This window comes from Mus caroli, unplaced genomic scaffold (genome assembly GCF_978045245.1).
Source record: "Mus caroli unplaced genomic scaffold, Mus_caroli_1 scaffold_6, whole genome shotgun sequence".
In the NCBI taxonomy this organism is placed as follows: Eukaryota; Metazoa; Chordata; class Mammalia; order Rodentia; family Muridae; genus Mus; species Mus caroli.
The window spans coordinates 81,254,368-81,527,240 of NW_028227261.1; the positions used below are offsets into that span (position 1 = coordinate 81,254,368).

General features: G+C 39.4%; 1 protein-coding gene across 5 annotated transcripts; it reads right to left on the reverse strand.

The window, feature by feature from the left end:
• Window positions 1–71,664: 71,664 nt before the first annotated feature.
• On the reverse strand, window positions 71,665–242,806 carry Kdm4c (lysine demethylase 4C). 5 transcript variants are annotated; one of them, XM_021160558.2, is made up of 22 exons: window positions 242,593–242,806; window positions 231,326–231,486; window positions 221,978–222,153; window positions 214,021–214,135; window positions 192,166–192,359; window positions 183,745–183,794; window positions 178,867–178,970; window positions 175,313–175,450; window positions 160,687–160,880; window positions 157,736–157,971; window positions 156,745–157,064; window positions 154,606–154,714; window positions 147,626–147,807; window positions 145,813–146,026; window positions 142,999–143,075; window positions 132,060–132,115; window positions 129,908–130,016; window positions 104,940–105,125; window positions 101,088–101,258; window positions 88,439–88,558; window positions 78,128–78,220; window positions 71,665–72,715 (listed from the first exon to the last, which is right to left on the reverse strand). In XM_021160558.2, the coding sequence occupies exons 2-22, from the start codon at window positions 231,467–231,469 to the stop codon at window positions 72,539–72,541; spliced, it is 3,165 nt and encodes a 1,054-aa protein (XP_021016217.1). In that variant the 5' UTR covers window positions 231,470–231,486; window positions 242,593–242,806; the 3' UTR covers window positions 71,665–72,538. The 5 variants fall into 5 exon arrangements, 4 of the variants coding, with proteins under 4 accessions (XP_021016217.1, XP_085695361.1, XP_029331825.1 ...); XM_085839235.1 differs by lacking the exon at window positions 242,593–242,806 and adding an exon at window positions 232,947–233,024; XM_029475965.2 differs by lacking the exon at window positions 231,326–231,486 and having other exon boundaries at window positions 242,593–242,697.
• Between the last annotated feature and the right edge of the window lie 30,067 nt (window positions 242,807–272,873).

Sequence of the window (272,873 nt, forward strand, 5' to 3'; positions counted from 1 at the left end):
TTTGTTTGGTTTTTTTTGGTTTTTTGTTTTTTTTTTTGGTGTTTAGATTCTTGAGTTCTTTATATACTTTGGATATTAGACCTCTATTCGATATGGTATTAGTAAAGTTTTTTTTTGTTGTTGTTGTTGTTTATTTTTAAAAATCTGTAGGTTGCTGATTGTCCTACAATGTCCTTTGCAGTACAGAAGCTTTTCAGTTTCATGAGCTCCCATTTGTCAAGTGTTGATCTTAGAGCCTGAGCCATTGGAGTTCTGTTTAGCAAATGTCCCCCTGTGCCAATGAGCTCAAGGCCCTTTCCCACGTTCTCTTCTATTAGATTCAGTGCATCTAGTTTTATGTGGTGGTCCTTGATCCACTTTGACTTGAGCTTTGTACAAGGTGACAAATATGGGTCTATTTTCATTTTTTTACATACAGACAGCCAGTTAGACCATCACCATTTATTGAAGATTCTTTCTTTTTTTTCTACTGTATATTTTTGGCTCCTTTGTCAAAGACAAAAAAGTGTCTGAAAGAGTGTGGCTTTATTTCTAAGTCTTCAATTCTAATATATTGATCAAAGTGTCTGTCTCCATACTAATATCATGCAGTTTTTATCACTATTGCTCTTTAGTATAGCTTGAGGTCAGGGATGGTGATTTCCTCCAGAAGTTCTTTTATTGTTAAGAATTGTTTTCTCTATTCTTCCTGTTTTGTTTTTCCAGATAAATTTAGGAATTGCTTTCCCTGTCTGTGAAGAATTGTGTCAAAATTTTGATGGGGGTTGCAATGGATCTATAGATTGCTTTTGGTAGGATGGCCATTTTTACTATGTTAATTCTACCAATCCATGAGCATGGGAGAGCTCACCATTTTCTGAGTTCTTCTTCAGTTTCTTTCTTGAGAGACTTGAAGTTCTTGTCATACAAATGTCTGACTTGTTTGGTTAGTTATCCCAAGGTTTTTTTTTACATTATTTATGACTAGTGTGAAGGGTGTTGTTTCCCTAATTTCTTTCTTTCTTTCTTTCTTTCTTTCTTTCTTTCTTTCTTTCTTTTTTTTTTTTTTTTGTTTTTCGAGAAAGGGTTTCTCTGTATAGCCCTGGCTGTCCTAGAACTCAGAAATCCACCTGCCTCTGCCTCTGCCTCCCGAGTGTTGGGATTAAAGGTGTGCACCACCAAGCCTGGCCCTTCCCTAATTTCTTTATCTGCCCATTTATAATTTGTACAGAGGAAGGCTACTTATTTGTTTGAGTTACTTTTATCCAGCCACTTTGCTGATGTTGTTTATAAGCTGTATAAGTTCTCTGGTAAATTTTTTGGGGTTGCTTATGTATATTATCATATCATCTGCAAAGAGTGATACTTTGACCTCTTCTTTGTCAATTTGTATCCCCTTGATGTCTTTTTGTTGTTTAATTGCTCTAGCTAGAACTTTGAGTATTATATTGAATAAATATGGGGAGAATGAGCATCCTTGTATTGTCGCTGATTTTAGTGGGATTGCTTCAAGTATCTCTCCATTTAAATTGATATTGCCTGTTGGTTTGCTGTATATTGCTTTTATTATGGTTAGGTATGAGCATTGAATTCTTGATCTTTCCAATACTTTTAACATGAAAGAGTGCTAGATTTTGTCACAGGCCTTTTCAAACATCTAATGAGATTATCATGTTATTTGTTTTCTTTGCATTTGTTTATATGGTGGATTATGTTAACAGATTTTCATATATTGAACCAACCCTGAATCTCTGGGATGAAGCCTGCTTGATCATGGCGAGTGATGGCTTTGATGTGTTCCTCTTCAGTTTTCTAGAATTTTATTGAGTATTTTTGCATTGATATTCATAAGCGAAATTGGTCTGAAGTTCTCTTTTTTGTTGGGTTTTTGTGTGGTTTAGAACGAATTAAGTAATGTTCCTTCTGTTTCTATTTTATGTAATAGTTTGAGGTGTGTTTGGATTAGCTCTTCTTCTTTGAAGGATTGGTAGAATTCTGCACTAACACCATCTGGCCCTGGGCTTTTTGTTGTTGTTGTTGGGAGGGTTTTAATGACTTTTTCTATTTCCTTAGGGGATATGGGCCAGCTTAGATAGTTTATCCACTCTTGATTTAACTTTGGTACATGGTATCCATGTAGAAAATGATCCGTTTCATCTAGATTTCCCAGTTTTGTTGGGTATAGGCTTTGGTAGTAGGATCTGATGGGTTTTTGTTTGTTTGTTTGTTTGTTTTTTGTTTTTTTTTTTAATTTCTTCATTTTCTGTTGTTTTGTCTAACTTTTCATTTCTGATTTTGTTAATTTGGATACTGTCTCTGAGCCCTTTAGTTAGTTTGGCTAGATGTTTATCTATCTTTTTGATTTTCTCAGAGAACCAGCTTTTGGTTTTGTTGATTCTTTATATCTTTCTCTTTGTTTCTCTTTGGTTGATTTCTGCCCAGAGTTTGACTATTTCTTGCTGTCTACTCCTCTTGGGTATGTTTGCTTCTCTTTGTTCTAGAGCTCTCAGTTGTGCTGTTAAGTTGCTAGTGTAGGATCTCTCAAGTTTCTTTACTAAGGCACATAGAGCTATGAATTTTCCTCTTAGCACTGCTTTCATTGCGTCTCATATATTTGGGTATGGTGTATCCTAATTTTCGTTGAATTCTAAAAAGTCATTACTTTATTCATTTCTTCCCTTACCAAGTTATTATTGAATAGAAAGTTGTTTAATTTCCATGGGTATGTGGGCTTTATGTTGATTTTGTTGTTATGGAAGACCAGCCTTAGGCCCTGCTGATCTGACAGGATGCACCTAATTATTTCAATCTTCTTGTATTGGTTGAAGCTTATTTTGTGACTGATTATATGGTCAGTTTTCGAGAAGGTATCATGAGGTGCTGAGAAGAGTGTTTATTCTTTTGTTTTAGGGTGAAATGTCCTGTAGATATCTGCTAAATGTATGTGGTTCAGAACCTCTATTAGTCTCACTGTTATCTCTGTTTAGTTTCTGTTTCAATGACCTGTCCATTAGTGAGAATGAGGTGTTGAAATCTCCCACTCTTATTGTATGATAACCTTCACTCTTATCCATAAATATTTCCAAGAAAAAGCCCCGTGGCATCCTAATTCCTTCTGAAACTTCAGAGTTGAAATAGTCCACAGGGAGGATTCAGTACCCTCAGTTTGTAGGTAAGATAACTGAAAGGGAAAACAAAACAAAACAAAACAAAACAAACAAAAACATTGGTGTAGTTTGTGGTAAGAGAAAATGAATGAAACCAGCAGTCTGGCTGTTGTTTCACTCCCTAGCTCATCAGTGATGTGGGAACATAATTGCTCAAAGAATAAAAACACTTGGTTTAAAATTGGAAGTGGAGCTATTTCCCAGTAGATGGGAAAATCTTAAAGATAAATGGTAATTATTCCCAAGGCCCTTGCCCCAGTGTTTGTCAAACCAGAAGACTCACGCTGGCCTGAGCACTCGGGCTAGAAAGTGAGCATGGCTGCAGAGGCAGCATAAACAGAGTGAGGACACTAAATGGGCACATAGCACTCCCTTGACAGAAGCAGACTTCAATCTGGCCCCTTTACATCTTTTGTCAGGGTCTAGATAGATGGCTTAGAGATTAAGATCACTTACTGCTCACATGGAAGTCCAGGGTTTGATTCCTAGCACTCACATAGTGATTCACAACGACCTGTAACTTCAGTTCAGGGGGATCTGATGTCCTCTTTTGAACCAAAGGCACTCATGAGATACATATACATTTGTGCAGACAAAATATCATACACGTTGTCTTAGGGATTTTATTGCTGTGATAAAACACTATCTTAGTCAATGTTCTATTGCTGTGAAGAGACACCATGAAATCATTTAGTTGGAGTTTGTTTACGATTTCAGAGGTTTGGTCCATTTTCAGCTTGATGCAAAGCATGGTAGCATGCAGGCAGACACGGTACTGGAAACAGTTATACCTCTGGATCTGTAGGCAGCAGGAAAGGAGAGAGCAATTGGGCCTGCCTTAAGCTTTTGAAACTTCAAAACCCATGCCCCTATTAAACACTTTCTCCAACAAGGCCACACCTACTCCAACAAGGCCACACTTCCCAACCTCTCCGAATTAGTGCCACTCCCTGATGACTAAGTAGTCAAACCTTTGAACCTCTGGGTCTTATTTAAACCACCACAAACACCACAACCAAAATTTATTTTGGAGAAAAGGTGAATTTTTACTTATAGTTCCACATCATAGTTCTTCACTGAGTGAATACAGGACAGGAACTCAGAGCAGGAACCTGGAGACAGAGACCATGGAGGAGTGCTGCTTAATGTCTTGCTCCTTTTGGTTGTTCATCCTGTTTTCTCATAGCACCCTGCATCTACTGCCCAGGGGTGGTATTGCAGATAGTGAGCTTGGCTGGCCCACATCAATCATTATACAAGAAAATGCACTCCAAGCTTACACATATTTTCTCAATTGCAGTCCCTCTTCCCAAATGATTTGGGCTTGGGTTAAGTTCACATGAAATTGGCCAGCACACATATCAAATAAGTTTATTACTGGAAAATTTTAAATATAAGCATCAGGCACTGGGATGTGTCCTATTTAAGGATATGGACCTGGAAACACGTCTTCAGACTCAAGAATCAGAGAATGCCAACACTACCTATTGGCTGGACAACACTACTTTTTTCTTCAAGAGTGGACTCAGGAGATCCAGGAGCTGGAGCACTTCATTGTGCTTAGCTTAATGGACTTGCTGAATCTCATCTGCCCTCTTTAACACAGGATAGCACTTCTCTTTAGGGTTACCGTGGATGATCCCTTTGCTTGGCCTTTGAAAAGAAAGTTTCTCAAATGAAACTCAAGAAGAAGGAAGACCAAGTATGGATAGTTCAATTTTTCTTAGAAGGGGGAACAAAATACCTATGGAAGGAGTTACAGAAACAACATTCAGAGAAAAGACTGAAGGAATGGCCATCCAGAGACTGCCCCATTTGGGATCCATCCCATATACAACCACCAAACCCAGACACTATGGCAGATGCCAACAAGAGCTTGCTGACAGGAGTCTGATATAGCTGACTCCTGAGAGGCTCTGCAAGTGCCTGGCAAATACAGAAATAGATGCTCATAGTCATCCATTGGATGGAGCAGAGGGTCCCCAATGAAGGAGCTAGAGAAAGTACCCAAGGAGCTGAAGGGGTTTGCAGTCCCATAGGAGGAACAACAATATGAACTAACCAGTGCCCCCAGAGCTCCCTGGGACTAAACTACCAATCAAAGAAAACATATGATGGAACTCGTGACTCTAACTGCATATGTAGCAGAGTATGGCCTAGTCAGTCATCAATGGGAGGACAGGCCCTTGATCCTGTGAAGGTTCTATGCCCTAGTATAGGGGAATGCCAGGGCCAGGACGCAGGAATGGGTGGGTTAGGGAGCAGGGGGATGGGGGAGGAGATAGAAAATTTTCAGAGGGAAAACTAGGAAAGGGGATACATTTGAAATGTAAATAAAGAAAATATCTAATAAAAATTATTTAAAAAAGCAAAATTACCAAATTCCAAAAAAAGAAAAGAAAAGGTAAAGAAAAGAAAAGAAAAAAAGAAAAGAAAAGAAAAAGAAAAAGAAAAAGAAAAAGAAAAAGAAAAAAGAAAAGGAAAGTAAGTTTTTTTTTTTTTTTTTTTTTTTTTAGAGGTGGCAACAAGGATTGGTTGAGCAGCTAGAAAAGTTCCATTTAAATTACAGTTCCACAGAGTTTATTTTGCTTCATCTCATCATTGCTGGGAATATTCATCTTTTTGGGCCTCATCATTATTAAAGGAAAAGGAATAGCACTGCCTTTGGACTGAAATTAAAACACACCTTGGTGCTCAATATGTTTGTGGATTTCACTGTATCTGTAGGGAGGCTAGAAGTGGTGGCTCAAAGACTAGAGATGAGGAAGTTAATTTTCCTTAGCATTTGGTACTATAGCAAGCAAAATCAGCACTAATTGGTAGATTAAAAATAACAAGATAATAAAAATAAGAGATTAAAAAACTCTTTTTTATCAAGAAGGAAGCCCAATGTGTGGATACTTCATTCCTCCTTAGAATAGGAAACAAAATACCCATGGAAGTAGTTACAGAGACAAAGTTCAGAGCTGAGATGGAAGGAAAGACCATCCAGAGACTGCTCCACCCAGGGATCCATCCCATATACAACCACCAAACCCAGACACTATTGCATGTGCCAGCAAGATTTTGCTGACATGACCCTGATATAGCTGTCTCTTGTGAGGCTATGCCAGTGCCTGGCAAACACAGAAGTGGATGCTTACAGTCAGCTATTGGATGGATCACAGGGCCCCCAATGGAGGAGCTAGAGAAAGGCCCCAAGGAGCTAAAGGAATCTGCAACCCTATAGGTAGAACAACAATATGAACTAACCAGTACCCCCTGGAGCTTGTGTCTCTAGCTGCATATGTAGCAGAAGATGACCTAGTCGGTCATCATTGGGAAGAGAGACCCCTTGGTCTTGCAAACTTTATATGCCCCAGTACAGGGGAATACCAGGGCCAAGAAGTGGGAGTAGGTGGGTAGGGGAGCAGGGTGGGGGGGAGGGTATAGGGGACTTTTGGGATAGCATTTGAAATGTAAATGAAGAAAATATCTAAAAAAAAAAGAAAAAAGAAAAAAAAAAGAAAAAGAAAAAGAAAAAGAAAAACAAAACAAGAAAAAAAATCTCCTTTTTAAAAAGCCAGAAAAATCCATGCTGGAACTCATTATATATATTGGAGTGGTGTTTTATATTCAGTTGGTTTCACAGCTCCAAGAGATAATTACCAGATATCAATATTACCTGTAGCCCCTCCCCCCCAAATATGATAAAAGGAAATGATTTCCCAGGTTGGAATTTTAGTCACCAAAGGATCAGATAATGGGCCAGCTTTACTGGCTAAGATTGTGCAATGGTAGTAAATAGTTCAAGCTTAAAGTTAAAGAGGTTGTAACATCCCCAGAGTTCTGGGAAGGTGGACTAAAGAGCAAGACTTTAAACTGTTACTAAAGATACTGTGTCAGGAAACCCACCCAAAACGGAATTAGTTGATACCACTTCTTTGGTTAAATATGAAATATAGCTGTAATAGGCAGACAGGATTATCTCTTTATGACATTCTATATGATTGCCCTTCCTTTATTGTCAGAAGCAGGTAGTGGTGGTGGGATCTAGAGAGTCCTGCAACATTGCTTTTGAGATACTTGGCACTTCCCATTGGGTGAGGAATAGCTGCCTGTTTTTAATTACAGATGTCCACCCTTTGAAACAGGAGATGATGGGTAAAAATATTTCCAGTCCCCAAAGCCTCTTTGAAGAGGTTCATTCACTTTCATTTTACCCATGCCAAATGTAGGGAGGTTTGCCCTTCGGATTCTCCACAGCAGAGCTTATTGTGACTGGGAATACACTCTTAATGCATCATCGCAATGCATACTGACTCTCCAGAGGAAGACATCTGGAGCCCGGGAGGCCCCACAGGACCTACTTTAGTTGCCCTGGAATCTAATTCTTACACAGTACAAGTGTAAGAAGTAGTAGGTCAGAAAATGAAATGAAAACACTCTTTATTTTCTGTATTTGTTCTATTTTGATGCCTTGCTCCCAAGTTCTACATTGATTACTGTAGTTCTTGCACGGGTTTGTACTACAGGTGTAGTATAAGTGGCTGCCAACAGCTGGACTCATAATGAAATGTTCTTATTAGCACTCTTTTACATTTTCTAGACAGAACATAAAAGTACTGCTTGTTGCCATTACTATGGATCCTTCTTTTTTAAATTTTTAATATTTTTTATTACGTATTTTCCTCAATTACATTTCCAATGCTATCCCAAAAGTCCCCTATACCCTTCCCCACACTTCCCTACCCTTCTAATGGTTTCAAAATGCTCCTCTAATGCCCCATACATCCATACTACACAACGGGACCTTGGCCTAGGTAAAAATCTTCTTCCGACAATACACATTTCTCTTGCAAAGGGAAAATTTACAGGTACAATAAATCCACTTGTTCTATCTGCTAGCAGAAAAACCAAATAAACCTATTTTGATCTCACTGCTCAATCAAAAAATATCTGGATATGCAGTGGACCTACAAAGAGGGGTGTTCTAATTTCTACCCAAATCATTAACCCAGGAGAAACAATACTGTATTCTGATTGTCCTGAGCTAGTTTCTCGCCAGCAAGAACACACTCCGACAACCAGATTCTTCTGAAGCAAGCTTTATTGCTTCATTAGGAGGAAGACCCCGAACCCCGGAAAATGGTGCTGCTTATAATACACCTTGGAGTGGCGTGTCAGTACCTGATTTGTTGCTTGCCCATCGCCTCATTGCTACGCCCCGGGATGGGCAGTGACTTGGCACGAATTCACTCTTGCACCTGCGCACATTGCTTGTTTACCAGTTAGGCACAGCGGAAGCTGGCACCATCTTGTAATGGCGATTGCTCACGCCTCTCCACACTGATGAACATGTGACCATGAAAACTTAAGACATATGCTGTCACCCACTATGCAGATACTCTATCATGTCAAAACTCATCCTGGGAAAAGAAATTCATGCTCATGTTCAATGACAATAACATAAGTGAATGGTCTACATCTGTTTGATGGTCTATGTTTAACACTGATAAAGACCACAGTGCCCTACTCAAATTGTGTTTCCTGGGTCACCTGGCAGGCTAAACATATAACACCACTCCTCCAGAAATGTGTCACTAGACCAAACTGTCATTTGAGCACATATAATACTGTTAAATTCATCATCCTTGACCTGGGAGAGCCTAAATGTAAAAGAGACTACAGAATGGTACTATATATCAACAGCCAAGGCTAGTGCCCTAGAGTTATGGAGTACTACTCTGCTATTAAAAAGAATGAATTTATGAAATTTCTAGGCAAATGGATGGACCTAGAGGGCATCATCCTGAGTGAGGTAACCCAATCGCAAAAGAACTCACATGATACATACTCACTGATAAGTGGCTATTAGCCCAGAAACTTAGAATACCCAAGATATAAGATACAATTTGCGAAACACATGAAACTCAAGAAACGAAGACCAAAGTGTGGACACTTTGCCCCTTCTTAGAATTGGGAACAAAACACCCATGGAAGGAGTTACAGAGACAAAGTTTGGAGCTGTGATGATGAAAGGATGGACCATCTAGAGACTGCCATATTCAGGGATCCACCCCATAATCAGCTTCCAAACGCTGACACCTTTGCATACACTAGCAAGATTTTGCTGAAAGGACCCTGATATAGCTGTCTCTTGTCAGACTATGCCGGGGCCTAGCGAACACAGAATTGGATGCCCACAGTCAGCTATTGGATGGATCACAGGGCCTCTAATGGAGGAGCTAGAGAAATTACCCAAGGAGCTAAAGGGATCTACAACCCCATAGGTGGAACAACAATATGAACTAACCATTACCCCCCGGAGCTCCTGTCTCTAGCTGCATATGTATCAGAAGATGGCCTAGTTGGCCATGAGTGGAATGAGAGGCCCATTGGTTGTGCAAACTTTATATGCCTCAGTATAGGGGAATGCCAGGGCCAAGAAGTGGAAGTGGGTGGGTAGGGGAGTGGGGGGGGGTAGGGTATGGGGGACTTTTGGGATAGCATTGGAAATGTAAATGAGGAAAATACCTAATTAAAAAATTTTTAAAAAGATGTCACTAATTTCTAAAAAGCATCAACCAATGAACTTTGTAATTCCTTTAATGAGGGAATAAAAATAAGGCCTCTCCCATTTCTGCTATTATAAACAAAAAAACCAAAAAAAAAAAAAAAAAAAAAAAAAACAGTCAGTCCCTGCAGCTGGCAGAAACTGTACCCCAGGCTTACTGTGAATGTGGAAAAGCCAATCTATGCTATCAATGACATTGGGAAGCCTGAGATTAGGATCCCTATAAGCCCTATAATCAGACAGCATACCCTGTCCTACTGCTTGGGGTTGGCCCCTTAAAAACCACAAATCTGGGGAGAATTATCTTTCCCAGTTAGAGAGGATAATTTAACAGATCTGAGGAACGTCTCTGACCTTGCTTGGATCAAACATTCTACTATGCTATTGTCCAAAGTATTGGAAGGATCCCTAACCATCTTGAGACAGGGACCCAAACACGGTCTAATTTCCATCGTCTCCAACATTCATTAATTAGTGATGACAATATGTATCAGAAGATGGCCTGGTCGGCCATCAGTGGAAAGAGAGGCCCATTGACCGTGCAGACTTTATAAGCCTCAGTACAGGGGAATGCCAGGGCCAAGAGGTGGGAGTGGGTGGGTGGGGGAGTGGATGTGGGAGGATGTGGGGGACTTTTGGGATTGCATTGGAAATAAATACCCAATAATAATTTTTAAAAAGGAAAAAATTAGTGATGACAAAGACATAAAATAGTGAGCATCAGCAAGATCATGCCTGAACTAGTCAAGACCTTTGATACTAGAATCTAGCTTCCCATACTACTCCATGTTCCCACAAGTAGTCAGAGGGAAGCATTTGAAAGGGCAAGTTATATGAAGATTTGCAGGTCCAAAGAAAGCAACATGCCTTACAAATCATTAGCTGGAATGGGCCCTCCAAGGCATAGTCACATCCACTTGGGGAGATGATGGATCCTAGGGTGATCAAACTTCCATCTACATATTAAGCTGCATCATGCTATTATATATAGATGTAGCAGAACTTCAAGAATCCTTAATATGTTAGCCAGATAACAAACTAAAATGCAGAATACAATCTATCAAAAACACATAGACTTGATGGATTCTAAAAGGGAGAGTGTATAGAATGTTAGCCAAAACAACTGCTATTTACAAATACATAATGTAAGAAGGTCATAAAAGAAAAAAGAAGAAGACAGACTACATAAAAATATTTCAACATAGTATCAATCTTCTACAATCTCTAAACATGACCTTTCCTACCCAGTACCAACCACATAGACTGGCCTGGACATATCATATCTGCCAGCACCCACAGGTCTCTTCTACTTCCAAACTTCCCACTGGCATCTAACTCTCTCCACCCAAACAGATTTCTTACTTCCTTCTGCAAGTTATGGCCTGAATTAGAACTAATAAAAGAAGTACACATGCCCAGATCACATCACAAAAAATACTAACAAGGTAAAGATCAAGTCACTGTATTTTTTTTCCAAAACCTACCTGGGCAAAAGAACTGTTTGCCAATGAGATTTACCCAGATAAGCCACGGGACACTTTTTTTTTTTTAATATCCATTAACATCATCAAAGAATTTAAGAGATTTAGAGAAGACACATAGAAACACCTGAAGGAAATTAAAGAAAAAGAATTTAGAAAGAGCTGGGGAGTGATGATACAAACCTTTAATTCCAGCACTTGGGAAGCAGAAGCAGGTGGATCTCTCCATTTGAGGTCAGCCTGGTGTGCAGAGTGAGTTCTAGAACAACCAGGACTACTCAAAGAATCCTGTCTTAAAAGGTAAAAAAAAAAAAAAAAAAAAAAGCAAGTTACATAAGGCAGATCAATATTACTGCTGGCCTTGTTTTCATGTCTAATATCACCATACTTTTTGGCAGCATCATGTAGGAAAGCCCACAGCAGAGAAGGAAAAAGAAACTCCAGAAGAATAAATACCTGATTTATGCCCAAGAAAACTCAAGCACAAAGCTAATGGAAATGATGAAGGCAGTTCATGACTTGAGAACAGAATTCAATAAAGAAATAGAAATAATTAAGAGAACTCCAGCTGAAATGAAGTTGAAATTGAAAACCACAATAACTGTACTAAAAAATTCAAGAGACTCAAGAAACAATCAGGACTAGCCATTACAGTATTTAATAAAATAGACTTTTGAATGAAAGCAATCAAAAGAGATATCGAAGGATACTTCATAATCATAAAAGAAAAAATCTACCAAGTTGACATCTCAATACTAAACATTTATGCCCCAAATGCAAAGGTACCCACATTCATAAAAGAAATATTACTAAAGCTTAAATCATATGTCAAGCCGTACATATTTATAGTGGGAAACGTCAACACTGTACTCTCACCAACTGATAGGTCATTGAGATAGAAAATAAACAGAGAAATAATGAAACTAATAGAGGTTATAAATCAAATAGACCAAACATATCTACAAAACATTTCACTCAAACACAGAAGATAATATCTTCTTTTAAGCACCTCTTGGAACCTTCTCCAAAATTGACTTTATACTCAATAACAATGCCGCCTCACCAGATACAAGAAAATTGAAATAATCCGTTGCGTATTTCCAGAACATCACGGATGAAAGATGAATTTCAGTAACAACAGAAAACCTACAAACTCATGGAAACTGAAGAACTCTCTACTCAATGGTTATTGGGTCAGGGAAGCTATGAAGACTTTCTAAAATTCAATAAAAATGAAGGCACAATATACCCAAACTCATGGTATACGAGGAAAGCAGTGCTAAGAAGAATGTTCATAGCACTAAGTGCCTTCATTAAAAATTGGAGAGTTAGTTAGGGAAGCAGAAACCGGCCTGAGTAGGGCCACAGGCCTCATCCAGCCGGATCAGTGCCGGGGTAGCAGGAGCTCGCAGGGTTGCCTGACACCCGCCAGCTACCCACGACCCCCGCCGCAGGATTTTGGGACAGCTGGTGAGTGGAACACAGCTTCTGCTCCAATCCAATTGCGCGGGACCTGAGACTGCATTAGTTAGGGAAGCAGAAACCGGCCTGAGTAGGGCCACAGGCCTCATCCAGCCGGATCAGCGCCAGGGTAGCGGGAGCGCAGGGTTGCCTGACACCCGCCAGCTACCCACGACCCCCGCCGCAGGATTTTGGGACTGCTGGTGAGTGGAACACAGCTTCTGCTCCAGTCCAATCACGCGGGACCTGAGACTGCTCTGGTTGGGGAGAGAGAAATCCGGCCTACATAGGGCCACAACCCTCTTCCGGTCAGAAAAGCACCTGGGCAGCTGGGGCGCAGGGTTGGCTGACACTCACCAGCTACCCACAACACCCACCACAGGATCTTAAGACTTCTGGAGAGGGGAACACAGCTTCTGCCCCAATCCAATTGCACGCGGGACCAGAGACTGCATTAGTTAGGGAAGCAGAAAAACGGCCTGAGTAGGACCACAGGCCTCTTCCGGCTGGACCAGCACCGGGGTACCATCAGCTACCCACGACCCCCGCCGCAGGATTTAGAGACTGCTGGTGAGTGGAACACAGCTTCTGCTCCAATCTTTAAACAGTGACAACGATAACAACTAAGCCCAGAGATTACCAGATGGCGAAAGGTAAACGTAATAATCTTACTAACAGAAACCAAGACCACCCACCATCATCAGAACCCAGCACCCCCACTTCGCCCAGTCCAGGGCACCCCAACACACCGGAAAAGTTAGACACGGATTTAAAAGCATATCTCCTGATGATGATAGAGGACTTCAAGAAGGACGTTAATAACACACTTAAAGAAATGCAGGAGAACACTGCTAAACAGGCAGAAGACAATAAAGAGGAAGCACAAAAATCCCTTAAAGAATTTCAGGAGAACACTGCTAAAGAGTTACAAATCCTTAAAGAAAAACACGATAACCTAATCAAACAGGTAGAAGTCCTTACAGAAAAACAGGAAAACACATCCAAACAAATGATGGAAATGAACAAAACCATACTAGACCTAAAAAGGGAAGTAGACACAATAAAGAAAACCCAAAATGAGGCAACACTGGAGATAGAAACCCTAGGAAAGAAATCTGGAACCATAGATACGAGCATCAGCAACAGAATACAAGAGATGGAAGAGAGAATCTCAGGTGCAGAAGATTCCACAGAGAACATCGGCACAACAATCAAGGAAAATGTAAAATGCAAAAAGATCCTAACTCAAAACATCCAAGAAATACAGGACGCAATGAGAAGACCAAACCTACGGATAATAGGAGTGGATGAGAATGAAGATTTTCAACTCAAAGGACCAGCAAACATCTTCAACAAAATTATAGAAGAAAACTTCCCAAATCTAAAGAAAGAGATGCCCATGAACATACAAGAAGCCTACAGAACTCCAAATAGACTGGACCAGAAAAGAAATACCTCCCGACACATTATAATCAGAGCAACAAATGCTCTAAATAAAGATAGAATACTAAAAGCAGTAAGAGAAAAAGGCCAAGTAACATATAAAGGCAAGCCTATCAGAATTACACCAGATTTTTCACCAGAGACTATGAAAGCCAGAAGATCCTGGACGGATGTTATACAGACACTAAAAGAACACAAATTCCAGCCCAGGCTACTATACCCAGCCAAACTCTCAATTAACATAGATGGAGAAACCAAAGTATTCCAAGACAAAACCAAATTCACACATTATCTCTCCACGAATCCAGCCCTTCAAAGGATAATAACAGAAAAAAACCAATACAAGGACAGGAACCACGCCCTAGAAACAACAAGAAGGTAATCCCTCAACAAACCTAAAAGAAGACAGCCACAAGAACAAAATGCCAACTTTAACAACAAAAATAACAGGAAACAACAATTACTTTTCCTTAATATCTCTTAATATCAATGGACTCAACTCCCCGATAAAAAGACATAGACTAACAAACTGGCTACACAAACAAGACCCAACATTTTGCTGCTTACAGGAAACTCATCTCAGAGAAAAGGATAGACACTACCTCAGAATGAAAGGCTGGAAAACAATTTTCCAAGCAAATGGCATGAAGAAACAAGCTGGAGTAGCCATTCTAATATCTGATAAGATTGACTTCCAACCCAAAGTCATTAAAAAAGACAGGGAGGGACACTTCATACTCATCAAAGGTAAAATCCTCCAAGAGGAACTATCAATCCTGAATATCTATGCTCCAAATACAAAGGCAGCCACATTCATTAAAGAAACTTTACTAAAGCTCAAAGCACACATTGCACCTCATACAATAATAGTGGGAGACTTCAACACACCACTTTCACCAATGGACAGATCATGGAAACAGAAACTAAACAGGGACACAGTGAAACTAAGAGAAATTATGAATCAAATGGATCTGGCAGATATCTACAGAACATTCTATCCTAAAACAAAAGGATATACCTTCTTCTCAGCACCTCATGGTACCTTCTCCAAAATTGACCACATAATTGGTCACAAAGCAGGCCTCAACAGATATAAAAATATGGAAATTGTCCCATGCATCCTATCAGATCACCATGGATTAAGGCTGATCTTCAATAACAGAATAAATAATAGAAAGCCAACCTTCACGTGGAAACTGAACAACACTCTTCTCAATGATACCTTGGTCAAGGAAGGAATAAAGAAAGAAATTAAGGACTTTTTAGAGTTCAATGAAAATGAAGCCACAACATACCCAAACTTATGGGACGCAATGAAAGCATTTCTAAGAGGAAAACTCATAGCTCTGAGTGCCTCCAAAAGGAAACTAGAGAGAGCACACATTAGCAGCTTGACAACACACCTAAAAGCACTAGAACAAAAGGAAGCAAATTCACCCAAGAGGAGTAGACGGCAGGAAATAATCAAACTCAGGGGTGAAATCAACCAAGTGGAAACAAGAAAAACTATTCAAAGAATCAACCAATCAAGGAGCTGGTTCTTTGAGAAAATCAACAAGATAGATAAACCCTTAGCCAGACTCACTAGAGGGCACAGGGAAAGCATCCTAATTAACAAAATCAGAAATGAAAAAGGAGACATAACAACAGATCCTGAAGACATCCAAAACACCATCAGATCCTTCTACCAAAGGCTATACTCAACAAAAATGGAGAACCTGGATGAAATGGAGAAGTTCCTAGACAGATACCAGGTACCAAAGTTGAATCAAGATCAGGTTAATGATCTAAACAGCCCTATATCACCCAAAGAAATAGAAGCAGTCATTAATAGTCTCCCAACCAAAAAAAGCCCAGGACCAGATGGGTTTAGTGCAGAGTTCTATCAGACCTTCAAAGAAGATCTAATCCCAGTTCTTCACAAACTATTCCACAAAATAGAAACAGAAGGTACTCTACCCAACTCATTCTATGAAGCCACAATTACTCTGATACCTAAACCACAAAAAGACCCAACAAAGATAGAAAACTTCAGACCAATATCCCTTATGAATATTGATGCAAAAATCCTCAATAAAATTCTTGCTAACCGAATCCAAGAACACATCAAAACAATCATCCATCCTGACCAAGTAGGTTTCATCCCAGGGATGCAGGGATGGTTCAATATACGGAAATCCATCAACGTAATCCAGTATATAAACAAACTCAAAGACAAAAACCACATGGTCATCTCGTTAGATGCGGAAAAAGCATTTGACAAGATCCAACACCCATTCATGATAAAAGTCTTGGAAAGATCAGGAATTCAAGGCCCATACCTAAACATGATAAAAGCAATCTACAGCAAACCAGTAGCCAACATCAAAGTAAATGGTGAGAAGCTTGAAGCAATCCCTCTAAAATCAGGGACTAGACAAGGCTGTCCACTTTCTCCATACCTATTCAACATTGTACTTGAAGTCCTAGCCAGAGCAATTCGACAACAAAAGGAGATCAAAGGGATACAAATTGGAAAAGATGAAGTCAAAATATCACTTTTTGCAGATGATATGATAGTATATATAAGTGACCCTAAAAATTCCACCAGAGAACTCCTAAGCCTGATAAACAGCTTCGGTGAAGTAGCTGGATATAAAATTAACTCAAACAAATCAATGGCCTTTCTCTACACAAAGAATAAACAGGCTGAGAAAGAAATTAGGGAAACAACACCCTTCTCAATAGTCACAAATAATATTAAATATCTTGGAGTGACTCTAACTAAGGAAGTGAAAGATCTGTATAATAAAAACTTCAAGTCTCTGAAGAAAGAAATTATAGAAGATCTCAGAAGATGGAAAGATCTCCCATGCTCATGGATTGGCAGGATCAACATTGTAAAAATGGCTATCTTGCCAAAAGCAATCTACAGATTCAATGCAATCCCCATCAAAATTCCAAATGAATTCTTCAACGAATTAGAAAGTGCAATCTGCAAATTCATCTGGAATAACAAAAAACCTAGGATAGCAAAAACTCTTCTCAAGGATAAAAGAACCTCTGGTGGAATCACCATGCCGGACCTAAAGCTCTACTACAGAGCAATTGTGATAAAAACTGCATGGTACTGGTATAGTGACAGACAAATAGACCAATGGAATAGAATTGAAGACCCAGAAATGAACCCACACACCTATGGTCACTTGATCTTCGACAAGGGAGCTAAAAACATCCATTGGAAGAAAGACAGCATTTTCAACAAATGGTGCTGGCACAACTGGTTGTTAACATGTAGAAGAATGCAAATCGATCCATTCCTATCTCCTTGTACTAAGGTCAAGTCTAAGTGGATCAAGGAACTTCACATAAAACCAGAGACACTGAAACTTATAGAGGAGAAAGTGGGGAAAAGCCTTGAAGATATGGGCACAGGGGAAAAATTCCTGAATAGAACAGTAATGGCTTGTGCTGTAAGATCGAGAATTGACAAGTGGGACCTCATGAAACTACAAAGCTTCTGCAAGGCTAAAGACACCATCAATAAGACAAAAAAACCACCAACAGATTGGGAAAGGATCTTCACCTATCCTAAATCAGATAAGGGACTAATATCCAATATATATAAAGAACTCAAGAAGGTGGACTCCAGAAAGTCAAATAACCCCATTAAAAAATGGGGCTCAGAACTGAACAAAGAATTCTCACCTGAGGAATACCGAATGGCAGAGAAGCACCTGAAAAAATGTTCAACATCCTTAATCATCAGGGAAATGCAAATCAAAACAACCCTGAGATTCCACCTCACACCAGTCAGAATGGCTAAGATCAAAAATTCAGGTGACAGCAGATGCTGGCGAGGATGTGGAGAAAGAGGAACACTCCTCCATTGTTGGTGGGATTGCAAGCTTGTACAACCACTCTGGAAATCAGTCTGGCGGTTCCTCAGAAAATTGGACATAGTACTACCGGAGGATCCAGCAATACCTCTCCTGGGCATATATCCAGAAGATGTCCCAACCGGTAAAAAGGACACATGCTCCACTATGTTCATAGCAGCCCTATTTATAATAGCCAGAAGCTGGAAAGAACCCAGATGTCCCTCAACAGAGGAATGGATACAGAAATTATGGTACATTTACACAATGGAGTACTACTCAGCTATTAAAAAGAATGAATTTATGAAATTCCTAGCCAAATGGATGGACCTGGAGGGCATCATGTTGAGTGAAGTAACACAATCACAAAAGAACTCACACAATATGTATTCATTGATAAGTGGATATTAGCCCAAAACTTAGGATACCCAAGATATAAGATACAATTTGATAAACGCATGAAACTCAAGAAGAATGAAGACCAAAGTGTGGACACTGTGCACCTTCTTAGAATTGGGAACAAAACACCCAGGGAAGGAGTTACAGAGACAAAGTTCGTAGCTGTGATGAAAGGATGGACCATTTAGAGACTGCTGTATCCAGGGATCCGTCCCATAATCAGCTTCTAAACGCTGACACCATTGCATACACTAGCAAGATTTTGCTGAAAGGACCCAAATATAGCTGTCTCTTGTGAGATGATGCCGGGGCCTAGCAAACACAGGAGTGGATGTTCACAGTCAGCTATTGGATGTATCACAGGGCTCCCAATGGAGAAGCTAGAGAAAGTACCCAAGGAGCTAAAGGGATCTGCAACCCTATTGTTGGAACAACATAATGTACTAACCAGAACCCTGGAGCTCTTGTCTCTAGCTGCATATGTATCGAAAGATGGCCTAGTCGGCCATCAATGGAAAGAGAGGCCCATTGGACTTGCAAACTTTATATGCCCCAATATAGGGGAATGCCAGGGCCAAAAGAATGGGAATGGGTGGGTAGGGAAGTGGGGGGCGCTATGGGGGACTTTTGGGATAGTATTGGAAATGCAATTGAGGAAAATATGTAATAAAAAAAAATAATAAAAAAAAAAAAGAAAAAAAAATTGGAGAGTTGTCATACTAACAATTAAAAGTACACATGAAAGCTCTAGAAAAAAAAGATAAGGAGGGGGAAGAAGAAGAAAAGAAGAAGAAGAAGAAGAAGAAGAAGAAGAAGAAGAAGAGGAGGAGGAGGAGGAGGAGGAGAAGGAGGAGGAGGAGGAGGAAGGAAGAAGGAAGAGGAAGAGGAAGAGGAAGAAAGAAGAAGAAGAAGAAGAAGAAGAAGAAGAAGAAGAAGAAGAAGAAGAAGAAGAAGAAGAGGAGGAGGAGGAGGAGGAGGAGGAGGAGGAGGAGGAGGAGGAGGAGGAGGAGGAGGAGGAGGAGGAGGAGGAGGAGGAGGAGAAAACACATCCAAGAGGACTAGAGGAATAGATGGTAGGAAAAAGTCAAACTCAGGGGTGAAATGCCATTGCCTGGCAAATACAGAAGTGGACACTCAAAGTCATCTATAAGATGGAACACAGGGCCCCCAATGGAGAAGTTAGAGAAAGCACACAAAGAGCTGAAGGGGTCTGCAACCCTATAGGAGGAATGAAAATATGAACTAACTACTATCCCCAGAGCTCCTGTCTCTAGCTGTATATGTAGCAGAAGATGGTCTAGTTGGCCATCACTGAGAAGAAAGGCCCCTTGGTATTGCAAACTTTATATGCTCCAGTACAGGGGAATGCCAGGGCCAAGAAGTGGGAGTGGGTGGGTAGGGGAGCAGGGCAGGGGGAGGGTATAGGGAACTTTTGGGATAGCATTTGAATGTAAATAAAGAAAATATCTAATAAAAAAAAACAAACTAGAAATAAAGAAAATAATACAAAGAGTCAACCAAACATAACAAAGAGTTGTTTTTATGAGAAAAATCGACAATATAAACAAACCTTTGCTAACCTAACTAAATGACAAAGAGAATGTACCCAAACTCACAAAATCAGAAATGAAGAGGGACACAAGAATGGACACTACAACAATTCAAAGAATCATTAGGTCTTACTTCAAAAGCCTGTACTCCCCAAATTTTAAAATCTAAAGGAAATGGTTGATTTTCGAGACAGATTCCACTTACCAAAGTTAAATCAAGATCAGGTACACTGGTCAGCCTACAGGGAGGGCTCTGACCCCAGGATTCAGGTGAGATCGCCATTTTGTATCCTGGGTCTCTCAGAGAACAATTCACGAGGGAGAGCAGGTGGGCCACAGAAGCAACAGAGCTTCTTGGACAGGGTCCCTTCGGACCTTCAACTTCAGCCAGGAGGTGGATCTGAGCTCCAGACCTCTGTGCACCTTCCCTGACAGAGGAGAGCTTGCCTGCAGAGAGTGCTCTGACCACTGGGACTCAGGAGAGAGTTTGGACTCCCAGGAGTGCTGACAAAGACAAACAGAATCACAGGAGGAACAAGCTGCAGCCAGAGACAGCTAGAACATCTAACACCAGAGATTATCAAATGGCAAAAGGCAAACATAAAAATCTTACAGAAACCAAGACCACTTGGTATTATCAGAACCCTGTACTCTTACCTCAGTGAGTCCTGGATACCACAACACACCCAAAAAGCAAGATTCGGATTTAAAATCATCTCTCACGATGCTGGTAGAGGATTTTAAGAAGGGCATTAATAACTCACTTAAAGAAATACAGGAGAGCACTGCTAAACAGGTAGAAATTCTTAAAGAGGAAGCACAAAAATCCTTAAAAATACAGGAAAACACAACCAAGCAGGTGATGGAATTGAACAAAATCATACAAGATCTAAAAATGGAAGTAGAAACAATAAAGAAAACCTAAAGGGGGACAACTCTGAAGATAGAAATCCTAGGAAAGAAATCAGGAACCAGAAATGCGAGCATCAGCAACACAAGAGATGGAAGAGAGAATCTCAGGTGCATAAGATTCCATAGAAAACATGGACACAACAATCAAAGAAAATGCAAAGTGCAAAAAGATCCTAAGGATCCTCAAGGAATATAAAATATCTAGGAATAAACCTAACTGAGGAAGTGAAAGAGTTTTACAATGCAAACTTTAAGCTTTTAAAGAAAGAGATAGAAAATGGGACAACAAATCCCATGCTTTGGAAATGAAAAATCAATTCCATGACCGATAGGTTTAATATTGTGAAAATGGTCATGTTTACCAAAAGTGATTTACAGGTTAAATGAAATTCCAATAAAACTCCTCATCTCATTTTCACAGGAATAGAAAAAACGTACTCAAAACTTCATAGGGAATCACAAAAGACTCTAGGTAGTCAAAGAAACCCTGAACAAAACAAACAAGTAACAACAATAACAAATAATGCTGGAGGAATTAATATTCTACATCTTAGTATCACTACTGAAATATATTAATAAAAACAATATGGCACAAGAACAGTCATATAGACAAATGAAATGAAGTTGAAGATTGTTTCTGTATAAGTTCAAAGTTAATTGGCATCTTTTGACAAAGATGCTAAAAACATAAGCTTAAGAAAAGAAAGTATCTTCACCAAATGATGACAGAAAAACTAGGTGTCCATAGCCAGGAAAATTAAATTGGACCCCTATCTACCACCTGGCACAAAAACTGAGAATGGCTCAAAGACCTAAATGTTAAGTTTGAAACACCAAATCTACTAGAATACATCCTCAGTGCCATAGCAACCCTATTACATTCTGCTTCCACGTCATAGCAGTGAAATCACATTCATATAGCCTCTGTGACATAGTTCTACAGCCAAAAAATACTCAGCAAAAATGTATGTTACCATATTAGGTTGACAAATGCTTACAGTGCAAAGTTCTCCTATGCCCAGACCTCACTCAGCCTTTGGATATGAATCTGCTGAGTTTAGTTTTGGCAAAGCTGCTTCCTGACAAATGCCTCATCCTTGTCTACAGATCTATCTACAGAACTTTCTAGGACCATGACTTCTATCATATTGAGCCTTAGCAAGTCATATTGCTTTCCCAAGATACAAACCAATCCTCTTTTGTCAAATTTTCTTGGAGAAATATGAACAAAATATCTACTCATTTCAGAGAGAACCAATGAGAGCATAATGATGCAACAAAAAAACAACTTGGAAAGTCCATGAGTTTATGTGAACATACAGGAGCATATATAATGCAAAAATAGCCCACTAATAAGCCCACTTCAGTGTGGGTGATATCTCATGAAAGCTGTAACTCTGGAGTTCTCCGCATACCTTATAGGCAACTCAGATGTCAAAGAGTCTCCTTAGGACACTGGGTTGGTGAGAAAGTCTCCTACCAAGGAGTTAATTGCTACTTCACTAACCATGAAAGGGAGACCTATCTACCAATCTTGTAATTTCAGGAACTTCCTTTGCCTCATGAGCCTTGGAGAGGAAATGTTTCACTTTGGAAGATGACATCATCTCAGTTCCCTAAGCAATTACCCCTGTCTCTTCATCCTCTTCCTCCACTTGAATGATCAGGTTAATTCTTGGGAAAGTTTATTACTATACCAAGGTCACAAAATATTGGAAGATTAATGATGGTTACAATCATAAGGATGATAAAAGACAATACTAATAACCATAGTAGCTGATACTTTTGAAATTTGCCAGTATAGGAAACACTTGTATAGCCTCTCTCATTTATTGTTTACCAAGAATGTTAAGGAATAATCACTGGGCTCAGTATGTAGACAGGTATTAGGTCATACATAGAATAACAGAGGTTGTATGTTTGATGATTAGCATTGAAAAATGAATTTCCAGTAAATTACCAAGTTTCACATGTCTAGAGATGAACCCTAAGTCACAAAGGCATTATTGGCTAGAGGAAAACTTAAACTTAGGTTTCCTTCAAAGCTCATCCTTCCAAATCTCTCTGGTAGATGTGATCAGTATCCATCTACAGAATGGAAGAATATGCAAGAGGCTGGACACAGTAGATCCGAAGAGCTTCAATCTCAGTTTTCTGAAACTGTCTACCATTGGGCAGCTCCGTTTTCCATTTACCTCCTTGGAAGTGCTAGGTATTCTATATTGCCTAGGGGGATAAAATTGCCAAGTGAAAATCCTATTAAGCTGGGAAAAAGAAAAAACCATTTATTTAATATAGAGAGAAAATGTAGGAACAAAGACCTAGCAAATCATGAATTTACTATCCTATTTATTTTCTAACCCATTTAAATGGGATTCTAATTGCACAAAACAACTAATTTTGTGCATTAAGTTTCAATTAAATTCATTTGAAATTCAGGATAATGGCATTGTTGCTGAATAGCCATATTAAAGATGAAACATAATCTCTTGTGACTCTATTTCCTTTGACAAAATTAACTTCAAACTACTAATGAGCTCTCAATATGAGGCTGCTTTTATAAATGGCAACAAAGAGTTTATATTTATGAACAGCAGCTTTTTAAAAAAAAATCATCATTAAAAGCAATTTTCTATGTTACCAATATATATGGAAATTATTATGAAGCCTTTTTCTCATTATGGTTTCTATTGGGGAGGGGGTAGAGAAAATATGAAATGAATAGCTTTTTAATCACACTCATATCATAAACTGGAAGTTCATGTCCTTAATGCACGAAAGCCTTAATGCAAGACTTTCTATTGATTGAAGAGATAGTTCACTATGAAGCTTGTAGGTCTCACATATTCCGTTCTGAGGCTTAGAACACTGTTCCAGGACAAACAAGAAGCTCTTCTTTCCTAGGTGGCCCACCCCCTTGTTTGTTTGCATCCATAGAAAATAACTATTTGCCCTTCTAGGCTCTAGGTTGCAAGGATCCGTCTATCTATCCACTGAGCTTGCCTTTGTAGGCAAGCCTCCTGAGCCTTTCGTGATTCCCACCTTTTCATGACCAGTTACCAAAATGGAACAGTGCTCAGGGCCTGCTGTGTTCAAAGTTAACCCGGCCAGCAGTACTATGGTGCTCACAACTGGCACTGTTAAAATCTTATGTCCAAAACTAAGATAAGGTTGTCTGGTTGTAGATCCATATAGTAATTAGAGTTCTTCACAGAAAGAGAAGCAATATTATGAGTGGATGACAGGCAGACAGATGAGGAAAGATATATTAAAGACATTAATTCCCATAATTATTGAGTATGAGATCTCTTAACATATGCCATATGAAAACTAGAGAACTGGAGGGAGAGAGAGGAGGGAGGAAGAAGAGGAGGAGGAGTTGGACACTCATTTAGAGTACATCTGCGTAACAGAAGCTATAATTGCAAGTATTTGGGATCATGACTGGGTTGTTGCCAGATTAGCTTAGAGAATTGTTAGATCACTACTGCCCAGATACTAAGGCGACGTTTTGAAATAAATCTTGGTCTTTCTGCGTGATTATTAGGAACTAGCTAGGATAAAGAATATAGCTACTGTGTTCATTAACTACTCACATTTATATTAAAAATAATTCATTTAACAGTCCCGTGGGGCAGCAATAAGTAAGTGATGTACAGAATAGGAAATTATGACTGCTCAGCCAGCTGTAGAGCAAATATTGGAACGGGTATTCTAGATTAAAAGAAATACAAATACGACTTCCGGCCGGACCAGCGCCAGGGTAGCTAGAGCGCAGGGTCGGCTGACACCCGCCAGCTACCCAGGACCCCAGCCACAGGATTTTGAGACTGCAGGTGAGTGGAACACAGCTTCTGCTCCAGTCCAATCACGCGGGACCTGAGACTGCTTTGGTTGGGGAGGCAGAAATCCAGCCTCAGTAAGGCCACAAGCCTCTCCGGTCAGAAAAGCGTCAGGGTAGCTAGGGCGCAGGGTCGGCTGACACTCACCAGCTACCCACAACACCCGCCACAGGATCTTAAGACTTCTGGTGAGTGGAACACAGCTTCTGCTCCAATCCAATTGCGCGCAGGACCTGAGACTGCATTAGTAAGGGAAGCAGAAAACCGGCCTGAGTAGGACCACAGGCCACTTCCGGCCAGACCAGCACCAGGGTAGCTAGAGCGCAGGGTCGGCTGACACCCGCCAGCTACCCACGACACCCGCCACAGGATTTTGAGACTGCTGGTGAGTGGAACACAGCGTCTGCTCCAATCTTTAAACAGTGACAACAACAACAACTAACCCCAGAGATTACCAGATGGCGAAAGGTAAACGTAATAATCTTACTAACAGAAACCAAGACCACTCACCATCATCAGAACCCAGCACTCCCACTTCGCCCAGTCCAGGGCACCCCAACACACTGGAAAAGCTAGACACGGATCTAAAAGCATATCTCATGATGATATTAGAGGACTTCAAGAAGGACTTTAATAACACACTTAAAGAAAAACAGGAGAACACTGCTAAACAGGCAGAAGACACTAAAGAGGAAGCACAAAAATCCCTTAAAGAATTGCAGGAGAACACTGCTAAAGAGTTACAAATACTTAAAGAAAAACAGGATAACATAATCAAACGGGTAGAAGTCCTTACAGAAAAACAGGAAAACACATCCAAACAGATGATGGAATTGAACAAAACCATACTAGACCTAAAAAGGGAAGTAGACACAATAAAGAAAACCCAAAATGAGGCAACACTGGAGATAGAAACCCTAGGAAAGAAATCTGGAACCATAGATACCAGCATCAGCAACAGAATACAAGAGATGGAAGAGAGAATCTCAGGTGCAGAAGATTCCATAGAGAACATCGGCACAACAATCAAGGAAAATGTAAAATGCAAAAAGATCCTAACTCAAAACATCCAAGAAATACAGGACACAATGAGAAGACCAAACCTACGGATAATAGGAGTGGATGAGAATGAAGATTTTCACTCAAAGGACCAGCAAACATCTTCAACAAAATTATAGAAGAAAACTTCCCAAATCTAAAGAAAGAGATGCCCATGAACATACAAGAAGCCTACAGAACTCCAAATAGACTGGACCAGAAAAGAAATACCTCCCGACACATAATAATCAGAACAACAAATGCTCTAAATAAAGACAGAATACTAGAGAAAAGCACCGGGGCAGCTGGGGCGCAGGGTCGGCTGACACTCGCCAGCTACCCACAACACCCGCCACAGGATCTTAAGACTTCTAGAGAGTGGAACACAGCTTCTGCTCCAATCCAATTGCGCGTGGGACCTGAGACTGCATTAGTTAGGGAAGCAGAAACCGGCCTGAGTAGGGCCACAGGCCTCATCAGGCCGGATCAGCGCTGGGGTAGCTGGAGCGCAGGGTTGCCTGACACCCGCCAGCTACCCACGACCCCCGCCGCAGGATTTTGGGACTGCTGGTGAGTGGAACACAGCTTCTGCTCCAGTCCAATCACGCGGGACCTGAGACTGCTCTGGTTGGGGAGAGAGAAATCTGGCCTACATAGGGCCACAAGCCTCTTCCGGTCAGAAAAGCACCCGGGCAGCTGGGGCGCAGGGTCGGCTGACACTCGCCAGCTACCCACAACACCCGCCACAGGATCTTAAGACTTCTGGTGAGTGGAGCACAGCTTCTGCTCCAATCCAATTGCGCGCGGGAAACAGAGACTGCATTAGTTAGGGAAGCAGAAAACCGGCCTGAGTAGGACCACAGGCCTCTTCCGGCTGGACCAGCACCGGGGTACCGCCAGCTACCCACGACCCCCGCCGCAGGATTTAGAGACTGCTGGTGAGTGGAACACAGCTTCTGCTCCAATCTTTAAACAGTGACAACGATAACAACTAACCCCAGAGATTACCAGATGGCAAAAGGTAAACGTAATAATCTTACTAACAGAAACCAAGACCACTCACCATCATCAGAACCCAGCACACCCACTTCGCCCAGTCCAGGGCACCCCAACACACCGGAAAAGCTAGACATGGATCTAAAAGCATATCTCCTGATGATGGTAGAGGACTTCAAGAAGGACTTTAATAACATACTTAAAGAAATACAGGAGAACACTGCTAAACAGGCAGAAGACACTAAAGAGGAAGCACAAAAATCCCTTAAAGAATTGCAGGAGAACACTGCTAAAGAGTTACAAATCCTTAAAGAAAAACAGGATAACCTAATCAAACAGGTAGAAGTCCTTAATGAAAAACAGGAAAACACATCCAAACAGATGATGGAAATGAACAAAACCATACTAGACCTAAAAAGGGAAGTAGACACAATAAAGAAAACCCAAAATGAGGCAACACTGGAGATAGAAACCCTAGGAAAGAAATCTGGAACCATAGATACGAGCATCAGCAACAGAATACAAGAGATGGAAGAGAGAATCTCAGGTGCAGAAGATTCCATAGAGAACATTGGCACAACAATCAAGGAAAATGTAAAATGCAAAAAGATCCTAACTCAAAACATCCAAGAAATACAGGAAACAATGAGAAGACCAAACCTACGGATAATAGGAGTGGATGAGAATGAAGATTTTCAACTCAAAGGACCAGCAAACATCTTCAACAAAATTATAGAAGAAAACTTCCCAAATCTAAAGAAAGAGATGCCCATGAACATACAAGAAGCCTACAGAACTCCAAATAGACTGGACCAGAAAAGAAATACCTCCCGACACATAATAATCAGAACAACAAATGCTCTAAATAAAGATAGAATACTAAAAGCAGCAAGAGAAAAAGGCCAAGTAACATATAAAGGCAAGCCTATCAGAATTACACCAGATTTTTCACCAGAGACTATGAAAGCCAGAAGATCCTGGACGGATGTTATACAGACACTAAAAGAACACAAATTCCAGCCCAGGCTACTATACCCAGCCAAACTCTCAATTAACATAGATGGAGAAACCAAAGTATTCCACGACAAAACCAAATTCACACATTATCTCTCCACGAATCCAGCCCTTCAAAGGATAATAACAGAAAAAAACCAATACAAGGACAGGAACCACGCCCTAGAAACAACAAGAAGGAAATCCCTCAACACACCTAAAAGAAGACAGCCACAAGAACAAAATGCCAACTTTAACAACAAAAATAACAGGAAACAACAATTACTTTTCCTTAATATCTCTTAATATCAATGGACTCAACTCCCCGATAAAAAGATATAGACTAACAAACTGGCTACACAAACAAGACCCAACATTTTGCTGCTTACAGGAAACTCATCTCAGAGAAAAGGATAGACACTACCTCAGAATGAAAGGCTGGAAAACAATTTTCCAAGCAAATGGCATGAAGAAACAAGCTGGAGTAGCCATTCTAATATCTGATAAGATTGATTTCCAACCCAAAGTCATTAAAAAAGACAGGGAGGGACACTTCATACTCATCAAAGGTAAAATCCTCCAAGAGGAACTATCAATCCTGAATATCTATGCCCCAAATACAAAGGCAGCCACATTCGTTAAAGAAACTTTAGTAAATCTCAAAGCACACATTGCAACTCATACAATAATAGTGGGAGACTTCAACACACCACTTTCACCAATGGACAGATCATGGAAACAGAAACTAAACAGGGACACAGAGAAACTAAGAGAAATTATGAATCAAATGGATCTGGCAGATATCTACAGAACATTCTATCCTAAAACAAAAGGATATACCTTCTTCTCAGCACCTCATGGTACCTTCTCCAAAATTGACCACATAATTGGTCACAAAACAGGCCTCAACAGATACAAAAATATTGAAATTGTCCCATGCATCCTATCAGATCACCATGGACTAAGGCTGATCTTCAATAACAAAATAAATAATAGAAAGCCAACCTTCACGTGGAAACTGAACAACACTCTTCTCAATGATACCTTGGTCAAGGAAGGAATAAAGAAAGAAATTAAGGACTTTTTAGAGTTCAATGAAAATGAAGCCACAACATACCCAAACTTATGGGACGCAATGAAAGCATTTCTAAGAGGAAACTCATAGCTCTGAGTGCCTCCAAAAGGAAACTAGAGAGAGCACACATTAGCAGCTTGACAACACACCTAAAAGCACTAGAACAAAAGGAAGCAAATTCACCCAAGAGGAGTAGACGGCAGGAAATAATCAAACTCAGGGGTTAAATCAACCAAGTGGAAACAAGAAAAACTATTCAAAGAATCAACCAATCAAGGAACTGGTTCTTTGAGAAAATAAACAAGATAGATAAACCCTTAGCCAGACTCACTAGAGGGCACAGGGAAAGCATTGTAATTAACAAAATCAGAAATGAAAAAGGAGACATAACAACAGATCCTGAAGACATCCAAAACACCATCAGATCCTTCTACCAAAGGCTATACTCAACAAAACTGGAGAACCTGGATGAAATGGAGAAGTTCCTAGACAGATACCAGGTATCAAAGTTGAATCAAGATCAGGTTAATGATCTAAACAGCCCTATATTCCCCAAAGAAATAGAAGCAGTCATTAATAGTCTCCCAACTAAAAAAAGCCCAGGACCAGATGGGTTTAGTGCAGAGTTCTATCAGACCTTCAAGGAAGATCTAATCCCAGTTCTTCACAAACTATTCCACAAAATAGAAACAGAAGGTACTCTACCCAACTCATTCTATGAAGCCACAATTACTCTGATACCTAAACCACAAAAAGACCCAACAAAGATAGAAAACTTCAGACCAATATCCCTTAAGAATATTGATGCAAAAATCCTCAATAAAGTTCTTGCTAACCGAATCCAAGAACACATCAAAACAATCATCCATCCTGACCAAGTAGGTTTCATCCCAGGGATGCAGGGATGGTTCAATATACGGAAATCCATCAACGTAATCCAGTATATAAACAAACTCAAAGACAAAAACCACATGGTCATCTCGTTAGATGCGGAAAAAGCATTTGACAAGATCCAACACCCATTCATGATAAAAGTCTTGGAAAGATCAGGAATTCAAGGCCCATACCTAAACATGATAAAAGCAATCTACAGCAAACCAGTAGCCAACATCAAAGTAAATGGTGAGAAGCTTGAAGCAATCCCTCTAAAATCAGGGACTAGACAAGGCTGTCCACTTTCTCCATACCTATTCAACATTGTACTTGAAGTCCTAGCCAGAGCAATTCGACAACAAAAGGAGATCAAAGGGATACAAATTGGAAAAGATGAAGTCAAAATATCACTTTTTGCAGATGATATGATAGTATATATAAGTGACCCTAAAAATTCCACCAGAGAACTCCTAAGCCTGATAAACAGCTTCGGTGAAGTAGCTGGATATAAAATTAACTCAAACAAATCAATGGCCTTTCTCTACACAAAGAATAAACAGGCTGAGAAAGAAATTAGGGAAACAACACCCTTCTCAATAGTCACAAATAATATTAAATATCTTGGAGTGACTCTAACTAAGGAAGTGAAAGATCTGTATAATAAAAACTTCAAGTCTCTGAAGAAAGAAATTATAGAAGATCTCAGAAGATGGAAAGATCTCCCATGCTCATGGATTGGCAGGATCAACATTGTAAAAATGGCTATCTTGCCAAAAGCAATCTACAGATTCAATGCAATCCCCATCAAAATTCCAAATCAATTCTTCAACGAATTAGAAAGTGCAATCTGCAAATTCATCTGGAATATCAAAAAACCTAGGATAGCAAAAACTCTTCTCAAGGATAAAAGAACCTCTGGTGGAATCACCATGCCAGACCTAAAGCTCTACTACAGAGCAATTGTGATAAAAACTGCATGGTACTGGTATAGTGACAGACAAATAGAACAATGGAATAGAATTGAAGACCCAGAAATGAACCCACACACCTATGGTCACTTGATCTTCGACAAGGGAGCTAAAAACATCCATTGGAAGAAAGACAGCATTTTCAACAAATGGTGCTGGCACAACTGGTTGTTAACATGTAGAAGAATGCAAATCGATCCATTCCTATCTCCTTGTATTAAGGTCAAGTCTAAGTGGATCAAGGAACTTCACATAAAACCAGAGACACTGAAACTTATAGAGGAGAAAGTGGGGAAAAGCCTTGAAGATATGGGCACAGGGGAAAAATTCCTGAATAGAACAGTAATGGCTTGTGCTGTAAGATCGAGAATTGACAAGTGGGACCTCATGAAACTACAAAGCTTCTGCAAGGCTAAAGACACCATCAATAAGACAAAAAAACCACCAACAGATTGGGAAAGGAACTTCACCTATCCTAAATCAGATAAGGGACTAATATCCAATATATATAAAGAACTCAAGAAGGTGGACTCCAGAAAGTCAAATAACCCCATTAAAAAATGGGGCTCAGAACTGAACAAAGAATTCTCACCTGAGGAATACCGAATGGCAGAGAAACACCTGAAAAAATGTTCAACATCCTTAATCATCAGGGAAATGCAAATCAAAACAACCCTGAGATTCCACCTCACACCAGTCAGAATGGCTAAGATCAAAAATTCAGGTGACAGCAGATGCTGGCGAGGATGTGGAGAAAGAGGAACACTCCTCCATTGTTGGTGGGATTGCAAGCTTGTACAACCACTCTAGAAATCAGTCTGGCGGTTCCTCAGAAAATTGGACATAGTACTACCAGAGGATCCAGCAATACCTCTCCTGGGCATATATCCAGAAGATGTCCCAACCGGTAAAAAGGACACATGCTCCACTATGTTCATAGCAGCCCTATTTATAATAGCCAGAAGCTGGAAAGAACCCAGATGTCCCTCAACAGAGGAATGGATACAGAAATTATGGTACATTTACACAATGGAGTACTACTCAGCTATTAAAAAGAATGAATTTATGAAATTCCTAGCCAAATGGATGGACCTGGAGGGCATCATGTTGAGTGAAGTAACACAATCACAAAAGAACTCACACAATATGTATTCATTGATAAGTGGATATTAGCCCAAAACTTAGGATACCCAAGATATAAGATACAATTTGATAAACGCATGAAACTCAAGAAGAATGAAGACCAAAGTGTGGACACTGTGCACCTTCTTAGAATTGGGAACAAAACACCCAGGGAAGGAGTTACAGAGACAAAGTTCGTAGCTGTGATGAAAGGATGGACCATTTAGAGACTGCTGTATCCAGGGATCCGTCCCATAATCAGCTTCTAAACGCTGACACCATTGCATACACTAGCAAGATTTTGCTGAAAGGACCCAAATATAGCTGTCTCTTGTGAGACGATGCCGGGGCCTAGCAAACACAGGAGTGGATGTTCACAGTCAGCTATTGGATGTATCACAGGGCTCCCAATGGAGAAGCTAGGGAAAGTACCCAAGGAGCTAAAGGGATCTGCAACCCTATTGTCGGAACAACATGATGTACTAACCAGAACCCTGGAGCTCTTGTCTCTAGCTGCATATATATCGAAAGATGGCCTAGTCGGCCATCAATGGAAAGAGAGGCCCATTGGACTTGCAAACTTTATATGCCCCAATATAGGGGAATGCCAGGGCCAAAAGAATGGGAATGGGTGGATAGGGAAGTGGGGGGCGCTATGGGGGACTTTTGGGATAGCATTGGAAATGTAATTGAGGAAAATATGTAATAAAAATATTAAGGGCTGGTGAGATGGCTCAGTGGGTAAGAGCACCCGACTGCTCTTCCGAAGGTCCGGAGTTCAAATACCAGCAACCACATGGTGGCTCACAACCATCCGTAACGAGATCTGACTCCCTCTTCTGGAGTGTCTGAAGACAGCTACAGTGTACTTACATATAATAAACAAATAAATCTTAAAAAAAAAAAAGAATAATGACAATTAAACTTTAAAAAAAAATATTAAAAATCAAAAAAAAAAAAAAAAGACAGAATACTAAAAGCAGTAAGAGAAAAAGGCCAAGTAACATATAAAGGCAAGCCTATCAGAATTACACCAGATTTCTCACCAGAGACTATGAAAGCCAGAAGATCCTGGACGGATGTTATACAGACACTAAAAGAACACAAACTCCAGCCCAGGCTACTATACCCAGCCAAACTCTCAATTAACAGAGATGGAGAAACCAAAGTATTCCACGACAAAACCAAATTCACACATTATCTCTCCATGAATCCAGCACTTCAAAGGATAATAACAGAAAAAAACCAATACAAGGACAGGAACCACGCCCTAGAAACAACAAGAAGGTAATCCCTCAACAAACCTAAAAGAGGTCAGCCACAAGAACAGAATGCCAACTTTAACAACAAAAATAACAGGAAACAACAATTACTTTTCCTTAATATCTCTTAATATCAATGGACTCAACTCCCCAATAAAAAGACATAGACTAACAAACTGTCTACACAATCAAGACCCAACATTTTGCTGCTTACAAGAAACTCATCTCAGAGAAAAAGATAGACACTACCTCAGAATGAAAGGCTGAAAAACAATTTTCCAAGCAAATGGTATGAAGAAACAAGCTGGAGTAGCCATTCTAATATCTGATAAGATTGACTTCCAACCCAAAGTCATTAAAAAAGACAGGGAGGGACACTTCATACTCATCAAAGGTAAAATCCTCCAAGAGGAACTATCAATCCTGAATATCTATGCTCCAAATACAAAGGCAGCCACATTCATTAAAGAAACTTTAGTAAATCTCAAAGCACACATTGCACCTCATACAATAATAGTGGGAGACTTCAACACACCACTTTCACCAATGGACAGATCATGGAAACAGAAACTAAACAGGGACACAGTGAAACTAACAGAAATTATGAATCAAATGGATCTGGCAGATATCTACAGAACATTCTATCCTAAAACAAAAGGATATACCTTCTTTTCAGCACCTCATGGTACCTTCTCCAAAATTGACCACATAATTGGTCACAAAACAGGCCTCAACAGATACAAAAATATTGAAATTGTCCCATGCATCCTATCAGATCACCATGGACTAAGGCTGATCTTCAATAACAAAATAAATAATAGAAAGCCAACCTTCACGTGGAAACTGAACAACACTCTTCTCAATGATACCTTGGTCAAGGAAGGGATGAAGAAAGAAATTAAGGACTTTTTAGAGTTCCATGAAAATGAAGCCACAACATACCCAAACTTATGGGACGCAATGAAAGCATTTCTAAGAGGAAAACTCATAGCTCTGAGTGCCTCCAAAAGGAAACTAGAGAGAGCACACATTAGCAGCTTGACAACATACCTAAAAGCACTAGAACAAAAGGAAGCAAATTCACCCAAGAGGAGTAGACAGCAGGAAATAATCAAACTCAGGGGAGAAATCAACCAAGTGGAGACAAGAAGAACTATTCAAAGAATCAACCAATCAAGGAGCTGGTTCTTTGAGAAAATCAACAAGATAGATAAACCCTTAGCCAGACTCACTACAGGGCACAGGGAAAGCATCCTAATTAACAAAATCAGAAATGAAAAAGGAGACATAACAACAGATCCTGAAGACATCCAAAACACCATCAGATCCTTCTACCAAAGGCTATACTCAACAAAACTGGAGAACCTGGATGAAATGGAGAAGTTCCTAGACAGATACCAGGTATCAAAGTTGAATCAAGATCAGGTTAATGATCTAAACAGCCCTATATTCCCCAAAGAAATAGAAGCAGTCATTAATAGTCTCCCAACTAAAAAAAGCCCAGGACCAGATGGGTTTAGTGCAGAGTTCTATCAGACCTTCAAGGAAGATCTAATCCCAGTTCTTCACAAACTATTCCACAAAATAGAAACAGAAGGTACTCTACCCAACTCATTCTATGAAGCCACAATTACTCTGATACCTAAACCACAAAAAGACCCAACAAAGATAGAAAACTTCAGACCAATATCCCTTAAGAATATTGATGCAAAAATCCTCAATAAAGTTCTTGCTAACCGAATCCAAGAACACATCAAAACAATCATCCATCCTGACCAAGTAGGTTTCATCCCAGGGATGCAGGGATGGTTCAATATACGGAAATCCATCAACGTAATCCAGTATATAAACAAACTCAAAGACAAAAACCACATGGTCATCTCGTTAGATGCGGAAAAAGCATTTGACAAGATCCAACACCCATTCATGATAAAAGTCTTGGAAAGATCAGGAATTCAAGGCCCATACCTAAACATGATAAAAGCAATCTACAGCAAACCAGTAGCCAACATCAAAGTAAATGGTGAGAAGCTTGAAGCAATCCCTCTAAAATCAGGGACTAGACAAGGCTGTCCACTTTCTCCATACCTATTCAACATTGTACTTGAAGTCCTAGCCAGAGCAATTCGACAACAAAAGGAGATCAAAGGGATACAAATTGGAAAAGATGAAGTCAAAATATCACTTTTTGCAGATGATATGATAGTATATATAAGTGACCCTAAAAATTCCACCAGAGAAATCCTAAGCATGATAAACAGCTTCGGTGAAGTAGCTGGATATAAAATTAACTCAAACAAATCAATGGCCTTTCTCTACACAAAGAATAAACAGGCTGAGAAAGAAATTAGGGAAACAACACCCTTCTCAATAGTCACAAATAATATTAAATATCTTGGAGTGAAACTAAGATATTTAAGGAAGTGACTCTAACTCTAACTAAGGAAGTGAAAGATCTGTATAATAAAAACTTCAAGTCTCTGAAGAAAGAAATTATAGAAGATCTCAGAAGATGGAAAGATCTCCCATGCTCATGGATTGGCAGGATCAACATTGTAAAAATGGCTATCTTGCCAAAAGCAATCTACAGATTCAATGCAATCCCCATCAAAATTCCAAATCAATTCTTCAACGAATTAGAAAGTGCAATCTGCAAATTCATCTGGAATAACAAAAAACCTAGGATAGCAAAAACTCTTCTCAAGGATAAAAGAACCTCTGGTGGAATCACCATGCCGGACCTAAAGCTCTACTACAGAGCAATTGTGATAAAAACTGCATGGTACTGGTATAGTGACAGACAAATAGAACAATGGAATAGAATTGAAGACCCAGAAATGAACCCACACACCTATGGTCACTTGATCTTCGACAAGGGAGCTAAAAACATCCATTGGAAGAAAGACAGCATTTTCAACAAATGGTGCTGGCACAACTGGTTGTTAACATGTAGAAGAATGCGAATCGATCCATTCCTATCTCCTTGTATTAAGGTCAAGTCTAAGTGGATCAAGGAACTTCACATAAAACCAGAGACACTGAAACTTATAGAGGAGAAAGTGGGGAAAAGCCTTGAAGATATGGGCACAGGGGAAAAATTCCTGAATAGAACAGTAATGGCTTGTGCTGTAAGATCGAGAATTGACAAGTGGGACCTCATGAAACTACAAAGCTTCTGCAAGGCTAAAGACACCATCAATAAGACAAAAAAACCACCAACAGATTGGGAAAGGATCTTCACCTATCCTAAATCAGATAAGGGACTAATATCCAATATATATAAAGAACTCAAGAAGGTGGACTCCAGAAAGTCAAATAACCCCATTAAAAAATGGGGCTCAGAACTGAACAAAGAATTCTCACCTGAGGAATACCGAATGGCAGAGAAACACCTGAAAAAATGTTCAACATCCTTAATCATCAGGGAAATGCAAATCAAAACAACCCTGAGATTCCACCTCACACCAGTCAGAATGGCTAAGATCAAAAATTCAGGTGACAGCAGATGCTGGCGAGGATGTGGAGAAAGAGGAACACTCCTCCATTGTTGGTGGGATTGCAAGCTTGTACAACCACTCTAGAAATCAGTCTGGCGGTTCCTCAGAAAATTGGACATAGTACTACCAGAGGATCCAGCAATACCTCTCCTGGGCATATATCCAGAAGATGTCCCAACCGGTAAAAAGGACACATGCTCCACTATGTTCATAGCAGCCCTATTTATAATAGCCAGAAGCTGGAAAGAACCCAGATGTCCCTCAACAGGGGAATGGATACAGAAATTATGGTACATTTACACAATGGAGTACTACTCAGCTATTAAAAAGAATGAATTTATGAAATTCCTAGCCAAATGGATGGACCTGGAGGGCATCATGTTGAGTGAAGTAACACAATCACAAAAGAACTCACACAATATGTATGCATTGATAAGTGGATATTAGCCCAAAACTTAGGATACCCAAGATATAAGATACAATTTGATAAACGCATGAAACTCAAGAAGAATGAAGACCAAAGTGTGGACACTGTGCACCTTCTTAGAATTGGGAACAAAACACCCAGGGAAGGAGTTACAGAGACAAAGTTCGTAGCTGTGATGAAAGGATGGACCATTTAGAGACTGCTGTATCCAGGGATCCGTCCCATAATCAGCTTCTAAACGCTGACACCATTGCATACACTAGCAAGATTTTGCTGAAAGGACCCAAATATAGCTGTCTCTTGTGAGACGATGCCGGGGCCTAGCAAACACAGGAGTGGATGTTCACAGTCAGCTATTGGATGTATCACAGGGCTCCCAATGGAGAAGCTAGGGAAAGTACCCAAGGAGCTAAAGGGATCTGCAACCCTATTGTCGGAACAACATGATGTACTAACCAGAACCCTGGAGCTCTTGTCTCTAGCTGCATATATATCGAAAGATGGCCTAGTCGGCCATCAATGGAAAGAGAGGCCCATTGGACTTGCAAACTTTATATGCCCCAATATAGGGGAATGCCAGGGCCAAAAGAATGGGAATGGGTGGATAGGGAAGTGGGGGGCGCTATGGGGGACTTTTGGGATAGCATTGGAAATGTAATTGAGGAAAATATGTAATAAAAATATTAAGGGCTGGTGAGATGGCTCAGTGGGTAAGAGCACCCGACTGCTCTTCCGAAGGTCCGGAGTTCAAATCCCAGCAACCACATGGTGGCTCACAACCATCCGTAACGAGATCTGACTCCCTCTTCTGGAGTGTCTGAAGACAGCTACAGTGTACTTACATATAATAAATAAATAAATCTTAAAAAAAAAAAGAATAATGACAATTAAACTTTAAAAAAAATATTAAAAATCAAAAAAAAAAAAAAGACAGAATACTAAAAGCAGTAAGAGAAAAAGGCCAAGTAACATATAAAGGCAAGCCTATCAGAATTACACCAGATTTCTCACCAGAGACTATGAAAGCCAGAAGATCCTGGACGGATGTTATACAGACACTAAAAGAACACAAACTCCAGCCCAGGCTACTATACCCAGCCAAACTCTCAATTAACAGAGATGGAGAAACCAAAGTATTCCACGACAAAACCAAATTCACACATTATCTCTCCATGAATCCAGCACTTCAAAGGATAATAACAGAAAAAAACCAATACAAGGACAGGAACCACGCCCTAGAAACAACAAGAAGGTAATCCCTCAACAAACCTAAAAGAGGTCAGCCACAAGAACAGAATGCCAACTTTAACAACAAAAATAACAGGAAACAACAATTACTTTTCCTTAATATCTCTTAATATCAATGGACTCAACTCCCCAATAAAAAGACATAGACTAACAAACTGGCTACACAATCAAGACCCAACATTTTGCTGCTTACAAGAAACTCATCTCAGAGAAAAAGATAGACACTACCTCAGAATGAAAGGCTGGAAAACAATTTTCCAAGCAAATGGTATGAAGAAACAAGCTGGAGTAGCCATTCTAATATCTGATAAGATTGACTTCCAACCCAAAGTCATTAAAAAAGACAGGGAGGGACACTTCATACTCATCAAAGGTAAAATCCTCCAAGAGGAACTATCAATCCTGAATATCTATGCTCCAAATACAAAGGCAGCCACATTCATTAAAGAAACTTTAGTAAATCTCAAAGCACACATTGCACCTCATACAATAATAGTGGGAGACTTCAACACACCACTTTCACCAATGGACAGATCATGGAAACAGAAACTAAACAGGGACACAGTGAAACTAACAGAAATTATGAATCAAATGGATCTGGCAGATATCTACAGAACATTCTATCCTAAAACAAAAGGATATACCTTCTTTTCAGCACCTCATGGTACCTTCTCCAAAATTGACCACATAATTGGTCACAAAACAGGCCTCAACAGATACAAAAATATTGAAATTGTCCCATGCATCCTATCAGATCACCATGGACTAAGGCTGATCTTCCATAACAAAATAAATAATAGAAAGCCAATCTTCACGTGGAAACTGAACAACACTCTTCTCAATGATACCTTGGTCAAGGAAGGGATGAAGAAAGAAATTAAGGACTTTTTAGAGTTCCATGAAAATGAAGCCACAACATACCCAAACTTATGGGACGCAATGAAAGCATTTCTAAGAGGAAAACTCATAGCTCTGAGTGCCTCCAAAAGGAAACTAGAGAGAGCACACATTAGCAGCTTGACAACATACCTAAAAGCACTAGAACAAAAGGAAGCAAATTCACCCAAGAGGAGTAGACGGCAGGAAATAATCAAACTCAGGGGAGAAATCAACCAAGTGGAAACAAGAAGAACTATTCAAAGAATCAACCAATCAAGGAGCTGGTTCTTTGAGAAAATCAACAAGATAGATAAACCCTTAGCCAGACTCACTACAGGGCACAGGGAAAGCATCCAAATTAACAAAATCAGAAATGAAAAAGGAGACATAACAACAGATCCTGAAGACATCCAAAACACCATCAGATCCTTCTACCAAAGGCTATACTCAACAAAACTGGAGAACCTGGATGAAATGGAGGAGTTCCTAGACAGATACCAGGTACCAAAGTTGAATCAAGATCAGGTTAATGGTCTAAACAGCCCTATATCCCCCAAAGAAATAGAAGCAGTCATTGATAGTCTCCCAACTAAAAAAAGCCCAGGACCAGACGGGTTTAGTGCAGAGTTCTATCAGACCTTCAAAGAAGATCTAATCCCAGTTCTTCACAAACTATTCCACAAAATAGAAACAGAAGGTACTCTACCCAACTCATTCTATGAAGCCACAATTACTCTGATACCTAAACCACAAAAAGACCCAACAAAGATAGAAAACTTCAGACCAATATCCCTTATGAATATTGATGCAAAAATCCTCAATAAAGTTCTTGCTAACCGAATCCAAGAACACATCAAAACAATCATCCATCCTGACCAAGTAGGTTTCATCCCAGGGATGCAGGGATGGTTCAATATACGGAAATCCATCAACGTAATCCAGTATATAAACAAACTCAAAGACAAAAACCACATGGTCATCTCGTTAGATGCGGAAAAAGCATTTGACAAGATCCAACACCCATTCATGATAAAAGTCTTGGAAAGATCAGGAATTCAAGGCCCATACCTAAACATGATAAAAGCAATCTACAGCAAACCAGTAGCCAACATCAAAGTAAATGGTGAGAAGCTTGAAGCAATCCCTCTAAAATCAGGGACTAGACAAGGCTGTCCACTTTCTCCATACCTATTCAACATTGTACTTGAAGTCCTAGCCAGAGCAATTCGACAACAAAAGGAGATCAAAGGGATACAAATTGGAAAAGATGAAGTCAAAATATCACTTTTTGCAGATGATATGATAGTATATATAAGTGACCCTAAAAATTCCACCAGAGAAATCCTAAGCATGATAAACAGCTTCGGTGAAGTAGCTGGATATAAAATTAACTCAAACAAATCAATGGCCTTTCTCTACACAAAGAATAAACAGGCTGAGAAAGAAATTAGGGAAACAACACCCTTCTCAATAGTCACAAATAATATTAAATATCTTGGAGTGACTCTAACTAAGGAAGTGAAAGATCTGTATAATAAAAACTTCAAGTCTCTGAAGAAAGAAATTATAGAAGATCTCAGAAGATGGAAAGATCTCCCATGCTCATGGATTGGCAGGATCAACATTGTAAAAATGGCTATCTTGCCAAAAGCAATCTACAGATTCAATGCAATCCCCATCAAAATTCCAAATCAATTCTTCAACGAATTAGAAAGTGCAATCTGCAAATTCATCTGGAATAACAAAAAACCTAGGATAGCAAAAACTCTTCTCAAGGATAAAAGAACCTCTGGTGGAATCACCATGCCGGACCTAAAGCTCTACTACAGAGCAATTGTGATAAAAACTGCATGGTACTGGTATAGTGACAGACAAATAGACCAATGGAATAGAATTGAAGACCCAGAAATGAACCCACACACCTATGGTCACTTGATCTTCGACAAGGGAGCTAAAAACATCCATTGGAAGAAAGACAGCATTTTCAACAAATGGTGCTGGCACAACTGGTTGTTAACATGTAGAAGAATGCAAATCGATCCATTCCTATCTCCTTGTATTAAGGTCAAGTCTAAGTGGATCAAGGAACTTCACATAAAACCAGAGACACTGAAACTTATAGAGGAGAAAGTGGGGAAAAGCCTTGAAGATATGGGCACAGGGGAAAAATTCCTGAATAGAACAGTAATGGCTTGTGCTGTAAGATCGAGAATTGACAAGTGGGACCTCATGAAACTACAAAGCTTCTGCAAGGCTAAAGACACCATCAATAAGACAAAAAAACCACCAACAGATTGGGAAAGGATCTTCACCTATCCTAAATCAGATAAGGGACTAATATCCAATATATATAAAGAACTCAAGAAGGTGGACTCCAGAAAGTCAAATAACCCCATTAAAAAATGGGGCTCAGAACTGAACAAAGAATTCTCACCTGAGGAATACCGAATGGCAGAGAAACACCTGAAAAAATGTTCAACATCCTTAATCATCAGGGAAATGCAAATCAAAACAACCCTGAGATTCCACCTCACACCAGTCAGAATGGCTAAGATCAAAAATTCAGGTGACAGCAGATGCTGGCGAGGATGTGGAGAAAGAGGAACACTCCTCCATTGTTGGTGGGATTGCAAGCTTGTACAACCACTCTAGAAATCAGTCTGGCGGTTCCTCAGAAAATTGGACATAGTACTACCAGAGGATCCAGCAATACCTCTCCTGGGCATATATCCAGAAGATGTCCCAACCGGTAAAAAGGACACATGCTCCACTATGTTCATAGCAGCCCTATTTATAATAGCCAGAAGCTGGAAAGAACCCAGATGTCCCTCAACAGGGGAATGGATACAGAAATTATGGTACATTTACACAATGGAGTACTACTCAGCTATTAAAAAGAATGAATTTATGAAATTCCTAGCCAAATGGATGGACCTGGAGGGCATCATGTTGAGTGAAGTAACACAATCACAAAAGAACTCACACAATATGTATTCATTGATAAGTGGATATTAGCCCAAAACTTAGGATACCCAAGATATAAGATACAATTTGATAAACGCATGAAACTCAAGAAGAATGAAGACCAAAGTGTGGACACTGTGCACCTTCTTAGAATTGGGAACAAAATACCCAGGGAAGGAGTTACAGAGACAAAGTTCGTAGCTGTGATGAAAGGATGGACCATTTAGAGACTGCTGTATCCAGGGATCCGTCCCATAATCAGCTTCTAAACGCTGACACCATTGCATACACTAGCAAGATTTTGCTGAAAGGACCCAAATATAGCTGTCTCTTGTGAGACGATGCCGGGGCCTAGCAAACACAGGAGTGGATGTTCACAGTCAGCTATTGGATGTATCACAGGGCTCCCAATGGAGAAGCTAGGGAAAGTACCCAAGGAGCTAAAGGGATCTGCAACCCTATTGTCGGAACAACATGATGTACTAACCAGAACCCTGGAGCTCTTGTCTCTAGCTGCATATATATCGAAAGATGGCCTAGTCGGCCATCAATGGAAAGAGAGGCCCATTGGACTTGCAAACTTTATATGCCCCAATATAGGGGAATGCCAGGGCCAAAAGAATGGGAATGGGTGGATAGGGAAGTGGGGGGCGCTATGGGGGACTTTTGGGATAGCATTGGAAATGTAATTGAGGAAAATATGTAATAAAAATATTAAGGGCTGGTGAGATGGCTCAGTGGGTAAGAGCACACGACTGCTCTTCCGAAGGTCCGGAGTTCAAATCCCAGCAACCACATGGTGGCTCACAACCATCCGTAACGAGATCTGACTCCCTCTTCTGGAGTGTCTGAAGACAGCTACAGTGTACTTACATATAATAAATAAATAAATCTTAAAAAAAAAAAGAATAATGACAATTAAACTTTAAAAAAAATATTAAAAATCAAAAAAAAAAAAAGACAGAATACTAAAAGCAGTAAGAGAAAAAGGCCAAGTAACATATAAAGGCAAGCCTATCAGAATTACACCAGATTTCTCACCAGAGACTATGAAAGCCAGAAGATCCTGGACGGATGTTATACAGACACTAAAAGAACACAAACTCCAGCCCAGGCTACTATACCCAGCCAAACTCTCAATTAACAGAGATGGAGAAACCAAAGTATTCCACGACAAAACCAAATTCACACATTATCTCTCCATGAATCCAGCACTTCAAAGGATAATAACAGAAAAAAACCAATACAAGGACAGGAACCACGCCCTAGAAACAACAAGAAGGTAATCCCTCAACAAACCTAAAAGAGGTCAGCCACAAGAACAGAATGCCAACTTTAACAACAAAAATAACAGGAAACAACAATTACTTTTCCTTAATATCTCTTAATATCAATGGACTCAACTCCCCAATAAAAAGACATAGACTAACAAACTGTCTACACAATCAAGACCCAACATTTTGCTGCTTACAAGAAACTCATCTCAGAGAAAAAGATAGACACTACCTCAGAATGAAAGGCTGGAAAACAATTTTCCAAGCAAATGGTATGAAGAAACAAGCTGGAGTAGCCATTCTAATATCTGATAAGATTGACTTCCAACCCAAAGTCATTAAAAAAGACAGGGAGGGACACTTCATACTCATCAAAGGTAAAATCCTCCAAGAGGAACTATCAATCCTGAATATCTATGCTCCAAATACAAAGGCAGCCACATTCATTAAAGAAACTTTAGTAAATCTCAAAGCACACATTGCACCTCATACAATAATAGTGGGAGACTTCAACACACCACTTTCACCAATGGACAGATCATGGAAACAGAAACTAAACAGGGACACAGTGAAACTAACAGAAATTATGAATCAAATGGATCTGGCAGATATCTACAGAACATTCTATCCTAAAACAAAAGGATATACCTTCTTTTCAGCACCTCATGGTACCTTCTCCAAAATTGACCACATAATTGGTCACAAAACAGGCCTCAACAGATACAAAAATATTGAAATTGTCCCATGCATCCTATCAGATCACCATGGACTAAGGCTGATCTTCAATAACAAAATAAATAATAGAAAGCCAACCTTCACGTGGAAACTGAACAACACTCTTCTCAATGATACCTTGGTCAAGGAAGGGATGAAGAAAGAAATTAAGGACTTTTTAGAGTTCCATGAAAATGAAGCCACAACATACCCAAACTTATGGGACGCAATGAAAGCATTTCTAAGAGGAAAACTCATAGCTCTGAGTGCCTCCAAAAGGAAACTAGAGAGAGCACACATTAGCAGCTTGACAACATACCTAAAAGCACTAGAACAAAAGGAAGCAAATTCACCCAAGAGGAGTAGACGGCAGGAAATAATCAAACTCAGGGGAGAAATCAACCAAGTGGAAACAAGAAGAACTATTCAAAGAATCAACCAATCAAGGAGCTGGTTCTTTGAGAAAATCAACAAGATAGATAAACCCTTAGCCAGACTCACTACAGGGCACAGGGAAAGCATCCAAATTAACAAAATCAGAAATGAAAAAGGAGACATAACAACAGATCCTGAAGACATCCAAAACACCATCAGATCCTTCTACCAAAGGCTATACTCAACAAAACTGGAGAACCTGGATGAAATGGAGGAGTTCCTAGACAGATACCAGGTACCAAAGTTGAATCAAGATCAGGTTAATGGTCTAAACAGCCCTATATCCCCCAAAGAAATAGAAGCAGTCATTGATAGTCTCCCAACTAAAAAAAGCCCAGGACCAGACGGGTTTAGTGCAGAGTTCTATCAGACCTTCAAAGAAGATCTAATCCCAGTTCTTCACAAACTATTCCACAAAATAGAAACAGAAGGTACTCTACCCAACTCATTCTATGAAGCCACAATTACTCTGATACCTAAACCACAAAAAGACCCAACAAAGATAGAAAACTTCAGACCAATATCCCTTATGAATATTGATGCAAAAATCCTCAATAAAGTTCTTGCTAACCGAATCCAAGAACACATCAAAACAATCATCCATCCTGACCAAGTAGGTTTCATCCCAGGGATGCAGGGATGGTTCAATATACGGAAATCCATCAACGTAATCCAGTATATAAACAAACTCAAAGACAAAAACCACATGGTCATCTCGTTAGATGCGGAAAAAGCATTTGACAAGATCCAACACCCATTCATGATAAAAGTCTTGGAAAGATCAGGAATTCAAGGCCCATGCCTAAACATGATAAAAGCAATCTACAGCAAACCAGTAGCCAACATCAAAGTAAATGGTGAGAAGCTTGAAGCAATCCCTCTAAAATCAGGGACTAGACAAGGCTGTCCACTTTCTCCATACCTATTCAACATTGTACTTGAAGTCCTAGCCAGAGCAATTCGACAACAAAAGGAGATCAAAGGGATACAAATTGGAAAAGATGAAGTCAAAATATCACTTTTTGCAGATGATATGATAGTATATATAAGTGACCCTAAAAATTCCACCAGAGAAATCCTAAGCCTGATAAACAGCTTCAGTGAAGTAGCTGGATATAAAATTAACTCAAACAAATCAATGGCCTTTCTCTACACAAAGAATAAACAGGCTGAGAAAGAAATTAGGGAAACAACACCCTTCTCAATAGTCACAAATAATATTAAATATCTTGGAGTGACTCTAACTAAGGAAGTGAAAGATCTGTATAATAAAAACTTCAATCTCTGAAGAGAGAAATTATAGAAGATCTCAGAAGATGGAAAGATCTCCCATGCTCATGGATTGGCAGGATCAACATTGTAAAAATGGCTATCTTGCCAAAAGCAATCTACAGATTCAATGCAATCCCCATCAAAATTCCAAATCAATTCTTCAACGAATTAGAAAGTGCAATCTGCAAATTCATCTGGAATAACAAAAAACCTAGGATAGCAAAAACTCTTCTCAAGGATAAAAGAACCTCTGGTGGAATCACCATGCCGGACCTAAAGCTCTACTACAGAGCAATTGTGATAAAAACTGCATGGTACTGGTATAGTGACAGACAAATAGACCAATGGAATAGAATTGAAGACCCAGAAATGAACCCACACACCTATGGTCACTTGATCTTCGACAAGGGAGCTAAAAACATCCATTGGAAGAAAGACAGCATTTTCAACAAATGGTGCTGGCACAACTGGTTGTTAACATGTAGAAGAATGCAAATCGATCCATTCCTATCTCCTTGTATTAAGGTCAAGTCTAAGTGGATCAAGGAACTTCACATAAAACCAGAGACACTGAAACTTATAGAGGAGAAAGTGGGGAAAAGCCTTGAAGATATGGGCACAGGGGAAAAATTCCTGAATAGAACAGTAATGGCTTGTGCTGTAAGATCGAGAATTGACAAGTGGGACCTCATGAAACTACAAAGCTTCTGCAAGGCTAAAGACACCATCAATAAGACAAAAAAACCACCAACAGATTGGGAAAGGATCTTCACCTATCCTAAATCAGATAAGGGACTAATATCCAATATATATAAAGAACTCAAGAAGGTGGACTCCAGAAAGTCAAATAACCCCATTAAAAAATGGGGCTCAGAACTGAACAAAGAATTCTCACCTGAGGAATACCGAATGGCAGAGAAACACCTGAAAAAATGTTCAACATCCTTAATCATCAGGGAAATGCAAATCAAAACAACCCTGAGATTCCACCTCACACCAGTCAGAATGGCTAAGATCAAAAATTCAGGTGACAGCAGATGCTGGCGAGGATGTGGAGAAAGAGGAACACTCCTCCATTGTTGGTGGGATTGCAAGCTTGTACAACCACTCTAGAAATCAGTCTGGCGGTTCCTCAGAAAATTGGACATAGTACTACCAGAGGATCCAGCAATACCTCTCCTGGGCATATATCCAGAAGATGTCCCAACCGGTAAAAAGGACACATGCTCCACTATGTTCATAGCAGCCCTATTTATAATAGCCAGAAGCTGGAAAGAACCCAGATGTCCCTCAACAGGGGAATGGATACAGAAATTATGGTACATTTACACAATGGAGTACTACTCAGCTATTAAAAAGAATGAATTTATGAAATTCCTAGCCAAATGGATGGACCTGGAGGGCATCATGTTGAGTGAAGTAACACAATCACAAAAGAACTCACACAATATGTATTCATTGATAAGTGGATATTAGCCCAAAACTTAGGATACCCAAGATATAAGATACAATTTGATAAACGCATGAAACTCAAGAAGAATGAAGACCAAAGTGTGGACACTGTGCACCTTCTTAGAATTGGGAACAAAACACCCAGGGAAGGAGTTACAGAGACAAAGTTCGTAGCTGTGATGAAAGGATGGACCATTTAGAGACTGCTGTATCCAGGGATCCGTCCCATAATCAGCTTCTAAACGCTGACACCATTGCATACACTAGCAAGATTTTGCTGAAAGGACCCAAATATAGCTGTCTCTTGTGAGACGATGCCGGGGCCTAGCAAACACAGGAGTGGATGTTCACAGTCAGCTATTGGATGTATCACAGGGCTCCCAATGGAGAAGCTAGGGAAAGTACCCAAGGAGCTAAAGGGATCTGCAACCCTATTGTCGGAACAACATGATGTACTAACCAGAACCCTGGAGCTCTTGTCTCTAGCTGCATATATATCGAAAGATGGCCTAGTCGGCCATCAATGGAAAGAGAGGCCCATTGGACTTGCAAACTTTATATGCCCCAATATAGGGGAATGCCAGGGCCAAAAGAATGGGAATGGGTGGATAGGGAAGTGGGGGGCGCTATGGGGGACTTTTGGGATAGCATTGGAAATGTAATTGAGGAAAATATGTAATAAAAATATTAAGGGCTGGTGAGATGGCTCAGTGGGTAAGAGCACCCGACTGCTCTTCCGAAGGTCCGGAGTTCAAATCCCAGCAACCACATGGTGGCTCACAACCATCCGTAACGAGATCTGACTCCCTCTTCTGGAGTGTCTGAAGACAGCTACAGTGTACTTACATATAATAAATAAATAAATCTTAAAAAAAAAAAAGAATAATGACAATTAAACTTTAAAAAAAATATTAAAAATCAAAAAAAAAAAAAGACAGAATACTAAAAGCAGTAAGAGAAAAAGGCCAAGTAACATATAAAGGCAAGCCTATCAGAATTACACCAGATTTCTCACCAGAGACTATGAAAGCCAGAAGATCCTGGACGGATGTTATACAGACACTAAAAGAACACAAACTCCAGCCCAGGCTACTATACCCAGCCAAACTCTCAATTAACAGAGATGGAGAAACCAAAGTATTCCACGACAAAACCAAATTCACACATTATCTCTCCATGAATCCAGCACTTCAAAGGATAATAACAGAAAAAAACCAATACAAGGACAGGAACCACGCCCTAGAAACAACAAGAAGGTAATCCCTCAACAAACCTAAAAGAGGTCAGCCACAAGAACAGAATGCCAACTTTAACAACAAAAATAACAGGAAACAACAATTACTTTTCCTTAATATCTCTTAATATCAATGGACTCAACTCCCCAATAAAAAGACATAGACTAACAAACTGGCTACACAATCAAGACCCAACATTTTGCTGCTTACAAGAAACTCATCTCAGAGAAAAAGATAGACACTACCTCAGAATGAAAGGCTGGAAAACAATTTTCCAAGCAAATGGTATGAAGAAACAAGCTGGAGTAGCCATTCTAATATCTGATAAGATTGACTTCCAACCCAAAGTCATTAAAAAAGACAGGGAGGGACACTTCATACTCATCAAAGGTAAAATCCTCCAAGAGGAACTATCAATCCTGAATATCTATGCTCCAAATACAAAGGCAGCCACATTCATTAAAGAAACTTTAGTAAATCTCAAAGCACACATCGCACCTCATACAATAATAGTGGGAGACTTCAACACACCACTTTCACCAATGGACAGATCATGGAAACAGAAACTAAACAGGGACACAGTGAAACTAACAGAAATTATGAATCAAATGGATCTGGCAGATATCTACAGAACATTCTATCCTAAAACAAAAGGATATACCTTCTTTTCAGCACCTCATGGTACCTTCTCCAAAATTGACCACATAATTGGTCACAAAACAGGCCTCAACAGATACAAAAATATTGAAATTGTCCCATGCATCCTATCAGATCACCATGGACTAAGGCTGATCTTCAATAACAAAATAAATAATAGAAAGCCAACCTTCACGTGGAAACTGAACAACACTCTTCTCAATGATACCTTGGTCAAGGAAGGGATGAAGAAAGAAATTAAGGACTTTTTAGAGTTCCATGAAAATGAAGCCACAACATACCCAAACTTATGGGACGCAATGAAAGCATTTCTAAGAGGAAAACTCATAGCTCTGAGTGCCTCCAAAAGGAAACTAGAGAGAGCACACATTAGCAGCTTGACAACATACCTAAAAGCACTAGAACAAAAGGAAGCAAATTCACCCAAGAGGAGTAGACGGCAGGAAATAATCAAACTCAGGGGAGAAATCAACCAAGTGGAAACAAGAAGAACTATTCAAAGAATCAACCAATCAAGGAGCTGGTTCTTTGAGAAAATCAACAAGATAGATAAACCCTTAGCCAGACTCACTACAGGGCACAGGGAAAGCATCCTAATTAACAAAATCAGAAATGAAAAAGGAGACATAACAACAGATCCTGAAGACATCCAAAACACCATCAGATCCTTCTACCAAAGGCTATACTCAACAAAACTGGAGAACCTGGATGAAATGGAGGAGTTCCTAGACAGATACCAGGTACCAAAGTTGAATCAAGATCAGGTTAATGGTCTAAACAGCCCTATATCCCCCAAAGAAATAGAAGCAGTCATTGATAGTCTCCCAACTAAAAAAAGCCCAGGACCAGACGGGTTTAGTGCAGAGTTCTATCAGACCTTCAAAGAAGATCTAATCCCAGTTCTTCACAAACTATTCCACAAAATAGAAACAGAAGGTACTCTACCCAACTCATTCTATGAAGCCACAATTACTCTGATACCTAAACCACAAAAAGACCCAACAAAGATAGAAAACTTCAGACCAATATCCCTTATGAATATTGATGCAAAAATCCTCAATAAAGTTCTTGCTAACCGAATCCAAGAACACATCAAAACAATCATCCATCCTGACCAAGTAGGTTTCATCCCAGGGATGCAGGGATGGTTCAATATACGGAAATCCATCAACGTAATCCAGTATATAAACAAACTCAAAGACAAAAACCACATGGTCATCTCGTTAGATGCGGAAAAAGCATTTGACAAGATCCAACACCCATTCATGATAAAAGTCTTGGAAAGATCAGAAATTCAAGGCCCATACCTAAACATGATAAAAGCAATCTACAGCAAACCAGTAGCCAACATCAAAGTAAATGGTGAGAAGCTTGAAGCAATCCCTCTAAAATCAGGGACTAGACAAGGCTGTCCACTTTCTCCATACCTATTCAACATTGTACTTGAAGTCCTAGCCAGAGCAATTCGACAACAAAAGGAGATCAAAGGGATACAAATTGGAAAAGATGAAGTCAAAATATCACTTTTTGCAGATGATATGATAGTATATATAAGTGACCCTAAAAATTCCACCAGAGAACTCCTAAGCCTGATAAACAGCTTTGGTGAAGTAGCTGGATATAAAATTAACTCAAACAAATCAATGGCCTTTCTCTACACAAAGAATAAACAGGCTGAGAAAGAAATTAGGGAAACAACACCCTTCTCAATAGTCACAAATAATATAAAATATCTTGGCGTGACTCTAACTAAGGAAGTGAAAGATCTGTATAATAAAAACTTCAAGTCTCTGAAGAAAGAAATTATAGAAGATCTCAGAAGATGGAAAGATCTCCCATGCTCATGGATTGGCAGGATCAACATTGTAAAAATGGCTATCTTGCCAAAAGCAATCTACAGATTCAATGCAATCCCCATCAAAATTCCAAATCAATTCTTCAACGAATTAGAAAGTGCAATCTGCAAATTCATCTGGAATAACAAAAAACCTAGGATAGCAAAAACTCTTCTCAAGGATAAAAGAACCTCTGGTGGAATCACCATGCCGGACCTAAAGCTCTACTACAGAGCAATTGTGATAAAAACTGCATGGTACTGGTATAGTGACAGACAAATAGAACAATGGAATAGAATTGAAGACCCAGAAATGAACCCACACACCTATGGTCACTTGATCTTCGACAAGGGAGCTAAAAACATCCATTGGAAGAAAGACAGCATTTTCAACAAATGGTGCTGGCACAACTGGTTGTTAACATGTAGAAGAATGCGAATCGATCCATTCCTATCTCCTTGTATTAAGGTCAAGTCTAAGTGGATCAAGGAACTTCACATAAAACCAGAGACACTGAAACTTATAGAGGAGAAAGTGGGGAAAAGCCTTGAAGATATGGGCACAGGGGAAAAATTCCTGAATAGAACAGTAATGGCTTGTGCTGTAAGATCGAGAATTGACAAGTGGGACCTCATGAAACTACAAAGCTTCTGCAAGGCTAAAGACACCATCAATAAGACAAAAAAACCACCAACAGATTGGGAAAGGATCTTCACCTATCCTAAATCAGATAAGGGACTAATATCCAATATATATAAAGAACTCAAGAAGATGGACTCCAGAAAGTCAAATAACCCCATTAAAAAATGGGGCTCAGAACTGAACAAAGAATTCTCACCTGAGGAATACCGAATGGCAGAGAAACACCTGAAAAAATGTTCAACATCCTTAATCATCAGGGAAATGCAAATCAAAACAACCCTGAGATTCCACCTCACACCAGTCAGAATGGCTAAGATCAAAAATTCAGGTGACAGCAGATGCTGGCGAGGATGTGGAGAAAGAGGAACACTCCTCCATTGTTGGTGGGATTGCAAGCTTGTACAACCACTCTAGAAATCAGTCTGGCGGTTCCTCAGAAAATTGGACATAGTACTACCAGAGGATCCAGCAATACCTCTCCTGGGCATATATCCAGAAGATGTCCCAACCGGTAAAAAGGACACATGCTCCACTATGTTCATAGCAGCCCTATTTATAATAGCCAGAAGCTGGAAAGAACCCAGATGTCCCTCAACAGAGGAATGGATACAGAAATTATGGTACATTTACACAATGGAGTACTACTCAGCTATTAAAAAGAATGAATTTATGAAATTCCTAGCCAAATGGATGGACCTGGAGGGCATCATGTTGAGTGAAGTAACACAATCACAAAAGAACTCACACAATATGTATTCATTGATAAGTGGATATTAGCCCAAAACTTAGGATACCCAAGATATAAGATACAATTTGATAAACGCATGAAACTCAAGAAGAATGAAGACCAAAGTGTGGACACTGTGCACCTTCTTAGAATTGGGAACAAAACACCCAGGGAAGGAGTTACAGAGACAAAGTTCGTAGCTGTGATGAAAGGATGGACCATTTAGAGACTGCTGTATCCAGGGATCCGTCCCATAATCAGCTTCTAAACGCTGACACCATTGCATACACTAGCAAGATTTTGCTGAAAGGACCCAAATATAGCTGTCTCTTGTGAGACGATGCCGGGGCCTAGCAAACACAGGAGTGGATGTTCACAGTCAGCTATTGGATGTATCACAGGGCTCCCAATGGAGAAGCTAGGGAAAGTACCCAAGGAGCTAAAGGGATCTGCAACCCTATTGTCGGAACAACATGATGTACTAACCAGAACCCTGGAGCTCTTGTCTCTAGCTGCATATATATCGAAAGATGGCCTAGTCGGCCATCAATGGAAAGAGAGGCCCATTGGACTTGCAAACTTTATATGCCCCAATATAGGGGAATGCCAGGGCCAAAAGAATGGGAATGGGTGGATAGGGAAGTGGGGGGCGCTATGGGGGACTTTTGGGATAGCATTGGAAATGTAATTGAGGAAAATATGTAATAAAAATATTAAGGGCTGGTGAGATGGCTCAGTGGGTAAGAGCACCCGACTGCTCTTCCGAAGGTCCGGAGTTCAAATCCCAGCAACCACATGGTGGCTCACAACTATCAGTAACGAGATCTGACTCCCTCTTCTGGAGTGTCTGAAGACAGCTACAGTGTACTTACATATAATAAATAAATAAATCTTAAAAAAAAAAAAAAGAATAATGACAATTAAACTTTAAAAAAAAATATTAAAAATCAAAAAAAAAAAAAAAGACAGAATACTAAAAGCAGTAAGAGAAAAAGGCCAAGTAACATATAAAGGCAAGCCTATCAGAATTACACCAGATTTCTCACCAGAGACTATGAAAGCCAGAAGATCCTGGACGGATGTTATACAGACACTAAAAGAACACAAACTCCAGCCCAGGCTACTATACCCAGCCAAACTCTCAATTAACAGAGATGGAGAAACCAAAGTATTCCACGACAAAACCAAATTCACACATTATCTCTCCATGAATCCAGCACTTCAAAGGATAATAACAGAAAAAAACCAATACAAGGACAGGAACCACGCCCTAGAAACAACAAGAAGGTAATCCCTCAACAAACCTAAAAGAGGTCAGCCACAAGAACAGAATGCCAACTTTAACAACAAAAATAACAGGAAACAACAATTACTTTTCCTTAATATCTCTTAATATCAATGGACTCAACTCCCCAATAAAAAGACATAGACTAACAAACTGGCTACACAATCAAGACCCAACATTTTGCTGCTTACAAGAAACTCATCTCAGAGAAAAAGATAGACACTACCTCAGAATGAAAGGCTGGAAAACAATTTTCCAAGCAAATGGTATGAAGAAACAAGCTGGAGTAGCCATTCTAATATCTGATAAGATTGACTTCCAACCCAAAGTCATTAAAAAAGACAGGGAGGGACACTTCATACTCATCAAAGGTAAAATCCTCCAAGAGGAACTATCAATCCTGAATATCTATGCTCCAAATACAAAGGCAGTCACATTCATTAAAGAAACTTTAGTAAATCTCAAAGCACACATTGCACCTCATACAATAATAGTGGGAGACTTCAACACACCACTTTCACCAATGGACAGATCATGGAAACAGAAACTAAACAGGGACACAGTGAAACTAACAGAAATTATGAATCAAATGGATCTGGCAGATATCTACAGAACATTCTATCCTAAAACAAAAGGATATACCTTCTTTTCAGCACCTCATGGTACCTTCTCCAAAATTGACCACATAATTGGTCACAAAACAGGCCTCAACAGATACAAAAATATTGAAATTGTCCCATGCATCCTATCAGATCACCATGGACTAAGGCTGATCTTCAATAACAAAATAAATAATAGAAAGCCAACCTTCACGTGGAAACTGAACAACACTCTTCTCAATGATACCTTGGTCAAGGAAGGGATGAAGAAAGAAATTAAGGACTTTTTAGAGTTCCATGAAAATGAAGCCACAACATACCCAAACTTATGGGACGCAATGAAAGCATTTCTAAGAGGAAAACTCATAGCTCTGAGTGCCTCCAAAAGGAAACTAGAGAGAGCACACATTAGCAGCTTGACAACATACCTAAAAGCACTAGAACAAAAGGAAGCAAATTCACCCAAGAGGAGTAGACGGCAGGAAATAATCAAACTCAGGGGAGAAATCAACCAAGTGGAAACAAGAAGAACTATTCAAAGAATCAACCAATCAAGGAGCTGGTTCTTTGAGAAAATCAACAAGATAGATAAACCCTTAGCCAGACTCACTACAGGGCACAGGGAAAGCATCCTAATTAACAAAATCAGAAATGAAAAAGGAGACATAACAACAGATCCTGAAGACATCCAAAACACCATCAGATCCTTCTACCAAAGGCTATACTCAACAAAACTGGAGAACCTGGATGAAATGGAGGAGTTCCTAGACAGATACCAGGTACCAAAGTTGAATCAAGATCAGGTTAATGGTCTAAACAGCCCTATATCCCCCAAAGAAATAGAAGCAGTCATTGATAGTCTCCCAACTAAAAAAAGCCCAGGACCAGACGGGTTTAGTGCAGAGTTCTATCAGACCTTCAAAGAAGATCTAATCCCAGTTCTTCACAAACTATTCCACAAAATAGAAACAGAAGGTACTCTACCCAACTCATTCTATGAAGCCACAATTACTCTGATACCTAAACCACAAAAAGACCCAACAAAGATAGAAAACTTCAGACCAATATCCCTTATGAATATTGATGCAAAAATCCTCAATAAAGTTCTTGCTAACCGAATCCAAGAACACATCAAAACAATCATCCATCCTGACCAAGTAGGTTTCATCCCAGGGATGCAGGGATGGTTCAATATACGGAAATCCATCAACGTAATCCAGTATATAAACAAACTCAAAGACAAAAACCACATGGTCATCTCGTTAGATGCGGAAAAAGCATTTGACAAGATCCAACACCCATTCATGATAAAAGTCTTGGAAAGATCAGAAATTCAAGGCCCATACCTAAACATGATAAAAGCAATCTACAGCAAACCAGTAGCCAACATCAAAGTAAATGGTGAGAAGCTTGAAGCAATCCCTCTAAAATCAGGGACTAGACAAGGCTGTCCACTTTCTCCATACCTATTCAACATTGTACTTGAAGTCCTAGCCAGAGCAATTCGACAACAAAAGGAGATCAAAGGGATACAAATTGGAAAAGATGAAGTCAAAATATCACTTTTTGCAGATGATATGATAGTATATATAAGTGACCCTAAAAATTCCACCAGAGAACTCCTAAGCCTGATAAACAGCTTTGGTGAAGTAGCTGGATATAAAATTAACTCAAACAAATCAATGGCCTTTCTCTACACAAAGAATAAACAGGCTGAGAAAGAAATTAGGGAAACAACACCCTTCTCAATAGTCACAAATAATATAAAATATCTTGGCGTGACTCTAACTAAGGAAGTGAAAGATCTGTATAATAAAAACTTCAAGTCTCTGAAGAAAGAAATTATAGAAGATCTCAGAAGATGGAAAGATCTCCCATGCTCATGGATTGGCAGGATCAACATTGTAAAAATGGCTATCTTGCCAAAAGCAATCTACAGATTCAATGCAATCCCCATCAAAATTCCAAATCAATTCTTCAACGAATTAGAAAGTGCAATCTGCAAATTCATCTGGAATAACAAAAAACCTAGGATAGCAAAAACTCTTCTCAAGGATAAAAGAACCTCTGGTGGAATCACTATGCTGGACCTAAAGCTTTACTACAGAGCAATTGTGATAAAAACTGCATGGTACTGGTATAGTGACAGACAAATAGACCAATGGAATAGAATTGAAGACCCAGAAATGAACCCACACACTTATGTTCACTTGATCTTCGACAAGGGAGCTAAAACCATCCAGTGGAAGAAAGACAGCATTTTCAACAAATGGTGCTGGCACAACTGGTTGTTAACATGTAGAAGAATGCGAATCGATCCATTCCTATCTCCTTGTACTAAGGTCAAGTCTAAGTGGATCAAGGAACTTCACATAAAACCAGAGACACTGAAACTTATAGAAGAGAAAGTGGGGAAAAGCCTTGAAGATATGGGCACAGGGGAAAAATTCCTGAATAGAACAGTAATGGCTTGTGCTGTAAGATCGAGAATTGACAAGTGGGACCTTATGAAACTGCAAAGCTTCTGCAAGGCTAAAGACACCATCAATAAGACAAAAAAAAAACACCAACAGATTGGGAAAGAATCTTCACCTATCCTAAATCAGATAAGGGACTAATATCCAATATATATAAAGAACTCAAGAAGGTGGACTCCAGAAAGTCAAATAACCCCATTAAAAAATGGGGCTCAGAACTGAACAAAGAATTCTCACCTGAGGAATACCGAATGGCAGAGAAGCACCTGAAAATATGTTCAACATCCTTAATCATCAGGGAAATGCAAATCAAAACAACCCTGAGATTCCACCTCACACCAGTCAGAATGGCTAAGATCAAAAATTCAGGTGACAGCAGATGCTGGCGAGGATGTGGAGAAAGAGGAACACTCCTCCATTGTTGGTGGGATTGCAAGCTTGTACAACCACTCTCGAAATCAGTCTGGCGGTTCCTCAGAAAATTGGACATAGTACTACCGGAGGATCCAGCAATACCTCTCCTGGGCATATATCCAGAAGATGTCCCAACCGGTAAAAAGGACACATGCTCCACTATGTTCATAGCAGCCCTATTTATAATAGCCAGAAGCTGGAAAGAACCCAGATGTCCCTCAACAGAGGAATGGATACAGAAATTATGGTACATTTACACAATGGAGTACTACTCAGCTATTAAAAAGAATGAATTTATGAAATTCCTAGCCAAATGGATGGACCTGGAGGGCATCATGTTGAGTGAAGTAACACAATTACAAAAGAACTCACACAATATGTATTCACTGATAAGTGGATATTAGCCCAAAACTTAGGATACCCAAGATATAAGATACAATTTACTAAACGCATGAAACTCAAGAAGAATGAAGACCAAAGTGTGGACACTGTGCACCTTCTTAGAATTGGGAACAAAACACCCAGGGAAGGAGTTACAGAGACAAAGTTCGTAGCTGTGATGAAAGGATGGACCATTTAGAGACTGCCGTATCCAGGGATCCTTCCCATAAGCAGCTTCTAAACGCTGACACCATTGCATACACTAGCAAGATTTTGCTGAAAGGACCCAAATATAGCTGTCTCTTGTGAGACGATGCCGGGGCCTAGCAAACACAGGAATGGATGTTCACAGTCAGCTATTGGATGTATCACAGGGCTCCCTATGCAGAAGCTAGAGAAAGTACCCAAGGAGCTAAAGGGATCTGCAACCCTATTGTCGGCACAACATGATGTACTAACCAGAACCCTGGAGCTCTTGTCTCTAGCTGCATATGTATCGAAAGATGGCCTAGTCGGCCATCATTGGAAAGAGAGGCCCATTGGACTTGCAAACTTTATATGCCCCAATATAGGGGAATGCCAGGGCCAAAAGAATGGGAATGGGTGGGTAGGGAAGTGGGGGGCGCTATGGGGGACTTTTGGGATAGCATTGGAAATGTAACTGAGGAAAATATGTAATAAAAATATTAAAAATTAAAAAAAAAAAGAAATACAAATACAAACCCTTCCAAGAAGTTACAGAGGATAAATAAATAGGACCAGGACAATTAATCAAAAGAGGTCTAAGCAAACAACATAAAATGAAGAAAATGGCCAGAATTGATACACATATTTTAATAATAACTCTAAATGTTAATGGATTCAGTAGGGGTAGAAGAGATGATCCAACATTTAAGAGGAGCATGTGCTCTTGCATAGGACCTGGGATTGGTTCCCAGAGTTCATATATGGTGATTCATAATCACTAGTAACTGCTAACCCCAAGTCAAGGTATACAGGGCCTTCTTCTGCAACCTTCCTCAAAAGGTTCCAGGATACATGTGGTATGCACAAAGACAAGCAGGCACACACAATTACACATAAAATAAAATTAAGTAGATTTTAAGAAAAAAATACACAGATTAACAGATTGCATTAAAAATTAGGATCTGACATTTTGCTTTCCCCAAAAGGTGTACTTTCATAGAAGATAGATACCACCTATAATGGCTATTCTCAGTTATCAACTTATCTGTATCCAGAAATGGAGGTCACACTTGATCCAGATCTTGAGGCAGGAAGATAACATGCCTTTGATCTAGATCATGAGCCTGGAAGTCACAGCCTTTTGATTCAGATCTTGAAGCATAGTTACCATGATTATAATGATCTACATTGAAAAAGTAGTTAAAGAAAAGCTTAATTCCAGGCATGGTGGTACATGCCTTTAATCCCAGTACTCAGGAGACAGAAGCATAAAGATCTCTGAGTTCAAGGCCTGCCTAGTGTACAAAGCAAGTTCCAAAATAGCCAAGCTTAGGCAGTGAAGAAAATCATCAAAACCAGAAAGCTGGTGAAGATGTAATAGAGCAGGAGGGGGTGTGTTCCAGTAGAAATTGGCAGATTTGGCCACATGATTCTGGCTTTAGAATCAAGGATGGAATTTCCTTCTACAACTAAGGAAGCTGTGGAGGTTATGAATATGTTAGGGGTGTCATTGCATGAAGGCCCAGAGAGAGAAGCCATCATATGAAGTTGTGAAGGTAAAGCTTGGTGGCCTTGGAGACCCCATTATATTAGAGATGCCAGAGCCATGGGATACTTGCAGAGGAAGCTTGTTCTCCAGGGAGTAGAACCAGCACAAGAGAAAGGTGTGCTGCAGTCAACAAAGCTGAAAGGGGTTGGTGATCTAAACAATATTTTGACATCACACATAAACATACAGAGTTTGGAGTTTACCCAGCTGTTTTTTGGTATGATTTCATCCAGTATTTCTTCACTATGGTCCCTTCCCTAAGTTTTGGAACAGTGATGCATATTCTGTGCCATCATATTTTAGAAGTATGTGATTTGTTTTTGATTTTGATATCATAGGAGATTATAGTTATTAAGAGATTACATGAATCGCAGAAAAAACTTTGAACCTTTTGGACTTTTAAACATTGTTGAGACTGTGATAGATTATGGGGACTTTGAAGGTGGACGAAATGGATTTTGCATTATGTTATGGCTATAAGCCTATAGGGGCAGGAAGTGTAATGTGATGATTTGAATAGGTTTGAATAGATTCATATGTTCGAATGCTTGGCCATAGGGAGTGTCACTATTAGGAGTTATGGCCTTGTTAGAGGGAATATGTCACTGTGAAGGCAGAGATTAGTGGTCTAAAATGCTCAAGCTACACCCAGTGTGAAACACATCCAGTCTTCTGGCTGCCTTCAAATCAAAATGTAGAACTTTCAGCTCTTCCAGCACCATGCTTGCCTGCATGCTGCCATGCTTCCTGCTATAAGGGATTAAATGTCTGAAACTGTAAGCCAGCCCCAATTAAATGTTTGCATTTACAAGAGTGATCTCGGTCATTGTGTCTCTTCACAGAAATGGAAACCCTAGCTAAAACTCCACCTTAGGCTAAGAGGATGGGGAAAAACGTTATTTCAAACAAATAAAAGCATGAAATAAACAGGTGTAGCTTCTCTAATAGCTGATAAAAATCGATCAATCAAAATTAGTTAGAAGAGATAAAGAAGGTCACTTCATACTCAACAAGAAGATATTAATTTAAATATACATACTCCGAGTTTCATAAAACAGACACTGCTAGAGAAAAAGACACTGATTACTTTCAAAAGATTGATAGCAGTTGACTTCAATACCCATTTTCACTAAAAGACAGGTTATCTAGACAAAAACTAAACAAACAAACAGTGAAGTTAAATGTTATCATAAATCAAATGGACCTGACAAACATCTTCAGAAAACTCCATCTATTAAAAACAAACAAACAAACAAACAAACAAACAAACAAAAAACACAATTCTTTGTAGCAACCCATTGAATTTTTTTATCTAATCATATATTATGACACAAAGAAAATCTCAATGAATATAGAAAAACTGAAATCATACCCTACCTTCCATCAGACTACAATGGAATAAAGCTATCTATCAGTAAGTATATAAGTAAGGAAAACTCCAAATGTATTTCATTGTGATTAAGTAATACACCACTGAATGATGAAAGTACCACTGAAGAAATAAAGAAGGAAATAAAAATAAAATATGTAGAATTGAATGAAAATGAAAATACAACATATGAAAATCTAAGTGACATATGAAAGCAGACCTATGAGGAAAGTTTATAGTATTACATAAAAAATTAAAGAAATATTAAATAACTAAATGATTCAACATAAGTCTGAGGACAAACAAGAATAAACAAAAACCAAATAATTACCTAGGAAGATAATAAAAAAAATAGGGCTGCAATTAATTAAATACAAACTTTAAAATAAATAAAAATAATTGAGTTATTTTTGAAAAGATAAACAAGATTGATAAGCCATTAGACAAATACAGAAGATCCAAATTAATATAAGTAATGGCGAAAAAGAAGACATCACAACATGTACAAATGAAATTCTGATCATCATGATTACATGCAATAAAAATCTATTCGCCACTAAATTAGAAAACAACAGGAATGGGTAAACTTATAGATGCATAAGTCAAACTATAATTAGATCAGAGGAAATAAATAATATGAATAAATCTAGAACCAGAAATGTCATTCAAGCAATAATAAAACTCTCAACTATAAACAACTCAGGACCAGATGGTCTGCAAAAGTCTACCAGTATTTCAGAGGTAACACTAATGCTACTCAAATTGTTATGTAAAAAAGTAAACTGTTAGGGCTACATTTATGTTTTAAGTTTTCATTACTGTGCTTAAGAGAGCTATAAAATAAACATGCCTCTAACCAGTAAGTAAGCCCCACTCACCCAAGGACAGATAACTTCCTAGAATGTTGGGAAAGATAACATTGTTACAACATCTGTTCTTGTAAGATAACAAGCCATGTGTTATCATTTCTATAAAGAATGTTGGTTGCCCCAACTGCACAGGGATGTGCTTGATAAAATATGCAATACAAATCAAACATTTGCTGTGAATAAGTCAAAAACTGATTCAATTCTGAGGTATAAATATAGTTATGCCTCTTATTAAAGATAAAAGCACATTTACAGGCTACTGGGATGGATTTGCTTGTTTACTACTACATAATTAAACTATATGTGAAAATTGGTTACTACATGATAATACTACCGCTATTTGTTGGTAGGAACCTGGAAGAGTGGAGCCTAAAAATGAGACAGAAACTGAAGTCTCATGCAATTGTCAAATTTATTTAGGGAATCAGACAATTTCTATTCAGAGGGCATTGTAAGACTTAAGCAATGTCATGAGAGCAAAGTTCATTAGAGTTTAAATTGTACACAGGCACAAGGGCAAGGCCACATGAGTTTAGGGTATATACACACATGTAGAAAACTAATAATTGAAAATATCATCGTGAATAATAATGGGTAACATGGTGAGTTATCTAAAGCAAAACTCACTCCTTTTTACTACAGCTGGGAGGGGGCACAAAAGCACATCCCAAGAACAAATCCATGTTATAGAGGAAAAGAGAATACAAGACTCTTGTCATGTTTACTTGGAGTTTTCTCATAAGAACTCAGAAATCTCATCATGTAGCTTCATTCATGGATCATGTTCTGTAACTTAATTTTTAGACTTGGTCAGTAATTTGATTTTTCTATTGGTGGTGTGAGAAGGCCATTTGTACAGGTAGCACAAAATGACACAGACATATTTAGAGCCATTTCAGAAAATTTTGGAAAATTCTGACCTAATTACAAAATAAAATTCATGTAAACATCATTAAGTGCAATGGAAACCAACTCTTCAAATAGCAACTTTAAGAATAAAATATTCTGGGGATGGATAGGTTGCTCTGTGGTTACAAGCCATAGCTGCTCACTCAGGGTACCTGAGTTCAGTTCCCATCACCCACATAGGATGGCTCAGAGCCATCTGTCATTCCATCTCCAGGGGATCTGTCACTCTCTTCTGGCCTCTTCAGGCACCTGAATTTAGGCTTTTTTTTTTTTTTCTGAGATGTGGAAATGGGTCAACATATGCAAATCAGTAAATATAATAAAACACACAAATGGATTTAAAGATAAAAATTATATGATCATCTCAATAGATACAGAAAAGCCCTTTAACAAAATCCAAGAAACTTCAATATAATAAAAGCGATACATGAGGAATTTGTAGCCAAAATTGTCCTAAGTTTAGTGCATTTGTTGTTCTGATTATTATGTGTCGGGAGGAATTTCTTTTCTGGTCCAGTCTATTTGGAGTTCTGTAGGCTTCTTGTATGTTCATTGGGGTACAGAGCTAAACAAAAAATTCTCAACTGAGGAATAATACCAAATGGCTGAGAAGCACCTAAAGAAATGTTCAACATCCTTAGTCATCAAGGAAATGCAAATCAAACTAGCTCTGAGATAACACCTCACACCAGTCAGAATGGCTAAGATCAAAACGTCAGATGACAGGCTAAAGAGACGGCTCAGCAGTTAAGAGCAGTGACTACTCTTCCAGAGGTCCTGCATTCAATTCCCAGCAACCACATGATGGCTCACAACCATCTGTAATGGGATCTAATGCCCTCTTCTGGTGTGTCTGAAGACAGCTACAGTGTACTTATATAAATAGAATCAATCTTTAAAAAAAAAAAAACTCAGGTGACTGCAGATGCTGGCAAGGATGTGGAAAAAGAAGAACACTCCTTCACTGTTGGGATTGCAAGCTGGTACAACCACCATGGAAATCAGACTGGCAATTCCTCAGAAAATTGGACATAGTACTATCTTAGGACACAGCAATACCACTCCTGGGCATATAAGCAAAAGAAGCTCCAACACATAACAAGGACACATGTTCCACTATATTCATAACAGCCTTCTTTATAACAGCCAGGAACTGGAAAGAACCCAGATGTCTTTCAACAAAGGAATGGATACAGAAAATGTGGTACATTTACACAATGAAGTACTACTTAGCTATTAAAAACAATGACTTCATGAAATTCTTAAGCAAATGGATAGAATTAGAAAATATCATCCTAAATGAGGAAGGTAACCCAATCACAAAGGAACACACATGGTATGCACTCACTGTTAAATGGATACTAGCCCAGAAGCTCGGAATATCCAAAATACAATTCACAGACCACCAGGTGTTTGGAACTAGGCTGTGGACTTCTTTGGAGACATTATTCAGTCTTCTGTAGCTGTCCACTTCCTAGCAACCCATCCGTTTTACTTCAATCAGATCCTACCTTGAACTAGAGCAAAAGGACTGATAGAAATAATTTGCTCTTTAGCATCTCCCCATTTTCTCCTATCTCATCCCTTACTTCAAATATGGTTGGAAGTCCTATTCTGGGGCAATTATGTAATGCACTTTCATTCCTCTTACAACCTGAATTTGGCTTTTCTGGATAAAAATTTCTAGTGTTAAGATTAACAGTTTCACCTGCATTCTTTAAAATATTTTGCTTTTTTGGGTTACACATAATAATTATACATATTTGTTGGTTACATATACTGAATGCAATAAAGTACATGTCTATCATCTCAAATATTCTCTTTGTCCCTCATCGCTTTGCTTTTATTTAAATTAACTCTATCGCTTAGATTTTTCATCAGTGAGTTTCAAATACCTCTGCTTCCTTACCAATTTTTCCCATTCATGAACAAATGAAGGACTTTTTCTTTTGGGTAAGGTGATACATTCTGAATTTAAACTATTGAACATACAAATATGAGGGATGTGAGATGCAAATTAGGGACATCAGGACAGGACTTAAAAGATCACACAGAAGTGAGTTCTCTGTTTTCTCTTTGTCCCATGTACCCTGATCTCTGTGGAGCCTATAATCTAAAACCATCAAGAAGCATAAAAAGAAGAAAGTGTTTTAGCAATCTTTTTCTTTCTAGTCAAAGGAACAGGATAGAAAAAACCAACAACTACAGAGTAGGATAAAACTCTTTGTAACAATAATGTTCTCTTAATAGTGACACTTTGGACATGGTTCATTTCCTAAAGGTTCATATGTTAAAATCTTGGTCTTTCATGGGGGTGTTGTGGTAATGGAGCCTTAATAGGTGGGCCAAGTAAAAAGTCAATATCACACAGGATTTCTATACTCTTAGAGGAACTGACTTTGGTTTCATTAAGTAGCTAGGCTGTTATTAAGCACGGCTTGACCTCTTCAGCAGTCAGCTATGTCCCTTTCAGCTTCTCTGACACTGTGATTGCCGCCAGTGCTGCAAGCCAAACAGAACCTCATAGAACCTATTCACATCAGGAACTTTCTTATCTGAATACAAAGTAAGTGAAGACACTAAGGCAATGCATGAATTACACCATGTTAATAGAGAACAAATGGAGAGTTACTTTCTGTTCCATAAATGATGGCAATCAGTGTTCTGATCCAAGGTGATACAGGTCTCTGAATTTTCTAGTGTTGTGTTTTTAGAGATAGTGTTGGGGATCTGAACTTTGCATCCTTTATGTAGAGGTCCTGGGTTGCCAGAATGTTGCCAGTGGGGACTGGATGAGATTTCCCAACACACACAAGTACCTTTCTCCCAACTACCAAACACAAAAATTATCTCAGAGACAGAAGGTGAAAGGGTTTGAACAAACCCACAGAGCATCCTGAAGAGTAACACACATGAAATAGGCCTATACTAACTTGTCTAAGAGAACAGAACCAAAAAGTCGGATTTCATTCAATTTTCAGAATATTTATATTCACCAAGTCATACACAAGGCAGATCAAAAGAACATTAGAAAACTCCAAAAACTAAATTATCTATGAATAAGTTTCATTCCATCTGTGCGTCTAGCACTAACTTTTCTTTTGAGGTTTAGAATAATCCATCTGGTATCTTTACTTTGGCTAAGTGCCAAGGACCAGCCTAGGCTTGGAGGGGTTCTGAAGAAGAGGGGTTTGGGAGTGGCAAAAAGAATGACTTGAAATCAGCAGTGGGGTACAAGCTGACAGCCTTGTGTTCTGCTCAAGACCGCTCTCCAGAGATCTCTAGACAGCTCATTCAGATAGCTCAGCACTCTCAGACCAAAGTTCACTCTTTTATTTGCATATAAATTCAGTCATTTTCTCCAGGTTTTCTTTGGATTATCCAAAAATTCAGCATTTCTTTTAACCTTAGCCCCTTTTCTCCTAGGAAAAAGATACAAGTAACTTTCTTCCTTCTTTTCTCTCTCTCTCTCTCTCTCTCTCTCTCTCTCTCTCTCTCTCTCTCTCTCTCTCTCTCTCTCTCTCTCTCTTTCGTTCTTCCTTTCGATATTCCGATATGTTCATTTAAATTTTCCAGACAGGGTTTCTCTGTGGATCCCTGGCTGTCCTGGAACTAACTCTGTAGACCAGGCTTGCCTCGAACTCAGAAATCCACCTGCCTCTGCCTCCCAAGTACTGGGATTAAAGGCATGTGCCACCACTGCCTGGTGAAGGCAGGTGGAGTGTTGGCAGGACAATAAAGCTAGCTTGTGGAGGTGGGGCTTCTCGATGAGGTTCATGACAGTTGGATGTTCCCTGGCATACGCAGTGGGCAGGATGATGTTACAGGAAGGAATCTAACTTGGATGTTCATGGTACAGTGGAACTCTGGGGATAGCACACAGTTTAAGGCAGCTGGGTGTTCCTCAGGGGACTTGGTGGACCAAGGAATGGGGTCAGAGAATCTAACCTGGAATCCACTTGGAGACCAAAGGAGTGCACAGGCTAGCATGCCCAGCATCTATTCCTAATGTGTGTGGAGCATGTATAGCTATCCTGCCAACCATCCTTGTAGAATGTGTCTCCAGTGAGTCAGCTCAATAAATAACATTAGCCTCTTAAAGAATGACAGAAATGAAGACTCAAGAGAGCAACTCAAAATCATTCATCCTCAATATGTGGGGAAAAGACACATACACACTCTCCTATATTTATATATTCTCTCTCTTCTACATGAATGATGGTGTGACATGATTCCCACCCCTGGAATGGAGCCAGCAATGTGGTGTGTGTGTGTGAGTGTGTGTGTGTGTGTGTGTGTGTGTGTGTGTGTATGTGTATGTGTATGCACATATATATCCTCTCTGCCAAGGTCAATGACTCTATGATAATCGGAGACAGCATGAGTCCAGGAGGAAAGGGTGTGTCTATATCCTTAGGAAAAATGGTAAACACTGACCTTCAGGACAGCCCTTATGTCTGTGGGAACTCATGAAAACATGAGTTCAAAATTATATAAAAAGTATTTCTCAACTACGCAAAATATAAGCATATGATATGAATTATATGAGGGGTTCACAAACTTAAAAGAACAGAGGCAGCTGCACTGTGAGCCAGCTTGTCAGAAAGATGGAAAAACAGGTAGATTCCTGAGATAGGAACTGGAAACAACCTTAATGTCCCACCACTGAAGAATGAATAAAGAAAATGTGGTACATCTACACAATGGAAAAATATTCAGCTATTACAAACAAGGACATCATGAAATTTGCAGGCAAATTAATGGAAGTAGAATATATCCTGAGGAAGGTGACTTAGACACAGAAATACATGCATGGTGTGCACTCACTTATAAATGCACATTAGCTATAAAATACAGGATAGCCATGCTACAATCTGGAGACCCAAAGAAACAAAGATAGAATGTATGAATCTTACTCAGAAAACATTGGAGGCAGATGGAAGGAGGGAACTGGGTGGCAGGGGCTGAGCAAGGGAATGAGCATGAGGTTCAGGTGGGGAAATGGGGGAGATGCAGTGTTGGGAGAACTGAAATAGGTGGCCTGTGGCAACTCTGGGACTAGCTGAAGAGCTGGGATTGGGGAGGCTCCCAGGCGTCTATGGAGGTGTCTCCAGTTGAGACTACTACCAGTGGGGGAATACGGAGACTGTAATGGCTACCTCCTATAGCCAGACAGAACTTCCAGTAGGAGGAGGGGGACATCAACCCACCCGAAAAACCTTCAGCCCAAAGATTGTCCTACTTACAAGATGTGCAAGGTTAAAGACAGATCACAGATTGAAGGAATGCCAACCATGATTGGCCTAACTTGAGACTCATTCCATGCAAAAGAGTTATTAATGATACTCTGCTCTACATACAGACAGAAGTCTAGTCTCCTATGAGGCTTCATACAGCAGCAGACAGAAACAGATGCAGACCCTCATAGCCAAACTTCAGGTGCAGCTTTGGTACTCTTATGAAAGAGTGGGGTTTAGAACTAAGCAATTTGAAATGGTCAAAAACACAAGAAGACCTAGAGACTTGGAAGGGTCAGGGACCCTATAAGCAGACCAACAGAGTCAACTAACCTGGGCACATGGGAGCTCCCAGAAACTGGACCACAAACTGAAGTACATGCAGGGGCTAGACCTCTACACATTTGTAACACATGTCCAGCTTGTTCTTCATGGTCCCCTAAGATCGGCGTGGAAACTATCTCTGACTCTGTTGCCTGCCACTGGATCCTGTTCTAGCTGAACTGACTGGTCAGGCCTCAGTTGGAGAGAATCTACTTAGGCCTGCTTCAACTGGATGTCCCAAGTTGGAATGGTACCCAAGGAGGCCTTCTTCTCTTAAGAAAGGGAGTGGGTAACAGGATGATGGATTTACAAAGGAAGAAGTGGGAGGAGAGGTAGGAAGAGGGTTGCAATAGAAATTGTAAAGTTAATAAATGAAGAAAAAAAATAGATGCTGCCAGGCTGTAGTGGTGGGGGCCCTTAATCCCAACACTTCAGATGCAGAGGCAGGGGAACCGTTTGAGTTTCAGGCCAGACTCGTCCACAGAGCATGTTCAAGGGTAGCAAAGACTACACAGATACATTCCTCCCAAAGGAATCTGCACCTCCAAAACACAGCATTTGCCCACTTGCTAGAGATTTCAAGCCTCTATAGAGAGCAGAAGTCTTCCTTACTGATTTTTATTCTATTTATACTGTTAGAACATAGTTCAAGAATAGAATCCTGTGATAATTCTGAGTGTCAGTGAGAAAACTCCAAGAAATCATGACAAGTCTGGTGATGTCAGTTTCTTCAAAAGAGAATGTGTTCTAGGAAGGTGTTTTCCTGTTCCTCCCAGGTATAGCAGGTAAGAGTGAGCTTACTACAGCTTATTCATTACAACTCTACAGAAAAGAATGCCTTTGCCACCGTCCTTTTGATTGTATCCTCCTACTCCTCTTCCTCTTCCTCCCCCTCCTCCTCTTCTTGTTTTTACAGGCAGGGTTTCTCTGTGCAGATTTAGCTCTTGTGGAACTTACTTTCGACCAGACTGGCCCTGCATCCATAGAGATGCATCTGCCTGTGCCTCAGAATTACTGGGATTAAGGGCATGAAGCACCACCACCTGGTTCAGGTAACTCTTAATCCTCAGAATACAAATTATCTGATGCTCTGAATAAAGTTGGCGATTGCATGAGAATTTAGTCTGCCTCATTTTTTTTTAGGCCTCACTGTCCCCGATTCATGAGATCAACTGGAGCAGTCAACAGTTTGGATGACTGAACGCTTAATTCTCAGAAACTTCGTAGTCAGTGCGGCTTGAAACTATCAGTGTATTGAGAATACCTTAGGATTACTGGTGACCTTTGAATTAATGGGGCTGACATATATCCGAGATGGAGGCTGCTTCATATTAGACTCCTTTTCCTAAAAGTAAAAGTAGCACTTGCATCCCACCTGCTTTCTCCTACAGGATTTTGTACTATTCTATAACTAGTGGAAATTAATAACATATTCTGAGAAGTCAAGTGGTATTTCAGCAGATGTTTGGTCTCAGTTTCTTTCTAGATGAATTAAGAACAAAAATTCAACTGACAATGATCACAATGTCTTCATTTCAAGCGCACAAAGAATTAAATATTGTGAAATATGCCAACCAGTTTTACTAAGCTCTTAACCTGCAGAGAAATGGCTGGCAATTAGTGTTACATTAGAATTGTCACAGCTAAGCAATTTATAAGTCAGTAGGAGGACTTTAACCGATTTTCTGCTACACGAACACACTGAACATGCAGTTAGCGTAAATACACAGGGATTAAAATTACAATTGAAGTGTCAGACAGTAAGTGAAAAGTTTTAATGTTCTGTCTAGTGAGAGAGCTAATAGCTAGTTTATGAAGAACACAGTGAACAAAAGTCTTATCTGTGGCCAGGACTTTGCAAAGGCAATATATTTGGTTGTTCTTGGTTATAAAACATTACTTAAGTGAGACTAAAAGGGAAAATTATATTTGAGATCATACAAGAATCTGTACATTTTCCTGCTGTGACAGTCAATCTGAAATTTTGCTGTCAGGAAAACTTGTACACAACAAATGTTTCTAATTAGATTAACTCTTTCCTAATATCTTACACTACTGTGAAAAGAGTTCACTTCCATTTAAAACCTGAAAGACAGAAAATTCAAGGCTGATAGCCTTATAAAATAAATCCATTATGCCAGCAGAAAAGGTTTAGAGTCAATCCCTGTGAGATTAGGTTGGTGGGCTTGCTCTAGCTTTGAGGTCATCCCATGAGTCACTCCAGAAAATGAGCACTGTTTTAATTGAGGCTGTCACTGCTGGTTTGGTACTTCACTCTGTCCCCGGTAACAGCAGACACTGCACCCTTTGCCATGAAATGGTTGAAATGTCCAATCAATCCATGATTTGGGGTGACTCCTCACCTAGGATCTGGGAGATTCCGTGGACACTCCTCACATGGGGACTGAAATGAACTCCATCTGGGCCTATCTGCTCCATTGTCTATTTTTATTGTGAGACTACATCCAGGCTAGCTAACTGAGAGGGATAGGAAGCAGTTGGGAGTTAACTCAAGCCAAGTCCATCACAGGTTACCCAACTTCAAGACCTATCAGCAAACTGAATGTTCCCTTTGCCACAGGTGAAATGTATAGAAATGTATACTCTTTTGTTCTGTATGCTTTGGGGTCATCCTTTCCTTTCCTGTCTTTCATTCATTTGTAAAATGAAGGATGTAACTGAGACTATTAAGGTTCACTCCACACTGAAGGGACTCAGATAATTAAAGGTCTAGAAGTTGGGGCAACACCTCAGCTAGTGCTGGGGATATGCGGATACTTTCTTTTCAGTAATACTGCCATGAAGGTACTTAGCTATAAAACGAGGGCCTGAAAAGCCTGGGCCATAAAATGTGTTCAGAGTTCCCCAATAACACCTGTTTTTCTCTGCTTTGGAATTTTGGAGACTAAGTTTTTCCCATACACTAGACTTGAATAATCCTGTCTCAGCCTGCTGTGTGAGAGATGCAACAGACACACACATCACACATACCAGACCCACCCCCATCATGTACACGAATACACACCAAACACACACATACATACAGAGACCATATACACTTTTTCATTCCAGAAAGGGAAATCCACAATAGACCAGTGCATACAACTTGGCTAACCAATGAGTTTTAATGAGGTTGTTAAAAGGAGTATGGGCAAGGGTTAAAAGAGGGATGAACCAAAAATTGCAAACCTGAAACTGTACATCTTGTAGGCAGGTAGTCCTGTGATACACTGCTAGCAATTTTTCTAAATTCTGTCCAACAGTTCCCTAGCAACAGTCAGTTGGAGCCTGGCTTGCAATCAAAGGACTGTTTGTCCCCTCTCCCTCCTCTCTACACCTTTCCATGTGTTCCTACTGGTCTCTTCCCTTCTTTCTCTCTCTTTTCTTTCTGTCCCTCTGTCCCTTTTCCCTCAGTCCCTTCTCACCCCACTTCTCATACCTCCAAGTAAACTTCATTTTATAGTAGACCCATGGTCCTATGGCTGGTACATCAGGGGGGTGGGGAGTGCTTCAGCATGGACCTGCTGAGGCACCCCCTACCCACCGCATGCCACTGCATTACAAAATGTATCATGTTCTCCTTTGTATCTTGGTTGGTCAAAGTCTACTTGCCAAGCTAGTAAGGGGTCTTTGAAAACCTTTCCAGTTTCTGCTTTTGCAGTCATGTAAAAGCAGACTTCTGTTCACCTCTGAAGTTTCATGAGCAGCCCCCTCCTTCAAGTAAGGGGTGTTTTAATTTAGAGAAAATTGACAGGCAACAGTCTCCCATCTCCCCGAAAGCTCATTATCTACTGGCTAAACCCTAAACAAATCAGCAAAGACAGAAGACAGGACAGGAGAAAAAAGATTTTAATTTTTAAATACTAATACATCTTCAGGCTGTTTTGCAAAGAAAAATCATGTTACATTAGTTTAAAACTATGCATTAAGTATATTTCTTTAAACTCTAATTTTTACAAACACATAATGAAAGAAATATATATTTTATAAATATCATTTCAGAACAGGAATTATGAAGTGTTCAAAATATCAGACCAAGATTTTTTCCTCTGTAAATATATAAAATTCCCATATACTTCATATGAATTCCTCTTCAAGAGCAAAAAATTTCCTCTTATAAAGGCCAACTCAGTTTTCAGACACAATCAAAAGTAATAATATAAAAAATGGAAAAGTTCTGTACAAGGGAATACAGATAGCATACAGGTAAATCCTATTACCATACATGCCATTTGTGTTTTAAAAATGTTTTATAAAAACTGCCACTTAAAACAAATGTGAGTGAGAATCTTTCCCTGGCTGTGGAAAATATATATAAACACACCCACTACCTGTTGGGTGATGAGGCTTCCACTGAAGGAGTTGGGGAAAAGGAGCCTCCAAATATGTTCCCTGAGGAAGGGACCTGAGCCAAAGAGAGGGAACCCCCTCTTCTTTAGCAGTTGTTTTATCTAGTGGGCCATTCACTGCTATTTCCTTTAATTTAGGAATATTCTTTGGGGTCAAACAAATGACTGAGGGGTGATTAGATTACAGAAGCAACTAATATGTCTCTTCTTGGTTGCTTGGTAACCAAACTCCAGAAGCCTGATTAATTACCAATACCAAAGAAGCACCCAGACACCTGTCCCAGTGTGTACCCCAAGGCTGTCCCTTTGTCTTTTCTCTTCTGGTCTGAGCTGCACTGTGGCTGCTGCATGTTATCAACTACTGTCTCTTCTGACACTTCTTCTGGAAAGAACTCTTCAGGAAAGTACGATACACAGGGTCATCCACATACTCATTCTTGAGCCTGGAGCTTAGCACTCTTTGCCTCTTCCTCTCCCCTTGGATTACATCTGCCCCATAAAATGTGTCTTCAAATCGCATGTCGGAGGCTGTGGACTAAATGCAGAAATATATTATTGAGTGTATAAATGAGAAATATATTACTGAAACACTAGACACAGATCAAGGGAACAGAGGCTAGAATCTATCACAGGGTAGAAGGAACCTACCACAGTGTCTTACTCTTCCTCATCAGGTAGGCTTAACCTATACCACATGGCAGAGATATGTGGCTCTATTTAGTCCCAATTTCTTAACCCTGCCTGAGGAAGCTTCCCCAAACAAAAGCAAAATTAAAGTCTTCTCATATTGAGTCTGCTGTAAATGAAAACTCCTAAAAAGAAGCTATGTCCATAGAAATTGATTGACTAATTAGATTTTGAGAAAGTATTGTGTTGAGATTAAAATGATCCAGGTCTAATAGCTCATCACTAGCTCTAGTCCCTCAGAAGAGCCACCCATGCCTTCCTACTTCTGTGTTGCAAGTTAACATCTTGTGACTTACAGATAAAAAACTGTTTGGAACCCATTAACTTAGCAGATCACTAGTTCCCTCCAGCCCCAAAGCTAACAATGTCATCAGACAGAATCTTGGGCCTATAGCAAACCTTCCCCCATCTTGCTATAGTAACCTCACTGATATACCCACTAATGTATTTTAAACTCACTGAGGTAGATTTTTTTTTTTTGTCCTACAAAACTGTAACACTTCATGAAGCAGCTTCCATGTTGGAATATGAAATTTTAGTTGTCCTAAATCTATGTTCTTGAGTCATAGCCATGTCACTTTAGAATAGGAGCTGCACATTTTACATTAACATTGCTCAGTCACCATCTCCACTTGGCTTCTGCGCCAACAGGTTTGTCTTTTGGGGGGTGGGGGTGGGTTGTCATCAGCCATTCCTAATTCATGCTGAATCCTATTCTTTGTTCCTTTAGCCTTTCTCCACTTCCTTGAAGCTAATGTGGTTAAATCCCTAGTTCCTAAGTCCTGTGGCAGTTCTTTGTTGCTTAACTACTTTACTGGCTACCTGTTTGCTCATTTTTGATATTTCAGACTTCACTGTCTTAGCTATCTGTTCAACTCTGGGGCCTTTAATCCATATTCTTGGCATCTATGCGGACTCCAAGGCTGATGATGGGATCCCTTACTCTAGGTTAGATCTCTTACACTCAGACTTACAATACCCCTGCTCAATAGGTACCTTAGACTGTGTGCTTCAGACACTCTCCAAATTATTTTGTATAAAATGGAACTAAAGACTTGCTCCATGACTGCCCTTCTTAAATTTCCTGAATGCCAATACCATACTTTTCTGTACAATCATTTGTCAAAAATTTAATGGTACTGTGGATTCCCATTCTGCCAGGAGCCCTCCATATACTTGAAATAGCCATGATCCTGATGCAGGGTCTCTCCCTTCTCCTTTTGAACCACTAGAACAAATGCAGTAGTCCCAGTCTATCTCCCATTTAACTCCTAGAAAACAAAGCTCTCCAGAAACACACTAATTACATAATTAAAGAGTGCTACATGTACCTGTCTGTAACCTTATCTCTACCTGCCCTCAAGAATATCTGCACATCCCCAAGGGCAGACTTTTACAGCCTAGCACATCCTACTTCCTTCTTTCGGAAGATTAAATTTTATATTATGAGCTACATATCAGAGTCTTAAGTTTTCTGTCTGAGATAGTTTCTCTTCCATGGAAGAGTATCTACCACAGAAAAGCTGGGAGTTCCTGTGAGCCCTGAACATGAATGCAGGAATAATCAATGTTCTTCCCATTGGGCATTTCTTAAGCTAAAAGATATTAGGAACTATAAACTAAATGTTGTATAAATTAATGTTGCAACACTAAAGAACAAGCGTGGAACTCAGCAACTCTTCAGTAAGTGATCATTGAGTTGAGATACTCAAGACCAAACCTAGAGTCTACACTAAAATACCAAACTTCATTCCTGATTCCCTAGTCTAGTTTCAATCTAGAATACGGTCTCCACTGGTTTAAGTTAGGGGTATGACTTCTAATGACATGAACAAATAGAATATATGAGGTTGATAACAAAGTAGACTGTTATTCTTTTAGGTGTTAAAAATACATGGTTCATTGTGTAGTAGAGAGGGAAGGGATCAGACAGAAGGAAGCCTAGAATTTGGAAATGTTTCAAGTTGGCAGATGCATATATTTTCTGCTGAGCACCTCATGAGGCTACGGGTTCCCTAGAGAGTGCCATATATCATTTGGGGAGGAAACTTAGAATTGTGAATTGGTTGGATCTTCGTCATCAGAAAGAAACATTTTTTTTCAGTAACTCTTAGAAAGCACCTCCACTGCTGAGATGAAAGGATGATTTTATCCAGAGACTGCCCCACCTGGGAATCCATCCCATAATCAGCCACCAAATGCAGACACTATTGCATATGCCAGCAAGATTTTGGGGAAAGGACCCTGATATAGCTGTCTCTTGTGAGGCTATGCCAGTGCCTGGCAAACACAGAAGTGGATGCTCACAGACATCTCTTGGATGGAACACAGGGCCCCCAATGAAGGAGCTAGAGAAAGTACCCAAGGAGCTGAAGGGGCCTGCAACCCTATCGGTGGAACAACAATGTGAACTAACCAGTACCCCCAGAGCTTGTGTCTCTAGCTGCATATGTAGCAGAAGATGGCCTAGTCGGCCATCACTGGGAATCCCTTGCTCTTACAAAGATTATATGCCCCAGTACAGGGGAATGCCAGGGCCAAGAAGTGGGAATGGGTGGGTAGGGAACCAGGGCAGGGCAGGGAGGTATAGGGGACTTTTGGGATAGCATTTGAAATGTAAATGAAGAAAATATATAATAAAAAATTGAATTAAAAAAAAAGAAAGCACCTCCACTAACTTATATTTCACCTTTATTAAGTGCTAAAGTTACCAAAGGAGGAAATAAAACATCTATGAAAGTGTGCAGAAACAGCAGAAGTCAGCCTCTTAAACACAATAGTAAAGTCAATTTACCAGGAGCTCTAGTTAATTATGCAGTGGTTGCCATGGTTACTCTATGAGACAATAAAAGGTAATGGGGCTGTTTCTGAAAAGAGTAAAAAAGAGCCCAGCACAGTCATTACGCAGTCCAATGGCTCTCTTAAAACATTTTTCCCCAAGTGAGAAGAATCTGAGGGGGGCAAAGCCACTAAAACATAAAGGTTCAGTGATAAGCGATGCTTATCAATCTTCCTCAAACCAAATATTCTGTAAGCATAAAATATCTATCAATGAATATTCAATTAGATTTGATTCCCCAGATGGAAGAGTATGAGACAACCTACCTGAAGGCAGGTTTCTAACTGAAGGGTATAGCAGTCTTTGATCTAGTAACAAAAGCGGCAAGAGCTGTAGCTCCAAGACACTATTTCCTACTGGGCTTAGCTGCTGGGCACACAGGACTGCATTCATTGTTTTGTTAAAGTTAATTACGGTGTTCTCGGAGAAGTTGGACAGGTCACAAACACTCATCATCCTGACATGTAGCATGGGACACGAGGCAGACCAAGAACTCAAAGAAATCCTTGGCCTCTTAGTGAATTAAAGCCCAGCCTAGGTCACATATGGACCTGTTTAAAAACAAACAAAAATCCAGGGGGCAAGGAGAAGGGGGATGTCTTGAGAATACACACCACAAAATGATACTCAAGACATTTGTTTTAAAAAAAAAGAAACTGAAGAGAGCATCATAGAATCAAGACCATATCTACTATGGAATAAAAAGATTTTATCTGTTTAGAGAAGAAAGCGAACTTATAAGAAACATGAACATAAAATCTCTAAGAATCAATTTAGTATGTACACCAGGAATACACAACAGAAAACCAAGAGACTTTCAGAGGACTCCCTACTCTATTCCCTACCCAAATATTTAGGGGTCAATAGAAGTTAAAAAAAATAGCAAAACGAAACAGGGAGAGTAGAGGTAAGCCAAGGGGAGATATGGATATACAGTGAGGGGCAGCCATCTCTACTGATTTCAGGTTTTCTTGAAAGACTTCAGTATGCTTTATGAAATATTTATTTTTATCTTATGTGTATGAATGTTTTCCCTTGCAGTGTTTTTCCTTGAAGTGTTTCCAATGCCCATAGAGGACAGAAGAGGATGTTGGATACAGCGAACCCTGGAGTTATCCATAGTTGTAGCTACCATGTAGGTGTGGATACAGAAAACCAAACCCAGGTCCTCTACAAGATTGGGATGGAACAGTAGTGCCATGCTCTAGCCCCGGGTTTCAAGATCTTAAAACGTTGACAAGTTATCCAGGCTTCAGGAATATTTGTCTCCATAATTGGAACACTTAATTTTCTCTTTGCTCACAGGTATTATAATCTGTTCTTTTTTTTTTTTTTTTAAACTAGAATGTTCTCAGAGTATGTGCAGCTCTCCTGAATACCCCACATTTCACTGGGTGAGCAGCAGCACTGACACTGAGTCTTGTCCTCTTCTGAAGGAGCAGCTGAGAGGGAAGTACACATCCATTGTGGGTTCCCTGCCTAAGGATCTCACGTGACAACAGAGGAACTGAACATTACTTCACAACTTAAAGGAGCCTTTGGTTTTCAAAAGTAACTATCACAACTCTGCCTCTGCAGGAGGACATAATCAGTAACTGTCTATGAAAAAGTCAAAGTCATTCAGAAAATTAACTTCTCTACTAAAAATTTATTTTCAGAGAGATGCTATAGATATGACTCCAATGAATAAACCAAACTTAAATCTTACACTCTGTTAAATACTTTATAATAGTGTGAAACCTACATTATTATGAATTACATTTAAAAATAATTTAAGATTAGGCCACCCATATTTACTTATCATTTAGTGGCTTAAATTGGACTTGGCAGTAATATATATATATATATATATATATATATATATATATATATATATATATACACACACACACACACATATACATGTGCACTTATTATAACTCTTTTAGTACTCCCACTATTAATATTTTGGTTTTGTTATGTCTTTATGAAAGTGAGAGTTTGGAAAGAAACATCAGTGAGTGTGTTACGTAGACCTTTACCATTACATGATAAGATGACTACAGACTCTTCTCATTAATGCTACCTCTTTAATCTATTTTGAACACTTTTTTTTAATGTAACTTCCACTAACAAAGAGTAAATACCTTAATATTGTATTTGTTTACACCCAGAGCTTTGTATAAATGACAAATTTAGGAACTATTATTATGTGTCAATAAATTTTAACACAAAGTCCTGCCATTTGATCTCATTAGAAGTAAACTATGCATGCACTGGTTTTTCCATTTCTAAGTTGACACTTGCATTCATCAGGTTACAACAAGGGAAAAGTTACTTTAGCTTTCTTGAAAATTAACCAAAAGCCCAAGGTTGTTTTAGGCTTGGGATAGCACATAGAATGAGGACTTAACCTAAGTAGGATTTGTCCCTTGCACTTACAAAACGAGCCTTTACTCTCTTGGGTAACTCTTCATCTAAAGTGTATATGTCTTCTCTCTTCATTGCAATCTGCGATCCATCTTCAAATTCAACCTAAAGATACAAAAGCCAATGTCATATGTAGTAAAACCAAAGAAATCCTGACCATTTTTCAAGAGTTCCAATTAATCATGAGTATTGGGAGGTAGGGAAGTAAAGGGCTCTAACTGAAAAATATAGAATGACCCAAAGTCAGGGACACTAGAAGAGCATTTTCTTACCCAACTAAGAACAAAGCAAGTTGAGAAATAGTCAAGACTGTTGAAGAGGATAGACTTAAAATATGAACTATGAAATCTTTAGTATCTCAAAACCAACTAAGAAAAATGAGGGCTGATCAGATAATTTCTCTGAAAAGTGGCAAGTCCTGCATTAAGATGGGCTGGGTTTGCTAGCATCATGTCTTATTAACAGAAACTATTAGAAGAAAGAAAAAAAACAGCCTACAAAAAATGAGAAAAGGTATTTGAGAACTATACATCAGGTGGAAATATCCAGAATACTTAAAGAACTAAAAAAATTGAAAAATAGTGCAAACAGATATCAAACCAAGTTTTTTTTTTTAAAGCCCAAAGCCATTATTAAATGGGCTAGTAAAATGAATAGAATACCCTCAGAAGAAATACAAATGTTCAATAAATACTTGAAAAATTGTTCAATATTCAGAGCTATCCGGAAAATGCAAATTAAAACCAGTCTGAGATTCCTGCTCTAGTTAGAATGGCTATTATCAAGCAAGCAAAGAGCAACAAAAGGTAGGAGGATGTGGGAAAAGCAGGGGAATGCCTTATACATTACTGGCAGAACTCTGCACTAGTACAGACACTATAGAACTCAGTATAAAGGCTCCTTATAAAAATAGAAACAGAACTATGATATAATCGGTGTATACCATTTCCTGGTGCATCTCTGAAGGACTAAGTCAACATACAACAGGAATATTTGCACATCCATGTTGATTTCTGTAGGTATTCAAAATAGCAAGGAAATGGAACCACAGTATATATCTACCAGTGAACAAAGAAAATGAGGCAATGGGCAGTGGTGGAGCACGCCTTTAATCCCAGTACTTGGGAGGCAGAAGCAGGCAGATTTCTGAGTTTGATGCCAGCCTGGTCTACAGAGTGAGTTCCAGGAAAGCCAGTGCTACACAGAGAAACCTTGTCTTGAAAAACAAACAAACAAATAAACAAAAACAAGAAAATGAGGCAAAGATAAAAAGAAATTTATTCATTATAAATAAAATAATGTCATTTGCAGAAGAATGGATGAAACTGGACATTACTGTATTAAGAAAGGAGCTCAGACCCCCCAAAACACATATTAGATATTTTCTTTCTTATGAAGAATCTAGATTTAAATTTATTTATATCTGGTGTGTGTGTGTGTGTGTGTTGATAAGTTCAAAGGGAACCTTGAAGGTAAAGATCATATGTTAAGAGAATATGGGAAAAATGTTAATGGAACACATAGCAATGTAAAACCAGAAGAGTGTTATCTGGAGGATTAAAAAAAAGAACACAAAAATGAAAGACAGGGATGAGGGAGCAAAGTGTAAGAACAAAGTGAATTGGCCTATTTCCATGAATGGCAGAAATCCATTACTTGTGTGCTCACTTTAAAAAGTAATTTAAAAACAGAAAGTTAAAAGAGTTAATGCTCTATGAAAACTTGGGGTTACCAGGAAGGATTGCTACATATGAACAAAAGGCACCATATTTTCCTCAGAGCTGAGACACTCTCCCTGAGCACTCTACAATTGCACACACTCTGTCTCTGTGTTGTCATATACTTCAAGAAGTTGTTTCTGTGATGAGGATGATTCATGCTCTGTTTGATGGGTACAGCTGTATGGCAGCAGAAGTCATTTCCTGTAGGCTCATGACCTATCTAGTCTCAGATTTTTGATATGGGTTCTAGTTCATGGAGCAGGCCTTAAATCCAATTGAAAAGTGTTCGGATACTCCCCTAACGTTTGTGCCATTATCATATCAGTATTTTGCTGGGAGGTTGCTGTTGTAAAGCACAGGGTTGTAGCTGGATAGGATTTTTTTAAGAACCAGCTGAAGCCTTTTTTTGGAAAATACAACTGAGTTGGGTTTTAGTGGAAGGCAAGGGAGGACTATCCCACATAGGACATTCTTTCCAAGGTTGGCCTAAGGGTTAGTGTTGATCCTTGATCAGGTGGGTCTCTTGTTTCCTGTACTCTGCGATATAGTTGTCTCCCCTGTGATCCCTGAGTAGCTGTAGGTACACAGACTGGCAGGAACTTAAGTGGTCATTCACTTGGGAGGGATATCAGAAGACTCAGACACCAGCTTCCAGACATGAGTTTCAATCTTATTCATGACCACAGCCTTGGTGTGAAAAAACATGCTAGCCCCTGACAGAGTTGGAGCTTGGCTGGAAGAAGCTCATTCTATAGCTAAAGCCAGGACTAGTGAGTTCCCCATAAGCTGAGTTCAGTACTCCTGAGTAGCTGCTGGTGATCTTCATATGGATACTCAAGTTCTGCCTCTCAGACTCTAGGCTGCTCTCCTCGGACTTCAGCAGCTTGTTGTTAAGTGGTGATCTTGATGTCAAGGGCCCAGCTTACTGTTCATCATTTCCTGGTACTCTTGAAGCTGCCTGGCTATACACTTCTGGGCCCATTAGAAGGCAGCCTCTAGCTTACCCAGCTTGGCATTCTTAATGGCCATCTCCCCAAGCTGCTCTGCTTCAGTGATGCAGCCTCCAGGGCTGTACCTTGGCCTTTGAGATTTTCAGTCTCCATCCGCAGGTAGGTACTGTTACAGTTCATCCTGAAGATCTCGGTCTTTGTAAGGCACAGTTATCCCAGTTAGGGTCTGCAATTCTTCCTACTTAATCTGGTAGATGCCAACTGCGGATGGCTATCCCTGAAATAATAAACTAAACTTTGCTATGGTCTCTGGAGGTCATTTTACCATATTCACTGGCTTCTGAACCCTGCTCTTGGCCTCTGCTTCCTTTGTACTGTCATGCTGGTGGCCAGCAGCCTCCTAGGAGAAAAGAGGAAGGGGGAGCAAAGATCTGCTCACTCATTTCTTGCATGAGCTTTTTCCCCAACTGTTGTCCTTTTTGGACTTTATTAAGTTTCTTTTCTAGGTCCCGAATTGCTTTTCTTAAGTTCTCTACTTGGCCCTTAAGCGTTTGTAGAAGACCCAGAAATCTTTTCTAGCATTTCAGCTATGCCATTATCTATTGGTTTTCATATTGATGTGTTGTAAATGGTTTTTAATATTAATGTATTGTTGAGATATCAGAATGGCTTATTTTGATATTATTGCATTTCGTGTATCTTCTGGGATAAATGTCTAGTCTTTCTTTATTTTCCCTTTCTTTCCTTCTTTCTGTTTGTTTCATGTACATCTTCATGGTGAGCTATATTTGTTTGGGCTTATATTCCTCTCTACTACTTGGGAGGAGCCTGACTCTAGTTAACAGGAAAAGAATAGGAATTATTAGCAATCCCTTGCAGTCAAAGACAATTATGTACTTTACTTGTGTCCTATACGGTTCTAAAACAGAAGCACTAAGATCATTTGCTACTTTGTGTTCCTAGCAAATCCCAGCTATTTTACTTTTTTCCAGTAGTGTTATTGTCTGAGAATACATTTACCTGCAGGAGAGCTGGGTTCTTGGGTTCAACAGTGACTGCTCATCTAGGCAGTGATTATACATTTTATATATACTCCAGCCTAGTCACTCCAGGGTATCAGTAGAGAATCAGAGTGACAGGATCCTGGTGCAGAACTTCAGTCATAGTTCCCAGGGCCAGCATATCTTTTGGCACATCTTCAATACATATTAAAAAGCTTTCATAACTATTATTACTATTCCAAATTCAAATAGGTCTCTAGTTCATACCATGTAAATGTCACCAGTGTGTGAAAACACAGTATCTTTTAAAAGACAAACATTTTCAACTCCTTGTAAAATGACAACAACTAATTCTGAAATTTTTTTATTTTTAGATCTTAGGAGACTTAGAGAAAAGTCTATGATGCTGGCCTAGCTGAGGCCTGGATGGTGGGTGCTCAGGAATTTCCAACAACAGTTTTTGTAATATATATATATTGATTGATTGGTGGGATAAGTAGACATTTGATATATTACAACTCTTAAGACTCCTAGGATTTAGAACTTCCAGCCATTTTGATTTTCTGTATTTTTCACTTTTAATAAATAGAGTGGTACTTCATTTATTTGTTTGGTTGGTTGGATGGTTGGTTTTTCGAGACAGGGTTTCTCTGTTTAGCCCTGGCTGTCCTGGAATTTACTTTGTAGACCAGGCTGGCCTCGAACTCAGAAATCTGCCTGCCTCTGCCTCCCAAGTACTGGTATTAAAGGCGTACGCCTGACTGAGTGGTACTTTAAAAACCAAAAGATAAGTCAAATTATGCAGTGTTTCAAAGTCATCAATGAAACAGAGATGGAAGCACACGTTAAACATGTTTTTGTTTTCATTTACATTCATATACTACTAACATAATATGAAGCTTTACAACAGGGTGGAGTCAGGCTGTGGTCACAAAAATGCTTTGTTGCTACTGCCTAGAAGGCTGGGAATAAAAACAGGGTTCATCCTGGCCTTTTCTACTAACAAAATGGCTCCGTTAGCATTAAAGTAAGCAAGATGTCTTCTCATTTAGACATTTGATAGCATAGCTTTAACTTAACTATCTGTGACTACTTTCTTTTGTTTTGAGTCATTTGAAAACTTTAATTAAAAGAAGACAATTTTCCTAAGGCAATGCTGGCTGTTCTAATATTTCTAAGTCTCAGGTATCCAGAGGCAAAACTTTACTACAAGCATGGACAGCTGCTTCCTCTCATTAGGACAGAGAAAAGAGTAACTTTCCAACTCTTCTTTTTTATCAGCTGTATGCTCTTACGAACTATGAAAAAAATATGTTCTCCTCCTGAAAATAGTTAAAATTTGTTCACTGAGCTGTCTCCTTCCCTTAGTTGTACAATAAGAATTAATAAAACCTATTTTGCAGGACTAATGTGAGAAGCAAAAATACACACACATACAGACATACACTCACAGACAAAATCACACAAACATACACACATACAATCACATAAACAGACATAAGTACATACACATACATAAATACATAAACACACAGAAACACATATACAAAGATGCGCATGGACCCAAATTTACATACACAAATATACACACATAAATACAGCCACATACATACACATACAGACATTCACACAAATATGCACATAAAAAGCTACATCAATACACATAAACACAGAAACACTTAAGTACAAATATACAAGCAGGGCCAAATCCATACACACACAGATAAAAACACTCACGTGCAAATATGCACACAGACACATACATTCACAGAAACAACAAATATACACAAATTTATTTACTGTGAGCCTGATATTTATCTCTATGCACTTATCTGGTTTACTTTGTGGAGAAACTGAAAGACAGAAAGAACAACGCAGTCTCAAAGGACCACTTTGTTTAATGAGGAATTTTATACTACTTGTAATTAAAGAGATACTTTTAATACCAGCTTTAACTTTCATTGATTCTATATTTATGGCTGCAATTTTATGCTGCTAGGCTAACACAGTGACTACTAATTAGCCTGCATTTTAACATGTGATACTTTAATGTAGCAATGAGCTTTGTTACATAGCTTCACCATTGCTCTGATTAAATGTGACACTTTGTTTTTGAATGTTATATTAAAACTTTCTCTAGAAATACTCTGTATTACACAGCCCGCTTGTGAGGTTTACTTCATTGTACACAATCTGCTACAAAGATGCTGTAGAACTTATCCCACCATACATAATCCTAATCTACACATGGGGAAGATTGACAATGACCAACAGTATGCCCATGTCCTTCACTTGTTAACTTTTAGCTTTCTTTATTTTTTTTTAATTAGGTATTTTCCTCATTTACATTTCCAATGCTATCCCAAAAGTCCCCCATACCCTCCCCCCCACTCCCCTACCCCCTCCCACTTTTTGGCCCTGGCATTCCCCTGTACTGGGGCATATAAAGTTTACAAGTCCAATGGGCCTCTCTTTCCTGTGATGGCTTACTAGGCCATCTTTTGATACATATGCAGCTAGAGTCAAGAGCTCCGGGGTACTAGTTAGTTCATAATGTTGTTCCACCTATAGGGTTGCAGATCCCTTTAGCTCTTTGGGTATTTTCTCTAGCTCCTCCATTGGGGGCCCTGTGATCCATCCATTAGCTGACTGTGAGCATCCACTTCTGTGTTTGCTAGGCCCCAGCGTACTCTCACTAGAGACAGCTATATCAGGGTCCTTTCAGCAAAATCTTGCTAGTGTATGCAATGGTGTCAGCATTTGGAGGTTGATTATGGGATGGATGCCTGGATATGGCAGTCTCTACATGGTCCATCCTTTTGTCTCAGCTCCAAACTTTGTCTCTGTAACTCCTTCCATGGGTGTTTTGTTCCCAATTCTAAGAAGGGGCAAAGTATCCACGCTTTGGTCTTCGTTCTTCTTAAGTTTCATGTGTTTTGCAAATTGTAACTTATATCTTGGGTATTCTAAGTTTCTGGGCTAATATCCACTTATCAGTGAGTACATATCATTTTAGTTCTTTTGTGATTGGGTTACCTCACTCAGGATAATGCCCTCCAGGTCCAACCATTTGGCTAGGAATTTCATAAATTCATTCTTTTTAATAGCTGAGTCGTACCCCATTGTGTAAATGTAACACATTTTTTGTATCCATTCCTCTGTTGAGGGGCATCTGGGTTCTTTCCAGTTTCTGGCTATTATAAATAAGGCTGCTATGAACATAGTGGAGCATGTTTCTTTCTTACTAGTTGGAACATCTTCTGTATATATGCCCAGGGGAGGTATTGAAGGATCATCCAGTACCCCCATGTCCAATTTTCTGAGAAACTGCCAGACTGATTTCCAGAGTGGTTGTACAAGCTTACAATCCCACCAAAATGGAGGAGTGTTCCTCTTTTTCCACATCCTCGCCAGCATCTGCTGTCACCTGAATTTTTGATCTTAGCCATTCTGACTGGTATGAGATGGAATCTCAGGGTTGTTTTGATTTGCATTTCCCTGATGATTAAGGATGTTGAACATTTTTTCAGGTGTTCCTCAGCCATTCAGTATTCCTCAGGTGAGAAATCTTTGTTTAGCTCTGAGCCCCGTTTTTTAATGGGGATATTTGATTTTCTGGAGTCCACCTTCTTGAGTTCTTTATATATATATTGGATATCAGTCCCCTATCTGATTTAGGATAGGTAAAGATCCTTTCTCAATCTGTTGGTGGCCTTTTTGTCTTATTGACAGTATCTTTTGCCTTGCAGAAACTTTGCAATTTTATGAGGTCCCATTTATCGATTCTTGATCTTACAGCACAACCCATTGCTGTTCTATTCAGGAATTTCCCCCCTGTGCCCATATCTTCAAGGCTTTTCCCCACTTTCACCTCTATAAGTTTCAGTGTCTCTGGTTTTATGTGGAGTTCCTTAATCTACTTAGATTTAACCTTAGTACAAGGAGATAGGAATGGATCAATTTGCATTCTTCTACATGATAACCTCCAGATGTGCCAGCACCATTTGTTGAAAATACTGTCTTTTTTCCACTGGATCGTTTTTGCTCCCTTTTCAAAGATCAAATGACCATAGGTGTGTGGGTTCATTTCTGGGTCTTCAATTCTATTCCATTGGTCTACTTGTCTGTCGCTATACCAGTACCATGCAGTTTTTATCACAATTGCTCTGTGGTACAGTTTTAGGTCAGGCATGGTGATTCCACCAGAGGTTCTTTTATCCTTGAGAAGAGTTTTTGCTATCCTAGGTTTTTTGTTATTCCAGATGAATCTGCAGATTGCTCTTTCTAATTCGTTGAAGAATTGAATTAGAATTTTGATGGGGATTGCATTGAATCTGTAGATTGCTTTTGGTAAGATAGCCATTTTTACAATGTTGATCCTGCCAATCCATGAGCATGGGAGATCTTTCCATCTTCTGAGATCTTCTTTAATTTCTTTCTTCAGAGACTTGATGTTCTTATCATACAGATCTTTCACTTCCTTAGTTAGAGTCACGCCAAGATATTTTATGTTATTTGTGACTATTGAGAAGGGTGTTGTTTCCCTAATTTCTTTCTCAGCCTGTTTATTCTTTGTGTAGAGAAAGGCCATTGACTTGTTTGAGTTAATTTTATATCCAGCTACTTCACCGAAGCTGTTTATCAGGTTTAGGAGTTCTCTGGTGGAATTCTTAGGGTCTTATATATACTATCATATCATCTGCAAATAGTGATATTTTGAATTCTTCCTTTACAATTTTTATACCCTTGACCTCCTTTTGTTCTCTAATTGCTCTGGCTAGGACTTCAAGTACTATATCGGATAGGGAGAAAGTGGGCAGCCTTGTCTAGTCCTTGATATTAGTGGGATTGCTTCAAGCTTCTCACCATTTACTTTGATGTTGGCTACTGGTTTGCTGTAGATTGCTTTTATCATGGTTAGGTATGGGCCTTGAATTCCTGATCCTTCCAAGACTTTTATCATGAATGGGTGTTGGATTTTGTTAAATGCTTTTTCCGAATCTAACGAGATGATCATGTGGTTTTTGTCTTTGAGATTGTTTACGTTGATGGATTTCCGTATATTAAACCATCCCTGCATCCCTGGAATAAAACCTACTTGGTCAGGATGGATGATCGTTTTAATGTGTTCCTGGATTCTGATAACTTTTAGCTTTCTAAGCTGCAATAAAAACACAGTATCCAAAGCAACTTGGAAAGGTGAGATTTTATTTCAACTCCACATCACAGTCCATTACTGAAGTCAGGGCAGAACCTCAAGGCAAGAACTGAAACAGGGAACATGGAGAATTGGAAGCTCACTACTTACTGGTTTCCTCAGCCTGTTTTCTTATACAACTCAGGAGTCTCTGCAGAGGAATGGCATACACAAGATGCCCCAGGCCCCCACCCATCAACCACTAATTAAGCTGTGCCATGGCTTACCTACACTACAGGCCAGTCTCATAGAAACATCTTCTGATTTGAGGATCTTCTTCCCAGATAACTCTGGCTCTTGTGAACATGAGAAAAAACTTTCCAGTATACCAGCTCATGTGGGATTTTCTAGACCATCAAAAAGTGTACTCTCATGTTTTCTAAACTGCTTTGAGCATCTGTTAATTATATTTTGTTCTAGTTTCTGGTACCGTATTTTGTAATGTACTCTACCTTTTAAGCCCTAACCAGTTTGCTAACTTCCTTTACGCAAACTAGTGTCTTATTATTATTAACCTGTTTTGCACTTGAATCGTCTTGGTTTTCCCCATTTTTACTATACTATTTACACTAGAATGTTGATTTATGACATGGTGTTATTGAAACTTATTGCTTCAGTTGTAAAGTTCCCCAAGGAATAGGAATGCACATGTGCTGCTCATGTTGTTTCCCTTTTGTGAGTTCATCTCTTCTTCATTTTGGGTAAAAATATCAAATTCCAGTTTAAGTATTAGCATGTAGAATACCCTAGTGACCAGAATATACACTTGATAAACGACTATTTCTTTAAACTTGAGTAGATGACAACTCTAAGTTCCTTAGAACCTATGTCAATGCTCCTTACCTGACTCAGTTTTATCTGAGATGCCTCCAACCAAGTAAATCAAGTCAGGGGATGCTTGTTGAACATACAGTTACCACAAAAGTAATATATAACACTGTATCAACTTGGCAAATGAATGTTCCTTCCATCAACCTATCTATCTATCTATCTATCTATCTATCTATCTATCTATCTATCTATCTTTCTATCTTTCTATCTGATTCCTGTAGTTCTGTGCCTTGTATATGCAAAGCAAGTGTTCTACTGCTGAGCTATAATAACCCATGCTCCATGTTCTGGCTTAAGGTGAGATAAAACAACTCTCATAATGAAAACACAGGGGAAAGAGCCTACTATCTAGCAGTTGAACCATATAGTGAACTTGTGAACTCATATAGTGAACATTTACCAATTGTTAGGGTTTCTGAGTGTCCAATCCGGCAACTAAACTATAAGTTGCTAAACTGTAAGTTGAAACCCAGGCTGCTAGACAATGACATTTTGCCTCTTTCACAAAATTTAAGGGAAAGCACAAAATTCATGTGGCTTTTTGATCCATAGCATACTCATGTTATCTCCTTCTGGTATATCCTGTCTTTCTCAACAAACAGCACAGAGAGAGCAGCACCCACCTGATACATATAGGCAATATTTGATCCAAGATACTTTGCCCCATAGAGTTTACCATCAGGCCATTTGACTTGGATGACTTCTCCCTCCGCAGGAGGGCCCAGCTTCACACAGTTTCGGCTCTGTGGAATTAATGGAAAAGCATTTTAAGGCAAGTGCCTAAGTGAATACATTTGGAACTTAGCAAATGATGAACTCTTGGGAATTAAAAGAAATAATCATCCTAGGGTTTTACAGATTATGATCATGACTGGGGGTTCAGGGAAGAGGTAAGAGGTATAGGAGCACTTAAAGATTTAGGCTAGACTATTAAGTTGCAGGAGCCCTGTAGACAAGTATGAAAACAAAACAAACAAACAAAACAGCAACAAAAACAACCAATCAGTACTTTACATTTGCTGCTTGACAAGGAACTGTCAAGACAGAAACTTACATACCTTACATAAACTTACATAAATACAAAGTACTTTGCCTGAGACAAAGGGATGCATTATACCTGACATTTCTGTAGCAATTTGCAATTAAGAAAGTGTCTTCGGCATAGCTATGACCTTGATCTTTCTAATTACTCTTTAAAGTAGACAGAATTTTTACATAATATTTTCATGTATTCTTTGAGAATTTGATACAATGTATTTTTTTAATCACATTTAGCCTCCTTCCCAAATTTACCTGGATACAACATCCCGCCTTCTAATTTACCCAAAATTAGAGTTCTCTCTCTTTTTAACACCCATAAAGTCAAAATTGTGTTGCCTAATTTGTGTTGGATGTGAAGGCTGCACTGGAGTATAGTTGATGGCACAGGGGTCAAACCATTGAAGAAAACTATCCTGTCACAGCAGCCATTCAATGCCATTAGTTACTGAGCTGGGGGTAGGCCTATAAGATAAGACTACTACCCCCAACCCACGCTGAGATCATATGAAGTGGCAAATTATTATATTTATTTTACTGGCAACAATACTGAGCATCCAAGGAACACCTCTGCCATAAATGATGCTGAATGTCAGTCAGTCAAGCTGTGAAAATAATGGGGATGAGGGGCCTCAAAGTCAGAGCTGAGAGAATTGATTCAGGCTGCAAGGAAAAGACAAGGGATGGAAGGGACATGATATTTGGAGCAGGTGAGATGCGTCTTGCTTCAGTTGCCTGAACATGAATGCTCCTGTATCCATTAAGTGTGCTGGTTACTGTATACAGGTGTACTAGTGGTCCCACAAAAACTATCGAGAGTTTTCTGTCTTCTGGTGTTTTCTTTCATGTCTCTCTCCTCTAAGATTAGCAAAACTCCCCAGTGGAGTTCATTCAGAAAGCTAACTTCTGCCAAGAGGATATATGTGTCAAATAATAAAATATGCTCAGAGAGTTTATTAATGTGGCTGAAAGAAATACATTTTTGACAAATGAAGCTATAAATGCTGCCTGAAAATATTATGTTTAAATGAAAGAAACACAGGACATATTTGGTTGTTTACAATTAGTGACATGTCAGATATTTCTTTCTAGTAATAAAGTTCTGCCCTAAAAAGAAGTGGTCATTTTATTGCCAGGTGAGGACTAAGTATGAAAGGCACAGATGTTCAATTGTTCTAGTTGGAAACTGAAGGAAAAAGAAAACTTTTTATGTTAAAAACAGATTAAAGTAAGTTTTGATTACTAAACAAGCTCTACAAAAGATACTAAAAGAAATACTTCAACTGAAAAGGGTAAAGACATACAAGAAGCCATAGGAAAAAAAATGAATAGCAGGACACAGAATAAAGAGGTCCAAGAAAACACAACACCAACAAAAATGACAGGAACAGACACTCCTTTCAATAATAACTAAATACTATTTCAATTCTTCAACAAAACCACACTGACTAACAGACTGAATTAGATAACAACATCCATACCTTTGCTTCCTCCAAAACCACACTTTACCAGTAATGACAGAGAACACCTTAGAGTAAAAGCATGGACAAAGGAATTCCAAAGAAATGGGACTAAGAAACAAGCAGCATTGCTATTCTAATATTCAAGACCACAGACTTCAAACAAAAACTAGGAAGAAGACATAAGGAGTATCAGTTCATTTTTAGTAAAAGAGAAACCCACCAACAGAATACTACAATTCTAGGTCTATATACACCAAAACACAGGGCATCAAATTTCATAAAGAAAACATTAGATCTAAAAACCACAGATTGACCCCAACAGAGTGACTGTGGAATGTTGCAGGATTTTTCCTGTCCAATTACATTAGTGCAGAGGTCTGTGAATGGACAGGGCAAAGTGGGGTTGAGCTAAGAGTTGCAGAGAGGGAGTGTCCCAGAGGGTAGGGAGAAGAACCAAGACCACAGACTGTGCACTCCTGTGGCAATTACTAGCCACAAGTAACTATGATTTCATAAGGTTAGAAATAATGGATTAAAGTTTTATCGTTATCAATTGGCTCTGAAATTATTTATTGGCATCTTGTAAATTGTAGTTTTATTGATATATAAATCTAATTGGTTAACTATAGAGTCATGATTCTACTGGGGTATTGGGTTGTGAGATGTAACTGTGAGGTTGGCAGCCCCATTTAGTTACTGGAATATGTGATCTCCAACTATATAGGTTTATGGATGAAGAAGAACTAGTGGTGATGGAACAAACACAGCGGGGGCTAGCTGGGAGAGAGTCTCTCAGAGAACATGAGAGCGGCACCCTGCCGGGACACAGTATTGTGGAACACCAGTGTTAGAGCTAGAACCTTTCTGGGGCAGGAGAGTTGGCAGGATCATTTTTTATTATTTCCTGCAACAGTGGAAGACTTCAATATCTCACTCTCACAGATTCACAGTCAAAAAAAATGAAAAAAGAAATGGTGCTATTCAATGACATTATTCAAATGGTTCTAAATAATGCCTAAAGAGCATTCCATCCAAACACTATGTAGCTCATAAAATGTTCTCCAAAATTAACTCCATGATAGAAGACAAAGCAAGTCTTAATATAAATAGGAACACTGAAATGGCATCCAGTGTTCTGTTAGTGTCAACAGCAATAGGAAATACAGAAAGTACACAAACTCATGGAAGCTAAACAACACACTACTGAATGATAATTAGGTCACAGAAAAAAAAAAAAGAAAGAAAATTTAAAAGCCTCCTAAAATTGGATGAAAATTAATACCTAAATCAATAGGACAAATAACAGGGAAGTTTATAGAAGCGTCTATATCAAAAAAATTTTTAGAGATCTCAAATTAACAATTTAGTGATGCAACAAAAGTCTGCTGAAGAAAAACAGAACAAACAATATAAAAAAATTAATATTTTTTCAAGATCAGGGCTAAAATTCATTGCATAGAAATAAAAAAATGATGCAAAGAAGCCATGAAAGAAAGAGCTAGTTTTTTTTATTTAAAGTTTAGCAAGCCAGGCTTGGTGGTATATATGCTTAATTCTAACACAGAGGCAAAGGTAGGCATATTTCTCTGACTTTGAGGCCAGTCTGGTCTATATACTGAGTTCCAGGACAGCCAAGATTACAAAGTGATCTGCTATCAAAAAAAGAACATACAAATAATAAAACAAGAAAAAAAGTTATACAGCCAGATATATAACCAAATTAACCAAAAGAACTTTACAGAATATGCCAACACTTAGATATATGCCAATTCTATTAGATATACTTTATTAGAATATGCCAATTCTACTAGATATAATTTAGAAATTGATAGTAAGACCCTATTACTGAAAATACCATATACTTGATTCATTAAAAAAATGAGAAACCAAGTTGATACTGACATGGAAGCTTCATTCCCTACTGGCTAGCTTTCATCAATCTAACATAGCAGTGAACCCTGTGAACTACAATAACAACTGATCTGGCAAGGCATGTCCACTGGAACAAGAAGACAGTGTCTTCCAAATACAGTATGATAATTTCATATATCCACTCACAATAATTATGACAGTATGCACAAGACTAGTGCAACTTCAAGCCAGACCAGATGCCAAAATGTTAAATGAATATAGGGTTCTTTGCCTTACAGAAGCGTTTCAATTTTATGAGGACCCATTTATTGATTATTGATCTTAAAACATAAGCCATTGGTGTTCTGTTTAGGAAATTTTCTCCTGTGCCCATGTGTTGGAGACTTTTCCCCACTTTCTCTTCTGTTAGATTCAGCATAACTGGTTTTATGTGGAGGTCCTTGATCCACTTAGACTTGAACTTTGTACAAGGAGATAAGAATGGATCGATATGCATTCTTCTATATGTTGACCTCCAGTTGAACCAGCACCAATGTGGTGTGGGTGCTTCAGTCCTTCTTAGAAAGGGAAACACCCACACAGAAGTAGGGGGAGGGGATGGGATAGGGGGTTTCTAGGAGGAGGAAACCGGGAAAGGGGATAATATTTGAAATGTAAATATCCAAATATTTTATATTTTATTGGATATTTTCTTCAAAATATAGAATAATCCAATAAAAGAAAATGTTTAAAATGTTGCCATTCCCCCATATTAATTGTACAGCCCAGTAGCTGCAAACATATTTGTAATAATGTAAAATAAGTACATGTATGACTGTGATAATGTAAGGCTATGTTTATGTATGAAAAGAGAAACAATTTTATGTTACATTGAGAGGCATTTAATATGCTAAAAAGAAAATCTGAAATGCTCCTACCCAGAGTTATCTGCCTATACATGTTTTGTGTTACATACAGGATCATTGCCAATGTAGATTGATTCAGGGTTAATGGACTCAACTCTTAAAAGTAAGAAGTCTAATTTCCTACTTTTTTTTAATAGTTTTTTTTTTCCCCACTGAAAAGCAAATAAATGCATATGCATGTGTGAATACACCTCTTCCTATACCCCCACAATACTGTGGTTGTTATTTTACTTCAAAGCCCACCTTGTTTCTTCATTAAACCAAATTCTTGGCTATTAGACACATCCTATCGCCAGGCCCTGACACACAAACACAAATCATCTTCTATGTAACAACAGCATTAATACTTATTTGGAGAATTCCTCAAGGCCAAGTGGTTTGTTGGTTTGCACTTCTCCTTCAGCCATATGTCAAGAGTATACACAGGGCTGAGAAAAGAACAGAAAATCCTGATATGGAGATTATTATTTTAAAAAGTATTTCAGCATTAGCATGAGGTCTGTTTATGAGAGAAGGCAATCTTTATGGTATCAGAAATAATGAGCCTTGACATCTGGTAGCTTTGAATGCATAAGTAATTGTTTCTTTAGGAAGTTTTTTTCTTGGTTCCTCTAAAGTTAGATACCATTAAAAAAGCAGAAAAGCCAATAACTAAAAACAAGAGTGGGGGGCCTGAAGAGATGGCTCAGTGGTTAAGAGCACTGGCTACTCTTCCGAAAGTCCTGAGTTCAAATCCCAGCAACCACATGGTGGCTCACAACCACCCGTAATGAGATCTGATGCCCTCTTCTGGAGTGTCTAAAGACAACTACAATGTACTTACATATAATAATAAATACATCTTTAAAAAAAAAACAAACAAAAAACTCCACAAGACTGGTACTGGGGAACCAGCCTGTTTTAAGGGGCTGTGGGAATAGGGCCAGGCAGCAGCAGGTACAGTGAGGTAGGTCTGGGGGTTGCCCTCTGCAGTACTGGGGGAAACTCTCTACATCTATTGAGCTTGAGAGTATGGAGGAAACAGAATTGCCTTCTCGGAGACAGATTACCTTCCTTCTCTGTCTGTCAAGTTCCAATATTGGCGGGAGGGAAAGTCAAAACTCTCTAGAAAAGGTGATCATTGGGCTTTACAATAACATACTAAATATATCCTCAGGGCCTGGCACTGACCATTAGGGAAACAGGTTTTAAACAACAACAACAACAACAACAAGCAAAAAAAAAAAAACCACCCAACTTTTTCCTAATTCTTTCGCTAAAGGGATTCAGATCTAGTTTGGTACTCAAACATACATCAGAATAACATAAGGAAATATGCAATCACAGTGATGGATGGGGACTGGGAACTCACTATCCATGACTCAGCCTTCTATAACTACAACCATGTACAAAGGTACACCGATTATCAAATATACTGGGGCAGAAAAGAAACTCCCAGTTTAATTTCAAGCACAAAGATTATGGAACAAAGAAAACATATTAAAGACTGCAAGACAGAAAGACTAAATCTATTATATAGGAGAGTATATCAGAATAGCTGATTTCTCAATGGAAATATTCGAGAAGTTGGGGAGGGGCAAACAATGCTAGACCAGTTAGGCAAATGTGGACTAAGAAAACACAAAACATTAGAAAATAAACAAAAATGACAGGACTTATAACATACCTTTCAAAAAAAAAAAAAAAACCCTGAATGTAAATGGTCTTAATTATTCAATCAAAAGATGAGAATGGCAAACTGAATTAGAAAACAGCACTCTTCTTTTTCCTGCTTCAAAGAAATACACTTCCTCATCAGAGGAAGATACCACATTAAGGTAAATCGATGGAAAAGGCTATTCTTAAACAAAAAAAAAAAAAAAAAATTGGACTAGGAAATAACAAATATGGCCAGTCTAATACCTGACAAAATAGGCTTTAAATTAAAACTAGTTAGAAGGGACTAAAAATGTCACTTTATACTGATCAGAGAACATTAAGAAGACATTACAATTTTAATATGCATGCAGTGAAGAGGGAGTGTGAATTTGTGTATGAACTTAACAGAGAACAGAGAGAATATAACAAAAGTAATATAAAAGCACAGAGGGAAAATATTTTATTTGAAATAGGCTAAGAAGGGATGAGTGTTGGGGCATGTAGAGTTGGAGGTAGGTAATCAGATTTTAAAAATATAAAAAAGTCATATGAACAACTTCTATTTGTAAAGTAGTTAAAAATACAATAATAAAAGCTGTATGGATGGATAATCCCTCTCCTAGAAGCCATAAGTTTGTTAAATGAAAATCCCTATACCAAGTATAGGATACATCTCTATAAGTTGTTGGTCAAAGAGGCCCCTGGAGGTCCCTCAAACAACACAGGATATCTCATTCCTCTTACTTGCCCACTAGAACTTAATGGGAAAAGTCTATTGCTGAGCTATACTTTAGCTGCAGGACATGAAGAAATGAAACTAGAGCTGAGCTGGATGCTTTCTTGATGTTCAACTAGCTTTCATGGTACCTGGAAGATGCTATGCAGGGTTCAGAGGAAAAAAGTCATCCATTGTCTTAACCAGCTATTTGCCAGTGTGTAACAATATCACCCTACCAGCACATTGTGCCCAATGATGCTACAGTGGCATGACTGTTATGGAGGTAAACAATTACATTCTGATAGGATTTAAGGCCTATTTTGTGGGAGAGAATTCATTCCTGTTACTGTAAATATGTAAAAGCCCATAGCTGGGTAAGTCACTGACTAAGGAAAGGAGAACAATACTAGTGTTTTGATAAAATGTATTGAAAGAAACAAATCTTCTTCCAAATATTTATACTTACAGATTAGTACTATCAGCTGCTTAGAAAAGCTTCTTGTTATCATGAATGCAATTAATGCAGAGACTTGGAACTGGTGAAAAGGCTGAGAATAAGTCAATGAGTTTAATAAGGGATATTCAGTGCTACATGGGATATCTACATAACCGCACCCTAGGCTCAGGTAACATTATAGAATAAAGGATGTAAACACACACACACACACACAGAGAGAGAGAGAGAGAGAGAGAGAGAGGGAGAGGGAGGGAGAGAGAGGGAGGGAGGGAGAGAGAGGGAGGGAGGGAGAGGGAGAGGGAGAGGGAGAGGGAGAGGGAGAGGGAGAGGGAGAGGGAGAGGGAGAGAGAGAGAGAATGCTGTAAAATTGTAAAATGATGTTTCCTGAAAAGGCTGTTGCTGGTGTAGTCATGAAATCACAGATTCTTAGGTAACCTCCACAAGAGGTTAAATTGAACCTGTCAACATCCCATGGACTGGGGAGGGATTCATGGGACCACGCCCTCTCTAAGAAGATATTTGCAGCTAAAATAAACTATGGAGGAGGAGTCCTTTTTTGTTTTAAGTTAGACATGTTCCAGCTCCAGTAAGTTACCTCACATGTATCATAGGAAACAAAACCTAATGAAACTCAATAGGCCTCTGTCACTCTCCCCTCCCCTCTCTCTCACACACACACACACACACACACACACACATACACACACACTCACACTCACTCACAAGAAGGCACAGAAATAGAAAGAGACTGGAAGAAAAAACTTATAGCAGGAATGAAAAGAGGACATGAAAGGGCATTACTGGATGTATATATTAAAAAAAATTATATGACTGAAACTTAATTAGGAATACAAATAAAATATTTGATAAAGTAATCTGAAATGATCTAGGTAGGAAAAACCGAGGAAAAAGTAAAGAATAAAATTTATATATATATATATATATACATATATATATATATGTAACCTTTTATCTGATTATAAACAGAAAACATTCATATGGAAACCATAAAATGAAAGTCATAATCACCCATGACTGATAACAATCTTCAGATAAAAGTAATAATATTTTGGTGTATTTGCTTTGAGGGCCTTTCCTTTACCTATTTATACATAACTGACACCACACTATACATATACAAGCTGTGAGTTTTTATAATGGTCTCTATATGCTGCAAAAAGGAGTTTTTTGATAAAAGGTAAGAGTTACACTAATGTCTGGGTAGAAGGATAAGTCTTTAGCATAAATTAGGAATTATACTGGTTTTGGAAAGTGAGAATAATAGTGTCTCCTCTAGGAGTTATGACCTTACCAGCCATAAGTAGTTGGCTGGGTCCAGTACAAGACACGAATTCCTTCCCATTGAGTGGCCCTAACTGTCATTACTGCACCCTTGGTACAACTTGATGGTATTCCTTGGCAGCTTGCAAAGCACCTCCTGAAACTATGAGAGCTAGTTTTCAGAGAGCAGGCATCCTGATCAGTTTCAGCTCAATTCCTCTGTCTCATGCTCAAAGTGTGCATGGTGTCTATATAATAGACTCTTCAAGTTCTAAATGAAAATCAAGAGCAGTGGCAATAGCTTTTATTATTTTGGTAATTTCTTCAACTTCTCTGAACAAAGACTAGATGTTCCCCATGACTGAAGCTGGAGTTTGGTAGCTAGTCTCTTACTCACGGAAGGGACATAACCACTCTAAGTAACATTACTTTATCTGTCTATTTATCTAATGCAGCATGTAATGTTTATTTTAATTTAAATATAATATTTTTAAACAACTCCTGTTTCATTGATGGGCTCCTGTGATCAAATTTCTAGGCAGTCAATTTTCGCTTTGTGGTGCATGGTGTATATTATTTGCCTATCCAAGAAGATCCAGTGACTCTTAGGCCCCTTCATCCCTTGAAATGAACTCCAAGTGAAGAAAGAAGCAAGTAAATATCACTCTGGAGCCAACACAGGCATCAAGAGGATCCCAGGCTTTGGTATATGCTAAAGGGGGCCAAGGATCCCCACGCTTATAAATTTCTTTTAGATGGGCATTTTTAATTTCTGTTAAAATAATGCACAACAAAAATTCATCAAGAGTATGTTTAAGAAACTGACAGATGCAAGCATGTAGCAATATATCATTTATTATTTCCTTCAACAGCTAAACAATTCATTCTGAGGCTAAGTTGGCTGATACACACTTTGTATAGTTGCTCTGTTCCGTGAGAATTTTTTGGACATTTTTCTACCACAGAATTAAGTACCTAGGTAGAGAAATTTCCTGCTGCTATACATATTCTCTAGAAACAAAATTCCAATCCCTTTATGACTGCAAAATTTATTTTCAAATATAGAGTTTTTGCATTAGAGAACTCTTGTCTAATGAATTAATAAAGCGAGCTGAACACTGAATCTTTAAATAGGGGACTATTGTAATTCAGCCTACCAAGATGCTAGAAGCTGCAAAGTTTGCAGATGTGCAGTGAGCAGGCTAGACATATAGAGAAGCTGACGAGCTGATGGGTTCTAAATGCAGAAGATCCATGTCTGCCGAGGAACACAGAGCAGACAGCAACGATTCTACTTAACTTGGGAGAAGTCAGATTGTTCCATGTAGGTCCACCACTAGAGGACTACCAATAAGGGCTAACCAAAGAATAGAGGGCAATCTATTTTATTCAATGAATTTAAATGTAAAATTCATCTAGAAAAAATGAAAAGGTTTGGCCAAAAAAATCTGTGCAGTCAAGTGGACATAAAATTAACCATAATAGTCTTGCACTGTGACATTAAGTGTGTAAATTTCACTCTCTACCTGTGGGAGCAGTGGCAAGTGTCGTTTCCTTTTCTGCTAGGCAGATTTGTGTGGGTCACTGTGGTGATCTCTGAGAGCAGTACAGACACACAGCTTCAGATATACTCCAGTAATCCATTGGTCTTCATTGGGAAAAATTCCAAGATTTTCAATGTGTTTAAATTCATTTGATTTAAAATCTTTTAAACATAGTTTGGTTTCCCTTTATGTCATCCTATTTTTTAACTATTTTGAGTACTTTAGTTTTGCTTATTTTCTGTACATGTGTATATGTATATGTATATATGTGAGAGTGTATTGGGGTGGAGAAGTGAGTGCATCCCATGGTGTGAATGTGGAAGTCAGAAGACAACAGGTAGGAACTGGCTGTCTCCTTCATCATGTGGGCCCAGGGAATGGAATTAATTTAATGAGGTTTGGGAGCAAGAACCTTTACTGGCTGAGAAATATCCCTGACCCAGTTAAGAATACAGAAATGTGCCCTTCCACATGGCCCTTGCTGCTGAGGCAGACTCCTAGTTGCTCCCATGAAGACTTCATATCCTGATACATCCTAGAGGACCTGCAGCATGTAGGGCAGTTAGACCCACTGCGCTCAGAGCAGTTGAGGATCCTCTGCACTCAGCTGGACAACAGCTTGACTGTTCCACAGAAGACCCAACAGTCTGAAGGCCTCCCAGGAGATCTACTGCAGCCAGGGCAACAGATCAGCAGCTTCTCTGCCCCTGTGAAGAGCCCCCAGTAGGAAGGCTCCACAGATGGTCTGATACAGCCAGGGCCGCAAGCCTACCAGGAGACCTGAAGCAACCCAGGGACAAAAGAGGCAGACTCCATACAGTCACCCAGACCAACAAACATCTGGGATATCCAGATGGTGAAAGACAAGAGCAAGACCATAGGCAACAGAAGCCAAAATACGTGGGCAGCATCAGAACCCAGTTCTCACCCCACAGCAAGCCCTGAACACACATGAAAATTAGGAATCTGCCCTAAAATCTTATCTCATGAAGATAATAGAATCCTTTAAGGAGGATATCAATAATGCACTGAAAGAAATACAGGAAAGCACAGGTAAACAGGTGAAGGAATTAAATAAAGCGATCCAAGCCCTAAAAGTGGAAATAAAAACAACAAAGCAAATGCAAACGGAGGCAAATCTGGAAATGGAAAATCTAGGAAAGAGGTAAGGAATTACTGTTGTAATTATTACCGACAGAGTACAAGAGAAAGAAGAGAGAATCTCAGGTATAAAAGATATGGTAGGAGAGATTGAAACAGCTGTCAATTCAAAACATAAAAAAACTCCTAACCCAAAGCATCAAGGAAATTCAGGATACAATGAAAAGCCCAAATCTAAGGATAGCCGAAATGAAATTCCCAACTCAAAGGACCTGAAAATGTCTTCAATAAAATCATAGAAGAAAACTTCCCCAACATAAAGAAAGAGATGGACATAAAGGTACAAGAAGCATATAGAACACCAAATAAATGGGACCAGAAAAGAAAATCCTCTCGTCAGATAATTACCAAACACTAAATGCACAGAGCAAAGAAAGATTATTAAAAGCTGCAAGGGAAAAAGGTCAAGTAACGTAAAAAAAAAAAGGTAGACTTATTAGAATTACACCATATTTCTCAACATAGACTATGAAAGTCAAAAGAGCCTGGTCAGAGGTCATGCAGACTCTAAGAGAACATAAATGCCAGCCCAGGCTACTATATCACGCAAATCTCTCAATCAACATAGATGGAGAAACCAAAATATTCCAGGACAAAACCAAATCCAAACTGTATCTATCCAACCCAGCCCTACAAAGAATACTGGAAAGAAACTACAACACAAGGAAGATACCTGCACCAAAGAAAGGATATTTCACAACAAAGTCAAAAACAGAGAGCCCAAGCACATCAAGCCACCTACCAAACAAACAAACAAAAACAAAATCATATCTGAAACCAGCAATCATCTCTCTTTTATATCTCTCAATATTAATGGACTCTCAACTCACCTATAAAAAGACAAAAGTTAACGGACTGGACTGAGCCCTGAGAGCCAGCAGAAAGAAAGTAAACAGGTAACCTCAGAAAATAGGAGGTTAGGGAGACCCCCACCCCCACCCCAATGCACAGAGACCTGGGAGTTGAGAGATTCATTCCCAGGACCAAAGGGAGTGATCCTATATGAAATGCCTGAAAGCAGGGAGAGGGAACTTATAGAGCCACCTCAAAGTCCTGTCCCATGTGAGAGTTCAGCAAGAAGGTACTCACCAGAGAAAAAGGTCAGAACTTACTTTTGGACTGCCTTACCTTTTTACAACTTAAACAAGTAAATTCCTGTTCTAAGGAATCAGATATTCAGGGGAAACATACTTACCACAATATCTTCAGGAAATGTGTCTCTGCTGAAGGAGCCATCATCAAACATGACCTCATAGAAGGTTTGAGATGTCACATCTATCACTCTGCAGCTGTAGTACCGAGTGTTTCGATGTTTTGTGATGACTGTCTGACCCACAGAAATGGCTTTCTCACAAGTTTTGGATTTCTGTGAGATGGAGAAAAAGGGAAAAAAAAGAGACATATATGAAAAAAAGGACAGAAAATAAAAAGTATTTACTTGGGAAGCAAAAATTGACCTTGTCAAACTTTAAATATTTTAAACTTAGTATTAAAGAATAATTTCAAATGTAAAGACTACAATTAGTACAAAAGTAGAGCATCTATCCTTTGACAGGTATCAAAATTCATCTATTAGTCAGTCGCTGCTTACTAACACATAATAACTAATGTCTTATGATGTGCTTTGTTGTCTGATATTTCGGTGTGAAATAGGATAGAAATTATGTTTCGTTTGTGTATAATTCTGCCTCTGTGGCTTGTCTTTGATACCTGAGCCCAACTCTTCAATTCTCTATGGTTTTCTTAAACAACTTTGAAGCAATGTACATCATGGTGTTCATCACCTAAATACTTCAACGTTTCCTTTCTAAGAATGAGATATTTTGTTATATAACCACAGCTCTAGATAGTAATCAACTAGAAGAAGGTGAACACTAGCATGACACTTTAATCTGTCACCTGGATTCGACTGACCTCATAATGACCTTAGTGCTTTCCTTTCCTCTCCCCCAAAATTCTGAAGAAAAGGATCCATTCTTCACTTCAGTTTTGTTTATCTGTCCCATCATTTTAGACTCATATAAATTCATTTCTATAGACCTTCTTTTAAAAAATGGTACTGATATTTTAGAAAGATAAAATTTCTCCTGCTTTTCAATAGATATCTGTGTAATTATTCCCCATGATTATAAACAGTATTGTTCCATACTATATTCTTTTCAGGATTCTTTCCATCTGAGGATACATGATGTCTGCATGTGTCTCAATGCTACTTTTGATTCTAAATCAAAGAGTGACCTAATTTCTCTATTTTTCTCTTATATTAATATACAATATATGGGACATTTTCTTACTATGGAGAAACATCATAATCCTTATACAAGTCTGGTTAGATTTAACATCCAATAATGAATCTCACTTATTCTTTATGATGATGGTGGCACATGCTGATCATCCTGCTCATTTGATCAAGTTAAGTCCACGAGGCAGATTAAAGTGTCAGTGTTCATCTTCTTGAAGGATTACTGTCTGGAGCTGTGATTATATAAAAAAAATCTCATTCTTAGAAAATTTACTAGATATCACTTGGTATTTGATATGGGCATCTCCTATGTTCTCTTGCATCTACTTACTTACCTACCTACCAAACCTATCAGCATGAGCTGATTAATCCCTTATCCCTAATTGTATATAAGTCCTATTGTATTTTATTAATTGTTGCTCACATCATCTCACATTTGCCCAACATAATCTTTAAATGTATATATGTATCTTCTATCTATCTATCTATCTATCTATCTATCTATCTATCTATCTATCAGCAGTTCTCTGCTATATGTCCTGAAAAGTTTTACATCTTCTCTGTAATTAGCGATTATGGTTCATTTCAGAGGTGAATAGCTCTTTACGATTTCAGAAAATGGGGATGCAGGTACTTTTTTCAAGACTTGTGCGTGTCCGAACATGCACAATACTATGTAAGATGTTATACCAATGCTACTTGTTATTTCTTTTATATCCTTATCTATGTTGATGTACTGTCAAGATAAGATTAAAGCAGCAATTGCACTGAAGTCTAATTGAAGAATAGGTAAGTAGGAGCTACCAGGACTATACTTCAAAAACCTAGAGCTACCTGCAGAGGGTCAGGAGCAATTAATTTCAAAACCTACAACTTTATTTATTTGTTATTTGTTTGTAATGTTTCATAAGGAAATGGCCATATAATATTTAAGGTATATGATATATTCCTTTATAAACATATCGCACATAGTTTCTAAATTACCTGACAGGTCTTGTTTTCTTTTTCATCTTTTGTAAATGGTTAGCAGCCTAAGCCTGACTAAGCCACACACCAGAGTGAAGAGGAGGCAGAGTCCCTAGAGCTCTTAAATCCAATTTCAATAGAATCACTTATAGCCACAGGGCACTGCAGTATTAAAATGGGATCTATGGTCCTAAGCATACTGTTAGGTCTATTTAAGTTTGGAGTTAAGGGTTCAACAAGTACTAGAGCATATAGGTTGAACAATCAGTCACCTGTCATTTATGATTACAACAGATTGTGCATGGAATTAAGTGCCTCTGAAATTAGGTTTATTATTTTTAAAACAAGAAAATACTTATATTACTCATATAAGATTGCAGCACCAGCAATCGTAGAAGTAAAAAAATTTTAGTATACATTTTCACTTTTTCATAGCTATCAGTTTTTATTGGCAGATTCTAAGCATGAACACTGATCACTATGGCTCTAGGGGTCAGAATCTTATTATATTACAAAATACATCCAGAATCACTTAATGGGGTAACATTATTGACTTCTCGCTGTAAATGGCAAAGTGCCACAGTAATGTATATATTATTACTAATTTTTTAGTTTGGTAATGTGTGGTTGTTACTGAATACAATCTTTTTGGTTAAAGGACATCAACTAACTAAGAAAAGGCATGGATGTCTCCTATGCAACCTGTAATTTCACATAATGGAAAATAACTTTAAAATAAAGAGCTCATAACAGCAGTTCGTCCATTTGAACATTCTCACACATCCACACAATCGCTAGCTACAAATGTCAGCTATCTCTAAAGACGCAAGTAAACACTGATGGAATCATCACAAAAGGTTTCTGTGTGGGTAAAATATTTTCACAAGTCAATGTGGACAATTTTGGCACCTGCTCAAAAAAGATCATTAGTGGGTCCATATGACAAAGATATATTTTTTACATGTGTGAAGTTGTCAAATAATAGAAGTCATTCCATTAAAAAAAAAAAGAGTAGAGGAGAAAAATATTAATAATATTAATAGAGACAGGAAGAGCATGTAAGGATACAAATCCCTATATTGCCCTAATCCTTTTAAGCTTTTAAGTCAAGGGAATGATTTCATTAAACAAGGAAAAGTTAAGTAAATTACAGTTTAAATTCATGTTATCTGCGTACAAATTCTATTTTTTTAGAGGAACTTCAGTCTTAAGTAATATGAATGAAGGGGGACAAATTATTTTTCCTTCCTATAATCTATGGTAATGTATTCTCCTCACGTTAAAAGTTATACACTTTCATAGTCATATTCCACTGATCTGCCAGGGCCTTCATGTTAGACCTCACTTATCCTGTGTTAGGTAGAAAGAAAGACAAGTTCCTGGCCATTTTTTTTTTTACAACGTTGTTGCTATTTCTTTCTTTCAGGAAAGATTTAAATATATGTGTATCGTTGCATACAGAATGCATTGCAGATTTTAGGAGCTACTTTTCACGTTGTTCTACTTGAAATGATCTTCTGACATGCTGAACACATGAACAGCACAATCTATATACAACTATTCAGATATCTGTACACAGATCCAAAAAAAAGAATGGATCCTAAGAGTTTGACTCATGTTTGTTTACATTCACTCATTCAACTTACTATAAATACTGTGTTTAATGCATACCAGAAACTGAAGGGATCTGAGCACCTATGTTTAAATAACTGTTCTCAATTCCTAGTCTTAATTATACTACAGTCTGGACATGTCAACACTCACAAGGTATTAGAGACCTGTGACAGGTCCCAGAAGGAATTCAAATAAAGTGTCAGCAAATGGGAGAGCAGATCTTACCGCATTTGAGTTCACTCTATGTCTGAAGCATGTGATGTTTACCACGTAAGGCCAGTCATCAGGCTCCATGAGCACTCCAGCAGCATGGGCACATGTAACATGGAATGAAGCTGGGCAGCGGCCATAAGAGCACTGGATGCAGGCTCCAGAAACCTTTTTAACACGGTGTCTACAGAAGATGCATTTCTGAAGGATTAAAACAGAGAATATAACATTCATTCATCAAAGAATAATATGAACAACACAAGTTCTGATTCTGGGGCCTTATCAGCAAGAACATAGGGAGAGAGTGCATACCATAGAACAAAAACAAGATCCTTACAATTTTAAAGCATTACTTTATAACTTATCTTGGTATTTTTAAAACTCACTGCTCTCCGTTTTGAAACAGCACAAAAAGAAAAGGAACTGTTAGAAATGACTACAGGTTCTGACCAGGCTTTAGGATTCTGACATTAGGAAGAGGCTAAGTTTGAGATGTCTTTTCCTTACTTGCTGCTCTTTCCTGACAAAGACTTACAGAGAACTTCTATCTGCCTTTAAACAAAGCCATGAGCTCAAGGATGGGAAGTGAGTCAATGTCTCCATGGAAGCTAACAGTGATGTTTGTTTGATATATCATCGTACTAAGTTTCCTGGGTTAGCTCTGAATTGGTTCTGTAGGCCAGGAAGACCTTGATATTGTGACTCTCCTATTTCAGCCAGAATAGTTTGTATTACAGGACTCTGCCACCCAGCTTGGCTCCCTAGAGTCTTAAGTGGCAACCTCATGCTCAAGTACAAAGGGAACTTAAGGATATAAGATTATAGGCATTTGAGAGCGGGAAAGTATAGAAAGACCAGGTAATTATTTTTGCAGACCACTGATGCCTTGAGAAAGAATGAGAAGGCAATGTCTGGGCAACAACTAATACAAGAGATTCAAGAAGTTAAATGGGGATTCTGACGGAAGCACCCCTGTGGATGCTTTAGAATAAGTTTACCAAAATGCTCACTTCCAGAAAACAACAAAAGTAGAAAACTCGGACACTGATATCATGGGATTATCACCTACATCATTCCTTACATTTTTCCAGGGAAGGAACCTGAAACTGCTGATTTTTTTCATTGAATTAAACATATTCCTTCAAATGAACTTTAGTCAAGTTTCATGACCTGCTTCTTCTAAATCTCAATAGACATAGTACATGCCTCAACAAAAAGACACTTGAGCATGAATCAGAGCCACCAGCAAGTCTATAAAGACCATTGAAAACTCTGACCATGCAGAGTAGGACCACTGCATTTATATTTTATGACATAAGTCTCAGTGGTGCTGAGGCTGGAGCTCCATATATCGGTCCTTAAGAACCTTTGGGTTGGAAGGCTACAAAATATAAAGCAGCAACAATTCTGAGGCACTTTTAATTCAAAGGAATTAAGGAAGTATAAGCTACTCCATCTGATGTTCAATGCCTAGAGAGGAAGATGCTCAGAAGAATGTTTTACAGAGTACTGTACTCTGTTGGGGAACTGGATTCTCATACTTCATTCTGAGGCACACACCATTGAGGGCACTAACAGATTGAGGAGGTAATGAGGCCTTCTAATGATTTACTTGAGCATACAGCTTGGCAAAGGACATCAAGAAATGATGACCTATGAAGTAGATGGAGGTTCAAAACACCTTGTCTTTTCCTATTTATATATTTTATGATTTGTTATATTATTATAATATTATATGATTTAGATAGATAGATAGATAGTTATTTTGCCAGTTTTTTAATCATTCTTTTTACTTCTGTAAATATCAAGGTAATTTTAAAACAGGCATAAATATCTTTAAAAATAAAATTACTGTTTCCTGGTATTCCATATAACATCTCAGAGCAGGACAATACTGTGTATCTTGCTCCAGGGCCCAGCCTGAGGGATCTGCCTCCTCTTCCCTTTCTTTCACATACCCAGTCCCCAAATCTAGTCCTAGTTGCCCATCCACTGCCTGTCTAATCTGTGCTTGCACTGGCCACAACCTATATAAGCTCTGAACTGGGGAACATCCTATATGATAGAGCCCCAGGTACCATCTGACTCCATCCCTTTTGAATGTCATGCAACCTTTCAGTGTAAGGAGCCGTCCTCACACTCGCCATTACAAGATGGTTCTGATAGCACTGACACCCGTGTTCTAAGTAGTAAACAAGCAAGCTGCGCATGTGCCGGGGTAGCTTTCCACGCCATGTGCTCTGCCTTTCCGGTGACGACAACTCCGGCTGATGGGCTGCAGCCAATCAGGGAGTGACACGTCCGAGGCGGAGGACAGTCCTCGATAAAAGGGAGGGGGCTCCGCCATCTCTCTCTCTCTCTGGGGCTCTCTCTCTGGCTCCCTTCTCCACTGGCTCCTGATGGGGTAAGCAATAAAGCTTGTGCTGCAGAAGATTCCGGTTGCCCTGAGCGTGTTCTTACCAGGGGAACAAAAGCGCGGGCAATAAATGGTGCCGGAACCCGCGAGCTACTGCATCACGGAGAAGGAGCGGTTAATGAAGTGTTCCCGGAAACAGACTGTTGAGAAGGACCCGGTGTAGGTTCAGAACTCATCAGCTGGGGAACTGTGGTTAATGAACTGTTCCCGGAAACAGACTGTTGAGAAGGATCCGACGTAGATTCAGAACTCTTCAGCTGGGGAACGGACGGCGCGTTACAGCTTTACAAGGTATGTCTGGTCTTGAACTTTCTCTAGTGTTAAAAGCCTTTTTGTTTCTTTTCACATGTCAACAAGTGGTTAAGACAGGGTGGAGAATTCTGAACGAAATTCAAGACAGTCTATCAGAAGTAAAGCGGGGAGAGAGAGCAGGAAAAAAGAGAAAGCATGGCGCGCCAAATAAGTATACAGGCCTTTCCACGGGTCTTGAACCCGAGGAAAAGTTAATGTCAGGGAAGAATACCTGGGGAGAGACTAGAAGGAAAGAGGAGAGAAAACAAAGGAAAAAAGAAAAGTTAATGTCAGGGAAAAATACCTGGGGAGAGATTAGAAGGAAAGAGGAGAAAAGAGATGAGTTTAAAGAGCCAGTTCTTAGTAGCTGTGAATCAGATAAAGAAATTAGCCCTTCTGAGAAAACAGACTTGGAGGAGGGAGCAGCTCATTATGAGAGAGAAATTCGAGCTTTTAAGTCAAGAAAAAAGCCAAAAGCGGCTGGCAAAGGCCAGTTTGCTGCTTGGCCTCAGGGCAGTCGGCTTCAGGGTCATAGTGCACCTCCGCCCTATGCGGAGCCCCCGCCCTGCGTAGTGCGTCAGCCCTGCGCAGAGAGGCAGTGCGCAGACTCGTTCATTCCAAGAGAGGCACAAAGGAAGATACAACAGGCATTTCCGGTCTTTGAAGGAGCCGAGGGTGGGCGTGTCCACGCTCCAGTAGAGTATATACAGATGAAAGAGCTTGCTGAATCGGTCCGTAAATATGGAGCCAATGCTAATTTTACTTTGGTGCAGTTAGACAGGCTTGCCGGCATGGCACTAACTCCTGCCGACTGGCAAATGATTGCAAAAGCCGCTCTCCCCAGTATGGGCAAATATGTGGAATGGAGAGCTCTATGGCAAGAGGCTGCACAAACGCAGGCCCGAGCAAACGCTGCTGCTTTGACTCCAGAGCAGAGAGATTGGACTTTTGACAGGTTCAAACCTTGGCAGCCACATCCAATGATTGGGCAGTTTTAGTTACCTCCTTTTCAGGACAAATAGATAACCATTATCCAAAACATCCAATTTTACAGTTTGTCCAAAATCAATCTGTTGTGTTTCCACAAATAACAGTAAGAAACCCACTTAAAAATGGGATTGTGGTATATACTGATGGATCAAAAACTGGCATAAGTGCCTATGTGGCTAGTGGTAAAGTAGTATCCAAACAATATAATGAAAATTCACCTCAAGTGGTAAAATGTTTAGTGGTTTTAGAAGTTTTAAAAACCTTTTTAGAACCCCTTAATTTTTTAGAAGTGGCTGGAGTGATTAAGCCTTCCAGTAAAGTTGCCAATATTTTTCAGCAGATACAATTAGTTTTGTTATCTAGAAGATTTCCTGTTTATATTACTCATGTTAGAGCCCATTCAGGCCTACCTGGCCCCATGGCTCTGGGGAATGATTTGGCAGATAAAGCCACTAAAGTGGTGGCTGCTGCCCTAACATCCCCGATAGAGGCTGCAAGAAATTTTCATAACAATTTTCATGTGACGGCTGAAACATTACGCTGCCGTTTCTCCTTGACGAGAAAAGAAGCCCGTGACATTGTTACTCAATGTCAAAGCTGCTGTGAGTTCTTGCCAGTTCCTCATGTGGGAATTAACCCACGCGGTATTCGACCTCTACAGGTCTGGCAAATGGATGTTACACATGTTTCTTCCTTTGGAAAACTTCAATATCTCCATGTGTCCATTGACACATACTCTGGCATCATGTTTGCCTCTCCTTTAACTGGAGAAAAGGCCTCACATGTGATTCAACATTGTCTTGAGGCATGGAGTGCTTGGGGAAAACCCAAACTCCTTAAGACTGATAATGGACCAGCTTATACATCTCAAAAATTCCAACAGTTCTGCCGTCAGATGGATGTGACCCACCTGACTGGACTTCCATCTAATAAAACAGAAAGGGGGAGTCGAGGAGGCTTTACCCCGAGTACCAAGAGTGTCTGTGTCTACAGCACTTTACACTCAATTTTTTAAATCTTGATTCTCATGGCCATACCGCGGCTGAACGACATTGTTCAGAGCCAGATAGGCCCAAAGAGATGGTTAAATGGAAAGATGTTTTAAATAACAAATGGAAAGGCCCGGATCCTATTTTGATAAGATCCAGGGGAGCTGTTTGTGTTTTTCCACAAAATGAAGACAACCCATTTTGGATACCAGAAAGACTCACCCGAAAAATCCAGACTGACCAAGGGAATACTGATGTCCCTCGTCTTGGTGATGTCCAGTGCGATAACAACAAAGGGAGAGCAGCGTTGGGAGATACAGAATTGGACAGCTAAATTTGAACAGACCCTTTGAAAATTGAGACTTGCCCCATGCACTTGGACCTGTCCCTGACCTAAGGACTATCTTTTCAACATTTTCCTTCTTTAAAGAATGGGTGGGGGTGGAATTATTTGGAGCTGTTCTTTGCTGTGGATTAGTGTTGCTTTTCTGATTGGTCTGTAAGCTTAAGGCCCAAACTAGAGGAGACATGGTGATTATTTCCCAGGCGCTTGCAGCACTAGAACATGGTGCTTCCCCTGATATATGGTTATCTATGCTTAAGCAATAGGTCGCTGGCCACTCAGCTCTTGCACCCCACGAGGCTAGTCTCATTGCACGGGATAGAGTGAGTGTGCTTCAGCAGCCCGAGAGAGTTGCACGGCTAAGCACTGCAGTAGAAGGGCTCTGTGGCATTTATGAGCCTATTCTAGGGAGACATGTCATCTTTCAAGAAGGTTGAGTGTCCAAGTGTCCTTCCCCCAGGAAAAACGACACGGGAGCGGACCAAGACCCCTTTGGGTGATGAGCCTGGGAGGAGGTTTTGTGTAAAGCCCCTATTTTACACACTGGGGATTTGACCTCTATCTCCACTCTCATTAATATGGGTGGCCTATTGCTCTTAAATAAAAGAAAAGGGGGAGATGTAAGGAGCCGTCCTCACACTCGCCATTACAAGATGGCGCTGATAGCACTGACACCCGTGTTCTAAGTAGTAAACAAGCAAGCTGCGCATGTGCCGGGGTAGCTTTCCACGCCATGTGCTCTGCCTTTCCCGTGACGACAACTCCGGCTGATGGGCTGCAGCCAATCAGGGAGTGACACGTCCGAGGCGGAGGACAGTCCTTGATAAAAGGGAGGGGGCTCCGCCATCTCTCTCTCTCTCTGGGGCTCTCTCTCTGGCTCCCTTCTCCACTGGCTCCTGATGGGGTAAGCAATAAAGCTTGTGCTGCAGAAGATTCCGGTTGCCCTGAGCGTGTTCTTACCAGGGGAACAAAAGCGCGGGCAATATTTCAGCTAAGCCAGGTCTGATGCATCTTACACCAGGGCAACCCTGATAAGTTTTCTGGGACATCCACTCTCAAATGCTAGATATAATCCAGATTTCAAATCCAGTGAACAGGCCAAGTCTCTGCTCTTATAACCCACAATCTACAGGCTTTGGACAGGAGGCACATCCTGTCTTCCAGGATAGTGTCCTTTGACATTACATTCAACCTTCAGGATCAAGCTTCCCATTTAATCTGTTTCCTATCACAGTATACTATGTCTACATCAGACAGAAAACTAACAAAATAAATCCACATGCCCAAATTTAACCACAAAAATAAAAACATTGTGAATAATCAAAATAGGATGTGTCCTCTTAAATCCAGTCCTACAGAAGGAATTATTTGACACTGAGAATTACCACAACGAACCTAAGTATAAAGAATTTTTTTTAAAAAGGAGAAATTATAGACTTCAAAGAATTCAGAGTTTAAAGAAGACATTAAAAAAAAAAAAAAAAAACAAACCTCAAAAACCTTAGAGAATGAAATTTAAGAGCATAATACCTGAATGATGCCCAAGATAATACAAAAATAACACTGGATTAAATGACAAAGACAATGTAAGATTTGACAAGATAATTCGATAAAAAGATGGAAATATTGAAGAAAACTCAAGGTGGAATAAAGAAAGAATTGGAAAACGCAATCAGAAAACTCAAGGATCAGATAGTAGAAGCAAAGAATATGGAAATTTGAATGAAGCATAAAAAGGAAAGACACAGGAACTGTCAGATACAATGAAAAGATTAAATCTTTGAAACAACAGGATCATAGAAGAAAATGTCCCCCAAGTAAAGAAAGACATTTAGATATAGATATAAGAAACAGAATACCAAATAGATAAGATAAAAAAGAAATTCTCCACTTGATAAGACACTTAAAACATAAGCCATACAGAAAAAAAGAGTATTAAAAGCTGCTTAAGAAAAAAGAAACATAAAAGAAAGCCCATCAGAATAATTGCTGATTTCTCAATGGAAACTTTGAAAGCAAAGAGAGGCGATTTCCTAAACAGAACTCCAATGGCTCAGGCTCTAAGATCAACAATTGGTAAATGAGAACTCATGCAACTGAAAAGCTTCTGTGTTGTAAAGAATATAGACAATAGGAAAAATCTGTAACCTACAGACTGGGAAAAAAATCTTCACTAACCCCACATTCTGTAGAAAACTAATATCCAAAATATATAAAGAACTCAAGCAGCTAACCTGTTTAAAAGAAAAAAAGATAAAAAGAAAAAAAAAATCAAACACTGGAGTACAGAACTAAACAAAGAATTCACAACAGAAAAATCTCAAAGGGGTAAGAAGCACCTAAATGTTCAAAGTACTTAGTTGTTGGGGTGGACCTACAGCTCTCATGTCTGGGTTGGAGCCTGGGAGGCATCTTGGAACTGAAAGAAAAGAGGGACTCTAGGAGGGTAGAGAGAGAAATGGAGCCAAGACAGTATTCTGATTAAGACTCAAATTTTTAATGGCGGACACGCTTTATAAAGGAGAGGGGAGGCCCATTCCCTCCCAATCATCCTTGGAGCCCAGCTGCAGATGACCACATGGAATAGCTAGGCGGACTCCCAGCAGGTAACAGCAGTGGCAGTGGCTGAACAATAGAGTGATCTAGGGAGGCAGGCTCCACCCTAGGTGATCTCCTTAGTGGTATAGCAATGTCAAGGTCTGGCTCAGCCTGCTTCAGGCTTGTGGGAGGCTACACTTAGTGATCAGAGAAATGCAAATTAACACGACCCGGAGATTCCACCTTACACCAATCAGAATGGCTAAGATCAAAACCAGGTGACAACACATGTTGGAGAGGATGTGGAGAAAAAGGAACAGTCCTTCATTGCTGGTGGGATTGCAAAGTAGTAAGACTACTCTGGAAATCAATCTGGAGGTTCCTCAGAAAACTAGAAATAGATCTACCTAAAGAGGACCCGCTACACCACTCTGGGGCATAAATCCAATAGATGCCCCACGATGCAACAGTGGCAAGTGTTCCAGTATGTTCATAGTGGCCTTATCTGTGAAGACCAGAAGCTAGAAACAACCCAGACATCCCACAACAGAAGGATGGATATAGAAAACGTGGTTCATTTACACAAGGGACTACTACTCAGCTATTAAGAACTAGGACATTATGAGTTTTGCAGGCAAACTCATGGAACTAGAAAATATCCTGAGTGAGGTAATTCATACCCAAAAGGACATACATGGTATGTACTCACTAATAAGTGGATATTAACCAAGAAAGTACAGAATACCCAGGATACAATCCACAAACGCCAAAGGGCCCAAGTAAGGAGGCCTCAATCACTCTTGGGAGGGAGAAGAAAACAGTCATGGGGGTGGGGGGCAGAAGGAAGGAGGAACCTGGATAGGAGAGGGGACAGTGAGGGGAGAAGGGGAACATGATCAAGTATTAAAAGCAGGGAAGGGAGGGGGAGCAGACCCTCCAGAATGTACCAGAGACCTGGGAGGTGAGAGATTCTCAAAACCCAAAGGGAGGCACCCTAGATGAAATGCCCAACAGTGAGGAGATGGAACTTGTAGAGTTCATCTCCAGTAGAAAGACAGGGCATCAAGTGGAGGGATTGTGCTCCCATCCCACAGTCAGAAACTCTGACCCAGAACTGTTCCTGTCTAAAACTGCAGGGACAAAAATGGAGAACTGACTGAGGGAAAGGAGGTACAGTGACAGGCCAAAATTGGAATCCATATTAAGGACACGCTCCAAGGCCTGACATTATTACTGATGCTATGGTGTGCTTACAGACAGGAGCCTAGCATGACTGGCCTCTGACAGGCCCAACAAACAGCTCAGTGAGTCAGATGCAGATACTTAACCCCCCAACAAAAGGCAGAACCTGGGGACCCCTGTGCTGGAATTAGGGAAAAGCTGGAAGAAGCTGAGGGGAGAAAGACCCCATAGGAAGACCAGCAGTCTCAACTAACCTGGTCTCCCCAGAGATCTCTCAGTCAGCCACCAACCAGTCAGCATACACCAGTTCATATGAAGCCCCCAAAACATAAACAGCAGATGACTGCCTGGTCTGGCCTTAGTGAGAGAAGATGCACCTAGCCCTTGCGAGACTTGAGACCCCAGGGAGTGGGAGGTTAGGCGGGGACACACACACACACACACACACACACACACACACACACACATATTCTATTGGAGACGGGGGGAGGAGATATGCGATGAGGAACAGAGGCCAGACCAGGAGGGGGATAGTGACTGGACTATAAAATAACATCAAAGATATATATGAACATGATATAGCCAGGCAGTGGTGGTGCACTCCTTTAATCCCAGCACTTGGAAGGCAGATGCACGTGTCAAGGCCAGCCTGGTCAACAGAGTGAGCTCCAGGACAGCTAGGGCTACACAGAGAAACCCTGTCTCAAAACACCAAAAAACAAAAACAAACAAACAAACAAAAAAAACCCAACAACAATAACCTATAGAAAAAAATTAAGCTGGACCTTAGTAAGACAATATCCTTTCCCCATGCTATTCCCTGACCTACAAGTTCTGTTTCTAAATGATTTTGAAATAAATATTGTCTGAGTGGTCCTAGGCAAATCATGGTTTAATATTAATGACAGGCTAGAAAATTGTAGTCAATAAACAGAATCTCTTAATGAAAGAAACTAAACATGCCATGTTATAGGTTAAACCAGTCAAAGAGGGACTATAGAGAGTGCATCTCCTCCAAATGTGAGGGATCAACATGGCTCTTTCCAAGTCACTCATGAGTTATACTAATAGGGACTTCTGGTTTTCTGACTCCTGCTCATCCATTTTGTGCTACAATTTCTCATATTAGATCCTGCCAAAACATTAGGCTGGGATACAGAAACTACCCAATATAGGAGAGTCAAACATTTGCAGAATTAGTTTTATTACTATCAATGTTTATCAGGGAATCATGTCTAAAATTCTGTTCCCCTTTTCTCCACAGTTAGAAATTCTGATTCATAAGTCAGAATAAAAAAATTATAACTCATCACTATAAAGCTACTGCAGTGTAAACCTATATTTAGAAATAATGTTTCTTCCTAAGGTAAGCACAAACCCAGCTACAAACTTTTGATTTACGATGGTTACCTGCTTACAAGATATGCTAGTTCACTACTGGTGTGGAAGTAACCAACCAATATCTGACTGAATTTAAGGCTAACTCCATGAGATAGAACCCATTCCTGACACAGCTCAGGTGTCTAAGAACCTAAGACTACATACATAGGCCAGGGACTTAGGGGAAAACCAAAAACTACTGTTCGGCCAAAGGAACATAGCCATAAAATGAATTCTAATGATATTCTGCTATACTCACATGCCAGGAGCCTGCCTGGTCTTAGGGGAATCACAGGCTAAAAGACTGATGGTCTCCAGCATTGCAGGAAACTTGATTTTTTTTTCTTATTGTTCTGTGCTAGGAACTTAACTCTTTTATACTGTTCTGCACTTCATTAAGTACGGGAGATACTTAACTCTTTATCTCTCTTCTTAAGTTACTTGATAATACTCTGTGCTTGAGTAAGTTCTGGAAACTCTTACTTTATAAACATACTTTATAATTCTCTGTCAGTTAACATATGCTGTATAGCAGCAGAGAATTCAGTGGAGGATTTATTGCTGAGGCTCCTGTTTCTCTTTTTCCAGAAGCCTCACCTCTCTACGAGAGGGAGGCTTGGAGCAATTAACTTTTAGTGAAAATCTGACAGCCCAATTGGGGGGAGGGGGCTCCCTAATCTGTTATTTTCTTTAAAATATTTACAATAATGGCAAAATGAAATAATCTCCAAGTGAAATGATCATAATGTTATTAATTTCAAATATAAGCATTTTAGCAGAAATCCCCTAAGAAGATAGGGACAAATGCTGAAGAGTGGAATAACTTAAGTATACCAATGAGCTTTCTGTCCAGAGCACAGATTGTGATGGTTAAAATGATGAATTGACTGGGTCAAAATTTGCTGTAGTATGTAGTGAAATACTTATGAGAGTTTGATTCATTTTTCTTTTTTAAAAATTTGTTGTAGTTCCATAGCAGCTTATAGGCCAGCCATTTGGTATGATTTATTTAAATATGTGTCACTTGGTATGTTTAGTGATTGTTGACTAATATTTAATTCTAAAAAACTCCTTAAGTGCTCTAAAATGCAATAAACTAGCCATTATAATTTGAAAAGCATTGAACAGTTTGATATATATGTTACTATACCAATGCCAGAATTATTCTTTTGACTGAAATAGTCTGCTACTCAATAAAAATGTTTCACACCAATTTTTCTTTGCTTTTTCTGAAATAAAAAAATAAAACCAATACTCTTGGAAGTCCCTCCTCCACCCCTAACCTCTTTCCAGCTAAGGATCAGTACCAAGTCTCAAAATGCATCTCACAGATACACAAGTAATTTTTTCCTCTTCTACCAAGGGCTCGCATCTGGGAATCTGCAACAAGGCAATCTGCATACACAAGAAGTCCCTACCTCTCCTCATAATACCTAGTCACCTCCATCTTGACATCTGTGCTGAGGCCCATGCCCAAGTTCCACAGACAGCACTCTCAGCTTCCTTTAACCACCACCCATTGAAATGTTAGCACCTCTAAGTGAGACTTGCACATGCTATCCAAAGAAATCACCCCTTTACTCTCCCCTACAAATGCCAAAGTCACAATTAGTTGAGGAGCTGAGGCAGGACCCTGCTGCATTCCAAGCTAGTATACTCCCTTTTTCCTTCTATCTGGGAGTGTTAACTCTGTTAGCTAATGCTGAGCACCTGTGAACCCAAATGGTAACCTTCACACATCGCTCTCTGGCACTTCAACCTCAATTTCAGAGAAACTGCAATGAGAAGGTTCTGATTCTACATAGCACCTACTATGAGATCCGAAGCTGCAACTTGCCCTAGCAGAGCAAAGATCATCTGTGATACCACAACCACACATTAGACCTTCATGCCTACAAAAATAAGTCTGAAATATCACTTAGCCAATTCCAAACCTTCCAAACCAATAAGAGCAAACAGATCCAAATAAAAACACTGAACAAGGGAGGGCAAAATATCCATACTAAAAGAAACACTATCACAAAACAAACAGCAAAAACAAAAAGCAACAAATTTGCTACTCTAAAAATTAGTACTTCAATAGTTTCTTTTTAAGGAAAGAAACTTGGATGATACTCAAGATAACAACTCAATACATTCAGAGAACTCAAAGGGGGACATGAAAAAAATGCAAGAAAGAAGACTACTAGATTAAATAGAAACAAATTATTGAATGAATTAAAGAATAATTCAATACATAAAAATAGAATTTAATAAGAAATAGAAATTCTGAGGAAAAACTGAACTAGAACTTCAAATATAAAATTTAGTAATTCTAATAAAAAGTTCAAAGGGAAGCCACACAAAAAGGAGGAACTAATGACAGACAGTAAGTCGAGAGATTGGGATGGAGGAACTAAATCACTTAGAGGAAATAATTAAGAAAAAAGATCAGGAGAAAGAGGAGCAGGAGGCAGAGAGAAAGAAGAGAAAGAGGAGTGGGAAGAGGAGAAGAAATGCAGGATATCCAGGAGACCATGAAGACCAAACCTTTAAATTACAGGTATAAAAGATGTACTCTGAATAAATGGCACATTAATTTCAAAAAAAAAAAAAAAGAAAGAAAGAAGAAGAAAATTTCCCACAGCTAGAAGAGATATCTATCCAGTATCACGAAGTATTTAAAGCCGGACAGTGGTGGCGCATGCCTTTAATCCCAGAGCTTGGGAGGCACAGGCAGGCGGATTTCTGAGTTCAAGGCCAGCCTGGTCTATAGAGTGAGTTCCAGGACAGCCTGGGCTATGCAGAGAAACCTTGTCTCGGAAAACCAAAAAAAAAAAAAAAAAAGTCAGTAGACAAACAGTAAATAGGTTCATCCTTGCGTATCAGTTCTTCATTAAACCTTATGTAGTTACTAAGTGTTAAGCATGACTTGTATAGAAAGACTAAATTTTCACAAGAAAAAGTAATGCCTTTTGCATTGCAAAATGAACAAAAATATTTTTGTTTGCCTTCATCATTTTGAGTGTTTTAGTGCATCACAAACTATTTTTCTGTTTTTATTTTAATTTTTGTGATCTGCTATGATCCTTTATGTTAGGCAAACAAGTTTGCAACACCTATACAAGACAATTTGTGATTAAGGCTCTGCTGAAGCATTTGCAGGCAAACCAGCAGCATTATTATGTGGTGGGTGCTGGAGAGACTCAGCCTAGTCCTCAGAGCTGCATAAGAAATGATCAGCTGGTCAGGCAGTGGTGACGCAGGCCTTTAATCCCAGCACTAGGGAGGCAGAGGCAGGCCGATTTCTGAGTTTGAGGCCAGCCTGGTCTACAGAGCGAGTTCCAGAACAGCCAGGGCTACACAGTTGAAAAAAGAAAAAATAAATGATCAACTGGCTTACTTTTTCTTTACTTTCAAATAGACAGATAGATAGATAGACAGACAGACAGATAGGTAGATGAAATGCTTTGTATTGGGGTTGCTTACAAAAGAATGGATGAAAAGGTCAAGAAGCACAAGCCACTTTTACCTGTGGCCACACAACTGAGTTAGATAAATGTCTCTTCCTCTTCTACCATGCATCAGCTGATTATGGTATTTAGGGAGGACGGGGGCCTTGCAAATCCCTTTCTGCCTCCCTCAACAGTCCCCACCTTGTGGAGGTCATGACAGCTACTGAAAGTCAAGAATTTAGAGAGCATCACCGACCTGAAACACCATTACAGTGGTGGGTTTATTTTTTCAGATCTGAGGTTCATGGCTGAGTAAAACTGCTGCTGAAGATTACGTACATCAGATACTGAGCTCCCAAAGCAACACAGGAACTTGCCACTGGTCTTGGATAGCATCTTATACTATTATCAGAGTCTGTTCAGTTCTAACTTATTTTTTCTGTGTTCTGTCACTAGTACATGTTGTGTCTTGACCAATACAATTTTATCATCTAGTTCTGGCTGGCAACAATAAGCAGTACATGCCAACTGTCTGTATTGTTTTAGAGGGATTGTGGACCCCCTAACAATCTCTTACTGAATAAGTGAATACAGTGACTGGCACATGACTACCACATAAACATATCTCTTGCATGATGAAAATGAGTATAATAGTGCCATATGTTAGTAGGGAGTGCAGAGGTAGATAGAAATTAAAGAAGAATCCCAAGAAAGGCTCAAACTATTTGTTATTGTATGGTCTCACTCTTCAGGTGACAATTATTTTAAGGCGGAATAATAATTTGCCATATATTGAAAGAGGAAAAAGCTGAACTCTTCCTGAACCCTTCAACTCAAAGTCCTCTAGTCTTCTTACCCCTCCCATCCAGAGACTGTTCCCGGAACACTCCTGAACTTTTTACCCCAGAGTCCGACCCCCTCCCAAATGAAAACTGTTCCAGGAACATTTTTTAGATAAGGGTCTCCTGGAACAAACCTAGTCCTACCCCTCCTAACTGAGGACTGTTCCAAGAACATTTTTGAGATAGGGGCCTCCTGGTACTACCCCAGAATGTTCCAATAGATCGAGTACATTGCCAAGATATAGGACACGACCCCTTGGTTACGTAAAGCCCTTAAGAAAGTCCCTAAAAATGACCCTTGGCAGAACCCCTTAGTGACGCACATCTGTACTTTCCCTGCCCTGCACCCCCCTTGCCCTTTTCCTATAAAAGCCTGTAAAAAATTTAGGCTGGTGGTCGAATCTCCTCTGCACCTTGCTCGGTGTATGAGTTTCGACCCCAGAGCCTCTGGTCCATGTGTTTTGCTTGTTGCTGCTTTATAAAATCTTACTCTCTACATCCTGAGTTCGGTCTCAGTGTCTTCTTGGGTGCGCGGCTGTCCCGAGGCTTGAGTGAGTGTCTCCCTTTGGGAGTCGTGGAGTCTTTCATTTGGTGCGTTGGCCGGGAATCAGCGCGACCACCCAGAAGTCCTGGACCCACTCAGAGGTAAGATTTTCTATTCTGCTATTCTGTTTTGGTCTGGTGTCTGTGTTTTGTTTGTTTCTGAGAGGCCAGGTAGGCCATTCTGTATCTGGTGCGATCGCAGTTTCGGTTTTGCAGAAGCTCAGTGTGCAATGTGCACAGTGAGACCACGTTCCTGGTAGGAGCACGGGGTGTGGATAAGGACAGACGTGTCCAGGTGTCCACCGTCTGTGCGCCCTGGGAGACGTCCCAGGAGGACAAGGGGAGGACCAGAGACGTCTGGTGGACCCCTCTGGAGACCGGGTGGGTCTCAATCTGTGCGAGATTGTGGGTTCGAGTCCCGCCTCGTGCTTCAGGTTGCGAGATCGTGGGTTCGAGTCCCACCTCGTGCTTTGGTTTTTTCTTTTTGTCTCAGTCTCGTGTCCACTCTTGTTGTGTCTGCTATTATTCTAGAAATGGGACAATCTGCCTCCTCTCCCCTGTCTCTAACCCTGGAGCATTGGGGAGAGGTGAGGGTCAGAGCTCACAACCAGTCAGTAGAGGTTAAAAAGGGTCCTTGGCAGACCTTCTGCACCTCCAAGTGGCCGACATTTGGAGTGGGCTGGCCACCAGAGGGTGCTTTTGACTTGTCACTAATCGCCGCCGTCAGGCAAATTGTTTTTCAGGAAGAAGGAGGTCACCCTGATCAGATCCCCTACATCGTGACTTGGCAGAATCTTGTTCAGTTCCCACCTCCATGGGTCAAGCCTTGGATTCCAAATTCTTCAAAACTGACAGTCGCGGTTGCCCAGGCCGATGCAGCCGAAAAATCCAGTCCCTCGGCACCCCCCAAGATTTATCCAGAGGTTGATGACCTCCTCTGGATGGACTCCCAACCTCCCCCTTACCCCCCACCCCAGCAGCCGCCTGCGGCTGCCCCGCCGCAGGGACCAATAGCGAGAGGGGCTCAGGGACCGGCAGGGGGAACTAGGAGCCACCGAGGCCGAAGCCCCGGGGAGGAGGGGGGACCGGACTCAACAGTCGCCTTGCCACTTAGAGCACATGTGGGAGGGCCAGCGCCAGGACCCAATGATCTTATTCCTTTGCAGTACTGGCCTTTTTCCTCTTCTGATTTATATAATTGGAAAACTAACCACCCTCCTTTCTCAGAAAACCCCTCTGGGCTCATTGGGCTCCTTGAATCACTTATGTTCTCCCATCAACCCACTTGGGGTGATTGTCAGCAGCTTTTGCAGGTCCTCTTCACCACGGAGGAGAGAGAAAGAATTCTGCTGGAAGCCAGGAAGAATGTCCTGGGACAAGATGGGACCCCCACTAACCTCCCCAATCTCATAGATGAATCCTTCCCCTTGACTCGCCCTAATTGGGACTACAACACTGCGGAAGGTAGGGAGCATCTCACGGTCTACCGTCGGACTCTAGTGGCGGGGCTCAAAGGGGCTGCACGGCGGCCTACTAATTTGGCCAAGGTAAGAGAGGTCCTTCAGGGACCAGTGGAGCCGCCCTCTGTTTTCTTAGAACGACTAATGGAGGCTTACAGGAGATATACACCGTTTGATCCCTCTTCAGAGGGTCAGAAAGCAGCTGTGGCTATGGCTTTCATTGGTCAGTCCGCCTCTGATATTAAGAAAAGGTTACAGAGACTAGAGGGGCTCCAAGATTATACTTTGCAGGATTTAGTAAAAGAAGCTGAAAAAGTGTATCATAAGAGAGAGACAGAGGAAGAAAAGCAAGAAAGAGAAAAGAGGGAACTTGAAGAGAGGGAGAATCGGCGTGATCGCCGACAAGAAAGAAACTTAACCAAGATTTTGGCCATAGTAGCAGGTGCAAAAGGGGCAGAAAGAGGACAGTCAGGGTACCTGGGCAACAAGGCAAGAAGACTTCCAAGAGAACAGAAACTCCAACTTGAAAGAGACCAGTGTGCATGCTGTAAAGAGAAAGGACATTGGGCCAGAGATTGCCCCAAAAGGAAGCCAAAAGAACCCAAGGTGTTGACTATGAAAGAAGACTAGGGAAGTCGGGGCTCAGATCCCCTCCCTGAGCCTAGGGTAACACTTTCTGTGGAGGGGACTCCTGTTAATTTTTTAATAGACACAGGAGCAGAACATTCAGTCTTGACTAAACCATTAGGACAATTAGGAAGTAAAAAGACTATGGTAATAGGAGCTACTGGCAGCAAATTTTACCCCTGGACTACTAAGAGAGTTTTGGAAGTAGGAAAAAATCAAGTAACTCACTCTTTTCTTGTGATTCCTGAATGCCCTGCGCCCCTTCTGGGACGAGACTTGTTAACCAAACTTAAAGCTCAAGTCCAGTTCACCTCAAAGGGACCAGAAGTCACCTGGGGTGAGGCCCCTATAGCATGTTTGGTTTTAAATTTAGAAGAAGAGTATCGCCTTCATGAACAGGGTCCCAAACAATTGCCAGGCCCTGAATGGCTATCTGTTTTTTCTGGAGTTTGGGCTGAGCAAGCGGGGATGGGATTAGCTAAACAAGTGCCTCCGGTCGTGGTAGAGTTAAAAGCCGATGCCTCCCCAGTCTCGGTCAAACAGTATCCTATGAGTAAGGAAGCTAAAGAAGGCATCCGGCCACATATTCAGAGACTAATAGAGCAAGGAATTCTGGTGCCTTGCCAATCTCCTTGGAACACTCCTCTCCTGCCAGTGCGGAAGCCTGGGACTAATGATTATCGACCAGTGCAAGATTTAAGAGAGGTTAATAAGAGAGTGCAGGACATTCACCCTACCGTTCCAAATCCTTACAACCTACTAAGTTCCCTCCCGCCGGAGCGGACTTGGTACACTGTTCTGGACTTAAAAGATGCTTTTTTCTGCCTTCGACTGCACCCTAATAGTCAGCCACTGTTCGCTTTTGAGTGGAGGGACCCAGAAGGAGGATATACAGGCCAGCTAACCTGGACAAGGTTGCCCCAAGGATTCAAGAACTCCCCCACTCTTTTTGATGAAGCACTCCACCGTGACCTTGCGCCTTTTAGAGCACAGAATCCTCAGATTTCTCTCTTACAGTATGTAGATGACTTGCTGATTGCAGCCTCAACTCAGGAACTGTGCCTTGAAGGAACCAAGAGGCTCCTGAATGAACTGGGTGAGTTGGGGTATCGGGTATCGGCTAAGAAAGCCCAGCTATGTCGCACTGAGGTGACCTACCTAGGGTACACCCTCCGGGAAGGAAAGCGGTGGCTCACCGAGGCCAGAAAACAGACTGTGATGCTGATCCCAAACCCCACCACCCCGCGCCAAGTACGTGAGTTTCTGGGGACGGCGGGCTTTTGCAGGCTCTGGATACCAGGGTTTGCGACACTGGCGGCCCCTCTATATCCACTTACTAAAGAAAAAGTCCCATTCACCTGGACTGAGGAACACCAAAAAGCCTTTGACAGCATAAAGGCAGCCTTGCTTGCAGCCCCCGCCCTGGCCTTGCCAGATTTGACTAAGCCTTTTACCCTATATGTTGATGAGCGGGCCGGAATAGCCCGTGGGGTCTTGACTCAGACTCTGGGGCCCTGGAAGCGGCCAGTGGCCTACCTATCTAAAAAGCTCAACCCAGTTGCCAGCGGCTGGCCCTCCTGCCTGAAAGCCATCGCGGCAGTAGCCCTACTTGTTAAAGACGCTGACAAGCTTACTCTGGGTCAGCATGTGACTGTAATCGCCCCCCATGCTCTGGAGAGTATTGTTCGTCAGCCCCCTGACCGGTGGATGACTAATGCCCGGATGACCCACTACCAGAGTTTGTTGCTAAATGATCGAGTAACTTTTGCTCCACCTGCCATCCTCAATCCTGCTACCCTCCTCCCCTTGGCGGACGACTCCACTCCTGTACATCAATGTGCTGATATCCTGGCTGAGGAAACAGGAACGAGGAGAGATCTAACTGATCAGCCTTGGCCGGGTGTGCCTGCCTGGTACACAGATGGCAGCAGCTTTGTGGTGGAGGGAAAAAGGAGAGCAGGAGCGGCGGTAGTAGATGGAAAACAGGTAATTTGGGCGAGTGGTCTTCCAGAAGGAACCTCGGCTCAAAAGGCTGAACTTATGGCACTAACCCAAGCCCTGCGGTTGGCTGAAGGTAAGGCGATTAACATTTACACTGACAGCCGTTATGCTTTTGCTACAGCCCATATCCATGGGGCCATCTACCAACAAAGGGGGCTACTTACCTCGGCAGGAAAAGACATTAAAAACAAAGAAGAAATTCTAGCCCTCTTAGAGGCTATACATATGCCAAAAAAAGTGGCCATTATCCATTGTCCGGGACACCAAAAAGGTCAGGATCCTGTGGCCCAAGGAAACCAGATGGCTGATGTAGCAGCAAAACAGGCAGCTCAGGGGGTGATGGCTTTGGCAGGAAAGAGTGGGCCTTCGTCAGGACCCTCACCAGTGACTCATCCTAATTGTAATTGTATATTCTGTCAAAAGCAAGCTGCTCTAGAAAAAGCAGTCTTGGTAGAGGGAGGCGAGCCCACGCCAGAACCTCGTCAAGAAGCACGCCAGGACCAAAAAGAAGAATATGATATCAGGGAGCTCATCTGGACTGCGGACCAGCTTCCCTATTTTTCCCAAGCGCGTATCAAGCTACCTGCCAAAGAGGGAAGAGAATTTGTCCAGAAACTGCATCAATTCACCCATTTAGGGGTTGACAAACTCTTGAAACTTATTAAAAATTCCAGATATCAGATCCAAGAATTAAATAAGGTGGTGCAACAGGTAGTAGAGTCCTGTCGAGCTTGTGCGCTCACTAATGCTGCCCGACCTTATAAAGAACAAGGAAAGAGACAACGGGGGGATCGCCCCGGAGTTTACTGGGAAGTAGATTTTACTGAAATTAAACCAGGAATGTATGGTAACAAGTACCTGCTGGTATTTATAGACACTTTTTCAGGGTGGGTAGAGGCCTTTCCCACTAAGTCTGAAACTGCTAAGGTAGTAACCAAGAAGATCCTTGAAGAAATCCTACCCCGGTTTGGGATCCCTAAGGTAATTGGCTCAGACAACGGGCCCGCATTTGTTGCCCAGGTAAGTCAGGGATTGGCCACACAATTGGGGACTGATTGGAAATTACACTGTGCCTATAGACCCCAAAGCTCAGGACAGGTAGAAAGAATGAATAGAACTCTAAAAGAGAGCCTAACTAAATTAGCTATTGAGACCGGCGGTAAGGACTGGGTGACCCTCCTTCCCTTTGCGCTCCTTAGGGTCCGAAACACACCTGGACGTTTCGGTCTTACTCCTTATGAAATTCTACATGGGGGACCGCCCCCCTTAACTGAGTCTGGCGGGACATTGGATCCCTGTGTTGACTCTTCCTCACCCTCTGCTCTGTTTACTCATTTAAAGGCCTTAGAAGTTGTCAGAACACAGATCTGGGACCAGATCAAAGAAGCCTATGCCCCAGGAACTACAACAGTGCCCCACGGGTTCCAGGTTGGAGATTCGGTCCTTGTCAGGCGACATCGAGCTGGCACTCTCGAGCCTCGGTGGAAAGGACCATATCTGGTGCTGTTAACAACTCCCACAGCAGTGAAGGTAGACGGAATCGCCACCTGGATCCACGCCTCCCACGTCAAGAAGGCTCCTAGCCAGGGTAGAGGCAACCATGAAGACAACTGGATGGTGGCAACTACTGACAATCCTCTTAAACTTCGTCTGTGTCGCGGGTGCCACCCTAAGCCTAGGGAACCACAACCCTCATGCCCCAATTCAACAATCTTGGGAAGTGCTTAATGAGGAGGGGAACATTGTATGGGCAGTCACAGCAGCCCATCCCCTTTGGACTTGGTGGCCTGATCTCACACCTGACATCTGTAAGTTAGCAGCAGGATCTCCCAATTGGGACCTCCCCGATCACATTGATCTTAGTAACCCACCCCCTGAACAGTGGTGTGTTTTGGGAGGAATAGGGAACACATATGGGTGTTCAGGACAGTTTTACCGAGCTAATCTTAGAGCTGCACAATTTTATGTTTGCCCCGGTCAGGGTCAAAACAAAGAGCTTCAACAAAAATGTGGGGGGGCATCAGATTATTTCTGTGGCAAATGGACATGTGAAACGACAGGGGATGCCTACTGGAAGCCTTCCTCTGACTGGGACCTAATCACGGTAAAACGAGGCAGTGGTTATGATAAGCCAAACCAAGGAGAAAGAGATCTCCATAAATATCCAAATGATGACACACTCCATTATGTCCTAGATTCAGATGAAATCGTAGGGGACGTAGAAAATTATGGGTGCGCTACTAAAAATAGCCCCCCAGGACCATGTAAAGGTAAATACTGCAACCCCCTACTTATAAAATTCACCGAGAAAGGGAAACAAGCTCGTCTGAGTTGGCTTAAAGGAAATAGGTGGGGTTGGCCAGTATACATTCCACCAAGAGACCCTGGGTTCATTTTTACGATCAGACTGACAGTGAGACACCTGGCGGCAACACCCATAGGGCCCAACAAAGTCCTTATGGAACAGGGCCCCCCAGTCACACCGGCTCCTCCAACTCCACAGCCCAACACAGTGGGACCCTTCCTAGGGACTAATACTTCCCTCATAAAGCCAACCTTAATCACACCACCTCCCCTGGATAAAGAGAGCCGTCTATTCAGTTTAATCCAAGGAGCCTTTTTGGTGTTAAACAGGACTAATCCTAATATGACTCAATCGTGTTGGTTATGTTATACCTCTAGGCCCCCTTACTATGAAGGAATTGCTCAAATCAGGACTTATAATACTACTTCAGATCATTCTCAATGCCTTTGGGGAGAAAACAGAAAATTGACTCTAGCAGCAGTTTCAGGGAGTGGGCTTTGTTTAGGCCAGGCACCTCAAGATAAACAGCACCTTTGTAATCAGACTCAGACCGTCCAGTCTAACAAAGGTGGTCAGTATCTGGTGCCCCCCATAGACACAGTATGGGCTTGCAATACTGGTCTCACTCCTTGTATATCCTTGTCTGTTTTTAATAACTCCAAAGATTTCTGTATTTTAGTTCAACTTATCCCTAGACTCCTGTATCATGATGATAGTTCCTTTTTAGACAAATTTGATCACCGAGTCCGCTGGAAAAGAGAACCCATTACTTTAACCTCGGCAATACTTTTGGGGTTGGGAGTAGCGGCTGGAGTAGGTACAGGAACTGCCGCCTTAATTCAGACCCCCCAATATTATGAAGAACTACGTGCGGCCATGGATATTGATCTTAGCACTATAGAACAGTCTATAACCAAATTAGAAGAATCTTTAACTTCCCTGTCTGAAGTAGTACTGCAAAATAGAAGGGGATTAGACTTATTATTCCTTAAAGAAGGAGGACTTTGTGCTGCCCTAAAAGAAGAATGTTGTTTTTATATTGATCATTCAGGAGTAATCAAAGACTCTATGGCCAAACTTAGAGAACGCCTAGATATGCGTAAAAGAGAAAGAGAAAGCCAACAGGGATGGTTCGAAAGCTGGTTTAATAAGTCCCCTTGGCTCACCACCCTCCTCTCCACCATAGCAGGACCCTTAATTACACTTATGCTTTTGCTCACTTTTGGCCCCTGCATTCTTAATAAGTTAGTGGCTTTTATCAGAGAAAGAGTAAATGCAGTACAAGTTATGGTATTAAGGCAACAATATCGAGTTCTCCAGGAGGCCAATACCCAGCTCTAAGATTAGAGCTTTGTACTAGAAGAAGGGGGGAATGAAAGAGGAAAAAGCTGAACTCTTCCTGAACCCTTCAACTCAAAGTCCTCTAGTCTTCTTACCCCTCCCATCCAGAGACTGTTCCCGGAACACTCCTGAACTTTTTACCCCAGAGTCCGACCCCCTCCCAAATGAAAACTGTTCCAGGAACATTTTTTAGATAAGGGTCTCCTGGAACAAACCTAGTCCTACCCCTCCTAACTGAGGACTGTTCCAAGAACATTTTTGAGATAGGGGCCTCCTGGTACTACCCCAGAATGTTCCAATAGATCGAGTACATTGCCAAGATATAGGACACGACCCCTTGGTTACGTAAAGCCCTTAAGAAAGTCCCTAAAAATGACCCTTGGCAGAACCCCTTAGTGACGCACATCTGTACTTTCCCTGCCCTGCACCCCCCTTGCCCTTTTCCTATAAAAGCCTGTAAAAGATTTAGGCTGGTGGTCGAATCTCCTCTGCACCTTGCTCGGTGTATGAGTTTCGACCCCAGAGCCTCTGGTCCATGTGCTTTGCTTGTTGCTGCTTTATAAAATCTTACTCTCTACATCCTGAGTTCGGTCTCAGTGTCTTCTTGGGTGCGCGGCTGTCCCGAGGCTTGAGTGAGTGTCTCCCTTTGGGAGTCGTGGAGTCTTTCAATATCATACATACCATAGCATTTTATACCTTTTTTTTTTTTTTTTTTTTTTTGGACTTTTGAGACAGGGTTTCTCTGTGTAGCCCTGGCTGTCTTGGAACTCACACTGTAGACCAGGCTGGCCTTGAACTCAGAAATCTGCCTGCCTCTGCCTCCCACGTGCTTGAATTAAAGGCATGTGCCATCACCGCCGGCCATTTTATACTTCTTAGTATTCACAAGCTATTTAGCTTCTATAAGCATAGATAACTTAAAATACTAAATCAAGTGCTAAGGCTGGGAAATCATGCTAAAAGATGCTAAAGGTTAAGAACTGTGGTTTATTTTAAAAATACAGTATTTGGCAAAATAGGTAATAGTTTTGATGAAATAAGCTAACACTTAAAAATGTTACATTCCTATGAACAGGAAGATGTAGAATGGGGGAGGAGGCTGACACTCTTGCTCTTTCAATACTGCGCTGTCTTTACAGCCCTTACTGTTACACCTTGACCACATTACTCAAATTACGTAACAGCGGATCACATATTTCTTCATAAAGTAAAAAAGCCGCCTGATGGTGTTATGATGGGAAACAGTGTTCACTTACCCTTTCTGAGAACAAGGGATAGTAGATAAATTCCTAAGACAGGGTTCTTTGTGGGAAGAAGGTTGTTAGAATCAAGCAACAGTTTCAACAATAATGCTTGAAATGTTCTGTAGAGGAATGATTGTGAGTTATGATAATGACAGAAACTGAAGAACTTGTAGGGAAGTTCACCAGCATATTAAATGAATGTTTTTAACTTAAGAAAAGTGCCTTATTAAATAAACAAAATCGTCTAGGTGGTGGTGGAACATGCCTTTAATCCCAGCACTGGGGAGGCAGAAGCAAGGAATCAAGGCCAGCCTGGTCTCCAGAGCAAGGTCCAGGATGGCCAAGACTCTGATAGACAGAGATACCCTGCAGTAAAAAAACAAACAAAAAAATCAAAACAAAAAACAAGAAAAGAGGCCTAAATTAATGCTATATGTTACAGAAAGGTACAGGAATAAAAAAATTAGTTAAAGTACACATCACAGGCTTATCCTTAAATGGAAAAAAAAAATCTTTTAAAAAGGTAAATCAGTGAAGAAATTTTTATGAATGTTACTGAATAGATTAGAAGGTAACAAGTTTGAGTTGGGAATATTAAGTATCTAGGAGTCTGCATTTGAGTAAAAAAACCTTGTAATAAAAAAAAAAAAAAAAGCTTCTGCGTTTCAAAGCAAAGTTCTTCTTGGCAAAGAGATGGCTGCTAAGGCTGGACATATTTGCTATACCAAAAGAAACACAAGAGTAAAGAGAGAAAAACAGTAGGCAATTTCTGTAGGACAGGTTAGGGAATTGCTGAACAATATCAGAGAGCCTAATGTTTACAAGTTCATATCAATAAAAAAAATTGATCCCTTTCCCATATTTAAAAAAATATGAGGCCTGTTATGGAGACTTACAATATACTAGTAAAGAATTTGTGAGGAAAAATATATAGAGGATACAGGGAAATATAGGTAGAATAAAATGAAACTATCTGATATACTGATTTGGAAACAAAACAAATTCAGAAGTTGAAATTAACATTAATGTATAAAGTAAAAAAAACTTTGACACTCACCAATTTTAACCTCTGTAAAGGTATTCTGTCTACATCTATTTGTGTCCGTTCTGGGACATTAGTGAATCGCACTTCTGGAACTGCAACAGCACATATGACATGAGCCCACCTAAGGAAAGGAGACATGAAATATAAACAAATTCCCTAAACTGACTTCAACTTGGTGGTGGCAATATGGCACATAGAAGAAATGAATCCAAGTAATTCCAGTGCAAGTATGTTCTAGATTATAAACTTCTCTAATGACAACTGGATATATTTAACATAAGTTCTGTAATGACAACTAGGTAAATGGGGCTGGAGAAATGGCTCAGCAGTTCCTGCAGTGGGTCTTGGCACTACATGACATATCAGCACCTACATGGCAGCTCACAACTACAACAAATTCCAATATTAGATGACCCAATGTTCCTTCTGCCTTCCATGAGCTGCATGCATACTAAGGCATAAACACATAAAAAACGAACCATATAAAGGCCAAGGACTAAGTCATATAATACGGATATGTACATTTGAAAACCATAAGGATACTGAAAATGTAGGTTTTCATTTTCACTTGATACTACATGTGTAATATGTTTCAGCAGTGTGATACATGGCAATAGAATAGTTTAGTGAACTAGGAATCACCTTTTAATATAATACATGATATGATATGTATTATTTTCTCAGGCAAATAATTCAAATATAAATATTTTCTGGGCCGGACGTTGTGACGCACACCTTTAATCCCAGCATTAGGGAGGCAGAGGCAGGCGGATTTCTGAGTTCAAGGCCAGCCTGGTCTACAAAGTGATTTCCAGGACAGTCAGGGCTATACAGAGAAACCCTGTCTCAAAAAACAAAAACAAAAATAAATAAATAAATAGGTATTTTCTATAAAATTAAAAGTAGTTAAGTCTTTATATATTTTTCCTCAGTGCAAGATTAATATAAAGAAAGGAATCTATAGGTAAAGAGAAATGAAATCTAGCTTGTTTTGTGACCTTTTAAAAATATTAGGGCATCCTTTCACATCCCAAATTCGCATCAATTTGTTAATAATATTACTCAGTATCTCTTTAAGTGTTATACCTCTAAGTAAACATAGGACTTCAGAACATCATTAGGATTTGTATTATTAAACTATCGACTTATAGTCAAATGAAGGGCTTTGTTTCTTGTTTGTTTTTCAAAGACAGGTATTGGATGACCTGGAGCTTGCTAGATAGATCAGGCTGGCCTTCAACTCAGAGATACAAGTGCCTCTCTGCTTTTCAGGTACAGGGATTAAAGGACTGCACTTCTAGGCCTTGCTCAGCCATAGCTTATTTATTTCTTTTAACCAGTGAATATGCCAGGTTTCATCCTAAAACCATAGGAAGAAAGGACAACTGTTAACCCCACCAGAAGATTCTTCAATACTTGAATAAAATTAGCATCTTATAGTAAATCTATTAAGATAATTTCTCATGATAAATGTTTTTACATGAAGCACTTAAGCCATCTGATAGTCCCCAGAGCCTATATATATAACATCTAAAATCTAGTGACACCTATGTAGAATAATGCCAATCTTACTAGATGACCTTATGAAAAATGATACAAATTCAAGCAAAAGTATTGGCTGTTACATAGCACTTTTATCAATGTTAAGGATGATAAATGCTTTTAGTCTTCATTCTAAGCAACCAGACTCGTGTATATATACAAAAATACAGTATTAACATCAAAAGATTATGCACAAGGAGTTCCAGTTCCAGTGTATGGCCAAGCAAGATCACTTGCCCCACTGAAGCCAAGTTCTTCTACCAATTTATTTAAAAAGAAAGAGAGGAAGTGAGGGGGGGAGGGGAAAGGTAGTTGAGTTAACAGGGAGGAAGTATTGCTGAAGAAGGAAGGGGTGAGGAGTGGAGAGGAGGAAAGGGAGATGAGAGGTAAGACAGAGGAGAAACCTGTTCATAAAATGAGGACTGTCATTACATAGGAAGCACATAGAGGAAGAAGAAATACTCTGTTGGCATTTGTCTCTGAAGCCAAATTTCAACCCTAGCGCCAGAGAGCAAGTATGTGAACTAATGTCCCAGGAAGAACTGTAAATCCAACTATCATGCAGAACTTCAAGAGTAGGAGAAGAAATGATGAAATTCAGCATAATCAATATATTACTTACTGATTGTTCTTAGTCTGTTTCAGAGCACCTCCCCTCAAATTGCAGAGACAGCATTCCTATGGAGGAGATGGGAATTAACAGTTATAAAACCCACATAACAAATATCACTGCCCTTAATATAAACTAATGTGGAAATTTATATATGCCATTTTTCATTTATCATAAAACTAAAAGTGTAAGAAATTACACAATGATAGGTACTTCAAGTTCCAGAAAAAAAAAGAAAGCCTGAAAATGATTGAGTGCATAGGTCTTTAGAAAGGACCACCATATATTGCTTTCACTCTTGAGTGCAGTAATGATGTTGTGAAAAAGAACTGTATCTTACAACAGAAATACTTGTTAATCCATATTCATTGCTGCTCTAAGAGCCAGAAACTGGGAAGTCTTGATTTCTATCAGCAGATGAGTGGATAAGAAAAATGTGGTACATTTACACAATGAAATATTACTCAGCTGTTAAGAAAAGTGAAATTATAAAACCAAAGGCAAACAGAAATAGAAAATTCGTGCTGAGTGAGGTAACCCAGACCTCAAAACACAAACACTATGTTTTCTCTGATAAGTGGGTGTTAATTGTTATGTCTTAGACATGTATACTACAATCCAAGTAACCGTAAAGCTTAGGTTAGGTACCACATCAGGTACCATAAGAGACCAGAGCATCTCCCAAAAAGGGAGAAATAGAAAATAAAGTTATAGAAACATAAATAAGAGAGGATTAAATTAAATCAGGATGGGAGGGCAAGATCAAGGAGGAAATAAACAGAGGAACAGCTAATACTAAAGGCTTTTTAAAACCTATATGGAAGTATACTACCATTGAAGCTTGCTAGCATGTATTTACATAAAAAAAGATTTTAAAAGGAGTCATCAAATAACAGGGGTAACTAGACACCTTATGCTACCAAGTAAAATCACAGGACTGGGTGACATCTTGTTGAATTACTGGCAAAGGGGCTCCATAAAACACACCCCACCAGCAACTGTCACAGGCTAGTGCCAAGATTATTGCTTACTCTCCACAACTTATGGTAGGTCCTACAGGTAAAGACAACAGTAACTTAGTCATTGAACAGAGAAAAATCTAGCTGGTGTCTATATAGCAGTTTCACCTCTAATAATAACTAGTGCTAATGGTGCTGGACGATACTTCTCACTCTACCAGAAGAGATAGGTAATCATCAATAGTATGTAGCTACAATTCTTGGGACCTACAACAGTGACTTGCCTCCATGATATAGTAGTGCAATAGTGGCAGTAATCTGAGCATAATCCACCATTATTTGATTGGATTTAAGGTCCATTCATGGAAGGGGCACCTGGTGCTTATTATAGTGGCCAAGAACCATAGAACACATAAATCCCAGTACTTTATGTCAAGGAGATCACCATGTATTTGAAGGTATTAATGTCAGCACAGAAATGCAGCACAGGTCTGTGTATTCAATGTCTGATCAGACGGGTAGTATGGAGAAGCATGGAATCAAATGTGAAGACTGTTGTAAGAATGGCACTACGAATTTAAAGCCTACAGATAGAACCCATATCTGGCATCATCAACAGGGTCAATAAAGGGGACAGAATAATGGATGCCAGCTGTTAGACAGAAGGGCTAGACTCATGCAGGGAAACAGTAGTTGCCAGGCATTATAGTACAGTTGTTCACATGAATTCATAGAAGCTCTAACTGTATGCAACAGATATTTTTTTCTTTTTTTTTTTAAATGTATTCATTACTATAAATAAGTACACTGTAGCTGCCTTCAGACAATTACCAGAAGAGGGTATCAGATCTCATTACAGGTGGTTGTGACCCACCATGTGGTTGCTGGGATTTGAACACAGGACGTTCGAAAGAGCAGTCAGTGTTCTTACCCGCTGAGCCATCTTACCAGCCCAGTATGCAACAGACTTGTACAAGGTAGAGACAGCCCAAACCTCAGTATGGATAGTAAAGAGGCTCATGAAGTTCCACTACTAGGTTGACAGGCTATTGCAACTGATGACTGCTGGGAGAGGGAAAGTTTGTTTTCTTCTTGGACATGGTCCCTGGGAGGCTACTAATGTTTCAAGATATGGTCCCACAACCATACATATAGAGGCAGCATTAAATGTATTCACGCATTAGGTACTTAGGAATCAATCAAACATACTGTGTGCATGTATGCTAGCTAATTTTATATCAAGTTGACACAAGTTATTGTTATTTGGGAAGAGGAAACCAGTTGAGAACCCTTCTCTGCACCCAAACACAAAATTGGCCTGTGGAGCATCTTCTTGATTTATAACTGTTACTGGAGGGGCCATCCCATTATAGATGATGCCAGTTTGGGGCAACGGATGATAATAGAAAGCACACTGAGGGAAGGAGGAACCTGGGTGGAAGAGGGGACAGGGAGGGGACAAATGGAACATAGTAAGGTATTGGGGGATGGGGGGGAAACAAGACTGAAGCCCTGAGGGACAGCAGAATGAATGCAAACAGGCAACCTAGGGGGGTATAAGTTGGGGGGTACCCTAAAGAAAGTAACATAGACCTGGAAGATGAGTGACTCTCAGGACCCAAAGGAGGGACCTTAGGTGACCTTAGTCCACCTCCAGTAGAAAGGCAGGGCATCAAGTGGAGAGATAAGATTTGCCATCCCAGAGTCAAAAATCTAGAATTTTTCCTGTTTAAAAGAATTGCAGGGACAAAAAGGGAGAAGAGCCTGAGGGAAAGGAGGTCCAGTGACAGGCCCAAAGTGGGATTCAGCTCATGGGGAAGATCCAAGGCCTGAGACTATTACTGATGGTATGGTGTGTTTACAGACAGGAGCCTAGCATGGCTGCCCTGCAAGAAACCCAACAAGCAGATACTTACACCCAACCAATGGACTGAAGTCAGGGACTTCTGTGGTTTGATTAGGGAAAGGCTGGAAGAAGCTGAGGAGGAGGAATACTCCATAAGAAGATTGGCAATTTCAACTAACCCGGTTCCCCCAGAGATCCCTCAGCCACTGAGCCACCAACCAGACAGCATACACCAGCTGATATGAGGCCCCTGACAGAAAAGGACTGACAGGTCTGTCCCCAGTGAAAGAAGATGCACCTAACCCTTGAGAGACTTGAGACCCCAGGGAGTAGGGAGGTCTGGTGGGGTGGCAGGTGGGGGGAGGGAGACTATGGGATGAGGAACAGTCAGGGGGCTGGATAATGGCTGCACCATAAAGATTAAAGAATTAAAAAAAAAAGAGAAGAAAGAAAGCAGGCTGAGCAAACAATGAGGAACAAGTCATTAAACAGCACTAGCTAATAGCCACTGAATCAATTCCTATCTCCCCAAGTTCCTGCTTTGAGTTCTGACCTTGGTTTACCTCAGTGTACTCTTACCTGGAAGTGTAAAATGAAATAAACCCTTTCCTACCCAAGTTGCTTTTGGTGATAGTACTTTAGCACAGCAATGGAAACCCTAACAATAAGTATAGATATAAAATCAAGTATATATATACACACACACATATATATATATAAAAGATATTAGGTTGAAAACATAACCTATCCATTCCTATGAGATACAATGAAAGAAGTCTTAAATGAAAATATACACACAATTAATGTTAATGTACACACACACACATATAACAACAATTAATGAAAAATGAGGCCATAAATTTGGAAGACAATAAGAAAGGATTCAAGGGAGTGTTGGGGAAGAGAAAAGGGTAAGAGAGACTAATGTAATTATATTACAACTGGGAACAAAACCAATGAAATCTGAAATACATAATGGTACACTTTTAGACCCTGATCAAAAAGGAACAACCACAATCAGTAGATACAAACACAATCATTATAATCAGTGTCTACAGAAATAGATGAAACAGAAATAAAGTTTTAAAAGCAAAGGATAATTAACAAAAGGTTTCTGAAAAAGAAAAACAAAATTAACAAATCCTTAGCTAAACTTACAAGGAAAGGAGAGACCCAAATTAACAGAATTAGAAATGAAAAGGGAATCACTACAATAGATACCAACAAAATTCATACAATTATTAGTTTAAAATATATTTCCTTCATTATGAAAATCTAAAATAAATAAACTTCTAGATATACATGCAATATAAAAATGTGGATAAAATAAATATTTTAAACAGTTCTTTAAAAAAGCAATGAGATTGAAAATGTAATTAAAATGCAACCAATTGATAAAAATCAAGGTATTTACCAGGGAATTTTACCAGCTTTGAAGAAAGCATCAGTGTTTCTCAAACTATTCCATGAAATAGAAAGAAAAAGATGATATTATTACCTTGATATCCAAAGTAAATACATATACAGAGGAAGAAAGGAGGAAAGAAAGAAAGAAGGAAGGAAGAGAAGGAAGGAGGGAAGAAGGGAAAGAGGGAGGGAAGAAGGGAGGGAGGGAGGGAAGGAGAGAGGGAAGGAAGGAAGGAAGGAAGGAAGGAAGGAAGGAAGGAAGGAAGGAAGGAAGGAAGGAAATTAGAGACCATTTGTAGTGGTTTGAATATACTTGGCCCACAGAACGGCAGTGTTATGAGGTGAGGACTTATAGGAGGAAGTGTGTCACTGTGGGCTTTAAGACCTTTGTCCTAGCTGCCTGGAAGTTAATCTTCTCCTGTTTGCATTTGGAATAAGATATAGAACTCTCAGCTCCTACTGTGCTATGCCTTCCTGGAAGTTGCCATGTTCCCACCTTGATAATGGACTGAACCTCTCAACCTATAAGCCAGCCCCAATTAACTGTTGTCTTTTATAAGAGTTTTCTTGGTTATGGTAACCCTAACTAAGACATCGTTAATTCTGGTAAACAGATACAAAAACTCTCAACAAAATACAGAGAATTAAAAAAAAAAATCAAAAGATAACTCACAAAGATCAAGACAGTTTTATTACAGATACAGGGATGCTTCAATATAGATAGATCAATTAATGCAATAAATACCAAAAATAAATTCAAGGACAGAAGTCACATAATCATCTTAATAGAGATGGAAATAGTTTTGTTTTGTTTTTTATAAAAATCCAGCATTCCTTCATGTTAAAGTCCTAAAAGGAATATGTGTGTATGCAAAGATTCAGGAGTCAGAGAGGAAAGAGCAGAACGATGTAAGAGGCAGAGACAGTGACCATCTGTAGTGAAGCAGTAATCACTGCACATGGCAGCACCATAGCACACAGGAATTTACAGCAGCCACAGCTGTAAACAGAGTAACTATACAAGACCAAGCCACCTCAAAACTGTCAAGGACTAGTGGAAGGTTTGTGAAGTTCTACCACCAGACCAGGAGCTATAAGCAAATGATGGCTTCTGGAGGAGGAAAGTCAGTTTTCTTCAGTAGATCGTTCCACATAAATCAACATCACTAACTAGAAGTTAAAACGAAACAAAACAAAATAGTGAACATAAGAGGAAGAGGCAGGCATATTTCTGTAAATTTGAGGCAATCTGTATCTACAGACATTTCCAGACGACCCCAAGCTATATGAGAGATCCTGTCTTAAAAAAACAAAAAAGTCATCTTTAAATTCACAAACATGGTTCCAGATGATAGACTACAAATCCTTTTTGTTCCAGGGACAAATTTGATAGTTAAATCTCATTTTTCTTTGCCCATCACTGCTGTCCTCTTAGGGCTTAAGCATGAAAGAGGCTATCAGGTTAGTTCCAGCTTGAATCATCCAAATCCCACATATTCAGTATATGGTGTATTCAGCAATATGGGTTCATGTCCAACCTCTGAGAGATAACCATGCACTATAAGGATAGTCTACATTGTTTTAGGAGTCTCTTAAAATTACTATGAACAACCATTATAAAGGAGATTCCTTGAATCAGTAGAGGCGTTTTTATTAGTCTATGGTTGTTGTAAGCCCAAGAGGTATAATTTGTTTAAGTGATATGTATATGTTTCTATGTGTGTTTATTGTGTATGGTGTACACACAAATACACTTATGTGCATTGAGTATAATTAAAATTAAAAATCCTTGAGCATTTATCAAATAGCCTTGGTACCACTATTTGCTTCTTGTTTCTCTTTTTTGTTCTGTATTGGTTACTCCCTCCTCTCTTCCTATTTGCAGACCCTCCCCATTTTTATTCTTTGCTCTTCTTATCATCTGTATCCTGCTATTCTTCTCTCAAGGTCCCTACCCATCCACTCACACCTCATAATGCCTATAGCCTATTTATATTTTCCTGGGTTTTTTTTTTTTTTTTTTTTTTGCTTACTCTATGATGTAGACTCACTTCTGAAGATTTGGAACTAGAAACTGCAAATGAAAGAGAACATACAAAATTGGTCTTTCTGGGTTTAATATAACTCACTCAATATAAATTTTTTTATAGGTCTATGATTTACCTACAAATTTCATGACTTTCCTGGCTGTCTAGCTTGCACAAGACCAGAAAATACTATGCAAGCACCCAAGGGAGGGGAGCAATTAGGAGTCCTACCTAGCTACAATGTCGATGAACTATAACAATTACCAGAAGGGCAAGATATGCATATACATGAAGGAACGACAAGCTGCACTCAGATGTGGATGGCAACCAACATTTGAAGTCTATTGGACTTAAGATTCTCTCATTGGGAGGGAAATGATATCTGGAACTGGAAATCTAACCAACTTCTCAGGGCCAGTAAAGTCATAGAATGTAGAAAAAAATCTGCTTACCAACATTTTGCTAGAGCAGCATTCCAAATCTGATATTAATTCCCACAGATATGTGTAGCTACTAACTCTCATCAAAGACATTTCTCTACAGAAAATGAAGTGACCCAGGAAACCATAAATAGACACAATGTAATATGATCATAGGGTCAAGGGAAGCTAAGGCACGATACACAAATCTAAATCATGTCTCCTGCATCTTGGGAAAGACTATGAAGAGGAGGTGGAAAGGTTGTATAAGCTAAGATACTAATAAGTCTGCTGTGAAACAGTCTCTCAGATATGGCTGTATGAACAAGATGGGAATAATGGCAATACCAGTAGACTTATTAACTCAGAACAGAGAGTAACTTCACGAGGTGGCCCACCCTTTAACAAAGGAGGAAAAACACTAGTGACTATTGTGGGGGTGAGAACTAGCTATGCCCAGAGATGTGCCCCCTACTGATCATCACATGAAACGTGGTCAGTCTTGAAACCATAGAAACGCAAGCAAAAGACATCGAAAGACACATTTATGTATGTGTATATATACACATACATATATGTATATAACAACAATATTCAAAGAAAATAGGCTATCAATCTGAGGGTGAGGGACCATGGGAGGACGGGAAGGGAAGTTACCTGGGAGGAGCTGGAAGAAAGAAAAGGAAGAGAGAAAGATGTAATTGTTTTTTTTTAATTTAAAATGATTAAAAATTAAAATATAAGCACACACAAATTTAGGGGCTTTAGGTAGAGCTTAGTGATAAACACTTGATATCCACATAAGAAGCACTAAAGAAATCCAAATGTATAATGACATGAAAATACTACCTACCCTGATTCCATCACTATACATGGTACCCAGAGTTGAAATTATCACATCAACTCTCATACAGCTAAAACAATAAAAGGCGACAACTGATAAAACTGGAAAGGGAGGAGAAGCACACAAAGTTTGGGGAGAAAAGTGGAGTTCTATAGGGCAGGAGTTACAAGGAAAGAAAAGGGACAATGATTTCATCAAAACACAGAAGTATGTTCAAACTGGAAAAAAGTGTACTCTGAAATTCCACTGGCCCATCATCAGCAGGGTAATTTTAAAAAAATGACACAAATGTTGGTAATGATGTGAGGAAAAAGGAAGCCTTATCTTATAGTGGTGGGAATATAAGCAGAGTGGCGAAGCCAGTACTAAAGTCAGCGTAGAAGTTGCTATTCAATCATCAAAATAAATCAGTATCAGAACAAATCCACATCTTTCTAGAGATACATGCAGAACTGTGTTGTATTCTGCTCTATTCATAATGGCCAGCAAATGTGATATCAATATATCAATCAGCTGATGAACAGATGAGGAAAATGTATAAATACACAATGGAATTTTATTCAGTTATAAAGAATAGTGAAATTATGAAACTTTCAGGAATGTGATATACTTAAAAATATGCTAGGGGCTGGAGAGATGGCTCAGCAGTTAAGAGCACTGGCTGCTCTTCCAGAGGTCTTGAGTTCAAATCCCAGCAACCACATGGTGGCTCACAACCATTTGTAATGGGATCTGATGCCCTCTTCTGGTATGTCTGAAAATAGTTACAGTGTACTTAAAATAAATAAGTAGATCTTTTAAAAAAAATTTAAAAATATATAATCATACTAAATGAGGTAACACATACCCAGCACAACAAATGCACATACTTTCTTTCTTGTGCATATTCTGTCTTTTGAATATTTAAATTTGTGTTTTAATCTGAAATGTCTATTGAGGTCTAGAAGCTAGAAAGTGTGCATGAGAGAAGAGAGGGAAAGAAGATTTAAAACAGAGAAAGAGGAAAGTAGAAAACATGGGATCTGAAATTAGGGGGAGGCATAAAGGCTTAAACAAGGAAGGCATGGGCAAGGAGAGGGGATGCTTAACTAAAGGTATGGATGTACAAAAAAGCCTATGGAAACCCACTATTCTGTAAACTGTGCTAGGCTGAGTGACAAAGATCCCCATGGGCTCATGTTTAAATATTTGTCTGCAGTTACTAGAAGTGTTCAGGAAGTACTAGTATATGTCATCTTGTTGAGTAGTTGTGATCTGTTGGAAGAGGTATGCCACTTGGGATAGGCTTTGAGGTTTCAAAAGACAAAGCCAGCCCAGATCTTGCTCTCTCTGCCTCTAACTTGTAGATCATATGTGAACTCTCAGTTACTGCGCCAGCACAATGCCTACCTGATTCCCACCATGGTGGTCATGGACCAACCCTCTAAAAATGGAAGCAAGGCTGAAATTATGCAACTCCTTTTATAAATTGCCTTGGTCATAATGTCACTTTTCAACAATGGGTGGGATTTTTCTTTTGAGTTTGAAAATAGGCAATCTGTTTGTATAGATGATACATCTACTAACAGATAGGAATTATAAAACAAAAATCTCAGTATTAGGTATGAGTACTACACAGAGAGTTAACCATCGGAGAAGCCCTAGAGGAACCCAAAATAACATAGGCTATGGCTTATTCTCAGTTGGCCACAACAACTAGATTATGAGCCCCTTCTCTTGAAAACACAACACATTTTGGTTATAGCACATAAAGATATTAATCTGAAGCTGATTTGAAAACTTGTTCCACACTATTTTTCATAGTACAAGAGATGTTGTGCAGAACACTCAGAAAGAGTCATCACCTGATTTACTCAGCCTTGAATGCTGAATCCAAAAATATTGTTATCATTCAAAATGTACACCTCAGTGTAGTAGTGTAGTGACTGTTGGAGTAATGGCATGTTTTCTGACTTGATTTGAGACTTCTTCCACCAAAAGCAATTTATGTCTAGTATTATAAGCCTGGACAAATGCTAATGGCGGGGGACTGGGGGCAATGAGTTACAATCCTTCTAATCAATCCTACCAAAGCTGTTTTGTTTAAATTGATATACTGTCAAAAATTTCTAAATATTTATGGTCATATCCATTTATTGATACAGTTCTAAACCTTGGTCTGAGAAGCTTCTCTGTGAATTAGCTAACAGTCAGTGAAAATGCTCATAGCTGTTAAGAGTGTGGACAATAAGTGACGTTGTGTGTTCAGTCCTAAGAACATATCTAAATCTACTCAGAGCTCAGTAAACATTGGGATGGAGAGTGTAAGAAGCTTAGCTACAATAAAAAAGTATTAGACAAATTACATTTACTATATGATTGTATAAACCAAGCTAAACATGCTATAGTAACAATCTGTGTTCCTAATACACAAGTCTTACTTTTACATGAGATAGTAGAAGCAATCATAAGAAATAATTACAAATGAAGCTTTGTCATACATAGGCCAGCACTGATATATTATCTGACCTCAGGTGAATTATCGGATTCCTGTGAACTCCTCCAGAGTCTGTCAAAGGAGTTGCACCATTGCTCTTGAATCTAAACATTACTATAGGAAGACAATTCCTCACGAAGTCGACATAAAAGATTTGAGCCACAAACATTTGAGCCACAAAATGCACTGATTCATAATGAACTGTTCAGCAAACGTTAATATTTGAAAATCCAGGCCTATATTAACTCAGAGTATAAGTTCTGTCTACTAAACAATAGTGACTGCTGATCATAAACTGGGCAATATCTGCTGTGAGATCACCAATGATGAACACAGTCCAAGAAGTTGGTAGAGCATGGTTAAATAGAAAATGTATATAGCATGGTAGATTAATGGAATGAAAATCAAAGATAGGTTTAGAGTAAAGTTCCAAGGGCAATTTTATAAATCAATAATTCTGGTTCTTAAATGGAGAATCATTTCTTGTCAAACATTCTGTCTAAAGTTCACAGTGATGAATTCCACTTCATAGAATAGGTATTCTAATCACATTTGTTAAGGTATGAATAGAAGAAAGAATAAATAAAGGAAGATTTCTTGTTAGTTGGAAAACTGCAGACAGATTGTATTGTTTCCTAAAGGATACATCAAGATACCTCCCTTGAGTTTTTATTAGAACATTTATTTGTAAGGATTTAAAAATGTTTTAGAAAATGAAATTAAAAAAATAAAATCTGGAAAGTAAATATGGACGTGATGATCTATGGTGCACATAGGATCTGAAGTAGAATGCCACATAGAAAGTCACCTGAACGTTCTACAGTGGTTACAAAGCCATTATGTAGAACCATCTGAAGAGAAGGGCTACAAGTACATAAGAAACATGTACCCAAATTTATCTTTCCATTAGATTTAGCCATGTCAATAATAGGTGCAAAGAGAAGAGGAATGACATAATACTAAATCTACTTACTGCAGTCCATGCATTTCTCTTGCACCGGGCACACAGCCATCCATCACAGACTTCATGAGAAGGGACACCATAACAACCTATAAAACAACATAATGGATGTACAGATTAAGTCTCTTGCATCTTTAAAGTGTTCACAACCCTGGAAGAAATCCCAGTTCCAGCTACCAGAGGCATGGTGTTCATATGTTCAACTCCTGCATAACCTATTTGTAAGCTCAAGCTAGCCTATATAATTAAGTGAGATAGTTCGAAAATAAAGGAACAAAGAGGGTTGGGTTATAGCTTAGTGTTAGATAGCCTAGCATTAAAAAAGAATTAGGTAAAATATCCAGTTCTTGGGGGTGGGGGGAGGAGACAAAAATGCGTATTTCAAAAACTACAACAACAACAACAACAACTACTACTACTACACAGAACAATGCCTAGAATACCCATCTACATGAGTCTGTGACAAAATACATTTTTTGTTGTTTCCCTGTGTACCCCTAGCTATCCTAGAACTCTCACTGTAGACCAGGCTGGCCTCAAAGTCAGAGATCTTCCTGCCTCTGCCTCCCAAATGCTGGAATTGAAGGTTAATTTTTTAACTATCATGCTACCAATTCCCAAAACATTAAAATATATCTTTTTTGTCTATTTGGGATTTTTCTTACTGCTTCATTACTTTATTAGGATTAATATGTGTATATGATGCGTGTGTGTGCCAGTGTGGATTCATGTTTGTGGATATCAGAGAACATGGTGCTAGGATAAGTAATCTCATTCCATCACAGATTATGATGATGAAACTCTGCAAGTCAGGCTTGCAAAAGCAAGTTTATGTTGTGACTGAGTCATCTAAAAGGCCTATATATTTGGAATCTTCCAGATGAGTTTTCCTTATATAGTATAGTTTGAATGAGATCTTTGCCATAGTTTCTGGAGAACTAGGTCAGGAGGTGCAGCACCACACCAAGCTTAAAAGGACACATATTAATATTATCAGAGACGATATTTGCAAGAATAAAAAATAAATTCCTAAAATGTCGTACTAATAAGTTACAACTCTTAAAACAGGTTGGGGGAATGTTAATCAAGTTTGACTCAAATTTGAGTGATGGGGTAAAGGCTATACAGTCCATGACTAATAATTAAAGTTTGCTTCAATTCAATGTTTGATAGATCCACGCTGGGACTAAATGTGAGGATGGTAGAGGGTGAAAATATGTGTGGTAAATTGCATGATACCAAGATCTTGGCAATATATGTTTTATATTAGCACAAAATAAATGAATAAGCAAATAAATCAATAAATTAACAATCTAGGATGTATAACACCTGCATTTGAGATACTGAGATGGAAAATATGGTATGTTCAAGGTCTGCCTAGCCTACAGAGAAAATTCCTTAGAGAACAGCAAAGGAGGACAGAAAGGCAAGAGGAGAATAAATGGGACAGAAAGCAAATTGGGAGTCAGAAAGAGACACATTATCCTTAATTCCTGAAATAAAAAAAGAGTTTGGAAGAAATAAATGAGCAATTTTAACAAAGAGTTATAATAGAGACAATAACAGAATATAAATAGAATCAATCAAAGAAAATCAAATCAAACAAAATGTTAAATTCAATCATGTCTATGGGATTAATATGGTTAGAGTATATAGCTGGTGACATTAGAAAACAAGACTAAATCCATATTTATTGTCTGGTACTTTGTCTCTTGACTATACATAGTAGGATACTGTATTTAGAAAATAATTGCATTAGCAACCATTGAAACTATGTTAGAGAAAAAAAACAGAAATATGTTAATAAAATGTGATTGAGGGGATGAAAAGATGGTTCACTAGTTTTTGTTCTTCTGGCAGTGGATCCAGGTCTGAATCGCAACACTCACACGGTTGTTCACAACCAGCCATTACTACAGTTCAGAGAACTGAAAGCCCTCTCTGACTTCTCTAGGCATCAGTCACTCATGTGGAATACATATAAACATACCAGCATAATACATATAACAAAAATAAAAAGTCTAAAAACAATGTGTGATTAAAGGCTTGGGATGTGGCTCAGTGGCACAACATAATATTAGCATATATGAGGTCCTTCTTTGGCCCCTACTAATAAAAAACAGAAAGAAACAATGCCACCAAAACAGATAAATGTCATAGAGAAAAATCAGGACTATTGAAATACTTTAAAATTAGAGTTGTAATATATATAAACATACATACATAACCCCCCCACACACACACATATAATATATTTGATTACCTATAAATATATTTGATACTTATCTACCTGTATAAAAGTAGAAAACTTGGAAAGATATAGAACCTAACTATTGTAATGACTATTAATAGGAAAATAGGAACTTCCCTATATTTATGAAGAAAAATATTTAATTCAATACACTAACCCTCAGAACCTACAGAATAACATCCACTTCATAGAAAGTCATAAAAATAGTTTTCAGTCAATACTAGACATTTAGGTTAAATTTCCACAATCATTAGAATATAAAATTTTAAACAAGTGAAGATGCCCCAGTCATGTTTATGGGATTCCTAACAACTGGACTCCTTCCAAATCAAAGGCCCAGGTCTTCTCTTCACTAGTGTTTCATAAAACTGCAAAGGGATGACATTCTATTCATACTCTTAAATGAAACCATTAATAATATCAACAATTAGACTAGAAATGGAGCTCTCCTGGCTATAAGAACCCCAGTACAAAAAACAATGTCAACAAATGAACTGACAGGTTACTCTGAGGTGATTTGTAAGGGCTATATAAAACACTGCAAGTCTAGAGACTGGAAAATCTGATTTATTTACTTGCATGAACCCGCACGAAGCACTTGGCACAGGAAATCAGAAGACTTGTTCCATCTTCTTCAAGGAAGGCATTTGGGGGGGAATATTCTACATTTTCTTCACTATAAATAAAACACATCTCTGGAATAATGGGTTTAGTCTTTCTTCCAGATTGAACCACTTCATTTACTGCTGTCTCCCATCTAGAATCATTTTCTTCTTTGCTGCTATCAGGCTGAAAAATATATCATATCCACGTGAGTGAAAGACACTGGAAGAGATTATCTTTTATCCATTAATCTACTTATGCCAATTTAGCCAACACATTACAACCTCATCTTGTTTTTACAACTTCATCTTGTTGATTTCTTTAATTCAATTGGTAGCATTTCACCAGTGTTCCCACACAGACTCCCATTCAAAGATAAATCAGTAAGTGCTGAGAGTTCATACAAGATTGCAAGAACTTCTTCAAACTGCAGTCTTCCAAAATACCTCAGGAATGCACAACTACTTTTGCTTACATACATCTGTGATCCACATGTAATAGGGTAATGTCTGCTTTGTCTTACTGAAAAATATTATGTGGTTATACCTCAAAGAATATATATATATATATATATATATATATATATATATATATATATATATATAAAATCCTTAGGTTTTCTAGGGTAGCACCAACGAGAAGTACATGCCTCCCACAAAAGTTTGAAATACAGAAGACAGAACTAGCCGACGTGGTCAGATAAAAATAATGTGCCAGACCTGATTGTCATGGAGAAATTACAACTAATAAATTACCTTTATTACTCCCTAGATCTTAAATTAATCAATTTCTAAAATTGTATCCCTTAAAGGGAATATTTTTATTATTGGAAAATATACAGGGAGATAAAAATGCTTAAATACAAATCAATAAAAACAAATATTTAATGACTAGAAGAAAGTAAAACCAAAAGTGAGTAAGCTACTAATTAGAAAGTTAAAAATGTAGAATTTCATCTTCTTTCCAGCTCTGAAATATCATAATTTAATCACTATAATGTGACACTTGAAAAAATTCATATCAAGGGCTGCAGAGGTGGCTCTGTGGTTAAGAGCATTGGCTGCTCTTTCAGAGGACCTGAGTTCAATTCCCAGCATCCACATGGTAACTCACAATCGTATGTAACTACATGAAGTAAAAATAAATAAATAAATAAATAAATGAATGAATAAATAAATAAATAAATAAATAAATGCCAGACTTATGATCTTGAATAAAGTATTCCTTATTATGTCAGAAGAATCACAATTTGAAAATGATGTTTATATTAGTGGGTTTTCTAATATATTGTACCTTAAAGCTCATAATGCAATTTTATACACAGCATTAAAGATCTGTTTCTTATGTGTACTTTGAAGAATACATTCATTCCTGAGTTGAGCTACTGTCAGAATGACATGTATGGAATGATGATAGAAGCATCAGGCACAGTTAGCTGAAAATAGTGAACTGATACCCGGTTTGTAATGAGTCCTGGGCATGCCTTTTGTATGTTTTACATCCAAGGTATGGGCATTGATATTTACATTAGTGGACAGTACTACTTTCAATTTTAGTTAGATACTAGGTGTTTGCTTTTTTCTGTGAAATGTTTTGTTTCTAGGCTTTAAGTTAGAAGTTGTGTGACTTTTAGTAAAAGAATTGGGTTAAAATACAGGTTTCTAAAATGCAATGATAGAAACAAACACTGAAAATAAATAAACAAACAAACAAACAAACCCAACCAAAAGCCCCCAAAGAAGTACAGCAGTAGAAAGACAAATTGATAGTGAAACTCTAAATTACCTTGTAGTACGGCATTAGCAGAGTGCAGATGGCACAGTTTGGCTCCATTTTTGCAACAGTTGCATTGTACTCCTGTTCAGCCATAAAGTTAGGAGACTTTGTCTGCCAAAGGTGGATGAGAGGCTTTGCCCAAGACTCTGTTTCTTCAACTTCTTCGTCAATGCTTAGAACCTCAGGCAACTCTTAGGGGAGAAAACAGGAAAATACAATAAACAGAAGACTCAGAAAAAAATATCACCCGGTAATAGATGTAAATACTCCTAAATATCTGTGATATTAATATCAAATCTTTATGTTGGCTTTTTTAACCTATTTACCAAAACTATATTCTAAAAGAGATAGAAAAAATGTGTTTTTTTAATCATCTTCAAAGATCAGATTAGATCATGGGAATACAAAGCAAGTCCTTTTTGTTGGCTACTTCCTTTCTTCTAGGAAAAATTAGCCAATCCTATTTTAACCTCATCACTTCATATTTTTATCTTCCACTGTAACACTACCCACATAGTTAACAAGTCTCTTGTATTAATATTTTCATTTTCTTTACCTAACATAGTACATAGTTCATAGTTCAGTTAAAGCTTAGTTGAATTTCATTGAATTGATTTTTGGATTCAATAATCCATGGCATTTACAAAAGTAGAAAACAAGGTAGTCGTCACAGAAAAACTGAGTGGGAGAAAAAGGCATGAAAATTAAAATATAAAAGAAGTTAGCTGCAGAAAGAATGGAAGCCAATCCCCATTAGGTCTAAGTGCAAGTGAAAAATCAGGTCATATGTTAGAAAAGCCCTATAATATCCAAATGTAAGCAAAGGTCCTATATAAATAACCTCTGAAGGCCTATAGCTTTGGAGATTTATCTTCTTTCAGTTAACTAGCCAATGCACATTTTCTAGACCACCTTTCTTTTCATTAGTAAAATATCTCTATTTCAATCATTATTCATTAGTTCCTGGTTTTATTTACCTTTTTAAAGATACAATAACCTGTGGTTATAGTGTGGACTCTAATAAATGGCTGCAACAGCTGGAAGAAGACCCAGAATGTAAAATCTATGGCTATTTATTCTAACATTTACCCTCACCTTTCTCTTTTCTGGAATACTTCAAAATGGTGTCAAAGCTCCCCCAAAAGGCCTGAATGACAGCCTATGGGAACAAGATAGACTAGAAGAACTACATTCAGCATTTCCCTTGACTTTCCTTCATGGCTTTTGGATTTCTGGGACTGAGGCTGAGGGTATGCCTGAACCTTCTCTCTTGCCCTCTCCTACTGGGCCTTGAGACAGGACAAAGAAGCAGAAGTTGGTTAATGGCTTCCTGGAAGAAACAATGCTTTAAATGGGAAAACAACTATCCAGGGGCAACTATCTTTAAACTGGAAGGCTTGCAAGGAGCCATCATGATCCAAGTCAAGCTTATGAATACACGGAGACCTAGTCCTCACTGGAGACTTAGGAACTCACATTAGGACTACGTACACTGAAGTTGCCCACCCAACATTTGGACAACTAAAGGCGGCTATGGTTACATGCACCACCAAGATGGTACTTGATATATGAGGAAAGACACTATGTACTAATATAAATAATAATAGTTACATGGCTTGGTGTCTACAACACCAGTGAATCCTCTAACCTTAATCGACCTTTCTCTATTTCTCTCTTCCTAGCTTCCATTTTTCTCAAAGGGCTACTGAGATAATGAGAAGGGCAGACTCGAATGAGGACCTGGCTTAAGCACTGATATAGCTCTTGGCTGATCCCCTCCCTCCCATTCATGCCCTACAGATGATGCATTAATTAATTTTCATTTTTGAGGATTGGTTTTTGTTTTTGCGACACCACCTACCTAAGAAAGACACATAGGAAGAACATAAACTTGGGTGCTACCAAGGAATGAAAATATTCTAAATAGACACTTGTGTTCCCCCTTCCAATTGCTTAGTATCAGCATATTGAAACAATGGACAGAAAGACACTGGAATTCTATTAGGAATCTCATGACCAGAGAAGGAAAATACTGAATCCTGCTGCCAGCCAGAAAATAAGTTTGTCTTTTAAAAGAAATTTCTCATAGCTCAGCAACCTGCCAGACAACCTTATAAGAGAGGTTAGAGTAGAGTCAATGATGGGAAGGACCACGCCTGGACCAGGACTGCTTAGCTATTTCACTCTTTAACTGGGAAAGGAGGACTTGTAGTGAGGTCATGTCACTGCATTTTTCTGTTTTACTTCCCAATGTGTCCACATTGAATCAACTTCTCCTCTCTTGCTTTATATCATTAAACCTTTCTTTACTTGGGACTGTTACAAAGGCTACAACTACAAATGTTTCAGAAAAATACTTAACCTTAAATTCTTGAGACAACTTTAACATAATTCACACATAGTTTTGCAAGTTCTATACACTGAAATCAAGGGATATTCTGTGCTAATTCTCAAGTAGCTGACTTAAAAATAAGCTTCTAGGAAGAAAGTCACATGAAAAAGAGACCCTTCCTTAGAAGGATGTCTAGTACCTTTCCTCCAGGGAAGCCACAACAATAGCAAGCTTTGAGGAAAAGTCATTAAAATTCCCAAATATGTTACATAATTAATTTTAAAAATCTGTCATATAGGTATAATAACTAAAATAGCACAATAGCTTGTGCTACATGAACTAAAATGAGATAAAGAAGGAATTGTAGTAAACATAATGTCTATAATCCTAGCAATTGGAAGGCTGTATCCAGGTGATAAAGTCTCAGCACTGCCTAGATTGCAATACTTTAACTTATATCTAGGAAACAAAAATTAGAACTAATTCATACAGAAATAACATCTAGTATTTCTCTTTATTTCAATTATTCAACTAAAATGCTACTGTACATTATAGAAAGTACTATTGTGGAGAGCCGTGCCACGAGCAATTGCCATTATAAGATGGTGCTGGTCTCCGCTGTGCCTAACTAGTAAACAAGCCTTGTAGGCAGGTGCGAGAGTGAACTCATGCCCCATCTCGTAGTAATGGGGTGATGGGCGAGCAACAAATCAGGAGCTGACACGCCACATCAGGTGCTGAAACGCCATGGCTGAGGGCTATATAAACAACGCCATTTTCCGAGGTCAGGGTCTTCCCTCCTGAAGAAGCAATAAAGCTTTTGCTGCAGAAGAATCCAGTTGTCCGAGTGTGTTCTTGCCGGTGAGAAAGAAAGCTCGGGACATACTATCACTGTGTTCTATTTTCTTACATAAGCATGTGGCACAAAATAAATATAATAAATGGGGCCTTAGAGATGTTCTGACTCCGGTTACTCTCTTGCCCCTCTCTCTTGCACTCTTGCTCCCCTTCTCTCCACCTTCCTTTCCCCCCTCTCTCCACCTTCCCTTCCCACCTCTCTCCATGTGGCCATGGCCAACCTCTACTTCTCGACTCTTCTCCCACTCTCTGCCTTTCTTTGCCTACCCTCTTAGCTCCCCTCCCTGCCATAACAATAAACGCTTTAAAACCATGGACTGCCACTTCTCATCGGGATCCACCATGCTGAAGCAATTAGCAGGTCTTCCCCTGCCTCTCTTCTAATCTCACATGGGAGGCCTCTCTGTTCTCAGCCAAGGTCTCCACCAAGTCAAGCAGCCCGCTGAGCAAGCCAAGAACTCGCCTCCACTTTAGACCCAGCTGGAGCGCTCCTCCTGCCCTTTTCCCTTCAGCCCAGCCAGAGTCGGCCCATGGCCCCCACTCCATTCTCAGCTCTTCCGCAGCATTCAGCCATGTCTGTGGTGCCCAAGAGCTAGAATCTGTCGTTCCTGGCCTCCATGCAGGCCTGGGAACCCCGAGCAAATTTCTGCAGTTCTTCAGGGACCCCAGACTACGCCTTCCCAACCCCAGGAGATGGGTCCGGCTGCTTCTCACAGCCCTGCGGTGTGGGGTCCGTGTATCAGTCAAAACTTCCTTGGTGTTCTTTAATCCACATCTGATGACTAACTTGGGGCAGAACCAGCTAAAACATACCCTCAGCTGGGGACCCACACATAGAGAGAGACCCACATCAGAACTCCAGGTAGCCCAAGATCACGAGTAAGCTGACATAGTTCAAAAGACTAGACCGTCCTCTGATCACCCCCAAGCCCCCACCACCCCACTCCAGGCCATCACCCCACATCCATGTGTTTCAGGCCACCTTCTTCCCTAGGTGGGGACTAGACTCCACTCTCTGCCCTTCCCCCAGCCCTGCAGCAAGGGCTCCTTTCAGAAGGCAGCTCTTGCTCTGAACTCTCTGCTTCCTCTGTCTGCAAGTCAACACACCGTTCCCTGAGGCCGTCTATATGACATATTCTATTCGGCCAGAGGTCTATACTTATTCTTTTGAGCTTTTCTTCAAGGTTGGCCTTTCATCTCCTGCTTTCCAAGAAAACACAAACAGGGAAAACAGGAACCTGTTTGATAGAGCACACAGCTACCTCATAGCAGAGTAGGCCCCTCCCTCCTCCATCTAAGCCCCCCCAAAGAAAAACCACACCTGAGAGAGACCCTTTTTGGGCTTTGTTTAAATGCTTGCTCTTCCTAACGGGGATACCTGAAACAATGCTCAAGCTTTTCAACCTAAAACTTTCTTGCTTCTTTATTTAAAGGTTTACTTTGCTCCCTAGTATTCACGATGAATGTTCAAAATTGTTCAACTTGTTTAAGATTTCTTTTAAGGTTCAAAAGTCACCTAATCTACTTCCAAAGGTCAAATCAACTATACTGATTACCATTATTCAATCCTTAATTAACAACCAGTTTCCTTTTACAGACAAATGGTTACTGCATATGCAGGATGCATAATTAACATGATATTTTGTTCCTCAGCCATCCAAAGCAGACTTAAATGATGCCTTCCAGGACTAAATTCCTCAAACCATTGCTTTTCTAGGACCATAACAGCAGACAGTGATATGCTCCCAAGCAAACCACTGCAGGCTTAACATAAATTATCCACCCTATGCAGACATCCCCCTGTTGGGGTTCTGTTCCTCTGTTATGATTACTCTACAGGTTTATTCCCACAAAAGAAAAGGGCAGTGCCTGCTGCACAGATCCTGTTGAGACAGCTCCATCTTCTGAGACCTGCCTGGGACAACAAAGCTGCCTTCCTCCAGACACCTCATCTGACAGAAGACTCCTGAGACACATGCTGAAATTCAGAGACATGCACTGAGTCCCACAGAGGACAGACTTGGGACCTCCCAGCTACAGATGAACTCTCTTGCCAAAGCCAAATGGCTGCTGAACTTGGGCAAAGTTACATGATAGTAAGGAAAACATGATGTCTATCTAGATTAATCAATTGCTGTTTAAAACTGATGTTATTGCCCTCAAACTGTACTAGCCATGGAACAATAAATTGATTCAATAATCCCTTGCCTTCCCAACACCCACACTTAACCCTCCTTACCACTCTGGCTTAGTTGTGTTACCCCTCTGACCTGTGTTGTGTTTTCTTTTGATACTGCTTCCCCACCCAAAATTTTTACTTCAAATGATACACCCATTCCGGTGACCCCTCCCTTTGAAAAAAGTAAAAGGAGGAGTTATGGGACCGTGAAAGGTAGCCTGTTTTCTGGTCAAGCTAGGTTTAATCCCTGAAGACACAGCAGATTAATCTGCAAGGCAAAAAGAAGTTTGCCACATGCTCCCAGACACTAAATTCTTGACATGAGGCCCCAGCTCCTTAATTCCGTGGCCATCAGTCACATAGGCTGTGACTCCAATCCCACAGTTACCTGGCAACCTCTACTTCTATACTCTTCTTCCTCTCTGCCTTTCTTTCTCTTTCTCTCCTCTTAGCTCCCCTTCCCGCCATGATAATAAACACCTTAAAAAAAAAAACCAAAAACCAGAAACAAAACAAAACAAAACAAAACAGCAAACAAACTAAGAAAAGAAAAGAAAAAAAAAAAAACAAAAACAGAACTGACTGTTCTTCCACAGGTCCTGAGCTCAAGCCTCAAAACCCATATGGCAGCTCAGGACTTTCTGTAGCTCCAAGTCCAGGGGATCAAGCATCTTCACAGAATACACGTGGGCAAATCTCCAACGCAGATAAAATAAAATAAAAATGAAGAGACGTACATGGAAAATAATGCTGACACATATTGTGAGTGTTATTTTATATAAACAAGAACCACTATCCTGTTTTACCTGGACTACATCCTCAAAGACAGGGGACTTTAGTCAATATCCATCAGAAAAGGAGATTCTCAAAGAAGGACTCAAAAAACAAACAAACAAAAACCCAAACAAACAAAAAAACCTACAAAACAACAACAAAACCCTTAGAAATGTAGGAAAGTAGTAAGTAAATATTTAAACACTACACAGACAGAGAGAAAGAGGAACAAGTTAAAGAAGAGAAGTAAATATTATATTGGGATATGTGACCTATAAATCATTTTACATCAAGCCCCATCAGAGTCAAAGAATAACAGAGATTTACCACACACTGCTATGGAGGTATATAAGTGCTGGTTTCTGACTGTAAGGTATTTACATCAATTTAAATGATTCAGGTTAAAAGTGCAAACAGTGCAGAGGGCAGTGTGGCATATGCCTTTAATTCCAGCACCCTGGAGGCAGAGACCAGCCTGGTCTATAGAGTGAGTTCCCGGACATCCAGGGCTACATGAAGAAATCCTATCTTTTTAAAAAAAAAAAAAAACACAAAAGTACTAACAATTCATATATGCCATGACTTGGAGTGATTATTCTAGAAAATTTTCAGGCTATGTCAGGAATGACTTACTTATGGCATGAAACAAAATATTTGCACTAGTATTATTCTTAAAGTATATGAAGCATGACATTATTTCTAAACTTCAATTGCTTTTACCTATAAATTATTTACTACTTATAGTCTCCCAATGATTTGCCCCAGAGTAAAAGTTTCCTCTCTAACTGAAAAACCTTATTACAGTTAATTGCATAAGCCATCTATTACAAAAGACTATACACTCACCTTCATCACTCGCTACCTGCTGCTTCACAAGTGTCATTGGGGATCTGGCCGGAGGCTTACCAAGTGGATGGCGCCAACTCTTAGTAGTTTTTGGCTGTCCTTCGATTATCTGGATATAGAAAAAAAAAAGAAGTAGAAATATCCATAAACAATGTTTGGTTCTTTCGGTTTTTACTTTGTCTGGTCTATGCCTGTATATATGCAGGAGCTTATATTCTACTAGCTCACTGCTTTACATTTTGAAGCAGGGTCTCAAGAGACCTGGAGATCACTTCTTTGACTAGCTTGGGTAACCAGGAAGCTCCAAGGATCCTCCTGTTTCTGCCTCCCAGACTAGTGCAGCCATGTCTAACTTTTCTTCATGATTACACAGCAAGCACGTTATTCACGGAGCTATTTCTTCAGACTCAATAAATATTTGTTTCAGGGAAAAATATATACTTCCAAATGATAACATGGCTTACAAGTTATATCTTATACATATTTAAGAAATGAGCACGTTAAGAAACTTAGACTTACAAGCTAAGGTACAGCTCAGTGGTAGAACACTTACCTAGCATGCACAAAGCCCTGAGTTTTCATCCAGAGTACTACCAGGGTGACATAGGGAGAAAGGCTGAGGGCAGGGGGAAAGAAGGAGAAAGTGAGAGAGGCAGAGTGGGAGAGAAAGGGGAGGTAAAGGAAGAAGGTAGCATTTTTCTAAGAAGTCAATTAATTCTCCTTTAACAAATATTGTTTCATGGAAAACAATTAACAAGGTTTCAAAGATCATTTAATACTATCCCACATCAAGCATTATATACTGTTAAAATGATGAAAAACTGTTAAGTTGTATCACCTTTCATATATTAATACTTGGCAAGTGATCCAGCTTTAATTCTCTCAGAGAAGAAAATTTAGCCAAGTGATAAAGAGGACCTTTCCTTCCATAGAGTAATGAGCCATGAGTTCAATAGGAAAATATTATTTTTAAATAAAACATTCTGTTATTTGGAAACCATTAAATTGTGAAAGATATTTTTAAGCCCATAGGAGATACTCTACCTTTTTACTTTTAATACTTTTGAGATAATATTTGTTACATATTTCTGTAGAATATACAATGATATAAAAAATGATTAAGTGCATTGATCAAATTATTGAATTATATTTAATATACTTTAAGATGACTAAGAAATAAACTATTTAAAATTACTCTTTTTATAATGTGCTTTGTTACTAAAGGATATGAAAAGACTCATAGTAGGTTTAGTAAAATGGGATTAAGTGAAATTGTTACTCAGGTCAGCAGACAGCTCGGCTGCCATTTCCAATGAGAGAGAAGCTTCTTAAGTCCCTGGTGAGGGACTCAGAATGGTAGCACAGCATTAGCTCGCCCGGCCCATTCCTAATCTAGGGAATGTTCAGTATGTAAGCATAAAATTATAACACTAAACAAGAACAATGGAGAAATACAGAGAGGAGGCTGTAGCCACAAAACCAGCATGGGAAACTTAACTTTTCTGAGAGGCAAAAGGTTTGTGGGAATAAACGTGACATAAGTATAGCTCTAATATTCTGAGTAAGAAGAGTCAAAGGAAACACGGATCATGTAGCCATGATGTTAAGACCAAGACTATATGAAACTGACTTAAATACTTTCTACTGTCAGTAGGGCAGTGCCCAAGAGACAACTGAGCTCAGCCTGGATAACGCTGCTTGTTATGGGGACGTTCTGAACCATGACTGCCTGAATGTCAACATGACTAAGATTTCAAAATACAGTTCATTAAGTAGTAGTATTTGGGAAGAGCAGTTAATGAGTATCAATTAGCTCTCTGGGTACTATTGGCACTGAAGCCTGCATTATTTCCAAATACAGATGTTGCTTATTTTAAAGTATAAAGTGGAAAAAAATCAGACTTTAATAGTAGCCAAAAGGGTTTGTATTAATGAATTAAAATGTAAGCCAGAATAGTATTTCCATGCCAAAATCATATTCCACTGATGAAATACAATTAAAATTCAAAAATGTAAATACTATTGATTTTTGCCCTAAAGCAAGATTTCAGGAGGTAATAAACTATATTCATAAAGCATCGTTATTACCATATAGGCCACAATTCAATGAACACAGCAGAATTACAAAATGACATGTACCTTAGGAATGTTCAGCCCATTTCTCTCTTCACTAAGAGCTTCTGGGATTTCCCCAGGCCCAAGGTTACTTCCATGGCCCTCTTTATCATTTTCTTCTCCCTCTGTCAATACTTTCTTACTTTCTGGCAGGGGGGAAGATATCTTGGGCGATTCAAGCTGTAGAATTTTAAGTAGATGTGACTCTTTGCCTGTTATATGGCCATGAGGAAGTGGTATGCAGTCAGCACCCTCCTTCTGCTGAGATGGTGAAATTACAGCACTGACTCTGTCGTCTTCTGGTGAGATTTCAGCTGTTACTGATGAACTTATGTAACCTTTCCCTAAGAAGCAAACAAAAAACTCATAGTAAGTATTGCATTACTACTGAGTACAATGATTGAGCAATTACAAAGTAATTACTGATTTTATATTTTATTTTAATTTAATTTGAATTGAGCCCCACCATGTGTTTTCTTTCATTGGTGATTTAGTCCCAGGGAGCTCTGGGTTAGTTCATATTGTTGTTCCTCCTATGGGGCTGCAAACCCCTTCAGCTCCTTGGGTACTTTCTCTAGCTGTTCCATTGGTGGCCCTGCGCTCCATCCAATGGCTGGCTGTGAGCATCCACATTTGCCAGGCATTGGCAGAGCCTCTCAGGAGACAGCTATATCAGGCTCCTGCCTTAAAATGAAGTCAAAGCAAGGTATTTGAACAGAATTGTCTGTAACTTAGTTTCTTTTCGTACATTATAAGCTGAATTTCTCTAAAACTTTCTGCTCTTAGATCTCGTCATGTTTAATTAAACCACAAGTATTCTACCAGACATTTATTTTAGAATTCTATTACACATAAGAGCTGTGTACCTTATTGTGTAGCATTCCCTTTCCTCACAGGTGAATCATCTGTAAGTTTATATACTCATTGACAAGCTGAGTAGTCAGTGAGATAGCTTGGTGAGTCAGATTACTGAGCTCCCTAGTCACATGTCACAGACAACCAGCTATTTTCTTACCCGAGAGCTTGGTGTCGTTCAGTAAGCTTTGATCCGCTTGTATCCTGGTATCCGAAGCTTCTTTTGCTGAAGATTCTTCTAATTTTCCCAGCTTTAATGCTTTTTCTGGCTTTTCAGTGACTTTGAGGTGCCTAGGGCCCACGGCAGGGTTTGCACCCTCTTCCCCACTAAACTCAGCAAATTCCTCATCTTCTTCAGGTTTAAGCCTTTTACAAAGTGGCTTATTGCCCTGTAAGCTATTAAAAGCAGGATGCTGGTCAGAGCAAAAAGTTCAAAACAAATAATATACAGCAATACAAATGCTATTATGTACTTATATCAAGAAAAACTTATTTAATTTTTACAATTAATAAAGTCTGAAGTTAAAACGATAATGGCTAATGTCAGCTTTCAATCAACTTCATAACAACTGAATCTGCATACTATAAGTTTATGATGATAGCTGAGTAATGGTACTCCACTGTGTAAATGAACCACATTTTCTGTATTCATTCCTCTGTTGATGGACATCTGGGTTGTTTACAGCTTCTGACTATGTTATATGTTGAAGCATCTTCTGGGTATATGCCCAGGAGTGGTATAGCTGGGTCCTCAGGTAGTACTATGTTCAATTTTCCGAGGAAATGTTCTGATGACTAAAAGGTCATCAGCAATCACTTTAAGCCACCGACTAAAAAAACAAATATACTCCTGAATATTAGCATTTATAAGAAATGAGAAAAGTACTCTGATAAAACACTGGCAATCTGAGTATCATAGATACATGTTGTTGGCATTCCTTCTATGCTATGCCCAGCAGTTACCTAGCAACAGGCAGGTAGGTATGGCTTGCTGTAAAAGGGAATGTTTGCCCCCCTCCCTTCCTCCTCCCCTTCCCCCCCTCTCTGACTCTCTCACTCCCCCTACTCTCCCTCTCTTCCCTCCCTCCTCCCCCTTTCTCTCCAAGTTTTCCTGACTAGCCTCTTCTCTTTATACCCTGCCTCCCTAACCTATCCTCTTTCAATGTCCTCAGAATAAAGTCTATTCTATACTACACCAGTCCTATGGCTGGCACCTCAGGGAGAAGGATGCCTCAGCATGGGCCTGCTAAGATACCCCCTCCCACCACTCCATACCTCGCTCTATAGAACATATCCTTATCGCATGTACTCTTATCAAGTTAAAAACCTTGGAGACTTTAGCAGCTACATCAAGTCATGAACATTTAGACTGGTGTGTCTCCTGAATGACTCTAGTGGTGTTGATTTCTTAAATAATCAATCTCTAAATGCATTTAGTCAGTCAGTTACACATTTTGAGACAACACTTATACACGTGCAAATACGCAAAGCATGACAACCATTTCCCTCACATAAAACACTATTGTAGCTTTCAGATCCTGTAGAATGGGAGTTATAGATAGTTGTTAGCTGTGGCACATATGCTGAGAACTTGAGTTATCTAGAAGATCATTCAGTGGTTTTAAGATGGCTCTCCCGCTCCATTGTAAGACTTTTAAATTCATATTGTCTGTTAAAACACTGCATTTGATCATTCAAATTTTTACAAACACTATTTTGAAATTCCTTGCTCTATACTACAACCGAAATATTATTATTCTTAGATTAGTTAATGACTAGTCCTGTTTTATGTGTGTGTGTGTGTATATACACACACGACAGAGCTAATCAATAGATAATAAATATAATATATAATATCTATTATATAATACATATATAATATCCATACTAAGTTCTAGGATAACCACAACATAATGAAAACCTTATCTTAAAAAAAAAACAAAACAAAACAAAACAAAAAAACAACGGGGGGGGGGGGGATTGTGGCAAAAAGAAACTATGTACCATTCCATGTTTGGAAATTTCTCCTGCTCACAACCAGTCTAAACAACAAAAAATAAATTCAAGTGGTAGGGAGAACAAATTGAGTATTATACTCTGAGCAAAATTTTAAAATTATAGTATTATTACAGAATAAACAGAAGTGCCATAGATCTAAATGTAAGATATTAAATACATGTAGATATTAAAAATTGTGCTATAGAAAATAATTTGATTATATAAAAATCATTCACTTACCTGGACAATCAATTGTTAATAAGGCATAGACTCATTTTGAATGAGGTACATACTATTTTTATAATATACATAATAAATACATATGTAAGAATATACATAAAATCTTAAAATGGATGCTCTTTGGATAATTAGGTTATGAGTGATTTGGATTCACTGGATATTTTTTCCTGAATTTATAAAATTTTAGCAATTCTCAAATATTACTTTTATAAACCAAAGGAATAACAAGAAATATTAAAAAGAAAGTTGGAATAAAAATTCCAAATTACGAGCTATTACATTAGCCTAAGGACCTGAGCCATAGATAAGATATATTCAAAGGATTTTAAAAAGGATTTTTGACAAAGTCAAGAAAGCTTGTGACAAAGATCACAAAAGTGGACCAGAGGTAAAGTTTACAAAGACCACAATGGACAGAATTAACACATTTCCTTTGAGTCTTAGAAAAGAATAAACACCAACTGAATAAAGTGCCACAGCATAAGTATCCATGTGAAAAAAAAGGAAGGAAATTATTATGAAAATGTCTTAAAATAGTAGCACATAAAATTTGGAAATCAAGTAACTGAAGTTGTTTGAAATATGGTGAATAATGTCAACAACAAATACATGTTTAAGATTAATGAGAAAACTCTAAAATGTTCCATGCTGTTCTACTCACTGTGTATATCAATCTCAGGAGTACTTTGCATATCTGACTACCGATTCCTAAATTCTAAAACACCGACTCAAAAGCTAAACATACAAAATTTCAGTAATATGCTATGTAAAGGTCTAACTAATAGGAACAAAAAATAAAGGAATAGTCCTTGAGAACATTTGGTTCCATTTCATACAAGAATATACTACAGCAGGATGTGATGGGCTTCTTACCTCTTGGGAGGCTTTCTTAATTTTTTCTTCCTCTGTAGCCATGTTTTTACTTCTGGAGTAGATTCTGGAGTGGGCTTTGTATGGTCAATAGTATATATATCCTTTCCTTGTTTCCAAATCTGGTATCTATCTGGCTGAAATTTCTTCACAAATATATCCATTGATATCTTCACCATGTCATTCCGACAAGTGCACTGAAATGCAATAAAACCAACAATGAAATATTTTGTGAATTATATAACATAGGTAGAATACGAATGCTTAATGAAAATATAAATGAGAATAATGTTTACATCTACAAAAAAAAAACTCAAAGGAAACTTAGAAATGAGAAATACTTTTAAATATAGTCTGTACCACTTAAGTATGAATATAGTATTCATACTTAAATATAGTATGAACCACTTAAGAATAAGTTATAGGGGGCTGGCGAGATGGCTCAGTGGTTGAGAGCGTCGACTGCTCTTCCAAAGGTCCCGAGTTCAAATCCCAGCAACCACATGGTGGCTCACAACCATCCATAACGAGATCTGACTCCCTCTTCTGGTGTGTCTGAAGACAACTACAGTGTACTTACATATAATAAATAAATAAATCTTAAAAAAAAAAAAAAAGAATAAGTTATAGAGAAGAATGAGTATTTCTTCAAAGGTTGTCCAGCAAACGAAACGTTATTCTACTATCACAGATATCCATCAAAATCTGTAGTAGAGCAAGTAGTGTTTGTATGAAATGATTACTATCCCAGATATGCAACAAAATTCCAAAGTATCAATACTATATAGAATGTTTGTGCCAATTTAGGTATGTTCTGAACATCACCAAAGATCCACTGTAATTAGACGTTCCGTACAAATGGAAAGAATATTGATAGGTGAGGCCTAATAAATGGTTTTTAATTCACTGGATGCAGGAAATAGTTCTTATAGTAGTTTGCTATATGTGAACATCTGTAAAATTTCTTGTTTTTTTGCTTTTTTTGTTTAAGTCAGAGCGAGATTTATTTCATAGTATCAGAAGTTTGCATCCATGGGTGCTTGGTCCCACTGTTTGGGAAGGCTGAGACAGTATACAGCTCCCCACACACACACACACACACAGCAGCCAGGAAACAGAGAGAGGGGACAAGTTCAGACCTCCAGTGTTCTTCAAGGGCAAGACCTCAATAGCCTGCTTCTTCCATTTTGGCCCCACCTTCCTACCTTCACAGCTTGTCCCAATGCCAGCATCTGCTGGAATAACTGGTATAACTTTTTTTTAATTAGATGTTTTCTTTATTTTCATTTCAAATGTTATCCCTTCCTCCTTTCCCCTCAGAAATCCTCCGATCCCATCCCCTCTCTCCCTGCTCACCAACGTACCCCCTTCCCTGACCTGTCATTCCCCTACACTAGGGTACAGAGCCTTCACAGGACCAAGGGCCTCTCCTCCCACTGATGTCCGACAAGGCCATCGTCTGCTACATATGCAGCTGGAGCCATGAGGCCCTCAATGTGTACTCTTTGGTTGGTGGTTTAGTCCCTAGGAGCTCTGGTACTGTTATTCCTCCTATGAGGCTGCAAACCCCTTCAGCTCCTTGGATTCTTTCTCTAGCTCCTCCATTGGGGACCCTGTGCTCAGCCCAATGTTTGGCTGAGAGCATCCACCTCTGTATTCTTACTTGTTCATATGCAAAGCATTGCATGAAAGGAGCAAACCAGCCAGGTGTAGTGGCGCACACCTTTAATCCCAGCACTTGGGAAGCAGAGGCAGGCAGATTTCTGAGTTTGAGGCCAGCCTGGTCCACAGAAGTTTGCCACAACATTTGGTTTACTGAAGCTCTTGTACAAGAATTGCAAAATTTACAACTATCACTGGCCAACAAGAGGGACACCCAGGCAGAACCCTGAGGAGTCCTCCGAAAATGACACTGGGCTCCCTGAAGCTTTGAAAGCCTTGAAGAGGCTCACACCCTCTTCTGGGTACCAAAGCAGAGATGGCATGTCACAGGATTTCTGACTCCCTAGTACAAGCTCCTTTTGTTGGGGAAGCAGGTGTTGGATTTTTATGTTTATTGATCGTACACTAATAATAAAGCCTGCTATTCATAAAATGAAAAAAAAAAAAAGGACCAAACATACATAGTAGAAAAAGATAAAAGGCTAAAAGGATTGAGAATTTCAGATGAAGTTATTTTGGACTTAGAAGGCAATTCCCATGAATACACATTGATCAGTCATACCTTATACTCTTTCTATAAAAACTTCACCCACTTTAATTAGGTTGAGCCCAGCAGTGTTTGCACCAAGCAATGGTACAGTAACAGGCTCAAGGATTTAGCTGCGATAACCTAGTAATTCCTTACATAGCTAGTCACAGAACATGTGATTTAAAAATTGTTGGTACAATTATCACATGCATATAAACTAACTCCAACTTTAATTTCCACTGGCGAATTTCCCCTAATAGAGCTCTAAATTTTTGTTTTGTATTTTTGGAAGCAGGCTATATAGACAAGTAACCCACTATAAGCAGAAACTCCCAATCTTAGAAAGCCCTGTCACTAAGGAACTATTTCTATGATAGATGTGAGTTACTATATGTAGCTAGATTTTTAATATTAATAGAGATAAATGATATTTCATAACATTTATGTCAGATTAAGCCAACTTCATAAACTACATATAGGAATTCTACAGCTATGAATAATACTAAGTTGCTTCATAATTTCATACCCTTGCAGCTCCCCAAGCCGTACACACTGAGTATGACATGATCTGTTGTTAAACCTGCCAGTAAAGTATCCACTGCATCCGTTACTTCTCCCAACATTGCTGTAGTTTCAAACAGACCTTGGATTTTGGCAAAACAAATATAAAGAGCTTCTCTAACTATACCATTTCTAAACAATCTACTGTCACAGAAATTACTTTAACTTCTCTCAAATATGATCTTAAATTTTCAGCACTGTTTTAACTTTAGAATAAAGTGTGGTTCTTCATGTCTAACACTCAGCACTTCCAATATATGACTCCAACAATGACACTGTCATATTTCCTTGTCATAGAGATCAATGTGCCTAACTGTCTTCAATACAAGTCACTGAGCATATCAATAATAGTATCTGCAGTCAGAAGAAAACAAATGAAAGAGCTAGAAAGCAATTTGAGAAAGAAACACTGTAACTTAGGGGAAAGTCTATATTCATCTCCTCTGAACTGATGCACTGCTTCCTAAAGAGAGAGAGAGAGAGAGAGAGAGAGAGAGAGAGAGAGAGAGAGAGAGAAGTTGCTAAGACACAAGAAGTAAGCAAACTTACAAGGCTCAGAAAATTATCACAAGGCTCATCCAATAAGTTACAAAAGCAGTAACCAAGTAACCAAGGAGAGGAACTGCTCCTACTGACCCAGTTTCTAGCAACTTACACAAGAAGCCTTAAGGAAGAAGCCTTCAGGGGTTGCATCCCCAAGGCTGGGATGAGTTGGCTGATAAGTTGCCAATGAGTCACCTATACTCCTGTAGACAGTCCAAAGAAAATCACTTGTTCACTATACTGGCCTTGGATGAAATCATTTCCTTGCTCTGTTCTAGTACTAGGAATGGTACCTCATACCTATAATTCCATCACTCACGGGGTAAAGGTCTAGGTAAAAATTCAAGCCTGGGGATCACAAGATAAAGGTTAACCTCAACTACACAGGTAGTTCAAGGACAGCCTGGAATATATAAGACCATGGGCCTAAATAAACAAATAAATACTTAATTTAATAAAAAGAAGTAGAGGTGCATTTCAATAGTAGCAGGATTCTAAGCCTTCACTAAATACATTCATTCTCAGGTCAGAAATACAAACCCCATTCAGAAAATGGACAAGTTCCTGTACAGACTCATTACCCTCAAATTCCTTCATGTAGAGCTCTGTCAGAAATTCTAGGAAAAAATAATTGATGTGTTTGAATTCTCAACATTAACCTTCTTGAAGCTTGGACAGAAAACAATTATTGATCAAGTCTTACCATGAATATTCAGCAGAGATCTTCTATAGTTCAATTCTTAGTATTATCACTGGCATTATACATTAATATCCAATTTTCATTCTAATTCTCAAAGAATTAAGTTACATATGTCAAAATAATTTACTAAGATTGAACAGTTTTAGAATCTTGAGCAGTAAATGACACAGAATTAGTTAGGCACTTACAGTAGATAAATACAGTGAGCAGGCCCAGGTATGGGAGATGTCAAATATTTCCATAATGAAGCAGTGGGGACTGGCGAGAATGCACTTGCTTTGAAAAATCCATACTCTCTGTTACCTACTGTAAAGTCATGGAAGTTTTCAATTTTTATGTCACGTTATTCTGTGAATATTTTGATCTAATATGCACTTACTATATAATATTTTGTACTGACTTCTGAAACATAAGACTTAAAAATAACACTTTAAAACATATTAAGTCAAAAGCAGCAGAGATAAAACTATTCTGAGAGTGATCAAGGGAAGACAGAAGCAGAGACAGCATTAATATATAGAAAAGAAAGCAAAATTTAAAAAGATAGATTTCAAGTAACAAAACTACTATCTATCGTGTGTGTGTGTGTGTGTGTGTGTGTGTGTGTGTGTGTGTGTGTATAAATAAAAGAGTTTTATAGGCCTCCTAAATCTCAGAATATAAAGATGCTGGTCACACAAACCCAAACATACAATCACATACATGTGCATTCATACACACACACACACACACACACACACACACACACACACATATATATATATATATATATACACACACACAAAGCATACTTATTTACATCACATACATATACATATGAACAAACAAGTAAATATACATACAAACACAAAAGTGTGTGCACACACACACATACACAAAATCTTATACACACATATATATACATCCCCAAAACACTATATTTTAAGAAATTAAAACAAAATTATGCTTTGTGGCCGGGCGTGGTGGCGCACGCCTTTAATCCCAGTACTCAGGAGGCAGAGGCAGGAGGATTTCCAAGTTCGAGGCCAGCCTGGTCTACAAAGTGAGTTTCAGGACAGCCAGGGCTAAACAGAGAAACCCTGTCTAAAAAAAAAAAAAAAAAAAAAAAAAAAAATATATATATATATATATATATATATATGCTTTGTAACTATGTTTAGAAAGAATATTTATTCTTTTTTTGTAAATTTTGAATTGCTTTTAGGCTTTTGCTAGGATATGTATTAAGCGCTTACTACCCATTTATATTCAAAATCTGTATTAGATGTTGTAAATTACATCAAGACGACGGGAATTATATATTATACTATCTCATTATTTTTGTTTTCAAACTCATGATTCCACAGTAGTTTGAATCACTGCTACACAGCGTCTCTTTCTAGTCCTCTGGAACTATGGGTTCTCCTCCTACTTCTTTTCCTAATCTAACACTCTCTTGGGGGATATTATTGGTCTTATTTGGTTATGCTGAAAAGATGATTCTAAATTATGTAAGAAATATTCATGTTACCATTTATATTTCCTATAGATTTTATTTATTAAATGAAAATTTCATTTGCTACTTACCAAATGTCTGCATCATCAAATTGAACTGCTATCTTTTGTGAACTGGCTATAATTTATTTACAGATCTCTCGCAATCTGTTCAAGGCTCTGATCCTTAGGAGTGGAGCACTGTATGAAAACAGCATATACAGACACAGACAATAAAATAAAACCGTGTACTGGGGAGGGCCTACAAGGCGACAACGCCAGAGCATGCACTCCTGCCCCAGCTCTCATTCCCCACAGTTCAGGAAGCTGCTTCTTCATTTTGAAGCGCTTCTGCAGAGGGACTAACTGGATAGTTATGCCCACTTTGCCCCATTTCTTTATGATAAAGACTCAGTGTGACTAGATGTGACATCAACTTTGAAATGAGAATGTTGTTTTGAGTTCTTAAATAGGAAGTGAGGAGTCTGGCGGGGGTTATGAAGTAGGTTTAGTGGTCAAGTGGTAAACCTGCCTTGGCTTAAATACTGACATTGTCTTAAATTCTGTGAGGTGTATTTTCCATTTATCTTTGTAAATAACTGCATTAGTTACTTAGTTACTAAATATGGACTTAAAAAGCTACAACTACATAACACAAAATATGGAAAACTTTAAGACAAATAGATCTGGAGGCTGGTGGTGTAACTTAATAGTAGACCTCTAATAGGTCCAAGGTAATGGGTTTGAGCCCAACACAGGGAAGAAGAGGAACAGGGAGAAAGAACTGTTAAATGAACAAATGCAAGGCCGTCTGGATTTTCTTTCCTTTACATGTAGTAAGAACAGATAAACATTAAACTAACATTTTATGACACAATAAGAAGTCAATGCCAAACATATGTAAAAACTAGTTACTCCTGGGTCTGAGGCAAGAGGACAACCTGAATTCACAAGTTCTGAGTTGTAGTTCATAATGCCTATTCGGTACCCACACTAAGTTCAGTATTAGCATGGTAAACCCCCACGAGCAAAACAATGGCCAAGCTGCCTAAGGAGATTTTAACCTTACCAGCTAGAAATCGAAGCAAATAAAATTAAAAGCTAGGAATTCACTTTAAAAATGATACTTGAGTCTTTGAACAAAGACTGCCCGAGACTGAAGACTTTGCTGGAAGAATGCTTTAACTGGCTTAATTTATTTTCATTTAAAAAAAGACTGAAATATAAAATAGAATGAATCCATACCCTGGCATTAATTCTAGGAAATTTTCACATTTGAAATAAATTCCAAATTAATTTTAAATATTTCTACCATATCTATTCACATTTATTCAAATGCCTAAGGATTCAAATGTTAGAATTACTTTAAATTAGTAACCTAATGATTCTGAATCTTGTCAGAAAATATTTTCAGATCTGTAGTTCAATTTTCAAGACTCAGACACACAGTATGCAATAGTTACTTTTAATAAGATCACCTCAAAATAAAGTGTCACCAACTACTGCACTCTCTCCTAAGACAACACAATCCATCATGACATGGCAAGTCTCTCACTCTGCGCATTGAAATAAGTGCCGTTTCTAAAGATACAGGGAAGACATGATTGTCTCTGAAAACAATCAGTACAGTTAAAAACTGTTTCTCTTTAAGATAATCACAATGTTTACAACTGCCATATTAGCAACACAAAAGACTTTCACAAATGTTTTCAAACACTCAAGATTAAATACAAGACAAAGCTCTATTTAACAGCTGCCAGGTTTTATTTCATGTGAGGATCATCATCATCCTATATATGACACTTCATCCTACCACATGAAATAATGAAATCAAAACCTATGAGTTAGCTCTTTGATTTAGCCTAGACATGATGCAGCACCACTATAGATACAATGAAATATTCATAGGCTCCATTTTTCCACAAAGGAATGCTACAAAATTTAATGCAGTTATTTGAAATATGCAGCAATGTTTGGCTTCAATTGATACATTGTCACATATTTTCAAATCTTTACCAGGGTTATAACAACATTATATTCTAAATTACTCTTTGTTTTTTTTTTTTTAAAGCAATGAAGATTACTAAATTAAGTCAACAAACACTATATTCTACAGATATTAAAGCTTTGCACATGCAATTACTAAAAGCCTTTCAGGAAGGCGCCCTAAAGACAAGGAAAATGTATAATTTCTATGTAACATAAAAGAGAAAAGGCGAATTCTTAGTGTCCTTTACGAAAGAGAGGCTCTCATATATTCCCAAGACTTTTGGTCTTCCTGTTAATATCTAAGAGTAGTTTAATATAAATGATTCTGATTCGTCCTCGTAACCCTGAATAAAGACATTCTCTTTTTATACTGAACAGCATAGCCAATATGGTAATGACAAGTAATAAGGAACTTGTCTTCTAAGGCAGAAAATAGTTTTGCTATCCCTACTGACTCAGAGCAGTGCAGAATGTCATTCATACGTATGTGAGGGAAGAGGGTACTGCCTTCAACATCTCACTGCTTCTAATGAATGGTCTTAGACTTGGTCATCACAATTCACATACACATACATTATTCTGAGTCAGGGACATGCATGCACACAAAAGCAAAATAAGGATTACACCATGGAATCCCCAAAAGCACAAAACTTCAGCGAGCTAAGTATGCTTTTCTTCAAGGGCAGATAATTCTGAATATATTAAGTACATCGTACATAAAAAGAATGAGTATATAGTTATAAATAATCTGAAAGCACATTATTAGCTTGGTTACAGCTGACTGAATGTTAGATTTGTAAGAGCAAGATCTGAAGAGCATTTCTCAGAAAATCCTTTCCCATATATTCTTACACATATATGCAGCCCAGTACCTTTGCCAGAGCAGACTGAGCACTTAGCAATCAAAGATGGCTTAGCTGCCAGGAAAAGCCTACAGGGAACTATGTATATTTTATGAGAATCATACCTTACATTAAGAAAATCATGAAAAACTACATAAACACCTCGTTGAGTAGGATAACCCTGTTAAATATGAGGTTCTGTTGCTCTGGAGCACTATGTTTTATTTTATAAGCTCTGTTGGTTTGAATAACTAAGACAGAGATTGTGGTATTGCTGTGATAGTCCTGACCATGCTTATATTTGGAGGAATGTGGATTTGGGGACTCTAAGAAAGCAGTAGAGAACTAACCAGTACCCCTAGAGCTCGTGTCTCTAGCTGCATATGTAGCAGAAGATGGTCTAGTTGGCCATCATTGGGAAGACAGGCCCCTTGGTCTTGCAAACTTTATATGCCCCAGTACTGGGGAACTCCAGGGCCAAGAAGTGGGAGTGGGTGGGTAGGGAAGCAGGGTGGGGGGAGGGTATAGGGGACTTTTGGGATAGCATTTGAAATGTAAATGAAGAAAATATCTAATAAAAAATTGAAAAAAAAAACGAAAGCAGTAGAATGCTTTTAGAAGAGCTTAGTGGGTCATACTCATAGAAGTATGGAACACAGTGGTACTGAGGGTGATTTAAAATGTGGGGACCTGGACCAAGAGGTTTCCGAGGAGAATTTTAGCATAATGCCTAGAGATTGTCCTTCTGGTATTTTGGTGAAGAATGTGGCTAATTTTTGCCTTTGTCTAAAGAGTCTTCTGCCTTAGGCTAAAATAAAGAGATTTAGAGATCTAGAAACAACTTAGCATGCCCTGTGGTTCATTCTTATGTGGCAAATTGAAAAAGGAAAAATACAAAATGTATGACCAAAGGCTAAAGGAGTACGAGGAAGTGGAATGGAGCCTCTGTTCCAGAATAATAAACGAAGTTAAGGGAATAGTGTACACAGGGAAAGATACCACTCACCTAAGCTTATTATTTATATCATTGCAGTTAAACAAGTTAGGCATTGTTATGACCTGGTTAATGCTCTCATTTGAACATTAGAAAATACTATTGTGTGTCAAATAGACAAGGGATGGATTGTGATGGCTATTGTCTGAAGTCAACCTGCATGAAATGTATGGAATGAACTGTAATCTGGAAATATAGGGCACACCTGTGATCCAGATCTTGTGGCATAGGGGATTAAAGGAATTAAAGAACAACTTATGTCTATGCATAGTACATGCCTTTATTCCCAGGAGACATGGGCAAGCAGATTTCTTAGTTCAAGGCCAGGCTGATATTGAGTAAGTTCCAAGTAAAGAAAAGCTTACGTCCAGGCATGGTAGTACATGCCTTCAATCCCAGCATTCAGAAGACGAATTCGGATCTCTGAGTTCAAGGTCAGTCTATAGACCAAGATCCAAGATAACCAAGTTTAGGTAGTGAAATAAATCATCAAAAACAGGAAACCTGTGAAGAACAAGAGGGCCAAGTTCCTGCTCCAGCAAGCTGCAGAACTTAGAACCTTCAACCAAAGCCAGACCTTAAGAATGAAGTTTTCTTCACTGCATACCTACAGGTCACTATTAATTTCAGTGGAAACCAATAAAATATCATCAGAAATCACTACAACAGCAGAAGGGACAGGGGAAGGAGTATTGGACCCAAGCAGTACCCTCTACTCTCACCTCTGGTCTCCAGATTGGCAACAACATAAATCAAGCACAGTCTCAGTAAATGTAGCTTTTCTCTCTTTCAACAAGCCATATATAGTAGTGACAGATTTCTCTACCAACCAAACTTGATAGCTTATAATCAAGAATCTCCAAAGAAAATGGTTAGGAGCTTTTCATTAAAAATAGCCTTTTGTAATAATTCCTTTCTCAGACATCAAATTAGAAATTTGAAATAATGTGAGGTTACATGTTTTAGAGTGTATGAATTTGATTTATATAAATGTTATATGTTATAAAGAAGATTCAGAACACTCATGTTATATACACTCATCCATTATTGTTCTATGTCCAGAGACTATTTACCACACACTTACATTACACTCAAGCCATATGGAGGAGCCCCAAGTCCTTGTATAGCTGTGAGGAAGCAGCAGTCTGTTTACAAAGTAACATAAAGCTTTACTCAAAAGCACCTACGGGTCATGAGTTCTACCATTTAGAAAAAATTCAAAGAAACAAATAATAAGACTAACAAAGCTAAAAGCCTGTTGACTTCAATCCATAACTAACACATACATTATATCAGTAATGAGCTAAACAGGTAAATTTGTGCCTAAAACACAATTTCAAATGGCTAAAAGCTATATATAATATTAAAAATTAATGAGGTGATCTATCTTAGATATATCAAAAATATAGACAAAAAACAGTCTAAAAGAAACTCACATCACATTTTAGTACAAGAAAAATAATTGACTAAGAATAGAAATCATAATCCTGAGGTGATAAACTACTTAAACTTTAAAAACTGTCTATTAAAAGTTAAGTTCCTGTTTTTAAGCAGACACCAGTTACTTAGGCAAAGCAGATTCTCAATTATTACTCATCATTTGCTAATTTGTACTCATTTGTAGGCAAATGATTAGGTTAGCATCTAAGATGCAGTCATCCAAGTCTCTAAAATCTGTGTACTGCCTTATATGAAAAAAAAATGTATGCTGACAGGAGCCTGATATAGCTGTCCCCAAGAGACTCTGCCAGTGTCTGACAACTGCAGAAGTGGATGCTCACAGCCAAACACTGGACTGAGCATGGGGTCCCCAATGGAAGAGTTAGAGAAAGGACTGAAGGAGCTGGAGGGGTTTGCAACTCGATAAAGAAGAACAACAATATCAACCAACCAGACCCCCCAGAGCTCCCAGGGACTAAACCACCAACCAAGGAGTACACATGAAGGGACCCATGACTGCAGCATATGTAACATAGGACAGCCCTGTCAGGCATCAATGGGAGAAGATGCTCCTGGTCCTGTGAAGGCTCAGTGCCCCAGTGTAAGGGAATGTAAGGGCAGAGAGGTAGGAGTGAATGGGTGGGGGGTGGGGAACACCCTCATAGAAGCAAGGGGAGGGAGGATGGAATAGGGTTTGTTTTTTTTGGGGGGGTAACCAGGAAAGGGGGGATAACATTTGAAATGTAAATAAAGAAAATATCCATTTTTTTTAAAAAATGAAAAAGACAAGCAAACAAATATATATATATATATATAGTCTTGAATGTTGTTTGTCCTGGATTAACTGTATACTGGATGGACCCAGTCAATTAGCAAGGAAAAGACCCTACTCTTACAACTCTACAGAATTAAATTTAGCGAGCAATGGTTCATTCATATTTGAATGCTTGGACTGCACTTGGTACAATCATTTAAGAATGATTAAGAGGTATGTCACTGGCTTTGAGGTTTTAACGCCCACCTCTATACCACCTAAAAGCTTTTGCTACCACTCAAAGCAAATGCTCAAAGCAAAACCATGTCACCTGGCCCATAGGAAGAGTAGAGTGAGGGGAAATACCTACATAGGACATGTGGAACATTTTAAATTAGCTAGCTTAATATATATGTATCAATAGTTATGTGCCCAACAAACTAAACAAAAAAAAAAAGTGTTCAAAACCAAATAAAGAAGTAATATATAATGAGTGATTTCACATGCATATGATTTCTCCCATTACAGCAAATCTTTAAAGAGGACTTTCTAATTTTGTTGAAAAATAAATTACTTTCCTGAATATACATATCATATCTACCAAGAATAGAAAACTTGGGCTTAGGTCCACTTCTGTAACACCTCAGCCAGCTAAGGTTCTAAGGTAAACCAACATCCACAATTCTTCACTGGTGGCTGTCCACTCCTACTACAAAAATGTAGAAAAATGATCTCATTGCCAATGACAATAAACAAGAAATGTCTTATTTTGGTCAATTCGACCCAATAGTTTTGAAGCCTGTAATAAACAAGCACTAGGCCATTTTTCTGACGATCCAAATATCTAAAATAGCTTACTTTATTCTGCTAAATTTAAAGATGCAAAAAACATAACATCACAGTACAACTGCATGTTTATGGCAAGATTTCAACACAGAAGAAAGCATTTCATTTCAATGCAAGCACTGAACAGGTATTTCTAGAAAGATCACAAATACCTAAATTAAGTCAGGATAAGATAAACCATCTAAAGAGTCCCATTACCCCTAAAGAAATAGAAGCAGTCATCAAAAGTCTCCCAACCAAAAAAAGCCCAGGACCAGATGGGTTTAGTGAAGAATTCTATCAGACCTTCAAAGAAGACCTAATTCCAATACTCCTCAAACTATTCCACAAAATAGAAACAGAAGGAACACTACCCAAAACTGTGAAGTCACAATTAGACTACATATTATCCCTTGGAGATGGAACAGTTTCTGTCTAATCAGGAACCTGTCACAATTTCCTTTCATAAAGGACTTCATAAGAGATTTTCTCTTCTACTTCTATCCTGTTTAATGTTCCTAACAGATTTTAAAAACTGGTTGAGTACATATTACTTTTAGCATCAGAAGATATCATGTATATTTAAGAGGCATTTAACTATTATAGATTATTTTGATGACTTAAAAAATGTCAATACTGGCACTGGAGAGATGGCTCAGCAGTTAAGAGCACTGACTGCTCTTCCAGAGGTCCTGAGTTCAATTCCCAGCAACCACATGGTGGGTCACAACCATCTAATGAGATCTGATGCCCTCTTCAGGTGTGTCTGAAGACAGCGACAGTGTACTCAAATACATGAAATAAATAAATAAATCTTTAAAAAAAAAGAGTCAATACTGAGCTGTATATTTTAAAATAAATTGTATTAATTAAAAAAAAAGGCTGACCTCAATGCAAGCATTGATGCTACAGGCCAAGATATACATGCTGAATGTCCTATTTCTCACTAGACAAAGAATGATGCTGCTTAGTAGGAACTAGTTCAGTTTTATGCCTTCGTAAGCAGCCCCTCAGAAATAGGCACTAATCATTTTCTTCACTTGTGTAGTCGTGCAAACTTGCCTGTGCTTGACTGAATAACACCAAACATTCTCATACAATTCCAATTACTATGTAGCTAACAAACTAGATAAGACAGTAACAGAAATATAGAAAATCAGATGGGAACTTGTTGAGAAAAAGACAGGATTCAGTAGGAGTTAGAAAAGGATGTAAAGAGGTTCTGAAGGCTAAATGACCAAAATACAATCACACAAGTATATGCAGGACCCTGTCAAAGAACCAAAACAAACCTTTAACAAGAATTCATTCAAATATTTCCTGAGTTGCCAAAGAGTAGAACTTTTTATGTATTTTAATGTTATACAATCTTCTATTACACCTGTAAAGAACTTAAGAGTGATTTTCCCTAAGTTCATGAAATGGTCCTACATACAATCTTACTCAGAGTAGGATGAACAGTCACTTGTACCATGACATAGCTAGGAAAAGGCCTATAAGCTTCATTTATCATTTTCACCCTGACTATGTCAACTTCATATACTTTGAAATAGTTTCACTAAGACCAACCCTCTCCCAGTTTGCTTCTCCCTAAAAGCCATAGGAAAGGGTAATATCATCAATTGTTTCGAAGATATCTGTTTTAATGCCTCAAGGTGAAAGCAATTCAATTCGAGAAAAACTGTTGCAGATGAAAATACACAGTACATGAAATAAAAGTGTTTTTAAAACTAAAACTATAAACAAAACTTTATTTAAGTTTAATGTTATTGTTTATATGAACTAAAACAAATACAGAGTTTTAAAACTAAAACTACAAACAAATCTTTATACCAAGTTTATCGTTAAAATATAAAATATGTTTTCCACTGTTACTACCATTAAGAAGTATAATTTTACATTAAGGAAGCCTTAATTTCTTTTCACTATACTTTCTCAATAACCAACAGTTCTAAATTTATCTAGTAACTTCCTTCTAGAACCTGCTGTTTTCTAAACAACTGACTCAACTTTAATGAGAAGTCCAAATCTCATTTTACACACAGCCAAGAAAAATGCTGCAGGAAATCCAAATGGCAGCTTTGAGAGTGAAAGTAAGCACGGACAGAAAAAAAATACCGGCAGAATAAAATGTCCTATAACAATCTCAAAATAGACAAATTCAGTAATGAGTGTCCATTCGTCGTATGAAAAGTAAATGTAGCTAGCCTAGCAAAAACTAACGTAGTGAGAGGCACAGTGTGAATGGGGAACACGACTGCCACACATGCTCCTTAGGTGCATACTACACACGCTTCACTTGTCAGGAGATACTTACCAACTTAGCAACCTTTCCATAGTCAATCCATCTGACTGTAGCAAAATTTGTAGACTCAGCACAATTGAAACCATGATTAAAACCAGCATGATATCCATAAGGAAAAGTGATCATAAACTCTCCAGCCTCCTGGGTGATCTGTGGAGTTTGAGGAGACAGAATGTTCAATAACTTTCCAAATAATTTAATAATATACATTTACATTTTCTTTTTTTAAATAAAAAAAAAACCTGTTAAAATATCACAACTGTTTTAAAATAACAGAAGTTCTAGATGTTATTTAATTTCAGTGGTTAATAGTGCCTGATAACTTGAGTTCAATCTATGGACCACAATGCAAACAGCGATCACAGAATTGAATGTGAACATCTCATCCGCAGATACAACAAAGAAAAAGGATTCACTATTGCCACCTATGTTCTGCAAGTCTTATGACCCCAAACCTCTCCCATTTGTGATATTGTATTTATCATTACTGCTGCTTCCATATATTCTTGATGATAAGTCTACTAATAATGGTAAGCATATACTTTTGGATAAAAAAAATTACCATTAGAACAAACATAAGATATCTACCATGATTTCCAGTCCTGAACAGCAACTATAGTTGGCTAAAGAATGAATAAATAAACAATGTGAAATGAGAACCAAGAGAATAATAGTGTGGGACAAAATTGCCAATCCTAGAAAAGATACCAACTATTATTTAGTATGTTTTTTAACAAATAAGAAAGCGAAGAATTTATAAAATCTTAAAATGAAAAAATTGTTTTCACCATCCAGTTCTCACTGCCCAAAGATTCCTCTCAAACATTTGAAACAAAGCCCAAGTAATGTTGTGTTTGAAGTTACTGACGAAAGGGGAATAATTCTCTTGATATTCCAGTTCTAAAATTTTGGGAAGTAAATGAATCATGTAGAGATGTGTATTCAAATATTTTGCAGTCAAAGTATATAAATATAGAAGTATAGCCTGCAATCTAACGGCCATCTTGGCCTTGTTAGTTGTTGATTGTGAAATATCCTGCAACTACATTACTGGCCCAATTTAAAGAAGGCCAGATTATCACATCAAGCTGAATGAAAAATCCTATTTTAAACGAAGCTTTGCCCCTAAAAGAAGGTAACACTGGGAACTTTGTTATTCTGGGCTGTAGCTCCTTCTTATTTCAAAGGAGCGAGTTCTCCTCCTATCCAACCTGTGGGACCCCTCCTTGAGATACTTCATGGACTTTCCCTTCCCCATGCCACAAGGCCCACCCAGCTCTCTGAGGCTTCCCACAAACATGACTTAGGTCCATTCCTTCTCACTTCAAAGGTTCTTCCTGAACGTCACATCATTCCTTCCTATCCCATAGGATTAAAAGAACTAGCCAAAATAACATTAAACAATAAAAGCACTGCTAGAAGCTTTACCATCATTGAATTCAAATTATACTATAGAGTTATGGTAATAAAAACAGTACAATAAGCCGGGCACACGCCTTTAATCCCAGCACTCGGGAGGCAGAGGCAGGCGGATTTCTGAGTTCAAGGCCAGCCTGGTCTACAAAGTGAGTTGCAGGACAGCCAGGGCTATACAAAGAAACCCTGTCTCAAAAAACCAAAAAACAGTACAACAATGGCATAAACACATTGATCAATGGAATAAAATTGAGAGCCAGATATGAGCCCACATTACTAAAGCTATTAACAAAGAGGTCAGAAGTAAATTGGAGAAAAGACAGCATCTTCAACAGATAGTACCAGTCAAACTTGATATGTACACTTAGAAGAATGAAATTATATATTAATTTCGACCATACACAAAAGTCAACAGCCATACATAAAAAACTTCAAAATAAGACTAGACACCATGATTTAATAGGAAATGTAATTTAATTTATAGGGAAATGAAAGAGCTTTCTGAGTCAGGCAGTGGTGGCTCACGCCTTTAATCCCAGCAATTAGGAGGCAGAGGCAGACAGATCTCTGAGTTCGAGACCAACCTGATCTACAGAGTAAATTCCAGGACAGCCAAGGCTACACAGAGAAACACTATCTCGAAAATACACACACACACACACACACACACAAAACCAACAAAAAAAACTTTCTGAACAATACAGGCATTCAGACTAACTGAATGTAGTAGCACAGTATTCAGACAAACTGAAACTATCAAATGGGATCTAGTAAAACTAAAAAACTTCTATAAAGCAAACAGAACAAAAAACAAAAACTGGCACATGAAAGTAAACAAAGTTCTCAAAAAAAAGAAGTAAAAATGACTGTGAAATATTTTATTTTTTAAAAGTCTAATATCCTTACCCATCAGAGAAATGAAAACTGAAACTAGTTTGAAACTCATCTTACCTCCATTAATGACAACAAATCTGCCAGGCTGTGAGGAAAGAAGTATCTTTATACACTTTGGAAAAAGTATAAGCTGGTAGAAGCGAATATGAAAATCAGTAAGGAGGTAACTCAAAAAGCTAGAAATAGATATATAATACAACCCAGTTAACAGCATATCTGGTATATCCTCAGTGGAATCTACAGCTTACTACAGAAATATTTGTTCCTCTCTGTTCCTTGCTGTGGTATTCATAATGCCTAGGGAAAAAAAAAAAGCAGTCTAAACACCTACCAACCTAAAAATGTGTATAGAAAATGTGCTATAAATAAAATGCTACGCTTTCAGAGGACCTGAGTCAAGTTCTTAGCACCATGCTGTGGGACCCACAACCACCTTTAACTCTATGTAGGGAATCTGATGGCCTCTTCTGGCTTCCAGGGACACCATCACTGACTTGTACTGACTTGACTGAGTCAGCTCAGAGTATCTATACCATATCCCCTCCCCACAAAGCTTCAGAGTCATTATGGAAGAGAGGACAGAAAGATAAGAGCCAGAGATAGAAAATATCTGCAGAAAAACATATCTGCCAGACATGACAATACCATTTCATACATGAGCTCAGAGCAGCTGTAATTGTATATACAAAAACTGCACAAGATCATTCAAGCCACCAAATTAGTATGGATGGAAAAGGAGATCGTGAAGTTCTACCGTAGGAGCTACTGGCAACTGATGTCTGCTGTTTTGTTTTGTTTTTAGTTAGTTTTTTTTTTATTTTAACTGTGGCCCCCCCAAGAATCTCTTCATCCTCTGGTACATGGTTCTACAGCCATGCACATAGAAGTATTACTAAGTCGACACTGTGAGTTTAAAAAAAAAAAAAGAAAGAAAGAAAGGGCATTCTATTTGGAGAAAAAAGTGACCATGGGGTAGGGAAAAATCTGGATGGGAAGAATAGTGGGTGCATATTATATTTATGTATGAAATACTCCAACAAAAAATTAAACATATATAAACCTGAGTAAAAACATTTTAAAATATTTAATTATGATTTAAATTAATTATTGATGTTATAGAACAGGAGTTTAAATTTCTCTTCACCCTTCATAAGTATTATTTAATAATCCAAGACCACGTTTTGCCATTTTGAACTTTTCTAAACACAAATCCTATGATATGAGCAATCGACTTATAAAGTCAGAGAGACGCTAACCTTGTCAAAGGGAATGCCATACTTCTTCAGCACTGAGGGGGAAATGAGGGTCATCTTGTGCCGGAGAAATGCATCACAGCCTTGGGAGCTACTGGGGAAGAAGCCTAAAGAGCAACATAAAGGTAGTCACTTAAAACAACACTTCATATGGTTTGTAAAATACACTTCAATTCTAATGTTCTTAGAACAATTACTAAAAATCAGCCCAAGCACTAATCCTTAAAAAGAAATATATATGTCAAAAAGGTTGATCTTTTCAAAACTATTTACCCAGAATTACATTTATACATACAAAATCACTTAATTTTAAGAATTTCAATCTGGCACGTATTTGAAATACAGTTGCCAAATATACAGCAAGTAACTGTTCAAACTTCCTGTTCAAGTCAAAAGTGAGATTAAGAACACCCGTACTAGCCAATCCCTCAGTGGAGACTCAGAACTAACCAGTTCCACCAGTTCCAAAAACCTGAGACACTATATGCACCAAACACTTTCTTATCTTCCTGCTTATTTCACACTAACAACGACTAACTTACAATATCCTATAATAACTATGTTTGGCAAAAATTAACTAAATTATTTCAAAGTCACAGACAGAATTTTATGGGGTTTTTTAGATTTTACTTATTTTATGTATATGAGTACACTGTAGCTGTCTTCAGACACACAAGAGAGCATCAACTCCCATTACAGTTGGTTGTGAACCACCATGTGGTTGCTGGGAGTTGAACTCAGGACCTCAGGAAGAAGAGTCAGTTCTCTTATCCGCTGAGCCATTTCTCCAGTCCCAACACAACACAGACAGGATTTTAATATGTCTAACATGAAAAAAGTAATGTAGCTCTTAAATGACAGATTTCCCCTTCCAAGCATGGTATAAGCATTTGAAAATATCATACTACACCATAAAAACACTCATAATTACTACATATCAATTTGAAATACTACTTCAGAGGCTGCAGAGAGGGATAAACTGTTAAATGCACTTGCTGCTCTTGCAGAGGACCAAGGTTTGTTGCCCAGCCCCAACACAGTGGCTCACAACCACCTGGAACTCATGTTCCAAAGGGTCTAATGCCATCTTCTGACCTCCACAGCACCAAGAATACACATGGTGCACATTCATACATATATGCAAGCAAACATTCATACACATAAATAAAATAATCTAAATTAAAAAAAAAATCCCATCTGAGTAAACCTAGCACACATGATTGGAAACTTCCTTTACAAGCCTATTTTGGGAGCTTTTAAGAGAGGACGCTAAACATTAAGGAAATCTTTGATTCCTCAATGTATTAAATGTTCACTCAGCAGTGTATTGTGCTTTAGTTCATGGCCGATTTTCTCCATCACTGCTTTCAATCTAGCTGAGGCTGTTGTCATCACCTTGGTGATACGGGGAGAAGAAAATGAAAACTGGCATATTTAATGTTTTATTCAGACCTTTCTCCTTCAAAGGATGAGAAATCTCAGAGAGTGGAAAACAAGTCACAATGAAAAGGACAAAGAGAAGATAGAGGAACATGAAAGAGGAAACAAGAAGACTCCAGGAATGATGCCCGTACACTGTGGTAGAAGTAGAGGTACTATGTGACCTCATATCTAAAATGAAGAGAAGGCTTGCCTAGTGCTCTACACACAACTCGGAGTAGGTTACCTTGATGAAAAACTCATTAGTACTCAATTAATTAGGAAAAAAAAAAAGTATGTTTGAGTTAGATTGATTTCAGATATCCTCATCCACACAAGGCCTCTGGGCAACAAGGTAGATATAAATGATTAATCACGAATCATCGTAATGGTGTAGAATAAATTCACAGAAACTTTTAGATAATTGAAATGGTTGTTTATGCTACAGTGCTCAGGAGAGAGAGAGAGAGAGAGAGAGAGAGAGAGAGAGAGAGAGAGAGCGCACAATAGCTAGTATACAGACAAAGGAATTTAAAGAACAGCTTGATAGAAAAAAGTATTGTAATCTAAACGGCTGGTTCAGCAGTTAAAAGCCTATAGTGTTCTTTCAAGACCTGAGTCCAGTTCTTAGCACCATCCTAGGAGGCCCACAACCACCTGTAACTTCAGCTACAAGGAATCTGATGGCCTTTTCCAGTTTCCAGAGGTACCTTCACTGACTCATACATATCACATACAGACAGACACATGATTAATTTTTTAAAAAATAAGTCTTTCTTTCTTAAGTACATTCTGGGTAAGCATCTTCACCTGTTTAAAAATAGAAAAGGGACAGAGAGGAGGAGTTTGCAAAATCAGTTCTCTATGGAGACATTAGGAATACTACCATTCTTTACAAAACTAACACAAATAAAAATGTAACTTTGCCCTGTGGGGTCATTTTCATAGCAATCTAAGGATGATTAATAGTCATAAAATATAAACACTAAATGAAACTTTAATGGATAGGAAGTGAAGGTTGTACGGTATAAATATTAAATGTGTACAATTAAATGCCCTAAGCCTTCTCAAAGGAGAAAGGAAGGCACCCAGCTGCAGCTACCTGGTCATCAAATTCAGAACCCAGCCAACAATGTCAATAATAAAATTCAAATACATCTGGGAAGCTTGCCAAATCTGTAACTTTGTGCAGCACTATATTTTGAACTAAATTTTATGTTAAAATTACTGAAGAAAAAAGTGTCCATTAATTTGCTTCTGAGGTGGATTTGTAATCAGGACATGAACAATAGGAAAACATTATAATTTAATTTAAATTAGAAAACTACTAAAGCATGGTAAGGTTCTATACCTATAAACACCTACATACACACACAAATTTTAAAAAATAAAAAAGCAACTGAAAGGCAAATTCAAATTCCTGGTTTTGCTCAATACAAGCCTGATATCTTTCAGATAAAATATTCATAGGTATCAAATACAGGCCTTATAGCTTTGAGATAAAATATTCATAGATGCCACAATCAATCAAGATTTCATTAGAAATCAAAAGCGAATGCACCTGTGCATAAAAGGTGGCTACAATGGTTACACTATAAAGGCAAGATAATGGAAAATATCTCAACCTGTTTTTCATTTTATGTTTCGTACACTGCTTTGATGTAGATACAGTCTATAGTCTGTCATATGCACTGCACTATTTTATCATTGTAATTATCTGTCTGGTATCTGCACAACAGATACAAATCTTTCACTGTCTTATATGACTTTTTCGTTTGTTTCCTTTCTCAAAATACTGTAAGCAGTTTTAGCTCTCTGTTGATTAAAACCTTGGTCCTCCTTTACCTCCCTGGGATGTCATCTATCATAGTTCACAGGATAAACTTCAGTGTTTGAGCCTGTGCCACAAAGCTGACATTAGTTTCCTCTTAACGTTCTTTAGTGATGAGGTTAATTTAAATGTTGAAGTACTTATTACAGAAAAGAATAACTAGTTTTAACACATTTAGTTTTACCACAGAGTACACTACCTTCACATTTTAAATATATAATAATCATAACTTTCTACTCTAATCTATTACCCAAAACAGTATTCAATTACTTCAGTATTCTTGAAAATTATCCTTAAATTCACACTCACAATGGAACTACTCTTATTACTGTAATATAATAAACACTGTCCTGCCAAAATTATAGCATTGTGTCTTATAAAGGTGATCCTATGACCACTTTTAATAATTTCCTATAATTTGGGGAAGGGGAGAAATCATAGATGCCATTAATAATTTCTGGTCAAACTTTTAGGCTAATGAGGTTTATCAATGCCCTCATTTCATTTTTTTTTATTTATTTTATTTATATGAGTACACTGTCACTGTCTTCAGACACACCAGAAGAGGGCATAGGATCCCATTACAGATTGTGGTGAGCCTCCATGTGGTTGTTGAGAACTAAACTCAGGACCTTTGAAAGCGCAGTCACTGCTCTTAACCGCTGAGAAATCTCTCCAAACCTAATGATTTATTTGTTTATCTACACACACACACACACACACACACACACACACACACTTCAGGTTCATCTGCATGCTAGAAGAAAGTATCAGACCACATGGGACTAGGATTATAGAAGTTGTGTGAGCTACCATGTGGGTACAGGGGATTGAACTTAGGACCTCTGGAAGAATAGCCAGTGCTCTTAATCAGCCAGCCCTCACACTTCACTTTTTAAGTGAATATATATGGTACATAGAAGGAAAACTTTCTTCATCATTTTAATAAAAGATAACCATAACATAACATATACCAATGCATGAGCAGAAGTGTTCTACTCATTCAATAGTGAGTTCTGATAAAGGAAGATGCTTGCTACCAGTTATCACTCAAATTCAACTCTAATTGTTATTGCAAATAGTTCGTGTCCAGCTGACATCTTTGGAGGAAGGGTGGCCAGCAAACAAGATATATTTCAACAGTGTTTAAGAAAGAAAAGAAAGGGGGCTGGTGAGATGGCTCAGCAGGTAAGAGCACCCGACTGCTCTTCCAAAGGTCCTTAGTTCAAATCCCAGCAACCACATGGTGGCTCACAACCATCCGTAACAAGATCTGACTCCCTCTTCTGGAGTGTCTGAAGACAGCTACAGTGTACTTACATGTAATAAATAAATAAATCTTAAAAAAAAAAAAAAAAAAAAAAGAAAGAAAAGAAAGAATAGGTACAATATATTGAAATGCCAATTGCCCAGTGAAATATTAAGCAGTCAGCTAAACTCATTATGAAGACTATACAACAGAAGAAACATTACCTACTAATGTGAAAATAAATAATATTGTTCAATTAGGGTAACATTTAAAAGCTAGCAGTTTGAAGAAGATATAAATAAATAATTAAATAAATAAATAAACTGCTGAACTACCTCAAAACACAAAGCCGACGATGTAAGAAATTGAAAGCAAGTATTACCTTGGGCTAGTCTTTCAAGTCGCTTTCCATGCTCCGGAGGTATAGCATACCTAAAATGTTAAGAATAAATAAAAAATTAGGTTTATAATATTTTAGCTAGCTTGTGAAGAGTATTTACTCTAAATAAATATCTTCATTTACAAAAACTGAACTGCACTTAAATGAACTAACTAGGAAACAAGAATACTAAAAGCCTGTCCCTTAGACATAGGAATGAAGAAAAAATGAGCATAAACTTCCTACTTAAATGTCACAAATCACCTATAATTTAGAGCTTACAGAACAGATGTTCAAGACTACTGAACCCTTGTCTAAGCCTGGAGACTACCCACTAACCACAACATTCCTATGTAGTGTAGGTATTTCTGGACATAGGTATTCTTATTTGTTTAGAAGCTGGTGAGTTTGGGTATTATTTCATAGAAAATATTGGTTACTATCTATTTGTAAATCTTTATCATATTTATTTTGGATGCATATGTATATATGTGCAGGTATGTGTATTATGAAGGTCACAGGATACATTAAGGGTTGATACTCTCCTTCTACTGAGTTAGTTTCTGGGGATCAAGCTTAGCTTTTCAGACTTAGTGGCAAGCATCTACCCAGTCAGCCATCTCATGAACCTAGTTGCTGTCTCTTAAATGTAGCTTGCTTGTATTTATTTATTTATTTTGTGGGTATATGACTTTTAAAATCCTGATTATAAATTTTTTGCCCTAAAGAAAAGAAATATTCATTCAAAGTTCCGAGTGCAGTGATTCTCAGACTTCCTAATACTGTGACTCTAATAGTTCTTCGTTGCTGTGGTGACCTACCCCAGACAATAAAATCATGTGCAGTGCTACTTCACAACTGTAATTTTGCTACTGTTACGAATTGTAATGTAAGTATTGCTCAAGATAGAGGTTTTCCAAATGTGTCACAACAAACAAGTTGAGAACCACTGTCCTAGTGCTTTCAAACATGAAGTAAATGAATGATTTGCTGAATTTTGAACTGAAAATTTCATGACATGTTGTACAAAACTAAATCTTAAAGGTCCTTCAATAAAAAACTTTAGATATTGTCTTAGTTGGGTTTTTTTTTTATTATTACTATGACAAAACATGACCAAAAAAGCAAGTTGGGGAAAAAAGTGTTTATTCAGCTTACATTTTCTCATTGCTGTTCATCACCAAAGAAGTCTGGATAGGAACGTAAACACTGCAGGAACCTGGAGACAGGAGCTTATGCAGAGGCCACGGGGACATGCTGCTTACTGGCTTGCTTCCCTCCCCCGCCCCCCCTTTCTTGGCTTGCTTGCTTGCTTTTTCTTCTCCGTTTTGTTTTGTTTTGTTTTGTTTTGTTTTGTTTTGTTTTGTTTTGTTTTGTTTTGTTTTGTTTTTCGACACAGGGTTTCTCTGTATAGCCCTGGCTGTCCTGGAACTCACTCTGTAGACCAGGCTGGCCTCAAACTCAGAAAAACACCTGCCTCTGTCTCCCAAGTGCTGAGATTAAAGGTGTGTCCCACCACTGCCCGGCCTCAGCTTGCTTTAATATAGAACTCAGAACAACACTGCAGGAATGGTGCTACCCACCTTGATCTGGACACTCCTCTATTGACCATTAATTGAGAAAATGCCTTAGAGCTGAATCTCATGGAGGCATTTCCTCAACTGAGGCCTCTTCCTTTCTAATGACTCTAGTTTTTGTCAAGTTGACACACAAAAACCAACCAGTACATATATTACAAGCATATCTAATAATCATTGAATGAGTTAGGTGAGATGATATACTGCTTTTAAACATGAAGACTTCCTGCTTACTAGCACAGTATATTATAAATACAAACTCCTTTTTGCTGATACAATTTTCTAAGCATACCTAGTAGCACATTTGGTTGTATTTAATAGCATTTGTACTCAAAATGTATTTGATTTTGATGTAATTAAGCAATTCTCTGAATGAAAGTTCAACCATATGTTCTCTCCCTTAAAATACTGCTATTTAAATTCTACCAACTGAATTGAGGAGAGATGAAATTTTAGCATAAGGAAATGAAAATAATCAAAGTTTAGGGTAAGTTCTTGCCATATTTTCCTTATTGGTTTATACCAGGAATACACTCAGAAAAGAAAAAATTGTGGGTGTATCCCATTCAAGGTGATTCCCTCTTCATAACATCACAAATGTGCATACACACAGACACAGACACAGACACAGACACACACACACACACACATACATACACACGCCCCATATGGCTGTACAAAATGAGCTGGATGTGAAGAGACAGTTATATACCCATATTACTCTAAGCAACTGGCAAGGTTAAATTCCCTCCATTTTAAATATAATCATCAGTTCACAGAAAAAGCAAGTGCATTCATTTGTTAAGAAAAGAAAATAGAAAGTTAACATTGTTCTACCCCACATCTGATCCTCAATTTACTTCTAGTATATAAATCACTCTCGTTAGATATTCTTCTGTCACACTACCTATGTGACCTTACTAGCCCAAACTTCTAAATAATGCAGTATTGTGGACAGATTATCTATTTAATTGGGTCTGCTTTTCTTTCTATGTTTAGAATAATGTTTTGGTCTATTTCTGAACTTTCCAGGAAACCCAATTCATATAATTACAAATCGACTCAAATAAATTTCCTATGATTAATCCAACATATTCAATATTCTCTGAAATCATTAAAGGGTAAGAAATTCCTTAACACTATTGCCCAGAAAGAAAAATGAAATAGCTCCCAAGTAAAGCTAATTCTTCATATTGATAGCAATTCTATGATAACAGTCAGCAAAGTACAAGGTAAAAATGAATTCTGAAAGACACTTTCATTGTCCTGCTGTAAAGACTACTGGCAAGATCTGTGCTTACATGAACAAAATGTGTCTCCCTAATGAGGGAAGCACACTCATTAGATATTAAAGGTACAATTCCTTTAAAGGTAGCAATGATTAGATACTAAATAGTACATTTTCATTTTAATCCAATATCTTTGTTTTAAATTTTTCTTATTTTCAAGGTCAAGCAAACACAATCCCTTCTAAGTATATCTCTGAGTGATTTGTTCCAAAAAAAAAATATATATAGAAGTTTTAGTCAATACTTTAAGGATTTTCCCCATTTACAATGATGTTTGCTATAAGTTTGTTGTATACTGCCTTTATGTTGAGAGAGTTCCCTACATCCCTGTTTCCTCAGAACTTTTATCATAGAGATAATTATGAGGACTTTTCTGCGTTTAGCAAAATGATCATGTAGTTTCTATCATTTAATCTATTTATGTTGTAAATTACAATTACTAATTTACATATGTTGAACCAGCCCTGAATCTCTAGAATGAAGGCAACTTTATCACAGTGAGTAATATTTTTGATGTGTTCATGAATTCAGTTTGTAAGTATTTTATTGACAAGTGTTGCATCTCTGCTCATCAACGAAAATGAACCACAGTTTTATTCTTATTTTTTATTAGATATTTGTGAGGTTTTGATAGGATAATGGCTTTGGGAAAAAATTGGAAATGTTACTTCTTTTACTATTTACTGTAATAGTTTCAGAAATATTAATGGTTAATGGTTCTTTAATGGATAGGAAGAATTCTATACTTGAGTTCATTTTTTTCCTTTTCCACTTATTAGCTTATCTTGGATCATAATACTGTCACTACCTCACATTATAGAACATTCTATCTTTTGAGATTTTATTGTTTTATTCTTCTCTCATACAAAACATCCTTACCACAGTGTCCCTCCCTCTGCTGCCTCCTATTCCTCTCAATGCCAACTCCATCGCAACCTCTTCCCCAGACCCACTGTTCCTCCATTTCCATTCGGAAAAGCGCAGATGTCCCAGTGATAACAACCAGACTGCATAACAAGCTACAATAAGACTAGGCACAAGCCCACATATCAAGGCTGGGTAAGGGAATCCAGTAGAAGGAAAAGGTTCCCCAGAGCAGGCAAAAGAATCAAAGACAACCAACTCCTCTCCCACTGTTAGGAGTCCCACAAATATGAGATGGGTAAGCTGTTAAAGGCCAGGCTCACACTATTTTATTGAAAGTTATAAATCTATTATATCATTGAATACACCTCGATTAAACGTTGGTATATCATGTACCAAGAAATGTATCCATTTCTTCTTCCTTAGGACTGTCTGAGTTTCCATGGTATCTGCTACAATGTTTCCTCTTTAACTTATAATTTTATTTAACTAGATTGTATTTCTTCAGTTAATTTGAATAAAAGATTATCAATCTTCATCTAATCAAAGAACCAACTCAAAAATTACATTTTTATTTTGCTACTGTTTCTATTTCATTACTTAATTTTGATTAGCACTTCTCATCTACTTTTAGGAGATGTTATTCTTGTTCTTCCCTGGCCTTTTGGTGCATGTTAAGTTATTAATTTGAGACCTTTGACTATTCTTAATATAGGGACATAGTTTTACAGAATTTCATCTGGTGACTGTTTTCATTTGTATTTCTTTCATAGATTTTGAAATGTTATGTTTTCATTTTCAGACAATACTAGGAATTTAATACCATTTGTACGCACCCCCAGCACAGTACTTCCAGTGTTAGCTAACACACTAGGACAAGTGAAAGAGGTAGAGAAGATACAAATGATAAAGAAAGAAATCCAAGTATCCTTATATGCAGATGACATGAGCCTACACACAGTGTGAAAGATTAAAGAGACTGTAAGAGTGAGAAGAAACCAGTGTTGCCTGCACATTGCAGGATAGCTGTACATACAAATTCGCAGTGCTTCTAACAGCCTCAAATCAAACCCCTCCGTGGAAAGGGGAGTTGGGCTGAGAAGCTATTGGCAATTCTGAGCTGCTGGGAAAGAAAAGATTAACTTTCTATAATAACTCCATGTTTCAGTAAATGACCACTCATTCAAAAATAGCTCAGCAGCACAAATTGACCTGGAGGGAATAGGGTAGGGGACTCCAAGTTGGGATATGAATGGAAGGAATATATCTGGTAAGATCTAGGGAAGGAAGAGTGCATATAGTCAAAACACACTGTACAAAACACTCAAAAACTAATGTTTATTAAAAAAAAAAAAAAAAAAAAAAAGCTAGACTCACTGAGAGTACTGGTGGTGCACATCTTTCATCCCAACACCTGGGAGACTGAAGCAGGCAGATCTGTGTGAGATCAATGCCAGCCTGGTCTACATAGAGACTTTCTGGGCTGCAATATAGAAACCTGTCTCATAAATAAATAAATAAATAAATAAATAAATAAATAAAATAAAATAAAACCAAACCAAGGGACTTAAAATCGTATCAACCAAATAAGCTGGAAAACAGAAACAAAACTTACAGTTTAAACTGAATGGTATTTGACTGCCATTGCAAGTTCTTGGCAGAAAAAGCTAAATTTTCCAAAACATACTATGTAACTCCACCCACTGCTGGCTCCAATTTTCTGTGAAGTGTCCTTCTTATGCTTCCTTCAAAGCTACCTTCAGACCACTTGCTTGTTAACTAGTCCTGCTCATTGAATGGTTTCTTTGCTTCAGGTTAGTCCTTCAGTATCTTCTTAGTGCCGTTAATTGCCCTAGAAAGTTCAATAATTTACTTAGAAACACTCTTTCCCTAACCAGAGCTCTGTCACTGCTACCACTGGCAGTCACCACTGCTCTCTCATACTCATAGGCACTGCTGGTATTTCTATCAGGGACAGCTTCTACCCACATGTAGTGCCAAAGGCCACAAAGAACCCCTTCCAGGTTAATAAAAGATCTAAAACAGGAAGAGGTGCCCTCTCTTCTTCTCCTTAGCTCCTTTATTTATAGTTCTGCTAAGTGATATTTTACTCATAGTCTATAAATTAAACCAAAGATTTTATGGTCACTTTGTAGTAGTTCATCCTACCATGATGTTCTCCACTTTTACAACCACAAACTTGTATGTATGACTTATGCTCTACAGTTCAGAAACAGCTGAAAGGCACAAGAGTCGACCATTAAATAGGATTGCAGTCTACCACAGCTAACATTTATTCAGCATTTACAACACAACAGCATGAGCTGACACAGTAATATGTTTTCTATTGTCTTCATGTTATAAACGAGAAAGTCCAGGCACAGAGTCATCACTTCAGATGAAATACAAAGGATGAAATAGACGGTTCCCTACTCAAATCTGTCTGAGACCCATTCCCAGCTTCATGTTCCACTACTATATCCCAAGGATCACTGCAAAGGAGACAATAGGAAAGATGTGACCAGGTTAAGGAGCCTGTATCTCTTTCAAGGAGACATTCACCTTTAACTTAATCAAAGAACAACAAAGAAAGCCATCAATCTACTTCCTAAAGGGAGCATTAATTTGAAAGAATTGGTGTTTTTTATTTCTCATCATAAAAACATGAGTCAAAAAGTAAAATATTTAACACTACTTTTTATAAGATTTAAGTATATTTCATTATAATATAATTATAGCATATTCCTAAAAAATTATATCAAAAGCAAAACTGAACAACTATAGATTCCATAGATGTAATTGTTATAGTTTCAAATTTATTTTTATTATTTGAGTAGTCTATACCTTTCTGAAGACACACCAGAGGAGGGCACCAGGCCCCACTATAGAAAATTGTAAGCCACCATGTGGTTTCTGGAAATTGAATTCAGGACCTCTGGAAGAGCAGTCAGTACTCTTAACCACTGAACCATCTCTCCAACCCCCAAATGATGTTCTCTTACAAGCTCCTCACTCCACATCACTGAGATCCAAACTCACATTCCTTCTAAAATAATATAATACACTCCCTGAGGAAGGATGAGCCCCATGTGCAATGTGTGGGACAACTTGAATATAAAGGCCAGATCCCATTGTCTCATCCTAAGCCATTCTGAAGAATTTTGGCAGCTTCACATCTGTCTATAGAATCTTCCCAGGACTCCAACACTGCTTAACGCTTCTGACTAATGCAACCTTCCTTTCTTCTCAGAGGTATCACTCTTGGGAGACTACCCTGAAACTATAGGGCACACAAAACTCAAAACAATCTTTCCTACCATCTGAGCTGCAATAATAACAATGAACATAACATCTTTGCAGGAAATAGCAGACCTGAAAATGAAAAGGCTGGACATCTATAAATATGGCAAGGAATAAGGTACTTAAGCTGAGCCTAAAAGTATAATACATGACAAGTCCTGAGAAAAAACCCAACATGGCCTCACCAATATCCCTATACAACCTCTGAGATTAAAAAATTCCAACAGGCCGGGCGTGGTGGTGCACGCCTTTAATCCCAGCACTCAGGAGGCAGAGGCAGGCGGATTTCTGAGTTCAAGGCCAGCCTGGTCTACAAAGTGAGTTCCAGGACAGCCAGGGCTATACAGAGAAACCCTGTCTCGAAAATAAACCAAAAAAAAAAAATTCCAACAGTAAGATGTATAGGCAGACAGGCACAGTGAAGAAAATTAATCACCAAAAATATATTCTGGCCGGGCGTGGTGGCGCACGCCTTTAATCCCAGCACTCGGGAGGCAGAGGCAGGCAGATTTCTGAGTTCGAGGCCAGCCTGGTCTACAGAGTGAGTTCCAGGACAGCCAAGGCTACACAGAGAAACCCTGTCTCTAAAAAAAACCAAACCAAAAAAAAAAAAAAAATATTCTGTTCAATCCAGGATTCTAAATAAGGTTCAGTAGCCACTTCTATGAAAATTTATATCCTGGGCAATCAAACACATAAAAATGCTTGTGTCTGAAATCATTAATATAAAAGCCAGTGACAAATACACAAAATTTATCTTCAAGAAATTAGATCTCACACCTCTCAACCTTTTTAATATTTTCTGTATATCTAACAATACTTTTTCATGAAAGGGTCATTATGAAGTATTAGTTGACAATTTTTTTTTAATTTAATGAAAACCTTTCCTTCCTAATATCAACTCCAAAATACTCAACAGATAAAAAACTAAATTTTCAGGTGTTAGATATCCAGATAACCTTCCCACTCCCTAATGCAGGCTTACTGTCAACAATACTATTCATAGAAAATCAGCAGCAGACACTGCCACATCTGACCCAACTTCCAAATATGACCTGAAATAAATAATTCTTTTTTTGCTTTGTTTTGTTTTCTCTCTGTAGCCCTAGCTGTCCTGGAACTCACTCTGAAGACCAGGCTGGCCTCCAACTCAGATATCTTCCTGCTTCTGCCTCCCCACATGCTAGAATTAAAGGCATGCGCCACCACTGCACGGCATAAATAGTTATTCTTAAAAATATATTAAATTGCAGAGGCAGAAAAGAATGATTATATGATTACAACCCAAAACTTCCTTACACTCACTCTATAAAAGAAGTAAATTCTCATCAATAATGAACAACAATCAATGATTCTCAACTCTAATGGATGTGAATATTAAACAAGTGACTTGCCAAGACTTGGGCTCCCCAAAGTGGAGATAATTAATACTGTAGAGATCCATGTCCTCCGTGTGCCACGCAAATGTTGTTTTCCACATTCCAAAATAGAGATAAGGGGTATTTACCCCCTCAATAGAAATACCACACTCTTCTTCAACCACATCCAAGACTGTATTTAGGCGAGCTATATTCCATTCATCCACACCCTAGAGACAAGACAGGGAGAGAAAAAGCAAAATCAAGTGTTAGGAAATACAAAATAGCACTTACTAATCAAATAGCTATTTATCAGGTACTACTATACTGTGTATTTTATCATTTAAAAATGGAAAATATAGCACATATTCAAAAGTTACATTAAGTTATTATTTAAATTATTCTAAAATTACTACCAACATATTTTTATATATAATTATAAAGGTAAAATTACATCCAACAACTGCATGATTCTCAATGAAATTAAGAAATAGTAATAATCCTAGTTTAACACAGATAACCTGAAATATGATACTGATAATTGGCATGTATTTACATTCAGGGGCTGAAATTTTTATTGTTTGTTTCATGTTTGCCCAATAGTTTCGAGGCCCTGTTCAACATGAGACATAATCTTAGGAAATCAACAACAAAAAATACCTCCTTCTCCCTTGATCGTGTCCATTTTAGTGTAGCATGTGATCCACTGTGTCCTACATATTTCATGCTACTGGAAAAAAAAATTCAAGTTTTCCAAATCATAGACCCTGCGCTAAGAGTAGTCCTCAAAAAGCAATTAACAGCATATATTGAAAAAATATTGTATACATAACTTCAGCTTTTAACAACTCATCTAAACTCTGGCAAAATTACTGGAATTGCCCATAGAGCTGGTTATAAAGAAAAGAAATAGTTAGAATGACTATCAGTAAAACTAAAGAGGAGTTTGTTATTGTTTGTTGGTTTTCATTAAAGGTGGCTGGAATGGTAGTAAATGTGTATAATTTCAAAACTTTGGAAACTGCAGCCAGGAGGATGAGTTCAACTAAGCTACATAGCAAATTTAAGGCCAGCCTTAGCTACATAATATGTTGTCTCATAAAGACAAAACAATACTAAAAACATTTTAAAATAGGGAAATATTCTGAGTTTAAGAGAGTTTACCCATCAGTAACTAATTTACTGTAATACACAACTATGTAGAATGTTTTAGCAAACTATATTGTCAACCCCCAATACTTTACTCGTAGTCAAAGTCTAATATCCAACATTGGGCTCATATATGTCAGTTCACAAGACAACTATAAAATCCATTTCAATCCGCACACAATCCTATAACAAAGAGAATAAAATATTCTCTATGACCTAAAAGGGCCCCCTAAAAACTATAGTACTAAAACAGCCTTACAAACGGTCACTCTTATCAATTTCTCTTTTACACTAAACCCCTTTAGGCTTGTTCTGTTTTCATTTTACTCTTTAAATAATTCTTTACTTAATAAGCTAATCCCATTTCCTAACACTATTGTGTAAGAAAAAATAGTGATGAAGTAGTTAAAAAAAAGAAGAAGAAAGTATTTAAACATTTTAGTTCCCTAAATAACTGTTCTATCTACAACTGAAGGCCTATGCTGGGAACTTTAAAAATGCAGATTTAATTTTAGGAGACCTCATAAAAGTTCAATAAAATTACATAGATTTTCTCTTGTATTTATAGTATTCCATTTCTTAACTCAAGTCCAACTTAACTTCAGTTCGTACACTTTAGTAAGAGACCCATTTGAAAATCTTTACAGGGGGCTGGAGAGATGGCTCAGCGGGTAAGAGCACTGACTGCACTTCCAAAGATCCTGAGTTCAAATCCCAGCAACCACATGGTGGCTCACAGCCATCTGTAATAAAATCTGACACCCTCTTCTGGTGCATCTGAAGTCAGCTACAGTGTACTTATGTATAATAATAAATAAATCTTTAAAAAAAATCTTTACAGATATAACTAATCTAAATTAATAAAGGAGCATCATAATTATGGGAACCATTTTAATCTGAAAGACCATAGGAATAAGAAACAAACTCTTTCACTGAAATTCTTAGGTGACAACAAGTCACTTCAGGATCCTTAGTCCAACTGCACTCTACACACAGAAACATTTCTTTGCGACCCATCTCCAGCTCCTAATGGTGCAATGGTGCACCAAGCATCTTAGTGCATACCCAAGATCGCGCCATTCTTCTGAAAGCCCCATTCATTCTTTCCTTCTAGCCCACCTTCAGTTCTTTTTTACTGTGCAACCCCATATGAATCTCTCTCTACCAGGGACCCACAGCTGTCAGACTAGGCTGAAACTCATGTAAGGGAATTAGATTCTCCTTCATGTTCTCCATGCCAGTCTATCCAAACTTCCTTAGTGCTGCTGCAGCCTGCTAGCCTGAGCACCACCTCCCAAACCAACTACACCCCGTTAGGCATATACCAAAAGATGCTCCACAATACCACAATGACACCTGGAGCTAGAAAATGTCATCCTCAATGAGGTAACCCAGATCCAAAAGGACATGCATGGTAATCACTTATATATGGATACTAGGCTTAAAGCACAGGACACCCAAAAAGAGTGTGTATGTGAATGAATGATGGGAGGTGGGCGGGAGAGAGTCGCGGGGAGGAAAGAGGAGAGAGAGAGAGAGAGAGAGAGAGAGAGAGAGAGAGAGAGAATGAGCAAACATGGGGTGGTGCTCAAGTTAAATCAGCATGCAATTCAGGCTAACTGAAAGTGATGGGATTCCAATAGAAAGGCAGCCTACAAAAAGCACATCAGCGAGCACTATTTCTATGTGCTGATTGCTGGCTGCATGGGCAGTTTAGAATATCCATCATTGTATATAAATATTAAAATATATTGCCCACAAGAAGTTTGTGCTTTTAAAAGTTTATTAAAAAGCAGAAAACTAAGATTGGAGAGATGGCTCAGCATTTATGAGCAGTAAATGCTCGTCCTCAGGACCTGGGTTCAATTCCTAGCACCCACTGGTGATTCACAACAATCTGTTAACTCCAGTTCCAGGGGAATTGAACGCCCTTTCTAGTCTCCATGGTCACCAGGCACCAGGCATACATGTAATTCATGGACATATATGTGAGCAAAACACTCATACACGAGAAATAAAATAAGTTATAAAAAAATCATATAAGACAATCTACTGAGTTCCATTACATGTCACACTTTCCATCTAGGCACCTCACAGAAGATCTTATTGAATACAAGACAGTGAGATAGTTCCTAAAAATAACACATGCATTTTCCTAAGCAATGACTGCTAATCAAGCACTTGTCATGGCTTGGTCAAACTTTGAAAGACAGAAGAAAAATTATAAACAGCTAGATGTTAGGCAGGACTTCTATTTACAAGGACAACTATAAAATAAATTTTGTGTTATCAGATTGCACTACAGACTATCATTAAAGCCTATGGATTTCTACATTGTCTTTCTGTAATATTATCACAAGTGGTGACGAATTTTGTCAAGAGAATAATAAGACAGAACATACGACATTACAATTTTTTAATCATGTCATCTCATTATCTCCTAATAAAGTGGCATGTGTCCTCAAATGCCCTGTCATCTGAAAGCACTGTAAGAAAGGCATCACTTGCTCAGGATCCCGAAGTTCATGCCTAAAAAGCTAGCGATTATCCGAGTAAAGTTAAAGTCTCTAACCAGGCCGGGCAGTGGTGACGCATGCCTTTGATCCCAGCACTTGGGAGGCGGAGGCGGAGGCAGGCAGGTGGATCTCTGAATTGGAGGCCAGCCTGGTCTACAGAGTGAGTTCCAGGACAGCCAAGGCTACACAGAGAAACCCTGTCTCAAAAGAAAAAAAAAAAAAAAAAAAAAAACACCTCTAACCAGGGCTGGTTCTGTTTCTGAAGTAATGTGGCCAAGCAAAAGCCAGAAAGTCAACTCTGATCCATGTATAATTTATATTTTTTTTTAAAAGTAAAGGAAAATTCTTCCTCTTTATCTCCCAATACTTTGAAATTCAGTAATGTAATACTTTGGGTCTCTGGGTTTTCTTGGTGTTTCATTTTGTTTTGTATTGTATTAAAAGAATGGTGCATCAAAATTTAGAAATAGCTAAATCCAAAAAGAACATTCATGGACACACTCACAAACATACAGTCTACTTTTTTTTAAAGTAACAATAAAAGAAAATAATAAATTATTTAAAAACAATAGTAAAGGTGAGTGTCACTAAGCATCAAGACCTGTCCCTGAGAAGCAAATGCTACAAAGAAAGAACTAGCTCCTGCACCCTGTCTTCAACACACCCAGTGCCATGCACGTGTCTCACATACACACACAATGAAAGAAAAAATGCTATTTTAAACCTCAAAGAAATAATCACTATAGGGTTTTGCTGTTTGATTCGTTGACTGGTTTGGTTTTGTTGGTTGCTGTTTTCAAGACAGAGTATCTTTATGTGTAGCACTGGCTATCTTTGATCTATGTAGCTAGCCTAGAACTCACCAGCATACCTAGCTAACTTTTATACATCTACATATAGACCTTGTAGATCTTTAAAATAACATCTAAATCACAGGACTTTACTTTCTTTTGGGGAAATTAAGAACTAGTTCACCTCTTCTTGAGGTACTAAAGCAGAAAATAAACATTTAAAACAGATAAATACTGTCAAATAAGCCATTAATATAAGCATCCCATTCCCATTCATGCTCACTCAGGACTCAACACTGGCATTTGATAAAACAAAAGCAAGAGACCATTTTAAAAGAGCTTTTGATACAGTGATGCCGTTGTAGCCTGAGAACTTCTAGGAATCAGATTTTCAGGACTCTGAGACAAAGTGTTATGGGATTACATAGGGAACTTTACAAACAATACTGCAAAACTAAAGGGGTTAGAGGGTGAACACATTGAGCCAGATCTGAGCAGCATTTAACAAATCAGTAATCGATAATCTGGCCAAAACCAAAGTATACAAGAGCAACATTCACCCAGGTGGCAATCATCTTGCAGAATACTGCCTAAGGCTGCATAGGGATGTGGAGAACATTGACAATGGGATGCCTAGAGAAAAATTCAGACATTTGACTATATATGAAACTCCATCTACAAAGCATTACACACACATCAGGATATGAGTAATCTGAATTACCAAAGTTAGATCCAATATGAACAATCACAAAAGACATCACAGAACACTCCCAGGAGATAGGAAAAATACAAGAATCCTGAGGCCACAAATCAGTCTAGTCTAGGGTTGTGGGTTTAGCTCAGTGGTAGAGCGCTTGCCTATAGCAAGCACAAGGCCCTGAGTTCAGTCCTCAGTTCTGGGGGAAAAAAAAAGACCAGCTAATGCTCCTAACAAATCAGGCTAGTCAGTTTCCTTAAACTTCAACTCTTCTAGGCTTTCTTTCTCTCTTTATCTAGCGCCTATTTAATATCCGAATATCACTTCATCAAGCCACCTCAGCCTTATTCTGTTCTTGCTCTGTATTGCTTCTTCTTTCTTCTCTTTTTTTTTTTTTTGTTTTTGTTTTATACATCCCTCCCTCCTTGTTCATTCCTTTTATTTCTTTACACTCCCAAGAAACTAGTGTGTGGGGCTCCTGAAAAATGCAACTGCCCCATACTATCAGACAACATAGCTTGACTTCTCTCCAGTCTGCTAGTCAAACATCTCTCATCCCATGACATTTGCTGCAATCCCTTATCCTATTTATTTCTTCCTCTCCTGTTTGGTCTCTATCATGCCAAAGTGAATCACTATCCTACCAGTGTTGGCTTCCTTCTTCCTATTTTCTTTTGATTCCATTCAAACACACAGTAACTAATTAATAGACACAGAACTACCAATATCCCTTTAGTCCAAGGAGCGGTCAGTGCTTAGGTGATGACTTTGTGGAATTGAGTAAGACTCTCTTTCATTGTGAATCTACTGTTGTTGCACAGAACGGCTGGGAACAGACCATTATGGCCTGAATGCAAGTCTAACAAAAAAAAAAAAAAAAAACAATACCAAAAAGCTACTACAACTTAATTCCTATGAAGCATTACAGATGCTGTAATATGGGGGTGGGAGGGTCAAAAAAACTAACTTCTAAGGTACAATCCCAATACAAAACAGAACACAAAATACCTTATGACTTCTCTAAAGTCTACTAAGTCCAAAATAATCTCCCCTGCCTGATAAGATCAGAAAAGATCCTGGACAAATAACTCAAAAGAATGAAAAGTATGTTTAAGAAATGAAGGATGGGGGCTGAAGAGAAAGCTCAGTGGCTAAGAGCACAAGCTGCTCTTCCAGAGGTCCTGAGTTCAATTCTCAGCAACCACATGGTGGCTCACAACCATCTGTAATGGGATCCAATGCCTTCTTCTGGTGTGTCTCAAGTCAGCTACAGTGTACTCGCATATATTAAATAAACAAACAAATAAATAAGTCTTTAAAAAAAGAGAAAAGAAATGAAAGGTGATATGAATAAACTACAAGGGAAAAAAGACAACTGAATAAAAAAAGGAGGTCAACACAGGATATGAGAATGGAATTCAATAAAGACAAATATTGAAGAAACACCAAATGAAATGATGGTAGAAATGAAAATTTCAATAAAGTCAGGTGAAAAGTTTTAGGAAGAGGTAGAGGAATTGGTACACTAAAAGAAAAGAATAAAATTTTTATAACATGACAGAACAGGAAACTCTTGTAGACATCATGCAAGCACCTGGAGATGAGGTGCAGTGTAGCACATTTGCCTAGCATGTGTGAAGTCCTAGGTCCAATCCTCAGAAGTCTGAAGTAGAAAAATGGACAAGGGCAAAACTCAAAGAATGAAGGGCATGACTCTAAGAAGTTAATTTATTCCAAAAGGAGAGAGAACATTTTAAGATAATTGTAACAATAAATAAATAAATAAATAAATAAAACCTCAAACCTAGGCTCATACACATATAAAAGGTATTTTAAAAAGCGACTGGAACAAGAAAAAGAAACCCACATGACATATCCATAGTTAAAACACTAAATATATTGAACAAGGGATGTGTATAAGAGCTACAATAGAAAACCATCAAGTCACATACAAAGGCAGGACCATCAGAATAATAAATAACCCCTCAACTGAAATTTAAAAGCATGAAGGCCATATGCATTGCACATTCTAGAATACCACAAGTGCCAACCCAGACTACAATACCTAGCAAATCTGTCATGACTGAGGGAGAAATTAAAATAGTTCATTATAAAAACTAATGTACATCAAGCCAGCTCTACAGAGGATACTATAAGGAATTCTTCATATTCAAAAGAATGATACAGACATCTAATAGCTATATGAGGAAGAAAAGTAACATATTTGTGAAACAAAGAAGCATTAGAGAAACAGCAAACACTACAAAAACAACAAAATAAAAGGAATATACCTTTCAATAATTCTGAGTATTAATTAGCTTTAATCAAAAGATATAGAGTAGCTTTTAAAACAAACAAGAAAGAAAGGGAGAAGAGAAGAGAAGAGAAGAGAAGAGAAGAGAAGAGAAGAGAAGAGAAGAGAAGAGAAGAGAAGAGAAGAGGGGATGGGGGAAGGGGGAAGGGGAAAGGGGGAAGGGGGAAGGGAAGGGAAGGGAAGAGAAGGGAAGAGAAGAGAAAGACCGGCAGACAAACAAATAGCATCCATCCATTTATCACTGGAGAACCAGAAATGACAGACATGACCCTAACGGTGAGAGGATAGAAAAGGTTATTCTTAGAATGCAAATAGATAGAACTAAGGAATAAGCAAGTGTCTCTATTTAAATGCCTGACAAAATTAGACTTACACTTAAAACTGGTCCAGAAAGATACGAGAATTTACTTCATATTTATTACAGAAACAATCTATTGAGGACATAATCCTAAACATAAATGTCTTAGTTAGGGTTTTACTGCTGTGAACAGACACGATGACCAAGGCAAGTCTTATAAAAAAAACAACATTTAATTGGGGCTGGCTTACAGGTTCAGAGGTTCAGTACATTATCATCAAGGTGGGAGCATGGCAGTATCCAGGCAGGCATGGCGCAGGAGGAGCTGAGAGTTCTATGTCTTCATCCAAAAGCTGCTAGTGGAAGACTGACTTCTAGGCAATGAGGGTGAGGATCTTATACCCACACCCACAGTGACACACCCATTCCAACCAGGCCACACCTATTCCAACAAGGCCACACCTCCAGATGGTGCCACTCCCTGGTCTGAGAATATACAAACCATCACATTCCACTCCCTGGTCCCCATAGACTTGTTCAAAAACATGAGTCTATGGGGGCCATACTTAAACATAGCATAATCAAAATGCATTTAGCCCAACTTTCAAAGTCCTCATAGTCTATAGCAGTTGCAATAATGTTAAAAGTCCAAAGTTCAAGGACTCGTCTGAGATTCATTCAACTTAATTAACTGTAATCCTCAAAGGAAGGCAGGAAACCAGCTGGGCAAACTCCAAACTCTGCATCTCCATGGCTGATGTCAAAGCGGTCTTCAGATCTCCACTCCTTTTTCATCTTTGTTGACTGCAACAAACTGCTTTCTCCTGGGCTGGTTCCACTCCCTGTTAGCAGCTTTCCTCAGCGTGTATCCCATGGCTCTGGCATCTTTAACATCTTTGAGTCTCCAAGGCAATTTCAATGTTACAGCTTCTTGTTTCAGTGTCTGGGATTCCACTTGATCTTTTGTACTCCTCCTAAGGACTGGCATCACTTTTGCAGCTCTGTCCTCTGTAGCACTCTAAGCTCAGGTTGATCCACTCCACTACGGCTGCTGTTCTTGGTGATCATCCCATGGTACTGACATCTCCAATACACTGGGGTGTTCCACTCCAACTAGGCTTCACCAATAGCCTCTCATAGGCTCTCTTCAGGGTGCCAAGCCTCAAATCCTTTGCATGACCCCTTCAATCCTGGGCCATCAACTACAGCTGAGGCTTCACCTTCTCCAATGGCCTTCCCGGGCTTCTCACAGTGCTAAGCCTCAGCTTCTCTCCATGATCCCTTCATTCCTTTACAAGCAGTACCACCTGAGTGACTCTTACACATTACCAAGTCCAGCCGCAGCATGAGGTACAACCTTGGGTATTACTGAAACATCTTCTTTGTGTCCCAGAAAACAATTTCCAGAAGATTTCACCTCAGTGATGCTGGTCTCTTCTTAATCACTGCTAATTCCTTAGCTCCAGCTAACCAGCATCAATTTTCCCAGTAGTTCCTTCCATTCTTAACTCTAGAGCCAGAGCCACATGGCTGAAGCTGCCGAGTTCTGCTGCTTACAGGAACTAGAACATGATCCCCTTGTACTATTACATTATTCTACATCCTTCACTGCCTAAGCTTGGCTATCCTGGTTCTTGCTCTGTAGATTGACCTTGAATGCAGAGATCAGCATGCTTGTCTCATGGGATTAAAGGTGTGTACCACCATGCCTGGATCTAATTAAGCTGGGTAGAATCTTGCCCCAAGGTCCCACTCCCTTAATCTTTTATCTCCTAGAACACAAGATTTTGCTCCATTTCACTTCCTGGTACCCCTTTAATACTCGAACCATAATTTTATATTTTTCCTTTCTAAGCTTGCTATGCTTTCTCAAACTTCTCTTCATAAGACTTAACCAGAGAACAAAGACTCTGCTGGGCTTTTTTGAAACTTCTTTTGTCAATGCAATTAACCCAAGTCTCTTCACCTTAGCCTCAGGCAAACTTTTCAGACAAGGGCAAAAAGTAGCCACATTCTTCACTAAAATGCCACAAAACCAGTCTTTATACCACATTCTGAAATTTTTATCCTTTGAAATCTCTTGGGCCAGGTCAACACAGTTCAAATTACTCCCAACAACAAAGTCTTCCATATTCCTACTAGGATGACCCATTAAGCCCCATTTAAAGCATTCCACTGAATTCCAAATCCAAAGTCCAAAAATCCACATTCTTTCAAATAAAAGCATGGTCAGGCCTATCACAGCAATACCCCACTCCCAGTACCAACTTCTGTCTTAGTTAGGGTTTTACTGCTGTGAACAGACACGATGACCAAGGCAAGTCTTATAAAAAAAACAACATTTAATTGGGGCTGGCTTACAGGTTCAGAGGTTCAGTACATTATCATCAAGGTGGGAGCATGGCAGTATCCAGGCAGGCATGGCGCAGGAGGAGCTGAGAGTTCTATGTCTTCATCCAAAAGCTGCTAGTGGAAGACTGACTTCTAGGCAATGAGGGTGAGGATCTTATACCCACACCCACAGTGACACACCCATTCCAACCAGGCCACACCTATTCCAACAAGGCCACACCTCCAGATGGTGCCACTCCCTGGTCTGAGAATATACAAACCATCACAATAAAATACAACTAAATATAAAGATTAATCCTAACACAGTAATACTTCATGGTTTCACTATCAAAATGCTCTTATCAATAAACATGCCATTCCAACAAAAACCAGAGAAGTATTGGAATTTTTTTTTAAAGATCTGTTTATTTATTTTATGAGTACACTGTAGCCGTCTTCATGCATACCATATGAGGGCATCAGATCCCATTACAGATGCTTGTGAGCCACCATGTGGTTGTTGGGAATTGAATTCACCTCTGGAAGATCAATCAATGCTCCTAACCACTGAGCCATCTCTCCAGCCCTAAAGTAGTGGAATTCAATGGCATCATAGATCCAATGTATTTAACAAACATCTATGAAACATGGCAATCAAACACTGCAGAAAAAACATCTTCTCAAGATCCTGTGGAACTTTCCTTAAAGATCATACAATAGAGTACAAGCAAGTCTCAACAAATATGAAAAAATTAAAATAATTTCTTATATTCTGAATATAATAGAATATAGCTAGAAATCAATTCCAAGAAAAAAACACAGAAAATTCACAAAGTCATGGATAGTAAACATCACACTACTCAGTAATGAAATGGAGCCACTAAGAAAATCAAGAAAACTAAAAACAAACAACAATATACCTAGAATTAGACGAAAGTGAAGAACCTACCAAAATATCTCTAAATTCGTGCATCATTCCCTAGACATTATAAAAATGTAAAACAATACTACTTTAAGACTTCATTTTAGGAGGCTGGAGAGATGGCTCAGCGGTTAAGAACACTAACTGCTCTTCCAGAGGTCCTGAGTTAAATTCCCAGCAACCACATAGTGGCTCTCAACCATCTGTAATAAGATCTGATGCCCTCTTCTGGTGTGTCTGAAGACAGCTACAGTGTACTCACATAAATAAATTTAATTAAACTAACTAAGTAAATAAGACTTCATTGTAGACCATTCAGAATGGCAATGATCAGTGTCAACAGACAACAGACAACAAATGTTGAAGAGGCGTGAGGAAGAGAGACCCCATTCACTACGGGTGGAATTGCAAACTGGTATTGTCTCTATGGAAACTGGTATAAAAAAAATTCTCAAAAAGCTCAAAATCTATCTACTATATGGCCCACATATTAGCTTACATCCAAAGGACTCAACATCATACTGCACAGATACTTATTCAACCATGTTCAAAGGGGAATGTTATGTTTAATAACACTTAGGAAGAGGAAACAGCCTAAGTGTTCTATAAATAATAAATAGATAATGAAAATGTGGTACCTATACACTATGGAATACTATTTAGCAGCAAAGAAAAACAGAATCATAAAAACTGCAGGTAAATGGATGGAACTAGAAAAGATCATATTGAGGAAGGAATCCAGACCCAAAAGACAAATGTGGTATGTGTTCTCTTACTGAAGGTTTTCAGCTCCAAATCTTCTAATGTGGGTACATACCCTATAGTAACTACAGAAACCAGGAAAGTAAAATGGGACCACATTTGAGGGACAATAGAGAAGGAAATAGCACATTATAAGAAATCTGGTAAGGGAAATGAAAAGTGAGGGGTTTGTTGGGGAATAAGAGGTAGGTAAATACAAAAGAAGGTGAGATGGGGCAAAAGGGGAATGGCATGATACAAGTGACTGGATAAGGAAAATGGGAAAGATGGATCATCACTTTAAGAAAAGGGGATAGAGATAAATACAGAAGGAAGGATGTAGGTAAAATAACAATATGGTTGAGAAAAATCACAAGATATCATACTATTAATTACTTACCTAGAAAAAAAAATCACTTAATGCATGTAATTCAATGTCTAAATATACATAACATAGATATATAATATTAATGAGCTTTTCTCTTTTGAGCTGATAGCATTCCCTTCAAAGGTCAAAACTACCTGAGAAAACCCCAATGCCAGACATGAGAAGCCTTCTTTTGTGTTGTTGACCAGGGCTGTCTAAGAGGCTCCCAAAACATACACACTATTACTTTAGCCCATGGTTGCCGAATAGAGATAGCAGGTAAGTACCTACTGCTGAAGACATCGTGCACTTCAGAAACATGGCCAGAGGCCCTGAGCTACAATGAACCTGAGTGTCCTGACCCCTCTCTGAGGACAAGCTTTCATGGTACCAGAAGAAGGGAAACTTCCAAAGGAGGGAAGTAGAAACAGTCCTACCCATCTCTGTCACCTATGAACTACAATAACCAGCATACCACAGATATAGTAGTAGAACACATACTTGGTAGTAACCAACTGCTCTCTCATTATATTTAAGATCCATTCAACAAGAGAGAGGCCATGCTTGAAACTGGAAATAACTACTCAGTACTAATGAAAATCATGGTCACTGGGGTAGAATCTACAATCAATATTTACTAAATCAACATAATCCCTAACTATAATCTATAAACATATGTGTTCACGCCCACAGATAAGTGTTACCTTTAACAGTCATTAAGGAAACTTATCTTTGCAACAAATGGGAAACACCATACAAAACCACAACCACCAGAATGCAGATTTGTAGAGACCAGTCCCAGTTGGTTACGTCTACAAAACAGTACAACAAATAAGGCTCAGAAAACATTGCTGAAGAGGGGGCAGAAAGACTATAAGAATCAAAAGATCAGAGTCTCTATTGTGAAATCCGAAGCCATAAATTCTCACCGATATGACTGCACAAACATGAAAGACACACCACATGCATACTAAGCTGGAGAGGGAAAAGCAAAAATTCCAATGCCTCACAAAATGAGAAAAAAATTGTTAAAATTTGTATGGATATAAAAAAGCCCAGAGAGCCATAGCCATCCTGATCAAACAGAATAATGCCACAGTTGTCAGTATATCTGACCTCAGGTTATATTGCACAACAAAAGTAATAAAAACAGCAGAAATATGCTATCACAAAAGTAGGCTACTAAATCAACGTAATTAAGGGATTGTACCAGACAAAAACCCAAACAAATAACAGCTATATGATTTTTGACAAAGACATGAAAACTAAACTCTGGAGTAAAGACAGCATCTAGGGTGGAGCAATGAATGGAGCAGTGGATCAAAATGATTGCTGTTCTCCCAAAGGGCAGGCTCAGGCTTGGTTTCCAGCACCCATAATGAATGGTTACACTGCCTGCAACTCCAGCTGCAGGAGATCTGACCCACTTTGGGGCTCTTCAACCATCTGAATTCACATGCTCATGTACTCACCTCAGACAGACAGACAGACAGGCAGGAGAGACAGACAGACAGACAGGAGAGAGACAGACAAACAGAGACAGACTAGAATTAAGTAAAGGAATGACGGCATCTTTTCATCAAGGGTATCTATCAGGAAAGCTGGATACACACATGCAGAAATCGGAAACTACAGCTTTTGTCAATCCACAAATACACAAAAAAGGAGCTCCAAATAGATCAAAACCCATAATATAAGACTTGAACCTCTATAGTTCCTAGAGCAGTGATTCTCAGCCTGTGGATCTGGAGCCCTTTAGGGGTCAAACAACCCTTTCACAGGGCCACATAACAAATATCTACATTATGATTCATAACAGTAGCAAATTTACAGTTATGATGTAGCAACAACAACAAAAATAATAATAATTTATGGTTGGTGGTCACCACAACATGAGGAATTGTATTATAGAATCACAGCATTAGGAAGATTGAGAACCACTGTTCTAGAAAAAAAAATATTTTGAAATACAAACATAGCTGAGGACATTCTGAGTAGGATTCTAGTGGCTTGGGAAATAGGTTAAAAAAATCAACAAATGAAAAAAATTCAAAGGATAGATACTGCAACAGTAAGTGCTAATAGAGTAAAGAGGCTTTCTAAAACGATGAGAAAGTATTTAGGAGCCATATATTCTGACATAGGATTAACAGGAGCATGCACACATGAGTGCACATATATACCCACACACAAAGATAACAATGCAGTCAAATGATGAACTACAGAACTGAAAAGCTCTCAAGATATGCAAATATATATATTTTGAAAGAGTTCCACCTCTTTAGTCATCAAGAAATTACTTTGAGGTTAACTTCATCTCACTCAGAATGGTTATCATCAAGAAACCAAATGTCAACAAATACAGGCAAGTGGGGGAAGAGAGAATGCTGATTTCTCTTAGTGTCTGTGTAAACTGTTTTGTCAACTATGAAAATCAGTATGGAGTTTACTCAAAAAGGTATTAATAAAGAACTACTGCACGACCCAACTATACCATTCCTAAACATACCCCCCAAGATTTTGAATTCTACTACAGAGCTACCCACACAGACATGTGTGGCAGGATATTCCCTGTCCAATTACTATTAGTGCAGCAGGAGACCTGTGATTCAACAGGGAAAAGAGAGGCGGAGCTAAGAGCTGCAGAGAGAGAGAGAGAGAGACAGACAGACAGACAGGCAGACAGACTCGGGAGAAGGAAGCAAGATGGACAGCAACGAGCAAGATGATTCATAATCCATGTGGTTTTAAATAGCCATAAGTAGATTTATATCATATAGGGATAGAATAATTAGAGTAACTTGTCTAATCTAGGTGGGCAGCTTGTACCATTATCAACTGACTCTGAATTTATTGTGAGGGCATCCTGTGAGATGAGAATTTATTGTTATATAAACTGACTGATTTATTATTAACTTCTAGAGTTTTGTTTCTACTGGGTTGCTGGGTGTTGTGGCAGCTGACGGCAGGGAGGGCTGTCCTTGCATGGGGCTGACATGGCAATGACCTGCCAAGGGAAACATTTCAGCAGCTCCGGGCCAGAGACTGAGTGGAGACCCCCACCCCCGCTAAAGCTATGTGGTCTGCCGGTGCCCGGTGTAGCACAGGATACAAATAGTCTTTTTAATATTCCCACATCAAACATGTTCATTGATGTTTTATTCACAATAGCTGTGTGGGTAAGAAAAATATGGTTCACATATACAATAAAGATTTTATTAAGCTATAAAGAAAACTGGAATTATAAAATTTTCAGGAAAATTCATAGAATTGAAAAATATATTAAGTGAGGTAACCTAGGCCCAGAAAGGCAGAAACTTAAATGTTTCCTCTCATACACAGCCACTATTTTCATTTTGATTTGTCTATTTAAGTTGAAGAAGCAAGAGGCTAGCACATGGTCACTGGGAGTAGCAGATGTTAGACATTTAGAGATGAGAAATAGTAGAATACATGTGATATGAAAGTACAAGGATAGAGCGTGCACAGGTTTAAGCAGGAAATGGAGGGGTGGGGGGACTGGGAAGTAAACAGCGAGGAGAATTAACTAAAACTAAGGATTCAAACACGCTAATTTTTTTAAAGATTTATTTATTTATTTTATGTATGTGAGTACACTATCACTGTCTTCGGACACACCAGAAGAGGACACTGAATCCCATTACAGATGGTTGTGAGCCATCATGTGGTTGCTGGGAACTGAACTCAGGACCTCTAGAAGAGCAATCAGTGCTCTTAACCACTGAGCCATCTCTCCAGCCCACAAGTTAATTTTTTCAACTTTATTTTTTATTTTACATGACTTCATGTTTCATCTGCAGGTATTTTTGTGTGAAAGTATCAGATCCCCTGGAACTAGAATTGCAGATAGCTGTGATCTGTCACGTGGGTATTCACAGAACAATCATACTGACCACTGAAAAATATATTAGGATAAGCAACTATTCCTTTCTTTTTGACCAATTTTGGCTTTGTGGCATTCAAAGTTAAGCTGAGAGAACTTCATTCACCAGATAGTGCTCTTGGACAACCATTGATCTAAGACTGGGAATTCACTGCCTCAGCCTTACAAGTGCTGGAATTATAAGCATGAAGGTAGAACTTCCATGAGTTTGATGACAGACTTGGCTTTGTAGTGATTCATTCTGGCCTGCCTCAGCTATAATAATCCTGCCTCCAAAAAATAAAAAAAATAAAAAAAGGTAAACAAAGCCAAAAGTAGGCATGATAGCACATGCCTATAACCCCACCCCTGGTGAAGTAGATGCCGGGGGATAACCAGAGGCTTGAGGCCAGGCTGAAATGAAATACACACCAAGTTCTAGGTCATGCAGGGCTTCAGAGTAAGATTCTGTCTTAATTAAAAAAGAGGGGTGGTGGGGCTGTGTAGAGGGGTGGTTCTGATGCTTTGATGGGGAATCTGTTTACTAACTCTGAAGGTCCTTGCCCCCAACTGGTCTTTGATCTGTCAGTAAAGATGCCAGTGGCCAATGGCTGGGTGGAAAGAAAGAGGAGGGACTTTCAGGTTCCCACAAACTAGGAGAGAGGAAGAAAGTTAAGAGATGGGGAGAGAAAGATGGAACAGACTCGAAGCTACAGGGGAGTTGTTCCAAAATATAGGCAGAAATCACTTTCGTGGGCAACAAGACCAATGGGCTCCACAGAAGGTAACTGAGCAACTAAGTTGAGGGAAGATTTAGAAGTGTTGAGCTAGGAATAAAAATAACTGAGCAACTAAGATGAGAGCAGATTTAGAGGTGTTGACCTGGGAATGAAGGTAAGGGCATGTTAGCAATGGAAGGCTTAGAAAAGCCCAGCTGAGGATTCAAGAGAACCAGGACGGTAGCTGGTAGTGTGGTCCACCCTGAGCTTAAAATGGGGTAGTAGAAAGTACAAGCTTCAGAACTGGAAGGCAGAAGGAGAGGAGGGGAGGAGAGGGGATGGGGAGGGGAGGGGAAAGGAGAGGGGAGGGGAGGGGAGGGGAGGGGAGGGGAGGGGAGGGGAGGGGAGGGGAGGGGAGGGGAGGGGAGGGGAGGGAGGAGGGGAGGAGAAACAAGGAACAGACTGGAGAGGGAAGAAAAGAATGGAAAACAGGAGAGAAGGAGAAACAAAAGAGTAAGAAAGTAAAAGAGGAGAGGGAGAAAAGAGAGGAGAGTGGAAAACAAATATATTTCACAAAGACTTGAGGGTGGCAGATAATATAATGCAATTTTAAAACACAAGATAACCAGGCATGGTAGCACACATTTAATCTCAAAACCTGTACATTCAAGGCCAGCTTGATCTACAGATCAAGGTTGTTTGTTACACAGAAGAATCCCTGTCTCAAGAGGAAAACAAAACAAAACACACAAGATACTACTCCTAAAAAAATAGCTAAAATCTACAGAAGGCTAAGGAAGAACAAAAATTCAAACCTTGGTTGTTTGAATATAGTTATCCTTCTTGGTTGTTCCAAGAAGGATAACTATAAACTACAATGTTTTCTTCTAAAGCCAGTCAGGTATTTTTTTTTAAAGATTTATTTATATAATGTATATGACTACACTGTAGCTGTACAGATTGTTGTGAGCCATCATGTGGTTGCTGGAAATTGAATTCAGGACCTCTGCTTGCTCCAGCCCAAAGATTTATTTATTATTATATGTAAGTGCACTATAGCTGTCCTCAGACACACCAGAAAAAGGCATCAGATCTCATTACAGATGGTTGTGAGCCACCATGTGGTAGCTGGTATTTGAACTCAGGACCTTCAGGAGAGCAGTTAGTGCTCTTAACCACTGAGCCATCTCTCCAACACTGCCAGTCAGGTATTTATCTACATCTATACCATCAGGAAAGTATGTTTCTATGCCTTAGGAAACATTTACAGAAGATTCATAGAAGCCTCGCTCATAAAAACTAAAAATAAAAGGAACCCAAATAACGAATAACAAAAAGACAAACTATAATTTATTCTTATATCACGTAGCGTTATTAAATCTAATGAACTATAGCTAATAACTCAAAAAATTATTTGTAATCAAATAAGGGTTGTCTGATACAATACAGTTATAATCCCAGAACTGAGGATGAAGAGATTAAAGGGCAGAGGGACAAGATTTCAAGATCAACCTGGCCACATGGCAAGAAACTGTCCAAAAGTAGGAATGAAGAGGAAGGACAAGAAAGAAAGAACATACACCAAACGATCTAAACTACATAAAGTTCATAAACAGGCCGCAATGAATTATGTTGTTATAAAAAAAAGAAAGAAAGAGTTACTATAAGTGAGAACAATAATTATCACTGGAGGAAGCTGGAGCCTATAACAGGTAATGCATGCTTAGAGGGAAAAGGATGCTGATAAAATTCTTCCTTGAGGTCAGAAATAACACAAAAAAAATTTTATATACAAGAAGTCATGATGTTCTGAATTTGTGCTTTTATGTACTGTGCTGGCTAGTCTTGTGCCAACTTGACACAAGCTAGAATTATCTGAAAGTAGGAAGCTCAACTGACAAAATGCCTCAATAAGATCCATCTGTGTACTGGCTATTTTTGTGTCAACTTGACACAGCTGGAGTTATCACAGAGAAAGGAGCTTCAGTTGAGGAAATGCCTCTATGAGATCCAACTGTAAGGCATTTTCTCAATTAGTGATCAAGGGGGAAAGGCCCCTTGTGGGTGGGATCATCCCTGGGCTGGTAGTCTTGGGTTCTATAAGAGAGTAGGCTGAGCAAGCCAGAGGAGGCAAGCCAATAAAGAACATCCCTCCATGGCCTCTGCATCAGCTCCTGCTCCCTGACCTGCTTGAGTTCCAGTCCTGACTTCCTTTGGTGATGAACAGCAGCATGGAAGTGTAAGCCGAATAAACCCTTTCCTCCCCAACTTGCTTCTTGGTCATGATGTTTGTGCAGGAATAGAAACCCTGACTAAGACAAATTGGTACCAGCAGAGTGGGGTATTCCTGTGACAACCTGACCATGTTTTGGGGAGGACTGTGGAAGGACTTTGGAACTTTGGGCTTGAAGATCCATTCGTTGTTAAGAGCTCTGTCAGATGTTGTGTAGGAGCTTGGAAGATAATGTTGAGAACAGTGCAGAAGATGGAGGTCTGGTTTGTGAAATTTCAGAGGGAAAATTAAAGACTCTTTTCAGGGCCATTGCTGTTTTGATTGTGAAGATTTTGTAGTTCTGGTTAGCTGGGGCTGAAGAATCAGCTGTGATTAACAAGATACCAGAACTACTAAAGCAAAAACTTTGCATTACTGGGACTATTGATGCTGGTTAGCTGGAGCTAAGAAATTAGCGGTGATTAAGAAGAGACCAGCATTGTTGAGGTGACATCTTCTGAGAAGTGTTTTCTAAAAGCACAAACAGGCTGTGTTCCAGAGATAGGCAAGGTTGTACTCCTTCTGCAGCGGGACTTGGTAATGTGTAAGGGTCACCCAGGTGGTACTGGTTTTGAAGGCATGAAGGGGTCATGCAGAGCAGCTGAGGCTCAGCGCTGTGAGAGGCCATGGAAGGCCATTGGTGAAGGTGCAGCCTCAGTTGCAATTGAAGGCCCAGGACTGAAGGGGTCATGCAGTGTTTTGGAGATGCCAGTACCATGAGATGACCACCAAGAGCAGCAGCAGCAGTGGAGTACAGGCATCTGGAGCCCAGAGGACGATGTGTGTGCTACAAAGGGCATGGCTGGAGAAGTGACCCAAGCCCTTGGAGGAGCCCAGAAGATCGTGAGTTGGATCCCAGACATTGGATGGTTGGAGATTGATTTTTGCTTTGATTGTGACTGTGCCCTGATATTTTCCCTCTTGAAGGAAGACACTGTTTTAGTGGAGCCCACAGTTAAGAGACTTTTAATTGTAAAGAGACTTTGGATTTTAAAAGAGATGGATATTTTAAAGAGATTGAAAATTTAAGAATATGTAAAGACTGTGGGACTTTTAAAGTTATTTAGATCTTGGGGATGAATAAGAATGTAAGAGTTGAGGCTTACTAGTGATGTGTTTGTGTGTCAAGTTGACAAGGGGTCAATTGTACTGGCTATTTTTGTGTCAACTTGACACAGCTGGAGTTATCACAGAGAAAGGAGCTTCAGTTGAGGAAATGCCTCTATGAGATCCAACTGTAAGGCATTTTCTCAATTAGTGATCAAGGGGGAAAGGCCCCTTGTGGGTGGGATCATCCCTGGGCTGGTAGTCTTGGGTTCTATAAGAGAGTAGGCTGAGCAAGCCAGAGGAGGCAAGCCAATAAAGAACATCCCTCCATGGCCTCTGCATCAGCTCCTGCTCCCTGACCTGCTTGAGTTCCAGTCCTGACTTCCTTTGGTGATGAACAGCAGCATGGAAGTGTAAGCCGAATAAACCCTTTCCTCCCCAACTTGCTTCTTGGTCATGATGTTTGTGCAGGAATAGAAACCCTGACTAAGACAATCTGTAATGCATTTCTTATCTAGTGATTGATGGACAGGGTCTAGTCCAATTTGGGTGGTGTCATTCCTGGGGTAGTGGTGCTGGTCCTGGGTACTATAAGAAAACAAGCTGAGCAAGCCATGGAAAAAAGGCACCACTCTTCCATGGCCTCTTCATCAGCCTCTGCCTCCACGTTCTTACCCTGTTTAAATTTATGTTCTGACTTCCTTCAATAAAATGAACAACAATATGGAGGGTAAGCCAAATAACCTCTTTCCCCCCCAACTTGCTTTTAGGTCATGATGTTTTGTTGTTGCAATAGAAACCTTAACTAACACCTGCACTTTTCAACTTGTCTTACTTTAAAAATAAAAAAAAGTTTAATAAGGAAACTAAGGTAAGGGTTAGCAATGGATGTCAATACATAAAGAACAAGGAAGATTGTTGGGGAACAAAATATTTTCTACAAAAATACCCTACAATATTCTACTATTTACTCGCTTATTAACTACACAGTGAAATTTATTATTCTTCTATTTATTTATTTCCTTGCTTGCTGGCTTGCTTGCTTGTTTTTGCAGCCCAAGGACTTGAACCCAGGAATGCAAAATGTGATGTCACACATGACAAGCAAGTTCTCAGTCACTGACCTGCATCTCTAGCCCTAAAGGAGTAATTCATCACTATATCCTAGATATAGGAGAGGAGTTACTATAAGTAATGTTAGAGAAATTATGGCAACCTCAATATATCCTATATATTAGTTGACATCTGTCACAGTTGTAGCATGGCAACCCAGAGTAAAGGCAAAATGATCAGAAGTTCAAGGTCATGCTCAGTTAAGCAGCAAGTTTTAAACTGGCCTGAACTATCTAAGACACTGGCTCAAAGACAGCAAAGGGGATGGGGAGAAAAAACAGCTCAGTGATTAATAGTGAATGCTGATCTTCTAGAGGACCTGAAATTGGTTCCTAGTATGCATATCAAAGAACTCATAAACACCTGTAACAAACTCTAAGGGATCCAATGCCTCTAACCTCCACAAGCTTCTATACAAACTTATACATAGCCTTACCCACAGATACACACATGCATATAATTTAAGGTAACAACAATACAAAAAAAAAAAAAAATCAAAAAAAAAAAAAAACAGAAAAAGTGAGCCATAGGCAGAGAATGGAGGAAAGAAGAAGGAAAGAATCCTATTGGTTCTTTCTCTCATATTTAAAAAGTATAGATACCAAAAAATAGTAAATAGAATATAATAAACAAAATAGATATAATTGAGTACTTCTAAGCTATCTAAAAATAGAAAACAAAAGCAATATCACCAAAAACTTTTAAAAAACACAACATAAGTGTAAATATACCTCATCATAAATGCTCCCATTTATATCTGCTCCATAAATAGGTGCCACAAAAGTTAAGTTTTTCCAGTATTTGCGTTCCAAATCTTCATAATCCAAGTATCTTGGAGTACAGTATCTATAAAAAATTAAAAAGTAAAAACCACAAAGCAGTAAGGCAATTTTAAGGTTTTCTACCCATCTAATTTAATTTACTTTCTATATAAAAATATTGTACACTCGCCTGGTATCAAAGTTAATGAGTAATATATAAATGGTTTTATATTAAAAGCTCTATAGACTTTCTTATGTTCCTTATTAGTAGGGCTTCCAAAACACACTAATAAAGGCATCATTCTTTAGCTTTCAAAATATTTCTAAAATATGTAATCGATTGTATAAGAACATTATACAAATTTATGTAGAAAAACACATCTATAGAAAACTGAGAAGAAAACTTTATAAAATTCTAAGACAACAAAACTAAAATAAGATACTCTGTAGTTATTGGATTGGTGCTGCCTAATATACACTAATGACAGAAAAAAGGAAAAAACGTATGTAGTTAGAGTGGAAGAATAAACTAGCACAATCTTTCCAGAGCATAATTTCTCATCGCATATCATATCAAAATTTTACATACCCTCGATCTGAATTTATAAATTCCTCTTGCCAGCACAGAAATGCAGACAATGACAAATGAGGAAGTACACAACAGCATAGAAACTAGAAACACGGTGGGTAAGAGGCACTTTCCTGTAGCTGTGATAAAACTCTGACAAAGGCAGGGTTCACTTTAGCAGTGAAGCTTGAGATGACTGATCTGCATGCATTTGCACTCAGAAAGCAAAGAAAGATTAATGCTAATTTTCAGTACAGCTCTCCTTGTATTCCAATATAGGATCACAGCCCATACAATGGCACTGTCCAGGTAAGGTAAGTATTTCCATCTCAATTAATCTAATATAAATAAAGCCACATAGGCATGCTCAGAGACTTGTCTTAACTGATCCTAGATCCTGTCAATTTCACAATGAATATTAACTATCAGACTGAATAGCCAGCAATTAACTATTAAAACATAAAATAAGGTAAGTCTTCTATGTAATGACATTAAAATATTTCCATGCTGACTACACCAGTTTAGAGATTACTGTGTATATATAATGTAATCACATTGCATTTTTGTTGTTGTTGTTGTCAAGTTAAATTAAAAACCAAACTCTGGAGGTAGGAACCCAGCTCCTTGGTAACCTGCTTGTCTATCAGACAGGATGCCAGAGTTAACAGATTCCCAGATTACCTAAGTATGTCATGGTAACACATCCCTATAAACTCAGCACTTGGAAGATAGAAGGAAAATCATAAATTATAGATAGAAAAGGTACCTCAGCTACATCAAGAGTTAATGCCAACTTGGACTAGAAAGATATCCTAATTTAAAAAAAGAAACGTTAAAATTAACAATTAACTTCTTGAGCATGATGGTACATGTATATAATTTCACTATTCAGGATGCAGAGGTATTTGGATCAAGCAAGAATTCTGGGCTAGTTTTGGCTACACTGTAAATTCAAATCCTGCCTGAAAATACATACATAAAATCCTATATATAGGGGAAATGTATAGAGAGAGCTCGGTGGGTAAGAACACTCTTGCAGAGGACCCAAGTTTGCCTTCTAGTACCCTACAGGCATAAACCAGATCAGACATCTATGCAAGGATACAGCTTGGTAAATTCAAGAAACCTCATCTTCCTGTGCCATCCTCATCCCTCACACCTTGCCTCAGCCACACAGCCTATACACAGGCCTAACCTGAGGCAGTTTAGATCCTCACATCGGCCACACAACTAGCAAAGAAGTCCATATGCCTGGGATATATGATAAAATCATAATACAAAAATCCAAGGCAACATATCTTCCCCCAAATCCATCAGTCCTATAGATATGCTCTCCAATAAAAATTTCCAGCCCGGAGTGGTGGCCCACGCCTTTAATCCCAGCACTCGGGAGGCAGAGGCAGGCGGATGTCTGAGTTCGAGGCCAGCCTGGTCTACAATGTGAGTGCCAGGACAACCAGGGCTACACAGAGAAATACTGTCTCGAAAAAAAAAATAATAATAATAAGACATATATCTAGAGAAACATATATCCAGAGAAACCCTGTCTCGAAAAAAACAAAAAACAAAACAAAAAAGAAAAATTTCCTACATAAACCATAGACACAGAACTTAAATTTCACTGTGAAATTTTAAAAGGACATAAACAGATCAAAGATAATGAGAATAGCCAGCACTAAATACCTGAAGTTAAAGAAACATAAAGCTGAATAAAAGTAAGATAATTCAGAATTTGAAAGTAAAATAAAAATAGTGAAGAGAAAAAAAAAAAAAAGAGCAAAAAAAAATAGTGAAGAGAACTCAATAAGAATGAATGAATGAGGGGGATGGTGAGATAGCTCAGCAGTTAAGAGTACCGACTGCTCTTCCAAAGGTCCTGAGTTCAGATCCCAGCAACCACATGGTGGCTCACAACCATTTGTAACGAAATCTGATGCTATCTTCTGGACTATCTGAATACAGCTACAGTGTACTTACATATAATAAATAAATAATTTTTTTTAAAAAATGAATGAATGAATGAATGAATGAATGAAAGACAAAATTACAAAACTCAATAACTCAATCAGAAAGCTCAGGTAAAAGCCTTAAAAGTAGATTGAATTAAGTAGAACAAATGTCTGGACTTGAAGAAAATCATTAGATCTTCAACAAGATCAAAGAAAAGACTTTCCTAAATCAAGTAAACTCATACATATACATACATATGCAGAAAGCACACAGAACACCAATAAGCAAGACCAAAAAAAGTCCAGCGATATAGCATATGTAAAACCAAAATATAGAGTATTGAAAACTGAAAAAAACAAAAACAAAAGAAAACCACAAACAACATATGAAAACATTTAGCTTATTTCTAGATGAAAATTTTAAGAGGGAAAAAAACCTGAAGTAGTGCATTCTAAAACACCACAGATGCCAGCCTAGACTACTGTATCCAGCACAACAGTCTACCACAAAGGAAGGAGAGAAAGTTTTTTTAATATCAAGAGATTTAAAAGGATTCGTGTCAGTCAGCCATAGTGGTACACATCTTTAATTCCACTACCACTCAGAACACTGAGGCACACATACCTAATCTCTATGAATTCAAGGCCATTCCGGTCAAGATCCAGAACAGCAAAGGTTACATGAGATATTGTCTCAAAATAATTATTGTTATCACATTATTATTATTACTATTATTATTATTACTATATTTCATCTCTACCAAACAAACCTTGCAGAGAATACTAGAAGCAATACTTATGACAGAATAGAAGAATAAACAAGCCAAAGCTAAAAAGAAAATAAATGAAGTTATAATTATTGAAATACAAAATACAAATACAGGACCACAAACAATAAAAATACTGCAATCAACCTGTACCTTTCAATAGTACTTTTAAATACGAGTAGCTTTACTTCACCAATCAAAAGGCACAGGCTACATGAATGGACTAAGAAACAAAACCCATCTTTCCACTGTCTACAAAAAACTAATTTTAGCTTTAAAAGATAGGCAATACTTTAAAGTGGAAGGATGGAAAAATATATTCCACACAAGAGACCATATTCTGGAGCAAAAATTATACCTTAAAACTTTATAAAAACTGAAATAATTTCATATGTTTTATGTGACCACAATATAATCAAAGTTAAAATTGATAGAAATCTCTAGTAAATACACATACTTGTGGAAATTAAACAGTTTGTTACTTAATGATAAATAGGTCATATGAGAAATAAGAGATACTAAAAAAAATTTAGATCTGAAACCAAAATAATATCTCTGGGAAACATTAAAAATATTCCTATAACAGGAATCCTAAGACCATGCATTAAAATACATATATCTGCTGGGCAGTGGTGGCGCACACCTTTAATCCCAGCACTTGGGAGGCAGAGGCAGGCGTATTTCTGATTTCGAGGCCAGCCTGGTCTACAAAGTGAGTTCCAGGACAGCCAGGGCTACACAGAGAAACCCTGTTTCGAAAAAACAAAAACAAAAACAAACAAACAAACAAAAAACAAATAAGAACAAATAAAATTTATATCTAGTATGTGGATACAATAATAAAAGTCAAACCAGAAATAAATAAAGTAGAAACAATGAACACAATACAAAGAATGAGTCTGATAGCTTATTTTTGAGAAAATAAGTTAAGGATAACAGACCCATAAACAAACTAAGCAAAAAAAAAAAAAAAAAAAAAAGGGGGGGGGGGAGGACCTAAGTTAACAGAATAAGAAATGAACAAGGAAACATTATGACAGACACAACGGAAATTCAGAACTTTATAAAGGAAATATTTTTAAAACCTATATTCCATAAAAATCTAAAAGAAATGTATGAATTTCTAGATTCACCAAACCACCAAAGTCAAAGCAAGAAGAGATCAACAATCTAAACTAAAAAGGCACATGATAAGTAAGTAACACTGAATGCATTTGCCATTCTAAATTACAAGATATATTACTGAGCTATATTAATATAAAATAGTCATACAGTAACAAAACAGCATGGTACAGGCACAAAAACTGACTTTTTTATCAATGGAACAAACAGAAGACAACATAAGGTTCAGGTAACAAAAGCCATCTCAAAATGTATTCAACATCCTTAGCAATTCAGAAAGTGTAAATCACCACTAGTTTGGTAACTGGAAGTGATGGTGCACGCTTTTTATCCCAGCACTCAAGAGGCAGAGGCTGGCAGATGTCTATGAGTTCAAAGCCTATATCCTACAGTGAGAGAGACAGAGACAGAGAGACAGACAAATACTTTGAGTTTTATCTTACCATAATCAGAATGACTACAACCATGAAAACAAATGACAACATATGCTGGGGGTAATGTAGTAGAGGTGCAAATTAGTGTTGCACTACAAAAATTATGTAGAAAACTCTCAGAATGCTAAAAATAAATCTACCATATAACACAGCCATGCAACTACTTGGCATAAATTCTCCAACCTACTCCACAGATACTTGCATAGCCATGTCGACAGCCGCTCTAGTCCCAATAGTAGAGAATTTGGCTAGCAATCAAAAGGCTCTGGGTACAATCCTCAGCAGAAAAATAACAACAACACAGCAGCAGAAAAATTATGTGGCCAGTAAGATGCCTCAATGGATAAAAGTAGTTGCCTCAGAAGCCTAAAGACCTGAGATCAACTCCTAGAATCAATTCCACAAAGTTGTTCCAAGACCACCACACAAGTTATATGGAACATGAATGCTCACACAAACACATCATACTTACATACACACACATACATATACACATACTCACATGCACACACGTACATGTGCTAATAAAGTTTCTTAATAGCATGAATGATGAGGTGCTCAATCTATAATTAAAGTCCTATTCTCAATAAGATCCAAAAGAATGGGATCTAAAAGTATATTTTTTAATTCAAAATTTAATTTTTACACTAAACTAGAAATAAGAAGAAAGACTCTTCGTCATCTGTACACTATGTCAAATAATGCACTCATGCACACAAGTCACGTTTATGCCGTATCAGCTAAGTTCATCCAAAGATTTGCTTCCATTCACAACCATACAAGAAATTTAAACAATAATGGTTTTGATTGGTCTGCTAGGTTTGGCATGTTTTTCAAAATACTTGGAGATTTTATTATTGTTCAAAGGTTGAACTTTTTTCTGAGATTTTACAGGAAAAGGAGAGAAGAGCAGGAGTTGGGCACAGTCAGTTTTAGGGGGATTTTCAGATGGCTTTGACCTTTTAATGATCCTTTTCTCCCTCTAGAGTCAAGTGTATATATCATCAAGCCAGGTTTATTAGTACTGCTGATTAAACCCAGGGCCTCATGCATGCTAGGCAAAAAAACCAACACCTGAGCTGAATCCCAGCTTCAGATTAAGATTTTTATTTTGGGCATCCAATACCACATAAGAAACACAAGGTTTAAAAATATATTTGTGCTGGGCGTGGTGGCACACGCCTTTAATCCCAGCACTCGGGAGGCAGAGGCAGGCGGATTTCTGAGTTCAAGGTCAGCCTGGTCTACAAAGTGAGTTCCAGGACAGCCAGAGCTATACAGAGAAACCCTGTCTCGAGAAAAAAAAAACAAAAAACAAAAAAAACAAAAAACAAATAAAACAACAACAATATATATACATATATTATATATATACAATATTTACATATATTTATATACATATTTTTTTCCGTAAATTCTTTAATAGTCTTCCCTTCAAGAAAGAAAATTTTGCTGGGTATGGTGGTATATACCTAAAGACCCAGAACTTGGGAGACTGAGACAGAAGGACCACAAATTCAATGTCAGCCTAAGCTTTATAGTAACCAGCTATCTCCCTGCCTCAAAAACAAAAGTAAGATTTCATTCTTCTCCCCATTCAGTATATGATGTACCTACTCAATTTCTCTGGAAGAAGACAACTGCCACTATATGAGGATTCGAGGAACACTGACAAAGAGGAAACAGAAAGAATGTAGGATCAGAAGGATAGAGAAGTAACAAAGATATGCCATCTACTAGACAGGACACAGACAGTTTAATTATGAACTCCCGACAATATTGGACTGTCAATTGTAAATAAAGGAAGGGGGAATCTATTGGCTAGTGATGGATTTAGAAAAGATGTCCGGGGGCTGGAGAGATGGCTCAGTGGTTAAAAGCACTGACTGCTCTTCCGAAGTTCCTGAGTTCAAATCCCAGCAACCACATAGTGGCTCACAACCATCCCTAATGAGATCTGATGCCCTCTTCTGGGGTGTCCAAAGACGGCTTGTACTTACATATAATAAAAAAATAAAAAAGAAAAAAGAAAAAAAAAAGATGATGATGATGTCATTACCTTCAGTTGTATACCCACTGGTGAGCCTACCTGGCTCCATTCAATATTTATAAGCCTGTGATTGCTCAAAAATCCCTTATTAAACACAATAGGTCATATAACAAAACAAAACATGGGAATGGGACCTATTAGGAGAGGGAACTGACACGGGAGTTGAGGAAAAAGGATGGGTAGTGGGTAAAGTACCAGAATATGTTAAATACATATGAAATTGACAAAGAACAACAACAACAACAAAAAAAAAAAAAGATAGAAAGAAAGAAAGAAAGAAAGAAAGAAAGAAAGCAAATCTTGAACTCTACAGTTACATACACATGCACAAGTCCACAATGTCTGCAATATACTCAATTGTGCTTTTTTTAAAAGATGTGTGAGTGCATAGCAGGACTGGTATAGGATAAAGGAAACAGTAATATGCCCATGTTTCTACACATTTGCAAAGCTCCACTTACAGGACGAGCAGCATGAACTTTAGCCTCATACAAGGACCCCTCCTGGACAAGTCTTCCAACTAAGTTCTTAAGCAGCCGCCCTCCCAGTCAAAGCCTTAACAGTAATCGTGGCTTAATCATTCATTTACATGACTCCTAGCTTTCTGACTTTTATAATTATGAGCTGGCTTAAGAGACTAACTTTAAGAATTTGTTATATACCATATAACTGATATAATAGATGTTTTCCTATTCATTCAACGTTGTTTTTAAATTGCTATTGCTCATTTTAGTCTTAAACAAAATTATCAATAAAATGTTCCCTATCAAAGCTAAAAAGAACTAAAAACCTCTGACAACTAAAAAGAAAAAAAAAAAAAGAACCACTTCTAGATTTTACAAACAGGATTATAAAATATGGAACAATTTCTTTAGAAATAAGCAAATATGAGTAAGCCGTCATTTGAAGAACAGAAACCAGGGATGAAGACAAGAGATGACAAAGGAGGTTCCTGCTTTTCAGGCTGCTCTGTCCATGTGGCTTCTTACCTTACAGACCCCTTTGGAAGAATTACAAACATAACTCAATTGACTCACTTGCTGCTGTTAGCCAGCTGCCTGAACTCCTTCACAGTCATGGCTTTCTTCTGGATGTTGTATTGTGTGAACAGTCCCGACTGCCCTGTGACCATCTGCTGAATTGGTGCTGGGATGAGCAAATTATCAATATCATCATAGCATTGTCTTGGCTTCCACTCCTTAGGAGGAATCACCTGGAAGCAAAACAAAATATTAACTTGGCACTCCAAACTAAGTATTACATACCTTTTATTTTTCAAAAGAACACTTTTTCTCAATACCTCTGTAACAAAAGTACTGTAAACACTCACTAATACTTTGCAGTAAGGATATGATTCTTAATAACAAAATTCACTGACATAACTATATTTGTATTGGCTTGTTTTTAGTGCCACTCATAACACTTGCTTTTATTTTTTTATGATTTTTTTTTAAGTATACAGAATGACTAAGAGTAACAGCTAATGATAAGACAGGCTGGGATATTTATTAGGTGTTTATAAAACAGGCTGAGCCGGGTATGGTGGCGCACACCTTTAATCCCAGCACTCGGGAGGCAGAGGCAGGCAGATTTCTGAGTTCGAGGCCAGCCTGGTCTACAAAGTGATTTCCAGGACAGCCAGAGCTATACAGAGAAACCCTGTCTCGAGAAAAAAAAAAAAGGCAGGCTGAGATGTTAGATGAAACACCGGTGACAGCAGAACAAACAATTCACCACGTGTTACCTCTCAACAGAAGATGGACTGTTGATGGACTCTTCCTCAAAGAACACAAACAAGTTCACCTTTACTGAATTTTAACTACATGTCTCTTTTTTATGTGGTACAGATCAGTAAATATTTAGTCAATATTTTCTATGTAGATCTCTTTTACAATATAGTATAAAACAAGTGGTCATCTAGAGGATTTCAGAGTTGAATTCCTCACACGGACAAACTAAACTGAGGTTAAAGCTTTACACACTCAGGATGGGTGCGACCTAAGCCTGGAAGTCCATTTAAACAGAGGCTGGCTTGGGTATTTTACAGGGACCCTGCCTGGGTCTTCCTCTTTCTCCCACTGATCCTTTTTAGACACCAACCTATGTGCCTTCCCATTGGTTCTCCTCACAATATTTTCCATAATGTCCTCTGATAACAAGAAGCAGCCATCTCAGGGATGTCGATTTCACCTTCCTTGCCTTCCTATGTACTGCTAACTCTCCTTCATTGGCAAATAGCATGGTAGCAAATGAGTACATGTCTGAAAACCAGCTTTCTGTGAAGATGAGGAAAAGTTTAATGTGTAACTTTTGTCTATTTCCATGGTATGCCTCTTCTAACATGGGCAGTACTTCCTGTTTTGTTTTTGGTATTTTCAGACAAATTCTTAAGCAACCCAGACTGTCCTTGAATTTGTTACATCTCTAGGAATGCCCAGGAATACCTCCTGCTCCTCCCAAATGCTGGGACTGCATGAATGCACCAGAATACCTAAGAAATTTCTTAAAATATTTTAAGATTGAGAGGGCTGGAGAGATGGCTCAGTGGTTAGGAGCACAGACTGCTCTTCCAGAGGTCCTGAGTTCAAATCCCAGCAACCACATGGTGGCTCACAACCATCTGAAAAGGGATCCGATGCCCTCTTCTGGTGTGTCTGAAAACAGTTACAGTGCACTCATATGCATAAAATAAATCTTTAAAAAAATTAAGATTGAAAGATAGTATTCTTACAGAAAACGAAAATGAATTATTAGAAACCAAATCACAGAGGACCCACTTGGGTAGGAATAAGAAGCAGAATGCTATTACCCCTCCCAAGTCTTCCACACACTCTTTTCCAAATAGGTCTATCCTGTTCACGTGCCAACAACTACAATATTTATTGGTAATAAACTTATGTGGCTATGTATCACTAAATATTAAGTTTTTGTTTAGGGCTGGAGAGATGGCTCAGTGGTTACGAGCACTGACTGCTCTTCCAGAGGTCCTGAATTCAATTCTCAGCAACCACATGGTGGCTCACAACCATCTGTAATGGGATGTGATGCCCTCTTCTGGTGTGTCTGGACAGTGATAGTGTACTCACATACATAAAACAAATAAATCTTTTTTAAAAAAAGTTTTGTTTTGTGTATGTAACATGTCTGACATTTTTGTGTTTGTATATATGCATTAGGATACACATGTATGTGTATGTATGTGGAGGTCAGATGTCTTCCTCTATTGTTATCCACCTTATTTTATTATATTTTATTTGGAAACAGAGTCTCTCACCGAGCCGAGTCCTCTCTTCACCTTCCCAGCACTAGCATTATGGAGATGCATAATGACACCGGGCGGGCTTTTTTTTTTTTTTTTCTTTTTTTTTTTTTTTTTTTGGTTTTTCGAGACAGGGTTTCTCTGTATAGCCCTGGCTGTCCTGGAACTCACTTTGTCGATCAGGCTGGCCTCGAACTCAGAAATCCGCCTGCCTCTGCCTCCCAAGTGCTGGGATTAAAGGCGTGCGCCACCACCGCCCGGCTGGGCTTTTTTTTTTAACATGCATATTAGAAATCTGAACTCGGGACCTCCTGACTGTACAGCAGGTACTCAACATCTCCAGTCTACATCAATACTACTATTTGAAAGGTATACTAGTATAAAAGTGGAAGGCTTGAGCAAAGGCTCAGAGGGTGCCAGCACTCTAGCTTCAGGAGAGCCAATGGGTACCTGCATGCACATGAACGTACTCACACAGAAAATCGTTAAAAAGGAATCTTTAAGAAGCTATACTATAATCTTGGTAACTGAAAGGAAATCAGAGTGTTTAAGTATTAGAAATATCAACTGTGAGTACAAAAGTGATAGTTCAACAGTTGAGAGCACTTGTTGCTCTTCTCTTCCAAAGGACTTGAAATTGGTACCCAACACCCATATCAGGAAGCTCACAAATGCCTATGACTCCACAAGATCTGACACTCTCTTCTGCCCTCTGCAGACACCTGCAAAGACACAGCAGATACTCACATCAACACACAAAGGGAAATAAAAATAAATCTTAAAAGAACAAAAATATCAAGTATGCAGCCAGGCAGGCATGCCGTACTCCTTTAATTGGGAGGCAAAAGAAGGCAGATCTCCACAAGTTCAAGGCCAGCCTGGTCTTCAGAGCTAGTTCTAGGACAGGCAAGGCTACACAGAGAAAACTGTCTCAGAATAAATAAGAAGAGGAGAAGGAGGAAGTGGGGAGAGGGGAAGAAAGGGAAAGGAAAAGGGAAGGAAAAAGGAAGGAAAGAAGAGAGATCTAGCATGTACAAAGTCTGGAGTTCTAGCTCCAGAACCACATAAGCTTGGCATGGTAGTACAAGACTGTACATCTAGTCAGTAGAAATGTTCTTGGCTACATAGCAAGGTCAGGGCCAGCCTGAGACAAGAGATCTTGTCTCAAAAATAAAATATAAAATTAGTGGCTCAAGAGATATCTCAGTGGAGAAAAGCACTTGATGCTTTCACAGACGACTCCCATCACCCAATGGCAACTCACAACTTCCTGTAACTCAGTTCCTGGGGAATCAGCGTCCACGTCTGACCTCCTGAGAGCTCCTACACAAGTGGGTCACACACACTCAAGCCACCACCGGAGTGTAGTCCCTAGAATTCTTGGTGGGAAGAAAAAAAATAACTTCCAAAGGTCCTCTGAATATACCCATACTCACATCATACACACAAACAAATAATAAAAAAATTAATTTTAAAAATAAAAATAATAAAAGAAGTAAACTGGTTTCCCAGGAATATTTTTTTTGTTTTGTTTGGTTTGGTTTGGTTTTTCGAGACAGGGTATCTCTATGTAGCCCTAGCTGTCCTGTAACTCAGTTTGTAGACCAGGCTGGCCCCGAACTCAGAAATCCGCCTGCCTCTGCCTCCCGAGTGCTGGGATTAAAGGTGTGCGCCACCACGCCCGGCTAGGAATATTTGATTCTTTTTGAATTTTTATTTTATGTGTAAGTGTATTGCCTACATGTACCACATGATTGTCTGGCATCCTTGGAGTTATAGATGATTGTATGCTACCATGTAGGTACTGGGAACTAAACCCAGATCCTCTGCAATAGCAGCAAGTGGTTTTAATCATTAAACCTAACCTCTCCAGCCCACCAGGAATATTTTTAAGTAACTTTTAATGCTAGAGAATAAAGCATAAAATAAAATTAAAGTTATTACAAAGTTAAGCCTATCAGTTCTAAGTTTGAGGCCAGTCAGTGTATGCAGTGAATTCTAGGCCAGACAGGTATACACAGAAAGACCCCATCTCAAAGAGAAGGAAGGCAGGCAGGCCTGCTGATCCAAGCCTATACCAACTATTTTCTTTTGAATTAATTTTAGATTTTATTTTATTCTCCTACGTGCATGAGTGATGGAGGTGGCATGCAAGTGGAGATCAGAAGACAACTTTCAGGAGTTGTTCTCTCTTTCCCATGGGATCCAGAACTCAACAGTCAGCAGCAGGTAAGTCAAGTGCTTTACCTACAGTCATACTTTCAGTTCCATTTTAAGTCTTTAAATATCAAATTACCTCACACAGTTCGAAACCAAGTACAACATATTTGGTCATTAAACAATTTAATAGTAACACCTTCATATTTAATGAGTTAAAGTAGAGGAAACCTATTCTGCTTCATTTCTATCAACTATATTGACTACCTTGCTGAGTATGTCAAGAAAGAATGCATACTTTATGTCACTGTTTTCCCAAACCCAGGCATTTCCAGCTAAAATATGCATGCCCACTAGATATGTTGAAGCCAGATGCTATCTACAAAGTAGCAAATTAAGAACAATGTTATCTTCATGTTGTAGGCATAGGTACATATCTTCACTCTCTTGTGTTTTATGAAGCACGTACATACATACATGCACACATATATATATGTTTATGTGTATGTATATAAATAATTAGAGAAAAAACAAAATTGGACTACTCTGAAATTAAACTCACTATTATTGAAGTACTCAAAAATTGATTATTGTAAGTTAAGGAAATTATTATGTTAAGACAAATCCACGAAATGTCAATAATACATTAAGAAATGAACCACAGGGGACCTTTATTCTCCCACAAAAAGAAAAACATCCGCATCTATATAGTCTGGATTTTCAACCAAGTAGCTTGGTTTGTTGAAGCTCTATACACTTAAATTACTTCCCCATCCAGAGTAAGAATGAGACTAGGTTAAACATAATTTATGTGACAATGAGAATACAGCAAAATAAGATTAGAAACAAGCAGTTCAGCTTCATCCTAGTAGAGCAAAACATTATTATAGAACACTGTCTTTATCAATGAGTGTTACATTGAGGGTGAGGTACACTGGACTCACCCAGGTGTATTTGTAATTCTCATTAATGTTATTCTGCCACATCCTGTCATGGGTGTACTCAGTGTGCCTACAGCTCCTCTTCTAGTTACTAAACAAGTCACCTCACCACTAGACAGTACACTAATCACAGAGGACCAAGAGATGTTTTCAAGAAACAAAAAAGGAGACAAAAAAGGTTTTCAAAAAAGGTCAAATAATGAACACAGTATAGTAACACACATGCCATCAACCCAGCATTCAAAGATGGAGGCAGATCAACCATGAAATTCAATGTTCCAGGTTATTCTGGGATATATGAGAAATCTGTTTCAAAAAAAAAAAAGATAGATAGACAGACAGACAGCTAGAAAACTAGAGAGGAGAAGGTGATCTCCAGCTTCTCTCTGGGCTAATAAAGCCCAAATCCTTGATAATACATGACACAGCATTTCATATTCATGCCAAATGACGGAAAAATAACACCTTCTGTTCAACTGAAGAATGATTCCCCCATGTCTACCTCAAATTATAATCTGCAAGTTCTGAGACCAAAACTGAAAAAGCAAATTCTAAACAACTTTTACATTTACTTATTCTGTGTATGGGGAGGGGGACATGGAGGCATGAGGAGTACATAGCACAAATGTAGAAGTCAGAGCATAACTACTGACAACAGCCACCTAACAAAAGGAATGACCTCTGGATACAAAATGCCACAAACAGTAAAAAACTGGATTACAGTCTCTAGTATGAATGGAGACATCTTGTACTCCAAACCTATAATTCTGAAGTTCTCTGTTCAGCTAACAATCATTGTCCACACCATTTGACCTTCACAACAGATATGCAAAGTCCAGGGAAAAACCTTTCCCAGTGAAAGCATCACTAGCAACAGCCTCTGCCAGTGCCATGCATTTATATAATGAAATTACAGTCTTTGGTACCTCATGAACTCTCCTACGACCTTAAGCACACCATTTACCATTATTTTTTAAAACATATAATTTCGGGGCTGGTGAGATGGCTCAGTGGGTAAGAGCACCCGACTGCTCTTCTGAAGGTCCAGAGTTCAAATCCCAGCAACCACATGGTGGTTCACAACCATCCGCAATGAGATCTGGCGCCCTCTTCTGGAGTGTCTGAAGACAGCTATAGTGTACTTACATGTAATAAATAAATCTAAAAAAATTAAAAAAAAAAAAAAAACACATAATTCCGTATCTTTAAGAACAAGAATAGATGAACCTACTCAAAACTGGCTTCTCTTTTTAAGTGTTCAAAGCTACCAAGAGCTGTTCACTAGATCAGCACACTATCCCTGGTAAGACTTCCTGTGGATACTTGTCTTTACAACCAAACGCATATTTTACATAGATGCCAGTGTAGTTTTTTTTCAAGCAATGTCTCAGCATAGCAAAAAGAACAGGACAAGGAAACATGTACTACTTCATCTTCCTTCCCAATTTTAATAGTTAATATTGATTGGCAACTTGATAGAAGTCACCTAGGGGACAGATCTAGATTGTATTACAGAGAGGTGAAGACCCACCCTAAGTGTGGGCTAAGATTCTGAACTGTATTAAAAAGTAGAAAACAAGTTGAACAACAGTATTTATCTCTCCCTCCTTCCATAGTATAGATGTAATATGACCATCTAGCTGCCTCATGTCCCTACCACCATAATGTATTCTAAAACAGCCAACATAAATCATTCTTTCGGGGCTGGTGAGATGGCTCAGTGGGTAAGAGCACCCGACTGCTCTTCCGAAGGTCCAGAGTTCAAATCCCAGCAACCACATGGTGGCTCACAACCATCTGTAATGAGATCTGACTCCCTCTTCTGGAGTTTCTGAAGATAGCTACAGTGTAGTTACATATAATAAATAAATAAAATCTTAAAAAAAAAATCATTCTTTCCTGAAATTGTTTTGTCAGACTATTCAATTTAAGACCACCCTCACTTCTTATTGCAGGTAGAATAAACCCCCTAATGCATTACCTCAGTAGTATGTAATCCTAGCACTTAGCAAAAAAAAAAAAAAAAAAAAAAAAAACTGTGTCATAATAATAATAATAATAATAGAGTGAGCTCCAAAAGTGACTCAGCAGCTGTGAGCCCTTACTGCTCAATCATGGGAACCAGAATTCAAATCCAAGCAGCCCTACTGGGTGGATGGCAATACAGTAAATCTAGTTCTAAATGATTCAAAGTAGCCCTACTGGGTGGATGGCAATACAGTAAATCTAGTTCTAAGTGATTCAAAGCCCTTTTATATACTTCATAAGGGGCAGAGAGGACAACCCTGAATGTTTTTCCTTAACTCCTACCTCCTACTCTTTTGGCACAGGTCTCTGTGGTGATCTGAATAGGAATGGCTCCCATAGACTCATATGTTTGACTGTTTGGCCCATTCGGTGTGGGTGTGTCCATGTTAGAATAGGTTGGTCTTAATGGAGGAAGTGTGTCACTGTGGGGGCGTGCATTGAGATACTCAATTCCAGGCTCAATGGCTCACAGTTTTCTGCCTGACTCTTGCTGAAGAAGATGTAGAACTCTCACCTCCTCCAGCACCATTTCTGCCTACTCACCATGCTTCTAGCCATGAAGATAATGAACTAAACCTCAGAAACTGTAAGCCAGCCCCAATTAAATGTTTTCCTTTATAAGAGTTGTCATGGCCAGGTGTGGTGGCACGTGCCTTTAATCCCAGCACTTGGGAGGCTGAGGCAGGTGGATTTCTGAGTTTGAGGCCAGCCTGGTCTACAGAGTGAGTTCTAGGACAGCCAGGGGTAAATATAGAGAAACCCTATCTCAAAAAACCAAAAAAAAAGAAAAAAAAAGTAGTCATGGTCATGGTTTCTCTTCACAGCAATAAATCCTAAGTAAGACAGTCTCTTTACCACCTCCTATGACAGGCTGGCCATGAGTCTTCATTTGCCACTGACATTGGAGGGCTGAGATTACAAAATATATGCTATTGGCTGCAGTTTTTACATGATTTCTGGAGACTGTAAGTCTTCACAGTTTGGTAGCAAATATTTTACCTACTGAACCATGTCTCCAACCTGGATTCTTTCACCCTAATTATATGTTTGGTTGCTTGGTTGCTTGGTTGGTTTGGTTTTTTTGGAAACAAGATTTCTGTGTAGCCTTGCCTATCCTGGAACTCACTCTGAAGACAAGACTGTCCTCAAACTCAAGAGATTCGCCTGCCTCTGCCTAGCAAGTGCTAGAATTATAAGACTCTGCCTGCATGCCCTCCATCATCACTGCTACACAGCAGACACTTCACACTTGAAGAAAGAAAGTAGCTAAGATCTGGTAAAAGAGATACCAGATCTACCTCCACCACCTCCATACAAAGAAATACTGATAACCAATACTGTCCCCTGGAACCACATCAAGGTAAAAACAGAAAACCAACTCTAAAGTTGTCCTCTGGCCTCAACAGATGAGTTGTGGCAATATATAAATCTCCACATATCATACATAGGCACCACACATAAATAATATACAATTTTTTTTCAAAAATAGGTAAAAAGGCAAATTGATAGAGAATGCAGACTGGGATTGCCTAGGGCAACAGTGATACCAGGAAATTGGAAATGACCATTCAAAATATATAGTTTTTCTTTGTGATATCCACACATAATTTGATAGTGGTGACAGCTATAAAACTATTTGAATAAACAAACAAACAACACTGAATTAGAAACTGTAGATTGAGGATATTGTATCTTGCTGTTTTAACATGAGACAGGCATTGTTGCTAAAGCCTATAATCCCAGAATTCAGGAAGTTGAAGAGAGAAGATGGCCATGATTCAAGACAGTGAAAGAACCTATCTCAAAACCAAAAAAGAGAGAGGGAAGGAGGGAGGGAGGGAGGAGGGAGGAGAAATTATAGAACATAGTCTAGTATAAATAATCCAAACAAAAGAAAATTAAGTATTCCAGCTAGATAGCAGACACTGAAAGAACCAAAAACTAACAATGTAATTCCAAAGTCAAAGGATACTTTTTAGGACAAGTTTGAATATAATCACCTTGGCAAGACCTGCTCGATGGGCTCCTTTGGATTCCATGTATGCGAGGTATTTGTTGAACTCCCGAAACTCCTCCATGGAAGGTCTGAAGGTCATTATCTTACAGCTGGGATTTAGGGGACTCTCCACCTCCACCACCTCCATGATGGCCACAGATGTTTCTGCAAAGAAAAGGTGGCCATCAACAATGGACTCCTCAAAAAGGACGCCTCAGGGGGCTTCCTAACATGCTCCTATTCTGGACACAGAATCACTGACCTGACTGTAAAACTGACCTCCATGAAACCTTTCCAAGTAAAACTGAATTTTCTAGAAGTACAGTCTACCACAGAGATAAGTTATTTCTCCACTGGTGAAAATGAGCCAGTTCAAGCCAAATTTGATTATCTTAAAGGCATGTTTATTGGGAAGCTGTTCTCAGGCAAGTTCACTGGCCCCAAGGGGAAAGGAAGGTGGAGAGAGAGCCCATAAATAGAGCAGAGAGAAGAGAAGGAGAGGGAAAGGAACAGAGAGACAGACAGACAGAAAGAAAGAAAAAAAGAAAGAGAAAGAGAGAGAGAGAAACATAAGAGACAGACACCAAGGAGAAGCCTCTGAAGGAGAAGAGCAGCATAGCTGCTGGGCTGGAAAGTTCAGGGTTGGGGACAGGGTATGTATGCCAGGGAGGGACTGCTGGGAAAACCTGGAGGTCAGGTGTTAATGGTCCTCAAATAAACACACAGATGTACTGGTCCACTATCTCACATATGCACCTATATACATAAAGGCCTAGCATATATGCTGAAGGATGTTCAATATCCCTAGCACAGAGCTGAAGTGTGCTTCCAGTTTTTTATAAGATGGTTTTCTATAATAATTAAAAACCAATCACATGACAAAACCACCAGAAAGTAAACTAATCTACTGAGGACAGAAAACAGTACCAGAGGAGCTCTGATAAGAGCTGTGCAAAACTGAAGTTATGAATTCAAACTCCAGTATCCATGTAAAATGCCTAGCCAAGCTTGGCCATGTTTTGTAACCCTAGCATTGTGGGAGGAGGCAGGGACAGAAGCATCACTGGGATTTGCTGCCCTCCAGCCTACTCCAGGTTCAAGAAAGGGAGTAAGATTGAACATGATACAAGACACCTGATATCCTCCTGCCTGGTCCCTTTCTTTGCATTGTAACACAAAGTCCTACAAAAACCACATACAGATATATACATAGCACACACACACACAAAAAATAATAATAATAATTAATTTTAAAAGACTCTCATGCTATATCAAATCTTGCCCTTGCACAACAATCACTAACTCAGCTCAGGCACCCATAGGATATTGGACCCTCCCCCAGGATATCTTAATTCAAGGATAATCAAATCCTTCATATAAATTGGGTTACTCTTTGCACATATCCTACATTCGTCTTCCTCTAGTCTTTAAATCTAGATTACTTATACCACCTAATATAATGTAAAGGCTAAGTCAATAATTGATGTTATATTTTTAGGTACTGTCTTACTCAGGATTACTATTGCTGTTGTATTACTATCAACAAAGTGACTTGGGAAGGAGAGGGTTTATTTGACTAACACGTCTATATCATAGCTCATAATCAAAGAAGTCAGGATACAAACTCAAATAGGGCAGGAACCGGAGGCAAGAGCTGACGCAGAGGCCATAGAGGAATGCTGCTGACTGGCTTGTCCATCAAGGTTTATTCAGCCTGCTGTAAAGAACCCAAGACAACCAGCTCAGGGATGGCAACATGCACAATGGGCTGGGTCATCATCCACCATCAGTCATTAATTAAGAAAATGTCCAACAGGCTCGGTAACAGCCATGGAAGCATTTTCTTAATTGAGGTTCCCACCTCTCAAATGACTTTAGCTTGTGTTAAGTTGATATAAAGGCATCCAGCACAGGGAATTATTTTTTTATGTTTTACATGCCAATTTTTCCTCTTGAGACTTCTGATATAGCCATGACTGGCCTTGAACTTGTTATGTAGTTGAGGATGACCTTGAATTTCTGATCCTGTACCTCCTACATAGGAGGTTTGTAGTACTGGAAATCAAACTCAAAGCCTCTAGGTAACTACTCTTACCAGCTAAGTTACATCCTTAACCAGATGCAATTTTTTGTAAGCCCTTGGTTATTTCAATTCATCAATACAAAAAAACTCAAATATAGAAAGCCAATTGTACTTCACCCTCCAGCAATACTTAAACCCAGTTTCTCAAACAAGTTAAGTCATTTGTGACGTCACATAATCCTTCCCTTGAAGCAGCCTCTCCACACTTCCTACCTTTGAGTTCCCAACTGTCTGTCCAATACAGAACTCAATGAGCCATCCTATGCTCCGTCTCCTTGTCTACACCCATACTATAGACAGCAAGGTGTTTCTCCCAATGCTGGCACATCCCACTAGCCATTGAGTTATATACTGAAAAGAAAGACAGATTGGCATGTAGTCTTCCTCACATCTGCTATAATAATATTATATACAATAATCATTACAATAATATACGAGTAATAATAAAGAAGTATTGACCAGGAATGCATATTTTCAATCCCAGCACTTGGGAGGCAGGTGGATTTCTATGAGTTTGCAGACAGCCTGGTCTACAGATCAAGTTCCAAGATGGCAAAGAAACCCTGGACAGAAGGAAAGAAAGAAAGAAAGAAAGAAAGAAAGAAAGAAAGAAAGAAAGAAAGAAAGAAAGAGGAAAGGAGGGAAAAATCAAGAAAAGTAAAGAAAAGAGTATCAAGGGACTAGAAAGAAGGAACAGAGGTTAAGAGCATTTGTTGTTCTTACATAGGACCCTGCCTGGTTCAATTCTCAGAATCAACATGGTGACTAACATACAGACTATGCATATACATATACATATAATATTACACATAAAATAAACATAAAATATTAAAAAGAAGTTACATAGAATGTCACATTCAGAAAAAGGAATACACTTGTCCTAAACAAAAGTTATTCGGAAAACAGATTAGCCTAGCATGAAAAACACATCTATAATCTTGGTACTTGAGAGGAAAAGACAAGAGGATTTTCACAAGTCAGAAATCAGCATGGTCTACATACCAAACTCTGGGTGAGGCAGCTAGAGTCCTACCTCAAAAACAAAAAACAAAACAACAATAGACAAATCTAATTTGCTTCACTAGCAAAAAAAAAAAAAAAACCAAAAACAGCACTACAAACTATTTGTGTGAAACACACCAGCTATATGAAATGAAACATTCCTTTTCTTTTGGCCAAAATACAAGTCACCTTGGTATTTGTCTGAGCAGAGTCAGCAGCCACTGAAGAAACTGGAAATGCAGGTAGCAATTCAACAGTGATTGAATTCCTAACTTTAGTTCAACAGACATTGAAAGGACAAAACAGTCCTGGCACTAACAATGACACAAAATGCAATAAGTAAATGGTATCAATGCAAAATTTAAAAAAAAAAAAAAAAAAAAAGCAGTTTTTTTTTTTTTTAAGGGAATGAGAAATAAGTTTTTCTGGAGCATTTTAAAACGACTGTTGCACAGGGAATACAGATTTAGATTACTCCAAACTCCATATTCCAACATGGAAGCAGTTTCATGAGTTTTAGTTACACAACTATGAGAACAGAACATGTTACAGAACAAAGAGAATTATAAATCAAGGCAAATTTAAAACACACAGAATATCAAAGGGGCAGTTACAGCAAGACAGGGAAAGCTTTTCTCTAGGCTGTAGAAGGGTCTCTGATGACATTCTTAGCATTTGGTTGGTGGAAGCTGGTGGTCTACCATGTTAATAGATTCCAAAAAGAAATGACCTACTACTCACTAGACTGCCAGGACAAAAGAAAGGCTACTGTGTGCAGAAGAGGAAAACCAGCCCAAGATAAGGTAAAACTACCTCCTGGGCCTGCAACATTCCAACCTCTCCACAGTATTGAAATTCTAATCAGTCAGGCAAGCTCTGGAGACAAAGCTGCTTTTCAAGAGTTCTGATTTACAATAGTAACTACTAAAAAAATGCAGGGCCGACAGGGGGTTCCGGTTTCAAAGCAGGCAATGGAAGGTGGTTCAGAAAAATAAAATCCAGGAGAAGCCTAAAGGAAGAGAAATCTCTTAGGCTCAGTTCTGCTCTATTCTTCAAGAGATCTCCAAGACAGAGAAGGGAGAGGGAGAGAGAGAGAGAGAGAGAGAGTAGAAAAAAGAAGTTTGGAGTTTATCTGAGTATGCCAGGAAGTAATTTTGGACCTCTACCCCTTAACATATCCAGTTCCTGAACTCAGTCATTTTCTTCACACCATTCAAAGAACTAAGCTCCCTAAGTATACCTCTTCTGAGGAAACTGAAGCAAAAAAGTAATCTTGCTCATATTTTGATTTCTTGTTGCTGTGAAGAAAGAGAGGAAGGAAGACAAGGAGGGGAGAAGGAGGAAGGGAGGATGAAAAAGGGAAAGCACCAAGGAAGAGATTTATCCAAAGAAAATTTAGCCAGACAAAACAGAAGCGAGTGTATAGTGTATATAGTGTGCAGTGAGATCCAATTAGTATTTGGTATGTTCTGAAGAAAATTTCACAACAGAAATGAAAAAGGAAGAAAAGTCAAGATTTCTAAACTGAGACTGGAGATGTGTAGCTCAATTGTACAATACTTGCTTTGCATGGACTAGGAAGGAGTTCAAACACAAGAGTGGGGGTGAGGGCAAGGGGAAGGAGTGGGTAGCTCCAAATCCTCACACTTGTGAGGCTGAGGCAGGAAGCACAGCTTGAGATGTAGAGCAAAACCACGCCTGAAAATAAGGGAAAAGGAGGGGTCCAAGTGTGGTGGGGCACTACGGTGACTGAGACAGGAAAGTCACAAATGCAAGATCAACCTGAGCTATGTAGAATTTGGAACCAGTATGGATAATAGGACCCTGTCTTTGAAAAAAATAGAGACAAAGAGCCCAGCCTGCAAGTGCAGCTACCCTGGACACTTGGACAAGGAAGATCACTGTACTTAAAGGCTGGGCTACATAATGAGTTCAGTAGACTGGGCCACAGAGTAAGATAAGACCGATCCTAAATTGCTTCCATGTTGGAACATAGAATTTGAGGTCACATAAGTCTGTGTTCCCAGGCCATGGTTACTCAAAATGGCTGGAGAATCTCTTATTCCCTTTTAAGATGAAAGCTGCAGTTTTTGCATTGCCTGCATCCCATATCTAGCAAATGCTTAGCACTTTGTACATGTTACTGTTTTCTTTAAATGTATGTAGAATATACCACCAAGCAAAAACAAACAGAGCAACTAATGGGTCATTATTCAAAAACAATTTCCATCCTCCAAAATACCAAATATATTAATAAACAATTCATCAAAAGAAGAGGAGGAGAAGTCTGGGTTACAGGTCAGACGTGTGCGTGAAGGCACTGGACTCCAGCTGAGCTTTCAGAAAGGTGGCTGGGGAGGTGAAACTAAATAAACAGTAAAGTACAAATCAGAAGGGAGGAAGAACAAAGGATCAGCCCCACTCTGAGAGCTAAGCAAACAGGAAAGTAGTGGGAAATGATGGGCTGAACAAAGCCTCACAAACACAGGGTCAACTGCAGGTTGGTTCCCCAAATGAAGAGCTGCTGGAAGTGGAGCAAGGAGGCTAACCTTCTTAAAGGGATTATTCTGAGTGCGTGGGTGGATTAGGCCAGCTACCACGAATATGAAATATTTTCAGTGTATCACTTAATTCCAAGAGAGGGAAGTATGTAGGGGAGCTTTGGGTGTTGGGGGGCGGGGGGTGAAAAGTAAAATGAGCTGCAATATGTAAATGGAAAATGTAAAAGTAAAAACTGAGTCTGTTTCACTCTAATTAAACCTCACACCTGAAGGAAATTATGAATTCTCTGTCAACTCCCTGTCAAGACTTACTGTTATCTTGTTTCATTTACCACTAATTTTTTAAATTTGTACTTTCGGATTCACAACACTATAGTTATAAAGACAAAAATACACATTGCATGTATACATAAAGCTTCTATTTCCAGAACTCTAGGTTCTATCCCCAGAACTACAAAAATAAATAAATAAATAAATAAATATGACACGGGGCTGGAGAGATGGCTCAGCGATTAAGAGCACTGACTTTGGGGGGTGGGGGTGGGGGTTAAAAAGAAAAAAAAAAAAAAAGAGCACTCCTCTTCTGAAGGTCCTGATGCCCTCTTCTGGGGTGTCTGAAGACAGCTACATTGTATTTACATATAATAAATAAATAAATCTTTAAAAAAAAAAAAAGATGACAGTATACCATACCTCCAAAGAAGTTCAAATGAGACTCAATAGTGAAGAAAAAGGAATGGTAGCCCACACCATTAACCCCTGAATTCTGGGAGCAGATTTAGGAACTGCAGGCCAGCCTGCTATACACAGTGAGTTCCAAGCCAGCCAGAACTGCAAAGTGAGACCCAATTCCCCCCAAAAATAAACAAACAGCTAAATCTTGAGGTAGATTGATTCCCAGCTTCAGGAGGGACCTCCACACTAAATTCTAGACTGTCCCTACCAGTTTGCACTCCCACCATAATGAAGAATGCTTTCCCCACCACAGACTGCTGTCATTTATTTTATTGATCGTGGCTATTCTGAGTTAAGATGAAATATCCAAATTCTAGTTTGCATTTCCCTGATGACTAAAGATATTGAACATTTAAGCATTTCAACCTTTGTTGGGTTTTGTTTGTTTATTTGTTTTGTGGGTTTGTTTGTTTTTTTATAATTCTCAGCCTAGTTCTGCACCCCATTTTTAATTGAGTTGTTTCCTGGATCCCAGTTTTCTTGGTTCTTTGTACATTCTAGATACTATAGCCTGCCACTTTGCCCAAATTATGGTGCCCTTTTCCTTATAAAAGCTTTTCAGTTTCATGAAGTCCCATTTATTAATTGTTGATCATAGTGCCTATCCTATCAACGTTCTGTTCAGAAAACCCTTTCCTGTGACAGTTAGTTCAAGGCTATTCCTAATTCATTTCTATTATATTCAGGGTATATGGTAGTACATTGAGGACTCTGATCCATTTAGAGTTGAGTTTTGTACAGGAAAATAGATATGGATGTATTTTCATTCCTCTACATGCAGTTATCCAGTCAAACTACATCATGTTAAAGATGCTTTCTTTTCTCCCTGGTGTAATTCTGGCTCCATTATCAAAATTCAGGTTTCCAAAGGTGTGTGGAATTATGTCTGCATCTTCAACTTTATTTCATTTAGCAAGACTATTGTTTTTATGGCAATACCATGCTGTCATTATTACTATAGCTCTGTAATACAAGTTGAAATCAGGGATGGTGCTACCTCTTTGCATTCATATTCAAAGAAATCTACATCTTACTAAAGCGATACTTGTACATCCATGTTCATTACTTTTCTATACATTATAGCCAGAAAAGCAGCCTAGGTGCTAATCAACTATTAGAACAGGTCATGAAAATGTCATACATTTACACAATGGAATATTATTTGGTTGTTAACCAAAATGAAATTTGCTGGTAAATGGAAAAGAGCTAGAAACCATCATCCCAGACAACCCAGACCCAAGGCGACAAATACTGCATGGTATCTCTCCTATGTGGATGTCAGTTTTTACTCTTTAGATATGTGAGCTATGATTTGAATAGTCACAGAAGTTTAAGTACCCAGTGTGTGTGTGGGGGGGGGGGGGGGCACCATATCCCACAGAAGGGAAAATAGAATATAGTTATGGAGAGACAAATGGAAAGACAGAATAGGAAGATCAAATGGAGAAGGAAATGGAAGGGCAGGGCAGAAGAAAAAATATGGGGAGGTACACTACAGGCTTTTTGGAAAATCATATGGAAGCCTACTACTTTACACGGTCCTAAAACATATAATCTATGGAAGAAATCTAAATGGAATCATCACATACTGAGGGAGACAATACCACAGCTAGATACCTGACACAAACCCCCAGTGCTAGGAATGGGTTACATCTTTTTGAGTCATTGGCCAAATGGCTCCCATAGGCATGTCTGCAAAATGTAATAAGCTATTGTTTACTTGCCACAATAAGGCCCTAATAAGGCCTTATTGCTAAGGCCCTAGTGCTGACGTATATCACCTATTTATATCATCAGATATGAAGAAATGGAGCTGGTATCGGAATAGAAACTTGTACAGTGCCGGAAGGCACTTTATGCCATACCAGGGAAGAAGGTTAATCATCAGTGTCACCCAGCTACAAACCCTATAACCTACCACAGTGACCTGCCTGCAAGCTATACTGGTATTTACTGGAGTAAACAACCACTTTTTTATTGGACTTACCATGAGACAGAATCCATGACACTGATTAAGTGGTCATGGGTCTAGGAAAAACATCTCCTCCTGTTACCTTGCTAAGAACACTGCAATAAATGACTGCCCTTAGCATGTTGCTATACCCACAGATCAGAGCCTCACTGAGCCAGCATCACAGAATCTTGCAGTAGACAATAATTAAAACAGAGACCGTCAGCTGCACCATATGCAGAGTATGAGAGACTTTGGAGCACTCAGCTCTAAATGGGATATCTTCATCAAATTTCTCCAGTCCCAGCCGGGCGTGGTGGCGCATGCCTTTGATCCCAGCACTCGAGAGGCAGAGGCAGGCAGATCTCTGTTAAGTTCGGGGCCAGCCTGGTCTACAGAGTGAGTTCCAGGACAGCCAGGGCTACACAGAGAAACCCTGTCTCGAAAAAAAAAAAAAAAATGCTCCAGTCACAAATCGAGGGAATGCAGACCAAGAAGGTGGAAAGACTACAAGGCCATAAGCAATGGAGGACTCCAAAGAAAGAGGGCATCTTTCAGACACAACAATAATGCACATATGAACTCATGGAGCCTATGGCAGCATAAAAAAAGATATGTACAGCTTCAAGCTAGATAAGGGCTCAGCTAGGAGGGATAAGTGTGGCTGTAGTCCCACCACTAACCAAGAAGCTATTTGTAATTGATACCACCTGCAAAAGTCAGTTCTATCCAGGGCAGGCCCTGGTGCCCACAATTAGTTGACCAAGACAAAAGACAGTCATATTCTACCCCCCGCCCCCAACTTCTCTTTCTCTCTCTTCCTCTTCCCCCCCACCCCCCTGCCTGGGCCTGTGTCTGTGTGTATATATACACTTTTTGTCCTGTTTAATTGTGAAACTGATTTGTGTGTGTGTGTTTTTTGAGTTTTAGTTGGTTAGTTGAGTTTTGTAGGGAGTTTGAGAGAGAACATGAAGTATGTAAAGAGGTGGAGAGGATCTGGCAGGAGTTTGTGGAGGGAAAACATCAGGATCAAAATCGATTGTTTGAAACAAGTATAAATAAACAAGAAATGGTATTTACAGGACCATGAAATATTAACATACAAAAATGGAGACAAATTTTTCTAGTCCATCGCCTTAAACACTCAGCCAGAACTACTGCTTCAAAGACAATTTTTTAAAAAGACCTGCAGTACATATTGAACTTACTGACAGTACTGAATGTACCTGTTTTATCATTTGATAGCTAGTAAATAATAACAGGTATCAAGGGTATAGCAGTAAGAATCCTTGCTACTGTATGTAAGACTGGGAATGTAGCTTGGTATAGAGTTTGCCTACCATGCGCCAAAGCCTTGAATTCAGTCCCCAGGACTGAGTCAATCAAGAGGTAGAGACCAAGGTCACCAATTCACCAGTCTATGTGGGCACAAGAGACAGTCTCAAGACAAAAGGAAAGGAAAGAGAGTAGGGTAGGGGGAGGGAGGAATTAAGTAAGTTTTTTAGTACCATAAAGCAAGCCTTAGCGTTGAATTTTATTGTATTACCAATTTCGTGGAGAACTGTAAACATTATGTGTAAACTCTAAACACTAAAATGGGAAGGAGGTCCTAAAACTACTTAGCTAGGCAGTGCATTCCAAAGCAAAGCATAATAGGTTACCAGGCCAGCAAGCTTTAAGAAAAATTAGTGTACATGCTCAATCGTAAAAAAAAAAAAAAAAAAAAAAAACGAATTTTTTTTCTTTTTCAATCTTAGAGACCGAACTTAAGATGTTCCGATACTAAGCATTGGCCCTACCACTTGAGCTATATATTCCAGGCGGTGGGAGCGGACCGTAAATTTTAGAGAACAAATAACCACTAGCAGTGCAGAAATATGACCACCAGGAATCCCTGCACTGGTGATGCAGAGGCAGGTGGATTTCCTGGAGCTCCAGGTTAGCTACCATACAGAGTTCTAAGTTGGGCAGGACTACATATAAGACCCTGACTCAAAAACAACCAAAAATACCAAAAGTTTTAACCATCACACTTTTAAATTAGAATACTAGTAACGTTTCCCATAGAAAGAGTGAGGCTCCACTCCCTTCCGCCCTTTTTAAACGCAAAACTCAAGTAGGTGAAATACAGCAAAAGATTGGTGCTAACCTAAGCGTACCGAGCCTATCAAAAGCGTCTCCCAGGCACCGAATTGCTTCATTTCTAACGCAAGCTTTCTAAGCAGTGCTAGGTAAATCACCAAGTGTGAGTGACCGTACTGAGTCCAAGATTTAAAAAAAAAAAAAAAAAAGTTTGCCAAGTCTTCTCTGAGAGCACCTGACTGACTACGTGCGAGCTTGCGAGCTCAGCCATACCGGCGTCTGCCTTCTGGGTCCACTAGAAAATCCTCAGAACTGAGTCCAGCTGCTTTCACTGCTGAGCAGAGAACACCAATTTCCAGCCCGAGCTAGACCGCCTGCCTTCTTGGCATTCCCATCGCACAACACGCCCTCTCTCCCTGGCAGTTCACATGCCGCATCCAAGTCGCATCTATTAAGCGCCCACTGTCTACACCGCATCATGGCTCCCCCAGGAACAGCACAAAGAAATGGCCTCAAGACGGAGGAAAGAAAAACATAAAGATCATCTGCCAGGGCCAAGAACGAACCCGAGTGAGGGTCGGGCTACCTGCTACCTCGCGGATCCGGACATCCCGACCCAAGGGAGGCTCGGAGGACGCACAGGCCCGGCCTTCCTGGAGTCGGCCGCAGAGGGGTCGGTCGGCGCCCCAGACCACACAGGCGTGGCAGTCCGGAGCAACACCACCTCCGATCGGCTCCCGGGAGACGGGCGAGCGAGCTCCCGAATCCGGAGGGCCAGAATGGACTGTCAGGGCCGCCTCCTCCCTCCCAGCTGACTGACTGCCTTGCACCGCGGAGCGCCCAGGCCCGTGCCGCCCTGCGAAGATCGGACCGAGGCCGCCACCCTTCCCGCTCCGTCCCGACCAAGAAGAGGTTACCTGCGCCGCTGGCGGAGGTCCAGACGCCACCCGAATGAAAGGGATGAAAAGTGCGGCCTCCCCTGAGGGTTTTGGGAATCTTTGGAAGACTTGTTCCGCACTGGGTGACAGCTGTTCGCTGCGCACGCGCACCGGGCGCCACCACGGAATCCCTCCGCCGCGCTCCCCTCCCTCCCGGCTCGGAGGTGGGCGGGAGGCGGCGCGGGCGCTCAGGCAGTGCGGGCTGCCTCTGCCTGCGTGTGGCGCACGCGCCCCCACGTGACCGCTGGGCCGGGCGCTCTCTGGGTCACGTGGGTCTCTAAACTGCTTAAAGGAGCCCGACTTGAAGCCTAGACTTCCGCCTCTTGCCTAGTCTACGCTTGCTGTGCTGTATTTCCTTTTGCCTTGGGGACAGGCTCGCCTCTTCTTTCTCAAAGGAGGAAAAACACTGACGAAGCAGAAGGAGCAGGTGCGCAACAGATCTTTGTCGGATCACTCACTAGGTTCCCACAGGGGCTGGACCTGAAATAAAATAGTACACAAACACGCCTGCTGGGACTCGGTGCGAGTCTATGGCAACCCTCGGTGCGAGTCTATGGCAACCCTCGGTACAAGAACGGCTGGCTGGCTGACTTTGACCTCGAGTGGAGGTGGTCAGGAAGGCCAGACCCACGGTGACATTGTCCTGTGCCGGTACACCAACCAGTGGGCTGCACCTCTGAGCCTACTTCAGTGAGAGATCCCAAGTGAGCAGCATTCCCAAATTCCTAGCAACCAAGCCTGTCCTTGAGCAAAAAGGCCTAATACTTGATTAGGGAACCTGAATTGAGTTACCTTCCTACACGTCTGTGTAAATCTGACTTCTAAGACCGCAGAGGAATCACACAGATCTCAAACCCTTACTGCCAGATAGGTTCCTAAACACTAAGTGTTCTGCAAAGGCTAAACAGGTTTTACTGTCCCACAGTTCCTATCTGGGTTTTTTTGTTGCATTTCCTCTAGTTACTGACCAGGCATATACTAAAGTGAACACACAGGACCATCATTTTTACGTGTTGTTAGAAAACAAGGATTTCTAATGGATGTGCTGCATACTTATAACCCAGGACTTGGAACAGAGGACTAGAAATTCAAGGTCATTCTCAACACATCATAGACCTAAAGTTAGCCTGGGCTACGTGATATGCTGTCTCAAAAACTGATCACCTCTTTTTTTAAAAAAAATATCTCAACATAACCTTTTAAAATGTACTTAAATGTGTTTCTTTTTTTCTTCTTTGTTTTTTTAAGAGGGAGCACTGTAAAGACAGATGGAATGTGGTTAATTAACTGAAAGATAATGAGATCTAACCATCATATTTCTTTGACTGTTAAAAACACAACTTAGGGACTGGAGAGATGGCTCAGTGGTTAAGAGCACCAATTGCTCTTTTGAAGGTCCTGAGTTCAAATCCCAGCAACCACATGGTGGCTCACAACCATCGGTAATGAGATCTGACGCCCTCTTCTGGTGCATCTGAAGACAGCTACAGTGTACTTAGATATAATAGTAAAAAATAATAATAAAAAAACACAGCTTAGAGTTTGGAAAAAAATACAATTCTAAACTTACATAACTTATATATAGCCAACTGGTAATTTTCCAATGTGTATATTATAGAGATTGGCAACCATACTCCAAGGCAATTGAATATACTAGAACTATAGTTACATATCTTAATTTTTAGGGCATTTTGTGAACTACAAAGATTGCACATCTATTATTAAATAATTGAAATAGTTCAATGAATAAGTACTCTTATTATCCTTGCTAAGCAGAGATTAAAAACGATATCAAGGCCAACGTACCGGCACACACCTTTAATTCCAGCACTTGGGGGACAAGGAAGGCAGATCTCTAAATACAAGGCCAATTTGATTTACAATGTAGATCAGTGTGAGTTGCTGAAAGGCAGGAATACATGTGAGAAACCCTGTCTCAAAAGAAATGAAGGAGAGGGAAGTGAGATAGAAGTATATCCCCAGTTGCAGTCTGAGAGAGACAAATACTTCATGATCTCTTTTATGGGCCCTAGACATTGCACACACAAACACACACACACACACACACACACACACCACTTTGCATACATATTAATGGCATGAAAATAAAAGCAAGACTGCCTTGGAAACAAAAGAGACTAATGAGACTAATGAGTAAAAGTGTAGTCTAGGAAGGTGTACTTAAAACATAATATAAGAAAATAGCTTTCAAGCCGGGCATGGTGGTGCATGCCTTTAATCCCAGCACTTGGGAGGCAGAGGCAGGCGGATTTCTGAGGCCAGCCTGGTCTACAGAGTGAGTTCCAGGACAACCAGGGCTATACAGAGAAACGCTGTCTCAAAAAACCAAAAAAGAAAAAAAATAGCTTTCCTCAACTCTGTATAACCGAAATATAAGTCAATCTCAAAAGTGCGCGCGCACACATACACACACACACACACACACACACACACATACCCTGGGGCGGGGGCGGGGGTGGGGGGGTTGGTAATATGCTTTGCATCCCAGCATTTGGGATGCAGAAGCAGGTGGATCTCTTGAGTTCAAGGCCAGCCTAGCCTAGTCTACAGATGGACTTCCAAGACAGCCAGGGGTGCAAAGATGAACATTGTCTCAAAAACAAAACAAAAAACAAGTTTTTTTTCAAAACTTGTTGGGCATAGTGGCACAAACCTTTATGGTATCAGCTACTTGGCAGGTGGTTCACCTTGAGTTCAAAGCCAGCCTGGTTATATATAGGTTAACGTGAGCTAAATAGTAAGACCTGTCTTAAGAAAGAAGGAAGGTAGCTGGGCGTGGTGGCGCACGCCTTTAATCCCAGCACTCAGGAGGCAGAGGCAGGCGGATTCTGAGTTCGAGGCCAGCCTGGTCTACAAAGTGAGTTCCAGGACAGCCAGGGCTATACAGAGAAACCCTGTCTCGAAAAACCAAAAAAAAAAAAAAAAAAAAAAAAAAAAAAAAGAAAGAAGGAAGGTAATAAAGAATGGAAGGAAGAGAGAGAGAAGGAGGGAGGAAGGGAGGGAGGAAAGAAGGGAGGGAAAAACCAGGCTGGCCTGGAACTCAGAAATCTGCCTGCCTCTGCCTTCCGAGTGCTGGGATTAAAGGCCACCACACCCGGCTTACTTCTAGTAATTCTTAATTTTTTTTTAAGATTTATTTATTAATATATATAAGTACAATGTAGCTGTCTTCGGGTGCCCCAGAACAGGGTGTCAGATCTCATTATGGATGGCTGTGAGCCACTGTTTGGTTTTGAGATCTGAACTTGGGACCTTCGGAAGAGCAGTCAGTGCTCTTAACCGCTGAGCCATCTCCAGCCCCGTAATTCTTAATTCTTAAAATGTTCCATTGCTTGTAAGACCTGTCATTGAACTTCAGAATCACAGCCTGTTCTGAAACCAGATCTGACCACCTGTTCTTGTTTTGTTTTGTTTTTTGTTTTTGTGGGGTTTTTTTTTTTTTTTTTTTTTTTTTTTTTGGTTTTTTGTTTTTTGAGACAGGGTTTTTCTGTGTAGCCCTGGCTGGTTTGGAACTCACTTTGTAGACCCGTCTGGCCTCGAACTCAGAAATCTGCCTGCCTCTGCCTCCCGAGTGCTGGGATTAAAGGCATGCACCACCACCGCCCGGCTTGACCACCTGTTCTTAATAAACTGATTAAAGAGGGCAAGGAGTGGAAAACAAAAAAATAAAAAATAAATTTATTTGAAAACAAAAAAGTGGATTTATTTAATGTTCATTGGGGATAGAGATTAAACAAGGATATCAGGTAATTCCCTGAGATTAAATTTTAAATAGAGAACCAAGATATGTACATCTAAGCACTTACCATCAAGACTAGTTCCCAACAGACATCATTGACTAAGCTTCATTCTTATGCAATTGGAGAGTCTGACAAATTGCTAAAACTATGAAATCTCTTTCCTGGAATGTATCCCCCAGGTGTGGTGCCTTTTGCTGATCCCAGCATGAGATTCCTGTTTCTTTCAGTTCTGTTCTTTCAATAGTGTGAAAGTCTGATTGAGAGACAAGGTGTCTCTTTATAATATATTCATTTCTGCCTAACCTATTTCTCTCCCTTGAAACACGACTTTCCTTTCTAAGATCACCAAAGACTTTAGGAAGTATCCTTAACTACTTGCTGTCTTGGATGTCTACATTGTGAATAAGACCTAAGGAGACCCAGGAAGCTGTACATTTCTATTCTCCTGTTCCCCTCTCCCATACTGTCTAACCTCATCCATAGGTCTTCATCATTTAATGAATGGTCCACGTAGCCCTCTGAGTGCCCCATAAGTTCTCTGTCTTTCTTTATGGCTCCTCTGCCATATTGCTATCCTTACCCCCACCCAAGGTTCCAGACTTTCCCCTGAACGCTTTCTCATGAACAATAGAGGCAGCCTTATTAAAATGGGGGAAAAGGAAAGGTCTTGTTTTCAGAGAGCTGGAAACCAGGAGATAGTTTTCTACTGTGCGCATTTCTTTTCGTTCTTTTTTTTTTTTTGGCATTTTTTATTAGATATTTTCTTCATTTACATTTCAAATGCTATCCCCAAAGCCCCCTATACCCTCCCCCCGCCCTGCTCCCCAACCCACCCACTCCTGCTTCCTGGCAGTTTGAGAGTACCTTGGGTACTTTCTCTAGCTCCTTCATTAGGGGCCCTGTGTTCCATCCAATAGATGACTGTGAGCATCCACTTCTGTATTTGCCAGGCACTGGCATAGCCTCACAAGAGAGAGTTATGTCAGGGTCCTGTCAGCAAAATCTTTCTGCCATATGCAATAGTGTCTGGGTTTGGTGATTATATATGGGATGGATCCCCGAGTCCTTCTGAAATTACTAAGGCTTTTGTTTGGTTTTATTTTGTTGAGCGCTTCGTGTAGTCCAGGCTACTCTCAAACTATCTAACCCATCTAGCCTAATCTTGATCCTCTTGCCTCCACTTCACAAATTCTAGGATTACAAGTGTGAGCCTCCACAACTGTTTTTGGTTTTATTTTGCTGTTGTTGTTGTTCCCTTGCTTCCAAATACTAATGTGCAGAGGGATGTCCTGGTGAATCACCAACGTTGCGTATTATTATTAGCATTGGCTTCTTCATTCACTAGTCCATGAACTCACTGAAGAAACAATTGGGTACAGAGAAGAGCATATTCCCACAGACAGACACCTCCCTCACTTCTCATACTTTTTCACAGAAGCCACTTGTGAATTAAGTCTGAGTTTTTTTATAAATTCCTTTTGGCTTCTTTGCAACAGAGTCTCCTGTAGTCTAGGTGACCTTGATCTTTCTATGTAGTTAAAGATATCCTTGACAGGGGCTGGCGAAATGGCTCAGTGGTTAAGAGCACCAACTGCTCTTCCAGAAGTCCTGAGTTCAATTCCCAGCAACCACATGGTGGCTCACAACCATTTGTAATGGGATCCGATGCCCTCTTCTGGTGTGTCTTAAGATAGCGATAGTGTACTCACATAAAATAAATTAAAAACAAAAAACAAAAAACAGATATCCTTGACATTACAAGTATATTCCATCAGGCTCGGCTCAATTTATAGAAATACCTTGTTCCAAATTTTGCTACACTGAGATTCCAGAATCAAGCAGCCTACCTACTCATACTACTCCCTAGAAGTGACCTAATGTTGACTGGAAAATGACAAGCTTTTTTTATTACATAGTTGTTGCAGAATATTTGATCACTGAGAACCCTAAGATTGTGTTATTTACTGGGAAAAAAAAGAAACCTGCTTTTAGCTACAGTGTGGGTCAGCCTCAGCTCACACCTTTAATCAAAGAGCTTTCTGCTTGAGCATTGTAAACAGGGTTAAATGAATTCAACCATAGGTCAAATGTCAGAGGAAGCAACCAGCTGAACAGGGAGTGGACATGATTATTAAGAAAAAGTCAGAGAATGAGAGGGAGTTAGGAGGATGGAAAGAGAGATGCATAGGAAGTAGAAGTGGGAAGATTCAGTTTGAAGGAGGTTTTTAGAGACTGTGTGAGAGAGGAGAGCTTGGTTTGGGGATGACAGCTGAGGAAGAACATCATTTGGGTGCTTTCTCTGCCTCTCTGAGCTAGCAGGCTTCTAGCCCAGCATCTGGCACCTGACTCTTTTTTTTTTTTTTGGTTTTTCGAGACAGGGTTTCTCTGTGTAGCTCTGGCTGTCCTGGAGCTCACTTTGTAGACCAGGCTGGCCTCGAACTCAGAAATCCGCCTGCCTCTGCCTCCCGAGTGCTGGGACTAAAGGCTTGCGCCACCACGCCCGGCTTGGCACCTGACTCTTTATTGGCAAAATTGAACCTTTGAGACTTTGTTAAAAACAACATATAGTCAAACTTGCAGTTCATGGTCATGAGTCACTTAGGTACCCACTAGACAAGTGAACTTGACTCTGGAGAATGTATGTGTCATAAAAGTATCTTCTCGAGGCCAGCCTGGTCTACAAAGTGAGTTCCAGGACAGCCAGGGCTATACAGAGAAACCCTGACTCAAAAAAAAAAAAAAAAAAAAAAGTATCTTCTGCTATCCTTTGCTTCAGGTTCTTATTATTTTATAACTGTAAATAATTGTTTTACTGGGCTAGTCAATGTCTGAACTGGAAGTTTTCAGTTTCTTGTCTCAAAGAACTGAAATTTCAGAGTAGCAAAGAAACTTTATTCAAAAGTAAAGTGATAGAATGGATGAGAGTAATTGTCAAGAATAACAGCAGAGGGCTGGAGAGATGGCTCAGTGGTAAAGAGCACTGACTGCTCTTCCAGAGGTCCTGAGTTCAATCCCCAGGTGGCTTACAATCATCTGTAATGAGATCCAATGCCCACTTCTGGTGCATCTGAAGACAGTGACAGTGTACTCACATACATAAAATAAATAAATACTTCTTTTTTTAAAAGTTTTAAAAAAATAATAGCAGGCCCTATGAATGAGAGAATATTTAAGGGTCCCCAGTTATCACTTGGAGTTTCTCTTTATGGGATCTAAACAAAGGAAGGGCTGGTTACTAAGAGGTGTAACACGTTCAGGTCTCCTTTTTGACTGACATGCTTAAATTATATGACCCTTTTCTCTACTGTGCATGTCCCTTGCTATCAAGCATCTAATTGTAATCATTCACCCCCAATTATGCATGGGTATACGGTGATAAACATTCCCCAGTTATGCATAGGTATATGGTGATAAACATTCAGGGCAATTTGTCTTATTACATATTCATGTAAAATTAGTTCATGTCATATCAGCCTCTACCATCAAGCCCATCTGAACTCAGGATACCCAGATAAAACTAAGAATACATTTAAATAGAAACTTTCCTAGTTTTGTGGTTGTTAGGGGAGGAGAAACTTGTTTCATTGTCTAGAGTAGTATGTGTATGTATGTGGCTGGACTGCAAGTGGGGGGTTGAGGTTACTGCGTACACTTTTAGGAGAAGGATGTGAACACATAGTACATGCAAGTGAGGGTCTTAGGCTGATGAGTGCACTATTGAAGAGGGGGTTCTGCATATCTCCAACATTATGTATGTGTGCCCTCCTCAGTTGATCATACTATATGCTTATAATCTTACCATTTGGACAGAGGGATTAGTAATACAAGATGTCTTTGGCTAAATAATGAGTGAGTCTGAGTTCACACCCTGGGTTCCATGAGACTGGATTTCAAGTAAATAAATTAATAAAATAAAACAGAACTTACGGATTGATGATGCACATGCTTGATAATCCTTCTTGTTCATTAACTCAGTAAATGAACATCTATTCACGATCTGCCTCATGCACTTAATTAAGCAGCCTGGTACTGATAGAGACATTTAAACAAGGTAGACCTCATCATGAATTGCCTCAGTGATGCCACTGGATCCCCTGCCCCCAACTGACAAAACTATTCCTATTGACCTAATTTCATTAGCTATATTTAACATAAGAGGATTGATTATCTGCCTAGCAGCTGTCCTGTTTTAATCCCCTTAATCTCTTTTCACTTTGGATGATGTGTTTTATTTTTGTTTATTTGTTTTCCAGACGGGGTCTTTTATGTAGGTCTCATGTAAGCCAGACTGGCCTAGGATTCACTGTGTTGCTAAGCGCAGTATTGGGTACAAGGGGTATGGGTAGTACACTGTTCCATTTAACCTTCTAGAGCCTATAGACACTTACCTTGAACTCTCCAGCCTCCTCTACCACAATACTCTTACCATGAGGTCATCATGCATTTCTACATTTCCCCCCCGTCCCCCCCCCACCCCCCAGGCAGGGTTTCTCTGTGTAGCCCTGGCTATTGTGGAACTCACTCTGTAGACCAGGCTGGCCTCGAACTCAGAATCTGCCTCCCAAGTGCTGGGATTAAAGGCGTGTGCCACCATGCCCGGCTTCATCATGCATTTCTAACCCCTGATGTTCTCAGTGGATTTTGCTTGTAGTTCTTTGGCACAAGGGCTTTTCTCTAGGCTTCCAGGCCAGCCCTTGGGGTTGGCTTCCTTGTTCCTGAGAGCTGCAGGTGAACTTTGTCACCCTTTCATTGCAGCCACACTTTGCCTTGAAAGGACTCCAGTTTGGGTGAACAGTCTCTACCCTCAGTTCACCTCATACCAAATACTCTTGGAGCATAATTACCCATCCTATTAACTGTTAGCATAGGCTTTTAAAGCCTTCCTGGAGTTTACTAGCACACTATTTTGCTTTCTATTGATTTTCTTGTCTAGGAACTCCAGATTGTCACAAATCTTACAAACTTTTTAGTCAGTTTTTCCAGCCTTTCATCCCATCATGATAGATTTTGCACTTTATAAACCAAATTTATCTGTTGGAATGTGTCATTTAGATTTGTCAGAGCTTCTTCTAAAGTAATGATTATGGCCCACCATGGGTCCCAGGAACACTACTAAAACCCCATATCATTAGTGAGGTCCCTGTTGAATCAATCCCCTTCCCCCTTTTAAAACTCTCCTATAAACATAGCTCCACCAAGTCCAGTAAAATTGTCATCAATACTGCCTAATTCTCTCCTTCCTTTATTGTCTTCTATTCTGTGGTACTCATGCAGACCTCAACTGTCAGTATCCAGTGCCTCTAATGGATTCTATAACCCTGTTCATCAGGGGTCTGATTTTGCTCACATTTCTCTATGTTATGTAGCCATCTTGAGAATGGATGAATAGTTTTATTATGCAGTTTCTGTACTTTCACAGTTAAGATTGATCCCATTTCCCTACGTATCCCAAAACCTTATGAACCAGGCGGTAATAGATTCATTTATTGTTGTTTAAAATTCTCCCCAAATTCAAGCAGTTGAGAAATGAAATACACACTATCAGGGCTTCTTACATTGTGACATTTTTTAAGATTTCCCCCTTCTTGCTGGATAACATATTTTTTTCTTTCTCTGTGTTACAGGTTGGACCTTATCGGTATTTTCTATCACCTTATCTTCATCTCTTCACCCTCATTCCCTATTCTTCTAATAGGTCCAAGTTTTCTGATCCCAGGAAGACTTTTTGTTGTTGTTGTTGTTGTTCTCTTTTTTCAAAAGTGATTAATTTTATGTGTATTAGTGTTTTGCCTGAATGTATGCATGTGCATCTTATGTGTGTGTGCTGACCTTGGAGGCCAGAAGAGTGTGTTAGTCCCTGGAATTGGAGTTTTGAATGATTGTAAGCTACCATATGACTGTTAGGAACAGAGGCTGTGTCTTCTGTAAAGGTAGTGAGTACTTTTAACCACTAAGTCCTCTCTCTTCCCAGTGACTTGTTGTCTCTTTACCATTAGGCGTTCCAACTATAAGAAGCAGCAAGCCAACACCTTTGTCATTTTTTTTTTACACTTTCCAATCTGAAGCTAATGTAGAGACTACCAACCTCATGTCTTCTTTCCATTGTAATTCATCCCTTGGCCAAGCAACTTCTTTCTTAAAAGATACCTGGTGAACCCACTCTTAATTTAAAAAAATTAAGATGATGAGGAAAGCTATATGATAAAACCTGATGGCTTTTATTCTGAAAACAAAGTAGCTTTGCTCAGGTACATATACATGTGTTACAGGATATTTGAACCTGTTTCTACTTAGGTTGTGGCTCAGCCCTTAGTACACACCTTTATTCCCTCTGGCTGGAATACATATACACCCTTAATCCCAAGCAACGAGGGTAAAGTTAGTTTGTAGATGGAAGCACCCAAATTAAGAGGCAGAAACTATGATGAATCAGAGAGAGATTTGACAGAATAGGATATGTCCAACTCTCATGAGAAGAGAGAGGGAAGGAAAGCTACTTAAGGGAGAGAAAGACAGTCTAGGAGGAAAAGAGGACAGAACAGGATATAGGAGAGTTTGTGGAGAGCAGTGCAGTAGAGTTGAGAGGGAGAGTGGAACAGCACAGAGAGGGAGAAGGAGACAGTTTTACTGGGAGAGCTTTACAGAGAGAGATTGAGGAAAGCACAAGCTAGACACAGGTCAAGACAGAATGAGCAAGAGAATGAGAAGGAGCCAGAAATTTAGAAAAGATTGTTAGAGGCCAAATAGAGCAATTCAGAGGCTGAGAGAAAAGCCAGATTGAATAAGTCAGATGGGAGAGAAGCCTGAGCCAGAACAACTGCATTGAACCAGTCAGTTAGAGTTCAGAAAGAACAAGCAAGTGTGAACAAGCAGCAAGCTTCAGAGGCTGAAAACATTCTAGGCCTAGATTAGATTGTACAGAGCCTAGAAGCTTCCAGGACTAGGCGTAGGTTAGCAGTTGGAGGCAGTAAGCCTCCCAGACAACAATTATAGCAGAAAATAAAAGTTGCATTTACACACATACACATTTCTTAACTCTGTAATAGGCAGACCTATATGTGAATATTCACAGAAATGGATTCCGTAGCTCTGTCTTGGGAAGGTATACATGTGCAGGTTCACACACATGTTTTTCCTAGTTCTGTCATAGGTCAATATTTGCCTGTTCATACACATAAACTTCCTAGATTGGCAGGTATATATGTGCAGGTCAACATACATGGTTCCTAGCTCTGTCATGGGCACACATTTACACATACATGTTGTTCATACCTATCTCACAGATAGGCCTGTATATATTACACACATAAACACACACACACACACAATATATATATATATATATATATATATATATATATATATATATATATATGTCTATTTCTTAGTTATTTGATAGGTAGTCCTAACTGTTCAGGTTATACACATGTATTTCCTAACTCAGTCATAGGTAGGCTTATATGTGAAGGTTACACATACTCATTTTCTAGCTCTGGAATAGATAGACATATATTTGAGGGATATGCAAATGTATTCCCTAGCCTTGTCAGAGGTATGCCTTATACCTTTAGACACATGCATTTCCTAAGTCTTTCACAGGTAGGTACATATGTACAGCTTCACACACACATGTATTTTCTAGCTATATCATAGGTAGACTTATATGTACATATTCATACACATGTATTTCCTATCTCCTTAAGAAGTAGGCCTGTATGTGTACATACATTTTCACACATGTACTCTCCAGCTCTGTCATACATAGGTGGATAGGCTCAGGTTCATGAACATCTATTTTGTTATTCAGTAACAGTCCTTTATGTGACTGTCCACACACATGAATTTCCTAGCTTTCTCATAAGTAGGTGTATATGCACAGGTGGACACACATGCAGGTATGCAAGGCAAATATAAACACATGTATGTATTTCATAACTTTATGAAAGGAATGTCTATATGTGCAGGTTGACATATGAATTTCCTAGCTATTATAGGTACACTACAAGTGTGACTACACACAAATAGATTTCTAGTTCTGTCATATGTACATGGTAGTGGTTTGAATATACTTGACTTGGGGAGTGGCAATTTTGGGAAGGGTGGACTTGTTGTAGTAGGTATGGCCTTGTTGGAGGAAGTGTGTCAATGTGGGGTGGGCTTGAGACCCTCCTCCTAGTCACCTGGAAGACAGTAATCTTCTCCTGTTTTTCTTCAGAACAGGATATAAAAGTCTCAGCTCCTCTAGCACCATGTGTCTTAGTTAGGGTTTTACTGCTGTGGACAGACACCATAACCAAGGCAACTCTTATAAGGACCACATTTAATAGGGACTGACTTACAAGTTGAAACCATTATCATCAAGGCAGAAGCATGGCAGTACACAGGCAGGCATGGTATAGGAGGAACTGAAAATTCTACATCGTCATCTGAAGGTCACTAGGAGAAGACTGACTTTCAGGCAGCTAGGAAGAAGGTCTTAAAGCCTATCCCCATTCCCACAGTGACATACTTCCTCCAATAAGACTATATCAACTCCAACAAGTCCAGATTTCCAAATATTTCCACTCCCTTGGTCAAGCATATTCAAACCACTATACCTTGCCTGCCTGGATTCTGCCATGCTTTCTGCCTTAATAATAATAGAATAAACCTCTAAACCTATGAACAATTAAATGTCCTTTATAAGAGTTGCCTTGGTCAAGGTGTCTCTTCACAGCAATGGAAACCCTATCTAAGACCTACACATACACATCACGCATCTTCACACACACACACATAATTCCAAGTTCTGTCATAGGTAGAGTTATATGTGCAGCTTCACACACATGTATTTCCTATCTCTTTCATAGGTAGGCCTGTAAGTACACATTCACACACATATCTTAGCTGGCTCTGTCACAAATAGGTAGACCTCTATGTGCAAATGTAACTACTTATATAGTTCCTAGCTCTTTGCCATGTAGGCATTTATACAGAGCTTCACACATATATTTTCTAACTCTATCACAGGTAAGTCTATATGTGTGGAATCACACACATGTACTTCCTAGACATTTCATAAGCCTATATGTGCCAATTTACACATATGGCATAAACATACTTATATACATACAAACATATATCCTAGCTCACTCATAGATACTCTCATATGTACAGATTGCACATATCCTAGCTCTGTCATGTTTAGACATATATGCATAGGTTCACACACATGTATTTCTTTGCTTAATCACATTTGGAGTTTTATATTCACGTTTACACACATGTCTCTCTAAGCTTTGACATAAGTAGGCTGGTATATACAGGTTCACACATCTGTATTCCATAACTCAGTCATAAGAAAGCCATTGGCCTGGCATGGACTTTTGAAATCTCAAAGCCTAACCCCAGTGATATACAGTGATGTTTATAGACAGACATGTATCAGTGCTCCCCAATGTCATGGATTTGAACATGTGCCCATGCTGACAGGTAACAGTGCTTAGAATGTTCCACATATGAACACACATGTCCATACACATATAACATTCAGAAACTTAATGCTGACATTTGATATTTCTTGAAATGTTACATGTGTGAACTTGCATAGCCACACCAACATGTGATGGCACTCAGAAAATCTCTTATGTGCACATACATGCCCATGCTGACATGTGACAGTATTCAGAAACATACTGTGTGTAAACATGTCTACCCATGCCTACATATTATGGAGCTCAGAAAGGTTCTACTTGTGAACACACAAGCACAGACTGACACATGACTGTGATCAAAAATGATATGTATGTGAACACATGTGCGCATAATAATATGTAACCATGCCCCAAAATTTAACAGGTGTGAACACACATGACCTGTGATAGAGCTTATAAACATCCCTCATATGAACACTATGCTAACATGTGACTCTGGTCTGAAATGGCAAATATATGAACATAGGTGTACGTGATGACATGTTATTGAATTTGGAAATATCCTACATGTAAACACATGTGCCCATGATGACATGTGACAGCACTAGAAATGTCTAGAGTATGAACATATACATGTACAACAACATGTGACCATGCTCATAAACATCAGACCTACATGTGAAAGTACACATAAATGTCACTTGTATGAACATATATGGCCACAATGGTGTGTGCCAACACTCAGAATGATCATGAAATGTGAATATGTGTGCCTGTGCCAACATATAATGACACTCATCAATGTCCTGCATGTGTTCCCAACTTGCCATGAGTTTTCCATGCCTGCAGCCATGTGGTAGTTTGGGAAAGCCTGCTGGCTCACAGGCTGGCCATGTCTCTTTGTATAGCTGCTGTGTCATAGGGCCACCACTTGCTGAGGCACATCTGTTGACATACCTCCTGTTCCCCAGTGTTGTCATGTGAGGGCCTAGACGTGACTGTTCACATGTCTTTCATGTCCAACCGCTACTGTATTGAAGCATAGTCACATGTGTTCACACAACTGTCTTGTCCTAGTGGCAATAATTGGAGGGCTGGGCATAACTTTGAATGCCAGCAATGTCATGTGGTGACATGGGCATCCCTGTTCATATGCCTGGTATTTGCCAGCACTGCCATATGGTAGCTTGGGCATACCTGTTTGCATGCCAGCAACATCCCAGCACTACCAAATGGCAGCCTGAGCACACACCAGTTCTCTCACTTGTAGTGTCATAGGGCTGCCATGTGCTGGCTTGGGGCTTGCCAGTTTGCACACCTCCCATGTACTAACACCACCACACAGCAGCCTGATAATACCTGTTTGCATGCTTACTGTGTCCCAGTGCAAACCATGTGGCTGCTTGGACATGTCTGTTTGTAAGAGTGCATTGCCACAAGCCCACCGCATGACAGGCTGGGAGTGCCTGTTGCATTCATGCCATGAACCAACATTGTGAAGCAGCAGCCTGGTTATACATGTGTGGACATCTGCTGTGTCCCATGGCTTTCACACAACTGACTGGGCATGACTGTTTTCATGCCTGCTCTGTCCCAGAGTCACCAAAAATGGTGGCTTGGCCATGCCTATTTGCAACCCTGCTAAATCCCAGACTGCCTAGGCACGTCTATGCAGTGTTCAAACACCATCATGTTGTAATGTTTGTATACCGGTTCCCATTCCTGTTGTTTCTTGGGGTTACATTGTGGCAGCCTGGTCATACTTATTTTCCTGCCTGCGTGTCTCAGTGTGGTGAGCTGTGTATAACCTTTTTATATGTATGTGACCTAGTGCACATAAGCCTAGGCACACCTATTCACATGCCAGCCATGTCCCTGTGCTCATACCTGGTGGCGTGGTCTCACCTGTTTATCCATCTGTTGTGGTCCAATGCTGCAAAGTGGAGGCCTGGTTATACCTGTATGCATACTTGTCTTGTGCTAGGACTTCCACAAACAGCCTGTCCATGTTTGTGTGCACATCTACCACGTTCCTTCAATGCCAATTGTCAACCTGAGTACACTTATTAATCACAGTGCTGTGTCCCAATGCCAACACAGCTGCCTGAGCACAGACATTTGTACACTTGATAGGCCCTAGAGCCACTGTGCAGTGGCCTGTGTATGCCTGTCCACATGTCTGCCTAGTCCCAGTACTGCCATATGGTAGACTGGGTGGGCAAGCCTGTTCAAAATCTGCCATGTTTTAGCACCACCATGAAGCAGCTCAGGAATGCCCATTTGTATGTCTGCCTTCTCCTAGTGTGATAACCTTTTGCATACCTTGTACCAGCCTTGACAAATGGCAGCCTGGGCACACTTTTCACATCCTGTCATGTCCTAGTGCCACCCGGTGGCAACTTGAGGACACCTTTTCAAGTCCTTGCTATGTTCCAGCACTGGCATGTGGCTGTTCGGGCCCGCCCATGTGAATGCTTGCAGTGTTCCAGGACCATCATATGGCAGCTTGTGCTCACCTGTTTGCAGGCATGCCATGAACCAACATTGCCATGTGGCAGCCTGGTACACCTGTTGGCACAGTTGTCCAAGGGCCAACATATGGAGGCATAAGCATGCTTTTTTTGCACACCTGCTCTATCCCAAAATTGTCACTTTGTAGCCTGGGCATTCCTATTTGCACAGTAGACTCTCCAAATGGTGACCTGGACATGCCTTCTCACATGTTCCCAGTGACCCATGGACAAAATGTGGCAGTCTGAAGATGTCAATTTGCAAACCTGCTGTATGCCAGCTCCACATGATTACCTGCTTGCATGCCTCTCATGTCCCAGAGTTACCGGTAATGCAGTGACTTGACATGCCTGTTTTCACTCCAGCCATGTCACATGTCACAATGCAATATGCCAACCAGGGCATGGGCATGACAGTTTTCAAGCCTGTTGTGTACCAGGACTGTCACTTAGTGGGTTATGAATGTCTGTTCCCTTGCCTATCCCCAGCATGCCACATAGAAGACTGGGTACATGTGTTCACATCCATGCTTGACATGTACCAGGGTCACCATGTGTAGCCTGGGTATGGCCATTCATGTGATCCATGTCACAGCATCACCATGTGGTGGCCTGTTTATGCCTGTTTGATACCCATCAAATCTCAGTATATCCAACCAGTACCCTAGACATATTAGTTCACATGTATGCCATGGCCTAGAGCTGCCATGACCTGGGAACCTGTCTTCAATACCCTCTGTGTCCCAGCACCAACCAACTGTGGTGGCATGGACACACATGTTCATACAACTGCCATGTCCCAGTACTACCACTTTGAAGTGTGAGCACAGCTGTTCATATACATGCTGGGTCTCAATGTCACTTTGTGATGGCCTGAACATGTTTGTTTGCATGTCTATCATGTTCTAAGGCCACCAACTGGCAGCCTTGGGATGCCTGTGCACATACTTATCATGTCCTAATATCACCCTGGTATGCCTGTGCACATACCTACCATGGTCTAGTGTCACCCTGTCTTACGGTTTCTATTGCTATAATAAAACATGACCCAAAAGAAAGTTGGGGAGGAAAGCATTTATTCAGCTTACACTTCCATATCAATATTCATCACCAAAAGAAGTCAGAACTCAAGCAGGACGGGAACCTGGAGGCAGGAGCCAGTGCAGAGACCATGATGGGGTACTGCTTACTGGCTTGTTTTTTATAACTTGCCCAGCCAGATATTGTGGAGGCATTTTCTCAATGGAGGCTCTTTCCTCTTTGATGACGCTAGCTTGTCATTACCCAGCACTATCATGCTGTGGCATGTGTGCACCCAACATAGCCAAGCACATGGCATTGTGTGCACACCTGCTCATAACCATATGGTGTCCCAGAGCTGCCAAGTGGAAGCACAAGCTTGCCTGTTCACATGTTTGCCCTGTCTCAGTGCTGGCACATGGTGGTATGGGCGTGCCAATAGTACACTTGTTCTGTCCTAGCCCCACCATGTGGACAAGATGGGCACACCTGCTTGCATGTGTGCTATGTCTCAGTATCACCATTTGGCAGCTCAGGAAAGACTCTCTCCAACTGGGACATGTCCAACTGAAACTAACTGGTGTCACGGGCTTGACTGTTGATAAACCTGCCATACTCCAGGACTGTCAAATGGTGTGGGCATGTCTTTTCAAATGCCTATCGTGCCCTATCACTGCCACATGGAGGGACACTACAATGCCTGTTCACGTACCTGCTGTGTCCCAGTGCCGTGACTTTGGTGGCATGAACATAACTGCTAGCACACCTGCAGTGTCCCAGTGCTGTCACATGACATGGGCTCACTTAGTTTCATACAAGCAATATCCCAGCATTACCATGTGGCAGCACAGAAAAGTCCCTTTGTAATCATTTCATGTCCTAGTGCCTCCAAGTAGTGGCTCAGGCTGGCCTGTTTTTATCACTGCCAAGTCCTAGTGTCATCATGACACACCTGGGCATATGAGTTTTCACATCTGCTGTGTCTCAGGCCCACCACTTGGTGGGCTAGGCACACCTGTTTGCATGTATGGTCTGTCCCAGAGCCACGACATAGTGGTACAGGCCTGTTCTCAAGTAAACCCTGTCCCAATGCCACCATACAGCACCACTGGTATGTCTGCACATCTGCTATTTCTAAGTATAGCCATGTGGTGGCACAGGCTTCAGCACAGCACACATGGTGACCAAGGTATACCTGTCTGCATTCCTATGGTGTTCCAAAACCACCACCTGGCATGCCATTTTCCCATCTCTGCCATGTTCCAGCACTGCCACTTGGAGTTGCAAGCATGCCTTGTTCACATATCTGATGTGTATCAGCACTTCTTTCTGAGCCATTGTTGTATTGCTGTAAAGAGACACCATGACCAAGGCAACTCTTATAAAAGAAAGCATTTAATTGGGGGCTTGCTTAACATTTCAGAGGGTCAGTCCATGATCATTATGGCAGGAAGCGTGGTAGCAGATTGGTCATCAAGGTGCTGGAGAAGTAGGTGAGAGCTACATCCTGATTCTCAGGCAAAGAGATAAACAGACCAGGCATGGAATGTTGAAACAGCAAAGCCTACCCCTTGTGATGCACTTCCTCCAATAAGGCCACACCTACTCTAACAAGGCTACACCTCTTAATCCTTCTAATCCTCAGTTCTACTCCGTAGTTACTATGCATTCAAATATATGAGGTTGTAGAGGGCCATTTTCATTCAAACCATCACAGCTACCACGGGATATCTTGGGTTTGTGTCTTTGTTTTCTTCCATGTCCAAATGCTGCCACATGGCAGCCTAGGGTAGGTCTCTCTCTCTTTTTTTTTTTAAGATTTATTTATTATTATACATAAGTACACTGTAGCTACCTTTTGACACCCCAGAAAAGGGCATCAGATCTCATTACGGATGGTTGTGAGCCACCATGTGGTTGCTGGGATTTGAACTCAGGACCTTTGGAAGAGCAGTTGGAGCTCTTAACCACTGAGCTCTCCAGCCCCGTAGGTCTCTTTGTACCCCTGCTGTGTCCCAGGGCCATGCAGCAGCAGTGACACACCTGCTTGCATGCCTGCCATTTGCCAGTCCCATCACATGGAGGCCCAGTGTGGGGAGTGGGTGTGGCAGCAGTCCCAAAGGCGCCAGGGACTGCAGCTAAGTCTTATGACTTGCACCTGACTTCCTCATACATCTGAATATAAGCCACAAACATCGTGAGAGCTGCGCAGGTGTACCAGGTTACTGGTGAAGCCATTTTGGTGGAGATATGCCCCTGCTGCCCTGATTAGCTGAAGCTGCGTACCTGGTGAGGTGATGTGGCCTGCTGTGAGTGGAAGGGAACTGATAGTATATAAGAGTGAGAGGCCCAGGGCTCGGGGTCTTTCGCCTACACAGTCAATGCGCAGCCCAATAAACGTGTGCAGAAGGATCCTATTGTGGTGTCTTTCTTGCTGGCAAGTCAGGCGTCCCACAGCCCAGGTAAACCTGTTTGCAACTGCGCCATGTCCCAGTACCACCAGGTGGCAGCATGGACTCAACTATTCACACATCTGACATTTCCTAGCTTCACTGTGTGGTAGAGCTGGGCATGCCTGTTTGCACACCTGGTGTGCCCTAGGGCTTACAACTGGTGGCCTGTGCACACTTGTTTGCAAGTGTGCTGTGTTTGAGAGCCACAATGTGTATGTGCTGGCTCACCTATTCTGATACAACCCGTTTCCTATCATTACCACATAGTAGTGTGTACATGTCTATTTGTGTATTGGCTTCGTCCTACATCACAATGTAGTGGTGTGTACATGTCTGTTGCACACCTGCTATGTCTTAGCATTGTGCCTAGCACACAATTGATATGCCTGCCATGTCTTAGCACTCACTACTATAAGCCATCGCAGGAACATCTGCCTGCCATGTTTCAGCACCACCACACAGCATTATGTGTTCATTATGTTTCCACACAAGCCATATCCCAGCGCCACCAAGTGGTGGCATGGGCTCGCTTATGCCTGCTGAGTCCCAGCACCACCAAGTGGCATGCCTGGGCATGCCTGTCTAGTGCCTGGGCATGTTCTGTCTCAGAGCCACCAGATGGTGGCCTGGGCACACTGTTTTGTATTCGTGCTGTGTCCCAGAGCCCACTTGGTATACAGGCTTGCCTTTTTGTGTGCCTACTGTACCCTACATTTCAACCCGGCAGTTTGGAGTCACCTCACCTCACCAGTCTCAGCACTGACATGTGGTGGCCTGAGTAAGCCTGTTCACAACAGGGCCATGTCTCAGTGCTATATTGTATCTGTATGAGCTTGCCTGTTTGCACCTGTGCAAAGCACAGAATCTTGACGGCACACCTATTTGCATGTATACCATACTTTCTATGTGGCAGTCCTGGTACATGGCACTGCTGTGTGTTGACCTAGACCCAACTGCTTACAACTGTTCTATGTCCCAGGGCCACCAAGTGAAGGCCTGATAATGCTAGTGCACATCCCTGCCATGTTTCAAGGTTGCTTTGTGGGAGTGCGGGCCAGCCTGCTCACATGTCTTATTGTTATCACATGGTACCTTAGACACATCTATTGACACACTTGATGTGCTCCAGCACCAAGACCAGACAGTGTAGGAACACATGCTTGTATGTCTGCCATAGTCCAGAGCCGTCATGTGGCACCTTGGACCCACATACCTGCACATATACTGTACCCACTTTTGTCATGAAGGCAGAATGGGCATGTCTGTTTTTGTACCTTCGATGTACCAGCACTGCCACGTGGCAGACAGGAAGTGCCCTTTCACAACTGTACCATGACTTATTGCTACCATACAGGCACAAGGACTCATGGACAGCCTCTTCACAGGTTTGTTGTGTCTCAGTGCCACCACATGGTGCCATAGGCACACCTGTTCTCACCCATGCCATTTGCCAGCAGAGCCTCTGTAATATCCAAAATGAATTCAAGACCACCTACCTAGTACCTTCCCCCTTCGAAAATGACTTTCCAAACTGTACTAGCAGGCCAAGTGCAGAGCCAGATAAGGAAGCTGGCTGACTAAACAAATGTAAAAGCATAGTTTTGGTGGTCAAAATGATTAAGCTTGCAACTACCAAAATAATATTAGCTGTTCTCAGAGAAATAACCATAACAAGATTAGCAATTCTCCTGCCCCCGACCCACACTGAATTCTGACAAAGACCACAAACCACCCTGACCTTGTTGCAAGAATTCCCCTGACGTTAATAGCTGTGACGTTAATGTACTATTACTTTGCTGACCAAATCATAATAACCCACCATGGGGGCAAGCAAAGTGAGTCACTAGGCCAAAGGGTTACTTAGTCACTATACAAACCAACCAATGCCTCAAAGGGTTACTTGCTACACCAATGAGAACCCTGTTGCTCAAATCTGCCCCTTACAAAGGTATAAAAAGTGTGTTCTTTCTTTGTTCTGGGTCTCTCCTCTGGCCTGCATGCTGAGAGGGGAGTCCCTAACATGTTGGATCAATAAAAATCCTCATACGTTTTGCAGCGATGGCAGTGGTCTCTGTGTTCTTTGTGAGTAAGGGTCTTTTGATGAACTACAATACCATGTGGTAGTGCCAGTATGCCTGTTTGCTTGCCTACCATGTGCCAGCACTGTCACATCGTAGTCTGAACATACCTGTTTGCACAGCTGACCTGTCTCTGTGCCATCACATGGTGACTTCAGCATTCTTGTTCACATATGAGCAATATGGTAGTGTAGTCTTGACTCTTCAAAAGCCTGCCATGTCCCAATACTGTCATGTAACATTTTGGTCATGGATGTTTGCATGTATGCTGTATCCTGGCAACAACACATGGCAATGTGGCCACTCACTTTTTCATGCCAGGAGAATCCTAGTGCTGTCATTGGTGTGTTTATAAAAAGATGAAGAGGTATTAGAATATGTTCTATAAGGGAGTGGTGAGGTATTGGGGGAATGGGATGTCCCAGCAGGCCCATGACAAGACATTCCTTCACTCTGAGGGATCAGCCACATGACAGTATAGTATAGAATAGAGTTTATTCAGGGTATGGGGAGGGTAGTTAAGAGGGTAGTAGAGGCAGAGAAAGACAGAGAGAGGGAGAGAGTAGAGAAGTAGAGGCTGGCCATGACCACGTGGAGAGATGGGGGAAAGGTATGGGGAGGGAGGGCACAAGGGGGCAAGAGGCAAGAGAGAGAGGCAAGAGAAGCAAGAGAGAGAGGAGGGGGCAAGCAGACCCTTTTATAGTGGGCCAAGCCTACCTGGCTGTTGCCAGGTAACTGTGGGGAGGAACAATACCTGGTTGTTGCCAGGTAATTGTGGGATGGAGTTTAGACAGAATGCTAACATTCAAGTGCTAGCCTATGTTTATTTATTTGCACACCTCTTATGTCCCAGGGCTGCCACATGGCAGCCTTGATTCACATGTTTATGTATGGTGTATACCAGCACCTCTTTTGGTGACAAAGGCTTGCATGGTCACTAACAAGGCATGTGCCAGACATGTGATGGCAGAGACTCATCTCTTACATGTCTACCATATTTCAGCAATGCCATATGGTGCTCTGGGCATGCCTGTTTGGAACTGTACCAAGTAATTGTTTGAAGGTGTGCTATGTCCCAGTGCCACACTGTGGCACTGCAGGTAGCATGCTGCTATGTCCCATTGCTGCTGTGTGGTGACCTTGGCATGACTCTTCACATGCTTCCCAAGTCCACGTGCTACAACATAGTAGCAAGGGTAAGCCTGTTTATACACTTGCCATATTCCAGTGCCATGACATGGCTGCCTGGGCATGTTTGTTTACACACTTGTTCCAGAGCCAACACACAGCAGTGAGGTTACACATGTTAGCAGCCATGAAATGACCCAGTGTTCCCATGTGGTGGTTTAAGCATGCCTCTTAATACACCTGCCATGTCTTGAAGTAGCCACAAGGCAGCCTGGGCAAGCCTGTTTGCATGCTTGCTGTATACGAGTACCAGAACATGGTGCCCGGGCTTGCCTGTTTGAATGTCCCAGTACCAACATGTGAGCACCTGGGAATGCCTTTTGGCCTGCCTGCCGTGTCCTGGTATCACCCCATGACAGCATAGGCTACCTCCTAGTATGTGGGTTGTGTCCCAACTTAGCCATGAGGCACTGTGGATAAGCCTGTTCATCACTGTGCCATGTCCTAGTGCCTACAAGTTGCAGGACTGACTTGAGTATTCCCATGCTTGTCATGTCCCAGTGTGGTCACAAGGTGACCCAAGCTCATCTTGTGACAACACTGGCATTGGTTTGTACAACTGTTGTGTCCCAGCAATCTGGAACAAGTAGCAGCCTTAGGCACACCTCTTCACATGCCTACAAACCCCAACATGGCCATATGATGGCCTCAGTATGCCTGCATGCACACTTCTGTGTCCTAACACTGCCATAGTGCAGCCTGGGCACACCTGGTTGCAGACAAGCTGTCTCCCGGAAATGGTAGCATGGAAATGTTTATTTGTATGTCTGAAGTGTCCAATTTCACTGCTTATCGCCTGAGGTTGCATATTTGGATACCTGCTGTATGCCAGCACCATGTGGCCCCATTTTCATCCTTATCATGCATGTCTGATTGAGAGCACATTGTGGTGTCCATATAGCTGTTCCTATGCCTGATATTTCCAGCACCACCACTTGGTGGCATGAGCACATCTGTTTGTAAACTTTCTGCATCCCAGAACCAGATAGAGTTCAAAGCATGCATTTACAGGAACCGGGGCTCCAAGATCAAACAGTGATTTTTTTTTTTTTTAAGGAAAAAAGAGGGGAAGGGAAGGTAAGGGAAGAAAGAAGAGCAAGGAAAAAGAAGAGGACAGAGAGGAAGAAGAGAGGAGAAAAGAGAGGAGAGAAAGGAGAAAAGAAAAGGAAAGAAGTGAAAGGAGATACCAATGAGCATCAGAGCAGAAACTGTTTCCTCACACTAGCATATGGGTAACTGTGTGTGTGTGTGAGTGTGTGTGAGGGAATGTGTGTGTGTGTGTGTGTGAGTGTGTGTCTATGTGAGTGTGTGTCTATGTGTGTGTGTATGTGAGTGTGTGTGAGTGTGTGTATGTGTGAGTGTGTGTGTATGTATGTGTGTGTATGTGTGTGTGTGAGTGTGTGTATGTGTGTGTGAGTGTGTGTGAGTGTGTGTATGTGTGAGTGTGTGTGTATGTATGTGTGTGTATGTGTGTGTGAGTGTGTGTATGTGTGTGTGAGTGTGTGTATGTGTGTGTGAGTGTGTGTATGTGTGTGTATGTGTGTGTGAGTGTGTGTGAGGGAATGTGTGTGTGTGAGTGTGTGTCTATGTGTGTGTGTGTATGTGAGTGTGTGTGAGTGTGTGTATGTGTGTGTGTATGTGTGTGTGAGTGTGTGTGAGGGAATGTGTGTGTGTATGTGCGTGTGAGTGTGTATATGTGTGAGTGTGTGTATGTATGTGTGTGAGTGTGTGTATGTGTGTGTGTGAGTGTGTGTATGTGTGTGTGAGTGTGTGTATGTGTATGTATGTGTGTGTGAGTGTGTATATGTGTGTGTATGTGTGTGTATGTGTGTGTGAGTGTGTGTGAGGGAATGTGTGTGTGTATGTGCGTGTGAGTGTGTATATGTGTGAGTGTGTGTATGTATGTGTGTGAGTGTGTGTGTGTGTGTGTGAGTGTGTGTGTATGTGCGTGTGAGTGTGTGTGTGTGTTTGAGTGTGCGTGTGTTCCCATTCTTTCTTTGACTAAGTTTTTGTTGTTTGTTCCCTTTGGTGTTTTGCACAAGCTTTGTATTTGTTTGCTTTTGAGTCAGGGTAAACCTGTAAAGCTGTATCTGACTTGAAACTTGTTATGAATACCAGACTGTCCATGAACTCAAGGATATACCTCCTCTACTTCGTAACATTATTTCATCCATAATTTTTTAAGTAAAGAATTTCACAGGAATATATTTTTTTTTTGAGACAAGGTTTCTCTGTATAGCCCTGGCTGTCCTGGAACTCACTCTGTAGCCCAGGCAGGAATAAAATTTTAACGAATATTTTGATTTTAAGAAATGCTACCATTAAATAGACTTCAATATTATTTTGTTGTTGTTTAACAAATATTTGTGTGATCACTCACTATGGCCAGGCACTTTCTCAATACCGGTGATATGATGTTAAATAATACATTTTTGTTTTGTGATAAACATTACAATCCAGCAGACAAGACATAGAGAGACAAATCTATTTGGTTGATCAAATAAATGAAATTTAAATAACTTAAATTATTCAGCTCACACTAACGTAATGACTAAGTACCATTAATAATAATAATAAGACACATAGGGCTGGCATAACAGTTCAACAGGTAGAAGAATTATATCTCTCTCTTTTTATTCATGGTGCTGGAGGTTGAGTCCTGGGCTTTGTGCATCCAAGGAAGCACTCAAACACTGAGCTGCCCTCCAGTCCCCCTAAATCTTTTAAGTTCAGCCTGTTAACTGAAAAAATGACTAACTACATGAAGGAATATATGCAGACTGCAGTTATGGCTCTTTTGCTCCTAGTGAAGAAATCTACTATCATAGAAGAAGATATGGGAAAAGATGATGAACACAGAAACAGCAACTATAAACACGAAGTTGCTGCAGGTGACTGTAGAGTTGAGGGTTCACTTCCAAAGCTGTAATGTAATGTTCATCTGAAAAAATAAACTGTATTGTATTATTATTTGATATTATGCTCAAATTGTCTTTCATTTCTACTGATAGTTGAGAACAAGTTCTTCTGCCAGGTAAAGAATCCAGTCAACAATTAATTACTTCCTAAATGTATAACTATACAAAGATGTCATATTCTGAAAACGCAGCAAAACATACTATAATGCCAATTTTGTTGTTGTTGTTTTTTCGAGACGGGGTTTCTCCGTATAGCCCTGGCTGTCCTGGAACTCACTTTGTAGACCAGCTGCCCTCGAACTCAGAAATCCGCCTGTCTCTGCCTCCTGAGTTGCTGGGATTAAAGGCGTGCGCCACCACGACCGGCTAATGTCAAACATTTTTATCTTCCAGAGAACTTGTACATAAAACATGTATTTAAAGCTCTGTTTACTTTTCTAGAATTATTTATTATTGAGATCCTAGTATTAAGCATATATGATTGTAGGGCAGACATGTAAAATGCCCATTCTCACAGTCATCTTAAGTGTGGTTTACCATCCTGAGTACTATTGGTCCAGCACAGTTATCTCTATGCTGGTTTAATAATCCCCACTCATTATTCTCACCAAGTAAGCTTATTCACATTGACCCCAAGTTGTCTACAACGTATTTTTCCCACAAATGCCTAATTCTCAGCCATATCCCTTATGGAGGCATGACTGCCACCTAGTGGTGAGATATGAGCTTCACAATGGGAAAAAGCTGCTTTTTTTTTTTCAACATTTCCTCAGTCCATACATATTACAAAAACAGCACTATATGCCATCCCAGACATAGAAGAACATGTCTGTAATCCCAGTACTCAGTAGATTAGGCAGGAGAGTTACTGAAATTTCAAGGTCACCCTGGGCTGTCCAGCAAGATCTCAGTTTGAATAACACCTACACCCACACCCATACCCACCTGCACTCACACACTGTTGCATATTGTCCAATCTACTAAAAAGGTGGCCTAAAAATTACTAGTTTCTTTTTATCATGTAGCTTATATATCAGTGAGGACACAAACTGTATATTTCAGATTATAACATATGTAAAGAAAGTAACACAGTAATTAAGTGAAAAATGTCTTTTGAAAGACATGATAGTTAAGCTTTATAGTTTTATGTCAACTTGGCACAAGCTAGAGTCATCAAAGAAGATGGACCCTCTATTGACATAACGCCTCATAGAGTCAGGTTATAGGCAGACCTGTAGGGCATTTTCTTAATTAATGATTGATGGGGGAGGGCCCAGCCCATTGTAGATGAGGTCACCCACAGGTTGGTGGTCCTGGGTTCTGTATGAATACAGGCTAGGGGACTGGAATGATGGCTCAGTGGTTAAGAGCACTGACTGCTCTTCCAGAGGTCCTGAGTTCAATTCCCAGCAACCACATGGTGGCTCACAACCTTCTGTAATGAGATCTGATGTCCTCTTCTGGTGTGTCTGAAGACAGCTACAGTGTGTATGTGTGTGTATGTGTATATATTTTTTAAATACAGGTTAAGTAAGCCATTAAGCATAAGTCAGTAAACAACACCCTTCTATAGCCTCTGCCGTCTGCCCTGGTTGAGTTTCCACCGTGTGTGTGTGTGTGTGTGTGTGTGTGTGTGTGTGTGTTTAATTATTAGGAACAACACAGGTAACTAAAATGTAACCATATAAGAACACTACACCCAAGAAAATAGCACTTGTTTTAAACTTTAAAATAAAAATGTACCAAATTTTTCACTCACATTTGAGGTTCCTCACTAATGTCCATTTGGTCTCACATGGATACCATAGAACCTTATTACTTTATAACTAATGTAGTTTGTTCTGGCTGAGGACGCCATATGCATATTCTCATGCACTCCACAAGAAGTGATAACACTGAAGGCACATCCAACAATTGAAAATGTGAACCACGTCAAAAGCGAACTACTTACTGCATCTTCCATAGAAATGGCTAAGTATGTTCCAGGTTCAGACTTATTCTCAAGCTGTACATGTTTTGCTTTTGTTGTGCATACTTGAGAGTCATTGCTCCTGGGAAAACACTACATGTGCTTCTGTAAAATGCCAAAGGTAGCTGTAAGACACACAGTATGTGTGGGACACATTATCTTTGCATGGAAACCATTTGCCTCAATAGTCACCCACACCTGGGAGGAAGACAATATGGTGTTTTAAACTGCCGCACTGATTCCAGAAACAAAATCACGTAGCCACAGCCATCAGATAACAAAAACATGGGAGAAAAGGGCTGTTTCTATAACTAATGGTGCTAGTAAATTGGTTACACACATGTCAAAAACTGAAACAAGATTCCCAGCCCTTATCCTCACAAAAATGACCTGAAAATAGATCAAAGGCCAGAAACTCTGTAAGTACTAGAGGAAAACATAAAAGAAACCACAAGAACAGAAAAATAGGTAATGACTTTCTGAATAAGTTTCTAACAGATCAGGAAATAATAGCAAAATTTTACAACTGTGATTGCATAGGATTGAAAGCTCTGCCTAATACAGTCTAGAGTCATCAGAATGAAGAGGTCACCTAAGAATGGGGCGAAGCTCTGTCAGCTGTTTCCCTAACATCTTTGTACCTAAAGAAGACAAGAAATTCTGTTAAACACCAAAAAAAAAAAATAATAATAGTGTCACTAATTGACTTGATAGTTCTTAAAAGAAGTACAAGTGGCCAATAAATACATGAAAAGGAAAACAATCCCAGGATAAACCAAATTAAGCAGTATGTAGCTACAAATCTAGCATTATAGGAGTCACTTGAAGAAAAACTTCAACCTGAAGACTTTAACCACACACAAGAGAATACAAGAAATTGATAATCTAAGATCAACAAATCAAAAGAGGTAGGAACCCCCGCCCCCAACAGAATAATAAGCAAAATAATGGGAATCAATAAACACTGCTCACTGATTGCTGGGAACCTTCCCAGCATCAGAGTTGCTGAGGAAGGCACCAATGGGAATGCTGGCAATTGCAGTGGCAAAAGGTGTGATTGTAGCTTACTTTTCATAATATTTGTCTTTTTGAAATCTTCGTTATTCTGGCTGGCTTCTGGTTATTAAAATTGCTGTTTAACACTGTGTGTGGGTGATTAAGTAAACAAATGATTGCTCTGTCTCTTTTTACTCAATTTTGTTAACTCCTTGAGAGCAAGGAAAAGAAATTTACACATGCAGAAAGGAAATTATTTATATAGGCAATATACACAGAATGCACACATTCACCACACACATTCACACACACACACACACACACACATATTTGGTGGATGGAAAAAAAACCCCCACAAGCAAGTTCCATTGAGCAAGCACCAGCACAGAAAGAACTCACCCATTCGGGATGAAAATAAGCTACAACCTTTATTGTTCAGAGAAAAAAAAAAAAACTTCATCCTCTTTATTGCTAAAGGAAAAAAAGCTTCATCTCTCTATTGGTGAAAGAAAAAGTCTTTTCCGAATGAAGAAACCCCTATATTTTATTGTGTTCATTCTTTTTTTTATTAAATATTTTTTTATTATGTATTTTCCTCAATTACATTTCCAATGCTATCCCAAAAGTCCCCCATACCATCCCCCCCACTCCCCTACCCACCCATTCCCACTTTTTGGTCCTGGCATTCCCCTGTACTGGGGCATATAAAGTTTGCAAGACCAATGGGCCTCTCTTTCCAGTGATGGCCGACTAGGCCATCTTTCAATACATATGCAGCTAGAATCAAGAGCTTTGGGGTACTGGTTAGTTCATAATGTTGTTGCACCTACAGGGTTGCAGATCCCTTTAGCTCCTTGGAATACTTTCTCTAGCTCCTCCATTGGGGGCCCTGTGATCCATCCAATAGCTGACTGTGAGCATCCACTTATGTGTTTGCTAGGCCCCAGCCTAGTCTCACAAGAGACAGCTATAGCTGGGTCCTTTCAGCAAAATCTTGCTAGTGTATGCAATGGTGTCAGCGTTTGGAAGCTGATTATGGGGTGGATCCCTGGATATGGCAGTCTCTAGATGGTCCATCCTTTCGTCACAGCTCCAAACATTTTCTCTGTAACTCCTTCCATGGGTGTTTTGTTCCCAATTCTAAGAAGGGGCATAGTGTCCACACTTTGGTCTTCGTTCTTCTTCAGTTTCATGTGTTTTGCAAATTGTATCTTATATCTCGGGTATACTAAGTTTCTGGGCTAATATCCACTTATCAGTGAGTACATATCATTTGAGTTCTTTTGTGATTGTGTTACCTCACTCAGGATGATGCCCTCCAGGTCCAACCATTTGCCTAGGAATTTCATAAATTCATTCCTTTTAATAGCTGAGTACTCCATTATGTAAATTACCACATTTTTTGTATCCATTCCTCTGTTGAGAGGCATCTGGGTTCTTTCTAGCTTCTGGCTATTATAAATAAGGCTGCTATGAACATAGTGGAGCATGTGTCCTTCTTACTAGTTGGAACATTTTCTGGATATATGCCCAGAAGAGGTATTGCAGGATCGTTCCGTAGTACTATGTCCAATTTTCTAAGGAACCGCCAGACTGATTTCCAGAGTGGTTGTACAAGCTTGCAATCCCACCAACAGTGGAGGAGTGCTCCTCTTCCTCCACATCCTCGCCAGCATCTGCTGTCACCTGAATTTTTGATCTTAGCCATTCTGACTGGTGTGAGGTGGATTCTCAGGGTTGTTTTGATTTGCATTTCCCTGATGATTAAGGATGTTGAACATTTTTTCAGGTGCTTCTCTGCCATTCGGTATTCCTCAGGTGAGAATTCTTTGTTCAGTTCTGAGCCCCATTTTTTAATGGGGTTATTTGATTTTCTGGAGTCCACCTTCTTGAGTTATATATATATTGGATATTAGTCCCCTATCTGATTTAGGATAGGTAAAGATCCTTTCCC

Bases quoted from the DNA above. Each gene is read 5' to 3' on its own strand.
- Kdm4c (XM_021160558.2), bottom strand. From the start codon at position 231,469: ATGGAGGTGGTGGAGGTGGAGAGTCCCCTAAATCCCAGCTGTAAGATA. The intron at 143,076-145,812 runs GTAAATAAATCA...GTTGTTTTATAG, and splicing joins CTTCGTGCGGGTTCATGCAA to GTTGTTATGGTGTCCCTTCT. The intron at 88,559-101,087 runs GTAAGTATGTTT...TTAATTCCACAG, and splicing joins CATTTCCTGAAGATATTGTG to AGCCGAAACTGTGTGAAGCT.